Raw genomic sequence first — 256,839 nt, forward strand, 5'->3', positions numbered from 1 at the left:
TAGTAGTGTGTATGACCTCATGTTAGTGATGACATTAGTAAAAGTTATTGTAAAAAAGTAGAAAGGAATTGCTGACAATAAGTGGGAGCGGCGAGATGACGTGATGACCGACATATTGTCTAGACAATACGGCATATAGGTATATAATGCTTTAAGGTAAGTACAACCAACGTACAGATATATTTTAAATACTTTTCCAAATATATCTGACTTTACAACCTTTCAGTATTATAAAACCTGAAATTTTACATATGATTTGGAAGTATTGCAATATATTAATATAAATCTAATATGGCTTATTCCAAAAAATACAAAAGAATAAAAAAAAATGTGATTTTACCAATTCTACGACACAATGGGTGAAATGCCATTGCCATACATCACAAAAAAAATAACTGTCATAATATAATGACATTGTCAATTAAAGACGACGTATCGATTGAAATTCAAAACTATTAGAAATTTATTTTCATAATTAAGTTACTATCTAGCAGTATCTACTAATCGTTTTTAAATGTACAAAGCCGTATAGATCGATGAGGTACATACTCCTCCAAAGTGTACCAAATACTGTTTAGTCGCTTACCTACTGCAAAAATTATTCGTCGGAGACATCGGACAAACATTTAATTATATTACATTCGTTAGTATTTATCCGTCGATCAGTTGTATCCGTATGAAAGCCTGGTGTCGTATTCATTCATCAGTATCCGTTATAATATCCAAATCGCCGTAGAAATCTGATATTTTATCAAAATTGTTTTAAAACAACAACGGTCCAGTTTAAAACATTGACAATGACAGACAAAACCAGATTAATTAAGTCATGTTTTTTTTTTCTATCGAGATGAGACTTAACTTCTAGCGTAGAACTGGCGTTACACCGTTTTAGAATAAGTACACATAATCACAAAAAAAAATTAAATACAAAGCCTAGTGAAAAAAATAAACTATTAGTGTATTCCTCGTTTCAATTAAAATGTAGAGAACCAATAAAATTGTAGGGTCAGAAATATAAAATGTCAAATCATCTCTTTTTGTTAAGTTATTAGAGAAGATACTTTTGACTCGAAGTCTGATCAGCTACATTTGATACTGACTTAACTTAGATATTTTTATCTGACCGTGGAGCCGTGCAACAGATAAAATTATAATTTAGGTACTTTTTAATTTACAATAGTGTTCAATAAATAGCGGATACGGATCTACCAGCTACCAGTGTACTTCATTATTTGGTCTCCCAGGTACAGAGTTAGCTGCAAAGATAACTCAGATAACTGACCCCCACTACATAAACATTTAATTTTGTTTGCAGGCGGGTCGACTATCTATGCAGCTGACTGTTGGATATAACATTGCACTCTCAGCAAAGGCTGGTTTCTCGGACGCGGACGGTATTATTTACATACTCTATATATGATGTTCGTTAGGTCATGAATATACTAGGTATCTTCGGAATTCTAATATATTCAGCCACAATGTCTCTGCCTCTTTATTCCTATTACTATGCCTACAAAAATATCCTTTAAAAACAACACTATATGTGGCATTAAATGGATTTGTATGAAAAAAAAAAAAATACCAATTTGCGAATGTATTAAATGTACTTAGCCCTATGCCGAAGTTAACGGAAACACCATGTATATTTAATATAGACGGTATCAGGTACATCTATTGTATTAAGACATTTCAGTCCAATTAGAATGGCGGCCCTGCATGGGCCGACCCCGGAAAAAAGACAATTGAACGTTGTCATTGACGTGGCATTCGATGTGTGCTTTAGGGAAAAAGGTCAATGTTGTAACTATGTTAAATCACTAATCTCTGCTTATCGTCATATTATTGCTACAGTTAAAATTACAGACGTAATGATGAAGAAACAGTGTTTGACATATATTAACTAGTGTCTCTGTGAGCTGTAGACCTCGTGAGCATAACTAAAAACTAAATAAGGTAGCTATAGCTACGGCTAAAAAAAATCTAAAAACTGTATGGAAACATCGAAAAATCCGGACATACGAAAGTCTGCTCAAGCTGAAACGTCTGTTCGCTAACGCTCAGTCAATTAATTATTTTAAATCTGTGCGATCTCTCTTAAAACTAAGCCTAGGGAGAAATCTCACACCTCGAAAACTTACTTTAGGTTAAGGCGTAGCACAGAAATGGACATCATATCCATGTATTCGAAAAACTACTTTACCCTTAAAACTTCCAGCGTTATTCTAGCTGTCTAGCTTCCAAGTAGGCCTAAAAACAAGTCCATACACATTAACGCGCAATACAACTGAAATGTCAAATCTCATTGCGGAATTCGAATTTCGAATCGAGCTCGAAACAGTGACGTTTGGCAATACGTAGTTGATTTTCGTTCAGTTGACGCAACATTTCATAAGAGTGAAATTCATAATATCGAGTAGCAATGGCAGCTTGCCGACTGTCAAGGTTGTAACGCAGTATTGCATCTTCGTGGTTAACACCTTTTATTTGGCTTTAATTAGGTGTTATTTTAACACAGTGTACAGTCGACGTCAAACATATACCACTATTGCACCTTACTCCTTTGTAATAAGACGAAAAATGTAAATATAGTACGAGTATCTACGTGTCGGTCAGCGACACTAAGATGGGGCGTAAGCTATACCTACTGCTATGGTATGGAGTACGGACCAGAAAATAAATCATACATTAGGTAAACAGGTTTTCATGAGTTTTTATATCGAGTCAACTTTAACCTTAATTTGTTTGGAGCCTGCAAATATAGCCTAGCCCTGTAAATATGTACATATAGCCTAGTTTTCGTGTGATTTTTTTCATAAACTTAACGTTGATTAAACTACAATTATGCATTAGACCGTTAATATAGGTACACCGCTGGTCGTTGTGTCTTTTCAATAGATAGACAGTGCCGGATTAAGACATTGTGGTGCCCTAAGCATTTCTAGACCATGGTGCCCCCTCATCAAGATTACATTGAATTTTCTTGGTAAATTGGATGACGTTTATTACCGCATTACTTCTGAGAATAGAATTTTCAATCCGTCACATCATTTTATCACGGAAATTGACAGAACTGCAGTATTAATGTTCCAAGAGTAGGTAAGGTCAAGTGTAAGCAAATTCGAAGACCGTGCTTCGCATAAGTCCGGAGGCCAAGCCAACCATGGTCCAAGTGTAAGCGAAGACGTAAGACATAGGCAGTATTCCGCACAGGATTTTGGAACCTCGAGAGCTTTCCTGCGAAGCTCATTCATGTGAGGGCAAAGGCCGAGCTTCAGTAGGGGCTTAGCCATTGGCCATTGATTTTTGTCAGAACAAGTACCAATGGCCACAAATGTTTTAAATAGCAAATTATTGTTTACGAAAACGGGACTTAATAGGATAAGTTTTAAAATTACCTCTAACCAGACGTTTCAAGGCCGGCGTTGTCCCCATGGTCTCGGAGAAGACTGTGTAAAGTCGACATCATTATTTTGACGTTGGAGGTAATTTTAGAACTTAATCAAACGCGAATAAGTCTCGTTTTCTTAAATAATAATGTGTCACAATTAGGCCAATACAATTAGATTTTTTCGACCTAAAAATACGTGTAATCCGAGTTTGCTCCATTCCAGGAGGTGTGCATAAATATTTCCTCTTTTTCAGTTTTTTTGCTTGTAAATCGAAAACGGTACGGCCGACGGAAAATTTGTTCTAATTACAAGTATTATTAAAATTGATATCTGAGGATCCGAAATGTAATTTAACTATGTTCTTGCAATAAAATATATTGATTGATTGATTGATTTAAGGTACCTTAATATGTATTCGTAGTACCTAAATTGTAAATTACCGAATTGTAAATCCGAAAACGCTTTCTTACCAGTGTCTGATCCACCAAGTGCTATTGTAATTGATAGTGGGTTCCTTCTACATCAGGGGTGGCCAACTTGATTAGACCCAAGATCTCCTGTTTACCGAAACCCTGTGCGATCTACGTAATTGGTATTTCGTGAAACTTTAAATGAAACTGGTCTACGTATTTATATTTTTTGCCTTGCCACGATCGACTGGACTAACAGTCGCGATCGACCGGGTCGATCGCGATCGACCTGTTGGCCACCCCTGTTCTACATCAAGTGGTTTGGCAATCCAAAGGAAAAAATAATCTCCTAAGGATCCCAAAATGTATGCACACCTCCTGGGATAGAGCAAACTGGGATTACACGCATTCAGGACCAAATAAATGTATTAAAACAATTTCCAGCTTGCTGGGAATTAATTCCTCAAAATATTTTTTTGGATCTAATTTGATTGGCCTAAATCGTGAAGGTGTTTTTAAAGGCAAAGTCTAAGGCTGAATGCGCGGAGCGTTCGATCAGCGCTTACGGATGAGGCCAAAGGTCGAGCTGGAAGAAAGCAAGGCTTGAATTTGACCAATGACGAGGTATGAATAGCTAGACGTCCGCAGCGTCAGATCGCGGCGCGTTATCATATAATACAACTAATGGCGAGGTGTGAGCAAGGCAGCCCAGCTGCGAAAGAGGACAGCATGGATTTGGATTCATGGCCAAGCGAAAGTGGGGCAGTTTGCATAAAGTAATAATAAATAAAATAAAATGTTTTTATTTAACCTCACAAAAGATAATTTTACAAAATAAACTTAAATATTTTTTATTTTTATTTTATTTTTATTTATTTTTTACCTTTGCGAGGGACTGGAGTCTGAACTAGGTTAGACCTGTATTACAGATCTCCAGGCCCTCACCCCGGAAATACAAGTTGCAATTATATAGTTACACTAAAAAAATGACTGACAATGATAATTTATGAGGTACATAAAAGTAAAAAAGAAAAAAATGATGAAAATAGGGTAGTGTGCATGCCTAATTTAGTTTATAATACGTGTGTTATGTGAGTGTGTGTGTGTATGTATGAGCTGAAAGGAGATCCTCAATTTCTTCATATGTCAAAGTGACCAGCCAGTTTGTTACTTTCAATTTGCATTCTCTAAATGTCAATTTAGAAATTCCAAGTAGCCTATTTATTTTGTTATATAATTTTGGGCTCAGATAGTGAAAAAGCCGTCCTGCTAGTACCAGGCGGAAACTATGAACCTCACAAACATGGTCTCGACGACGCCTTTTCGAAGTACCATCCTCTATAAATTCAAGTGTTTTATGTTTCCTTATAATGACCTGTCTAATAAATAAATAAACCTCTTACTGTTAATAGTTTGCATTCCTGATATAGTTTAGAAGTAGAAGGCCTGGCGTCGCATAAGACCTAACGCCGAACTGCAAAAGAGTGGCTTGAAATCGAACCTATGTAATCACGGTCCTCCTACTGCTCGGCCTTTGCCTTAACTCGAAAGCGCAACTTGATAAAATGCTTTTGTTTTTCGGCCTTCGCAGGGCCCTTTATTACACTTTGACAATTAGGTCGCAGGATCGCGGCTCTGCAGCAACTCGGCCTGGCCGACACATCTGGTGTGCAAGAGACCAAAATACGCTACAAAATCGGTAATCTACGTCGAGAAAATCGGTTGGCCACAAGCCCGACGGTAAGATTTTTTGGCCATGAGCTTTGATGGCCTCCGCGTAAGGTTGTAGATGTGCTTACGTGTACTCACTCTCTTACGACCCTTCATTATTAAATGGGTACTTGCACACGTATCAAAAAGTTTCGTGTACATAAGTACTACACTACGAATGCGATGCTGATGCAGCCTGCGCGTTTTTTTTTCCTATGATTTTGGTGCCCCCCTAGACGTGGTGCCCTAAGCAAGTGCTTATTTTGCTTAATGGTTAATCCGGCACTGTAGATAGAGTATACCCTATGTGAGTTATCATTTTGGACTAATACTCGTACATTCAACCCTAATTATGATGTAAAATATTATATATATATATATATATATATATATATATATTATATATATATATTGTTCCGTGAAACAAGTTTGGTTCTCTACTTGCTAAAATACCTAGATACAAATACTAACATAAAACCCAATTTAGAATGAAGAAAACATGTACATAATCAGAACGCCTGACATATTTTTTTTTATATTACTTATTAGATACCTACATACCTTTAGTAGGTACACTAGGTACTTATGTTGAAAACTTAACATTGTTTCAGCATGGATGCAATAAAATGTAACAACATGTAACTGCAGTTAAATTAGTAACTTGTTGATAACAACATAAGTTAATTTTACCATACCTAATGCTGTTATCAAATTGATATGTACAGATTTCCTCGCTCAACGTATCAATTTGATATCTAGCTGCCAGCTTTTAACTTCTTACTTTTAGATAGTTAGTTTTTTAACCTATCTTAATAAGTGAGTCAGTCATTTCAGTTTTACATGGGTAATTTAGTTTTACACAAATTGCAAACTACTTATACCACATAACATAATAATAAAAAATTGCATTCTAAAAAAAATTCGCAGCTACCCCTTTGACTGCCTGTTTTTTGTACGACTTAAAGGTACTCAGACACAGTCACTTAGAGAAAAAGTTGTGATATTAATATTTTCTATGAGAATCAACTCTTCGCGCCTAATTTTTTTTAAATTTGCCGCCTTTTTCTACTCACAAAGTAGGTGTTCCAGAGAATATGTACACGTATCTACGGGAATTGACTATTGCCAAAAATATTGCATACCTATTTGATTGAAAAGTGAAAAAATAACATACATAAATACAAATAACATATTTTTTCCTTCTTATTCATATTTATAAATAACGTCGCTAAATTACATTTACCTATGTAATTTCTTACTCCCAAGAACCCCACCGCAATTATGTCTTTTCCTCCCACAACCGCAAACATCAGTAGGAACAAATGAGCACTTAAACTTCTTGTGACTACAAGTCTGATGAAATAACTAGTCTGCCTGATTAATACTTACCTACATCTAATAAGCTTGGATCGCTTGACGCTTCAGCCTGTACAAAGATCTGGCTATCCCGTGTTCTAATCCCCACCTTTTTGGGCATTAAACACTCCCTTATCCCCATCATGTGAAATTCTCCGTGTTTTTTGTGAAAATGTAAACATATTCCGCGCCCTTCTTGATATTCGCTAGTTTCGCTACTACTCCCTAATGCCGGCGCGCCCAGCTGAATGGGAGCTCCTTAAATATGTACCTACTTACGGATCCCTTTGTTTGACATAATTATTGAAAGTCATAATGTAATGATTGTCAGATTATCATTAGTCATAATTCTGAAAACTTTTCAGGATTTTCGTAAGGTTATCCTATAGATAAGTTAGGTTAGGTTTGTTTCATGGCAATCCTGAAAAGTTACGCGTTTCTGAGAAAAACCAAATTATGACTAACGAAAATGCGGACAAACAATACATTATGACTTAAAACTTTAAGGGAAACAATAGAGACCCACCTACTTACCTTTATTTATAGTCATATTTACTCACTCATTGTACATATGTACGTACCTTATTTTGTGGCTTACTTACCTTATTTTGTGACTACGATATCTACGACTGCCCCTAAACATTTACAAAGACTTATTAACCAGACTGATAAAATAATCAGTGCACCCATTAATCGCCTACACCACAATTAACATTGCTCGACTTAGCCTCACCAAAACCGTTCCTCTCTAATTCAACGAACAAGTTTTCCTTGGCTATTTAGGCTCGCCAGTTGACTTTAAGTGACCTTGTTTAAATGCAAGAGCCTATGCAGTAAAATTTTTGCAAACGCTTGCCAATGCAACTGCATTAGGCAATTGCGTGTTAGGTTAGTAACTTAGTGTTTTCCCAAATATTAGTGTAGATATAGTCTGTTTTTTTAAACAAAAACATCTATAGCAGCAGTAATGAGACAAGACTTCTACATACACGAGTTGGGCCGAATGCCTATTGGACGAAATGCTGTTGGACGAAATACGTGTTGACGTAATACGCGTTGGACGAAATGCGAATTGAAATACCATTTGGACGAACCGCGTATTGGAAGTACAGCGAACAAATCCTTACTACATACGTACGTAATATATTTTCTATGTAAGAATCAATTGAGCGTTGCAAGAAACAATACTATTTCCTAATATGGGAATACTTTATAGTTAAACAAAATCGACCAAGAGCATGTCAGTCCATGATCAGTGTAGGGTTCTGTAGTTACCATTCTGGCAGAATAGGCTAATTAGTAATTATTATGTAGGTACATTACAACCATAAGGGAGTACCTTTGCAGCGCTTTGTACGTCTTCTTACTAAGAAGAAAAGACTCTTCTTCCTCTTCTTCCTCCTGCCCTTATCCCACGTTATGTGGGGTCGGCACAACATGTTCTTCTCTTCCATTCTCCTCTATCTTTCGTCACCTCAGCACTCACTCCTTTCTTTCTCATATCCTCTTTCACACAATCCATCCATCGTTTTTTGGGTCTACCATCCGCTCTCCGTCCATCAACATTCATTCCTAACATTCTTTTTCCTATATGGCATTCATCCCTCCTCATTAAATGCCCATACCACGCTAACCTACCACTCCTTATCTTCTCCGCTACCGGTGCTACTTTCAAACTTCCCCTTATATACTCATTCTTAATTCGATCCTTTCTCGTCACTCCACACATCCATCTCAACATTCTCATTTCCGCTGCGTGCACTCTTCTTTCATCCGTCACTTTCGTCGCCCAGCATTCTGATCCATACATTACAACAGGTCTCACGATCGTCCTGTAGATTTTCCCCTTAAGTTTAAGGGGCATTCGTGGATCGCAAGTTGTTCCAGAGACCTGTCGCCATTTCATCCATCCCGCATTTATTCTATTTTTCACGTCACGGTCGATGTTGCCGTCACTTTGGATCAATGACCCAAGGTACCGGAAATCGGAGCAGACTGGTAGGGATACACCGTCTAAGGCAATATGGGAAAAACTGGATAGACCACCGAAATCGCAGAACATATGCTCCGTTTTGGTTCTGCTTATTTTCAGTCCCACACTTTCCAGCTTTTCTTGCCATTTTCCCAGTCTGCTCTGGACCTCAAGTGCATTTTCTCCGACAAGAACAATGTCGTCAGCAAACAGCATACACCAAGGTGCTTCCTCCTGTATGTACGATGTCAGAGCATCCATAACCAGGAGGAACAAATACGGACTTAAAGCTGACCCCTGGTGTAAACCTACCGCCACATTGAACTTGTCGGTTACTCCAGCTTCAGACCTGACGTGAGTACTGGCTCTATCATACATGGACTAAATAAGCCGCACATACTTCTCTGGCATTCCTTTTTCTCTCATAGCCCACCACAGAACCTTACGGGGGACTCTATCGTATGCCTTTTCCAGGTCCACGAACACCATGTGCAAGTTCTTTTGCGCAAGTCTATATTTTTCGCACAATTGGCGAAGTGCAAATATGGCGTCCGTAGTTCCCCGGCCCGGCATAAACCCAAATTGGTTCTGTGTTATCTCACTTTCTTCTCTCATTCGTCTCGCTACTACTTTTTCCCATATCTTCATACTATGTGACATGAGCTTTATTCCCCGATAATTGTTGCAATCCTGTACATCACCCTTATTCTTAAAGATGGGCACCAGCGAACTGTTGCACCATTCATCAGGGATCGCCTCTTCTTGCAACAACTTATTAAAAAATAAAGTCAGCCACTTCCATCCATCCGCTTTCAGAAACTTCCATACTTCCACAGGTATACCATCTGGCCCAACCGCTTTCCCATTCTTCATACCTTGCACTGCCAACCTTACTTCTTCTACAGAGATCTCTTTCACCATACCTATGTTACATCTATCATTTTCTAGCACTCCACTCCAATCATTCTCTTCGTTCATAAGTTTATTGAAGTAGTTCTTCCAGCGTTCTTTTATGCTTTTGTCATCCGTCAAAATCTTTCCTGCTTCGTCTCTCATACATTTCATATGATTTATATCTCTTGCATTCTTCTCTCGTTCTCTTGCTATTCTGTAAAGGTCTTTTTGGCCTTGGGGGCTCTCCAGGAAATCGTACAATTTATCTTGTACCTTGGCCCTTGCGATTGCTATTGCTTTCTTAGCCTTCTTCTTACTTGTTAAATAAGCTGACCTCTTGATTTCTTTCTCTCTATCGTTCCCCTCTTCCACCTTTTTCCATTCTTTAAAAGCATTCTTCTTTTCTTTCAGAATTGTTCGTACATCTTCGTTCCACCACCATGTATCCCTATCAATCTTTCCTTTCCCTTTTGTTTCCTAAGAAGAAAAGACTATTCGCAATAACTCATAAACGGCTGGACCGATCATGTTCGCTATAGTTTCCATTGAAAGTATTTGTTAAGCTTATGTTTTAAGATTTTTTTCTTCATTTTTTGGCCCCTTTCAATCATCAATCATTTTTTTTCTTTCGTAGCGATTTTTTCCGAAAGTATTCACTTTAGGTATCAAAAAATGGTTGTAGAAGACCCTTATTCTTATTGAGAGACCTCGCAAACGATAACTACCCCACACCATTAGTTTAAAGCGATTTTTTTTACTGTTATATCGCCGTGCAATGCATGATTTATATATCCATGCCAAATTGGGCAAATTGCAGCTTTCTAGCACTAACGGCGATCACGGAGCAAAGCCGCGGACGGATTAACAGATGGACATGGTGTCAACCCTACGGAATCCTAAAAACAGATTATGCCAGTTTAATTAGAAAAATAAAAGTCGATTGTGTAAGTCTAAATAAGATTTAATATGCAGAAACACGGCCTAAGGCTAAGGCCTTGGAGCCGGCCTTGTGCTTCGAAATACAAATTTAAAATATCTTAGGTACATCATCATAATATTTGCATAGATTACCTAAATAAATAAAGTTGTAACGCGGTAAAATTAAGCTAAAAATTTAACATAATAAGGTAAACACTAGAAGGAACCCATATTGGCCACAATAATAAACAATCAAACAAATTTACATAGTAGGTACCTACCTAATTAGTTCCCATAGCGATAACAATACAAAACCACAATGTCAAAAAGGTACACGCGGTGAGATAGTGTGTGGTATCACGGCCAATGTTCAAATGTTATTGAAAGTCATCACTTATTGTTGTGCAATTTGTGTCTGTCTCTAAATTATTATGTTTCACTAATTAGATACAAGCTTCGAATTTGATTTGCACAAAAAAATGCAAAAGATTTAACCCATTTTCAAGGCATTATCATTCCGGTTTGCAAAAATTGTAGTTGGAATTTACAATGCTCAGCTATATGAATATGAAACGCTTAAAACAAATTTCATAAATATAGGAATTCGGAAAAGAAAAAACGAGACACGTTACTACGCCACTTTTGAAGCCCAATTGTGAAGAAAATTTAATACATCTACTACTTAGTTAGAGATAAAACTGCGTTCTTCACTCTTTCGTTCTGTTCCTTCCTTTTGATTTGCGTTTAGTTTTGGTACGCGCGTGCTCTACTGATGCTGCAACGCCCCAATTTGCATCTGACCCCGCTTTTTTATGCAGAAACTGCATGAGTAACCCTTGATTTAAATTAAAACAAAGGGTCGTGTGTCTGCCGTGAGTAATGCTCAAGATGAATCGCTGAATTTGAAGACAAAGGAAAATGTGCATCAAAAATTATGAGTGGCTTAATGTAAAAATCCGGACTAAAGGCTTTTGATGTGTTTATAGAAAGGTAAGTATACTGTTTGAACGCTTTGAACTCTATAATAAATGCTTTGTTATTGTACGACGTTTACGTATACATTGCATAATAAATATGTTTATTGTACCTACCTATTGTAGGTAATTTCACAACATTTTGCGATTTCGTGTACTTACATAAAACTTTTGACAAGGCAATCTCGATGATTAAACAAAAAGTTAGCCCTATTGTTTTAAAAAAACCTTCGTCTTAATTTGCCTTTCAGTTTCTTTGAAACATCAAAAATACATTTTATGTTCATAACTTCATATTAAATATGTTGTTGTCATATATTTTACTCATATATTTTAAGTCGAAAATAGGGAGTTAATTATTTTGTTCATACTCGTAGGTATGACAAATCGTATTGAAGCTTGATAATATACCGAACAGATCACCTAAGAATTTAATCTATTTCATAGAATTTTCCTAATAATAGTACTTATGTAGTTACAGCTTCAAATTTAGGCACCCGTTTCAGAGAACGTGACTTCAAGTATTACTTGTGTAATATTAAAGGATACATGACACTGTCACGCCTATCTACTTCACCCGGCCCACCCACGACCTTGTCTCCACTCAAGCCGTTTCAAAGACAACATAAACGTGTAATCCCTAATTAATTTACAATAACGAAGAGAATCAAAGGGTAAACGAACCGAAAATTTAATTTAAATTCACAAAGCAAGCTAAATAGGAAGCGCTTAAAAAATCTCATCCCGGGAATGCTCAGGAGGACTGACTAATAGTCCTATGTCAGGAGAACAAAGAATCTCACGCGTGCTACTCGGTTGAATCACCCGTGGGTCGGTGACGAAGCACTTTCGAGAATTCTATTGGGGTTGAAGAATGTTTATTTTGAGACTTTTTTCTATGTGGACAACAACGATAGAACACTGCAGAGGAATAAAAAGAAACCAACAGCAGCAGGAATTTCCGTTTTCAGTCCGGAATTTACGAGATGGGATACCGATTTCAAAGATGATGAAATGTTTAAAAATGATGATGAAACTGACTTAGTGACTACTGGAAATAAATAATTGCACCACATAATATTGGTCTGCTCTATAGTGGTACGATATTTAGAGATGATGAAATAGCTAAATTACTAATAGGTAGTAAAATTAATGTAATTAATAATATCCTGAAATCATTGGTTAACATTTTGAAGTTACACAACTTGATATAAAAAAATCGGTTTGCTTTACAAGATGAAATAATGACGAAGACTTAGTCACTAATAATAGTATCTGATTTGTAATAATACCTGGTACTTAATACTAGTTTAAGTACTGATAGGTACCTAAGTTACTTATACATCTCGAAGTAATACTTACCATGGCCCATGGATTTTTTATTTCATAAAGTGATGAAATACCTCATTCAGAATTAGGGGCGAATCATCAGCAGCATAAAAAAACCGAGTTGAACAAACTCTTGCACTTGACAATGATAGCGAGGGTATTTGAAGAAAATTTCCATTCATTCAGCAAGGTTGCATATGGTGATGAAATTGGTGATGCTATCTTCAATGCATTTGGATACAGATGCTTTATAAAACTTATCAATGCTACACTAACTAAACCATTAATGAAAGAATATAGTAATTGTAATGATATTGAGTGTTACGACATTATAGATAAATTAATACACCACGAACTTTTTCAAGGGCAATACCAAATTTTAAAATCGAGAGTGAATAGGCACCTTGTAGATGTAGGTATACTCCTTGAACGTATATCGACTGGTAGCAAATTGTGATCTCTTCATAAATCTAAACATAAACAAAATAAATGTTATGATAATTACAACCCTATTAATAATTTAAACGATTGTATTAGCATCCAATAGGAAAAGGCTAAAACAAATAATAAATAAGATAAATCTTATAGGTATTAACTATAATGATTTTGTTTTCAATGACAATAGCGACTAAAAGTAATATTGATCGAATTCAAAAAGCTACCAGGTATCTGAAAACAATATACCTACAAATATGACGTATACAAAGTAGCGTTTATAATAAATAAATAAACATTATCGGACTTATTACCAAAACATTGACTAAGTCCCATTGTAAGCTCAATATGGCTTGTGTAGTGGGTACTTAGACAACTAAAATACTTAATAAATATATAGAAAACACCCATGACTCGGGAACAAATATTCGTGCTCATCACACAAGTGAATGCCCTAAAATCGTCTTGAATGTTAAAAATTATATCCAAAGATCAGAGATTTGGTTAAGGATCATGGCTTAAGAAAATGATATCGGCATCTGGTAATCCTAAATATATTTAAATCATGCGTGGCTTGATGAACACTGTTGCCTTACCGCGAAAAACGAAAATCGAAATTGCTTCATCTGCTTCTCTACGGCTCGAATTTACAAGTGCGATAGAGAGGCAGAAAACGCAATTTCGATTTTCGTTTTTCATGGTAGGGCCTCTCTGGTAAGTGAAGTACAGATTACTGCTCCTTAAAATGCATTCTTACAAATTGCAGTTTTCCCAAATTACGTGAAGAATTTTCATGGAATCTCTCTTATCTGTCCCTCCCGCTGTTTGGGGTTTTTTAATTCGATTTTATCTTAGGTGGATTGTGGGTTTACTTTTTATTTATGCGTTGCTAATTTGAATTTGACTAACTAAAATCGTGACAATCGTGTTAATATTACACAATCGTTTCGTTTTACTTACCTGACTAAAATCATGAGCTTGCTTTTATGTAGGGACTAATAAAATCTTACGACACATACATGTCTCCTTCCGTACTCATCAATGGGATTTAGGATTTAATTTGTCCCATTTTATGTTCCTGAAACTTGAGACATCAAAGACCAAGTATCCATAATGTTTGTAAGCTAATAAGAAGTGTTCCTAGTATCTACGTAGTGTATAGAGTCAAACCAAGATAAGTTGGCAGCGATTTTGATAGCCCAGACGGTTATTTTAAACGTCAAACTTCTATATAACTGTGACGTTTACTTGACACTTGCACCGTCTGGGCTATCAAAATCGCTGCCAAATTATATTGGTCTGACTTTACGTACTTTCTCAAGGAAGGTTTACAAAAAACAGCAAGATAAATAGCAAGTTGGCAATCCTAAACTTTCGAAAACAGTACCCCTAGTGTAAATATTTTCGACAGCGAAACGTGACGTACGCGTATGCGTTAAGTGTCATTTTGTATGAGATTTTTGACTTTCCAAAACGTCCCGCTTGGCGCGCTGTTTAAAAACCCATACAAAATGAGACTTAACGCAAACGCGTACGTCACGTTTCGCTATCGACTAAATTTACACTAGGGGTACTGAACAGTGAATTTTAGTTTTTTGTGTAGATATGCTTACCCAATTTCGCAATAGTTTAAGAACATAATGATTGAATTCATTTGTTATTATAATTTCGGCTTTTTGAAATAATGGCATATTCGTGTTGAACATCGTAGGTGGCAGAAATATGTTGAAACAACAATATCATAGACATCAGCACTTGCGCAACTGTAATACACTATTAAAGATTTATGTGACAATATCTAAATATGGGTCACAGTCGAGGTCGGCCGTAAAGTATTTTGCAACCCATTTTATTCGTATTCAAGAAACAGCTGAAAAAAATCGCTCGGATTGCGTCATATTCACGTAACAAAAAAGTTTTTTGTTCTCTAAAACGGAATTTTCCGCAATCGTCAGCCTTCGGGAAACGTCAGGAAATTCAGATTGTACAATTATGATAGCAACACTATAGTTGACGCAGACCGTTCCTCTCGCACCAATGTACTAGTACTAGAGCGATAATCGAAGTGTTGTGTTGGCATCATATTTTAAAGATCTGAATATAGCTTCTTGAGTAATATAGGTACCATTTGTTTTCCAAGTTTCCAACTTTCCAAGTGACTGAATGAAGTACTCAAAGTGGCTAATTTATAAGTACCCGAATGTATAGCCTTACCATGACTGCCTTAGTACGTCTGCGTAACTTACTTTCTATGCATCTCGCTCGAACTAATACGCGAGTACGAGCGAGATGCATAGAAAGCAAGTTACGCACACGCTAGCGAATATGTCAGTGGTCAGTGTAAAACTGGTGGCAGCCGTAGGTAATGCCGGCCAGCGATCTGTTATATTGAAAATTAGTCCATAAGCTATATAACTTCGCACCGATTTGAACAGAACAAAGTGAGAGAGTGTCATCAACAATTTACATTAATAATGACAATACCACACTTTATAAATGCCATGGAGAGTGAGCTTGGTCCGACTTTATTCTTAGATACATTAGGATCCTATATACCATTTTGATACTTTAAGAATATCCTTTTATAGTATTTTATACAATCGTGATCTAATAGAGTTTTTCAGTCGAGTACCGTGTGAGTTGCCTAAGTAAGGTACGAGATTGAAAAGCTTGATTATATCAGTATAGTATACAATACTTTTCCTACGAGTCATCTAAAAGAATACTTTTTAGGGTTCCGTAGCCAAATGGCAAAAAACGGAACCCTTATGGATTCGTCATATCTGTCTGTCTGTCCGTCCGTATGTCACAGCCACTTTTCTCCGAAACTATAAGAACTTAATACTGTTGAAACTTGGTAAGTAGATGTGTTCTGTGGACCGCATTAAGATTTTCACTCAAAAATAGAAAAAAAAATTTTTTGGGGGTTCCCCATACATAGAACTGAAACTCAAAAATGTTTTTTTAATCAAACCCACACGTGTGGGGTATCTAGGTTTCAAAAATTATAATTGAGGTTTTTACTATCATTTTTTTCTAAACTGAATAGTTTACGCGAGAGACACTTCCAAAGTGGTAAAATGTGTCCCCCCCCCCTGTCACTTCTAAAATAAGAGAATGATAAAACTAAAAAAAATATATAATGTACATTACCTTGCAAACTTCCACCGAAAATTGGTTTGAACGAGATCTAGTAATTAGTTTATTTTTAATACGTCATAAATGGTACGGATGCGATGGGCGAGTCCGACGCGCACTTGGCCGCATTCTTTATTATAAAACCTAAATAATTAATGAAAATTGGTAAGTATCTCAGTAGACAAAAATGTAGTAGAAAAGCCATAAACGTGCGACTCTGTGCGACCCCGCGGTCCACGAGTCTTTTGGAAGCGCGGCGGCACGTAATTGGTCAATTTTATTTACAGTTGACTACAGCGTATCGAGATGAATTTTATTAGTGGTTGAGTTAGGAGCCCATACATGAAAAGTACGCAATTATAGTTTGGTATACGAAATCTTAATTCAACCATTACAGTCGACGAGTAGAAATATATATTTATGACATGTGATTTAATGATTTTAGATATCTAGACAAATTACGTGTATTTAAATCAATTAAAATACGAATAAGGTAGGTATGTATGGAGGCCTCACTTAGGTATAATGATTCAGTAAGGCAATGAAACAGCCTCGGCACTATACGTTCATTATGTTCGAGAAAAGCAAAACTTCCTTTCCGACGGAGTTTTATCTTACTTCCTTATGAGTTACACTGTTGCATTGTTGCCATTTCCTTGTTACATGAGTCAAGATTATGTGGAAAGTTTTAAAAATTTAACTCAATATTTGGAAGTTTTTTAGGGTTTCGTAGTAACCTCTAGAAACCCTTATAGTTTCGCTAGTCTGTCTGCCCGTCCGTCCGAGGCTTTGCTCCGTGATAGTGAGTACCTACTAGAAAGTTACACTTTGGTATATATACATTAATCAGACAGATAGAGCGGTAAAATATAAACAACAAAAAAAAAATTGATGGTACCTCCCATACAAAATGATAATTTGGAAATGGTGCTCTCAACCATGGCATGGCCATCTCGTTGGTCCAGCGCTGAGCCATCGTGTAGAGGAGCCACGACTTTACAACTTTGCACACCGACCTTCAGTGCAGCTCCACCATTCAAACGAAAGACGTCCTACAATACATATTAATGTCTAGATACTGCCGCCATTTTCCTCAAGAGGGTGCAACACGTGCTACCTAGTGATTACCGGGTAATTGCATACAATAAAGCAATCTATAAAGCTGGTGGTTAAACTGACAGATGACAGATGTACCATAACATAACTGATGTCAATTGTTTTCTTTCCAATGCCCTTACCAGGATGCTGTCAACTTGGTTTATTTTTCTCACTGGATGTGTTTATGTGTACACTGTGCAATTGTATAGGTATTTCTTTAAACAAAAATATTGGACATTCTTACACAAATTGACTAATTCCCACAGTAAGCTCAAGAAGGCTTGTGTTTTGGATACTCGGATAACGATAAAATAATATATAAATGCTTAAATACATAGAATAAATTAATAATAAATAAATATTATAGGACATTATTACACAAATTGACTAAGTCCCACAGTAAACTCAATAAGGCTTGTGTTGAGGATATTGTGAGTGTCATAAAGGGTCGTAAATATATTTTTGGAACATTCGCATGTTTGTGAACTGATGAACTCGACCGTATGTACATTGTGCAATATGGGAGATACGGCCAAAAATCTTAACGAAAGACAATAAAAACGAATCCCGAGGGCAGAGCATTTACGAGTATTAGGTCAAAAGGGTTAACACAACCTAAATATGATAAAAATTTCGGCCCAATTATCTCTTTTGATAGTTATGCTCGAACTACGTGACTTATCACACGCAACGCAACGCAATTTAATGAGATTACCTTTTAATCGCACTATTTACGAGATCGTAGAGACTCCACATTTATGACGTCACCACATCGACTATCGCTTAGTACTTAGGTATACTGATCATAGACGCGTGTTCAGATGTTTGTGAGCAGTTGAGCACCTTGGTCGCTCTGATATTTCTGATGGCGACTGTACTTACTGTTATTTCATAATTTGTAAAATGAGTAGCTTTGTTTTTGCCCTAATACGCACGTATTTCCGGGTTTTTGTATGATTAGTACAAAATAGCATTATTCTCTAGGAAACTAGTTTCCAAATGTATAATTGATTGACAGTAGTAATCTATATGACTCATGTGTGTCGTGACGTCACAACTTCCGTCTCGCCATTATAGATATGGAAGAAGTAAACAAACCAAGTGTGGCAACAACATTATCGTATCGAATACGTCACATCCGGAGATCTTGGATGGCTTCCAGCCAGCCTTGAGTGTATTAAATCCGCTATACATTATTTACAATATCCTGTGCTATTAAATTATCAAGGTTTGTTTATTTACCTATAGTTCATCCCGTGCTTTAGACCTGTTCCATAATGGAACTTATTTCAGGGTGTTTAAGAAAGCTAATTTACATGTATTACATTTTTATACGTAAGTACCATACCATGTACCATTATTCAAGGCCCCGTATAATGTAAAATTTGAGGGGTGTTCATACAGGTACCATAATTTTTGTACCATTGAGTATCATACATTTTTGGAAATTTGTATCATAAATTTGATGTTGGCATTTACAATATAATATATACTAATCTATGTTTACAATCACTGCCTACTCCTTGAGTTTTTGGAACCCTGTAGGTTGAGAGACCCTAAGCTTAAACACCCTAAATTAACCTTTTTTTTAATAATAAATATTATGGGACAATCTTATTACACGAATCAATCTAGCCTCACTGTGTAAGCCCAATAAGACTTGTGTTGATAGATATGTATATGTATAATTAATAGATATACATAAATACTTAAATAATACATAAAAAATACATACAAGATGCCCGTGAGCATTGCGAGAGATTTTAACGGTGCATTCCTGATGACAACAAAAGCAAAAAATGTTATATGACTTTTTGTGAATTTCAACAAAAAAAATGTGTTTTTTTTTTCCTTTTTTTGAACACTCCTGTACATAAAACGTAATTTTTATTGATAAACACATAACCTAAAATTAACTAAAAAGTATTTTTTTTTATTTGGGGGTAGCCTCTCGAATACATTTTTTTAATTTTTCGATATCAATCGATAGGTATGTCCAGACTAGACTTCAAAGTGGCAATACGCAGTCAAAAATGTGTTTTGTACCAACTTATGGCGAAAGAATGATTTCGAAAAACATTTAATTATCTCTGAAACTAGGCCTAATCCAGAAAAGTTTATATGACATTTTAGTTTCTAAATATTACCAGGAATGCTCACGGGCACCTTGTATAATTCAGGAACAAATATCTGTGATGAATACACAAATAAATGCCCTTACCAGGATTTGAACCCGGGACCTCTTACTTCGTAGGCAGAGTCACTACCGTACCGACTAGGCTAGGCTAGGCTAAGCTGTTAAAAACGTATTTGACAAAAAATCTGAACGAAACATAAATTCGTATACGGTTATTTTGGTTCTTAATTGTCTTAAATAAAAGTATATAAGTACAATAGATATGTTTTTGATAAATATGTTTAAGCTAAAAAAAAAGATCTAGGTAGGTAGGTATAATTACTTCATGCAAGTAGATTTATAAAACTAAATAACTAGTCCAACGACTGTTTAGTTTTAGATTCAATGCCTAATCTAATTAATTTAATCGGGTATTAAATATGAATAAGCATTTCGTCATATAGCACGTCAGTTGAGGATATCTAAGTGGGAAAAAGATTATTTAGCTTTAATCAAAGTACGGAAACCCACACTACGGTTCCGGATTAGATAAGGGCAGAGACGAGTGATTAAAACATACTAAGCATACATACTGCTAATAGTTCCCCTACGCGACAACATTTCCATCCTCACCACTTAGATGGTTAACAGTCCTCAACTGTGCGTTTCTCCAAAAACTTCCTACCTCGCATAGCTGAACTGTGGAATGAACTGTCGCCTACGGTATTTCCGAACCGATAGGACTTTCAAACCTTCAAGAAACGAGCGTACTCCCGTCTTAAATTCCGGCAACGCCCTTACAACCCCTCTGATGTTGCAGGTGTCCCTGGTCGGCGGTAATCGCTTATCATCAGATGAGCCGTCTGCTCGTTTGCCTCCTGTATCATAAAAAAAAAGTTTATCTCTATAATTACGTTCGTGATTTTTTCTAGACAACGGCAACTTAAGGGTACCTAATGGTATCTTTGAAGACTCAGATGAAAAATGTCGGTAAGGTACCAAAGTATTTGCAATAAACGTAAAACAAAAAGGGCATAAAATATGTTAGTTGCTCCATGTACTGACTTTGTATGGCGAGAACCGGGAATTACCGGTTCCGGTACTTTATTTGCATAGAAAACTAGTACCAAGAGCACTCCCTACTAGTTAATAAACCGGTATTTGTAAAGAGAGGACTGTTTGATTCTTTGGATATAGGTACAATGCGGACATCTAGGCATTGTCTGGAGAAACAAATTATTCTCGGATCACTGGAGGAAGCCTGAAAGAGGGCCGTTAAATCTTAGTCTCTGTATTGCTGTCATAATAGATAGATAATTTGTCTATTTATTACATATACAATACCCCCAGAAATGTGGGAATGACGAGGAGGAAGTAGGTACAAAAGGTTTTACACCTAACCTACTTCAAAGGCAGAAAGAAATGCCAGAAACCCGAGGAATTTTTAACATTAGTAACGTATACGAGTAGGCACATTAGACAAATAAACAGCCAAACTAAATATAGACTAACTTAACGATATTGCACAACAACCAATCGACCAATTTACGTTATCTAAAAAACTAAAGACATAGCGGCATTACGCTCTTTTACAGCTACATCACTGACTTTGAACAAAATCAATGACAAACTTCATGACCGGCGTATGACAGTGACGCGTCATTTTACTGCGAAACGTCACCGTCATGCCATGAGCCAGGTGGTAAATCTGCACCATTTCAAGCACTTGCACAATGGGTAAAACATTGCGCAACTTTTGTGTGTAGTTCTGATCATGCTTGAGTGTGAATTTGCTATCAGACCGGCGCAGAACGCAGCTGTTGTGTGAGGACTAGCTTATTTAAATAGTAAGTTTTTATTTTGCTGTATTAAATATGAATAAGCATTTCGTCATATAGCACGTCAGTTGAGGATATCTAAGTGGGAAAAAGATTATTTAGCTTTAATCAAAGTACGGAAACCCACACTACGGTTCCGGATTAGATAAGGGCAGAGACGAGTGATTAAAACATACTAAGCATACATACTGCTAATAGTTCCCCTACGCGACAACATTTCCATCCTCACCACTTAGATGGTTGACAGTCCTCAACTGTGCGTTTCTCCAAAAACTTCCTACCTCGCATAGCTGAACTGTGGAATGAACTGTCGCCTACGGTATTTCCGAACCGATACGACTTTCAAACCTTCAAGAAACGAGCGTACTCCCATCTTAAATTCCGGCAACGCACTTACAACCCCTCTGATGTTGCAGGTGTCCCTGGTCGGCGGTAATCGCTTATCATCAGATGAGCCGTCTGCTCGTTTGCCTCCTGTATCATAAAAAAAAAGTTTATCTCTATAATTACGTTCGTGATTTTTTCTAGATAACGGCACCTTAAGGGTACCTAATGGTATCTTTGAAGACTCAGATGAAAAATGTCGGTAAGGTACCAAAGTATTTGCAATAAACGTAAAACAAAAAGGGCATAAAATATGTTAGTTGCTCCCTGTACTGACTTTGTATGGCGAGAACCGGGAATTACCGGTTCCGGTACTTTATTTGCATAGAAAACTAGTACCAAGAGCACTCCCTACTAGTTAATAAACCGGTATTTGTAAAGAGAGGACTGTTTGATTCTTTGGATATAGGTACAATCCGGACATCTAGGCATTGTCTGGAGAAACAAATTATTCTCGGATCACTGGAGGAAGCCTGAAAGAGGGCCGTTAAATCTTAGTCTCTGTATTGCTGTCATAATAGATAGATAATTTGTCTATTTATTACATATACAATACCCCCAGAAATGTGGGAATGACGAGGAGGAAGTAGGTACAAAAGGTTTTACACCTAACCTACTTCAAAGGCAGAAAGAAATGCCAGAAACCCGAGGAATTTTTAACATTAGTAACGTATACGAGTAGGTACATTAGACAAATAAACAGCCAAACTAAATATAGACTAACTTAACGATATTGCACAACAACCAATCGACCAATTTACGTTATCTAAAAAACTAAAGACATAGCGGCATTACGCTCTTTTACAGCTACATCACTGACTTTGAACAAAATCAATGACAAACTTCATGACCGGCGTATGACAGTGACGCGTCATTTTACTGCGAAACGTCACCGTCATGCCATGAGCCAGGTGGTAAATCTGCACCATTTCAAGCACTTGCACAATGGGTAAAACATTGCGCAACTTTTGTGTGTAGTTCTGATCATGCTTGAGTGTGAATTTGCTATCAGACCGGCGCAGAACGCAGCTGTTGTGTGAGGACTAGCTTATTTAAATAGTAAGTTTTTATTTTGCTTTGTCTGTAGTAATTGACCCTGCATGAGGCTGATGGTTCTAGTTTCAAATTCTTGTAAGGTAGACGGTGTGTGAGAAATACTTGTAGGGAATCCTCAACTTGTTTCTCTTGCTCCGAGCAAAACAAACTTATAATGGGGTACCATCATCGTCCCTTGCTTTGTTTGGGCAGTAGGTCGAACTGATGTGACATTTCCACAAAATATTGATTAATCCAAGTTATTAGAGCTATTGTACAGATAAATATATGTAAGAGACATAGAGTATTATTAGTCCAAGGTAAGAGAGGTGGATAATGAAATGAACGGCACAAAGACTTGAATTTTGATATGGTTTTGTTTTAAATTATCTTAGGTCTAACTTATATGTTTCGATAAACATATAATATAAGTTAGACTTAAGATCATTTCTTTCTAAATTTATTATGTCGCGGTGTCCATACGAGTAGATTAGAGAGGGTATTTAGATTAAGTACTTAGAGCTTATTATATATATAGAGATATTTCATGAAAGATAATTACTTACAAATTTTGCATTTATGTCTAAGATATACAATATTTTTGTCATGATATAAATTTATAAGTAGCTATACATTTGTATCTTTAGAATAACATAATATCTCCCGAATATCTCCAGATCAGCAGAGTAAAATGAGAAAATATGATCTAATGAAAATACCTTCGTTTAAAATGAATGACAACATGGAATTTTTCAAACAGAGTGACCCTTTTTCGTAGCTTTTCTATATACATACTTTATGGCTGAGAAGTTTTTACATTTGATGAATGCCCCTTAACCTTTTGAACGCCAAGAACACCTAAAGGCGTCGTTAGTAGTCGTGCCCACAGCGCCAAGGTCACCTACGAGTATAGGTATTATGGCGGACGCTGTCAAAGTAACCTTCACACTTTCGAGTAAGGTTTACATTAGCTTCCTTGCGCACGAGATCTTGGCGTTTGAGTGATATTTGTGTTTATGATATAAAGCGTTCAATGGGTTAAAGTTCATAAACTTAGAAACAATACCAATATCACTTACATTTCATTCAAACAGTAGCCACCTACTGCTTTCATTAAAGTTACCTTACAAAGCGCGGTTTACATTTTTATTCCTACAGTAACTGTTTAAAACTGATTTCCTCCTTCGACTCGTGCCGAAGACAAAATGGAAAAAAGCATAAATCGATCAGGCGAGGCATTTCGCGTAGCCCCAGTGTAATATGCGTTTTACAACCCATTGTGAGCAGCGTACTTCTAACAGGTTCAGAACTACATGGAAATATATTTACTGCGCAGCGAAACCTGACAAACTGCGAGTTGAGTTCTTTGAGGCACTACAATGTATTCCTTTTATATTGAACGAGGATAAACACGCTCCATCTGCCGCATCTGCACTTAAAGCTGGTGTCAATAGTTTTGATTTCAGTTTCCGTGTGTTCAAATTTAGGATTAGGATAAAAACTAATTAGACCATACACTCTTGTGCCACGTGGTAGGTACCGTACCTAAAACTCTAATGGAGTCCCGAATGAGCCGCGTACTCTACATCCTGGTATATGATCTCCTCAAATGAGCGCTATAGATGTTCATAAATAGGTACACACAACGCCGAAAGCCCGAAAGGGATGCATGCGGCTTATTTTGAATTATAAAATGCTTACGTATACGGTGCAACTGGTGCAACAACTGACCCGACATACCTATCGTCCTACCGACCGTACCTTCGTTATTGCAAAGACTGCAATGTATCAAAAATCGCATAGCATATTCGTGCACCGTCCAGGCTCACGCCAATGCAATGGTTCCCTGCAATCTTGACAAGTTTTTCGATTCAACTTGTAGATGGTATACCTACTTAGTTACGCCACTGAATATAACAATACCCCATGGCCGCCGACGCACGTCAATATCCAAGTCATGTAACTGAACGTGAATTTTGGTATACGTAACGAGATTGTGTACGTCACAGCTTCTTACACTCTGATTTCTGAAAGAAAACACCTTTCGCAACTTTCTTACGTCGGTGAAAATATTGACGGAGGAATTCTTGTGATTTTTCTGGCGGGTTTTCCTCGTTGAAAATCAATTAAGCAACAAAAATTTAAAAGTACATACATAGCACGTGTTTCATCCTTAATGTGCGCGCAGCCTTTATGCGCCTAGAGTCTCAGACAGTACGGTATCATCATCATTCAGATAGTATATGTAGTCCTACTGAAAGACATCCACTGCCTGACAAAAAGAGCATCCCCGGAGGTCCATGGATGTTGCGAATATTCGCATCCGCATCGCAACTACGGAACTTCCGCATTACTTTCAAAATCCGCATCCGCATAAAATCGATGTGGAGCATAATGCGGATGCGGATATGGAACAAGTCGATACAGGAACGTCTTAGCGGCGGCGTAAGTGCTAGGTAATTTCATCATTAGCCAATAGGAATCTCGTTACGTTACGTTTTTGTGATTCGTCGATCGAGCACTTTTAGCCTACAACGGACAGATACACGACTTTATTGCCCATATATTAAGGTAGTGTAAACATATTTTTGGCACATTTTTTGTACCGATATTTTCCGACGTGACTGTACCTAATCCTGACATCTACATCCGCTTCCGCATCCGCGGATGTAATAAATAAAAATAAATAAATAAATAAATATTATAGGACATTTTTACACAAATTGACTAAGTCCCACAGTAAGCTCAATAAGGCTTGTGTTGAGGGTACTTAGACAACGATATATATAATATATAAATATTTATAAATACTTAAATACATAGAAAACACCCATGACTTAGGAACAAATATCCATGCTCATCACACGAATAAATGCCCTTACCAGGATTTGAACCCGGGACCATCAGCTTCGTAGGCAGGGTCACTACCCACTAAGCCAAACCGGTCGTCAAATAAATCAATCCTAATGTAAAAATCAATCAATCGTCAATGTAAGCCTTTAAATATCCGTATCCGCATCCACGGATGTCAAAAAATCACCATCCGCAACATGCTTGATTCATAACAAACCTTCGTGACCTGTCAATGCAATGGTTCCGTACAATCTTGATAAGTTCTTCGATCTAACTTATGTCGATGATATACATAGTAAAATAGTTGCGCCACTGAATGTACGAGTAACAATATCCCTTAGCTGCTGACGTACGTTAAAATCCAAGTCATGTAACTGAACGTTAGGTATACGTAATGAAAGCAAGTACGTCACAGATTCTTACTCACTGATTCCTGAAAGAAAACGCTTTTCGCAACTTTCTTACGTCGTTGAAAATATTGACGGAGAATTTTTGTAATTTTTCTGGCACGTTTTCTTTCGTAAAATCGTTAAGCAACCAAAACTTTGAATTACAGTCGCCATCGAATATATCGGAGCGGCAGAGGTGCTCAAAAACATCTGAACGTGGGTTCGCTGTGCTACGGTTCAAGTAAGTACCTAGGTATTTTTTATTTTTATATTTTTAAGCTTATTGTAGGTGAGGTCTACAACTCACAGAGCTTCTTTATTAGCTTAATCGGTGGACGACATTCGAAAAATTTGACAGTTTTTTTAATGCTTAGCCGTGAGTGATAACGAGCTGTATTTAAATGATGATGATTTATTTAAGTATTTGACGATTTCGTAACATACCGCAATTAACTTACCGCCTATTACTTTATGACATTGGACTTTCACCCTTACTAGAAGCTGTGTAAGACCTATACTTGTATACTCTTTTTTCCAGCACATCTGAGGGCCTACCGCGAACACCCAAGTTCGCAAATTACGGGCTTTTTACTCCCATTAAAGGTGTTATTAAAGTGACAGAGAAAGATCAAGAACTTCGGTATTCGCGGTAGGCCCTCAGATACTGTGAAGTCTACCTATTAGTATTGCGTAATGGATAAATAATGGGATATCGATATCTTTTCGAACAATTATTTTCCTGTGATGTGATCAAATTAATGACAGATTTTTAAACAGGGAATAGAAAATAAGAGGAAGTGGGTAAAGAGGGGTTCGATCTCAGACATGGTATTTTGCTAATGGTTACCAAAAGGCGAGTGTTTCATCTCTTGTCATTTCGTACTAATTGCTGTCCGTCAGAAATCACCTAATACCGAAAGCTATCGGTAGGTTCTTTACATATTTACATATTAATCATAATTTCTTATATAATACATATGTGCTACTTACCTAATTACATATTAATGATAATTTCTATAAATAAAAGTGGCTACTGTATTTCTATAGTAATCTAAATTGTATTTTTTTTCTTATTTAATGCATGTTAATTATAAGATGTAATGTTTTGAAAAGATGTGTCCCGCCGAGTTCCTTGCCGGTCCATATTGGGATACCCTCCTCCAATTGAGGGGGGATTTAAATCTTCTCGGGTCAGAGGTGTAGGGTTAGAGCCGGTGTAGGTGTAGTTTATTTGACGTTCATAAGCGCATTGTAATATGCCTACTTGAATAATAAATTATCTTTATCTTTACTTAAGCATGCAGCTTACTCAGGTATACCCCATGTTACTTGGGACTTGTCCCGGACAGAAGGTGGACGTTTGAGGGACACTTCACGAGAATGGCTCCTCGTCTCGTGGGTGCTGCCTCGGCACTGGGCCGCCTACTGTCCAATTTGGGGGAGCCGAATGCCCCATGCAAGCGGCTGTAAAAAAAATACCCCATTTCATTTACCATGGCGGGATTCCACTTGAAACGGTCATTAGACGTAAACAATACGAGTAGTGACAACAAAAGATACCCGGCAAACTTTTTTTACGGCATCGTATCTTACATGTAACTGTCCAGTCTTGATCCTTTTGTGTTATTATTTGTCCACACGTTGGCTTTGAAGAGCAGAGCTCGTAAAGCAATTGTTCATATTCATATTCATGTCATAGAGGTCAACATTATGGTTCTCATTGTGCAATTTCAAGTGGAATCCCGCCATGGTAAATGAAATGGGGTATACATACATACTTACTTTATCTTATTTATTTTATTACGTACCTACTACCTAACTATAATCCTTGGATGACGTTTATCCATATAGATATGTACATATATTTATTTGCAATTTTTTTTTGGCGTCTTCAGGAAACGTGGAGCTTGTGCCGCCCTTCGCAGCCTTGTTGTGCCCCCTTGGCCCTAGGGTAAATATGCCCTTGACTTTAGGATCTTGGTATTTTATATATCGTATACCTGCACCTAACGTGACTTAACTTTATTATGTCGGCCACAGGTGCTTAATTATGTAATTAGGTGGATCAACTTTTTAGTGTCACTCGTTGCCATGTTTACGGTTTTTTGTCCCCTGGACAACCACTCTTGAAATCGTGATTTAATGGTATTTTAATGTCTCAAAAATGCGTTTTTGTGGTAGTTTTATGCCATTTCTATAACAGGGCATCCACTGAGCATGTTAGTAAATCGTCATACAACATCTCTTCGAATAAACTGTGCCAGTATTGTCCCTTGGACAACGGGACAGAATAACAACACAAAAAATTTGATTCGGCCAATTTTATAGGTATTGTTCAGCCGCCTACTTACCACAGAATCACCCTCCAACGCAAGTTAGGTGACGTCAAAATGAAACTGCTCGATTTTTTTCAGAAAAGACCGCGATCTTCAGTAGGTACCTACGTCAACATATTTAGACACAGCCTTAGTTAAGTAACAAAGACGTTATAATTCTAATTTCGTCAACCACGGAGGTGGGGTTTGACCCGTTTGACGCTCAAAAAGACACGTGACACATTTCCCTCACGGGATTAGGGAACCATTGTTTTGTGTCGTAGGTAGATGCCCTAAGTTTTATTATACCTACCCGAATTCTACGCACAAATGTAGGTATAGCGAGGTGTAAAATTATATGGACAAATTATGAATGAAATTCATTCATAAAGTGACCTTGCACTTTTGCAGCTGTCCGTCGTCCCATAGCACAATATACCGACCCAAAATATTCAGACAATATGAATTATGAACTGCGTTCGAAGTTACGAACGAAAAGGTACCTACTAGTTCTATTTACATATTCAAACCTTAAAAATACATTTCATGATGGAAAGGAAAATTTCAATCTTTGCCGCCCCTTGCATAAGTTTACAAGCAACTAATTAAACTTTTCTAAATCGGTATTTATTACCAACGTTTGGTTGACCTAACGAGCAAAACGTAACATCCCTCGGCGCAATATTTTTTTACATAAACGTTCAAAAAAGTTTTTTTATAAATTAATCACTATGTAAAATGGGTAATATTAAAATGAAACAGGTACAGGTGAGTAGGTTATAATGTTATAATGTGTACATTTTGGCATTTACATTGCATAGCCAAACGTAAATGAATGGCTGAAGTCTTTCCTTATCTTTGAAGAGCGGCGGACGGTTAGATAGAGAGAGACAGCTAATAAGTTGTTGTTGCGGCTGCGGACCGCATGGCGTATGCTCGCGTACTACGCAAGTTGACGGTGTGTCGACATTGGACGTTGGTTCGGTTGCCGGCTCCGAAATCCGAACGAGCCGAGTGGCGCGTCAAACTCGCCTCCGCCGTCAGTCTCGCAATGGCGTTAGTAAGCGTCGGTCGTGTGTTCGTTTGATTTCACAACAACCCGAGCGGACACCGGCCCAAAATATTGGCCTGTCTATTCGTGCTCGAATTACTCGAAAACGCTTCCTGTGATTCCGGTCATAACAAATCGAACTAACCGCCACCACGGACAGTCAAATTTTGGTACGATATCCACTCCGGGCAAATCATTTCAAGGTTCGTACCTTTATTTTAGCGTAATTTCTTGCCAAATAAGTTACTAAACCGCCGATTGTCTCGTAGTTTCGTTTTATATTTTGTAACTTTTTGCAACTCGCGTATTTATTCACGTTTGTTTTGTTACAGATCATGTCCATATCATCGTAGTTCCTCATCGTTAAGTGTTTGTGTTTTGTGGATATAAGTGTATAAGTGACAGTGTTAGTGTAGTGATGGATCCGGGATCGCCGTCGCTGCTGTGGCCGCTGCGCGTGAGCAAGCCGGGGGAGCCGAGCAAGGAGGAGCGGGCGGCGTCGCCGACGCTGTCGGAGCGGCTAGCCGCCTCGCCCGCCGCCAGCCCGGCGCCCCCTAGCCCTCAACCACCTCAGCACCAGTTCCAAGCTGCTCTAGTAGCGGAAAAATACCTCCTGTTGGAACAGGTCGAGGGTTCCTCTCTTTGTCGGTGTGTGGACGTGCGCACTCAAGAGGAATATGTATGCAAGGTAAGCTGTAGTTTTATCAGTAGTTTGTCATACGACGCGATCATATCGATTACCTACCACAGTAAAGTACGCTGGTAGGTAAACAATCCTTTGAATAGGTGTAGGCATTAGATCAATCGGTCGATGTAAATACGAGTAAAATCGTCATGCTCAATCATAAAGCTAAGATCAACAGGATGTTACAATACCTCAACTTAATTATGCCGGTAAATATGCATTTTAGGTAGGTAGTAAATATTGTTGTTAAACAATCTTTAATTTAATTAAGAAGGTAGGTTAACGCGTCTACTCTAACACGCGAATTTGACATATGTGGCATCTGTCATATTGCTTTTTTTTAATTACCCTGTTATCAAAGGGGAAACTTTGTTTAATGCCACGAACTGTCTAAAATAACTTTTTAAATTAATGAATTGTCAAATGCTGCGTTCCGAAATGGCATTCAGAATCTAGCTAGGATATGAGAACGTAACGTGTTTAGTTTCGAAACTGGCTGGTTTCAACAGAACAGTTGCGTAGCTTTGTTTGATTGATATTAGTGCGTAATCTGGCTTTCAATTGACCTCTGGTCCATTTAATTTGCTAGTATATGCGATATCGTATATGGACCACGCCTGCTGGCTAAAACCGCACAGGCAATTCAAAGAGTTCAAAATGCTTGTACTAGGTTTTGTTTCTCGGTGCCAAAGCGAGCCCATATCACACCGTTTCTAAACGAGAGAAAAATTCTGAAGATGGCAGCACGTAGAACCTTGCATATGGCCAGTATGGTTAAAAATATAGTCTCTAGTCATAAACCAGAATATCTTTATAATAAGTTTCGATGGATGAAAGACGTTCACGGTCGGAATACTCGCAGTAAGTTTCTAAATAAAATGAGTGCCCCGAAACATAAAACAGCAGGTTATCGTGGTAGCTTCAAATACTCTGCATCTAAGATCTGGAACGACCTACCACCGCCATTGCGAGCTAAAATGTCCCTTCCAACCTTTAAAGGCAAATTGAGCTTACTTTTATTAAATTACCAAATTTCCTCAGAGGATATAATTATTTAAAATGGTGTTGTGCTATATTTTGGACACTTACTATTCCTGTTGTTTATAAGTTAGTATTTTTTTTTTTTTTTATAAGTATTCTCTCATACAAAAAGTACTATTACTTATCGCTGTACGTTTCAATGAACGAAACTTATGACTATGGCATTGTTTGTACCTATTCAGTAAAATACTTGAGTTATAAATGTAACCAGTTGTCAATATCAAGTAAATACCAAATTAAAATAATAAATTTTCACTTGTAATAAAAATTTCTTTATTTTTTCGTACTATAATTGTATACACTAGCTATCTCTGGTAATAAAACAAAAAAATCCATTAACCCGCATGTCATATCAATGTGGTTCAGTGAAGGGGACGGACTGAAAATCAGCGCTGCGCAATCAATTTGTAATAAAATGGCTGACGCAGCGTACGCTGAGTCCGTTCCTTTTGCCGCGCATGCCTATTATTATTATTTTTAAGTGAAACATTGTATTTTGTGTGGCAATAAATGGTTTCTTATTCTTATTCTTAAATGGCACAACCTTTGTTCTAGACATCAAATAAAGATTCCGTAGCTCTATTATTTACTAAACTTATTTGGCAGGTAGGTACCTATATTAAGTAAGAGAGCAAAGGTTGACTCAAATTCTTTGACTTCTAATTTGTTCATAGTCCAATTTTATTGTACATATTTAATTTAAAAAAAATCCAGCGGTGGCAGCATGGCTCCATTTTATCGCTTGTCGCTATTCCCGTCACTTTCGCACTTACATTTAGAACGTGACAGGCATGGTGACAAATGATAAAGAGCCGACCATCTTAGCCGTACAGGGACCAAAATTATAAAGACCATTAAAAATGTAAGTTTTGATAATAAATCACGTGTGAGTTTGTTTTCTAATTTTAATTATTTAATATGTATTAAGTAAGGGAGCAAAGGTTGACTAAAATTCACTTAAAAACAGATCAAAATTGAATTAACTCGTTGTTCATATTCAATTATATTTGATTAATAAATTCCAGTGGCAAAAGTTTTAAAGTCCATTAAAAACTTACGTATGTTTTGATAAATAAATCACGTGACAGCTTTCTTGTTAATGACTTATTTCTTAAAATGAAATTTAACTGACCACTACAGTCCAAAGTCTATGATCACCTAGTACCTACCTACCTACCTACGAGTAGTAAGTTTGCCCCTCTGATGACAGATGCAAAAGGGTAAAGGGACTGGATCCCACGGGATAGACCCCATGGAGAGATAAGCCCAGATCCCAATAATATACCCACATGCCGAGCCCTTCCTATGCAATTACTCAATTGAACTTTTGCAAATTTATAAATTTGTCTATGATTTCTCACGCTAGTAAAAATAAAGTCACTGGTTCTAAATTCAATTAAATAACAACGCGAAGCCATTTGTCAAGTTTAAAAATAAAATAAAAAACAAATTACTTTTAGTACGGTCGCCAAGCCGCTCAGAGGCCAGATTTAATTGACTCAGCTCGGCCTTACCCACAACCGGTATCAATGTGTTCGGACAGTTCTCCTGATCACCGTACATGCGGTAGTAAAGCGGAAAAATGGTGGAGGGGATAGTAATGACGTCACAAAGATGGCGGCCGGACCTATTCTTTTTGGCGGTGTATCTCGAAAACCACTTAACCGATTTTAATCATCGAGGTGTCAAATAATAGCTTATATTATGGAGATTATTTCCTATTCTACAAACATTTACGTGAAACCTATAGGAAAAAAAATAATCACAAAAAACAGTTTTTTTATAAAATTATTATTTTTTATTTTGTAAAAATCTCCGTAAATATTAGCATTTCGCAAATTTTGTTTAATATAAAACATATTGCTTCATTATCAAGGAATATAATGAGCCTTAAAACATACAGATCGAGTAATAAACAATGAAGCTACACTCATTTATTTGCGCATGGGTAACGATAACTGGCTTTTACCGGTCGAAACTGTGGTGACTGTTACGATACGTATTGAATGGAATTTATAGAGTATCGGTTTTAATTACTGAAATTATAATTAAAATTATAAAAACCAGACACAATAATGTTACCTTACTTCGACGTTTAGTCTCTTTTTTCGTCTTAATCATAGGTAGGTACATATTTCTTTTTACTTAAAAATTTTATACAGGGTGAACTTTTAACCACCAGTCATACTCTGCGCAGCGACTTTATAGGTCATACTTAACAACTTTTACTATGGGACCAATTCCGAAATCGCGAAAAAAATTTTGACTGTCCCATATAAAGGTGCGACCAACTTTACCAGACCAACACTTTTCCAAACTGAGCTGCAGCTGTCCGATGAAGTTAAGTACTTAGGACTAACTCTCGACAATAAACTCAATTGGAACAACCACATCAACAAACGGATAGACAAGGCGGGAGTTGTCTTCTGGCAGTGCAGAAGGATGATTGGTAAGAGGTGGGGACTCAACCCGAAAATTACCCTCTGGCTCTATAAGACGATAATCCGCCCCTTACTCTGTTACGGTGCTCTGGTTTGGTGGCCAAGAACAAACCTAGGCAACGTACGAGACAAACTACAAAGACTTCAAAGGCTCGCATGCGCGGCCACCACTGGCTGCACGAGGTCTACCCCGACTGCAGCCATGGAGGTCATGCTAAACCTTCCACCGCTGCACCTACACATACAGTAAGAGGCCAGTCTCTCAGTGGTAAGGTTGCGAACCCTCAAGATATGGTCTAACATCACAGTGAGCTCTTCACACAAAATGCCTGGAAAAGGTGTATGACGAATTTGCAGTGCTTAGGTCAGGCACGGACCGGATTCACAAACAAGCTATCTTCGATAAAAGGTACAAAATACAGTTATATGAGGACGACAATCATGAAGGACTCAATCCCCGGGAGCTGAGAATCTTCACTGATGGGTCCAAAACAGACAGCGGCTCGGGCTCTGGAACCTTCTCAGAAGACCTGAACATGTCGATCACCACTCCGCTAGGAGCCCATAACTCGGTATTCCAAGCTGAGTGCATGGGCATCATAAACGCGGCGGCTGCCATCACTGCAAGGAAGGTAGTAGGATCCTCCATCCGCATACTCTCCGACAGTAGAGCAGTCTTAATGGCTTAAATAGCCATATAGTTACATCCAAACTTATACACGAATGCCACGAACGACTAATAGAGGTATGTCATAATAACAAGATAACCCTACAATGGATCAAGGGACACAGTGGATCCCGAGGTAACGATGCTGCGGACGAGCTTGCCAGGCAAGGATCGAATGCGGGGGCGATTGGTCCGGAACCGATTCTTCCGATACCATTTAACAAGGTACCAGTGGCGGATCGTTCAAAGAACTCGATTCCCACCGGCTTGTCTAATTTCAGCCCGTTGAGTACTTTCACGATCGGTTTATGGAGAAAAGGAAAGCAAAATTAGCTCCGGGTTCCCTACGAATATTTGTGACGCGCCGCCACTGCAAGGTACGCTCAATGCTGCTGGCACGTACAGGGAAACTACACACAGAACACTGGCTGAACCAGACTGGATGCAGACAGGCAAAAGAAGCCATGCCTGGCATCAACGAAAAACTCACAAGGGCGCTCCTGCAACTAGGGAAGGTCCGACTGAGTATGGTAACCAGTGTCATAACAGGTCATGGACTATTTAACAAACATCTTTTCACAACAGGTGTCACAGACAGTCCCCTGTGCCGAGGTTGCATGGAGACAGAAGAAACAGCCTCTCACGTGGTGCTGGAATGCAGCGGAGTGACTCCATACAGGGCTAAACATCTCGGATCTCCGAGAGACCTCCCCGTGGTCCTACTCAACATCAAAGGTTTGATAGGATTCCTCGAGGAGCTGGGCTGGCAGGACTAGCCCACCCCCAACATATCACGCAAAATAGGCGCAAGTCGTCGAGTTGCGGAAAAAACGCCCGAATACAATACAATACAATACAATACAATACAATACAAGGTGCGACCAGACCGCAGCTTAAAAAACGGTCACGATACGGACTCGCAGTGACGCGTCGTATGCGTACCGTTTTTGACGCATGCTCCCCACACCGCTGTTTAAAAAACGGTGACGGTACGGAATCGCAGTGACGTGCTTCACGCGAATCTTTTTTGTTCGCAAAACAGTTGCGTCTTTTACGTCACCGGTACGGTGTCTGCCATAAGATCTCCGTGTAATATTTTTTGCGATTTTTACGCAGTTCAATTTACGGTGCGTCAGCTTATTTTAAGCAGCGGTGTGGCGAGCATGCGTCATGGACCCGGGTACGTCCTTAAACTACGTCCAAAAGAGAGGTATGGGCATTGTGAATGTCATCTCGCTTTGTGTGGTAGGGCACAGCCAGTGGGTGTCATTCCAGATCCAAATTTTCTTGCGTGATTCGGCATTAGTCCCATAATAAAAGTTGTTCAGTATGACCTGTAAAGTCACTGCGCAGAGTATGGCTGGTGGTTAAAATTTCATCTTATACCTATATTCGACACAAGTAGTAAGTACTTACAGACCAACTATGATACACATTTTGCCTGTATAGTGATACATAGTGAATAAATTAATACCTGATTTAAAAAATAAAACAAAAATAACAAATAGCATGTTATTTAATTCAGTAATCACTAATCAGTCTTAAACAATGAACATCATACTTTTAGATTAGACAACAAAATGTATATTTATACTGTGTTTCGACTTGAAAGATTTTACTGCTTTAAAACATAAGACAAACCTACCAACCAAATGTATAAAAAAAAATGTTTTTTGTGATTATTATTTTCCTATAGGTTTCACGTAAATGTTTGTAAAAAGGAAATAATCTCCATAATATAAGCTATTAGTTGACACCTCGATGAATACAATCGTTTAAGTGGTTTTCGAGATACACCGCCAAAAAGAATAGGTCCGGACGCCATCTTTGTGACGTCATTACTATCCCCTCCCACCATTTTTCCGCTTTACTACCGCATGTACGGTGATCAGGAGAAACGCCCGAACACATTGATACCGGTTGTGGGTAAGGCCGAGCTGAGTCAATTAAATCTGGCCTCGGAGCGGCTTGGTTAAAAGTTCACCCTGTATAAATTTTTTAAGTAAAAAGAAATATGTACCTACCTATGATTAAGACGAAAAAAGAGACTAAACGTCGAAGTAAGGTAACATTATTGTGTCTGGTTTTTATAATTTTAATTATAATTTCAGTAATTAAAACCGATACTCTATAAATTCCATTCAATACGTATCGTAACAGTCACCACAGTTTCGACCGGTAAAAGCCAGTTATCGTTACCCATGCGCAAATAAATGAGTGTAGCTTCATTGTTTATTACTCGATCTGTATGTTTTAAGGCTCATTATATTCCTTGATAATGAAGCAATATGTTTTATATTAAACAAAATTTGCGAAATGCTAATATTTACGGAGATTTTTACAAAATAAAAAATAATAATTTTATAAAAAAACTGTTTTTTGTGATTATTTTTTTTCCTATAGGTTTCACGTAAATGTTTGTAGAATAGGAAATAATCTCCATAATATAAGCTATTATTTGACACCTCGATGATTAAAATCGGTTAAGTGGTTTTCGAGATACACCGCCAAAAAGAATAGGTCCGGCCGCCATCTTTGTGACGTCATTACTATCCCCTCCACCATTTTTCCGCTTTACTACCGCATGTACGGTGATCAGGAGAACTGTCCGAACACATTGATACCGGTTGTGGGTAAGGCCGAGCCGAGTCAATTAAATCGTGTTTCTAGAGGGCTTTTGAGATTTGGCGACCGTACTATTTGGTTACATCGTCCTTTTGATTAAACCCTTGCATAAAAAGTCCGTTAATTAAAAACAAATGATTAATCGTTAAAATGCATTGTTAATGGGTAAGCGATGTGGCTTTATATGTCACGGCCCCGCGCTGCTCGATCGGTCTTGTAGGCCGTCGTACCAAACAATGTCATGTGTCTTTTTCGCAATCGATCGTGTTAACAATAACCTCCTTTAACACTAAAAACACGTCTAGATGAGAAGCATTAGAAATGTTTACCCGACATATTTTAACTAATAACCGATTTAATTTTTGGAATTAAATACAAAACAAATGTTTAAGTAAACGAACATTAAGTAAGTCTTTGTTTTATTAGTGTTAAATGATATCATTAGCCAACGTAAGTGACTCTCCACCCGAAAAGCCTCCGTGATTCATCACCGTTGATAACATCGCGACTAACGTCATCACAAATGATAGCCTTCTACAGTCATTTTAGGCAATGCAGGATAACATGGATCTAGACAAAGGCCCATACGGTATTGTCAAGGCGCAGAATAGCCACTTCCTTCGTGAGAACCCGGCAAGGTTGCGTGAGGCAACGACGTTGCTAAACGTATTTACAACACAGTCTTACCAACACGACTGACACATTTGTATACATGCCTCATATGATGCGGCTACTCGAACTCGCCAGTCTGCATTCTAAATTCAAAATCGCTGCGAAATTCTCTATGGTGCTCTTCTTAAGTTTTTATCGGCTATCTATCGCACACGTGGTACGCCGCGCCTAAAATAAACGAGACCTTCTCATTGACATTGTGAAATAGTCTGTTGATAACGCATCGAATGTCAAAGCGAGGCTAGCGGGCCCCTCCTATCCCCCTCCCACTAAACAAAAGCGGCTATGCCGTGATAGCACGCAGACATAACGGAGCCCGAACTTCGAAAAATACTTAATATAATGTACTTAGTAGGCCATTGCAGCGTGCAGCGTACCGTACGGTAAAGAGACAATCGATGCCAGTAGCCGATTCGATCGCAATTCCAAGAACAATGGTACCGTTTAAAAACGGATTCTGCATGGGGTTCAATAGTTGTTCAAGTTGTTGCTAAGGCCAAATGCATATTTTGCATGCGAGTAAGCAGCCATCAAATAAAGATAGCGGTAACTAGGTTAGCTCCCGTAAAGCGCATTCGATACCAAATATTATCAAGTGCTCTGTCAACATTGCGAATTTTATCAATATCTCTACTTTGCAAATACCTCGAAAATGGGTCGTGTATATTTTCGTAACACCCAGTTTTTTTTATTATCTATAACGTAGCGTCGGCGCGTCTGAGTGATATGACTCAAAAATAATTTACTAAAACTGTGAGCCCTAAAAATAAATATTTGCGTCGGAAAAAGAAATTGTTGGGCGCACGCAACAAACGTGATTCATCATTCGTGAGTCGGGAAATCAGATTTGGAATTCGCGTCCACAATGTCGTTGACATTTTCGTGCTCGTTCGAAAATAAATTGTGACTGCAGTCGTTAGCCGGGAATAACTGTTCGATGTCATGCCATCCTGGTACAAGCCACGAGCGAACTCTCAATAATGATGAAAATCAGTGCTATTTAATTTCCAAATAAAGGCCAATGAAAATGTAAAATGTTCTTTATGACTGTTTGTTTTAAGGCAACGGCCGTCTCAAAAAATAGTCAGCCAGTTTCAATCGAATATCTTTTTATAAAAGCTAAAGTTACAGTGATGAGAGCCCCGATTAATAATAAATTCCCAAGGAATCTTCTCTAGACATACATAGCATGTTCTAAACTAGAATTACCGTTTACTTTGATTTCTAAACTAGATACTAGTCACCAGGAATTCCGTTTGAAGCCAACGGGGTCCGAAATTTGCAAAGGGTCAGCTCTATTCAAATGTTTCAACCTCGTTATTCACGTTAGACTTAGCCCTTTTAAATCCCAGTCTCTTTGAAACGGGCCCTTTGAATCTAATAAATGGTTATTACCTAGTCAAAGATCCATGAGGACGCATCCCTACTTTGTAACAGTTAGTTCCTTTACAAAATTCCGAGATTCGCTGGTTGAAAATTTAAATTGAATCGATCATTTTACTCGTAATGCCCATCACGCAACTAAACAAATCTAGGTCAAAGAAAATTGCCATGGCCTCATTAAACCTTTTAAGCAACATTAACAGAAACGTTTCCGAAACCATAGGTACACGTTTATATATTTCGTCTGTGTTTTCTTGTTAAACATAATACGCTTTCGCTCATGAGAGGTTGGGGCCTAGGATGTAGACTGATGATTATTTTCTTCGTAGGTGGTGTCCCGGGGCTGCAGCAGTTTGTTACAAGCGCATTACCGTCTCGACGGGCACCCGCACGTCAACCCAATCCACGAAGTTCTAGTCGGCGACAAGAGAGTTTACCTAATATTCCCTCGGTCGCACTCTGATCTCCATTCTTACGTGAGGGCGAGAAAACGGCTTCGCGAACATGAGGCCCGGCGGCTGTTCAGACAAATGGCCGAAACTGTAGCCGCCTGCCACGAACAAGGAATAGTGCTCCGAGACCTCAAACTCAGGAAATTCGTCTTCGCGGATCCCCAAAGGTGAGTTTCTGACTTATCTGCAATGCAATTTATAGTGTAAGATATGTGCAAACTAACCGACTCATGTCGTTTTCGCAAGTTTAAGTAATCTCGACTTAGCAATAGTTTGTAATACGAATACGACATTATATATATAGTATCCCTCGAAACAGCGCAACAGAATCAAAGGCGGCCGGCCGCGGTTCTGATTGCCGATGTGCTCAATTTAATGAAACTGACTGACGCAAGTATTTAATATCTCGGCTGCAATAGAGATCGATCGGTTACATCCTCATTTTTTAAGCCAAGATCGATCGTGAGAATATTGGGCGTATAAAAAACGAAGGGAAACGGAAACGCTGTTGTATTTTAAGTAGCGCGTCATTTCCTTTCTTCGCCGATAGCGCCTCACGACAGCGATAAATGGTTTATCAAGTCATTCATTACCGACAATGAGCATGCGGCGCATGTCGCCTTAATTATGATAGCGGCGTTCTCGATACCAAGTGCCTACTGTCGCCACCGATATAGCTATCGGCGCCGGGACAACCGGTCCCTGCACCGACTGCCAACTTCACCAATTATGTGTCATGGCACAGAATACGTGATCAATCTTATTGACATCTAACGACACATTGCCCAAACAGTTCACCTTTCCAACAAAAAACGTACGTTACTATAAGACAATCACACATAGGGGATTACTCAACTATTTTAATTACGACGTCGAACGGTAGCCCGCGGATTTTCGAACTTTTGAAATGTTATCTGGCCTCCATTGTTGCGAATATCTCCGGCAATGCTAGCGGCTCAAGGCGAGCGGTGTCATTGCTGCGTACAATACCGCGCCGCAATCGGGTCAAGGGTCCGCGCGCCGCGCGCGCTGCGCGAGCGCAGCTCCCGCGCTACCTGCTCCACCCGACCCGGTCAGGTGATCCTTAACCCCTCGACAATACTCCCAGATTATTATGCACCCCTAAACACAAAATTAACAAACACATTCCTCAACCTTCAAATAAAAATCCACCATTCACCTGCCCGCATCCATGCTATTGTTGATTTAATGAGATGAGATGCCTTTATTGAGATAAAAAAAGGTTTTTTTTTTAACGTAGCTACTGTTTCAAGAATTTGTCTGATCCTCGTTAAATGCGGTTGACGCAAATAAATCTCAAACCGCCCCCGGTCACCCTCCCACGTTCGGGGCAACAACCAGCCTTTTTGTGTACGCATTAAGTTATCCGGCCGTCCCCGCTGAGACAATTTTCGTTACGCCTCCGCACTCGGGAGCTGACCGTAATGGTTCCTTTGACCTTTGTGTCTCTGCGTCCCTGCTGACATTCGCCGAGCATGCCTTTGACGCGACCGCCAAGCCGCAGACTGCTCGAGTTGTAAAATAGGCTTAGCTCGCGCCAGACGCTGCCTGCCTGCGAAAATGGCAGATAAAACGAATCCCATCTACATATTTACGCAACAGTAATAATTCAGTCCGCTTTGAGTGGACAGACAGAGAGAAAAGGTAAAATTTAATACGCTTTTGAGCGGCGCGTCATCAAAGCCGGCGTTGTCAAAAGCGGTCCGCGATGCGGAACGGGAAGCACCGCGACCGTGCCTCAAATGTAAAAACTTTTGCTTTACCCTTTATGTAATAGCAGAGCGAGTGCGCCTTGAGAAGCCTTTGCCAAAGTTGCCGCTCAAAGCTGAAATGCTTTACATACATTTGGTTATTAGACACGAGCTCAAAGTCAAAGATAAAAGTTAGATTGAAGGAGCTCGCGGCTTACATGGTGCGCATACTTGCAAGAAAATATGAAAATGTGTGCGTGTACAAACACAACAGTTTAGGCAAACGAGACGCAACCTTGCCGGCCGAAGTCTGCTCGTCTGGCTATTAAAGTATTTAGACAGGATATTGCACATGCGCTTCCAGTTTTGGCATGTGTGATTTCGGAACGGAAACGTTTTTGTTTCTAACGGACCTTCGGCTCTAGGTCAGGTAACCATCCGGCATTATATACTGACCCGGGAATTCCATCATCCCGACAGATGCCTAATCGGTCCCAAAGGAGTCTTTTTTTGTGTGATTATTCAGATGGGCAGCGTGACCGCGCCTTATTATCATAAAGAGCAGCTGCCCTTGTTTAGCCCTAAAAAATCTAATGATTATGCACATGTGGCGGTGACCACTTGAACTATACAGCTGGTGTTTGCAATCGTGAGAATTGTCGTGCGATGGAGAAGGTGCGACATGAGCAAGTGCCCGCCCCGCGACCTCCGTTCTCACGTCTTGCGATATAAAGGCACCCCTGATTATAAATTCGAGCCATCCGGATCGCGGCCGGGACGCCGCGATCAACATCCCGTCCCGTCTCAAAGGTAAACAAGAACATTAATATTGATTTCCAACTCTCTTTGACGCTTTGAAGTGGATTTTCTTAACACTCGCCCGTAGTTTTTCATGTCCTTTGAGATGAAAACGGACTTTTTTCACCGAGCACCCTAGAGTGCTTCGCGAAGACGGTTCTTTGACATGAAAATGAAGAAGTCTTGAAATACTCCTACTATGTGTACTAAAAGTTTTTAGTGATCGTCCCGATTCTCGACTAAATAGGATTTGCATTGAAATTGAGTTTTGAGGCGGTAAAGCGACCGAAATGACGTTACTTTGCTAAATTGTCTAAGAGGGTTTCGTCTAGTGGTTCGACCGAGGCATGTGGCCTTTGCCAGAATCTGGGTTAAGTTTCCGTTAGTGCCGTGTCAAAGAAAGCTGTCGGTGTAAACTTAATCGCTGTCGCAAATCGGAACTTGCTTTCACTGAACGGCGCATGTTGCTTTTGTGTCGGTATGGAATGGGAGCTTCATATGAAACTAGAAACTATCAAGAGAAATCTTGAGCGTATCCGGACGCGGGCCTTGGGGAGGAAATCGAGGTCGCAGGGCCGATAACGCAGGTAGTGAGACCTCGGATTATCTCATACGATCCCGCTTATTAAACATGAAACATTTCACTAATCTTACACAGGAAGGCTCCTTTGTTAAACCAAACAAGCAATTACCGCGGCTGTTCGCGGCGGTGACGTTACTGCGGATTTGACGTAGGAAAGCCGGATGTTTGGCCGTAAACTACATTTGCCGATACGGAATAATGCATCCATAATTTCGGAATGACGGACAGGAAACGATGTAGCGGAAATACATTCATGCAACGCAAGATGGTCTTTGTCCACGTGATCTGTAGAGACAAGACATTTTCTACGCTATTTTTTATTTTACTACGGAATTAGGCGAATCTACACCAGACACGCCGGAGCCCACGTTTCGCCGTAGATACATAAGCCTTTGTAAACACGGCCAGGTAAAATTGTCCTCGACGCTTTGTCGATCCCATCCCGCCCACTCCACGCCAAAATAATAATAGCCTGATGCATCCAGGTAACAAAACAAAACCTTCGTTTTTTGCGTAACGCGTTCAGAAGCCAGATCGAGTGATCGAATGCACTACAAACAATGATGGTGAGCGTCGTTCGATTACGCAACGCGATATGCCGCATAAACTGCTTCAACTCGGCCGGTGATCTTGCTACCTGGCATACAAGATGTTTATACCCAATAACCGGTTGCACGCGGAAATTTGAGTCGGGACCGAGCGAAATGTGTCGGTATATTCGCACTGTTTTAACGGGACGGTATATTTACGGGCCTGGCACTCGCCGGCGGATGTGCCAAATCGGTTCGCGATAGAAATGCGGCGCGCCAGACACATGCCAGCCCGGCCACCGGCTGACACCGCATTTCCTTCTAATTTAGAAACCGTCTATATTCAGTCTACGCAGAGTTTTGTAAACACGCATCGTATCGTGCGACGATCACGGCCCGCGGCGCCTACATCTTTTGAAAACGTTTTGAAACCCAGTTGCCAAAGTCGTGGTGCAAGCAACATTACAACGACGTATTTGCATAATACTGGGCGCTCAGTAATCCTGTACGTCTTAGTTTCTCGACAATTGTATAACATCGGCCATCGTGAGAGTTATTGCTCTTGCATAATGAACCTTTGGTTACAAATTTGCAAGTTGCTGCGTAGTTATCCCAATTGGTCTTTTGGCACAGACTCATGCAGGCGTGTCTCTATAAAAGATAGGGGAATGATTCAGACGGGCGTTTTCGGGGCGTTTTCGCGACCTCGTTCGCGGTGTGGTGAGGCCGCCAGAACTGTGCCAATGTCGTCGCTGGCCGCTGCGCCCGCGCCTCCTCGATCGAGCGGAACCGATGCCCGAGCACACAAAACCACATTAATCGATAATCGATCAAGTCTAGACTCGTCAATCACCTTGAATAGGGGAAGGTTAATGACTACATTTTTTAGATTACAACGCCACAATCACACCTACGCCTCTCCCTCAACCTGAAAATAAATGAAACGTCCGACGCGATTCGTCACTGCTATAAATAACGCGTGTTCGCACCTTTTTTGGTGGTTCAAAAACACCGGACGCGGCTACCGGACGCCGAGAGAGTCGGGCGAATGTCACCCGTACAGGAAGCGCAAAACGGGCTGCGAGACATTGGATAAAATAAATTGCCGGACATCGGTGTCACCCATACAAAAGCGGATCCGATTGTGAACGGAATCCAAAGCGATAATGGGCTTATGTTTACCTACACCTTGCATCGAACAACACATTTTTTTGTCATTTAGGAAGGGCGTTCCGGTTTCCTGGCTGTTACAATAAAGTATTACAATTTTTTTTCTAGCATCCTTTCTAACAAAATTTTACTCTGTCGTATTATGTTGTGTCAGCACAGCTGAGAAAACGCACGACTCGCTATTAAATCGATCTGGTTGCGTAAAACAAAGGTCTGCAGAACCTTGCACAAGCGGCGCGGGCGCGGGCGCGCCACCGACATATCTGCGGATTTGCGTAACGCGCACTTATCCGCCGATATGCCACCCGTGTGCGCTAAACCGACTACGAACTTGCCGTCGAAACAGGGGGCGTATTTATCAGAGAACCCAGTAAATTTTAAACTGTAATCTTTAAATGAAAAAGACCGTGTCCATGATGATGTGCTGCTGCAATTCCATCTTTTTCGACTTATAAACTCGCTGGCTCGTTCTGGCTTGCATTGGCTTAACCAAATAAGGCCGATTACCTTGCCCTATGCAGTTATTGTGCTAAATCTACATTCGAATGCGACGCTCTCGCCTACCGCACGATCTTGGGACTGGTGTCATGTCATGATATCATTCTATGAGTCATCGCTCGGAGCTGCCGAGTACTTTGAGTTCCCGGTAAGGGCAAGCATAAGGCACGTCGCGCAAAAAAGGTTTTACGGCCCGTCGCACGCGACCCTTCGGTGCATTCACTTCGCCCCGCAAGCAAAAAGCTTGCACGTGCCAGCAATTAACCCGGGACAAGTCTTGGAGATGCCATAATTGCACCCTCTTCGTTCCACGTGGTCGCCCAACGAGAACCGACTAAGGAATCACTGACCGCCGACACACGCCACCCATTTTAACACCGTTCCATACCGTTCCATCCCGCCAGCTATCTCGCCTAGTAACAGACTGAAACAGCAAGCCTGGGGATACTTTTTATTTCGTTTTGCGCTTCTTGAAACCTGCTGTCGCTTGTGCCGTTTCGGAGCGGCCGGCCGCGAGCGAAGGTCGGTGACCGCCGAAAACCACCCAGCGTAAACAATCCTAACATGAGAACAAAATAAACAACTGTGATGTAACCAAATAAGAGAGAAGGAAACAGTAGCCGAATACCAATAATCACTGTCCATGACGTTTATAAATAGAATGTTCATGTTTGAGTGTTGAAAATACAGGCATCGATAACAACGCTCTCTTTAAGTTGTGTACTGTGTAGGATTCGTTATTATTTCCAGGCACTTATATTTGTATTTGAAATGTTGAGCTCTTTTAATGCAGGATTCATCACCGTTAACGACTCACCTAGTCATATTCAACTTAAAGTGACTCAAAGAGGACAGTACTCCATACACGAACATCTGATTCAACTAAATTTCTAAACGCTACATATCATATCCTTAGGCGACTTCTGATGAGTCAATACTTTAAATACATACTTACGCAAGTTATTCATGTCGTCTGAAAGAGCCATTGTGAACTATTTAAAGGGTAAAATATTTGATTTCGAGTACGTGACTGATTTCGTGTTGAGGTCCAAAATTAATTTAAAACTTCACAGACTTAACAAAGGTTAATTGCAAACTGTTGTTTAAAATAATGGCGTTATCAAGTCACCTTAACGGGCGTCCGTTGACCTGTCTGGTTCTGAGTAAAGAAACCTCGGACAGAAAGAATTTTTAAGCACTGCGGCTTACCGTCATAATAAGCTACAAAATAACAAAGTAAAAATGAATCAGTGCGACGACAGGCTGTGATGAATTCCAGAGAATGCGTCAGTGCATCATGACGTCATAGCTAGGGAAGCGAAGGGCATTGTCGGAGGGTGCAGGGTGAATCATAGGAAGCGAGGTCACTACCCCCACACAGACCCTCAATACCTATTTACGGCCGTCTAAATTTATACGGGATAAACTTAAATGTTACCTCCTACACAAAGACGTTCTTTGTCGATATTACGTATCAAATTTCGATATTAAATGTGCTGATAACCTATCTGGAGCTGCGATAGTAATTTATTTGCAAGACATCTTTCTGAATAATGGGAAAACTCTGCGACTAGATTGCGAGCATACGAAAACAAAAGCAAAACTTGGAATTATACCGCAAAATGAATGAGGCGAGTACTAAAGCAAAAACAAACAACGTAGAAATTATGCAGGCAAAGAAGTTGGGGTTTCATTACTTATATAAATAACTTTTTTTAAGTCTCGTGTTAAAGTTTTATGAGAGGACTGGCCAGAGCGCTCCCGTAAATTGGAAGCGTGGGTATTTTTCCTGTTCTGACGCACGCATTTAATACTTGTACTTCAAATTGTGCATCTGAAGATCTACCTATATTTATTTGCGGTGCCGTGGGCGATTTGCGTAGTACATTCCCAATGTATGATCCATATCGTAAATATAACCGTTCCTCGGGCAAACGGGGGCGTAGTGTAAATATGTATTTGTTCCAGTAAACGTTCTTCATTCACGCCCACAACGGCGCAAAAATCGGACAAGGAGGAACTTATAAAAAGGCCCACGCCAAGCTAACAAACTCAGAAGGAAAATATAAAAGCAATATCGTCTGGATGGCAATCACACTTTGCTATACAAATAAATTTGTTCCGCTGAACTTTTATTGTGAAGAAGATATAGTACTCCATTTCGACTAAGAATAGGGCGACCCTATGATTTACGTCTGCAGAATTTACGTGTATAAAACAGCTTATACGACATGTATTTAAAAAACACATAAGTTATTTTGAAGCAATCGCGATGCATCGAGCATTTACCTCGCCCGGCTGCAAAATAAAATGGAACCGGTCAGACTCGTCCAGAATTACAATTAATCCTAAATCACAATCTCGCACACATCCAAGGCTTGTATTGTAAGGAGCTGACCTGTATTGCAATTCTAATGTGTGTGTAATTCAATAGACAATGGTGATTATGCTTATTAGTGAGTGGACAGCGGTTTCCTGCCTGTCATCGCCTTTGCCACTTCACCTTTGCTTCTACATATCAATATCTCACATAACTACGTTTAGGTACGGATGCCCTTTGTATCATCAATTATTAATGCACAAAAACGCCGTAATATCTATTTTCCTAAATAAATTTTTAACAAGCAGAAACGTCTGCAAACGATGCTATTAAGCTTAGAATAAATTTAAAAGTGGAAAAATTACTGTCTTGGGTGAGACTTGAACTCACGGCCTCTGGATCGATACTCCAGCGCTCTGCCATCTGAGCCACCAAGACCTTATCCATACACCCAAAACAGTAATTTTTCCACTTTTAAATTTATCTATTTTCTTGTTGGAATACACTCTTTGTTATCCTTGTGTGGTACTGTGTACTGTTATCCTAGTATTGAGTTTCTTGGTAACGCTCTGATAAACAGACTAATGTTATATGTAATTAAGCGCCTTGATGTCACTATTTTCTCGCTTCATAAACAAATGCTTTGTCACTGGACATTATGAATTGATGACAGAACAAGTCGAGCGCTGAATATGAAAGATTAAATAGACACGAGTGTTTAAATGATAAATGACTTAATTTGACCAATAATATACTGCTTGCAAAATGCAACAGTGGCGCTACTCCAAATACTCGGGTTCGGGCGCCGCTAATTTTAACGCTTTGTTATGGCAAGATGCCTTAGCCGGAGGAGTCTGTAATGTGACAATGACGGATGTTATCCCTGCCGGGGCTACTGACCGTGTGCTCCTATATCAAGCAAGTCGTAACGCTACCAGCAAACCAGTCTAACAGAGACCTCGAGGTTCGCATCAATCTTAAAGATATGATACTGGTTTTCCGGGCCTTCGAATGCGATCGGAACTGCTCTGCCGCGTAGGCGCATCCTAATCTCGCCGAAACGCCGATGACGTAAGCCAGTTCACGGTCGCCGAGAGGAAATGACGCAAGCGCTGCACACAGCGTTACAACACTAGTCGCCAAAACAATTCACGTGACCGCCAAACCAAACATTCGGCCATTCTGTAAAAAGTATACCTTCGGGCTTCGTTTTCCGATAGCAACGTCAGCTTGAAGTGTTACCATAGGTACCGACGGATTTGCGATCGTGCGCGCACGAAGGTTCGTCATCGACATTGACGCGTATTTTAAGCACAATTTAAGACCGCGAGCGATCGGGAACGCTAAGCGACATTGAAATGAGCGTTGCGAAACGGTACTCTTTTCGTGGTTCTGGCCTCGCGTACGAGATTGAAGAATACGTATAATAAATATGAGAACGTATCCGACCTCCGTTCGCGGTCGCGTTGCGTAAGCGAGCGACAAACAATACCATGCATTGACGTAACGTCAAGTTTGTGCTTGATTGATATTTGACAAATGGTTCTTAATTATGATGAAATTGTTTCTCCATTTTAACAATATCAGTTGGAAAAATCGCTTGTTTTTAAAGAATATGAAAAATAAAAGTTAAATTTGCTGTTTAAACAGGGGTCGGTCGATATAGCTGGTTGATGATCCCTCGCATGAAGTCATCGATATAATCGCGACAATACACTCGCGTCATTAGTAAACTTGAACATTCCACTCTTGTTTTTCCACGGCACAATCGATGTATTTGTACAGATTCGCAGCAATTTGCGCAGTTGTCGCCTTGAGGATTCGCGATGGTGATGTAATCGTACCATGTTATTAACTAGTACGCCCGCACTCAAACGTTATAAATACATAATAATCAGCTCGAACCAAAGATCGTCCAGCATAATAGCTCATTTATTTCAATCTGGACCTAGTCACGTGTCTGACAAAGTCAAATTTTTAAAGCGCTTGAATGTTTTCCTTAACGTTATTTTGTTTTAAAAGAACAAAACGTTCGAATTTGTCGACGGCAATTGTTTCAGGGACTTGGCTTAGCTTTTGACGCAAGTTTTCATTATAGGCACCCACGCAACACGTGACCCGTAGCGGTTGCTACGGCGTAGCGCGTATCTCTGACGTCACGGCCTCGTGACGTGCGTAGGAACGGGGGTTGATATCGATTGTCAAAAAGTAATGAGTTCGTGTTGACGTAGGCACCGGGAAATGTCGATAGACCGTTAATTGCGACACTACCGATTCTGTAACGTTTAATTCAACAAATTGAGAAGGACACGGCATTCGTTACTTATCTTACGAGCGTACGACCGTACGTAAACAACATAAAATGCGGAGTCCCATTTCATGTTGTTTTTGCGTTTGCTAACACAATATGTTAGCAAACGCAAAAATATTGTGTTATGGCGCCATTCGCTAAACTGTCCGTTTGGACATTATTCAGCCGGTTTCCCATTACCGTATATATCGATTAGGCTGTATATTTCGCTAAAGGATAACCTTTAATATACTTAACTATATTCATAAATGTTTAAAAGGCTATCTAAACGGATGCACACAAGCCGGCTTAATCTCCCCTTCAGAATTACAATGTTCGAGAGCATTGCCTTAATCACCTTCACGACACGGGGTGACATTGCTCTGATGAAACTAACACCCACGCTTGCGTTTCGAACTGACGTAAGCCATACCTAGACTTAGACGTAGGCTAATCTCAATTATTTTCCATAAGTTAATTGATGTTAAATGACGTGTGTGCTCTGGATTATGTGTCATCGGAATGCTAAGCTTCCGCAATTGATCGATACTAGGAAGTCGATGGGTTCCCATCCCTACTAATTATGAAGTATGTTGTTTGGTACTTCAAAACAGAGTACATATACTGATTTTTAAAAAGCCGTCAACGTAGATGCGTTGACACCATTGGAGTTGCAAGCAAAGCCACGGTAACTGCTTAACAGGCGTATGCTTGCTTGCCAACAATGTGGTATAATGTTAACTTACAATGGTACCAGATATCGACTGATAAACTTTATCTCCGGCTTTGTTCTCGATAACATTTATCGCCAAATTGTACGCGGAAAACGCAACCGGTATCTATTTCGGTGATATTGTTGTATTCGAATTAACATGATCAAGAATCCGGCACGGCCTCCGCGTGGCCGCGGTTCAATGTCAGTTGCGCAACGCTTCCGCCTCGCGGTGCGCCCGCGCAGCCCCCACACCGGCGCAGAGTCGGGCGGAACCAGTGACCAACGTTACGCGACCGAAGAATACGTTACAATTGCGCACCATCGAAGACCACGCTTATTCTGGTTCGCTTGAATATAGGAGTCGCTTGCGCGTGGTGAGGCATGCAATAAAATAACACAAAGCTGTTATTCCCTATTGCTTGTCACTGGCAAACCAGTACCAGATGAGCTTCAGAACCTTAACAACGACACGTAATTAAAGACCTTTTTTTATGATACGTTTGAGGCTAATATAAGCCTTGGGAGTATTCCAGGAACAAAACGAACGTTCCAAATTTGAATTTATTAAACGTCGATTGGTCGGTGGGTGATAAACATTAAAAACAAAAGATATTCGACTGTTATTTTGAATGTTTGCGGAGATACGCTCAAAAATAAAAGACGACTTTAATTGATTGGTGTTTTTCGAGTATCTTCTTTGTTTTTACAACATGATCAAATGTATAGTTACAAACGACAAATTTTCATGGTATGGTTACTGAAAATGTTTTTGCCGCCAAAGATAAGGCAATTTGGATTATTTAAATTAATGATAAAATGCTAATTGATAAATGCAGTCACAGGTGTGCATTTTTATAAAATTTCATCATACTGACGTCAGCGTATACGTGACAGCATGCACGCTTATGCTCATGAATCTCCTCGCGCTTACCTATTCAAACTTTAGACTATTCTTGTGTCAACGGATGACGAATGATGATTCTTAACTCCGATCCGCGTGAAAATCACGTTCTGATGTAAGAATTACTAGCTATTATACTATTTTAAATCGCATCATCGTTACATAATCACGTGGTTCATTAGCATTGATAAAAAAAACTTTAATACGATAGCGTGATCGTGTCTTGAGGATATCTACAAATATGCATTCTTTAAAAAAATTGGTTGCGTGTATACCTTTTGAGCGCGGTCTTAATAAATATGCATCTAAGTAATTATAGACCATCTATTCTGACTCAGACAGCAATTTAAATAGCCAAGACTATTAAAGCGTATAGCGCTTGCATTCGCCGTTTTTATTTTTAATTCTTTTGTCTCGGTATGTTCGGCCATCTGCTACATTTCTCTCTAGGTCCGTTTCCGGCTCTGCGTCCGCTAACATCCGGTCTTCAAGAACACTTCAACTCCCCTATAAAAACACCCTGGGAACATTCGTGATAGACTCAATTTGTTTATTACCGCTCTAGGATGTAAACCCGGTCATTGGACTTATCTTTATATGGTACGAGACTCAGTCAACACTTTAAAGGTCACATTTATCTCTTATCTCTCTAGATAGCGCTAAGGTCGTATGCCGCAACGTGCTATGTTACAATTAACTTCATAATAAGAACGATCTTTGATGTTTCAAAGGTTTTACAGAAAAAAGTTCAAGGTGTTCTGTGCATTGTAGAGTTGAGTCGGGTTAATCTTCCAACAATTGACTGAATCTTTTATGCCTTGCCAATTCTAAGCGACCCTCTTCACTGGCAGCTTGCACAGATGTTCCAGTAAACAAATACAGCGGCTTTTGTGATGCTCCTACGCATGATTTATCGCTCGCTCTGCGCCGAAACGATGATGCCTCATAGAAATCACAGCCATTGTGCAAATTCTATTCAAAGACTAAGAAAAACACCTTTCTGGAGACACAATGAATTGCACATGCAATGTCTTGTCTACCTGCACGCACGTGTTCGGCATTCGCATACCATGCAAGCATTAAATCACTTTATTCGGTCCAATCAATCACACCAAATCAAACTCAAACATGTATAAGAACAAGGTCTATTTTCCCTCGTCTATGAATCAACGCAACGTCTGCTAATCTAACATCTCGTAAAAGAACTTTACGGCCAACAATTTCTCCGGTTTATAGCGATGAGTCTATTTTGGGTCCAATATGTTATTTTATATAAAAGGCTCCAGTGTCCTCTCATTGGAGTGGTCGTTACTTGCTTACATAATTTACGGGCCGGTTTTATTTATAGTTCTATTCGGTTTTGCGGACACATTGTTGCATCCAAGTGCAGCTATATTTTAAGTCGGAACAGTGTCAATTATTTGGATTCGGAATATTCCCATTGTTTATGCCAAACGCGGGGGAGTGGGATGTCGGATGCTTCCAGCGTAACCCCTCGAGGTCTTTAAACAGTATCCGTAATCGGATAGCGCACTTAAAGTGGTGTTGCTCCGCAATGGGAAAAACACCCCTGAAAACAATGACCGAATGGCTGTGTTTAGACACCTGAGAACTCTATCTGGAAGCACACATCCCGACATTCGACAACGTTAGGTCAACACAGTTTCGATACTATCAGTTATCCGTGTTTATTCAAATGCTCCTATAACCAGTCTCTTAGTTTGACTTTCGACATCTGCTGTTCACATACGAGGTCAATATTTGCTGTTTTTTAACCGTTCCTTTCTTTATGGTCTATGCCTTTGGGATGTCTTTTGTTTTGGATTAATGCTCTTCTGCTTTATGTATAAGGGAAACATTTTAATAATACATTGAAAGGTTTTCTGATCAAATAAAATATTTGTATATTTTGTTGCATATAAATCCGAATACTAATTAAAATGCTACGTCTATATATTCGTTCCGAAAACAGTGGAAAACTCTTGTGTATTCGAATAAATGCAGGATATTACGCGATCCGGAGTAAATTGGTTTGGCCGTTATTAATTTTGATAACTGGGATTCGATTCGTTTCGCTTTTGTAACAAAGGGAAACCATTGTAATTAATTTACTGTAGTTTCAATACGTAAACAAATGTTTTATTGGACAGAATTACATTTTCACAACGCAGATTGCTTATAAAATTGATTCTCGTTAGTGTAAAAATGGAATAGTGATATAATTTGAACAAGAGACGGCATGAAAAACAAAATCTATGTGATATTTTTTTACTGGAGCTTGCGCTCTACCAGCTGTCGTTTCATTGAGTTTAGAAACCTTTTTTGGATTTTTACGTAAAACATGTGATAGAAAAAGTGACATGTTGCACATGGCGCTGGCTCTACCTGCCTTTGTTCCGAACACAATGCGTGCACGCATCTGCTGCACCCGACTGTATAGAGCAGAGACGCCCGCTCCACCTACCCGTATCCATCATGTTCATTCAAACCGCCTGACTTTGCAATTTTTGCAACGTTTACTTACTCAACCATTAGAACAGTAATCAAATGTACAGACTTAGGTCTATTAAACGCGAGGTCAGCGGTTACATAATGAGGACGAAGGTTGCAGCGCCCGACATTGCCAAAACATAGTGCTCTGAGTTCGCCGTCGATAGCACTCGAGGCATTCGTTCGATTCCATTCATTCCTTAATTGCGCCCTCCCCACAATGCACGATGACGTATTTATAAAACAAAGCGTAGAATGCTCGATAGAAACAATCGAGTGGTCCGGACGCTGCGTTGTGAAACAAATCGGCCGCACATTACCAAACAGTGTGCTGCCGCTTTTGTAATTTTGTAATACATCTGGATCGTTTTGAAACTCATTAACCTGTTTATGTTGCGCGCACTTTAGTTTCAAAAGCCTCTTGAGGACATTTTCATTTCATTATTCCCGGACACAGTCGTGACAAAGGGACGCCTCTAACGATCAAGTTACTTTTGTTTGCCTGACGCCAATTAAACAAAAGATGTCCCAGCGCTCTTTGTTATACATAACTGCTGTAAATTGTCCCGGGAACGAAATACTACTCGAGAATGAATTTTGAATTGTTTCACACGGACAATGGTTTTTCATTCGGACGTTGACAGACTGGACGTCGTCAATGATGAAGATCGCTACTCGTTTGTGAAAAGGTTGTGGAGCATTACAAATGCATCGGAACTGTAGTTAGCTCATAGTAACCGATCGGCGTTTTGGAGCGGAGGCTTGCCGCAATAAATCCTTGATGGAACCTTAACCCACTTGGATGATTACGAGCGCACTCGCCTGCGGCGGACGCGGCGCGCGCCCGCGGTCCGCGCCGCCGACACCGACGCGCATTTATTTTTATGAATATCTCTAAAACTTAAAGGGTAGCTAAAGGTCTAGCAGGTGCGACGAATTCCTAAGCTACCCCTGTGAAGTTAATGAATAATTTATGGACACTCGTGGGAGCTGCAACGGTCGTTGCAGGACGGAGGCGCTCGCGCACCTGCGCGGCGACCTTGCGCAATGGCACATATATGTACTCGTTTACCCACCGACATATATCGGAAACCGCTTGCGAGATACTTTGTTTGCGTTTCGACATTTATTTTGTTCGACAAAACCTTAGCAAAATGCATACTATGCTCGTTTAACTCACGAAGACGTATATTAATAAAGCATTATCACATGACATCAGATTTAAAACTGATTGACGGCTGCTCGCCAACTGGGTCAATATGCCAATGTTATGACTACCATAAAACCGTTGTTGGCGCGATCTGGCTGGCGTTTAATGAGGGAGTTTAAAAGACGAGAAGTCAGGTGCTGGTGGCTGCGAGGCGTGACGGTAAACTGGGTCAAGTACAGTGCTGTGTCATTCATTGTCGCCCCGCTTGCACCTACTGAACTTGACATATCGAGATTTTTCTGCCAATTTATTGAGGTCACTGCCGAGTGTGCATTAATCTATCGGTTGCACTAGTTCCTCGTTGCATCGCGGGTTACATCAACTGTAATTGCAGTAGTGTGACAACACTAGTTACTTAACTACGGCTGCAAGCTTGATGTAACGTATCGTGCCCACTTGACGTAATTTTCCATCCCGAGAGTAGGTACTAAGCTCTCGAGGCGCATTCGCGAAATCCATGGGCCTCTGACATCACCGGGGTCGTCGCCCGGCTCAAAAGCCTCTATGATACAACGCTAATGGCCAGAGTACATTCACCGCATTACAAAAACTACTTCAGTTCCGCACTTTCTTTATTGCATCACGCCGTTTCGCCGCACTCTCCTCCTTCCGCCGGTTGTGCAAGCGCAGCAGACCCAACGGAATAAATTAAGCAGCTAGTTCCAATTTCAAAATCAAATTCTTTGTCTCATCCGTGGCGTAGCGTTCTAATTGGAAGCTCACTTGTTTCCGTGCTTTCTTCATTGCGTCACCCTTTGTGCGCTCCCCTCTATGACAGGTGATTTCGCGAGTTCACCGACCTTACAATCACAATGGTAATACTTTTATGAAACTGCGAGAAATTACTGTTTCCGCACTTTCCAAGTTACATCATTGCGTATAGAAAAAATGGCCAGTTCGACGACCGGGTTGGGCTCGTTGTTCATTGCTTCGGTATTTCGAGTCGTTGATCCTTTTATGATCTCACCGTACACTGGTTAATAAAAAGTGGAACGTTTAGCACATCGCTCTTTTCCCATGACATCATGAGACATTCATCGGTGAAAGGTCTGAGAAAAACGGTACTGAATGAGGAAGTGCTAAGTACCGCTGCTTAGCTGTACTATTTGCCCGTAGACATGTAGTTTCTTATCATTCGTATCTAAACCGTGAGGTTGTAGAAGTCTATAAAACGTTTGATGGGGGTTTTAATAGAGGTGTCAAGCTCAAGCTCCCGGCGGCTGTCTTGTAAACGGCGGGGCATTGTCCGACTTTATTTATCCAACACGATCCTCGGAATCATTCGATGCACGTCCACGATTCACACAATAGTGATCGGAATTCCTGGCGTGAACTTTCGTTGAACTACGGATTACGGAAAGAAACTAATCATATAAGAGGTGCTAACGTAGTAGTTGTAAGAAGTAGTAGATGAAAATCACCTAAAAACAACCAACACACTCAAACTTAATTATCTTAAGGATAACTCAAAAACTGCACCTGCGAACTACGCATCTTCTGCTCAGTGTGATTACCAAAAGCCGTAAGTGTTTATAAACCTTAATAAGCATATGATCTTTAGTCATGGTATAAATCCGTTGTTGATTCGGTGACTAGGTATTTTCGCGGTCTGGTCGGACTGGTCCAATGTATTAGCCTCTTCAGGGAACGTAACGGCACAAACCCGTTCCTCCGAGCGTATTCGCCTTTTATTTGCACCGATTAACTTATTTACAAACTTTGTTATATAAACAACTTTTCACACGTATTTTTTTTCTCTGGATAGCCATAATATTCTGTCAATACCCGATTGAAAATGTAAATAAATGATTCATAGTAGAATTTCCATCGCATTGTTTACGTTGGGTACACGTTTTGCCGCTTTTGTTGTAGTAAAACCATTATGTACTCCATATAGTAAAGTAACACAGCATTAAAATAAATACGCGTGACCGAGCAGGTACTACGTCATCCATCGCCGGTCCGACACCTGACCGATAAGGCATGTAGGAATTTAGCCAGCAGTACATATCGCACAGTGGGTGTATTCCGTGTATTCGCTGGGCTTGTCGAGTTGTGCGAGTATTTGCGTGTCTTATCGCGGCGACTCGATCGCTCTACCTGCCTCCACTACTACTACCCAGGTCGTACCAGTATTATAAAACTATTGTTCCTGATTCGATGGAGTTCTCGATAATGTCCCATGTATTGTGATGTACTTCAGTCGAGCACTTTAGCGGTACTCGGTTTACAAAACAATATTTTTTTTCGCTTGAAATTATTTATAAACAACAAAGCTTCGCGAAGCTATAGAATCGTAATTGTTATTCAGTTTAAGAACTCTCTTATTAACATTTTATGACCGCGATTCTGTTATTGTAATAGTTATTTACACCGAGAATATAATATTAATTATTAAATCAGTAGCGAGTTGACGACGTATAAATAATGAATGCGGGCACAGCGAAATGTCGGCGCGATTTACATCTGAATGTCATCTCCACAATGTGTAACACATTTTCGCAACCACGAACCTTTAATACACACTTAGTATGAGGCGAAGTATGGAGATTGTGTAACTTGTACAAACATCACCGTATCCAACACTGCATCATTACAAAATATTTGCTTATCATATCGCACCGGCTAAATAAATAAACAACTGGTGAAAATATTATAAGATTTTTTAATGCCGATAAGATAATGGTGAAATGACGATAAAAATTGCGATAAATACCGATAACGCTTTAACGCCTACATTCTTGTGCTTTCTTTGTATAATGTACAAGTAATTCCCGTAATACCGGGAAACTTTTACTAAAGATCAAGGCTTAACATAAAGGACAAGGTCTCGATGACGTAGGCCGGTCTATGAATAGAAATTTAATTTCACTGAAATATTAAGGAAAATCCTCGTCATTTACTTTAGATCTCGAGATGCTCAGCTCTTCTCCCATTAAAACTTAACATGTTTGGGTAGATTGAACAAATTTAATCACATAATAGATACCTAGTATTGCTAATCGGGCAAGATTTATCCTATTTGTAGTCCCACGCGTTTCTGCAACCACGAGTACTGCGTGTTTCGTAAGGCGAAATCGCAACATCGCTTATTTCTCGTTTTCGAAACCATCCTTCGTCAGTCATTCCTTAGCCTTTAGTACTTACTTGGCACAAGTACATTGCGGTTATTGTCTTACGAGTTCGATTTGGTAACTAATGAGTTATGAAACGACACAAACCGATCGACGACTGGTTTGGTGATGATACTTGTCTTGATTCAGGTATAAAGTGTGATTTCGTTTAGTAAGTAATTGTAGTTAGCGTCAACGTGTTTTGTTTCACAAGCACACCCATGTCAGCTGCAGTGCAATTACGTGGAGTATTGGTTACGTAGGTCCGTTACGCCATGAACGCTCCGCTAGTCCACACCACACCTACTGGTGTCAGAGACAAACGTTCGCTTATTCTGCTCTTGTGCAAACTACATTATGAAATGGAGCGTAAGGACCCGACGATTTAATACGCGATACGCGGTACGTTTTGCAAATCCGCCGAACGAAACTATTACAAAACACACAAGGATTTCTTAAGGTTTACGTTCCGTTGTTATCGAGGACCTTGTCGCGCTTCGCCTTAAATTTGAATAGGCTGTGAAAATCGAAGACCGAAGCCAGTTTTCCAAACCTTTGCGTCATCAGTGATCCAACGCTGTTAACTAACTGTTAGCAATGCGGTGCCACACCGACTCGAAGCGAGTTCGCAATATTTCTGAGTCGGCCCCTACATATCGCAAGCTCTTGCGTCGCGCGAGCAACAGCTTTATGATTAATCATTGCTCTAATTTCGATATGTATTGCAACCCCTGCACTGCAAATGCCAAGAGTGTTATGGCGTGAGATATCGGGCTAAGCCGATAATAGCGAAGGCCGCGCGAGACGTTCATCTGGTTGTTTTGCACTTCCGACCGGCCATAATAAGGAGGAAGCGATTGCAGAGCGAAACAATCGTCGATTCCGGGCGCACAGCCACGGCCGTGGCGGAAACGGCGCCCGCGCGCGGATGTGGATTTACTCTTTTTATTATCGGCCGATCTAGAACGCATCTGTCGGGCGACGCGACTCCAGCTGCCCTTCTACGGTTATCGGCGTCCTGTTCTACAAACAGGCCAGACTGGGCACGCGCACCTGCCGAGCCTTACCAGCCACATACATTGTTTCTCAGACATAGATAATTTCACTTCTTATGCCGTTGCGTGTCATCGTTAGCGTGAAAGTTATCTTCGCTACGGATCGTCACACGATGCGTTTTTCTACCAGTTCATGTAATCGTGATGATTACCCGAGGTGGGAGCGCAAGCTTTTTACCAAACAGTTTCCCAACATGTGGAAAAGTCGGTTGAAAACGTAACATCGGGTTATGAAAGTGAATACGCTAACGTTACTTGCAAATCCAGCACGACAGAATTCCTTTTCTGTGTTACGCGATTGCGCCATGGGGCGCATGGCGCTGCGGCCGGCGCCAACTTTTTTAGCCAAACATATCTAGCGTGTCCACTCAATGGCCCTGAAAGATCAAGGGTAAAGATCGTTTGTGCCTTTGCACACGTGTGCGACGTGCGGCGAAAGTATGTCGCAAGACGTTAGTTATATCGGGGAAGAGTCAATGAACGGAAATGTTCAGGCGGCAGTGACACGCGTTTATCGGGCTTGCATAATACCGGGCCTTGCTCAATCCCCTCGAACCCGGCTCGCTTTCTGAATGTTCTGATGCTTCAGGAATCCCGGTGCATCGGTCTGTCGCAAGCCGTGGTTCGCCGATTGCGGGCCGGGTCGTTGAACGCTTTCTACGGCGCTCTTTCCCGGCCGCGCGATTGCAAAACCCCGCTGAGGTCGCGCTTTCTTCGTTCGCGACGGAGAAATTGTTGCGCCACGCCGCCGTACACCGACCTCCCGTTAGAAAGTCGACCGCTCACCGGATTTAACACACGTAACGGTGCGATTGCAACGATTCGAGACGGAGATCGATGAGATTCTGGCACATTTCGCGGACGGATTCCGGGCGCTTTCTTCTTACGCAATTGTCGCGTAACGCCGGGTCATCGAACGGTACCCCGTTTCGTAAACGTCGCTGCACTCGCGCGCAATTGGACGATTACGCGCACGTACCGCACCGCAGTAGTGAGTATGACTAGTCGCTTGCGCAACGGGCCGTCCTGGAGTGGCGCCCGTTCCGCAGTCCGCGCGTTGCAACACGGGATTATTTCTGCGGCCGCCGTTGGACCGCCGCCCGGGCTTGCAACACGGCCATATCGCAACGCTCATAATCCACGCCATTGTGACACGAGCACCCGAACACGGCCACTTAGTCCCCTATAAATGCCGCCGATGTGTCATCCCACGCCGTTCCCATTCGGTGCATTCGATTTAAAACTAAAACAATTTTGCAATCGATGTTCACATTAGTGTTTTCGCAAGCGGCCCAGCGCGGTTTCAAAAGCGTTCGACTTGCGTTATCGCGCCCCGATAAAGCGTGCGCTTGTGCGGTTTTGAGACCTAAATTCAGGATGTCGCTGTCACAGGGGAGATTTCACAAGTTTTAAAGAGTGATGAGTCATAGAATAAATAAGGGTAAAGTTCCACTGTTTACAAAACCGATGGTTAACAAATGAAGGTATCATAACAACTTGCAATTTATACGCGTCGCCCTATGGATCAAAATGTATATATACATCTACCATCACGCTTAATGATGCTCTGCCCGGTTAACTGGTCCAACCTGTGAGATCTTCAAAGAATTTGATCATATCTGCTAAAATCCAGAATATCGCTGAATGAATTTTAAAACTGGAAGCTGCTGGTCGAATGCCACATCCGGTGCTTACGCAAGGTCCATGCATGCTCGTACGGAGGCTGGGGAAGGTTTCCCAACGTTCCCGGCGCCGTGAGGCAACCGCTTGCGACACCGCGTCCCTACAACTACAATACGAATTACGAAAACCTATGACTAACAGTAGGGCGAGGCACTTATGAAAAGGTTTATATCTGCGGCGTGAGTTTTAGTAACTGAAACTTAGTAATGTCCCTGTGCTGAGCTTTAACTTTAATAAGCCACAGAAATAGATGACTAAAATGTGTCAATTATAAACTACCGGCTATGAGCTACCGGCATCATACACAGTTTAAGCGTCAGACATAGTTTAAATAAAGCATAATTGTGACACATCACGTATTAAACATGAATATTGCAAACCAAGTACAATTAAATTTAACCTTTTTGCTGAATGTATCATCACTTGCGCAATGTCATGTGTAGATACAGAGCAGGAAATGCACGCGTGCATCTGGGCCGGCCATTGTTGCGAAACTGTCAGGGTTGAGTTGAGCAACGAGTTGCGAAACATCCCGTTAATTGTCCATCTCACACGAGGGAAAGAGAGGACGGTATAGGGCGATAGAAAAAAACTTACAGTCTATAATTATAAGAGTTTGTCAAAAACAAAAAGCAATAGCAGCGAAGCGAAGTAATAAAAATGCTCGGACTCGCTGATTGACTACGGCGGGTCCTGCCAGGCGAGTCAGACTGTCCAGCCAGAGCTGGTGTGTCGTCTGTTACGACTGCTTGTCCCTGATGTTCCGATGATAGCTCTCAGGCCCCGGCGACGCGAATTATTTGCAGTGCCGGCGGCGCGCACTGTGTCGCGTACGTAGGAACTCGCCACTTCTTCGTGCCCTGAGAGCACTGCTCTTACACTGTTGAATGCACTCTTGAGTCTTGATATCAGACTACTGACTGTCATATATGTTTGCGTGGCGATGGGCGGCTGTGTGCAGTTAATGTCTGAGTTTTGTAAGAGGATGGATAATAGTTCTTCTACTGTAATAATTTAGTCTTATAAATGTATCATAATACTGTAATTTACATGGCGCATTAGTTATACACTGTAATGTCTCGTAAACGTGTTTTCAATAAATAAAAAAATAAATCAATAATATTTCTGCTGCTGCTTCAGTTATAGTCGATACAATGAACAGCATATTTGTAAACCTTACTGCAACCAGATAAGAACTACCAATGGTCATTAAATTTGCCAGCACACGCGTCAACAATAGATTCTCACGATAACCATTGTATTTGACACGTGTACTTAATTGGAGATCCATTCATTATAGTTACAGCAATTAACGCATTTCCAAACATTTCTACTTTAACTTCAATTCACAATTAACTGAAAACATTATTCAAAATTAGATTTTATTAGCTTGATTTAGGTATTAGATTGCATTGCGATGTTAAGTTACTTAAAGCGGTTTTGTTTTGGCGGCGTAAGCGAACGTCAAGCGTGAACAGTTCTTAAGGTTCGATGGAAACCAAATATTAACTCATAGTTAATGCAATTTGAACATTGTGAGTCAATTTACAACGTCACGATTGTATTTATATAGATATTTAGGGGTACCGGAATGTCGTACGATTTATAATATACAGTAAAGTTCCTTTCTAATTTAATATCAATTTGGTGACTCATAGATAGATACATTAATGCATTTTCTTCGCATCTATTTTAAGTCATAGATCTTGTCTATAAAATACATTTGTATTTTTTTGCATTGACATAAAATCTTCAAAAGATGTTGCAAATATTTCTCCCCTTATCATATCATAATGAATTAAGAAGCAAAATTGTCAATATAATAACGGTATTCCAATTAAAGGTACAGGACTATTGCCATATTAACTCATCTAAATCAAACTAAACCAAATTGAGCTCGAATTTGACTCGCACAAACACATGCGTAATGCGAATTGCGTAAAGTGTTGCCAGTTGCGACAGGCGGCCGAGACACGGCGCGCCATGGCCGATCGGAACACGCTCGGAAATCCGGCCAACCTTCCGATGCTTGCAACACTGCCGAATGTCATGTCAATGCCGAAAGGACATTTTTTTTAGTTTGAGGTCCTTTGAAATAAAACTAAATACTTAAAACGACACGATTTTTAGTCGAATATTCTTCAACATGTTGAACGTGAGTGATCCACACTAATTAATATGGGTATTTAATATGTCTGAATTTAAATATTTTATTAAAAACAATGCTATAATATACGCGTTTGATAAAAATTGCAAGTCAATATGATGATATTTAATTATAACTGCATTTTAAGTACTTAGGTTCATTCGGATTTTAGAAATGAAAATAGATTTTTATGATTTATGTCTTAGGTCACAAAATTATTTATTAATTCGTAAAAGTATTAGAAAAAAATCGAATTTATCGAAACGATAACTAAACGTAAACACGTTGTTAGCGTTGCGAAACGAATCGGTTGCAAACTTCAGCTCCGCTGCAGGGATTTAATTAGGATCAGTTGCGCTTGCGTCGCGTACCTAAAACGGACACGAGGACGCCCTCCGGCTTCAGCCACTCACTGATGGATTACAAAAAAGGGCAGCTTGCTTGACTTCATCAATCATCATCATATAAGGCAAAATAAAAGATAAAACATGTCTTTGTAGTCGTTAAAATAGATCAACTTCCTCACGAGATAAAATTGCATTTATACTTAGTAGCATGCTCTGTCACTCTATGCTTATTTCTAGACAAATAGTCTTGTAAACAACAAGTGAAACGCTGAAACTTTTTCAACAATTTTATTGAAAATAATCTTACTTTTAAAAATATAGTGTTTATTGTATGAGAAATAAATAATTTTGCCGCTTCTCTAAACTTTAAAGGCGTCCGTCATTCGTTATAGTGTCAAAAATATTGATTGAGAGAATTTTTGAACCTATAATCGCACCCATTAATCATTAGCATCATACCAACTTTGCGTAAATTTATAGACAAAGTACTCTTTCGACAATCCTAGGTCACAATCGACCCCCTCAGGGTTACCGTTGAGCAAAGCGTAGTGTTATTAATCTGTGTAATGTTGCATTTCGTCAGCCCGTTCCCACAGCTTGCCTCACAGATGTACTGACACGTGCCGCTGCACGCACACGCTATTGTGTATACGGGAAATTACAGAGTTTAGTGCTATGAATACCCTTAAATTAGGGATTTTCCTTAAAATTTATTAGTGAAAACTGACGTTAAGATAAAAACAAAATCAAATATCATTTATTTTCAAGCAACTAAAGCCCATTACATATATTTACCTTAAACGTCATATTGGCGACACAGTTTTCTGTTTTTGAGACAAAAGCACGGAGACCGTACTCATTTAGAAAAGGAACAAAACAATGTTCAAGTTTATTTAAAGTTAGCAACCCTAACTGCAAGGGTCCTCTTAAAACTCAATGTGTCTAAAGCAAATTAGCGATCGCTACGGCCAGTTCTGGTACGTGATGAGGAACGCTTGCGCCACCTAACAAGAGTAACCTTTGCTTACGCTCCATATTGTCACGACCGATCACTCGTTAATAAATAGTTTCGTTTATCTCAAGGCGAATTATAGCTGCAACTGCATTGCGTTAACGTCAGTTAATCAACGTCGAATATGGCGATTCAGGGTTACGACTAAAATTCTTAAAGATCTAACGCGCTCTTGGAAATTACGTTTAAACATGAAACCGCACGTTTTGTAACTTGAGCAAACTAACACTACAAGGTTCGGGAAACGCGTTTCTATTTTACGAAGGCATTTATTCTAGGCAATTAGCGTATAAAAATAGATCCCCTTTAAGTTTCTGCTCGCCCCATCCAGCTTATTATTAAACAGGCTAAAAATATCCAATGCATTAATACAAGTCGATTTGTAGTACCGCCCCGCGCCACCTGCCGTCGACTGCTGACGTCTACTTCGTTTTTCTTTTAATAATTGCGTCGATTTTGCATCGAACCTTCATTAAATGCAACTGCAATATCGATAAAAATAATCGGGGCTTAAATCAACGCGAACTATGAATGGGCTGGAGACTTCATCTTAATAGTATCGCCGGAAATTAAGCCTTATTAAGCTCTAAAAAGGTTCAATTGATGAGGAAACAAGTCTCCCACGTTTAGTGAATTGTGCGATGAGTTACTTTACATTCGATCGACGCGTACGGTTTCGAATAACTGTGCATTTAATGCATTTCGAAACGCTGTGAAATACGAGGTCGCGCACCGCGCCGAATCCCGTAACGTGACGAAACCACATAAATTAATAAAAATAATATACGCGACAAATGAAATAGGCGCTGTATGAACCTGTTTAACTTTGTAATCAACTTTATGACACTAGAGTTGCGAATTTAGCAATGGATTTTGCCTATGAGGCTTTATTCGAAGCTAATTTGCCGTGGATTGGTTAATGCGCGCGGAAAACGCTTTGAGTTCAAAGGGAGCCATTATGGACGGATGGATACGAGCCTATAGCCTGTATTGAGTCAAACGCTTAATGGGTCAACGCTTGCACATTACATGCAGCTCGATTATTCATTAATACAAGCGTGTTAAAAAAATGTTCTAATCTGTTTCATGTAACTAAAGTTGTTTTTCATTTGTTACAGGACGACGTTAAAACTAGAGTCATTAGAAGACGCGGTAGTCCTAGACGACCCCGAGGAGGACCTGCTACAGGACAAGCGAGGCTGCCCCGCGTACGTGTCGCCCGAGATCCTGAGGGCGCATCGGACGTACTCCGGCCGCGCCGCCGACATGTGGTCGCTGGGCGTCATCCTTTACACCATGCTCGTTGGAAGGTAGGCATCCACATCTAGTATTACCTATATGAATTCTTGAATAACGCTTTTAGATCTGAACTATCGTTTTACCCCCTTATTCATAAACGTGTACTAAAGTTACGATGCCGCTAATAATCGTTTGTCCCTTTCCATCATACCAATACGTCGGAAAGGGACAAGCATTATAAGCAGCATCGTAACTTTAGTACACGTTTATGAATAAGGGGGTTAGTATTTACCCAGTTCCACTTGCGTTGTGTGCGGCAGATTTTTTAAGTATTTGATAGATCAAGTTCTCAACATTCTGAAAAGATAAGATCGTGTTTCAGCTTAAAAATATTCCAAGTTTATGTAGGTCTGGCGTTGACATCCACTTAAATGCGAGTTTTTTTTGTGGACAAATTGTGGAATGCAAAATGATAAGATAGGAGATAATTGATCGCGCGGAATCCCAGCTCTAGATAAATACTTGCTTATAAATTGCGTCAATTAACGTCAAGTAAAATAATTTTTGAACAGAAAATATAGGCATCATGTAATTCATATAGGTCAGCGGGAACGCTCTAATTATTTTAACATCCGACAGCTTTAGTTGTTACCCCAGTGTTTCCTTCTCGTTTTTTGCAAAATAATTAATACAGGGCCAGCAACATTGTAGAGAGATAATCGCGCGTGAACGCCAAGCGGCTAGCCATTTATTCAAATTGACCCAATCAACGCAAACTCTCAAGATTATTAGTAAACAGAGATCACCTGTCGGTCACATAGTGTCCGTTGGATTCCGGCACCTGCCGGCCGTTACGCGCCAACGGCCAGCAATTATATCACCCACATATACGCGATGAAATCTTCCCACCTGCCGCCACATGGCGAAGACGTTGTACCTCCGAAAGCCTTTTTACACGCACCTGCCGTTTGCCAACCTTTGTCTTCTACTTTTTTCCCCCGACGCACCCGTAATTTAAATTTTGAGACTCGGGATTTCGCCGCAATCGGCCTCACCTGTCGCCGGAAGGGTTCTACCTGGGTTTTTGTTTCGCATCTGCCTCCAAATGACAATCGGATCGCCACAATTAATTGGAGCTGGGTGCTGTAAAAACGAAACAATTTGTGGAGCCGGCCTAATGTCGTTGTTAACGATTTGAAATTTTGAAAACGCGATAAGTTTTTTTGTTTCTCTCCGATTTTTAAAATTGATCGGTGCGCATTAAAACTGATATCGTATCTTGAATAATGTTCATAGGATTATACTAATTAATCACTATACTTCCTTTACACGCATTAAACGTTACTTTTGTTGTTGCAGGTATCCATTCAACGACTCGGAGCACGCGTCCCTGTTCGCGAAGATTTCGCGCGGGTACTTCGTGGTCCCCGAGTGCTTGTCGTCGCGCGGCAAGTGCTTGATCCGGTCGCTGCTGCGGCGGGAAGCCTGCGAGCGGCTGGGCGCGGCGGACGTGCTGCGGCACCCGTGGCTGGCGCGCGACCCGCGGAACGAGCTGCCGCCGCGCGCGGCCGCGACGCACGACCGCCTCGTGCCCGACCTGCACCTCGAGCCGGAAGATTACTTCTAACCCTCCCCGAGCAGCTCGCCCGGTGCTGGCATCGGGCATCATGTAAATACTGACTTCCGCGCGTAGTAAAAATGTCAAAGTTATTTATGAATTTAAATAAGTTATTCCGGCCTAAATTGTCGCGCTAGCTTGCGGTTGCCTCACTGAAATAGTCCGCTTGTTTTCAGTAAGTAAGCCCGAGCCAAATAGGTCTCCATGGAGATTTTAGTTAGTTAAGCAGACGCGCGGGCGGCTGGTCCGTCCGCGCACTAATTTATACTTGGCCGAAGCTCGCGAATGCTGTAGAAGCCGCATGATCGGGTAGTTAGTACGGTGATGCGGGTTGTACGAGTAGTCGGGGCTGGGGCTGTAGTCGTAGCGTTCGTAATGACAGAATAAGTGAGACTGATATCGCGTTCTTGTGATCTATGGAGTCGACGGCGATCCTGCAGCGGCCGGTTCGAGGGCCCGAGGGTCCTCGGTAGCCGCCGCGGCATAATTTATAAAAAGCATTCTGTTAAATGTTAACTATTACGTTAATTCCTCTAAAGCGTGATGCATTCAAAACGATTTCACTTCAATATAGATTCTATATTGCATTGAAGTTGTTACGCTAATGTTAGGTAAATTATGTATATTTTGTATTTATATAAAGTTTCGTGTATTGTGATCTCCACCGATGTTATTTAGCGATATGATTGCCATTACGTTGTTATTCAGAAGTGATTTCTTTTGTTGCACAACAATCAGTTGCTTCCATCTTAGAGTTATTTTGATTATATTATTTGGTTATTAAATCGTGATTATTCGGCAAATCGACATGCGGAAATTTATTTTATTATATCGAGTGAAATTGTTAAAAATATATTCACACCACCTCGTACCGAAGGCGTTTGTATTTGGTCTGTGCCATGTATTTAATAATAATAAATGTGATCATAAATAAATATTTAACACGGCGATCTGCGGTCGTCGGGCACTCTCTTCCTAAACTAAATTATTTCCTGTTTGGTACTTGGTGTTGAGTTTTTTATTTGATTGTACATTTTTGAGATCAATTTTAGTTATTATTAATTTGTTCCAAATCGAAAGTTCCAAATCAAAAATCAGTGTTACCATTCTTTAAATTGTTACCTTTTGTAATTTTTGTTAAATCATTTTCTTACACTTCTGATTGTTATCTTTCATTGTCGAAAGCGTAACTGTTTTGTCTTTCATTTGAAAGTTTTGTACAATAGTAGCGTTACTCTGTAAAATAAAATATTACTATTACTTCTTAATTTATACAAACTGTAAATAGACCTAAGATATCATGAGGATTATCAAAAAAGAACGAATGATAGAGGGAATAAATAATTAAGAAACATAATACCTGAATTATCTTTCCACCCAATCAACCTAATCATTAAAAAAACTGTTCTACCAGTTACAATAATGTATTGCAATGGCTTTACGAGCACTCGACTCGGGCACTCCTGGGGTGTAGTGTAGCCGTGATGACGTTCGTACATAGACAAACGCGAAATGAAAATAAAAAATATAGCGGATTGACAAGTGACTACTTACGTATGTAATTTATGTTTCGATTGGCTTTTTGGCTATCAACGATTGTCATCTTGGCTAAATCCCCTGTACGTATCTTTAACCGTAAGGAACCGAAGGAACCACAATGCCTTATCGGAGACCAAATGTAAAATGGTTTTTCTCGCCTACAGGCAGACAGCAATGGGAATAATTCCAGATAATACCTAATTTATTAGAGATTAGATACCCATTTCTCTCGAGACACTGGCTAAGTTTGTCTGGAATAACACTTAGAAATACTTGACCTTATCATAACAAGGACGAAATATACTAATATCTTTTAATTACGACCTTATCGCGTAGTAAATAAGAGTGAATTCGCATTTTATGTCCTACGCTCTCACCTTGACCTTAATAATAAAACAAGGACACAATCGAATGGGCTGTTTGAATTTAGACTTTATTACTGATTAAAAGAGTTCAGTCTCGCAATAATGGTTAGTTGAAAATATAGATTAAGTAATCGCCCACACTGTTAACTCTCCATCGGTGGATCTTATTACAAAAGGCATAAGGTCCATCGATGGATAGTTAAAGAGTGTTGTTTGTACGATAAGGTAAATGTCCTAGTGTTTGATAGCTTATTTCCAAATAATGACAGCCCAGTTATCAGCTAGCAGTAGGGCTAGGATTATAGTTGTGCCGCTCTTGAGAACGGCACAACTATACTCGTAGCTATGATGGACGGTTCTTTATAATTTGTCACCGTGCCTGTCACGTTCTAACGGGACGGACATGGCAAATACCGAAATCGCAAAAAAAAACAGCTGTTCTATAGAAAATATTGAGTCTTGCTTCACCGAAATGTATGAGATGGCAGATCTTTTTCACGATTTCGGGATTGGCCCCATAGTAAAAGTTGTGCAGTAATATATTCACCTACCGTAAAACCACCCAACTATAGTCCAAAGCTCCCAACTATGGTCCACAAATAAACTAAATTTTTCTCGTTCAGGTGTGTATTTTACTATATTTTTGTAGTTCTAAGGCAAAGTATGTTTATAAATGGAAGGTAAAACTAGGAGTAAACCACAAGGAACATTGGTATAGATACTTAATTTCCTTTCGAACTTGTGGACCATAGTTGCAGTATTGGACTATAGTTGTGTAGTTTTACGGTATCGAGTTTGATCAGAGATAACAAAATTACTCTGTATGTAGGCATAATTATAACATGTTCCTTAGGTATTTAATATATAAAGCCTAATTTTAGTAGGTATTCAATTTTTTCGCTATCTCTCAAAAGAAAACTGAAACTGAAAATGAAAGTTATGTTGAAAGACATCAAGGAGCAAGAGTTCCTAAAATCCTAAATCAATTTGCCAGTAATGACGTCAGAGTAAGGTAAACTACTTACTACTACACTACTTATAAATAACATACTGATGAACAATATTTAATAGAAACAATAAACACAAGAAAAAAAATACAAGAAAACTATATAGACATATAAATGTGCATTCTCATTGTTGTAACTAAGCGTTGCTTCAGCGAAGTCTCGGTTCCAAACATTTTGTACATTGTGCTTTGACCATTCTTGACAATTGATAAAGTCAAATATTATGAGAATTTGGGTCCACGAATTTTCATATTTTGCCATTATGAGCGCGCACTTCGCCATTAGACCACGCACTGGCTCATAACCAAAATTAGGTACGCACCTACAACGCCATCTGTGCTTTCTAACTTGGAATAATAACTTAGACCGTGACCAGGCTGCAATTAATTCAGGGCTCCTCTACACGATGGCCCAGCGTAGGCCAGTCCAAGGGACGCAGCTATGCGGTGAAATGAGATAGCAATATCACTTGCTCCCTCTAACGCATAAATGCGTCCCTAGGACTGGCCTACGCTGGGCCATCATGTAGAGGAGCCATCAAACTTTGTGTGTAGACACTACATGGCGTTATTTAAGATAAGCAGAAGTCAATTACTTATACAAAATATTATGGTTCTCTGACCACGAGTAACAGAGGAACCAGAGCAAAATCGGAAATCGTTATGTGCCTCGCTATCGCTTTTACATATTCGAACGACAGAAGCAGATCTGATAACGTTTTTATTTTTGATATTTTGATATAGGCCCTCTGTCCTGCAAGTGCGGAAGACATGTATTGGCAGGAATTACATGCTAATTGCTAATTACTTTTTCAACCTAGCTGTCTGCCTCTGCAGAACTGTACGTAGTGCCGTAAGTTGAATACTGTGAGTAGATGCTAGGAAGAGTATAGATCGTGTCATACACGAGGACGCGTGCCTTGGTTCGTATTGTCATGCCATTACAGGTTAGATTTTCCAAATTCGCGCGTCATGGTTAATGACACGACACACGATCAATTGGAAGTACGCCGCTACGCCATCTATAACAATGCCATGAACGAATATAAAGTTGCAACTTTGTATTGATCTCACATCAACATTCTCTTTCTCTTTCTTACTTCTCACTGCCTACAAGGAAATGCCTCAGTTATAATTAACTACCACCACAATAGTCATATTAATACGATCCCGGACCTTTGATCTGTCGCAATATCACCAATTTCCATTAAGGAAAACAAATACCGTCTTCGGGAAACTCCTACCATTACTTACTAGGTACGTTCTACAGCTGTTTACAGGAAGTCACGTCAATAGTGACGAAGCACAAGTACAAAGATCACATACATAATATTGTGCAATATTGTACTTAATACTTAATAATGGAACGGTATAATCCTGAATACCTACCTCTAATCTAATGTTGTACCTATTGTATCTACTACATAATATTTACACATTCGATATTAGTGTGGCCTGAGTGGACCCTCGAAGCGGAGCGTTCGGCGGGACGTGCAGTGTGGCGTCGGGCTCACAAGTGATTTGAGCAGCGTGCACTAGGACCGCTCCTTTACGTTGGCATTTTATGTTTTATACATTTAATTAAACCGATAACTTATTACGGTTACGGCCTTATTGAGCTTACTGTGGTACTTAGCCAATCTGTGTAAGAATGTCCAATTATATTTTTATTTATTTAATAACTACATATTAAGTATAAATGACAGCATACGATAAACTATTAATAGCTAATTAAAGCTTGTGGCGCGTAATGAATAACGCGTGATCATTCAACTGCTTTAGAGCCTCCGCTAGCTGACACGGACGCCCGCCGCGTGCGCACGCTCGCGGGTCCTGGGCTACAACCGCGAAAATCGAAGTTCGTCAATTGCGGGCTTTTTTCTCTGTCACTCTAATTACGTCTTAGTGAGAGTAAAAGAGAAAGATCCCCGCAATTTGCGAAATTCGGTTTTCGCTCGTATGTGTGATTCAATATTTGACATTCTATTACTTTAGTTTACAATACTTACTTAATTTATTTTTCTATTTCTGGAATTCTGATAATAGACATTGAGTGTAATAATATTATCACCTTACATAAAAATATTTGTTATTTAGTTAAGTTTAGTTTAAGCGAACCTTCTTTGGATGCTTTGTAAGCAGAATGTATTGGACATTGTTTTGTGTACTACATTCTGGCAAATGAATAAATGATTTAGGTAATTGCCAAGGCGTTAGTGTGTGCTCGGATATTTTTGAGCAACTCGACCGCTATGATATATCTGATGGCGACTAGAGGGTGATTCGCCGTAATCCTTAAAAGGGGTTATTGTATGTGTCACTTTTATTTATGGGTCTTTAGTGTTCCTATTTTTATGTAGCTAAAGTACCTATTCGCTCCGTGCATGGCTGTGGCGCCACCCTTATGGAAGGTAGAGGCAAGGAACAGAATCTCCATATACCAGTGTCCGACACAAAACTATAAATAGGTGGCGCTACAATACCTAGAATACTTGAGAAAAAAAATCTAATCATAGACAGCGCACTTCACTCCGTCAGTAACGCCTAGGTTCTTAGCTACTCTAGCGCTACTCTGAAGAGATTTGAAACTATTATTTATAGCTGACAGCTGGACACTTTTGCAACAGTTCTGCCTATGGAGATTCTGTTCCTTGCCTCTATCTTCCATAGCCACCCTGATGGGTGTGGGACATATTGTTGGCAGCTGCCAAATAGCATCAAGATGTCGTCACAGAATAAGTAATGGCTCCTCTACACAATGGCCCAGCGTAGGCCAGTCCAAGGGACGCATTTGTGATATTGCTATCTCATTCCACCGCATAGCTGCGGCCCTTAGACTGGCCTACGCGGGGCCATCATGTAGAGTAGCCCTAATAAATAGCACTAACGTACAGAAATGCCACTTCCTACAAAACCGAAGTTTGACAGCGATTCAGGGACAAATCATGTTGTCTCTTTCTAATGTATGGCACCTATCCCTTTCGGCTATTTAGGGTTGTCAAAATGCAAGTCATTATCTTATCTGTGGTTGTGCACGCAAAGGGACGTCAAGTTGTGCCAACCCTAATAATTGTTCGGAGCAATGCTGAGGCGAACGGATCCGAGAATGCCTGAACGCTCTCTATAGTGTCTCCCAACTGATGTAGTCCCACGAAAGTTCATATTTTCACCACGTCGCGCTTTGGCGTCGCTTGTAATTCCCCCACCACCAACTTCGCAGAAACCAAATGCCTCTTTAGTCTTGTTGCCGTGATATGATAATACGTCGGCTGATTGATACACTAACACGATCAACGGAGATTGCAAAACGTTCTATTTCATATGTTCCGCATGCGAAACATTATAGAAATCACGCCGTTAGGTATAGCAGTAAAAGAGTAGATAATTTTGTATTTTTGATTTAGTTAAGTCCCTAAAAGTCGTATCCCCAAAACACACCGTGTAAATTCAATACGGGTGAATATAGAAGTTACGAGCTTTTTAAAGTAACTGTGAGTGCTTGTTGACAGTTATAAAAAGCTCGTGTCTCGTAATGTCATGTCATGTCTCGTAATGTTTGTAAATTATCAAAAATAATTACGGGGTCATAAATAAGTGTAACTAACTTCTTAATTAATCATTACTCGGATAAATTTATTATTTAGATTTTTGGTTTAATTTATCACCGTATATTGGATTTACACACTGCGATTAAAATGAGAAAAACAGAAACAGAAATAACACGCTTGATATTTAAAGCAAAAAAATACCCTCTTAAAACATGGAAAATTGGAAATGCTACTTCTTAACATTCTACGGTCAATTAGCCTTGAGCTAATTAAAATGGATATAACAGGGTTAATAAAAAATAATAAATCGGCATCACAGTAACATTTTATTTTCAATTGATTTATAATAATAAAAATTACGCTTAACTACCTTATCACGTAAATAATGCCACCAACTCGAGTCTTAAAATGTTTACTGTAAAAACAACAACCAAACCGGAGTAACCCTTTAAAAGTCCAGGGCACCTAAAACTGATCGTCCAATGTTTTACCAAGAAGACTTTACTAGCCATCAACAAATTTAAGTTACGAATAGGGTCCTAAAACTTCTGTATCTCACGTACATACGAAGCAAGAGTCAAATGTATAGCAATTTGCTTCCAATCGTCACTTTGTTTGACCAGATATGGCGTCAAAGTGATTTTTTGTCTTTAACCATAGATCGATAGATTTCGAAAATTTTGGCGTTTGAGTGAGTAGCAATAGTATGCGACCAATGGTTTTTTTTATCCCAGTTCTTTCCCTAAGTACACGTCTTTGAATGTGTCGACACTGTCGAAATACTTTGGAGTCAAATACCCCATTATATTCAGATCAATCATACACAATGAAACGTAAAAGCTCAGCGGAAACAAGATTAGATATATATAAACCCCATTAACTGGTATAATAAGGATAATAAAGCGTTTTAACATATTTTCGCATGTCACAATCCACGTAGGCTAATTTCTATCTTATCGCATTGACGTAAAATCGAAGATAAATAAACTATCTAGTCATGATAGACCGAGAATGAGTCTGCGAATTTCGGAAAACATAAATAGCGTTCTGTGCGTGCCTGTTTTAACCCCCACTATTTTATATAACACGCAATTGTAGATTTTATTAGAATGTATCAATGTTTAGTGAAGCTTCGTTAGCTGAGGTGGTTAACCTTTTCGACGCCGTGTCAAATACAAAAGCTGTCACTCGGACTCCACGTCACCGAAGAGTCAAAACTGAAATTGAACTTTATGCATATGCGCGTAGGTCTATGTTGCTCTGTGGTCTGCGACGGATTAATCCGTCATCGGCTTCAAAAAGGTTAAGAGCAATCGGGCCGGTGTTCCGAAATGTCGTAAGTTCGAGTACTGTGACACAATTTTACAATTTTTTATGTAATATAAAAACATTGTATCGCTCCCAGACGTATATGCTTGATAAAAACTACCCCCTTATTCATAAACGTCTACTAAAGTTGACAAGCCGCTAATAATCGTTTTGTCCCTTTCCATCATACCAATACGTCGGAAAGGGACAAACGATTATTAGCGGCTTGTCAACTTTAGTAGACGTTTATGATTAAAGGGGTAAGTAGTTTATTTTTTATTGTAACCTTTGTCAGCTATAGCCGACAGTGGCGGTCAAAGGGTTGAGAGGAGGAGGACAATTGGTAATATAAAAAAAATGTGTTTTATTTTTTATGAGCGTTAGGTTGCTTTTCGATAACAGAAGACTTGTTTATTTTGGGTACTATTTCGATGTTCCAAAATCATACTGTGGAATTCAAAAGTATTTATTTTGATTTTATTTTAGCTGTAGTGAGTGGTAATGTTGATATAAGGTTATTTTGGTGCTATTAAACTTTTCGCCGCCACGTCAATGAAGTATCAAAGTGTCATCAACGCCACGTCTACAAACCTGTCCAAAACCACGACTTGATATGAAGTCTTTATATCAAGTCAATGGCGGCGAAAAGGTTCGAAATGATTTTTTTTATATTCCGATCGGACCAATAATTAAAAACTTTTGTTGTTTTAAACTGTCTGTAATAATAAATTACATGTTTTATAATCTGATTTTTATTACATAAAAAAAAACTTATACTACAAGTGTGAACGCCATTAACCCCTGGGAATCAATTATTTCTGCATGTTTTTCTGTCCCAAGGGCCAGGAGACAATATTTATCAATGAAACATATTCTGATTATTCTGCCATCATACTTTGTAAGTTTTACATGGCCCACGTATGTGAAGACATGTGTAATAATTTACAAAACAAAGTATTCTGTATAAAATTATAATTTTAAAGAGCGAAAATTGGATCTCCTTGCATATACCCGCATTTTGTATGGTGGCTATATTAAACCGGTTTTATATTTCTAGATTTCAGCATAAACCGGCATCAAAACGATTTGCTTGGCACCCTTGCGTACATATTAGTAAGCAGGAATGCTAAGCTAATAGTTTTACTGTACAATCCACCCTAAACTTTGTTTTAAGTCCGAGATACTAAATTGTCAGTTCCATGGTCCAAATTACAACCCAACCTGTTTTTTGTATTATAATGATAGTGGGTAGATTGGTCTATTAACAGTAATTTTAGTACGTGGGATATAAAAACACAGTAAAGTTCTATTATGTATCCCAAATACTAAAATGACAGTTTCGTTGGTTAATTTACTAATAATCATCTTACTTTTGTGCCAATCTTGTACTCTAATCCTTTGACGGTCAAAGACGTGCATGCCGATAAGGTTCACGATGACGCGCCGCGCACTATAAGCGAGGCGTTCAAAGGGTTAACAGGGTTACTACCGCGAAAATCGTAGTTCGCAAATTTTGAGCTACTATCTCTGTCATTCTAATTGCAATCGGAGTAAAAGAGAAAGATGCCCGAAATTTGAGAGACTTGGTGTTCGCGGTAGGCCCGGCTCGGCAACTTGGGGCATGTGAGCTGTCAATTTGGTAAGTAGGCAGGCAGTCAGCTGCAGAGAAAAGGTACCCCTCCTGCATAGAAATTTTGTATGCAGGGGGGTACTTTTTCTCTGCAGCTGACCTTGCATAGAACAAGGTTTGAGGTGATGGGACTCGTCGGTGATTTTCCTAATGTCTGTCTGGATGTCTAGTAGCAGCGCTCGGCCTTGCTGGGCCCGTGGCGGGCGGCGTGGTCGGCCATGCGGCGCTCCAGCTCGGGCCGGAAGTGCCGGATGAGGCCCTGGATGGGCCACGCCGCGCCGTCCGCCAGGGCGCAGATCGTGTGCCCTGCAATCATAACGAATTAATCAACCCTCAAATCGTCGTATGACCATGCACTAAATCACAGAACAAATGATAGTATTACATATTACAGTACAGAAAGGAAACTTCCTACAAAAACAAAGTTTGACAGCGATTCAAGGACAAATCATGTTGTCCCTTCTGATATATGAAACTACTTTCGGCCATGTAGGATTGTCAAAATTCAAATAATTATCTTATCTGTGGTAATGCACGCGAAAAAACGTCAAGTATTGCCAACCCTAACAATTGCTCGGAGCAATGCTGAGCCGAACGAAACCGAAAACGCCCGAACGCTCTAGTTTCCCCCTACTGGCAAAATTTATTATAATTACTACACTTCCTATATTGCCCTCGATCAGTCAGTCAATATTGATCGCTTGCAACTTTCATTTCATAATAACATTTCATCGGCGATTATCGCGCGGATTTTAACGTTTTTCCTTAATACGATCAATACTTAGTTTTGTCCAAAATTTTGCTAGTCAATTCCCTCATTAGCTATTTAATGCTAAAATTATAATGCTATCGTAACCCTATACAATTCAAAATAAAAAAAAATTAAACAAGTTTTCGTGATTTTCTTCTAGCGAGCCAACTTTAACCTGTTAATGTTTTGCTCAGAATGTACCCTCACAGTCTATTTTCAGAGTAAATTTTATGGCAATTGCTAAATATAAAAAAACTAAAACTTTGATGACCCCTTAACGCATGTCATAAAAATATTTAGTTTAAATTTGAACTATAATAGCTGACAATAGAGTTGAATATTATAACTGCGGGTACTAATATAAATAAACTCACCTTCAATCTGTTTGGAAAGCTCCCACAGCATATCGATTTCTTTCGGTGAAGCGTTGCCGTCAACGAATCTGAAAAAATATATTCATAAAATGATTTAAATAACATTAGGTACGTTGATAACCATTTATACTGTTTATTGTTGTAGCAGTATCCTGTTAAAAGAATATAAAATGTAAAATGAATCAATTCAGGAAGAGCTTTTTAAAATATGCATGGAATTTGTTTTTCGCTCCTAAGTCTTATAATATAATAATCAAGAAATCGGAATATACAGTAAATTAAAGTAAAAATATTTTACATGACACATTCCAATATCTAGAGACGGACTACGGAACGGATGAGGAATGGGGATTACGTTTAAATAGAGAAGCTGCCTGCGACTATTGTCTAGGATCTTCTTCATCCACCCCATTTCAATTTTATGGGCTATTTCTGTTTGTTTGTGCCATCCTGCTCACACTCTTACCTGTATATGATCTTCATCCATCCTGCTCACTCGCGGAACGGGGTGCATTACCACAGGGCTCGAGTGCGTCGAACATGCAGCAGACGGGCTATGGCCTTGACTATGTCTGTCTGTCATGCCGTCTCGCTCACACTCTTACGTGTATATTATCTTCTTCATCGACCCCACTCCCTCGCGGCACGGGGTGCATTGCCCGCAAGACTCGTGTGGTCTCGCTCACACTCACCTGTATATGATCTTCTTCATCCATCCTACTCCCTCGCGGCACGGAGTACATTGGCCACAGGACTCGTGTGCGTAGAACATGAGCAGGCGAGCTATGGCCTTGACTATGTCTGTCTCTTTGTTCATGACGATGATGGCCGCGGTGCCGAGGGAAGTCTGGGCGGCTACGAGGCCGTCGAAGTCCATTAGCACTGTCTCGCATACGCTGGAAAATGAAACAGGCATTGCTTAATATATTCAGTGCAGAATTAATGACAGATGCAAGTTTGTAGCATTAGACCACTCGCGCGAAATATTCTTCTAGTATTGTGCTAATTTGGAGAAATTGCGGGACTATAAATAATTGTGACCTATTTGCAGAATACAATTTAGATTTTTAAAATAGACCAAATCTGAATCACCATTGGAATTGTTCCAGCTAAGCTCTAAGCTGCTAGCTAACGTTCCGACAAGTGAAAAATTATGGATCTCCTGCTATAAAAAACTCACTCTTTAGGTATGAGCGGGGTGGACCACCCTCCAAGAATAACTGGCAACAGATTATCCCAGCCACCAATAATTCCACCAGCGTGTCTCTCAAGTACTTCCCTCAGTGGGATGCTCAACTCTTCCTCAACCGTGTTGACTATGTAACATATAACTTACTCTTTAGGGATGAGCGGGGTGGAAGACCCTCCAGGGATAACTGCCAACAGATTATCCCAGTCCCTGATGATGCCTCCTACTTTTATGTTGTTATTTAATTGCAACTCTCTTGCAAAAGTAGATGTCAATGTATAAGTAGCCCCAAAAAACTACTACATATATTACATTGGCAAATTCACCCTGTGCAAAATTGCAGGGAAAAGCTAGAAGAAAAAAACTGGGTAACGTGCCCGCAATGGGAGCCTACCGGTTCGCGACGCCTCAAGGAAAATGAGGGAAATATATAGAACTTACTCTTTAGGGATGAGCGGGGTGGAAGACCCTCCAGGGATAACTGCCAACAGATTATCCCAGCCTCCAATGATGCCACCAGCGTGTCTCTCAAGCAGCTCCTTCAGAGGGATGCTCATCTCCTCCTCAACGGTGCAGGGCGTGTTGACGTGCCCGGAGATGTTGAACAGCTTGGTGCCGGAGTTACGCTGGCGGCCGAACGACGCGAACCAGGCGCCGCCGCGGCGGAGGATTGTCTGGAAGACGGAAGAAATTATTGAATTAAATAAATTCGTAATCGGCCCTGATAAAACACAATTGAAAAAGGTTATTTTACTGCAATCTTCTGAACTATCCTAAGCCTTTGGCTGCCACGCGGCACAGAGATGACTCATTTTTGTATGCAAAATTACAGTGCGGTATTCAACGTGTTAATAAAAAAAAAAACACAAAACAATTCAGTGTGCCATTATTTTATAGCGTTCATCAGCACTTCCGCTTTACCAAGTGTTGATAAACACGCAATAACACTCAAAACTCTTCAGATTTTGCTTCCTTTTGTTGCTAGTGCCTTCTTTCCTTCGATATTCCTAAAAGAAGTCAACAATTGGCGCCGAAAAATCGTTCCTTTTTTGAGACTGAAATGATTAGCCCTAACAAGCCAACATCAGCGGGGAACGGGGACTTCAGCCTCGGCTTGCCTTCAATGGATTCAATGAAGGCACTTTTAACACTTTTTATATTACTTTGGGATCCACTCCATGAATGTTGCAGAAGAGCTACAGTTCAGAAGGAAAGGTGACAGATTGTAAAGTTAGCCACTGGCCATAATATGATGACCACTAAGGCAAGAGTGTGACAACTAAGTAGAGGATATAACTTACTGGAGCAACTGCAATAGTCTCCACATTATTGACTGTAGTCGGACACCCAAACAGGCCAACGTCAGCGGGGAATGGGGGCTTCAACCTCGGCTTGCCCTGCTTTCCCTCAATGGACTCAATAAGGGCAGTCTCTTCACCGCAGATGTAGGCACCAGCTCCACGCTGGACGAACACGTCAAAGTCGTAGCCGGAGCCGCAGGCGTTCTTACCAATGAGACCTGCTTGGTAGGCCTGGAAAAATATAAAAGTTTTGTGACCATTATTTTGTGCAAAACATTTATGACAAAATTGATTCTGAACATTTTGATCTGAGTCACTTGGTGCTGGAGAATGCAATCAATAGGGAAAGGAGCATTATTTTTTACTATGTTTAAAATGTATGATTGTCAACCTGTTTCAGAATACCTGTTCAATGTCATTATCAGATTTTATGTCCTCACCATACAGAAACATCCTATTTTTGTAATTGGTAATAAATGGTAAGTTTTGTTTACATTGATAGGAGAAATATAATCTCATTGAGATAATTCACCAAAAATGTTAAGTTTAGCAAGTTCAGTAATTATTATCAAAGAAAAAAAACTATTAAGTTTGGGTATATCCTTTCCTTTAGAACCTATCATTGTATTATTGATTGTAAGCCAATGGAGCAATCATTGCATGATGATAATTTTCTCAGAACAATTGAATCCAGTTTGCTAATTAAGCTAAAAGAGTAAATTTGTTATGACTATTACTAATGATTATTGACAGTAATTTCTCTATTCCACTAGTAAATACTATGCAATCTGTCAGTCATACCATATAAAGGTCCAACTTAAGTTATTCAGTAATCACAGAGCAGAATATATGTACAATACAAACTGACTTTACTCCATCAGACGTGTTGTTTAATTTTGAAGACAATAGAACACTTTTACTACAGCTCATGAGGAAAGGTAATGACCATTACTAATTACCATTAGCCATAATTATAATTGTATCTAATGCCATGCTGTACATACTTCTATTAATTAATATTAATAGTTATGATGAAAAAGTTGTTTGCATTCAATTTTGTAATCCTAAATAAAATGTAGCTTCCCTTAAGAGAAGCATCAAGGACACTTTTCTGATGGAAAGATCCTTATGCATATGAAGCATGAGGTTCCTTCTCTGATGGAAAGCCACAAATAATTACTAAAGTGGGATTGTCTTCAAAATTGTTCTTACATCAAGTATGATGATTCAAAGTTTCTCTTACCTCAGCAATGGCCACCTGCAGGTTGCTAGCCTCATTGTAAAACTCTCCTCTGATGTAAATATAGGCAGCCTGTGCACCCATACAGGCTCCAGCAATCAGACACCCCTCAACCAGCTTGTGCGGGTCATGGCGCATGATCTCACGGTCCTTGCAAGTGCCTGGCTCACCCTCATCAGCATTCACTACCAGGTATTTGGGACGGCCATCAGAGGGCTTGTTCATGAAGGACCATTTCATACCAGTAGGGAAACCGGCGCCTCCGCGGCCACGGAGACCTGAGGTCTTCATTTCATCTGGGAATAGAGAATTTAGTTAAAGATTTATTACTACACTCCTACATACTTCATCAAAATATGAGGCAGTAAAAAGCGACTCAATTAATTTTCAAACTATATGGATATAACTTTTGGCATTTTATTAAGCTACTTACTAACAATCCAGTCAGTTCCCTTCAGAATAATCTCTTTAGTCAAGTACCAATCGCCGCGACTCAGGGCGCCCTTCAGTCGCCAGTCGTGTCTACCGTACAAGTTTGTGAAAACCCTGTCGGCATCTGCCAGAGGCCCATACTTCGCCTTTTGTGGCGGAGCTTGCGTCTGCTGGAATCGCACGGGCACATTGTTGACGCTCACCAGCGGGCCAACTACACCTGGAAAACACCACAAGACGTCAACATTATGTAAGATTCAGCACTACGCACTAAACTGCTACAATTTCACACAGCGATCACAGAGGCTGTGACTACCCTAGTGGCTTCTACTGAGGAAACGAAAGCTTTGCTAAACAGTTTTGAGTCTATTTACCCAAGTGAGCCTTCGTTCCCTGAATAACTCGCGCTAATGCACCAGCCATTTTTACAAAACTGACCAAAAATCAGGGAGCTGTCATTCCAAACATATGCTGAGGACTTTTTTAATGAGTTTCTTTCGTTCAGATACAAGTTTTTTGGCTTAGCCCTATTTAGGCGTGTATAATAGCGATTCAAACATACCGGATAAGGAAATGGCCACACAGTTACAATTAAAATTTACGCGGGCTATGTGTTGATTGTTTGTTCTATTAATCAATATCAAAGTCATTATTGTATTAATTGTTTTAAACTTCTAACATTATCGAGAATGGTGGATGACCGACGGTAGTAGTCGCTTCTATTAACAATAAGACTTAAAGAATTTAGTCCAAACTTTACACACTGGCTAGCTATTTTAACCCATTAATGGCCAAGAGTCCAAGACCCGTCGAGCGTACACAATACGCCGGCCACCATACAAACCGTTTTTGGCTAAAACGTATGACTCAGCATACGAGTCTCTGGCCTGGTGCGCACGGTAAATAAATCGCCGCTTATAAAGCCGGCCAGTTGAACAACATTATGCAACATTTTTCCTAACCACCTTTTTTCTGTGCCTATCAAAAAAAAAGATTGCAGTTTGTAGGACTGAAAATTTTTAGTTTTTACATATTTAACTATCTGTGTTTGTTGTTGTTGTTTTTTGGGTTACATCTTAGAAGTTATAATAATAATAATAATAAAGACGTTTATTCAAAAAGTTTAAATATAGGTATATAATAAAAGTACACAATAAAGCTTACAAACTAATAAGTACAATTACACAAAACAAAACTACTAAGTTCAATTTGGCCCATTTCTCGATTTAGATGAAATCTTGCATACATATGTAAATCGGATGACAATGCAACTTTATGATGACATGGAGCTGATCTGATGATGAATACAAAAAATGGCCATGGGAACTCTGTGATAAAAATGAATAAAACAACGCAAACTAATTGTTTGGGGTTGTTACAACTGTCTCGATAAGTATTAGTTGCATGTGAAAAATTGATGCAACATTTTAACGGTAACACATTTATTTTGAGCCGGGGTATTATTATGAGTGTGTTTTTTCGTAGATACCTACGTATATTATAAGACTTACCATTTTCCAAAAAATCTATATAGTGAGTAAACGTTATAGTGAAATAATTTCTTTTAGCGACATTTCTTCTCGGTTTTTCTTGAATTCTGCTTCTGTCATAGTTTGTCAATAACCAAGGACTATCAGAGATGCGATGACATCAAAGTAAAAATTAACTAGCCAGCATTCGCGTTTATCAAGGAGGCTCTATAGCAGGGGTGGCCAACTTGATTAGACCCAAGATCTCCTGTTCACTAACGAAACCCTGTGCGATCTACCAATTACATAATTCTTGAAACCTTAAATGAAGCTGGTCTACGTATTTATATTTTTTGCCTTGCCACGATCGACTGGACTAACAGTCGCGATCGACCTGTTGGCCACCCCTGCTCTATAGTCTCTGCGTAGTCAGGAATCGACATATGCATATAGCTATTGCCCGCGGCCGACTTCGTCTTCGTACGCGTGGATTTGTATCTTGGTTGCTGTTTTGACGACCCGTCTGAATTTTTTAAAAACGCTGAAATAACTTTTCTTGTATCAATACTTTCAACCCCTTTTTCACCACCTCAGGGGATGAATGTACTAAAACGCTGATATGACTTTTCTTGTTTTCTAATAACATGCCTTTTTACAAAGTATCAAGTTCCTACTCAAAAAAATGTTAAACCCCAATCCACACTTTATTATTATTTGTAAAGCAGGCAGGCAGTTGAAAAAACTGGTAATGCCTGTATCCAGAGTCATCAATAAAGTTTTCAGTGTTGAGAAGTGATTTCAGTGTTTTAATTTGCATTGTGCGCATCTAATTTATTCTTAAGCACTTGTACCCCCTTTTGGTCTCTCTGAAATGACTTTTCATGTATTTTAATTTTGCGTGCTTATACCGATACAAACTTTCAACCCTTTTTTAACCCTCTTAGGGGATGAATTTTTCAAAACACTGAAATCAGTTTTCTTGTATTTAAGTATTTTTTTTACAAGTTTTAAGTTTATAGCTTTTTTGATAGTTTCTGCTCTACGTTGATGAGTCAGTCAGGGTCAGGGCTATAACCGGGTTTTTTTTTTCATTCCAGGCATTTTTCTCTGTCACTCTAATAACGTCTTACTGAAAAGTGTTAGTAAGAGAAAGATCCCCGCAATTTGCGAATCTCGATTTTCACGGTAGGTCCCCTGAACACGCATTTATACATATGGATTTCGATATATACTCTTCAAATGTAGAGCACGAGTAAGGCACCTCTCTATTTAAATATAAGTATAATATAGGATATTTATTGACACATTATTAAAACGGGACACAATACACTATGTTCACAGTATGAAAATCCGACGCGACGTCGCGTCTTAATGTGTTCCCGCTTGAGTTTAAGATGCCACAAGGGCGGTGATCCTTATAGACCGCGAGCCAGGAACAATTTCTATGACCAATCGCCTCCCGGCTGAAAACCCGTGTAGTGGTTAATGGCTAGGTATGGTGAACCCTCGTGGACGTGAGCCGCCGCTCCGTTGGTGGGTTGATGAATGGCAGCCACCGAAACACGTCGTAAAACAAAAAAAGCGGCCAAGTGCGAGTCGGACTCGCGCATGAAGGGTTCCGTACCATTTATGACGTATTAAAAAAATCTACTTACTAGATCTCTCAGATTGGAAGTGTCTCTCGCGCAAACTATTCAGTTTAGAAAAAAATGATATTAGAAACCTCAATATCATTTTTGAAGACCTATCCGTAGATACCCCACACGTATGGGTTTGATGAAAAAAAAAATATTTTTTATTTTATGACTTATTAAAAAAACTACTTACTAGATCTCGTTCAAACCAATTTTCGGTGGAAGTTTGCATGGTAATGTATATGATATATTTTTTTTTAGATTTTTCTTTCTGTTATTTTAGAAGTTACGGGGGGGGGGACACACATTTTATCACTTTGGAAGTGTCTCTCGCGCAAACTATTCAGTTTAGAAAAAAAATATATTAGAAACCTAAATATCATTTTTGAAGACCTATCCCTAGATACCCCACATGTATGGGTTTGATGAAAAAAAATTTTTTTTTTAATTTTTATGACGTATTACTACTTACTAGATCTCGTTCGAACCAATTTTCGGTGGAAGTTTGCATGGCAATGTATATCATATATTTTTTTTAGATTTTTCATTCTGTTATTTTAGAAGTTACGGGGGGGGGGGGGGGACACTTTTTACCAATTTGGAAGTGTCTCTCGCGCAAACTATTCAGTTTAGAAAAAAATGATATTAGAAACCACAATATCATTTTTAAAGACCTATCCATAGATACCCCACACGTATGGGTTTGACGAAAAAAGATTTTTTGAGTTTCAGTTCTAAGTATGGGGAACCCCCAAAATTTATTGTTTTTTTTTTCTATTTTTGTGTAAACATCATAATGCGGTTCATAGGATACATCTACTTACCAAGTTTGAACAGTATAGCTTTTATAGTTTCGGAAAAAAGTGGCTGTGACAGAATCGGACAGACAGACGGACATGACGAATCTATAAGGGTTCCGTTTTTTGCCATTTGGCTACGGAACCCTAAAAACAATTGTCATCGCCTCCCGTTTGATACTTTGTCAAATGATAGTTCAGATGCTGTTGTTAATTTATAAAAACGTCAGCCGGTTATATCGCGGTGGTAAGAACATCAGCTGGTCGCATGAACATGTAAAAAATAAGCGCTATACCTTTTATGATAGAAAAACAAATCATGAAACGTTGCGTGTAGCATTTCATCAGGCGTAATCCCCTAAAAAGCCATCCACGGATTACGCAATTTACACATTACGCATACTTTGCCGCACATAAAGTGGTAGGCGCATAATTTTATTACTTTCAATGTAAAGACTTCGTTGAGTGAAATTAATGAAACAAAAACAAATTTAATCGTTTTATTTCTTTTAATTAGATGAGTTTGCCATTGCACATCACCAAACCAGTACAAGATTTTGTTCAAACACAATAACTCTACCTCTTCTGATCTGATCGACATCAACATTTGAAGATGCCGTATGGAACTAGCTACGAAATTCTTTTCAAGTTCTTATAATGTTCATGATTTTTACACGCGTATTAAAAGCAGCGCTCAGCTTTGCTTGGGCCAAAGCAACAGGCATACTCATTAATACGGCGCTCCAGTTCGGGTCTGAAGTGGCGGATAAGGCCCTGGATCGGCCATGCAGCGCCGTCAGCTAATGCACAAATCGTGTGCCCTATAATAAGAAAAAAATAACTAGTTATACTAGAGCTACCCATGAGGTTTAACGACTCAATTAAGTCCTTATTTCTTTTCTTCATCAGCTTCATGTGAAATTCACCTTCAATCTGCTTAGACATTTCCCACAGCATGTCGATTTCCTTCAAGGCAGCATTTCCGCACACCATTCTAAGGAAAAATATAATACGGACGAATACAAATTTATTAAATATGGCTTAAATGCGTGTAAGTCTATTTCTAGTTACATTGACGTTTCGAACGTGTCGCAAATTGATGCTACTGCTATCTGTTGGTTGAGACTTTTGAAGGATTATAGATTGTAGTGGCATGATTATAGATTTTGATAATTTCATGATATGCCATCTTAAAATTGGTTAGGTTAGGTTGATGCTTTTTTTATAATGTTACCATGACCAACTAATCATAAAGTATATCACGCATCAATTCTAAGATCTGGCCACGACATCTATAAAACACTTGCTTGGCAATTCACTTCTGCCAACTAACTCTACTTTAGTCTTTACCTTTGGATAATCTTCTTCATCCAGCCCACACCCTCGCGGCAAGGCGTGCACTGGCCACAGGACTCATGTGCATAGAACGTGAGCAGCCGATCAATGGCTTTCACTATGTCAGTCTGCTGGTTCATAACTATCATCGCTGCTGTGCCGAAAGATGAATTCACCGCCACCATGGCGTCGTAGTCCATAAGTACTGTATCACATATGCTGGAAGAAAAAAACAAAATCATTATTGTTTCTGAATTAACCCAATCTGTAACTTAAAGTAACATATTCTTCTGGAGATAGTACCTATAACGTCCGACCCCCCCCCCCCCAGAATGGAGATAAAGTTTCAGCATTAAAAATTAGAACACCTCAGTGCTGGTAATGTATTAATGGATTTCGAGTAAATTAGCATTTAAGATCTTACTGTTTAGGTAAAAGAGGACAAGATGATCCTCCAGGAATAACCGCCAACAGGTTATCCCATCCCCCCAAAACACCACCAGCGTGCATTTCGATCAAGTGTCTGAGCGGGATGCTCATCTCCTCCTCGACGGTGCATGGCGTGCACACGTGACCTGAGATGTTAAATAGCTTGGTGCCATTGTTACGTGGTCGACCGAGTGACGCATACCAGGCCCCACCGCGTCGGAGGATCGTCTGAGGACATTCAGTAAATGCTATGACAATCAATCTACATACCTATAGACGGGACGAATGATAAGAAAGGTGGTCATGATGACAAAACGATGACTCAACTATATTTTTAACAAAGTAGAACAAACGAGAAGATCTATAAATGGTCAACAAGTAGTTATTAAATGAAATTTAGAGTTATGCTAAAATAGGAAGACTTTCAACTTACTGGTGACGAAGAAATAGTTTCCACATTGTTCACTGTAGTAGGGCATCCGAAAAGACCAATGTCCGCTGGGAACGGTGGCTTCAGCCGTGGTTTACCCTGTTTGCCCTCTATGGACTCGATGAGGGCAGTCTCCTCGCCACAGACATAAGCACCAGCGCCGCGGTGCACAAACACATCGTAGTCAAAACCAGAGCCGCAGGCATTCTTACCAATGAGACCCGCTTGGTAGGCCTACAAGAAGTGTATGTGGGATAAAATTGTTCGTGTGTATACTTTACTGCTCGTAGTTAGGGAAGAACAGCTTGGGAACTACTTCTCATTTGCGCTAGTTTCTAATATAAGGGCTATGTCAGAATGTGTTACAGGTAAATGAATAATGACAAGCAGTAGTTACTATTACAGCAGCGGAGGATATTTTTCTGTCGTTTTGAGCTGAGGCTTACCTCGGCAATCGCCATCTGAAGAATGTTAGCTTCATTGTAAAACTCGCCTCTGATATAAATATAGGCAGCATGTGCGCCTATAGCAGCACCAGCGAGCAAGGCCCCTTCAATGAGCTTATGGGGGTCATGGCGTATAATCTCTCTGTCCTTGCACGTGCCAGGCTCACCCTCATCAGCATTTATGACGAGGTACTTGGGACGACCATCAGATGGTTTTTTCATGAAGGACCACTTCATGCCAGTGGGGAAACCCGCACCACCACGGCCTCGAAGGCCTGAAGTCTTCATTTCATCTAAGAAATTGAGAATTTTATTTCACATACGCAGGCTTTATTGAGTGAGATACCCTATATATTGGATTAGGAACAGCAAGATATTTTAAAGTACTAACTAATAATCCAGTCAGGGCCCTTTAAGATGATCTCTTTAGTCAAGTACCAATCACCCCGACATAAGGCACCTGCAAGTCGCCAGTCGTGCCTGCCATACAAATTCGTATAAATTCTGTCGCTGTCACAAAGCGGTCCACCCTGTTGTTTCCCTGTCGTCTGCTGGAATCGCACTGACAAATAATTGCTGCTCGCGAAAGGGATAGTATCTCCTGAAATAATTATATGAAGGCCATGAGGTTAGTCATAGTACTTTATTATACTACGGTCAAGGTATTAAATATCGATACGGAAAAAGTGGCAAAAATATGTATACAATACCTTAATATATAGGCAATAAGGTCGTGTATACATATTTTTGGCACTTAGTCCGTATCGATATTCGATACCTGGACTGTACAAAAATGCAATTAGCAGGGCCGCGTTTTATAAAGCAACAAGTTCACTGTTTGCCTTTCTTTGTCCCACTTTGTCGCGTGCCATAAGGACGAGATTTGTTTGTATCTTTACACGAATAACCTGTCAAAACGTCCTTATTGCAACAGGCAAGCGAATAAGTGGGACGTTTTGCCGGCCGTGGACTCATATAGTGGTTTATGTTATGGCGGTTATCATACTGGATGCAATTCGCACGTCGCTCCGATGAGCGAGCGGGATGTCGCTATAATACGCACATACCGTTGTCTCGCTCAAACATTATATCATATTAGACAGAGAGATTATTATAATGCTAATATTTCAATGTGAAGGTAGCTCTGTCACAGAAAAAATAATAGTTTTACCGTACAGAAATGAAACTTCCTACAAAACCGAAGTTTGCCAGTGATTCAGAGACGATTCATGTTGTCCCTTTCTAACGTATGGTACTATTTATTTAGACTATTTGACGTTAACTAGTGCCCAGTCATATGCCAGTCATTATCTTATATGTGGTTGTACACGCAAAGGAACGCCAAGTTTTGCCAACCCTAATAACTGCTCGTAGGCTCGTACCAACGCTAAGCCGAACGTAGCCGAGAGCGCCCAAAGGACGAGTTTTACCCTACTGGCTCTATCGGATTTTGATACCTAATAAAGCATGTTTTTACCTTTTTGGCATGTTTTTACCATTTGCTTTTTGACAACAACTTCTCGCCATACCATGATAAACAGTCATTGATGGTGGATGATTATGACTTCTACTTACCTAATGATGCTCTCGTAGTCTTAATTATTCTTGATAGTGTTCTAGCCATTATTAACAATAATCTAACCAACAACAGCGATAATTTAAAAATTGACAGCACTGTCACAATATTTGTCTACGCCACGAATGCAAGACGCACGATTAGAACGTAGTGATTATATGCTCTTTGGCAACACGAATGTCTTAGTGCCTTCCATACCATCTGTGGACGCCGTTCTTTAAATATATTGAAAGCTCATAGAGGTACAATATGTATAGAGATGAAATAATAGAGCTGGCAGATGACCGAACAAGATGCTCTTACGGAACTTTCAGTACGAGGAGCAGAGAAAGCGCTATGATTGTTTGTCCCTGTCATAGTCAATTTTTATTTATTTTTCACTGTAAATTTTTGTACGGCATGGTGGGCAACAAATAACCCAACCAAATTACGTAGTTGGTTTTTGGTATGTTGTCACGAATGTTAAAAGGTGTTTTTAATTTGGTGCATTGCGTATATTGTGTCCCTCACGGGCGCACGCGTGTAGCACATCTAGTTGATCCTACCATCTATGTGAAAGCTAGTAATTTGGCCTGAACATATAAATTCGAGCGTTTTTAACAGCACCATAAACATTCTCGAGACAAAGTGACACATGTCATACGAGATGACAAAATGAGCAAAATGACGTTGAGTTCGTTTCGTTGACGTTCATGACGTTGAAGGGAATTGGGTTGGGGAAGTGTTTTTGAAAAAAAATATTCTAAGCAATCTGGGTTGTTTAATGTTTACATTTATTTTGTGCGTAAATTTTCCTTATATTATTTGAATACAATTGCAACACCTGAGTAGACAAGCCTAACTAATTCATAAATATAAGGTTGAAATGGTGTTCCTTAGTACGTTTCTTCAATATTATGGCATCCGTAGCATCTTATCACTTTATATTTTTACTTTTGTATTATTATTGGACGAAATATTATCAGTTTAACACTAATTCAGGTCCATATTATCTGTATTAATATCATTATCACTCATTAAGGTGGCGACTGACTTGTAACATTTCGGTGTAATGTAACGTGATACAACCGGAGCATTACAACAGTCAGTGCAGCGAGCCGAGCCGCTCGACGCGAGCACCGCGTGCTCCACTCGGCTGTCGGTTTTTACGCGAATCCCTTTGAGTGTTACAAAGGCGGCGACTGACTTGTAACGATCGCCGTGAACGATACATTACAAGCAAATGTTACAAGTCAGTCGCCACCTTTACGATTCGTGGTCCTATTGCTACAATCTTGAAGTAATAAGTTATTTTTTTTTTACTTTTAGCCAAAGTTGTTACAGCAATGGCTTCAATACCACCGGTCACTACTCTTTCGAATCGGGTGATTAGGATCCTTGGCTGTAATCCGGGACATATGACGCTACAGGGCACAAATACTTACCTAATTGGTACTGGAAGCAAGTAAGACTTTATTGTGTTTTACAATGACCTTTGTTCTTTGTCAATCCTAGTTAGCTTTTTCTTGAATATATTCAACATAAAGTAATCAAATCATCTAAAAACTTTATTTTATTTATTTATTTATTAATGGGTGGGTTAGTTATCAGGGTGGGTTAAGTTCCCCTAAATTGTTTAACATATATATAAATGCACTTATCGAGAGGCTCAGCAGCATGCATGTTGGCTGTCGCATACAAGACACTAGTTTCAATAACATTAGTTATGCAGACGATATGGTGCTGTTGAGCCCCTCGGTAGGAGGGCTTAGGAAATTGCTAAATGTATGTGAGCAATATGCTATTAGTCATGGCCTTAAATATAACTGTACTAAAAGTGAATATATGATTTTTAAGCATAGTAATAAATGTAAGGATGATTTTCCCCCAGTATTGCTTAATGGCGTCCCTTTAAAACAGGTATCTGTATTTAAGTACCTAGGACATGTAGTGTGTGATAATATGAAGGATGACGAGGATATAAAAAGGGAGCGTAGGGCGCTGGCGACTAGAGCAAATATGCTGGCACATAGATTTAGGCGTTGCACCGCGCCAGTAAAAATAACATTGTTTCGAGCTTTTTGCACTACCTTCTATACATGTGCACTATGGACCAGCTATACGCAAAGGTCGCTAAGCGACCTACGCATCCAATACAACAATGCCTTCAGGGCACTGTTGCGGTTGCCTCGCTGGTGCAGCGCGTCCGGGATGTTCGCGGATGCGCGCGTGGACGGGTTCCAGGCCATCATGCGCGCGCGCTGCGCGGCCGCGCTGCGGCGCCTGCGGGGCAGCCGCAACAGTCTCCTGGCAATTATAGCTGACAGGCTTGACAGTCAGCTTCTTGTGCACTGGACCAGGGTACACTCAGTGGTAGCTACATACACACAACTCGCATGAGTGTATGTAGTTATTACTGGTGTATGTGCCTGGCTCCAGTTTTAAACCCAAAAATATTGTAAGTTTAAGCCCTTAAATATCGTAAGTTTAATTTATTTCAATAATAATTTAATATAATTTTTTAGAGTAAGTCGTACTAACACTGTATGGACCAAGGTCTGAAATAAATGATTTTTATTTTATTTTATTTTTTATTTATTAATAAAACTTAAATCTATCATTACAGGTTTAGCCTAATGTGATAGATAAGCGACAAACCAATAATCAGAGTTATTGACTATATAATTATAAACTTTAAACTTAACGCATTCACTGCCAGGGGGCGTGGCCTAGGAACAAACTTATATGACGGTGAACGCATATATGTGTCGGTGGCAGTGAATGCGTAGGTTCAGAAAGATTGTTGTTTGTCTAACTTTTTTCAATCATGTACTCACTCAAAACTATTAGTTTCATGATGTGACAAGTTTCAGTTTTAGAGAAATTAGACAAGATAAGATTATTTATGTTTTTGTTCATATTCAGTGGTTAGTCTGTGAACAATAATGTGGTTTTTATCAATTTAACCATCTTTTTTCAGCCGGATCTTGCTAGACACAGGAGATAAAGATGTAGAAGAGTATCAGAGAAACCTAGCCAATGTCCTGAAGTGTAATAAGGTGAACATAGAGCACATTGTGGTTACTCACTGGCATCATGATCATATTGGGGGAGTGGAGAACTTATATGGGACTATTGCAAGTAAATAAACCATTTACATTTTTGGACACACTTTAATGTCCATTCTACCATACACTACTCACTGCCCTATATTAGTACTTGAGTAGCAGTGTAAATGGCAGCATGTCTTACAATAATGTCAAGTTACAGTGCCAGCCGAATTGTATTGGTCTCAAAAAATCTATTCAGTAATAACTCCTGTTACATATGTGACTGTTTGCAGACATGTCTCCATGTTGTTTTTTTCTCAATCTTTAAAAAAGATTTTTTACTTTTAGATCATGCCAAAATTTGGAAGCACAAAAGATCCCCAGAAGATGCACCTGACAAGGAGCTACCCCCCTCAATACCCCTCCAATGGCTCTCAGACGGCCAAGAACTAACAGTAGAAGGTGCCACAATCAAAATACACCACACACCCGGCCACACAACTGACCATGTAATAGCAACCTTGCTTGAGGAGAATGTGCTGTTTTCTGGGGATTGTATACTTGGTGAGGGCACTGCGGTGTTTGAGGATTTGTATACATACATGCAGAGCTTGAATAAGATACTGGATTTAAGGCCTAGTGTCATTTATCCAGGGCATGGAAATGTTGTTGAGGTATGTTTTTGAGTAATATACAGAGTTAACCCTTTTCCAGGCCGCACACACAATCTACAAGGTTTTCCCAAAAAATCCAGCTTTGATGATTCATTTGAAGACAAGTAACATTTCCTGAAGGGTATTCTAATTTGAACCTTAAATCGGAATCCTAAAGTTCCTGTGGTCGATAAATCATACTTTGCCTGGAAAAGGGTTAAGGCTTAGCTAATTCATTCATTATTCTTTCACATATTGTTTTGTCTTTACTTTTATGCTGTGTTATGATTGTGCCTTTGTGCTTAAATTGAAAAAAAGAAAAACATTGTATTGAAGAAGCTCACACTTTGTCATTACCATAAGGATGACATTTGCTTGTATCTTTATAATAACCTGTCAAAGTCATCAAAGTACCTATACTTATGGAAAGTGACAAAGTGGGACTTTTTTGCTTGGAAACAACACAATTGATATCTCTAGAGCTTTTCTCTAGGACTGACTCCTGAGAACATTTAATTTTAAACTCTTCATATATATTTTGTTAATTATGTTACAGGACCCAATCCAAAAAATAGAATTTTACATATCACACAGAAACCAAAGGGAGAAGCAAATTTTGGACGCACTAAAAGCAAATGCAGAGAAGCAACTTACAGAGATGGATCTAGTAAAAATAATATACACAGAAACTCCTGAACATTTATGGCCAGCAGCTGCTTACAATGTCAACCATCATTTAACAAAACTCACCAAAGAAAATAAGACTAAGTGTGTGGAGGTTGATGGCGAGAGCAGATGGCAGTACAATGGTGCGCAAGACTGTACATGTAATTTATAAAATTAAAAAAAGATTTTATGTGATAAGGGATTTATATACATTTGTTGTCATACTAGTCATATTTGTTGATATAAATAAAAGGCAAAGCAATATTAAAAACCATTTTATTAAGGTAAATGAATACATTCTTACGAACAAAACAGATTGACTTATAGAATAACTTAATCATCAATACTTATTAAGGCGCATGGGCGGTCCTGATATGAAACGCGCTTTAGAACTCCTGTCCTAATGAGTATTCCCTTTACACTATCGTACGTATGATAACAATAAATAGTTGTCGGGGGTGCTTGCACTTATTAAGTACCTTTTACGCTGCCCTGTAGGGCTAAGATGGTCGGCAATTTATCATTTGTCACCATGCCTGTCACGTTCTAACAAGTATGTAAGCGCAAAAGTGACGGGCATAGTGACAAGTGATAAAAATGGAACCATGATGCCACCGCTGGTTTTAGGGCATTTCTATTTAAAATTGTACCACCAACTTTCGTGTTAGTGTTAGGAATTTTTATAATATTTCTACTCAGAATCACGAGCTTTTTCCATTTTGATTGAGAAATCAGTCTCCAATTTTTTTGGTCCATTTGGTTACATTTTCCATGGATGGGGGCGGAGACGGAATATATGGGTCCGGAGCAGGCTCTGCCTATGTCACGAAGGGAGTCATAGAGAAGGTAAGAGAAGGAAGCACAGAGAAATTGGAAAGAAGAGACTGGATGCAGACAGTCGAAGATGATGATTAAAGGTATAGATCACAGGGGTACCATCTTCTGAAACTAGGTAAGTGCAGTCAGAGACTACTGACGGGTCATTACTGGTAACTCCACAGACATCTTAAGATAATGGAAATTAGAGACGCCTCCTGTTCACACTGTGGCAAGGAGGAGACTAGCTTATACTTACTAGCAGAATGTATTATTTATGCGGCACCGCGATATAAAACATTCAGTAGAGACATACTGAAAGAGAACGATCTAAAGGACGTCGAACTTCAAGATGTCCTTCTGTTCTGCAGGAAAACAAGGAGATGGGAATGTGGGAATGCCGGGACAGTAACCTGCAGCTCCAACTCCAGACAATTGGGCGAATGAACGCGACACGTGATCGACAGCCCGTCTATTTCCGGCCGGACGTCCCTACACTACATCCGCATTTTCCATACAATCTACTATGACCGTAACAAAACGGACAAACAAAAAAATATATGAAAATTCGGGGACACTTGTTTTCTCGTATTACGATCGAAACAGCGCGTAATTGTGAGGGGAAACTACTATAAAAATTCCAAAATCTAAAATCCAACTTTAAATAGAAATGCCCTTTAACCACACCGCCTTAAGGACTAATGATGACATCCGACTTAAATCTAAGCAGATGAAAACGAAAACGGAACATTTCAAAAATAAATTCAGCTATAAATATTATTACAATTGTGCTAGTTTTCAACAAATAGAAATGATATTCCTAATTTGTTCACCCTCCATGCCTGTATGTCAAGACTCAAGACGCCATCCATGGTAACTTACAAGTGTAAAACTGACAAAGCATATTGTCATTTGGTTAAAGTTCCTCATGGCATAAGTGCGTCTTCTGAGAAATATGTTTTAGAAACAATTGAATCGTGTTCAACCCCTGAGTTCCAAAATGACTATCGAAATTTCAAACATTCAAGGCCGTTTTTTGACTACCAAATTTAGACTCCAGGGAATGTGCGATCACAGTAAAAATACCTCTAACACCTTTCTTGTATCTGTTGGCGCACCTTAAGAGTCCTTATTCCTACAGACGAGCGTATTTTGTAAAATGCTTCCTTTTTCATTCAAGATTACGACGTAACTATTAGTATTTATTCAAAAACTGATAACGTACTTAAATAATCGTTTCCTAAACTAGGGGCTCCAACAGTTCAAATTTTCATTTTCTCTTTTAAACCTCTTTTTTAATGAGGTTTTTTTGGAGTCTTTTCCAAATTTTGCAGTGAGATGTGGCGTTTCGGTTCTCAATTTTGCTATATACAAGAATCATTTGGTACATGAATGACTACAATTTGATTCAACATATCTCGTACGAGGGGCTGGAATGATTAACAATCGAAGCTTCATTTGAAAAAACTGATAAAATACCTTCCGAGTTTTCTTCATTTTTTTGGCGAAAACAGGGTTTTATTATATTTTATTTCCGCAAATTGTACGCATATTTTGCTTTAAAAATAATATTATAGCAAACTGTAACTTTATGTTAACCTATAAAAAAAAAATCCTAACTATGGGACCTACATTGCCGTAAATTTATATTTTTTTAAAACACGTATAAATCACGCAGCAGCGACGCCCCGCTCTCAGTCCGCGCGGAGCGCGCTTAGAGGACGGACCTGTGCTCGATTGTCAGGCATTCGTTGCGATCGTAATCAGCTACGGAGTTCCGAGAAGTGCTATATACTGCGATTAGAAAATCTTAATAAAAGTTCATTTTTTACAGTATGCCTAACAGACTCGCTTATTGATGGATTTTCAGTGTTACTTTTTTTTTAATACTAAGTCGGTGGCAAACAAGCATACGGCCCGCATATGTACGCCTGCAACTCCAGAGGAGTTACATGCGCGTTGCCGACCCTAACCCCCTCCCGCCCCTCGTTGAGCTCTGGCAACCTTACTCACCGGCAGGAACACAACACTATGAGTAAGGTCTAGTGTTATTTGGCTGCGATTTTCTGAAAAACGCATTTTCACTTGAAATTACGTTAGGGTTTGCATTATTATTTTTGACCCGGATGAGGTCCAGGGTCTCATGATGGAATCAGGAGTTGGTCACTAGAACTCCTAATCTACTCATTATAATTTCATCGTGTTTGGGCTCAACAGAGTTGCCCTGATGAGCACCTTCAATCTAGATGAGGTCCAGGGTCTCATGATGGAGTCAGGAGCTGGTCACCAGAACTCCTAATCTACTCATCATAACTCCATCGTGTTTGGGTTCAATAGAGTTGCCCTGACGAGCACCATCAATCTAGATGAGGTCCAGGGTCTCATGATGGAGTCAGGAGCTGGTCACCAGAACTCCTAATCTACTCATCATAACTCCATCGTGTTTGGGCTCAACAGATTTGCCCTGATGAACACCATCGATCTAGATGAGGCCCAGGGTCTCATGATGGAGTCAGGAGTTGGTCACCAGAACTCCTAAACTACTCATCATAACCTCATCGTGTTCGGGCTCAATAGATTTGCCCTGACGAGCATCATCAATCTAGATAAAGTCCAGGGTCTCATGATGGAGTCAGGAGTTGGTCACTAGAACTCCTAATCTACTCATTATAATTCCAACGTGTTTGGGCTCAAAAGATTTGCCCTGATGAGCACCATCGATCTAGATGAGGTCCAGGGTCTCATGATGGAGTCAGGAGTTGGTCACCAGAACTCCTACTCTACTCATCATAACTCCATCGTGTTTGGGCTCAATAGAGTTGCCCTGACGAGCACCTTCAATCTAGATGAGGTCCAGGGTCTCATGATGGAGTCAGGAGCTGGTCACCAGAACTCCTAATCTACTCATCATAACTCCATCGTGTTTGGGTTCAATAGAGTTGCCCTGACGAGCACCATCAATCTAGATGAGGTCCAGGGTCTCATGATGGAGTCAGGAGCTGGTCACCAGAACTCCTAATCTACTCATCATAACTCCATCGTGCTTGGGCTCAAAAGATTTGCCCTGACGAATACCATCGATCTAGATGAGGTCCAGGGTCTCATGACGGAGTCAGGAGTTGGTCACCAGAACTCCCCAGAACTCCTAATCTACTCATCATAACTCCATCGAGTTTGGGCTCAATAGATTTACCCTGATGAGCACCATCAATCTAGATGAAGTCCAGGGTCTCATGATGGAGTCAGGAGCTGGTTACCAGAACTCCTAATCTACTCATCATAACTCCATCGTGTTTGGGCTCAATAGATTTGCCCTGATGAACACCATCGATCTAGATGAGGCCCAGGGTCTCATGATGGAGTCAGGAGTTGGTCACCAGAACTCCTAATCTACTCATCATAACCTCATCGTGTTCGGGCTCAATAGATTTGCCCTGACGAGCATCATCAATCTAGATAAAGTCCAGGGTCTCATGATGGAGTCAGGAGTTGGTCACTAGAACTCCTAATCTACTCATTATAATTCCAACGTGTTTGGGCTCAAAAGATTTGCCCTGATGAGCACCATCGATCTAGATGAGGTCCAGGGTCTCATGATGGAGTCAGGAGTTGGTCACCAGAACTCCTAATCTACTCATCATAACTCCAACGTGTTTGGGCTCAAAAGATTTGCCCTGATGAGCACCATCGATCTAGATGAGGTCCAGGGTCTCATGATGGAGTCAGGAGTTGGTCACCAGAACTCCTAATCTACTCATCATAACTCCATCGTGTTTGGGCTCAATAGATTTGCCCTCACGAGCACCATCAATCTAGATGATGTTCAGGGTCTCATGATGGAGTCAGGAGTTGGTCACCAGAACTCCTAAACTACTCATCATAACCTCATCGTGTTTGGGCTCAATAGATTTGCCCTGACGAGCATCATCAATCTAGATAAAGTCCAGGGTCTCATGATGGAGTCAGGATTTGGTCACTAGAACTCCTAATCTACTCATTATAATTCCAACGTGTTTGGGCTCAAAAGATTTGCCCTGACGAGCACCATCGATCTAGATGAGGTCCAGGGTCTCATAATGGAGTCGGGAGCTGGTCACCAGAACTCCTAATCTACTCATCATAACTCCATCGTGTATGGGCTCAATAGAGTTGCCCTGACGAGCACCATCAATCTAGATCAGGTCCAGGGTCTCATGATGGACTCAGGAGTTGATCACCAGAACTCCTAGTCTATTCATCATAACTCCATCGTGTTTGGGCTCAAAAGATTTGCCCTGACGAGTACCATCGATCTAGATTAAGTCGAGGGTCTCATGATGGACTCAGTAGTTGGTCACCAGAACTCCTAATCTATTCATCATAATGGTAATTTGATGGTGCTTGTCGGAGTAAATCTATTGAGCCCAAACACGATGGAGTTATGATAAATAGATTACGAATTCTGGTGACCAACTCCTGACTCCATCATGAGACCCTGAACATCATCTAGATTGATGGTGCTCGTGAGGGCAAATCTATTGCGCCCAAACACGATGGAGTTATGATGAGTAGATTAGGAATTATGGTGACCAACTCCTGACTCCATCATGAGACCCTGGACTTCATCTAGATCGATGGTACTCGTCAGGGCAAATCTTTTGAGCCCAAACACGAAGGAATTATAATGAGTAGATTAGGAGTTCTGGTGACCAACTCCTGACTCCATCATGAGACCCTGGACTTCATCTAGATCGATGGTACTCGTCAGGGCAAATCTTTTGAGCCCAAACACGATGGAATTATAATGAGTAGATTAGGAGTTCTAGTGACCAACTCCTGACTCCATCATGAGACCCTGAACATCATCTAGATTGATGGTGCTCGTGAGGGCAAATCTATTGAGCCCAAACACGATGGAGTTATGATGAGTAGATTAGGAATTATGGTGACCAACTCCTGACTCCATCATGAGACCCTGGACTTCATCTAGATCGATGGTACTCGTCAGGGCAAATCTTTTGAGCCCAAACACGATGGAATTATAATGAGTAGATTAGGAGTTCTGGTGACCAACTCCTGACTCCATCATGAGACCCTGGACTTCATTTAGATCGATGGTACTCGTCAGGGCAAATCTATTGAGCTCGAATACGATGGAATTATAATGAGTAGATTAGGAGTTCTAGTGACCTACTCCTGACTCCATCATGAGACCCTGGACTTCATCTAGATTGATGGTGCTCATCAGGGTAAATCTATTGAGCCCAAACTCGATGGAGTTATGATGAGTAGATTAGGAGTTCTGGGGAGTTCTGGTGACCAACTCCTGACTCCGTCATGAGACCCTGGACCTCATCTAGATCGATGGTGTTCGTCAGGGCAAATCTTTTGAGCCCAAGCACGATGGAATTATAATGAGTAGATTAGGAGTTCTGGTGACCAACTCCTGACTCCATCATAAGAACCTGGATGGACTTCATTCGGGTCAAAAATAATAATACAAACCCTAACGTGATTTCAAATAACACTGAAACTCTATAGCACTAATGTGCGCAAACGATTGGCATCTTGACTACGCAGCATGGGTGCGTAGCCACCATGCCAATCGATACGACAACGAAACACTATCTGTCTCTCTCTCGTACTAATATGCACAAACGATTGGCATCTTGGCTGGGCAGCATGGGTGCGTAGCCAACATGCCAAAAGTTTACGATACGACAAGGAAACACTATCTGTCTCTCTATCACACTAATATGCGCAATCGATTGGCTTCTTGGCTAGGTATCATGGGTGCGTAGCCAACATGCCAATCGTTTACGATACGACAACGAAACACTACTCTCTCTCTATCGCACTAATATACGCAAACGATTGGTATTTTGGCTAGGCACTAAGCAAGTGTGTGGCCAACATGCCAATCGTTTACGATACGACAACGAAACACTATCTGTCTCTCTATCGCACTAATATACTTTATTTATACCTGCAGTCATTTAGTAACTTCTTCATTTTCCATTGGTGTGAAAGAGACAGAATAAAGAGCAAGGGTTATAGTACACTCTGTAGTCTGTACACTTAGTAGTAGTGTACATTAAAAAAAAACTACTGTGCATATACAATAAAATAAAGAGTGCCCATATGATATCATATGACACTAAAATTAATGTTGCTTGAAATTATATTGAAAACTATCAAGATTATTCTAGTCTGCATTGAAACGCGCGTCGCGTTGCCGGCGCTCGCGTACCGAGCGCCAACGCCATCTATCGAGCGTTATTTCGTGAAATCGGAGAACGCTCCAAGGATTAAGGGCTCTTAATATACTTTTTAGCTGTTCAATATTAAATTATCTAAAACGTCCGGTCCGTTATGCGAAAATGTACTCTATGTCGACGCAACTAGCTCCGTTTTAACCTGATACTATCGGCGCACCATCTTGGGCATGGGCATGAGGTCCGAGTCGTCTATGAAGCGATGGTTGTCTATGAAGTCTAGCAGCCGCTCCTTGGTCACGGGGTCTCGTATACTTTCACATACGGCTGAAATGTAAAAGATAAATTGAATACTCGTACGTTTTGAAAGAACTAGTAATGAATGGCATAAATATTTTTAGAACGAAGTTCCTTATCGGATGGTACGGACTTGGCCCCCATAAATATCCGCCAGGGCTAGGCGAAAAAAAAGTGTAAGATTTTTCCGTCACGAAAACCCGTCACAACCCTTTCTTAACTTCGTTCGATTGAGAATGAAATTGAGAAAGAATGAGGATGCTGGAACAAAGTTCCTTATCGCAAGGACTTGGCGGATGGGGGCTAGGCGAAAAAAAGTGGAAGTTTTCCGTTCCAACCGAGTGTTCCAGTATTGTAGCCATAATGGCTACAATACTGGAACACTCGGAAGAATAATTTAAAATCCATATCAAACAACTGGAGAAGGAATTTGAACCTTCTATACAGTAAAATAAACTTTAAATTTCAATAGCTGCGTTTGTTACCATATAAATAAGGATATGATTCGATATATTTAGCCATCACAAAATGTTGCCTATTAGGCGGTCTTCACACTACTATATTACTCACATTTGGCAGTATTATAACTGTTAGGGTACGACTTGTCGGTCCGCTCCCTCATGAAGACCCAGCGGTTGTTTTCATAAGTGCACTCAATGATCTTGTTGTTGAGGTGTTTAATGTCCTTGGTGACTTTCATGGTGGCGAAAGGCGGTTCCAGCTGACCGACGAATAGTTGGCCGATCTTCTTTGGTAAGATACTGCAATAGAGTACTTATGTTTATTTCCAAATTAAATAGTTAATGGGTCAACATTCTTTCCGTTGTCTTATTTCTGACCACTCTGTGAGGCTTGTATTGTTGTATTCTATCGAATAAATAAAAAAGTCGAGTGCTATTACATGCCTTTATAGCTGTAGATTATATTTTACTTGAAAGAAAATAAAAACGAAAAATCACCCATACAAAAAGCATGCAACATTTTTTGGGGACAAAAACCAAGACAACGAAAAATTTTTTGACCCAAATAAGCACATATGAAACTATTTCCCATTCTCTCATGACATATTTTTTTGAGTTTTATTTGCGCAATCGCTAAGACTTTCGATCTTCACTACCCAGATTTTATTTGTTCAGAAAATGTACCTGATTCGGAACAAAATCGCAACCTTGGAATGAATGGACGAATTTAACGAATTTTCCATTACCTTTTAATTTACTATAGAGGCTATTATGTTGCATCGTGAACTCCAATCAGTTCCAATTATTTCGTGAAACGAAAAATTCACTCCGATTTGATTACCGAATCGTCACAAATAGAAATGTGTCTCCATCTCTGTTACTCTAATATTACAAGAGCGATTGAATGTCGATGTTCCTCAGATATTTTATTTAATCTGACGCAAAAAAGAGGGTTGTTATAACGCCAATATCTGTCTGTTGCATCGTAGCTTTCGAACGGCGGTTCTTAGCCATGTTTGATAAAAATCAATCCCGCAGGTATCAGCTATTTTCCAAAATTATGTATTTTTGCTATAAAATGTTTTTTTTTGGCATAATGAGTAGGGGGATTTTTAATTTTATTGAATAGTTAAGTATTTCGACATACCCTTGGCCACCTTCCGTGACAATCTTCAGCTTGAAGTCGACACTGTTCATGTGGCTAGGCTTCCATTTCAGCACGTCTTCGCACGGCCCAGGCACGTAGGGCTACAAACAAATAGGTTACGAAACATTACCCAATGATTGGCACTTACATTCAAAACACACTAAGTAGCACGCACGGCTAATGTTGGATGAAAATGATCATACAAATTGACTTTATTGACCCGCTTCAGTACTCTTTGAGTGTATTTTGGTAAAGCAAATCGTCAGTGCTTTCGCTTAACCTGTCGTCTACCAAGCTGTCAGAAAAAGCACCCCTCTATCGCCGGAGATTACCGGCTAATTGTTTGTTGCCCTTGTCTCCCGCACCCCACCCGCGCGGGCCACTCCAGATTTGTTACGACGGTTTTTTTTAACCCGAGCAAATTCGCAGCCTAAAGGCAACTTTATTTTTATTTCAATAAAACTATTTTTCGACTGGGATTAAAATGGCCGGAGATCTCCGCACGTAACAAATCATGGGCACAAATACTGGATGGAGATCTCCGGGCGAGGTAGATAGAGGGGTGCTTTTCTTCTCAAAACCTTAACAAATGGCTTTGTTTAACCGGAGCAAAGAGAATTTGAAATAGAGGTGGATTGACAAAGTAAACTTTGTAGCCTCAGTAAATTTACTGCCATCTTTCTTTAGAACGCCACTTGACTTTGATCCTTATTTTTTCACTGATATATGTGTTCAATTTGATAAATATAAAAAAGTGGCGTCATCTACTAGAGCATAGGCTAAAGGTTATGGTGCCATCGCTCGAAAAGACGCCTTTACCATACAAAGTTTCCTTTGACAATCCACCTAAAATTCTCTTTGGACCGGAAATATCCGTTCTGGGTAGACGAGAAGTTAAAATACAGTTGAAGTTGCTAACTACAAGGGGGTGCCGAATATGGGGTAGTTTATTCGTTGCCTTTATTTACTCAGAAAGGTGTAATATGTTAGAATATGAATGTCTCACGTATAACAAAAACTGGGGTTCCCGAAAATCGTATAAAGTATCACTGTTTTCCTAGAAGAATATGTAGAATGTAAAGGAGAGTATGTAATTGATATGTGATTTATGGAGCTCTTTTTTTAAAGCTGTAATATGCAACTTACTTCCTTTGAAGGCTGGAATATGAGTCCATCAGGTTCATGTGACAGCGCCTTAGCGAACTTCTCTCCCAACAATTGGTGCGCCATCCGAATTTCGTAGAATTGTTTTAAACGTACGCTAAAGGGCTCGCGTTCGCGGTGTATCATCTTCTTCTCCATTGCTTTTAACCTGAAAATTATTCAAAATTCCAAATTCAAAATTTTATTCTGCAAGTAGGCCTCAAGGGCTCTTTTATAAGTCAATACAACATTTATAGTGACATGAAAAATACATAAAAACTTTTATAAATACAACAGCCAATATCTGGGTAAACATTACATTATAATAATCTTCAAATAAATACTACAATACAACAGAGATGTATAGTATCTATGGTTAAAAATACATTAAATCTGGGGATGTAAAAGGTCCCCAATGTCAGATGTACTCCAACTTCACACACGTACAGTGTTCGGCACAGCGCGTCCTCTCACAAGTTTTGTTTTTCGGATATAGTTCATATAGTCCCATGCTACAATTTAATGCGGATTTTTCCTCCACAAATAGTTTTACTACTACCATTGGGGCGACAATCCTCCTTTCGGCTTTTCCCGGCTCCGTTCGGCTCAGCCTTGCTCCGAGCAATAATAATTGCGGTTGACGTCCCAATACGTGCACGACCACAGATGAGATAATGACTTGGATTTTGACAACCCTAAATGGCCGGAAGAGATACATTAGAAAGGGACAGCATAATTCGTCCCTGAATCGCTGGCAAACTTCGGTTTTGTAGGAAGTATCAATTCTGTTGTGTCGTTTTTAAGTAAACAGTAATAGTCGGCTGTCGATAAGGCGGTAGAAGGCTGCCATAAAGACAAAATCAGAAATTAGAGCGTTCCATGAAATTGTCCGTTGTCCCATACAGACGCAATTTTTTGAAGATTTGCAGATACAAGAGTTTCCTTTTCTGTGACTAATGGTCAAAAATGTGCACAGAAAAATAATCGCCTGCTTTAAAAAAAAGTGCTGAAAAAAAGTCGTAACGCTTGAAATATTTTTTTTTTTCAGAATTGATGGAGTTATGGGTGATTTTCGGAATTATCTGACATTCTCCTAATAAAAACCAGCCAAGTGCGAGTCGGACTCGTACCATTATCTATAAAAACGTCAAAATAATCACGATTGAAAATTTTAAATATTTATTTTATTCTGTTTTTTAGTATTTGTTGTTATAACGGCAACAGAAATACATCATCTGTGAAAATTTTAACTGTCTAACTATCGCGGTACATGAGATACACCCTGGTGACAGACGGACGGACGGACGGACAGAGGAGTCTTAGTAATAGGTTCCCGTTTTACCTTTTGGGTACGGAACCCTAAAAATGAGATTAAGTATAGAAATAAATTGAAAGTGGAAAAATTGGAAAGTGGAAGATGGCTTGAACTCGCGACTCTGGATCACTAGCCCATTGCTCTGCCAGCTGAGCTACCGTTTCTGTTTTTAGTATGAATTTTATGAAATGATCAGAATCGAATGCTTTATTTGTAAAACATAGGTAAAAATAGGTCTTAGGTATATTACATTTGAACACTATGTTTCGCCGGTCGGCATACAAATGTCAGAAGTAACGAAAATCTAATTAATCTGTTAAACAAAAGCCTTTGTTTCTTTTAGAAAGAGTCGAGAGTCGGCTCGTCGCAACCAATCATGTCGTTACAAAGAAACTATCGTGATAGTATTAAGGTTCAAAATGTAACAGCTTATTCGAAAAACAATCCGCTACACGAGTGGCAAAACGGGTGGTCATTTTTTTTTGGACATAACATAACGTGTTATCTACGAATGGGCTGTTTCATGAATTATTTTTTAAACGGCTTGCTGCTTGCTCCATTTACTAATACTGCATAAAGGAAACATTTTTTTTGTTTAACAGATTAGGTCCTGCATTGAAAAAATCATTTCATAAAATTCATAGGAGGTTAAGTTGTTTAAGGCAAAGAAAATATGCATTGTTTCCTATAAAACAAATAACTGCTTAACCACTGAATAAATAATAGTACTACCTACGGAAGGTGGAGGTAAGGAAATAAATCTCCATGTACCAAAAAGTGTCATCAAAAAACCATAAATAGGTGGCGCTATAATACCTAGAGTACTTGAACAAAAAAAATCAAATCATAGACTGCCACTTCACTCCGTCAATAGCGCTTAGGTTCTTAGCTACTCTATAGCGCTACTCTGGAGAGATTTGGAACTATTATTTATAGCTGACAGCTGGACACTTTTGCAACAGTTCTACCATAAGGGTGTCAACTCCTCTTAATTCCACACTTCATAGTACTACCGTACAGAAATGACACTTCCTACAAAACCGAAGTTTGACAGCGATTCATGGACGAATCCTGCTATCCCTTTCTAATGTATGGCACTATCCCTTTCGGCTATTTAGGGTTGTCAAAATTCAAGTCATTATCTTATCTGTGGTCGTGCACGCAAAGGAACGTCAAGTTGTGTCAACCCTAATAATTGCTCGGAGCAATGTTGAGCCGAACGGAGCCGAGAATGGCCGAAAGGAGGAGTGTCGCCCCACTGGCTTAATTGAAAGCATGACAGAATGAGCTTATGCCCTATAATGTAGATAATATAAATCCTCACTTACCTAGGATTAATAATTTCATGTTCTATATAGTCCATCCTGGACGGGAAGAAAGCCTTTTTTGATATGTCCTGGTTCTCGAACCGGATAATGTCATAACACAGGTACCGGGGTATTTCTTTGCCGTCTACTTTGTCTATCACCATTTCCTTAAACATGACATGAATTAAATTTAACAAAACTACTTTATAACTATCAAATTCGAAGTACGATGAATTTCGTAGGCATTATATTGCTATCCCGCTCGTATTGCCGGCGGCCAATGACATTGTGCGAGTAGGACAGAAATATAATTATGCGCGTGCCAAAGAAATAGGAAAAGGCGGATTAATGTAGATAGATTTTACACATCTACCCCATACAATCAAAGGAATTTTCGATTTATACTTACACCATCTAGTAGAGTATCTCTCAGATGCTGTCTCAGATCTTTCCTATGAACAAAACGTAGTCCAAATACTTTGAACACGCAGTTGTCTCTGTCTATCATGTACACTTCGCCTTCTCCGTCAATTAACATCATGTATCTGTGAAAAGTTAGAGTATTGGAAAAAGGATCCTTGATAATATAAGAGTAGAAGTGTGTCGAGTACTTAAAATAATTATTACGCGTAATTAAAATATAAAAATGGTTCCTTTAAATATGATAGCAAAAAGGTGTCTATTCCACTAAGAGGATTTTTGTTTTTTTTTTTAATACTACGTCGGTGGCAAACAAGCATACGGCCCGCCTGATGGTAAGCAGTATCCGTAGCCTATGTACGCCTGCAACTCCAGAGGAGTCACATGCGCGTTGCCGACCCTAACCCCCTCCCGCCCGTCGTTGAGCTCTGGCAACCTTACTCACCGGCAGGAACACAACACTATGAGTAGGGTCTAGTGTTATTTGGCTGCGATTTTCTGTAAGGAGGAGGTACTTCCCCAGTTGGGCTCTGCTCTAGATCTGGAATGACATCCACTGGCTGTGCCCTACCACACAAAGCGAGATGACATTCACAATGCCCATACCTCTCTTGTGGACGTAGTTTAAGGACGTACCCGGGTCCAGAATGTAATGTAATGTAGGCCTTACACAATAGTTTTAACATTTTACGTAGGAATTTCAGATGTATTGAGTACTATGGCCCCATTACCTGACACCATCAGCCTTCCACGATACCCTATACGGCTTCTCATGCAGCTTCCTCAGGTTCATCACGTCCATGGAGACCGGCTGCGACCCTGGGAACCCGGTCTTGTCGCACTCGCAGAACTCCTGCGCTTTCTGCTGGATCTCCAGCAAGCGGGGTTGGGTGTTGAACGGTTCTACCCCGCGGACGCCTGGCATGAATGTGGTTTTCTTGAAGGTGGTCTCTTTGCGACCTTTCTTGGGCTTAGGTCTGTAAATGTGTGTAATTTTTATCATTAATATAGGTGTGGAATAAAAATGAAACAACATTTGTTACATTTGTGATATTAATGAAGAATTTTTGTTTCAATTTCGTTATAGACTTCTGTCTATTTCTACGTTGAAGTTAAAGAACCGGACCAGTGCGAGCCGGGCTCGCGCACGAAGGGTTCCGTACCATTATTTATAAAAACGACAAAAAAAAAAAAATGTTTGTTGTATGGGAGCCCCCTTAAATATTTATTTTATTCTGTTTTTAGTATTTGTTATTATAGCGGCAACAGAAATACATCATCTGTGAAAATTTCAACTGTCTAGCTATCACGGTTCATGAGATACAGCGTGGTGACAGACGGACGGACGGACAGCGAAGTCTCAGTAATAGAGCCCCGTTTGACCCTTTGGGTACGGAACCCTAAAAAGAGTCAGATAAAAAAAAAACGAAATCGTTCCCTAATTCTTAAAGACGATAAATAATTTGTATCCATACCTAGAGTAACTTCTCTAGATATAGATTTAGGCAGTGTTGGCCGAACGTTAATTTGTAATGGGTAATGGTCAATCCTAAAAGAGATTAGCGGGAAGAAATCCCTCATAGGAATAAGTTCGCCTTTGTACTTTCTGCACCTCTGTTATGTACCTGTTGTACTTGTTTTGTACAATAAAAAATTTATACGAGATAACTTAAATAAGTAGTTTTTAATTAAATCAACAAATTAAAAGTTTAGTTCAGGAACTAGTATAAAGTTTAAAGTTTTTCGAAAACAACTTGGATTTCGTGCTGTTTTGTAATACCGCCTATAATTATTATAACATTGAAAGTAGAAAAGAAGCACTTACCCTGATGCATTTTGCGAAGAGGTTGACTGGGAATTACTCGGCGTACTGTCATCATAGTCTTCCCCTTCTTCCTCTGTTAGGTTGAAAAAAATAATAATTAAGAAGCATCTTTACTTTCATTAAAATAAGTAATTTTTTCCCTAGTGCATAATTATCACCAGTATGAAGTATGGACGATTTGGATGAAGTACTCCTCCTTTCCTTAATCAAATTAAATAAAAAATCATTTATATCGTAAAAAGTCCATAACGTGTTAGTAACATAGTATTACTTAAATCTTGGTTTAGTATAATATTAGTTCAAAGAATCTGGGAGACCGAGCTTTGCTTGGAAAACATATAAACTCGAAAATGCGCGTTTTCCCAAAGGTAAGTAAGACCCCATAGCAAATTTCATCGAAATCGTTAGAGCCGTTCCCGAGATCCCCGAAATATATACATATTATACATACATGAATGCTCGCTTAAAGGTATAAGATTCTTACATAAAACTAAGGATAAAATAAGGATTTCACCAAGCGTGGAAATCCAGAATCCAGATGGACCCTACCTTACGTACTCCACTTACCCACCGCTGCCTTCTAACTTTTAAGGCAAAATACAAAAGACAATTTTATATTCCCTATAATTATTTTTCTCCAACACAGAATTTGTAAGACTAATAAGTGGAAATGAAAATGAGGCTTTGTTTTTTTTTATATCGTCAATTTAAGGGTTAACTTACCGTCGCACCAATCGGGCCTCAGCGGAGCAGCGGGCGTGTACTCCACGTCATCATAGCGTCTGTATAACTCTTGTAGGTAGTCTTGCTTGTAAATGCCTGGAGGCCTGTTGAGGAACATTTTACTCATGGTTACTAGACCTAAATAATGGACTGGGATGGATACGTCCGTCGAATGTCGAACGAGTTGTGGGGCAAAGGACTACTGAGTGGAAGCCTGAAAACTCGAATCAGAGATCTATTAGATTTTAATAAAAAAACTTCCGTGAGACACAGACATATTAAATATGTTAAAACGGCTTCGGTTTAACGTACGTGACAGGATGTGACTTTTAGTGATGACTTCCAGCGGATTCTGGCATAGGAAAACTGTCTTAGATGATCATACCGCATCTTAGCAAACTCTATCATGGCGGCCTTGGCACTGCAGTCCAACTGCTCGAACATATAGCACACAAGCAAAAAGCCCAAAAAACCATGTGTGCAGTGGACTCCAATTACTTCCAACACGTTCTAACTCAGGAAAACTTACCTCACTTTAGGAGCCTCGACACTGCAGTCCAACTGCTCCACTATACACGGTGTAACATGAGGTAACGGAAAGATTTTAACAGTGTATTCCTGATCACATTTAGGGACTATAATATCATATAAACTTTTCTGGATTTCGCCTAGTTTCAGAGTTAATACCGATAAAAAAAAAACATCTTATTGTAACTTAGTGCAAAACACCATTTGATGTCGTTGATGCCATTATGGGGCATAGTCTAAATATCCTTATTGATAGATGCGACAAGTAAACTTTGCAAAAACTACGTTTAACAAAAAAAAAATCGTAAATATTATTTTTTAGTGCCAGTTATACCATAACATTAACCTTTTATGTACAAATCCATTAGCCGGGTCCACACAGAGCGTGCATACGCACGAGGCGGCGAGCTCGGGCGCCTTCTACACTGGCCGTATTGCGCGTGAGGAAATTGCCTCGCGCGTATGCTCGCTCTGTGTGGACCCGGCTATTCAAAAATTTGAAAAAAAAAACAATTCTTTTTGGTGAAATTCAATTAAACTCATATAACATTTTTTCCTTCTTTTGGCATCAGAAGTGTATGGTTAAAATCTTTTGGGTTCCTCATGTTACATCGTGTATAGCACATAAGCCAACCATGGGTGCAGTGGACTCCAATTACTTTCAACAGGTTCTGACTCAGGAAAACTTTCATTAGATGATCTTAATGAACATTGTACACACCTCATCTTAGCAAACTCTATAATTGCAGCCTCGACGCTGCAGTCCAACTGCTCCACCATATAAGACACAAGCAGAAAGCCCGTTCTGTTGAAACCATGCGTGCAGTGGACACCAATGACTTCCAGTGGGTTCTGGCTGAGGAACTTGCTCACCAATTGGATAAACAGTCTGTAATAATAACATGGTGTTAAAGGGCATTACATATATTACAATTCTAGTTTACAGTGCCAAACATGAGGTGAAAGGAATTAGGTCCCCCAGAAAACTAACTTTATAAGTTAAGCTCAATTAGCTAAAATATATTTTGTTTCTCTTAAGGAAAATAACTTTGTAAGAAAAATGTATGTATGTGTGTAGATTGCTCTTTAGCGATAAGACCACCTGTTGTCTACCATAGTTTAAGTTATGTGCTTAATTTGTATGTTATGTTCTTCTTCATATTGATGAGCAATAAAGAACATTTGTATTGTATGTTTAGAAATGATATTTAAAACTTTTGGGATATTTTTCATTTATTCTTTGTACTCGGATAATTTTGATTCTTGCTAGATATAGGATCCTTGGGTTCAAAATGTTCAAATGGTATGAAAAGATTTTTTGTGTAAAATGAAACATTCAATGATACAAGTTCTGTCCAGAAAACCAGTGCCCTTTCCACACTCTAGTTCAAGGTTCACCAAATGGCGGACTGCGGATCGGTTCCAGAACGCCGACCTATTTTATTTTTTGCTTTGTTAATAAACTCAAAAAACGTACTGCAATGGTCATTTTATTTTAATAACAACCCCTGAAGAAACTAATTGGTGACCCCTGCTCTAGTTACTCCAGACCAAGACATCATTTCGGCTATTTTTTTATTTAATGAAAAAAAAAAAAAAAAAAAATCATTTATTCTGGTAAAAAAAACCCATATGTTTATTAGTTTTCAGCAGAGAATAAGTAGTACTTGATAATTGTGATTGTAACTTTACTACAAGAACCTACCTAGTTTGATCTAATGAAGGTGTCTCTCCATGTCCCCGGCAGGACATCTTTACATATCTACAGTCCATATTCTCTATCTCTGTCTTGTCATAGAACCTTGTTGTATTAGTGAGGTCCACCCACATCCCAAGTTTTACCTGTAAACAGTAATACACCAAAAAAATTTAAACTTACACTTTACAAACATTTAAAACAAGCTTCCAACTGCTTGTTAACTGCTCAGGAATGGAGTTTTATGAATTCCCTTTTTTAACCAAGTTTTGAATAAGGAGGAGGTTCTCATTTTGTCTGACTTTTTAGGGGTTATTTTGTATGAAATAAATGCAGATCCACCATTGGTCTATACAGTCATTGCAGTTGATGTAGGCACACTGCCTGTAGACTACTTCCTCAAAATACCTCCTTAGTTGCTGCAATTATCATCTGCGAAGATGATATGGCCAATGATGATGTTGTACAATATATCTTAATAGCCTATGGAGGAATCTGGTCTTCAATAGAAGGACATGATGTCACAATGTGCATTGAAGAGGAAGAAGGAGATAAAATATCCTACTGTAAAAAAATTGCAATTTTTGATTTTGTAGTTTTGGCTCTGAGCTGATTAAAAGTTGCATATTATATTTAATTATATTTACTTTATTTAATTATTTATTTTCTCCTTCTTTTAATCATATTCATATAGGTATCTCTCTGCTTTGCCTTAAGGCTGACTTGTAGAGAATAGCTTTTGGCATTAATTCTGCCTTTTGTATGATAAGTTTTCTTTGTGCAATAAAGTTTAAATAAATAAACCATTTAACGGTTACACTTCGGGAAGAGTACCTAAATATAATAAAATAAAAAGACATGTGAATGTGCTAGATTTAAGTTAATGACAACCCATCATTATAATGTGGACATTATTATTACAGCTATTTGGACAGTAGCCATTTACGAGAGCTATTTTAGAATTGGTTTTCGTGTTGGTCATGATGAATAATCGAAATTCAACAGAATGTTGATGTTGTTAGAAAATAATCATTTAATGATTAAAATTGCATCTTTATTAAATACATAGCATATAGGTTTGTCTGGAGAAAAGGACAGGCCACCATGTGTTATAAGTTCGGTTTATCAAGGATAACACTCAACGATGAAAGTCTTATGAAAGCAGAGCGTTTACAAAGATACAAACTTGAACAGCTGACGCGTCCCTTCTATTTTTCATTAAATGACTCACTTTTAAGCTTTTCATGTACACAAACAGCATGTTAGGAGTGAAGCGGTTCTCCTCCGGAACTTTGTCATTGAATTGTTGTCCTAAAGGAGTCTTGAAGGCTAGAAACTTGCCAGCAACAAGTCCTGATGCTTTACGAGGGCACTTCAGCCACCTATTCGGCAAAGGCCCGGGATCCCGGTACGACATTTTGGCTTTATAAACAGTTTATCACACAGGTGAATTAGTTCAAAGTCAGTTTGGCACACATTTATGATAGGATGTGTTATTGTTTTATGTATTTTTGTTTTATAGTGATTTTCCTCAAGTACGATACGCGATTGGCATCGTAGAAGAACCGTCAAATGTCAATTTCGATTGACAGTTGTTTAGATGGGTTGCAAGCATAATTATTTTAACTCCATTTTATGACATTTTAGGATTATTCCAGAAGTAGTCGGAACTACAGTTGTCTTAGACTACTTTGCAAAATGAATAAAAAGATACAATTTTCAGTTATAAATGTGAGTTATATGATATCGTTTTGGCACTGGATGCCAGTTTCTAGTTTAATTTTACGAAAATTTAAACCAAATTATGAATAATATTTGTACCTGGCAATGCTATACTAGTTTTTTTTTAAATTTTTGTTGTGTTTTGGATACAAGTTATATTACAAAACAAAAATTAAACAATTGATTATTAATTTGTGGATAAAGAATAAACAGTTTTTACTTTATTACATAAAATGGAAAAATTAAACGATTTAAGCATTTTCTTTTACTTCTGAATAATTTTGAGGTTATTAGGTTCGTTCAAAAACTTTATTTACACTTTTGTTTTGTATCGTTTTATTGTTTCTAAAAACATGGTATATATTATATATAATAGACTCATAATAAAAATAGATCTCTATTTCAATATTTTGCTTTGTATATGCAACTATCAGCCGAATTTGTTCTTTCAAAATTGGTATAATACCTGTGTTATGAACGTCAATTCACTATTTTTAGCAGTTGATCAAGAGTGGCAACATAGAAATAAAAGATAAACAGTGTCGTTTCATTCTAATCAGGATGAGATAAGTGAATTAGAAAGAGACAAATACTAAAAGCCATTCTTATGTTGGTTGCACTTGAAGTTGGTATTTGCCAAGAGCCTGCCATTTTGTAAGATAGAAGGGAGATAAAAAATAGTTTTATGGTGTTAAAATTTTACAAAAACTTCGTTGCCATTTATATTAAGGCCCAAAACAAATGTTTAAATGGACGCATCGTCCATTATAACTCAGGTGTCTCGGGATGACGAGCAATTAAACAATTATGGATCCGACAGAGGTAAATCTAAACGGAATTACACCTGTTACTGGCATCAAATTAGAGCGTATAGTGTTACCTATGGTGGTTTATAAATATTAGTGAGTCGTGAGCGTTATTGAAACGGTGGTTTATTGTGTGTTACATTGTTAAAAGCGAGTCGTGCGTATAGGAGTAGAGGTAAACAATTAGGATGGGTGGACGCAATAACATTCTATGGAGCAACCTTGAAAGCTTGTCTTACCTTACAGCAGTCCTACATATAAAATTTAGTTGGTGCTTCCGCGTGTCCTAAGGATGTTTAGAGTGAGTTGTAACGCGATGGTTGTTTTAGGGTCATCCCCTGGCGGGCAGCACAGTGAAGGTGATGGCACGCCAGTATCGTCGACACCCCTGGGCAGTAAGAAGTCCGGGGGTGGCGGATTCCTGCGATCGCTACTGTGCTGTTGGCGCGGCGGCCGCGGGAAGGGCCCCCCTGGCAATGGCACGAACAGTGTGGATGGCAGGGCTTCGCCGCCCCTGCTCATCATGGCAGACCATGCTCCCCGACCACTGTTACCACCAATTAGACACCAGGATATGCATAAAAAGTGTATGGTGATAGACCTGGATGAGACGTTAGTTCACAGCTCTTTCAAGGTATGTTTACATGTTCTATATTTATTAGAATCTATTGTGATTGCTATTTGCAGCATTTATTAGACCACAGTTTGATGTTGTTCAACTATAAAAAATCTCATTATAGATCTCAAGCGGTTAAAAACAAATCAACTTATAATCCTAAGTGATGTAAACTAATGTTCTGTAGCAAACCAAAAAATTAACATATATGATAAGGTGACCTAATGTTTGTTACCTAATGATGTTTTGATGTGTTTGTTATCATGTCAATCTCAGTAACTTTTTGACATGAACAGAAATATGGGACAACCCCTTAAAATACAGTACAACAGGTAATAAATAGACAGACAGAGTAACATTTTCATGTTTATAATATTAAGTAGGGATTCTATTATTTGTTTATGTCTGTTTCTCTTGTTCCAAGCTCTGACTCATACAATATCATTAAAACAATCATGGCCAATTATCTAGAGAGATGATCCAGTGTTTTTTGTCCTGCTTGATTATACAAGACTCCTTGATGACAAAAACTGATGCCACTTTATGAAATGAGATTTAATCTTCTCTACCTAGTAATATTATATTTTTCCTACTTTTGTCTCTATTCAGAATAATATATAAGTGATGGAAGTGTCCATAGGTGGTGGTATCTGCTTCCCATCATGCTAGATATATTCATGCCATAGCAGAGTTTAAAATTCTTCTATTTGGTAGTTAATTCGGACATTTTGTTGAGATTTATTTGGCATACTCATCTTGCTAAATTGTACACGAGCTTAGTGTTTGATATTCATATAATTGCAGTTTTTACTATGCAATTATATCATATAAAATGTGTCCACAACCGGCAAAATGTCCCACTTTATGCTTGCCTTTTTGTATATGTATCTACAACACATTCATTTTTATAACTTACGGACATTTATTAAAGGTAATAATAATAAAATGACACATTTCTAAACTTATTTAATTGCCTTTCATTACTTATTTTGTGTTGTCTCAAAACTTAATAATAACATTAGGATAAGTAATCAATATGGCAAGTGCCATTAGGGCAAAAAATAGGCCATTTGATGATAGGGCAACCAAAATTTGGGCATACAAGTGTTAGGCCAAGCAACCATAGGCTATGTAAAATTAGGTAACATGATGGACCTTTAGACCTAAAAATAATTAGGCCAGATAAGAATTATGCTCAATAATATAAGGATAAATACTCAATATGGAAAGTGCCATTAGGGAAAAACATATTAGGACAAAAAAGAATTGGCTATTCGATAATAGGGAAATCAAAATTAGGGCATATGTGTGTTAGGTCAAGCAATGATAGGCAATGTTAAATTAGGTAACATGATGGTTAGTAATCTATAATTTTTAGGCCTAACAATTATTAAACCACAAAAGAATTATGCTACATAACAAGTTATGAACAAACTAAGTAAAAGTACAAACAAATCTCATCCTCATGGTTGGTGACAAAGTGGGTGGCACCTTTGACTAGACTTTGACATAAGTGTACTTTACTTGACATCAAGTGCCACAATTGTAGTATATAATATGAAATGAAAAAGGTGTCCATTATTACTACTTTATCTACTTTTGTGGTAGTTGTGGTAAGATATGACCAAACTATCTTCTGACCACCTATGGCTGTAATAAATGTTATGATTGTAGTTTATAAGAATAAAATGTATGCCTAAATTAAATTTTAAATCAATGGTGCAAGTGCACAAATGTTTATATTTTAGTCAACTTCAAATGTCATTCAAAACATGGTAGGTTGGTAGTTACAGATATATGATATGGTACACAGAAACAATAAGTAAATTCTAGGTTATGTGCATACTAATTGTCTAATACTATAGATACTCCAATCCAGTGATGGATCAATTCAATTCAAATATACTTTATTCATGTAGGCCTAGCAACAAGCACTTATGAATAGTAAGACAGTATTACATATAATTATCTTAATCTAATTATCAGAGCAATTTATTGATGTTGTAAATATTATTCCATATATAATACTAATGAATATAATTCATAGATCAAATTTAATACTAAAACTTTCACAAAATACAGTCATACAAAAAAAAATGTATAAAAAATACTTGTCTAGATTGTTTCTAGAATAAATTCTAAATGTCAAACAAATATAATAAAAACAACAAAGGAAATACATGCATTGGAATATCCATTTCATCATCATTATTCAAATATAATAAATAATTAATCATTTCGAATCACAATTAATCCCACGTTGTTTTATCATTCATGTAGTCTTGTGTGGTATAATAAGCTTTAGAAATAAGTTTACGCTTTACATGATTCTTAAATTTATTAATTGGTAACTCAGTAATATGGTTTGGAAGTTTATTATAAAATCTCACACAATTACCCATGAATGATTTTTTAATTTTATGGAGCTGAGTGAAGGGCACGGCGAGCTTATGTTTATTTCTAGTATTAATATTATGAATGTCACAATTTTTCTTAAAATCGGCAATATTTTTATGCACATACAGAATATTCTCATAAATGTATTGACAGTGCACTGTCATGATGTCAATTTCCTTAAATTTATCTCTCAGTGAGTCTCTATGGTTCATTTTATATATTGCTCGAATAGCCCTCTTCTGCAGAACAAAAATGGTATTTATCTCTGAAGCACCACCCCACAGTAAAATACCATATGACATAATGCTATGGAAGTAACTAAAATATACTAATCGAGCTGTTTTGACATCAGTTAACTGACGGATTTTGCTTACTGCAAAAGCTGCAGAACTCAGTCTATTCGAAAGAGTAGCAATATGGGGACCCCACTGGAGTATAGGAGGATATGCTGGTGATCAGTGCTGGTTTTCAGTTTGGCCCCTTTCTTTGTTTTTCTAGGTTTTATCCACTTTATATGTTTGTAATAAGGTTTGTGTTATTCTAAGTTGTTACTTCCAATATTTGCCATTTGTTGAATGAATATTTTTTTTTTGCTTGAAAACTTGAGCCTCTTGTATAAAATTCCATTGGTTCTTGGTTTCAATAACTTTTAATTTCTCCCTAAAACAAAATAGTTGTATTATCCATCTACTGCCTTCATAGTAGCCATAGATAGCAGTAAGCAGACATTGCAGATAACATAAGTTTCAATAACAAGCACAGTGCCAGTGTGTGTTAGATAAACACCACCTAAGGTTACCATATGAAAGGATGGAAATCCTGATTAAATTCAGAACATCAGCCTGAAAATAATTTCGAACAATCATTTTTCCAACCAAACCCGACACCTTTTGACGATCGGTTTGGCCTAGTGGGTAGTGACCCTGCCTACGAAGCTGATTTTGGAAAATTTTAAAAATGCATAAATTGTTTTGTCAATACTAACATAGTGATAAGTAATAGTGTACCTAACATATGGATCTTTGATGTCCGAAATAAAGTCTTAATAATAATAATAAAGGACGTAAGCAAAGCACTAATACAGTCTATGGCGCTTCGAGTTCACTGTGATAATGACTCGACGAACTAAGTCTTCTTCTTAGCCCTTTTGAATCTTAGACATGTAGGGCTCCTTCAATTTTTGCCATTCTTGTCTATTTTGAGCTCTATGCACCCATTTCGATCCAGATGTTCTGTTGATATCATCATAACACCGCTTTTTTGGCATCCCTGCTGGGCGTGACTCTCCCCAAGGTCTCCACTCTACCAGCTTCTTGCACCATGAGCCGTCTTTACGGGCCACATGCCCAGCCCACTCCCACTTCAATTTTGCCATTCGCCTGATGGTTACATCAGTGACTTTACTGTGTTCTCGAAGCCACTTGTTTGTTTTACGACTTGTTTGATCAACGAACTAAGTATTTTTCACTTTACATTTTCTAAGCTTATCGCGACTAGCCACTAGTTAGTTAAAGTTTCTAAAAAACCCTGACACTCGCCAAGTCCCGCAATCCTGATAATAGACCAAAAATCCTGGCATGTCAGCGGAAATCCTGATATAATGCAACCCTAACACCATCTAACTCAAATACTGAGTATAGGTATGTAAATGTATGGTATGTTATTGTTTTCAATGTCTCCTATTTCAAACCTTAAAGCAAACTGACTAAAGTTCCAATATTATTTACGCGCATAAAATCTTTAATCACTGATCACAGTGAATTAATTTGATGTTTTTATGCTTGTTTATGTCAATTGGTTGTGCCTTTTGCCAAGTAAATACTGCTTGCAGCTGTGTGACCCCTGGTTATTATTTCTGTGATTTTAAAAATACCTACATAAATTTATCTGAGGTATTTATATACATATGTGCCTTTTTAATTACGTATGCTGTGGGCCTACCGCGAACACCGAAGTTCGCAAATTGCGTGCATCTTTCTCTTTAAGTCCAATTAAGGCGTAATTATAGTGACAGAGAAAGATGCTCGCAATTTGAGTACTTCGGTGTTCGCGGTAGGCCCTCTGAAGCTTGTTTTGGAAAAGGCCTTTAGGTACTTTTATTTAATACCATACCTCCTCGTAAAACCCACGGTCCTACCCGTAGCAGCGTTGTACTAATTAGTTCAATGTAGTTTAAGAAAAATGTAACGGAGTTGCATTTCTTTTGCTCGTTAGTTATCAAAACAAAAGAAATTCAACCATATTTCCTTCCCTATTCATTTCAAATTCAACGGGCATTTATTTTTGTATGAGTGAGGTAGGACGCTAAGGTTAGCAACCGAGAGTACATATAACGCTTGTAAGGTGTCACAAACGTCTGCCACTGCCTAGCTGTATCATTGCTATCACACTGAATCATCCCCTGCTAAGGCCATACAAATTTGCCACTACATTTGAACCTATATTAGTGTAGGTAATAGAGTTGAATCTGTTTTGTTTGAAAACTGAACGAAACAACAAATACAACTGTTCCAATTGAACATGATTTAAATTTCATCGAACTGAATAAGTACTATAGCATTAGCTAGGACCGTGAGCCCTAGGAGGCTAAACATTGTATTGTTAATAGTAAATTATACTGGCAATGTTCGTGGAGTGATATTATTAGCCTAACATCGTTTCTGCGACGTGCCGTATATTTAACTAACATACATTTATTGATAACCAAAGGCAATTCCTCAACGCATAAGGTATGGAAATTTAATTATTACTGAAACCGTGTAACACACTCGTCTTTCTGTCTTGCGACAGTCGCGATGATCTTATTACAATACGAATAAAGCCTTGTTTTGAATAAAATAAATACAATGAAGTAAAATTCCTCGAGTTATGTTATAATAGGTATTTGTAATTACGTATGTCGTGTTATCTTGTCGTATGCTTATCGTTGCATTTGTTTAAACGCGTGGTATTGTTTTTCGTATGGTTAGATACGTGGAGACTAACTAGTGCGAATTTGAATTGGCATTGGAATTAAGTTATTATTTTACTTTGACTATTTATGCCATTTGGTGCTCGTTCTTAGCTTAAAGCTCTTCAAACACACTAATCAAAGACGCGTAGTCTTTCAAAGATTGCATATATACTCGAGAAATTGGGACGGTTACAGCCCTGGTCGAGTAGCCTAGAGGACCTGGGACCCATTTCTCGAACGGTATTAGTCTAATATTGTTACTGTGTTGCCATGGAAACTCATACGCCTTGACAGGGGCCCCTTCCTCGAACGATATTAGACTAATATTTTTATTCCACGAACTGGCAAGTCGTATGGGTTACGACAACACTAATAATATTAGACTAATACCATTCAAGAAATGTGATCCCGGTTCATGGACTAGTAATATTACAAGAAGTCTAATACCGTTCGAAAAATGGGCCATAAAAAAAGTATGCTAGCCCCGTGAAGGCGCCGGTTCGGATCCGGCCTCCGCCACTAGAGGGCTTGGTCACTTTTTCTGTAGTGTACGTCATCTATTTCAGTTTATAAAGAAAGTTTTCCTTATCACGCTCGTTCCAAGCAATAGGTAAAGTTTATCCACGTTGCAACTGGCATGCAACAATTTACGATTGGAGGCGTTTATTCCTGATCAACATTATCTACAGCAATTAAATCGTTTATCCTTACAGTCGTCAATGGAGACAATAAAGTTGACGGTACTATTATGTTTAATTGCCTTTTGCTAGATAAAAACAGATACAATTGCAAAGTTGCACAAACACTAGTTTGTGTGTGTTTTGGTGATTCTTAAGGAAGGGTTTGCAGTGGCGGATTTGCCCTAAGGCCCGGGCCTGTAGGGCGGCTAAATTTTAGGGGAGGCAGTCTATATGGAAAAGTGCTGAAAAAAGGCGGCTAGTACTTAATAAGGCACCTGGGGCGGCAAAGCTGCAAATCTTCCACTGAGGTTTTGTTTAACCCGTCTGAAGCCGGGTGGGTGTAGTAGGGTGTTTTTTTTAATAAAAAGACGATACATATACGGTGTATTTAAGGCTCACGGTCCTACCTATAGTATAGTTCAGGTCATCCACGATGACGTTACGCGTTAAATTTTCATACAAAGCTAATTCAACTCCATTTATAAAAATTGACTGGAGAATTTTGAATTTATTCTTGCAGGGCTGATCCTTAGAAGGATATACAAATTTCTATAGTAAATAAGTACGTAATGCCATTATGCGGTGTATTATTCAGTCTGAATGGTATAAATTGTGCAAAAGCCTCGGTACAGTCGAAAATATGTTCATTGTTCACACTTTTCCATTCCACCTTACTCCATTGTTAAGCTTCCTTTCCACTGAGATGGAAATCAGAGGAGACGTACGGAAATAAATAGCATTGGTTCTCTTCTCCGCTGGATTACAACGAATGCTATTGGTTGTTCGTCTCGTCTCATCTCTGCTCATCTTTGCCTCAGTGGAAAGGCGAAAAGGTGAATAATTTAAACATATCTTTGACGTCGACTGTACACGAGTCGTATTCGACCTTTGCCTTTAAACACGAGTTATTGATTTACCAGTTCATTTTGTATGTACTTTGTGTCGTGTATGCTACCATGAAATCTAATGTGAGCATATCTAATTTTCGGGGGTGAAATGATAGGTACGAAGACGGAGTACGGAGTTCCTATATAGATAAATCAATTATCGATGCTTTTCCCATATACTAGTGATCGCTACCAGCTTTGTTTGGAAGTGTTTTTATGTAAATATTATTTTGGAGACGATGATAACGTAGGGTACATAAAGCATACTTCAAATTATCGCTAGGCTATGAGTACCATTACACTATGGAATAGTTATTATCTATTTGTCTACTCGTCGACTGTAATGGTTGAATTAAGATTTCGTATACCAAACTATAATTGCGTACCTTTCATGTATGGGATCTCAACTCACCTATAATTTTTTTTCAATACGCTGTAGTTAACTATAAAGAAAATTGACCAATCACTTGCCGCCGCGCTCTCATAGAACGGGGGACGGGCGGGCGGTGGCTCGCGCGTTTACGTATTTTTGTCTACTTAGATACTTACCAATTTTCATTTCTTATTTAGGTTTTATAGTAAAAAAATATTATTTTTGATGACTTGTAGACAATGTATTGTATACAATAGTGATATAATCAAGCTTTACAGTCTCGTACCTCACTTCAGGCAACTCGGCAAGCTTCGTTGCCTAAACACGATACTTGACTGAAAAGCTCTCTAATATTATATCACGATTATATAAAATACTATTATGTAATGGAATAGCGTAGTAAAAAATAAATAACACAATGGGATCGTCATTTGAACGCCATGATCATGATGAGTGCAGGAAATAAAAAAGTTATTATTTTATTTGATTTTCATACTTTCTGTACCATTATATTTTTACAAGCAAAACTTGGAGCAATCACCTGTACACGGGAAAAGCATCGATGCCATTTCATTTTACCCCCAATAATATGATGTCTGCTAATGAGTAACATGAGGTTCTATACGCAAAAGCCATTTCCCTACTAATAATAATAAAGTAACGTCTGTCTGTTAAACGTGTTGAGTCCCTGGCAAGGACATAGGATAGTTTTTATAAATCATCATCATTCTATGCTAGTGGCGGGCAAACTTTTTTCATAGGGGGCCAGAAAGCTTAAGAAATTTAAGAGGGCTAGAATAGCAGCAAAAATGTAGTTTGATTTACGATTATCGTGGGCCAATGCCGTATACTATTATTTCATAGGACCGGCGGCGGGCCGGATAAGATCCTTTCGCGGGCCGGACTGGCCCGCGGGCCGTACTTTGCCCACCACTGTTCTTAACTTCTTACGGTGACGAAGTTGCGGGCACAGGCTAGATCGGGTCAAAAACCCTATTCGAGTGAGTTTTTAAACGGTTACTTATTCTGAACTTGTTCTTTCATCGGTTTCCTTACCAGGATGTTTAGTTTTTCACTTCATTAGAATTCCTGATATTTCTTACTTAATCATATCATTAAACATGTCGCACTGATAATTGTCCAGATAGTATAATTACTAAACTCACGTCATGCAGAAATGCATAATTCTATCCGTTTTAAGAGATTAGATACGGGCAGCTGTGGCCGAGTGTATACCGTTCACTCCAGAGCAAATAAAACAGATCACTTACGATACGATACGAAAGTTAGCATAGAAAGTCACCTATTTTCATTGCGCTCGAGTGTATTAACAGCCAAACTCTTCTCGGTGGACCTAATGTCTTTGTAATAAGGCTTACGAATTGCCAGTCAAGATTCACACGAACCTGCTGCCAAAAAGCCGCTCCCATACAATTGAAGTTACGCTCTGATTTTAAAACGACATGATTAAATTACATGAAACTGGGCATGAACATTTACGTAACACATATCTATGTCTGGCACTAGTTTTCGTTGCTAAAAGTTGTTATACAAAGAAAATACAGCGAGTTGTCGTTTATGTAAAACTTCTACTCTCTCAAATTTATTTGTATTACAATTTTCATCAGTAACGAAAAATATTACCAGGGGCCCATTCCTCGAACGGTATTAGACTAATATTATTAGTCCACAAACTGGGGCCCATTTCTCGAACGGTATTAGACTAATATTATTAGTCCACAAACTGGGGCCCATTTCTCGAACGGTATTAGACTAATATTATTAGTCCTCAAACTGGGGCCCATTTCTCGAACGGTATTAGTCTAATATTAGCCTAATATGAATCTAGAAATGGACTCCTGTCAAGTGGTATGGGTTACAATGGCAACAGACTTATAACATTAGACTAATACCGTCCGAGAAATGTGCCCCACACCTAGAGTTACTTTAATGTTCATGCTTTCATGTTATTTCCACATGTTTTAAAATAAAATACCTTCGATTGTTTGGCGGCGGGTAGGTTCGTCTGACTGTTGACAATGTGGACTATAGTAGATACTTCAATTTGGTAGCCACCGTGTAGGCGTTTATTGTCGATTTCACTTTCTTCTTGTAAAATAGACATTGTGACGTCACTACCTCTCACTCTTAGCTTTTTAGGGCAGCGTTAAACATTTGTTTGCTTTACCTGGGAACTTGTCTTTATTAAATTTTATGCTAGTCGTGTTAAAATACTTACTTTAATTTAATATAAACTTTAAGGTACACAAATCAGAGTTGCGTTGTGTTTTATAAATGATTTCTTGTAAAAATGGTATTTAATTTGTTTCCCACAACACAAGCCTTCTTGAGCTTATTGTGGGACTTAGTCAGTCTATGTAAGAATGTCCTATATGGAAATAGGTATAGCGAGCTGAAATTGCATGAAGAAATTATGAATGAATTCATTGATAAATCGCCATGCACTTTTACGTTTAATGGTACATAGTAGGTAGTAGATACATTGTGGTATAATATTGGAATTATAACCAAACTGTAGTAAAATTTAATATCGACATCGGAACATGAAGGTAACGGTCAACATTTCAAGCCAACCTAACTCCTTGTCATGTGTCATATGACCGTATGGAAGCGCTATCAAAAACGTCAAATTCCTACGAAAATATTACTTTTTATAGAGTTGGACCACGGTAAACTTTCATGTCAAGTATGCAAAGTTAGCGTGGTCAGGATCTAGTGGCTGTGCAGTCGGTATAGAGTTAGCTCAAGCGGGCTACACATCAATAAATGTTGCCATTCTAATAATGTAGCTACCAGGTAATATAATAAGCCTGGCCCACATAACTCAGCCGGCTTTAAACGAAATCGTTATCATTATCAAATGCCTCTGTCACAGTATCTCGCTATCTCGATGACCTTGCGCTATGCACTTGATTGTGCTTTGTTATGATTTGAAAATGGCTGCTGTATCCAGTTAATTCCGTTTATTTTATTTGGACCTTTTTTAAATAAACAAAATGTGAGGTCGAATGGACCCCGTACCGCTGCGAGCATTATGTACCTATGAAAGTTCGGATGCCAAATTAAATGAAAACCAAAGTTTCAAGCTCTTGAAACAAGAAAATCAACCATATTTCCTTTACTATTTATTTCAAATTCAAATGGCTTTTTATTTGTATAGGAGGCTATATGATTGACTGGTTGATGCGAAAAGAAATGTGTTATCGACAAAAATCCATTACGGTAGGATAGGAGTGATTTACGTTTTATGTGTTCAATGTATTATTCTGTCCCTTGCCAACCTTACCTTAAATTTTCCTTAAAAATAATTCTTATTTATTTTACTCTGTAGCTCGATGCGCCCCGTTTCTCAGTTCATAAAATATTTACCAAGCTTTGCAAACATATTGATTTGTGCGAAAGTCGATAACCTCCCTATTCATTGTCAAAGGCATTTACAAAAATATTTCTTGATTCTTAAATTCTAATATTGCGTTTCGTCGTTAAGACCTTTCCGATCGATAAAACTTTGTCGTCTGATTGTCGTATGACTGACAAAAGAAGCCAGCATATAAGTATCGAGACTCGTTAATTGCGAACATGAATCTAGATCTAAGTAATGAGATTTTCTTACTTGATTGCCAATTAATGTCGTCGGTCGTCGTAAATCTGATCTCTACCTTACACACATCGTAATAGTCGCTTCCTGAAGTGTCCAATAAAAATATACCAATACACCCGATACTGTCATTGAGGACATTCGATACTGAAACCCTTTACAAACTAAACTGAACCTTCATCTCCAAGATTGAAAGCACATTTTGCATTGATGCTGCAGACAATGTTTGCTCCATACATGACCTTAGAAATATAGCGCCTCGTTTGCTATCATTATGTTTAGCGTAAATTGAATCAGGTATGCGAGTTAGGTTATGACATGTTTAGGTCTCCGTAAATCCGGTCTGGACAATTGTGCATATTATCGGGTAATGCGGTGAATTGACAGTGGAATGACGACGATGAACAGTTTTACGCGAAGTAAAACAAAAATATCGCTATAAATGGGAATTATGGAAAATAAAGAATTATAAGGCCCGCTAAAAAACTGACCTGAGTATTTGCTCTAGGAAACAAAGTCGTGTAAATGTAAAGGTTATTGAATTTCCAGTAGGTAGGTTTCCAGTACTTGTTTTTATTTTTAGAAATAGAAAATTCATGTTTCATGATCTTGTCCTGAGTGAATTCGTATTACATTAAAAAGCGTCATAATCATACCTAGTCGTCTACGTTTCAATTCCGAAACGCAGTTTCCCGGTCTATGTCCCAAACATAAAGATATTTTCACGGTTGCAGGCAAAACACAGCAACTCCTAAACTACTTTTTTTTCTCTATGTTCTTAACGAGTCGCAAGGCTTACAAGGTTCCCTGTCCGTTCTGGAAAAGCACCAAAAACCTTACTAATTGTAAGCAATATACGCCTTTTTATAATCGCACCAGTCTATTCCTGTCTAACGTTTCAGTAGGAAGTAGAGCGTGGCCACTGGCCACGTGGGCCCTTCGAGTGAAAGTTCTGTGAAGCCGATCAAGTGCTGTTATCTTTGAGGGCGATTGTGTCGGTTTTGAGGGCTTGAGTTGCGCTGAGTTAGCTTTTTAGAGGGTTTTAATGTGATAGAATACAGCTATAGACTCTGACTACGTCAACTTTGCACAAAATTGGCAGTAGAAATGCATATTTAAGCCTCATACTTGATGTAGCACTTGGCATAAAAACTTAACGTGGTCCGACTCCAGTAGATCTTATATTACCTAGGAATAATTTTCGGCTTGGGATGGTGGAGTTGAAAAAGTTCACTTGATATTAATTCGATTGTATAATATTTGAAACGTATATGCGCCCTCAAAATACTAAACGCGCTCGCTATGCTTTATATAGTTCTTTTGTCAATGGTTAAGTTGGTAGCGTAGTGCAAATATCGAATAAGTTTTGAATTTATGTAAACCCCTTTGCAAAACTGTTGTCAATTTCTGCCAAACCAATTTTACTGGTTTCAGAGCTAACAAAAATTCTAAGATCTTCATGCCGACGCCTATTTTAAAATAATTGTGCAATAACGATCTAACCCAGTGGTGGGCAAACTTTCTTCATGAGGGGCTAGAAGTTTAATAAATTTCAGACGAGGGCCAGAAATGCAGCAGAAATGGATTTTTATTATTTCGCGGGCCATATCAGTAGTATTTTCTTTTCTTTCGAAGGACACGCGGCGGGCCATATAAAATCGGCCGCAGTTGGCCCGCGGGCCGTACTTTACCCACCACTGATCTAACCCTTTGATTTTGTTTGTATAAATATCTAGGCATTGTACTTTGAAACTTAGAAGTCAACTTTTTTGTTAGTATTCTGTCTAGAGGTATTGGATCTACTTTGAAACATCTAGTAAAGTAAGTAGGGACCACAGGTCAGTTATTGTTATATATATTTCGTATATACTTATACAAATGTAGCTAACTACACCTAGCGCTCATTTTTGAGGAGTCCGACACTATATAAATAAAAGCTCACAGATTATAAATAGTCCCACAGATTATATCACAAATCAGGGACCCAAACAAAGTATGTAGTCTATGGTTTATGTTTCTTTGTATTTGGCTTACCTAATGACATGTTTTTGTAAACGATTGTCGCGCCTCCTCCTTAATTATTATCCTCATTCTTCAGGCTCCTCAGAGTTCGTGTGTAAATGTAACGTGTAGTTTGTCTATAGGACGTTTAATCGCGCGCCAATCGCAGTCTGTTCTTGAACACGCCCATTCAGTTGCCGTTCATCTATTTGCAGATCCTACAAATATAGCTGTCCATTACTTACTACCGTATTTAAAAATAACCAGCAATTTGTAGCGTAACTTTCATGTTTATTTAGATTTGGGAATCGCGTGCTGAAAATTAGCAATCGATATTAGAATGTAGTCGCGAATGGTATTGGCATTTGCAAATATTCCATTGCATCTTAAAATTTTTTACTATCCATGTTTGGGAAAAATATATCAAATATTTGCCCAATATGACCTTTATTGGGCGCGCGCAACCCCTAAATTCGGAGGTAGTTGAATGATAATAATTAATAACCATTTATTTTATAGTGGATGAATTGATCATAGAAAGGGTGAAAGTTAAACGTAACTTTGTCATCGAAAGAAAAAAAAGAAAAAAAAAATACATTTATTTATGACAAAACAAACACGGATGACAAAAACATGTTGATAATACAATGTATATAACATTTAGCGCAAAATGCCATAAAAGGATCACAACTCAGCATGTAGCTGGCAAAGCCAGCGCTGTTCTTCCGTTGTGAGTTGTGACCCAGGCGTACGCCGTTCGACGATAGTCTCTAAAGACAAATGCAACGTCAAATATAAATATGTAATAAAATACAATAGCCTCAGCTTGTAACCAACACGTGTTCTCAAAACTTTCCAAACTTTAAGCTACAAAATTGCTTCGCCGCACGCCAACTTTGGCTTCTTTTTAATACAGCATAATTAGCCAATTTGAGCTGTTATTTCAATGGCAATTTTCCCCGTATTCACGGTTCACACACTCTGGCACGAAGCCTTTCAAATGCCAGTATCAGTCATACTCATGCGCGTCTAAAAATACCCGGTGCGGTACTTGGGTAACTCGAATCAATCTCGGCGTTCTAAGCTATTTATACCCGTCCCGATAACGAACCCTTATAAGATCCAGTGCGTATGTTTGTTTGTCACGAACGTCCTTAACATTGAACCTGCGATGACGTGTGGAAGTTAAGGGGAAGGCTGAGCTGATATTCCGACCGTGTATGGTATTTGTTTTTTTTTTTCTTTTGGAACTTTGGAAGAGGTGAAAATGATGCTTTATTTTAACCCTCGTGCTGAACATAATTGTTTTGTTTCCGTTACCCAAAGGTTGTCTGAAAGAGATCGTTGTCTGCCTCTATCATTAATCAATTGTTTTTCTTTAAGCTGTATCTTTAACTGAGGTATGTCAATAAAGAGTACTGTCTATCTAATTTCTTATGTGTCCTTAGCATAACCGCCTAGGGGTGATAGGGTCACCACACCGACGCTTTCCTTTTATTATTCTTTTCAACATACCAACTGGTAAAAAGGCCCTCTTGATTGTTCAAAAACGAATGAAAAAGTTGCATTTTATCCACATGTGGGGCAAAGTAATCAGATGCAAATTTTGAGTTGTTTCCATATGTTAGCTAGTAGAATTGACTTTTAAACGATGATTTTGAATGATTATTACGTTCGTTCGTTACGTTCATTTGGATTTGATTTCATTTGAATTTTTTGGTATTTAATAGTTAGTAGTTTCCTCGTGTTGGTGTGGTGAACAATTTTTTGTTACACTCGCAGGCAAAGTTTGTTTAACCCTCGTGCATTGAAACCCTCGCAACTCTCAAGATTCCACTTCTCGAACCACTCGCTACGCTCGTGGTTCAATTTTGGAATATTTCGATTGCTCGGGTATCAATATTAGCACGAGCGGTTAAACAACAACTTTACCCCCTTTTAAAACAAATAACTACGACGTCGAGAATAGGTTCTGATTCTGATACTTAGTTTGGAATATCTTTTTTTCCTTTTCTGAGCATTTAAATCAAAAGATCATTTGGGGCGTTGCCTAGAAATGGATTAAAGCTTTAGCGTCTCGCGAAAACAGAAATCATTTACTTGCGAAGTATGTACTCTATTTTTGGATTCAGGACGAGTGAACTAAGATATTTGGGACCTGAGCAAACATTCTTAAAATAACTACATTGTGCAGACTTTTTTACAGCATTGTAAATAGCGAAGGATCTGTTCATTCTAGCTTCACTGTTTAAAATTTATTTTATCTTTTACTACTCCAAATTACACATCGCCGTAGTTACAGCCCAGGTTTATAGTTTGAAGCGTAATTTTATAATCCTAACTTATATGGCGGATATGAGACCCCTACGCAAATAAAAATAATTAGTACCTAGTTGGGTTATGCTTGCGAATCGAGGTCACAACCTCGACATAGGCCATTGGTTTATCGTCCATTGTGCACGGAAATCGGCAACATTGGACGCGCGGGCGAGGTTTCTGGGAAGAACCAGTGTAACGAGACCTCGATGTCATGTCAGCATAGATCTTTTTGGACCTGACTAAAGTACAGGAATCAGAGTATACGGGGTGTTTTAGACCTGACGCTCTCTGTCGTAGAGAGCGATCAAACTGTATAATGGGTTAATGGGATGACACTCATGGCAGCCTGGAGAAATTCCTTAGAGAGGTTCCTACACTTCCTACGTGACGTGAATTATCTTGAAGGGTTGGTGCTCCATTGATAGTGGGGCGTGTCAGTGGAGATCTGGAGACCGAGCTAATGGAAGTTTCGTAGCTGGTTCGCTAACCCTAGCCTAGAAGACTCCAGTATGAAAATCAGCTAAGCCCGGAAACTGTCGGATTCACTAAGCTTAGGGTAATCGGAGAGTTCTCTTATACTGGCTGTCCCGAACGGACGGCTCTGCAAGCAATTACCGTATTATGACGTCATCATCAAAGTTGCAAAGACGCTTATGCTAAAGCAGCATTCCGATGACGAAATGATATAATTGACGCGCATGCGAGTTTAGTATTGTTTTAGATAAATTATTAGTTAGTAGTGCGACTCGTGTGGTTAATATGCATTAGGGTATGACTGGTATGAGATAGCAATGTGCACGTGTAGTATGCGGGTCATAATGACTCGTATGCTGCCTAGTTAGATTTAAATCACAGTAAGTAAATATTCTTTATTGTGCACCATAAATTACACAGTAAACTAAAAACAAGTTGAAGACTAGGTTAAAAACAGGCGGTCTTATTGCTAAAAAGCGATCTCTTCCAGACAACCTTTGGCAGCAGGAAAATGAAGTACTTACAACTATTTATTATATGAATATGACCCATCCTGGAAAACTAAACTTCTAATTAAGATTATGCTATGCACAGTCATGGCTTAGTTATGGTTTGCTATTGTGGGGTCATAGCAGTTACGCCCACGACCTCTTTTTAATACAAAAAAATCCATCCGCATTCCACAAACCTCATTTACAGGAAATTCAAATATTGACTCTCCCTTCTCTGTACGAGTATATCCTGGAAATAAATTCATTTGTCAAAAATAATGTACACCTATTTGAATTTAATAAGACGACGCGAAGAATACCTAATGAAATAAAAAAAATCAACAAAAAATCATTCATTTACAAATAAACTCAAGTCCGTTCTGTTAAAAAATCATACTATACTTGAAGAATTTATGCATTATGATCTATTATAATATTATGACTTTAAACAAAGTTCCTAATACTTAGAAAATAAAAAATAGTACCTAATTCATAATATAATCTCAAGTCTTATTATCTGTACTAAATATTATATTTAGTTAATGTAGTTTTAAAGATAATTGCCATGTGATCTTTTTCCATTGTAACATCTATTGAATTGTACCATGGTTTGCAATAAACGATATTATTATTACTAAAAATACGTCGTGGGTATCGTTGACTTTCTTTGGATTTTTTAAACATAAAATCTAGGTGCAAATTGCCAATTCTTTGCCAAAACAGCCAAGTGCCCGTTCGTGTTTCCTTAGTAGGTTAGGTAGGCACGGCAACGGTGCTTAAGGAGAGGTGAAAATGATACTTTATTTTTAACCCTCGTGCTGAACATCAGGCACGTGTTCCGTTTAAGGCCATTTATATTTAGAAATGTATTGTTTTATTATCTGTTTTAATGAGGCTAAAATTTGTTAAGTGAAAAGCAGAACAATTTACCTTTTTCTTTATAATTTTTGACGAATCTTTTTTTAACTCTTTATTTATTTGTGCCGCTGTGGCTTTAGCTGTTAAGGTACAATTGTAAACTTAAATATAGATTTGATTTATCATTCATGAGGCTTTATTCATTATTTGGACACAGGAAAATTTAAATCCTAAGTTATTTTCATGATTCCGTTTTGATCTAATCATCATCTACATATAAAAAACGATATTTTTCAAAAAAGATAATACTACACTTGTTTGCGAAATGCAATTAAATATTTATTTTTATTTTAGCATGTTATAGTATTAAAAAAAAGTCTAATGCGCGTTATAAGGGCGCCAAGAAACTTAGTATTGTACTTACCTGATTATCTATTGTCTATTACTTAAGTAAAGTTGTTCATTAATTCACTTTGCTGTTGACGTCACGGTAATTGATTTGAAAGGCAAGCCCACGAGTTAACCTGTAGCTTAGGTATATTATATGCAACAGTCCGCTGCCACGGTCTTTTTGCAGAGGGATTGGTCAAACGGTTTATTTTTATACATATTTTCTGAATATAATTCTATGCGCGCTGCCCAATAACACATCAGTCTCAAATTATTATTTTCACAACATAAGACCGTTTGCCCCAAATGAGTACGTCCTAGGTCAATAGCAAATTGATGTAACCATAATAAACATATTTTAACCAAATCATGCAATATCCCGGACATGTATCGTAACGCAAAGGCTGCACAGCTTGCCAATATAGGATCCCAGCTAACAAAGAGTACAAAAAAGGAAACTGCCTCATCTCGCTACACAATAGTACCTATAAAGCAGGGGAGCACTTTGAAATTCCGCCTCGTCACGAAAAAACGTCATACCTCTATTACATTTTTATCTGAAAATCTTGCGAAATCTCCATGTTACCTATTATGACATGAAAGATTTCAGAAACTATACAAAAAAAAAGGAACTGAAAACCACATGATGATCGATCGCTGACCAAATGCCATTAAAAATTCTGTCGGGGATTCGTACTTAAGCCTTGCATTGCAAGTAGGTTTTTAACTTTTTATGGGCCTCATGAAGTCTCCTTTTCATAATTCCTTCACCCGTCACTCTATCGGTCTGCACATATATGGCTAGTATTACTTAACCATATCCATATACCGCCCATTGTGAAGGCGGTTTTGGTCTCGACTCGACGTACATGCGGTACATGTCTAGGCCGCAACCTTGGACTATGCTACGTTGTTGTTACAGGAATCAATGCTACGTCCCAATGTGGAAGTTTATACGGGAATTAGAACTTTGCTAAATCCTTTTTAAATATTCTTGTCGCTGTCAACATTTTGTTAATTTATTTTTATTATCTGGTCTATATGTACAAACCGGAAACTGTAGAAATTCACAATCTTGTCAACTGCGATTGCACTTACATCTGCTTGCAGGCTCAGTATATTAAGCAGGATTTGGTAAGTAGTACGAGTTAGCTAATCAAACCTGAATCTAATCTAGATGCCGATTACTAATCCGCAAGATTAAACTACAAATTTGTCGTTGGTTTTATTTGAAATAAACTTATAATTTAGTATTAGTATTTCGCAAACGACATCCTAAGGTGTGTTTGTAAGAGCTAACCCGCGGGTGGATAGACAGACGAAGACAAAGCAGGAATAACAATGAATAGAATAACGCAGAAGTACCTAGTCAGACCATACCCGTTGTCAAAGCACCAATGCATAAATCGTCTGCAATAGACGCAAAGGCCTGTGATGATGACCTACTCAGATGACCTGAGGCCCATTTTTGACACGGTATTAGACTTATATTATTAGGGTGGTGCCATAGCAACCCATACGATTCGTGGGCTAATAATTATTAGTCGAATACCGTTCGAGAAATGGGCCCCTGGCATTTTCGAAACATCTCTTAAGTACTAGTTTTGTAACACGTTTTAGAATACATTATAGGTATTCGGCACCTATCTTGGTAATCTATTTTAAATGTCCTTTTATCGAGTCGATCACTGTTCGTGACCAAGCTAATCCACGACTCACATTAACTTTATAGCTAACTTTTCGTCTAATATGACCCACCAATGGCGCATAAATTATGAATGACTGAACTACTAATAAAATTACTGCTAATCTGATTAAGGGAAAGTAGTCGAACCAACAAAGAACTGTAACAAAAGCTTTGTCTGTAAAGTTTTCCTGAACGAAGTAGCTAACTGCTACGAAGGTTATATATATCTACCTACTAATACTAACCTTACTTACTTTTAATTATTGGCATTGAAATTATAAATCAAGGACATAAAAGGTAAAAAGTCGATATATGTAGTAGAATATTTTAGTAGGTATATTCCTTCGTATAATTAAACTACACCAATTATATTTAGATATTTCTACACGAGCATTATACGGACAATTGTTAGTGACGGCAATTAAATAAATAAATATTATTATGGGGATATTCTTTCACAAATTGACTAAGTCCCACGGTAATGAAGATTTTCATTCATCACACAAATAAATGCCCTTACCGGGATTCGAACCCAGGACCATCGGCAGGGTTCTTCATAGGCAGGGTTCTTCATAGGCAGGGTTCTTCATAGGCAGGGTAGTGATAGTAACCCATTAGGCCAGACCGGTCATTACATAGAACTAGAGTTCTATGTAGGTCCTTGGTTCTCACTTCCTTTCTGTTTTGAGATAATTAATTAATACACTTATCCTGAAGGGTGCGAATAGAGCTCATGCCAAATAAGAAGCTTCTACTATTTCTTTGTTGATACATTTGACGTCACAATTTCCTGAAATAGTGGTTAAAGCACGTTGAAGACAAATGCTGCTTCTTCAATCTGGCTTTCTATCCTTCAGACTAGAATTTAAAAAAACAGGCTGCAACAGAAATACATCATCTGTGAAAATTTCAATTGTCTAACTATCGCGGTTCATGAGATACAGCCTGGTGACAGACGGACAGATGGACAGATGGACGGACGGACAGCGGAGTCTTAGTAATAGCGGGACCCTATTACTAATTTATCCTTTTATCTACCTATATTCAATTAATTTTATCCTTTGGGTACGGAACCATAAAATTTTGACTGTGGCTTTAATAGACTGTTCTTTGAATAGCTTTAATAGTGTTCGATTTTCTTGAAACTAAATATGTCTAGGGCTAAAGTTATTTAACGTGAAAAATCCTGTTGTAACACTTGTAACACCGTTTACAGTGATTTATATGTCTAAAAGGTCAATTTGCGAAGGTTATTTTTTTACCACGCTATAAAATTATGGCTAAAATTAGCGAACAAAATGGTAATAAACTAAAATTAGCGTACTACTAATAAAACACATTTCAATCTGATAAAAAAACTACCGTGCGTAAGTTAGTCATGCCTTTCATACAAATGAGGCATTCTAAGTATAGCAAGTATTTATAATTTTCAAAGGTCAACCTGCTTAGGCCTTGTTGCGAACTTTATGACCCACTGAGGGAACGTAAACCGTGTGATGTTGTATAATGAAGCCATTTCTAGTTTACCGCCGAGAAATTAACATTGCCGGCACTTTGAATGCTTCATATGCTTGGCCCGTGGACGATATGATAACGGACGTATTAAGAGACGATTGAACGAAGGGTAAGGGACAATTAAAGAGCCATTGGGTTTTAATTGCCTCAGAAGTTTCCTACTTAGTTTCGTATCGTATGAATATAGCTATGTGACAGTCTTGTCTTTTACCGATTTGTTTTAATGATATGGATATGGAGGTAAGCGATGTCGAAGTCGCCCATGGACACCTGCATCACCAGAGTGGTTTTAAGTGCGTTGCCGGAACTTAAGTGGGAGTACCCTCTTTTCTTGAAGGTTTGATGGTCGTATCGGTTCGCAAATACCGCAGGCGACGGTTCATTCCACAGATTTGCTGGGACGGAACTGTGCTGAACTTGAAAAACTTGCTCTAGTCCCACGACTGGAATTGGAAATTGCCATCCTGCACAAGTCCCTGAAATCTCAAAATGTTCATACAAGACAATATAAATCAATGTAACATACGATTACATGCTGTTAAAAGCAAATAGATCTGGTTTAGTTCTATGAAGTACATATATGACTCACAAATAAGAAAGTAGATAATATAGCTCGGCAAGGAAATCTACCAAAACCTCCTAACCCCCATGAGTAGGCCATTTTGAAAAAAAAACACAGAAAACTGTATCGGCAACAAAGTTATACATAGTTACTTACCAAATTTCACGAGAATCGGTTGAGATATGCGCCCTGTAGAAAAGAAGATCCGCAGATACGAAAGATTTTTTTTGCCCAAGCGGAAACGGAGACCTCCGCTTTCGCTCGATCAATCAAGTTAAAACACTATACTTGTCGAAAATATTTTACGTAAATCTACATTTAAAATGTCTTTGTCCATTAAAATTCGCAAAGGTCAACTACTCTAGGCAAAGGGAGGTCCGCGCTCCACAATCTAATGGAAATAATTGTAATTTATTAAAGCGACATTGTCATCGCTATACAATCAAATTGCTGAATGGGGAATGAAATGTAACCTAATGGCTGTAATAGTAGTTTATGTGACTGCTACATAACAAAAGGCATTGAGTGTGGGTTTAAGAAACGAACGAAGTGAGTTTTTTAAAAAGATCACACGAGTGTTTTTATGCCTAATTATGTACAGTTACATACACTATTTTATCTACACACATATTATAAACTTTCTATGAAATATTTACTAACCCAAATTACAGCTTCCGTTAGGGCATCGTTGCCAAATCGTTGCTCTCTTGGCGGAACTTGCGGATATGTGGTGGCGTCACCAAAATATTTTTATCGCTTATTTTACACGAAACTTTTGCTATAGTTACCTTAAAAACAACAAAACATATTCATTTTATACTTAAAACTAATTAAAAGATAAACTGTACGTCAAATGGCGGTAAATGAACACTTTTTCACGCATGTAGTTTTTTTTTTAATTCAGAGACAAACTAGAGTCGGGGGCCTATTTCCGTATCATTCGATACAAACTAACATGCGAGATATGTCAAAATTGTATGCAATTGACATTTCATTTCGAACAAAAAGGCATCTCGACTGATATTAGAATAGAGATCTAATCGAATTGCTTATTTTTCAGAGATGTTCCAAATTTGAATACATAACCAAATCGATTTTGATGTATTTATGAAGCAATAACTACATTATCACAGATAATTAATTTGTTGTAACAAAACAGTTTATCGTAATGTTGGCCATTATTTACGAATTTTGAAGGCATCATAGAGGGTTTATGATATGTGTGTATATAAAAATTTAAAAGCTTTTTCATTACCTTAATTTTTTTGGTCAATGTTAGTAATCATACCATCCAACCAAAAGTTGGGAAACTGGGTTTCTGTTTGTATATTATAGGAGTTTTTTTTTAATTAAAGTTATAATGTTTTGTAACTTTTAGCAACTTGCAGTACTTGCACATCTGTTGACATGTATATACTCTGTATTATACTCTGTATTTGTGTACATAATGTAACATTTAGTAGGCACTTAGTTAATAATTTGCATGAAAATGTGAAAGTATTCACATTTTATTATGCCCGCATTTGATATTTAAATATCACATTTCTGGCATTTTACGGTAACCTCGGGTCAAGGTGGCAATTTAGATTCCTAGAATAAAGAATAAAAAACTGACGAGCTTTCGACTTCGTGTACATCAAATGCCGAGTATCTTATGTATTAAATTCTTAATGAGAATAAACTGACGCCGGTTCCCGCATTGTGTTCAAATAAATATTTGTAACTTAGTATAAACATACAGGGAATTCAAACGAATTTAGATTTCTTTCATTGTATTTTATCCCAGTTATTTATTAAATAACATTTCTAGAAATTCAAGTGGAAAAACTGAAGGTGGTTACAAATCGCAAATGCTACGCTTTTGTTACTGCTTGGGACGGCAACGAATACTATGTAGTCGAATCTCAAAAGACGTCAGTCCTCCTATCGCCTATTCATCACTCAAAACAAAGATGTTAGATGCCAGGCGTATCCCATGAGTAATCCAGGGAATTCCTTATTTGTTGCCGTGACGTCACAACCCTTTGTCTACTCTCGCGTGCTCGGCAAATGTTTATACAATCGAGTCAATATTAGGGCAAATCGAACATTACCCACACAAATAATGAGGTTATTATGTACATATTATTTTGATGTTTGAGATTCGGTACTTAAATACGATTGTCAAGGTAAAAAATGATCTTTATTGTACACATAGGTAGAGGCCGTCCCACGCTAAAATTTCATTCATTTCAAATTTCATTTTCAAGTACTATATTAAGTAAGGTGCTATGGAATATGTATGCATTGTCACTGTCAAGTCAGCGCAAACTTTGCGTGGTCGGAGTATAGGTACACCACAAGTGCCCTTTTAGGTTTTAGGCAACTGTCCTGAGCCTTTTCAGCTTTTCTTAATATAAAATTACCGATAACGGGAAACTCGAACTATGACAATACTATTTTTGTGCAATACCATACATGCTTCCGCGGCATTTAGCCTATTTTTCCGCTAACCTGCTCCGTGCAACCGCTCCAGCAAGCGGACGCTCTAAAAGGCAAGTTAATAGTTGAATGAGTCATCCTAAGGAGAGAATCGCGGCTGACTCATATGGCTGATAAGTTTCTTACTAGCAAGATTTGTAGATTGCTGCTCCCGTTAAATTGATTAAATTTTATGTGCCATGTGACAAGCGTTCTTGTCATCGGGATCTCCCATTCAATGGCAGGATGTGACATGTGTGTCACCCCTACATTCACAATCGACCTTCCTTGCATTGAATATGTGAGGTTTAATCTAATTAATCTTCTACCGGTCTGCGATGGTAGCACGGTCACATTTTTAGCGCCTGTCGCCATGTCTGTCACGTTCTCACAAGTATGTAAGTGCGAAAGTGACAGGCGTAAAAAATGCAACCATGCTGCCACCGCTGGTCTGATTGATTGATCCTATGATTACCAAGACAGTTAAATCGTCTTTAGAAAAAATTCTTCTATATTCTGTTGTGATGTACGATGTACTCAGTGCTTGTGGGTCATTATAAGTAGTATGTATCTTATCGCAAGTACTAACTTGACACAATTAACGTATCATTCCATTGTTATACAAGATACTAGGCAAGAAAATAAAGTTATGAGTCACCATCATCTTATACAATTCGATTTCCACCATATCTACAGGAGAAAAGTTGCGTTTTACTGACAGCATCGTTTATAATATAACAGAGAAATAAGTAAATTAAGAGTATATATGGAGTGGATTATTTATATAGTAGGTATGGTTTCAAATTTCTCTAGGTAAATTTCTGGATAGAATCTTACCTCATAAGTACTTGTGACATGCTTTGCTAACAGCTGTGTGATAAATCTGAAAGTTGTTTTTCTTTTGTTCCAGCCAATAAACAACGCGGACTTCGTCGTACCGGTCGAAATTGACGGCTCCGTGCACCAAGTATACGTCCTCAAGCGACCGCACGTCGACGAGTTCCTGCGGCGGTGTGGCGAGCTGTACGAGTGCGTGCTGTTCACCGCCTCGCTCGCCAAGTACGCGGACCCCGTGGCCGACCTGCTGGACCGGTGAGTCTAGTGTCCGTGTACCAAGTGTACTGAAGCGACACGTCCAGCTCCTGCGGCGGTGCGAGCTGTACGAGTGCGTGCTGTTCACCGCCTGGCTGACCAAGTACGCGGACCCCGTGGCCGATCTGCTGGACCCGTGAGTCTAGTGTCCGTGTACCAAGTGTACTGAAGCGACACGTCCAGCTCCTGCGGCGGTGCGAGCTGTACGAATGCGTGCTGTTCACCGCCTGGCTGGCCAAGTACGCGGACCCCGTGGCCGACCTGCTGGACCGGTGAGTCTAGTGTCCGTGCACTGAGTGTACTGAAACACGGCGAGCTGTACGAGTGATTGCTGTTTACCGCCTCGCTCGCCAAGTACGCGTACCCCGTGGCCGATCCTCTCGACTAGTTAGGACACTTTAGGTAGATTCCGTGTCTCCGAAGGCACTCAAATTACAGATGGTTAGGACCGTTTGATCCCGAACTCTTGGCAATCGGTCTTGTTTAGGTTTAACTACTGATTTCCACCTCAATGGTTAGATACGAAGCTTGGGGTGGACTTCAGCGCGACGATTAAGTGAGTGGTCGCTTGTATATAGAATCCCCGCAAGGCTAAAGTTACCCGATTATCTTTATTGTTCCAGATGGGGCGTGTTCCGAGCGCGCCTGTTCCGGGACAGCTGCGTGTTCCACCGCGGCAACTACGTGAAGGACCTTAACAGCCTGGGCCGAGATCTACGGCGCGTCGTAATAGTCGACAACTCGCCCGCCTCCTACATATTCCACCCGGACAACGCAGTGAGTAGATCAACGTGACTTAGTGTTATGAGAACCCTATCATATCTTATTATATTGGAATATCCTGTAGCTGTACCTACCACGGTTAATATTTGTCCCCCATCTAACTGAATCAGAGGAAGCTAAATAACAGTACTCTGAATTGTTTGGGCTCACTTGTGTAACCGCTGTTCTGAGCAGTAACGCACAGTTAATTACATTAAATAATATTGAATAAAGTACTCCGTTTTGTATTCCGCTTTGATGTCCGTTTTTGCATTAACCGCAAAAAAAAAAAAACTCACAAATATTGCCTTTATACGTATTAGGCGTATTTCCAAGGCAAACAATATTACCCGATATTGTTAAGGGATAAATCACTAAGTAAGCACGTAAACTAACTCTGTTCTTGCCCTTGAACTGCATGCCTCACATTTTATTGCCACAATAACACTAGAACCCACACGAAACCCTATAAAGTCTGTACCATCCACTCTTAATTGAACAATTCATGAGCCTTATCTCATAGGCATAAGACCTACCATTGGTTAGTTAAAAGATATCATTATCTTAGTACTTCGACGTGGGTGATCTAGACAAACCGCAAACGTGGCTACGTCATAGTCAGAGTAAATAGATAACGCTCTAGATAGTGCCACAATGAATCGTGTGACAAAGACATTGTCCATATGGCGATAAGTGACAATTGTTATAATGATGAGTAAGTTGATGTTTGAATAAATTATATCCTCCTAAGGCGCAGCCGTACAAGACAAAAATCCAAAAGTATAGAAAACAGTTGATTTTGTTTTGTTTTAAAATTTAACCGAACAAAACAAATGCAGCTCTGTTCCAATGAGAATGATTTAAATTTCATCGAATTGAATAAGTCCTATACAGGTAGGACCGCGATCTTGAGGATAATATGCATTAATACATATGGGATTTAAAACTACGCGTCTCTTGAGAAATTAGTCCATCGCTATTCGATATCTCTCACTGGTCGGACAGATGCAAGTAGAACAGCGCGAGAAAATGAGAAGCCTGTTTTTATTATTGTTCGGACAATATATCTTTTATTCTATTGCTGAGCTCGCCTTGACCAAGGAGAGATAAACCAGGCGCCATCAATAGAGTTGACACGGAGTGATTTGGTAAAAAAACACGCGTTTGTGGGAACGTTCTCATGTTCTAATCACATCTATTGTCTATTGACGCGCTAATACGTATTTAGCTAGACAGGTTACTGATTCTTGTATATATTATAGGTTGAATACAATTGACATTGACATTAAATCAAGTTAGAGTTGAAAACATCTTTACCTACTGGCCTTGGCCGATATTTTTAATTTAGTTACGTTACCTACATTTGTTTATTTAACTAAGACACAAATATCATTTAAAAACGCTCAATTAATAGTAGTTTATGTGACTGCTACATAATAAATGGCATTAAAATACACGAGTGTGGGTTTAAGAAACGAACGAAGTGAGTTTCTTAAAAAGATCACACGAGTGTTTTAATGCCTAATTATGTACAGTTACATACACTATTTTATCTACAACATATTATAAACTTTCTATGAAATATTCACTAACCCAACGACCTTCGAAAAATGGCGGGACACATCTGGATGCGACTAGCCCAGGACCGGGATAAGTGGCGTAGGTACACGAAGAGAGGCCTATGCTCAGCAGTGGGCGATTGGAGGCTAAAAATGATGATGATGATGATTCACTAACCCAAATTACAGCCTCCGTTAGGGCATCGTTGCCAAATCGAATCGAAACACGCGGATATGTGGTGGCGTCACCGAAATATTTTCATCGCTTATTTTACACGAAATTTGTACTATAGTTACCTTAAAAACAACAAAACATATTCATTTTGTATAATAAACTGTACGTCAAATGGCGGTAAATGAAAACTTTTTTCACGCATGTACTTTTTTTTTAATTCAGAGACAAATTAGAGTCAGGGGCCTATTTCCGTATCATTCGATACAAACTAATATGCGAGATATGTCAAAATTGTATGCAATTGACATTTCATTTCGAACAAAAAGTCATCTCGACTGATATTAGAATAGAGGTCAAATCGAATTGCTTTTTTTCAGAGATGTTCCAAATTTGAATGCATAACCAAATCAATTTTGATGTATTTATGAACTACATTACCACAGATAAGAAATTTGTTGTAACAAAACAGTTTATCGTAATGTTGGCCATTATTTACGGATTTTGAAGGCATCATAGAGGGTTTATGATATGTGTGTAGATAAACCAATTAATTTATTCTCAAACACATGACAATTTGATATTACGCTACGACTATATCCAATCCTATAATTATCCTATATAACTTTACTACTAACAAAATTTAAAAATACATTAGATAAAAAAAAAAAAACTTATATAAATCACTTTTTCTTCCTCGCGTTGTCCCGGCATTTTTGCCACGGCTCATGGGAGCCTGGGGCCCGCTTGACAACTAAACCCAAGATTTGGCGTAGGCACTAGTTTTTATGAAAGCGACTGCCATCTGACCTTCCAACCCAGAGGGTAAACTAGGCTTTGTTGGGATTAGTCCGGTTTCCTCACGATGTTTTCCTTCACCGAAAAGCGACTGGTAAATATCAAATGATATTTCGTACATAAGTTCCGAAAAACTCATTAGTACGTGCCGGGGTTTGAACCCGCGACCTCCGAATTGCAAGTCGCATGCTCTTACCGCTAGGCCACCAGTGCTTCACTTATATAAATCACAAATCAAAACTATTTAACTAACCTAAAACCCGATCATGCTTAGTCCAAGTCTCCATCATACTTGCAGCTTTGCCACGCTGTATGGCGAAGGAGACTTGTCGGACAAGCCAAAACCCAGAATGGGGATCGATCCTTCTCCAATATATAAATGAAATAAAATTAAAAATTGTTGTCGAGTCCGTTCGACCCTGGGGCTTCCCATTACTTCGTAGCTAATAAATTAATCTATTTAGGACTCACAATAATTATATTTTTAACAATCTAGTTTCGTTTTGTAAGTCATAACTGGACGTAAGGTTTACAATTATGTCTTCCGCAACGATTTAGGATCCTAAGATAACATTTTAACACGCCTCTTATTTACCAGGTACCCGTCGCGTCGTGGTTCGACGACATGACAGACTCAGAACTGTTGGACTTGATACCGTTTTTCGAGAAACTGAGCAAGGTGGACAGTGTATACACAGTGTTGCGCAATTCCAACCACCCGTACAATCCCACGCAGAACAACTCGCCGAGCACATAGCCCGGCCCGCCGGCGCGCCGCGCCCGCAAGGAGCGGCAGCGGGCCGCGCGAGATGCGCGAGTCCTGCGCGAGTTGCGCAACATGCGCATGCAGGTGCGCGAGTGGCGCGCGCGAGCTCGCGACGACGCGCCGCTCGAGCTGGCGACGCTCGAGCTCGCGACCCCCGACCCGCCCGCGCCGTACACCTTCCTCGAAACACTCATTAAGAAAGGAGCGAATTTCGTCTTAAGTGCCAATTTTGCCTTCTGGATAGTAAGGACGTTATTTGTACCTATTTTACAGTTTAGGTATTTCTTAGTGCGTAAGTGGTCAGTATGATGGATTTGTGATGTTTCTATATATATTTTTCTCCGGTTTATTTGACTCGCTGTTGAGCTTGCGGTATTATGTGCGTGTTCTTATGTGGTCCGACTGTATTTCGGAGTTTGACTAACTTAAAAATTTAATGTCTTAATGTACGCATTCGGGTTACCAATACTAACATATATTTGCAGATTTTTTCCAACGACCTTTTTATATCGTGCTTGGGATCAAATATAAATAAGTTAGATATTTTTACTTAAAACGTCTTAGCGGACGCGATCATTCATCAAAAAATATTTCACAATATTTCAATTAGGTATACTATAGATTGCATCTTTGACAATTCTAAATCAAATCTGAATCGATGGACTTTTACATACCTATTCGCTTATCTCAAAATCGATGTGTTCCCGTACTGGACAATTGTAAATATTAATGTTTTTTATATACTACAGCTGATAGCTTCAATCATATAGGTATATCGGAATCATGGTAGTGTACATATAGTTAATTAAAATAATATAAGTCAAACAGAAATAAAGCACTTAAGGTACAAATTGGAACCCGGCGACGTGTCGGGACCGCAGATGACGACTGCAGATACGTCGCCGCGTCATATCGCTGTTTTAGTTTCGAATTCTATCGCATTTTACGTAGTTCGCACTACCGATCTGCGATCGGGATCGGTTACGTGTAGCCCGACTTCCTGTCGCTGAGTTTAAAAGGTATTTCATAGAAATACATAGAAGTCGTAACGCGGCGATGTTTCATCTGCGGTCGCCTCAAGTCGCCGGGTTCCAACTTGTACCTTTAAGGTGAATTCAATCGCACTATCCGAGGTCGATGTTGCAGTCAAAAATGAAATAAAACAATTTAAATGAATTATTTTAAATAATTATTTTAGTTATCGCTTTCAGAATTGACTCTTCCAGTAATTTGACTTACAAGATATAATTTTAAATTATTTTATCGCTTAATTTTACTACTTAAAATAAAAATGTTAACCCAATTGAAGCACTTAGTGTTACACAGCCGTAAGGTTTGTGCACATTAGACGTAATTTTGTGACGTATTGTTACTATAGGTGTATATTTATTGTGTACATACCTTGGTGTTTACCGTTAAGGCACTACGGACTTATCATATCTCGTAAGTCCTCACGTACTTGTACAAGTACGAATTCAATTCGAGTTTTGAAATATTATTAAAAAAAAGTTCCAATTTCAAAAGCGTAGCATGAGTCTTAAGACTCTTAAACAAATGAAACCTCGAGCTCTAGTTAGATTCCACCTAGAACAGGGAATTAAATTTGAATAATATGCTTTTATGCAAAAACGGTTGCCATCCGAGCCAATCTAAGTTTAACGAATTATAACTTTCTGGGTAATATTAATAAGGGCGCAAATGTCTTGGACATACGTAGAAGATAAGTTCGTGGTGTCATACAGTCCCCAATTCATTGACGACAATAAACGTCATTCGAGTGTCATACGAATCGTTTTAATGTAATTTATTAAATATTTTTATATTGAACACGGGTGGTCAGTTCAATTTGGCAACTTAATGTATTAAATCTGCTCTCATTTAAGTCCCTAGCTACTTCTAAATCCGACTTACGTTTTAATTCAAAAGTGATATTCACGTTCTATGAGAGCAGAACACTGCACGTATTTTTATGACATCTCAGTATTAACCTAGTGTAATAATCGATGCCATAAAACAATGAATGTACGCATACTTATGTCATCATAATTATAAAATACTACCTGTTAATCTCCCAATCGCGTGTCACTAGGAAATGTGATCATTATTATGTACTCTACAATGGTTGCTTTCGCAATATAGTTGATTTTGATAGGAGCTTGAGGTTAACAGTCTTATAAATATTGACTGTCTAAAATTAAAATAACTAATAGTGGAATAGGATTAATTGCAACAAGAAATCATGCGCATTGAGACGAGAGTGGGTACGTCTTGGAGCGCCGGACATTCGTACCCAAGATATGCCCCTCTTTGACACAAGTTTATAGTATCACACATACAAAGTATAGTTGTGTCGTTCTCAAGAATGTTCTCCGTTTTGTACGGGGAATGTTCTCGCGCGAGAACATTCCCCTTAGTAAATGGAGAACATTCTCGAGAACGCCACTACATACAAGCTAGCGTGCAAACGAGTATGAATATATGTAGTTTCATTTCTTGTTGTAAATATTGATCGCGGTATAACTAAAATAACATAGCGTAGTTATTTGACATTGATCGATCAGAATAAATTAATACTTGCAACTGTTTTAGCATATTGTTTTCATAAATATATAGCTATTTCGTAAATTGACATCCTTTATAAGGTCTAAATAGTTGGTTTAGAGGCATCTTAGATGTCAGATAGAATAACTGTCTCGGTTATTATCAATTAAATTATTTGTACTTTGTAAAGGACATCAGGCAGAAATTAATTTAGTAGACAAGTTAATTACGTTATTTAAAATTGTCTAGCACCGCGAGCTATTCCTAAGACATCCAACGCCATACTGAACTTATGACCTATGCCTTTCAATTAAATACAAAAAAAAACGACTTATAAAAACTGTCCCAGATCGCAATAAATTCAAAATTGTAACATTTTTATAAAGATTCGATTAATTAGGTAAACAAAATGGTGCTTTCAGTATTAGTTGTGTAAGCAGCGACTATAAGATTTCTATAGTACTTGTAACGCACATTTGGCTCTAAATTTGGTTCGATTCGATAATGCGGGCAGAGGTTGTGAACAAATTAAATTCCAGTAATCATACAGTTTTACACTTTTATTTAGATGGGTTTGTCTAGAAAGATTATTTTGATATCTGATTTCATTCTGTCGAGTCTTTTCTGTTCTATACAGGACGAAATGCCGAAGAGAACTAAAAATATGTCATAAATAATATTTTTGGAATGAAGCTATTACATCTTTATTAATACTTCCCATTCCTTTTTAAACTATTCTGTGAAATCATCTTCATTTTGGCATCATGCCATCTATTTATTGTTTTATATTAGTTGCTTAGCAAGATGGTTTTTATTGTTTTTTTTTATGTAATGTTTTTAAACAATATCAATATATTATTGTTTTAGTAGCGACATATTCAAAAGAGAAACGTAGGTCTTCTTTAGCAAACCTTACAAATGCGCAATATACTTTAATTTTAAATATTTAATTTCTCCGTTAAGGACGTCCAATCACAGCCGCCTCTAGAATCACCTTAAGATACCACAATTTAAAATACGCGCATTAAAGCAGTCTCTGCTAGGACGGCTTACTTCCCTCTTTTTACTATGTCAGCACTGTACATAAGATTTTAAAAACAAAACACATCTTAAATCGATATTAAACCGATTAATTTTCACGATTGAATGTAAATGTTAGTTTGTTATTTAGTACTATGCTGGTGTATGTATGTACTATACATATGTTTTATTAGATATACGCAAATGCTAGTTGTAACCTGTCCTTTGTAGGGTAAAGTCCTTCCAGAGTGTGCTGGCTTGCGGCCTGGACTTATTTTATTACAGATTAATGTATTTTTTTAAAACTAATCTAGCATATTTAGGCATAACTAAATGTCCGCTTAATCAGAAGCGATGTCCTCTTTAAGCACATATCTTTAAAACGAAATATAAATTAATTTATCATATTTTGTACTTATGTGTTATGACTAGATATCAGTGTTGGCCGAATGTTAATTAAAATTGACCATTAACCATTACAAATTGAACCGTAAGCTGTAACCGTCCTTTACTGTTTATGGTTCAATTTGTAATGGATAATGGTCAATTCTAATTAACTTTCGGCCAACACTGCTCGATATGTTTTAAAATACGAATGGCTATTAATGTATTTGGTATTTTCCCAATCGCAAATGCCCCTTCTGGCCCAGGTCGCAGGCATCATCCGTAGACCACGGTAGTTGGCATTTATTTGTAAGCATTAACAGTAGAGGTAGGATGTTATAGTAATATATACGTTGATTTCTCTAGTTCTAAGAATTCTGTTGTTTGAATGACGCGTTTTTAAAAACAAATTTAACTTACTAGAAACACTCCCCGTGAATACCTTACGTAGATTATACTTTTTATTATGTATTTGACTATTTTTTGACTACAAATCGTCCGAAATGTTATTTAGGTAAAAAAATGGTTATTTCATTTTAATAATGCATGCAATAAAAATTGATTGATATTTTGCTATTAAACTTATATTAATGAAATAAATTTATTTTATGTCTAACATTATTTAGAGATTTTGTGGATTTGTCGTTGTATCATTATTATATTTTTTATTATTGTAAATTAACATTGGTTTTTAAGGTTAATTTTGATTGAACGATCAATTAACATTACTTGTGGAAATTTGTTGACTTAATGGAATTTTAGGATTATTCTGACCGTTGGCCGAGTGAATCTTTATGAAAATATTTTGATATACTCATGAATCAATAATAAATAGCATGTGTATAAATAACATTTGAAGTAACAATTGAGTGCCCATAAGTTACAGTACCGTTAATTCGTATGATTTGAATTCATGTAACTAAAATTCACAAGGATTCACTCTTCAACAAATTTTAGATAGCGGTGCTTCGAACAATTAATGTATTTGTATAACATGGAACGGCCATATACATAAATTAGATCCATCCATTATATTGCAAAATATGTATCGCAGACATTTTAATTTTCTAATATAATTTGCTTGTAAACAAAGTACAAATCAGAAGGCAAAGCGAACAAATAGTCTTTTAAAGTAATATGTCCTTATGCTCCCCATGATGTATATCAATGGAAACATTCTCGAAATTCTTGCCTCTAGGTTAAAATTGTATAAATACTCTAAATTTTTATACCGCAAAATAATCTTAATTATTAAGTCACTGCCCTTTTAGACACATTGGATGGAACGGTCAAGTTTTTTGTGGCTTAGGTTTTTGCATGACTAATGTTTACTTATAACATAATTTAGAATGATTATTGTGTATTTGCCCTTATGAAAATAACTCGAGATATTAGATATCTCTGTAGAGTATAATGAAATAGCGTCATTGTCCACACTGTAACGTATCGCGTGTATTTTAGTATTGTTCGTGGTGACTACTATGACCATGGAAAGGACATGAATAATGTTATAAATTAGTTATGCAGCGACCTTTGCTGTTCCATATTGTCGTGCAAACGTTTTAAAATACTTAGGTTTCACGGAAAAAGTGACTGTAGTACATCATGTAGCAAAACCAAGCCGTATTTCTATCCAACATAAAGTTGTATTTAAATTGACGATGGCCGCTTTCTCCGTGAACGCTGAACCTGTTTTCTTTAGTAATTTGCAGTTATTAACATCCCATTCAAGGCCACGAAAGTGCGGTATTCTTAAATTCCTTAGCTTAACACAGTGCAATATTCATTTACAGTTTTTAAACTCAAGTTGGTAGATTTAAAGAGTAAATCGCATTGTGGTGTACCTTTTAGATGCCTAAGTTTCTTACAGCAGATTAGCGACACAATTAGATTTTAATTCAATCATATTTTGTTCTTATGAAATGTTGAGTAGCTAATCCTAAGTTGTTTGATTAAATCACAGATGTAACATTTTTTTTTCTTTGAGGTACCTCATAATGTGTTGACATAATTGATTGAACAATGAATGTAAACAATAAGCCATTGTAGATAGCATATGTACAGCATTGGACGGTATTACGGTATCACCTATCTGGACGCAAGTGAGAGACTATAAGTATATTTATGTGTTAGCCGCGGCAATAGGATCGAGTAGCTAGGTAACGTTTACCTGAGACGAAATTTATATAATGGTGTACATTTTTGATATGATGTTGTACAAAAGAGACATTTGGTATGTTATTTTATAGGAATGAAATAAATAGCCTTAATAAACAATGTATTGTATTATTCACTTACCGCTATGGTTTTCATGTCCTGTTCAAAGCATATAAATTACCTTTTTCTGCCCTCCGGGCGGAAAGCGTCAACATTGCTCCCGCTGCGCTAAACGAAGTTGCCGCTTTCCGCCTCCGTCGAGCAGAAAAATAGTATGCGCACCACGGGAGGAAAGGTAGGACATTCCGTTCCGCGTGTTTGCCACCCTCGCCTTCGACTCGGGTAACAATTTACACGCGGCACGCAATTTCCTACTTTTCCGCCCTTGGGACACAAATAACTATTACAGTACATATGGTGCTACTGAGTGGAATGAGCACTTTCCATGCATATGTCGAAACTTTAAAGAGCCATATATACTGTAAAACATTGTACGATACACGTGCGAATCATTCGCACCTATTAGGTAATTCACAACTCGTGTCGATTTAAAACACTCCCTTCGGCTGTGTTTTAATATATCGCCATTCGTTTCAAATTCCCTATTTTTCGCACTTGTATCGTAATGTACTATTCTTAAAAGTGATGTTGTCGAAAAGTTAAATAGGGGTTCCGTTTTTTCCTTACGTAAGTAGTTACGAAGCCCTAGAAGCACTTTTTCTAGTTTACCATTTTGTTATTCTTTTAATATTATTGCGAACTTATAAGGTTTAGATTTCTTCTTCTTCAATAATTGAGTGGGCTGAATAAATTGAAATAAAAAATGTTTTAATTTGCTGCGAACTTTTATTAAATGTTAAATATGTATATGTAGTTACAATTATTTAATTAAAACACTTCAGACACGAAGAGATGTAAATGTATGTTGATATGATACTTAAAGGTACATAGTAATTGCGATCATTTAACAATCGATACATAACTAGGCTATAACAACATCAGCGGCGGCATCATGGTTCCATTTTTATCACTTGTCACTATGCCTGTCACTTTCGCACTTACATACTTGTTAGAACGGGACAGGTATGGTGACAAATGATAAAGAGCCGACCATCTTAGCCCTACTGCTTTTAGGAAACAGTGATAAATTAACGTATGGAAATGTTTAGCGCCTATGTATGTATGGCCGCCTTTACACCTGTAAGTTTTACTTACGTAAGTAAGGACAAAGCTATTTGTTAGAATGAGATAATGATATTCATCTCTCACTCTATAGTATAGCTGTGTCCCTACTTACGTAAGTAAAACTTACAGGTGTAAAGGCGGCCTATATGTCGTCAGGTGACAAGCAAAACTCACTATTTACGAAAAAATAATGAAACAAAAATCAATCTTATTTCTGTAGTAATATGGTTCATTATGGCTATGAACTTGTGGTGGTAACAAGTGAGTTTTGCTTTTCACCTGACGATTTGTTAAAACAATCGTATGGATTCAATTCGGTACACGGCGGGAAGAAGTTGATAACTCGAGATATACAATTGAAGTAATTTGAACTTAAAATAGACTTACATAAGGTTAAAATTTCTTCAATGTTAAATCCAATCCCGCGAGTTATCTAGTTCCCGCCGTGTACTTACGGAATTTGTCTAAGCTTTTCAGTATATTTATAAAAACAAATTACATAGGAGTGGATTTTTCATAATCATAAAGTTTTGTTTAGAACAAAGTTCGGCTAAGTTGAGGTTTTTCCGAGGGGTTACAGTATGGGGTTCTTTAAAAAAGGAGTAAACAGGTTTTTAAAGGGTCGGCAACGCGCATCTGGTGTTGCAGGCATAGGCTACGGTGACTGCTTACCATCAGGCGGGCCGTATGCTTGTTTGTCACCGACGTGATATAAAATAAAGTTCAAACAAGGTATTCGTTTTTTCCTAACTAAACGGAGAAAATTTAAATCATAATGAAAATTAACAACAATTTCAGTTTTGTACTAAACTCTTTGGAATAATTATACTAAGGCTAGTTTATAAAAATAATATGTTATACTTATTGACTTTCTTTTGCGTAACATAACAATTACAGATTAACCCCCTTATTCATAAATGTCTACTAAAGTTGACAAGCCGCTAATAATCGTTTGTCCCTTTCCGACGTATTGGTATGATGGAAAGGGACAAACGATTATTAGCGGTTTGTTAACTTTAGTAGACGTTTTGAATAAGGGGGTAAATATATATATCGTGTCTTTCATGAAGACGCGAGACTCGTAATGCCATGTCATTAAAGGTTAGATTCGACAAATCTGCGCGTCATCGTGGATGACACGAACAATAGTCCATTTGATACAAATATAACAAATTAAACGCTAATTTGAAATAACTTAAAACTTTAAATATTAAAGCTCGATAAAAATGAGACTACTTGTAGCATGAAGGTAACATATTTGAAAAAAAAAACCATAGGAATGTATGTGAATGTTTTTCATGATAAGTATGAGTCATTAAGTCTCATCAAATCAAAAAATCAAAAGTTTGTTCAACATTTACCTACATGAGAGAGCACCGTAAACACAAGTGTTTTCTATGGATAATTTGCCAAAAAAAAAATATGGCTAAGATAAGCGTTCATAAAATATTTTCTTGATATACACTTTTGAAAATAAATTAATCCCAAATCGAAATATAAGTAATTTGGCACGTTTTAACGAATAATATGAAAAGCTAATACTTTTTAAAATTTATATACATTAAGAATCTTTTAATTTTTCACCTCCGCTAATTCATAAAAAAAAAACTAAACAAAATTAGTATGACAAGAAATCCTAGTAGGAACCAAATACTACAAATACAAAACAGCTACTCCTTGATGCGGGTGGAATTTTGCATTTCATCAAAACCAAGTGCAAACACTACACCTCGTACGGTCCATCGTATAAGAAAATGTATTAAAATTCCAATCAAAAACGGGTTAAAATGCATTGAAGTAATTAGTACTATGGGAAGGACAGTGTAAGGCCCACTGTCCTATAACTAGCAGAAATGCTCTAAAAATTCTACTCAAGTCCAATAATTTTTGAATACGTTTGTGTTAACAGAAACACAATTAACTGGCGCGAATTCAAGATATGAAGCACCTGCCATCGCTACCTGTGCCAACAATTTTCTGAATAAAGTTTGATCTAGAGAAATTATTCAGTTCAATAATTTATGGCAGATCCAAAAAAAAAATAACGACACAGCTCACACAGCATAAAATTGGGTGAATTGTTGTTAAGATCAAATTCATATTATAATGGGGTTGGCAACTGTCAAAGGTTTGCATAGATGGCGCCATCATAGCTTGCCCCTGTCTCTAGTTTTGTTCTATGAGATTTGGCTTAAAGTACTGGAATCCAGGTCACAAAATTCCAAAAAAAAAACAAGAATTTGACACAATTCTAGGGATTGACAGGGCAAGCTATGATGGCGCCATCTGTTTAATACTTCGACCGGCCAACCCCATTGCCAGACATTATTTTTGGGGTTCTATAGTCAACTAGTTTCGTCATGTCTGTGTTTGTCCGTCCGCGGCTTTGCTCCGTGATCGTTAGTGCTAGAAAGCTGAAAGGACCTTGGGCAAAATTGGGACATAAACCAAACTCTGTAGTTGAGAGTTATCTTATTTGATAGATCTTTTTTTCCTATTATTTTCTTTATATGGACGCCAAGTTGAAATCCATTGCAGAATTGAGATATTCATATTTTTGTCATCCGCAGTAAATAGTTACATATTGTATGCGGCGGGGCTGTTATTCCACCCGATTTGTGTGCGCAGCGGCAGTTTTCTCAAAGTAACTAGAATAAGCACGGTTTTCGATAATACTTGCTCTGTATAATAAAAATATGAAAATATTCGTGAAAGTAAACTTTGAGGCGTTTTTAAGTTTTTGCAATATTCTATTTTGACGGGTGGGTAGTTACGAAACGTCTACATTGAGTGTGGCCCGACATGCTCTTGGCCGGTTTTTTTTATATAGCTTTTAATCATGAAGACATTGGCTTAGCTCAGAAAGGATCTTAGGAAACTATACAGCTGAAAATGAGATATTTTTTCAAGGTAAATGTTACACCAGACAACATACACCTATGCTATATCTATGCAACATCGGTTATACATCTGAACATTAACGAGTTACACTAAGCAAATTATTGCTGACAAAGCAACCTTTTGAACGCCACATACCTAAGACTCGACAGAGGAATTTGAACTGTATGTTAATGTAGTTAGGTCTTTTTTAGTTGTGTAATAGATTAGTGGCGGTCTAAAGGTAAAATTAATAACGCACCATATAGTATTGCGAGATTAGAACAGAGCCAAAAACGTAGAAAAGTATTGTAAATAATTGACTGTACTGTCCTTGTTATAGTCGACGATTTTGAAAAAGTATGAATATATAATAATTGAATAGGCAACTTGTTAGGAAAAACGTGGGACATATGTTGGTCTTTAAATAAATAGAAAAATTGTTTCGATTATAATTAGGCCACTAGGGTATAAAATTCTGATGAACATTGAACACATTACTTGTCTACGTTTTTGGTAACAATAGTTCGTTTTCAATTTCCGAAGTTCCGAGTCTTGAATATCGTTAGTTTATGGACATCTTCTCTTGTAGTATTTGGAAGTAGCAGGCCTGAAAAAAAAAACAATACCGAAATTCTGTATTCTGTGATTAATAAGAGGCGTGGAGTCACTTACGCGAACGTGAGGACCTAATTCAGTGGCAGTCCTAGTCCGTTTTTTCAACTATGAAATACCTAGATTCTGACCAAGCTACGTTGGCAGCGATTTTGATAGCCTAGTCTGCGAGGCTCAGAATCCAGTTAAATTTCCACACCGTTATCAAGTACTTGGCGCAAAACCTTTTAATTTAGGGTTCGTTTGTAAAACCGTTCTTTTTAAACTGGTTTTTAGGAGAATATTTCCATAGTTTTGGTCAAATTAAAACCGGTTTAGAACAATAAAAACTTTTTTCCTATGTCGGTGTCTTTGTTTACGCGACACCATTAGGCTGGCCGGCCGTCTTGGCGCTCGTCGAATAAACCGGTTTATTTAGGTTACAAAAAAGTTCTTAAAACGTTCACGTTCTTATCAAACCGAAATAAACCTGTATTTACCGCTATTTTTAAAACCGGTTCCAAGCGTTCTGTCAGCCTGTGCGAGTGTTAAGTAAAAGTCATAATTTTATAGATGTTTGACGTTTAAAATAACACTAGCACTGTCTGGGCTGTCAAAATAGCTGCCAACTTAACTAGGTCTGATTCTACTACTACATAATGTTCTATGCAAGAAGCAAATGAGTGATCCATTAATATTTCCTACGGGCATTATAAAATTACTGACTACGTATAATATTAGGAATTCTTTGCTCAACCACGATGGCACAAGAGAGCCTACCGAGACAATAATACGAAAATCTAAATATTGTTATTTGCCTTTATATCACTCGAATATGCAAGTACACATGTATATAAATGAACTGGTGGAAAGTTTGAAGCTCACCTTCAAGGTGGTGAACATGAGGCCCAGCTCGCCGTTCTGCACGGCGGGCTCCAGGAAGTCCTCCACGAAGTGGATCTCCGAGCCCAGCTGCAGGATGCGCGCGCGCACCACCACGAAGTGGAACACGGGGAACAGCTCGTCCATGCTCCACAGGTAGTTTTGGCCTAGAAACATCAATATTGTAATATACTATCTTGATATAAATCACGCATACGACTACTATTGTAAAAAAAATATATTAAAGGTACGTTTTAGACCTATCATCGTGTTTTTTTTTTCTATCGAGCGAAAGTCACGAAATCAGTACCCCTACGTACGTCACGTTACGCCATCGAATAAATTTACACTAGGGGTACTGGTTTCAAACCCTGAGCTCCATGGTTGAGAACATGGTCTTCAGCTTCTGCAGCGTCTCCGCCGCCTCCTGGAATAGCTGATTCTTGAAGCCTTTATCAATACCTATCAATAAACAGGTAACTCACCCAGCTCCTGCTGCACGGCGACCGTCATCGTCTGGAACGTCTCCTTGATGACCCTGAGCTCCATGGTTGAGAACGTGGTCTTCAGCTTCTACAGCGTCTCTGCCGCCCCCTAGAATAGCTGATTCTTGAAGCCTTTACACCTATCAATAAGCAGGTAACTCACCCAGCTCCTGCTGCACGGCGACCGTCATCGTCTGGAACGTCTCTTTGATAACCCGGAGCTTTTCCATGGGGGAGAACGTGGTCTTCAGTTTTTGTAGCGTCTCCACCGCCTCTTGAAATAATTGTTCTTTGTGCGGCGAGCCGGGAGGCGAGCGGTTTGTGTAGCCGTTGAAGAATTTCCTGCAAATCAAATAAAATTGTTTTTTTTTTCTTAACCTGATAAAAAGGCAGGCATGAGCAAGAGGTACGTTAAAAAAAATCGTGCGGCGTCATATATTTTGTAGTGACTGCAATGTCAAGCGTCAACTTTTACCAGAGTTACAGCATTATGTATGAAGTCCAACATCGCCATCTACATTAGTGGTAAAATTCAAAGCAGGTTTTTTTTTAACTCTCCGTTCTCCATTCGTTCACCGTGGGTTGCGTAAGGGTGAACCCTTCCGTCGTCGTTACTCGGCCACTGATTCGCACTAAACGCTAAGCTTTATCATGCGAACGGCTAAAGAGTGGAATTCACTTCCTGCAAATCTACTCCCAGTCCACTATTAACTTGGATCTTTTTAAATCGAGAGGGAATAAACATCTTTCAGGTAAGCATGTTCCATTCTAGACTGCATCGGCACTTTTCATCAGGTGAGATTGTGTTTAAATACTTACCTTTTTCCAATAAAAAAAGACTACATATCTAATAGGTAAAATCAATCTGAAAAGATAATAGTTCAAAGTACCCAGAATTCCCACTGTCTTAACGAAACCGATGCTTGAAAGGTCACGCACGAATCATGTTGTCCCTCCACTCTGATCTCTCATCTGATCAATGCCAAGAAACGGCATAAGCGTTGGGTCGGGCTGCCGGTTCTATTTGACCAATCGTCGCCAGTACAAGTCGTGTTCCCGTTTGTTGTAGCGTGTATAAGACGAACAGAGCCGGGTGCACGCGCGGTAGAAGGGTGGGTTGGAGGGGTGTAGCACGAACAACATTATATCACTAATGTTACTCACTGGTCGATGCCTAGGAAAGGCATGAGCGTGGGGTCGGGCTGCTTGTTCCATTTGACCAGTCGCCGCCAGTACAGGTCGTCTTCCCGTTTGTTATGTAGCGCGTATAACACGAACAGAGCCGGGTGCACGCGCGGCAGTAGGGTGGGTTGGAGGAGGGATGCCGCTGACACTACCTCGCTGGAATAAATATTAAAGAAAAACATATACATGTGATACATGTCAAAATCATAAAACGAAGTAACAATATTGTGAGATATAAAAAGGAAAACGTAGAAAATGCCGATTATAGAAAATATAATCCTAAAGATAACCCTGTTGAACGGTCATCCTAAGCCTATAATTATTGAAACCATTATTAACTAAGGTACCCTTTTTCAATTTGGTTTCTGAGTCCATAGTTTAATAACTTTTCTATATTTTGCGCGTAGATATTATAATAAATAGTTAATCAAAAGGCCATCTTAAGGTTCTGTAACCCAATTTATTAAAAGGTATTAAAGGATTCTACATATATACCAAATATAGAATACATTATAAGGTATCCAATTCATTCAAGGCAATTATCACTCACCCATCAATAGGGTTATCACTTTCCGAATCCACTTCCTGGTCCTTACTCCTAAGCACAACCTCAGCGCCCTCCAGCGGCAATGCGGGAAACAACAGCCTTACAACTTGGTACAGTCTATCTGTGATACTCTTTAGCTCTTTGACCGCGTGACTTAGCAGTAACGGGTGTACGCGGACCCCTCCATAGGTGGTGTTGAAAGCGTTGGTTAGGCTAAGAACTAGTTGGCCGAGGGGGTGATGTGAGGATTCACAGGCCTGAAAAAAAGTTAAATTAGTACTTATGATGTAGTGCATTGTTGCTTCTCATTGCGATTTGGGATTTCGGTTCCTCTATTTAGATACGAGGGAGGATTGATAAGCTGATAAGTCTGGTAAAAAAATGGGTTGGATTAATTTTATAATTTTATTTATTTGTAGTGGCTGCAGTTCAATCTTCTCTGAATATATATTTTCAGCCGGTCTGAACGCTTCTTTTCTTACAAACATTGAAAAAAGCGAGTTTAGAGTTGACTAATATTACGGCGAATCTGCTCCGTCGATTAAAATGATTTATAAGTGGTTTACGGTTTTCGATGTGGTCGTCCGGTGGACGCCCAGTTAAAGTCACTACATCGACGATGGAGAGTTGGAAACGAAAATCCATGACATGGTATTATATAATCGAAGAGTCAAAGTTCGTGAGATATCTGAAACTGCAGGCATTTCAGATGAATGGGTAGGGTACTAACGCAGTGGTTTTGGCGAAATTGAACGAGTTGCGATCCGAAGTAGTTCTACACCCGCCGTATTCACCAGAATAGCCCCCTCTGGCCCTCTGCGATAATTTCCTGTTTCAAAACCTAAAAATGGCTAAACGGAAAAGATTTCGTAATACAAATAAAGAAATTATAGAAGCAACGAACGGATATTTTGAAGGGTTTGAGAACACGTACTATACAGAGGGGATAGAAAACTTAGAATAACGGTAGTAAGTGCATTGAGCTTGAAGGAGACTTAGGAGACTATGTCGAAATATAAAAACTTTCCTACTTTGAACAAAACGACTTTCCTCGATTAATTTTCACCACACTTATCAGTCCACCCACGTACTCTAGTACTGTTACGGTAGATGTCGCTAGGGTACACCTTAAGGTCCTCAGCACACGGCGCGTAAGCATAAGAGACGCGTAAGCGTATTGTAATACGCGCGTAGAACGAGAGCTCTACGAGAACGTACAAAGTTCAAAGAAGTCCGCATACGAAGCATCGTCGTAGTGTAGCGTATGAGGTTTCTGTCGTCATTACGACAGGCGTAGCCATAAGAAATCTTCATATGACGAAAAAGTAAGATCGTCAATACATCTGCCGAAGACAGCTGACGCCAGTGACGCCATGATTTCAACGAATAGGATTTCACTTATGCCAAATGTGACCAAGTGTGACAAGGAGGGGGGACGGGGCAAAAAACCTCGAGATTCGTGTGACGTCATTAATGGATGACCCCTAATACCTATAATACTTACGTTATGTAGATACTGCTTTATCTCCTTAAAATCATCCAAATCCAACTTCTTCTGTCCAAACTGAGGTATCACTTCCAAACAGTCCACCGACTTTTCAGCTTTCTGTTTAGGCTTTTTCATAGACATCCTATTATGTTTTTCTTTGTGCGAACAGGATATAGCCACAGCTACATTCTGCCAGATCTTTTTATTGTCTATGCCGTTGGCAGTTCCATTTCCGAAATGGTTTCCGGTCGGGGTGAGGAGGGTTTCCGAGACGCCGAGACAGTTGAAGCATTGGTGGAACAGTGCGTTCCATTTTTGGTTTGGTGCAACGCAGAGTTTCCCAAAGGAACTGTAGGAAAGCAGGTTTTACATTTAGTTACTATATGTATAGTCTGGGCAAGGTCACGGATAAAAGAATGAAGGTTCAACCTTCTGCAGCAAACATTTTGGAATTTCGCAAATTTTTATATTTAGAGCATAATTTTCGGTGAAATATGATCTAGTCTCGTTTCGAGTAAAAAGATCTAGCCTGATACGTAAATAAAGGTACTAAATAATTACTTACATATTTCATAAGCTAAAATAATTCAAATGTAGGGCAAATACATAAGTATCTTTACAAACATACACAGATAGCGTACGTACAAAGAAACATGAAGCGTGTTTAATAACATCTATAAAATTTAGACAGGATGTCCTGTGCAAAACAGTAACAATGAGCAAGACCAATGCGTGTAGACTTACTTCCTGAGAATCATTACAAAAACCCGTCAAACAGCTTACGTATAGCTGGCCTTTATTTCACTGACAGCTAATTTTTTACTAACGCAGAGTCACGCTTATAAAGTGTATATCTTACAAAGTGAATCACGAATTTATAGTTATTAGATGATCGAACAGATAATTCGATTAATTCATCGAGCAGCGAATCAGCAGTATCAGAGCATGATGTTGATGAATTGACACAAAAACATTACCGTATAAATCTTTTCGGGTCAGAAGTGTAGGGTTAGAGCCGGCGTAGCTTTATTTGAAGTTAATAAGCGCATTTTAAGACAATAGTTCGTGTCATCCACGATGACGGGCAGGTTTATCAAATCTAATCATTAATATTGTGACAATACGAGTCAAGGTATGCGTCTTCGTGAATGACACGATCTTTACTACTTACTGGATCTTTACTGAAAATATTGAAAAGTTTGTGATGTCCCCAACCTGCGCTGATGATTACAAACACACGTATAGCTTCGAAAAGCAAAAGTTTCTAACTTTTTTTACCGTAAAAACATTAAAATAAAGTCGACAATTGTATGAAACTCACTTTGGTTTAGGGTTCGCCGGCAGCACAGGATTCGAAACATTTAAGTGCATAGTCGCATTGCTGATCTTAACGCCTTCGGTCCAAGCTCCGTGCAGAGCACCCTCAATCTTATCTCCACTAGAGAAGGTCAGAATTCCCTTGCCGGAGAAGACACCGGCTGAGCGAAACTCGCCCTCGTAGTGGGTTCCGTCTTCAAATACCATTACACCGTGGCCCTGAAAAAAAAGGTTTCATTTACTCTCAAAAACTAGCGCTTCTAAATATCAAATTTGGACCGAATTTTTGATTTCTAATTTTTAGGGTTCGGTAGAAAACTAGAAACTCTTATAGTTTCGCCATGTCCGTCTGTCCGAGGCTTTGCTCCGAGATCGTTAGTGCTAAAAAACTGCAATTTGGTATAAATACACAATTTTTGAATTTAATCATAGCCATCAAATGGTAAAATAAAAACTACAAACTAGGGTAAGTACCTCCCCTACATTTTTTACCACATTTTTGATAAAGTGAAATTTGAACCATTGATCCGTGTGCCCATGTCCAAAAAATAAGAAATAAATCGTAAATGTCAAGCTTAGTAAATACTTTCAATTAAACCTATAGCGAACATGATCGTTTAACCCTTTATTGCCAAGGCATTAGGCGCGTGTTCAGATATTTGTGACCACATCGGCCGCTCCGATATATCTGATGGCGACTTGGCGACTGTACAAAGCGCCGCGAAGGTACTCTCTTTTGCTGACTGTACACGATGCTTACTAATATCCTCCGTTCAAGGCAGCGTTATTGTGACGGACGGATAAATACGATACCGTACACTGAGCATGGTCCGACATGCTCTTGGCCGGTTTTTTTACTGTATGCTATCTATCACGTAACGAGCAGTGGGCAACAGAGGGAGCTTTTATGCCTAAGTACATGATATCGCGACGGTGAGAGTTGAGGGGTTAAGAATGTTAAGATACTAACGTAAGATACGTTAGTATCTTAGTATCTTCTGTACGTAGGATACGTACAGAAGGTTTATGTGTTATCATTGTGTTTAAAATACAGGGGGGTCTAGATAAGATGCCAATTGTACATCGACAAACGACGATCGAAAAGTAAAAATGTATTGGAATGGCAGGTGCAATGAAAAGTCACGTGATAATTTTCAGATTCTGACTTGGCTAGGCCATCTATGCTAAGTCTACAGCCACAATTGAGTAGCAAATAATATGTATATCTATTATGTATCCTGTTGTAACATTATGTAGGTATAACATCCTTATGTAGACTATTTCTTTTTATATACCCAAGACATTATAATATTAAATATTAAATTGATACGAACGCTAATTGCATTTACATCAGATTGTAGTTCAGAAAACCCATTAGCAGTTCTGGTAAAATTACATCTTTCTTACACAATATTATTTAAACAATGCTACATTATTATATTTATTATCCAACTTAATGGATGAGCTATTATATTATTATCTAATCGGTTTCTAAGAACTTCTTATGTTTTTGTTGTCCTTTAGGTACTTTCGTATCCAAAAAAAATTATTTGACCATTCACATGTGACCATGACCACTGACCAAAATGGTGTATCTTTCAAATAAAAGCTCAATTGAGAAACGAAAACAGTATATTCGCGCTGTCACACATGTACAGTCAAGGTATTAAACATCGAAATGGACAAAGTGCCAAAAATATGTATACACGACCTTATTGCCTATACATTAAAGTAGTGTGTACATATTTTTGGCACTTTGTCCGTGTCAATATTTAATACTTTGACTCAAAAGTAGCGCGTATCAGGCCATACGTAAAATGTATGTACAGTCAGCGTCAAATACTTTGTAGCAGTCAAAGTGGCCAAATAGTTCGGTACACCATACTAAATATATGGTGTACCGAACTATTTGGCTACTTTGGTTGCTACAAAGTATTTGACGCTGACTGTACCATTCTCTAATAGGATAACAAAAATAGATATGTCACCACATGTATAACAATAATTAAACTGTTGGCACAGTGGTTGTTATCAGCCACTGGGTAGAAAGCGGCGTACACCTCTCGACACCCCTGAGCCGCTCACACCGGTGTTGCTCCTGGTCGTCTACACGACGGCAGTTTCAGGGCTCTATCTAGTGGGTGACAAGGCCGACAAGTCACCGCCTGCCTCGATCGATAACTATTGAAAACATTGTCATTCTAACTTTTGAACCATACGTCAAAAAAATATGAAAAAAATCGTAGAAGTAGAGCTTACGAAAGACATTAAATGAAAACTATAGCGGACATGATCAGTTCAGCTGTTTTTGAGCTATCGCAAAAAGTTTCCCCTTCATAGTAAAAAGACGTACGAGTACTATCCACAGTTCAGTTCATCCCTTGGTTAATAATGTACTATACTTTAAGCTCCAGTTTAGCTTATTGTGACGGAAGAGTAACTACGGTACCCTACTCTGAGCATGGCCCGATATGCTCTTGGCCGATTTTCTAAGAATTAAATTAGACGCGGATCTGGGCTGGATAGCATTCGGGTTGTTAATCGATGATTTGGCTTGATTTGCTTTGCCTTGTACTCAGAACATAAACAATAGAGAAACAAACCCCAACACCGATTATCTTAAATTGGATTATCTAAAACGTCTGTAATGATTTCGACCTAGCCACAATATAGAGGCGAGAAATCGATATGTCTGAGAACGCCGTTCGACCGTCTGTAGTTCAAATTTCAAACATGAAAGCTGTGAGTTCGGGGGTTAACCCTTTAAACGCCACGCCTATCGTGCGCGGCGCGTCATCGCGTGACCATTGTCGAAATGCACGAAGGTTGGTATTGGGATGTAAGGTCCGACCGAGATCTCGGTCTCGGTCTCGGTCTCGGCATTCTCGGCCAAAAATCGGGCCGGGATCTCGGTCTCGGCTCTCGGCCAAAATGGGCCGAGATTCTTGCCGAGACCGAGGCTAGGCAATAAGTTATCATTGGTGGATTTGAATTTACCGCGCACGAGCGCCCGTTTCTAAGCCACCAGTTGGTTGCATCGCACGCGTGGTGTGACGTTTTTTGTGATTTTGATTGGTTTCGTACCCACATTTTAAGCCAATTACTTAACAAATGTTGGGTTGGGATCGGATAGGTTCGGTTGCAAGTAATGACTTGTTCTTTGGTTATTTTGATACTGGGTATTTTGATACTTAATATATTTTTATTTGCGGGAAAAGGTAAAGCTGCGGTAACTACAAAACAATACCTGAGGCGGATTACTGTTGTGGAATATTGGACATAATTTTATGCTAACTTTGCGGATGCTTCTATGCAATTTTGACGTAAATCGCGGTGTGGTTGTTGAGACATAGGTTGATTTTCATTTAATGTGGCTTAGCTTAGTAGCAAGTCACTAACTGACCAGTTAAACGACGAGCATTGTCACAATTTAACGGACCATAACGCTGAAAAAATATGTTTTTTGGGTTACAATATATATCTATAATTATGATTATTGTACCTCTTTTTTGTGCACATCCGTACTAGAAAAACCGGCCAAGTGCATGTCGGGCAACGCATAATGGAGGATTCCGTACCTTCATAAAATACAAAAAGCCAGACAAGTAAAAGAGAGAATGTTCGTGGCACTTGCTTCGTTTTAATAAGAAGATATTCAAAATAATTTTCCTGAAAAAGTATTTATTACAGCTTAATTATTTAACTTACTAAGACGCGACTTACATTATATAATACACCTTCGTTCCATATATCGTTATAAAATATATCGTATAGTTTTCGAGTAAAATGGTTGTGACATACGGACAGACGCAGACAGACGGCAATGGCGAAACTATAACGGTTTTTGCCATTTTGGCTACGGAACCCTAAAATACCATTTAATAGCGCTACGAATTGATCATGATAACTTTTTCTGATAAATCGTCGAATTTCGACTATTAAAACATTTTGACTGCAAAAATCGTTTTTTTTCTTGTATTTTATAAATTCTCGGTCTCGGTCTCGGTCTCGGCCGAGAATCCCATTGAATCTCGGTCTCGGTCTCGTTCTCGGCCGAGACAGAAAAAGCATTCTCGGTCGGACCTTATTGGGATGTAGCCGCGCGAATTAGTTAACGTCTTTGGGGGTCAAAGAGAAGGAAGCTGGAGGATTCGCTGAGGCAGGGTGGGCGCAAGCGGGGATTTGCTTCCACGGTATTTGTGTGTGAAGTATAAAGATTAGTTAACTGATTCTAGCCTAGCGTTCTGAAAGGAGTCACCGCCAGACGATTATGTCATATCAAAAACTAGGATTACATGGGTAGTTAGGTACCATTTATACATTTTAAATTGCGTTCGAAGGAGATAAGAATTTAGTCGAACATTAACATTTTAGGCCCTGAAAAGGTTGGAAGTAGCAACAAACGGAAATATAACGAATTCGTGACGTAAACTATAAAGAATGTACAGTTTGGCTTCTACGTATTTTCATTTCCGCGCATGGATGAATAATAATTTAAAATTATCTTTAAGTATTTATCGTTAAAAACCCAACATTATCATACTTTAAATTGAAAGTCAAACACGGCCTCGTGCCGCACATAAAGATTCCAGATAAAGAATGAGCAAATAAGAGAAATAAAATGCGCAAACTTAACCAACCAAGCGAGGTCTTACCGTTAAAACATCTTGCATAAACAATCCTTCATAATAAATTCCGTCCAAGGTCACAATTAGGCCGCAACCATGTTTCTTATTGTCGCTCCAACTGCCCAAATACTTCTCTCCCTTCCCGATATCATCCATGACTCCATATCCATGTTTCACGCCATTACTCCACTCCCCAGTGTAAATAGTTGCGTTGGACGATGTGAAATCGCCCTGCTTTTTCACCCCATGCCCGTGGGCTAAGCCATCTTTGAAGTATCCCTCGTAAATGTCCCCATTTATGAATTTTAGGACACCGTAACCGTTCTGGAGGTTGTCTTTCCATTGGCCTTCATAGATTCCTGCAAATTTACAGATATTAAAAACGTTACGTAAACTTTATCATTGCGTGACTCATTCGTAAATAATGAGGGTTTTATTTTGCTTGGATAAGAGGTGTCCGCTAATATTATTAAGTGTTTTAGGTAAACAAGACCAAATACGAAAATAATTAAAATGTTATTTGGGTCAGCGTACCTACCTAAAGCTAGTCTGAATGGTAAGAGTGCGTGTATCTTCTCTACCTGAGTAAGGAAAGTGCGCGAGACAATTGCTATTCCCTCGATTGTCTGTGCCTTTCGATCTGTGTATATTAGAGTAGAGGGTCTAGCTGAATAGGGGGTGTACCTACCTAAGGACTTTTATAGGGTAGAGTAGGATAGGGGCACATAGGTCAGAGTACCATACTGAATGAGTGATGGTCAGTAGGTTCTTGTATTCTTAGGGCAGAGAGGGGGCTTACTCAAAATATATGCAACATGATTTGGGGAAAACAGTGCCAAATAAGTTGCCATGACTTGACACGATATCACTGATTGCTTGAACTTAGTGATCGCGTCTTTAGTAGCAAACTATACCTATTATAACTCACCTATGCCAGGATCTTCCATCTTACCATGGCCGCACAGCGCGTTCAACTGAAACTGCCCTGCATATAGCTTCCCATCCGGCCACTCTATCTTCCCACTGCCATGCAACTTGCCGTCCAGCCACCTACCCTGGTACTTCGCGTCTTTGAAGAACGCACCTTTGCTGGAAAACGTGTGACTAGCAGTTCTGATGGCTGGAGGTTTGAATAAAGATTCTTTGTTCAAAGCTGACTTGATAGAGGAATTAAGAGCGTGAATCCATTCAGTCTTCTCCTGCTCTGAGCTTGTACACACAGACAGCACTTCCTCAGGAGTTGTCAGCTGTATTACGTTGGCTAGCGAGTCAGTGTTCGGAACCGATTCTACCCAAAGTGTTATCAACGGGTGAACATTCACAGTGCTCCCATTTACGTGAATGAACAAGTCATTAAATAACACGAACCAGTGCGACGAAAACCTTCCAGGGTTCACTAAGCTAAGCTGACGGGACTTAGATTCGCGGACTAAACGGCGTTCAGGTGTCCTGTATTGATCTAAACTTTTCCCTACAGTTTCCCAGAAAAGTTTCGTCCCATCTGCCTCTTTTCGTTTCTTCTCTTGCTCTTCTATTAACAAGTCCATTGAGGATAGGACTTTTTTAAACCGGTTGTCTATATTGCTCATGTCATCTAGATCTATGTCGTGTTTGGTGTTTGCTTTATTTCGCAACAAAGATTGAATAATGCATCTATATGAGCTCAATCTAGTTAGGGGTTGCACAAAAGCGAGTCCTACTATGGCTTCAAGCGTTTTCTTATTATTCTTCTGTTTGTTCGATGGCAATTGATCACTAAATAAATTGTATATACTTGATGGGACATCAATAACATTGTTGATTTGAGCAAACCCACCAATAACAATCAAATTGCTTATTGCTAAATAATACTTTCTGTACAAATAAATATATTCTTCTAAATTTTTGATTAAAGAAATATCACATTCGTTTATATGCTTCTCTGCATACTGCCACATGGATAGCACATTTAGGGCATTAATATTTAATATGTCACTGTAGATATCACAAACGGTTTCATACACATTGGAATGTAGGATGATAGCTTTACTTTTCTTCAGAAAGGGCTTAACTAGAGAATGATATATCAAGAGCATTTCTTCTAAATATTTTTGAGCAATGGAGAGATCTCCAAATTCAAGGCTGGGCTGCAACCTATTGCACTCCTCATATGTTTGTATTGAACAGTATGTTATGTTGCCAGAGGATAATATTAGTGAATGGTAGCACATATTTTGGGGTTTATTTAAACATTTTTGTGGTTTATTTAGCTTCACAAGTTCTACATCTCCATTTTCTGTGACATCATTCTCTTCTACAGGCATTTTGTATAAATTTTCTATAGTTTTTGTATAACCATCTGTATGCTTACCCATGTATAAAATGTGTCTGTTGTGTGTATAGGCTAGTGTATGGTGATCTGTTGCCATCATGTCCCTAATTCTGTCACCACCAGAGATTTCAGTGAACTGTTTAGGACCACTCTTGTCTTCTCTATCATCAAAACTGACTTGATGAAAGTGATTGTAGCCCCACATGAAAAGTCTGCCATCTAATGTCAAAGCTGCACAGTGCCATTTGCCACAAGATACTTTCTGAAGTCCAAAACCAGATAGGGTCATGACAACCATTGGCTTCAGTCTTTTGACTGTGTCTCCAACTCCAAGCTGCCCATGAGATATGTCTCCCCAAGTCCACAGTTCAGTTGCTAGGATATTCCTACCTAATTTGGACATGTTCTTTATGTTTTCACTTTTCCTCACAACTTCAAACTCTTTCTCACTACTGATTGTGCTTGTGGAGAACTGGAGATCTTCTAGATGGCAATCAGATGTGCAACTGTACATGAGGGAGTTTATTTCCTCATGTTGCAATCGCATTTGGAGTTCCACAGCTTCATTGTTATCGCTGCTGCCACTCACATGCCTTGACAGTGTTACCACTTTATCCCCTACTGTTTTGACACCTTCATAAACAAAATTTGTTAGATTGGAGACATTTTCTTTTATAATTCTTGTGGGTTTTTCCGTGTATTCAACTAGATAGTCCTCACCTGCTGAAACCCATGATAACTGTTTACTTAGAAATTGCTTGGCTGCATCTGTGTTTATAAAAATATTGTTAACCTTTTCTTTACTTTCTTCTGTGACCTCATTGTCTAATTCAGTTTCAACCTCACTGCTCTTATTTTCATCTTCCATTTGTTCTGGCTTTAATTTATCAGGGGCTTTTTGATGTGAATTTGTTTTAGCTATTTTCGATTCTTCAGATGAGGGACTAGAGTCTTCTGTAAAACTATGAGCATCTATGTGAACATCAGTTTGTGGGGCTGTGGTGCTGCTCGAGTCTTCACTGGACTTATTGAGCTGCACTCCAAGGGGGCAGGTTTCAGACAGAGATGGCACTGATGCTGGGGATGCCAAACCTATTGATGTCTGACATTGTGAGCAATTTGATGCAAACACTTCCTCATCATCATTGTCACTATCCGTGTCACAGTTATCAGATTGACGAACATTTTTCCTAGCTATTACGGCCGCGAAATCATCACCTATAGAAGCACTGTACACTGTCCTACCATCAAAAAATGGCACTTTCTTTATGCTAGTGGACTCCAAACCAATTTGGGGCATAACACCAGAGCCCCATAGCTGCCCCTCACTACTGATGAACAGCTGTCCAAAGTCACTAGTCACTACATTACGAAACTTCACTTTTAAACTGGAACTTTTGAAACCATGGGGACAACATTTGGCATCCTCCCGGACAACAATTTCTTCTTTATTTTCAAACTGAGAATTAGTCTTGTACAACCTCCCGTGCACGTCGATAATGTAAAGGGTGTCATTGTGGTGTGATATGTCTATTGCTGATATACCGCTGACTTTGCTAAAGTTTAAACAATCGTCTTCAATGCTACTATGATAAAGGCCATGGTCATTGCCAAGAACGATCACTTCCAGACCTAGAGAACACAGTTTCACGATTTTTTCAGGAACCTGGTTAGATTCGGAAAACGTACAAGCTTTTATCCCCTTCCAAAACTTATGTTGACTCATAATTTCCTTTCTTTCATTAAATACATGTAGACGAGATTTTTAAAACATTCTGTATTACGATTTCACAAAACAAATATGAATATTTAAAACTTCCACTTCTTATTCTATTTATTAGGTCAAAGAACACATTATAATTGCAATTAATTATACTTTTCAAGGGAATAACAACATTATTGTGACTTGATTTATTTATCATTTGATGGGATGATTGGTGGGGGTTTGTCTTGATTTGACATTTGAGACAATACAGCTAGCACACATGACATAAAATCGATTAATATCCAGTGAAAACGTTGGTTAGTAAATAACATAGTAAACAATAGCTCAAATAGCACGAGCGAATGAATGGTGTTGCCATATGCAAAAGAATGAATGAAACGTGACAGCACAACTATCAAAATTTACTTCGTTCGGTCAGTAAAACCTTTCAAATTAAAAATGGCGAGCCGCGGTGGGTCTGCTAGACGTATTCCTGAAAATGAAGCAGCAATTACGTACGTCCAGTGCGATGGATTGGTAAGTAAACAGAGGCAGTTCATGAAAGGTGTATTGTGGTGAAAATTTCATCATCCAATGCTATTTTTACTATGAAAACTAAAATTGTCGACGCGTCAAAAACTTGGTTGTTTTGTTGTTTCAAATGATAATTGTAGCACTTAGCTAGTGCAAAACTGTTTTAAATAATTGTATTTAATTACATTTATCATCTAATATAACATTTAACTATCATAAGGAACCCATTTAATACATAAGTTTATTGTCGTTGGAGGTTATGTTCCCATCCTGAAAAAAAAACATGACTTGAAATCCATTCTCTGCAACTGTAAACATTGGTGTGAATCAAATTACCAAGAACCTCACATTTCTATATACCTATATGTATATGATGAGCCTTCCCTCATTAACTCTATTTAGTTATGCACACTGCCAAACTGCTGAATTAGAATTAGTCATAGGTCATTTTAGTACAGCTATTATACTATATCAGGCCTAGAGGTTACCGAATTCAGTGATGATCTCAACGCGACTTGATCCCGCTATTTATTTTAGATAATGAGCTATGACATACTTGTTATTTACATAGGTAGATTGGAAGTTAATTGATAAATGTTTATTGTTTTGTGTTTGTTTTGTTTTTACCTAAATGAACATTTGCGATGCATACGCATATAATACACATGAAATAATTATTTTGGACCACTTGTACACTGCAACGAAGATTGTCTTATAGAAAAGTTTTTTTTTTCTTGATGACATGGCTTTAGATTTCATTGGAAATTATAGGCAAGATACTAAATTACAATTATAGTACACAATTGTATTTTATTTCGTAGGGTTTTACGCTTTTATAAGAATTTCCGCAAGTTAATAAAAAAGCTGATTTTCATGATATTTTTTTTACTTCCAATATTGTTTAAGTAAAGGTTACAGTTAATTTTGAAACAATTTCAAGTAATGTAGAAGAATTATATAAAAAGATCCAATATTATTGATCTAAAGTTATAGTTTTACCCTAACTTATATTTTCTTATGTACTGCTGTTATATTGCATGCATGAATAGAAGGCACCTACATGTTCAAAGTGCTGCATATATTGAACAAAAGTACTTTAATAAGGGTTTGTACCGTCCTTTTACCCTTTTGTTTATCTGGCTATTTCAGGCGGTAATGAAAATCCTGAAGCACTGCCATGAAGAATCATGCAGCAACATGGAGGTGGCCCAGGGGGCCCTGCTCGGGCTGGTGGTGGAGAACCGGCTGGAGATCACCAACTGCTTCCCATTCCCCAAGCACGATGACACCATGGATGAGGAGGAGTATCAGCTTGCCATGATGAGGAGGCTGCGGAGGGTCAATGTTGACCATTTCCATGTTGGATGGTGTGTGAATATTTTGTTATACAGTGGATTTCGGATATGACGACAATGAAGGGACCATTGTAATTTCGTAATTTCAGCGTTATATCTGGAAGTTGTTATGGGCAAAGGTTAACAGATAAAGATTACATTAGATACATTTAACTCCAAAACATCCATACGTTTCGAGAAGTGTTCACACTGTTTTCCTACTTAGCTAACATCACCTATTATATGGACTCAAACTGGTGTCTGAAATAAATCATTTTATTTTTTATTTATAAACAAAAGGTCACCACAGTTGCTAACCATCTGTAGATGTAAACGAAAGCATAGAGAAATAAGAAGTAATAGAGTGCTCACTCCATACATCAGTTGTGGTACCAAAATGCTTATTATTTTCGCAGTTGATATCTAGCATCGAGTAGCGGAACTCTCAGTACTGCTACTCGACAATAGATATCGCGGCAAACAAAAAGTCTAATGCTCAACGATGTTCTGCTAATATTATAACCAGAGTAACCGGAACTCTATTTTCAACTCCTACGCTTAATTTCCTTGTGAGCCAGCTTGCTCAATAATGCCCTTTATTATCAGATGCTAACAATTTTATACTGTTTTCAGGTACCAGAGTGCCGACGTGGGCAACTTCCTGAGCCTGTCCCTGCTGGAGTCGCAGTACCACTACCAGACCTCCATCGAGGAGAGTGTGGTGGTCATCTATGACACAAAGAAGTCCGCGCGCGGCTTCCTCACGCTGAAGGCTTATAGGTTAACGCCTCAGGTTGGTGTTTTATCTTTCAAAAGATAGAAGTATAGAAACCTGATACTGGTGCCTAATAAACTCTTTTAATTATTCAAGAATTCTTAGGCCACATTACTGTGCATGTGTTTTAAATGACATGCATATATGCATACTGAGAAAAAAAGAAACAAATCTGAAAAAAGTATCCCTGAAGGTACATCTCTAATAGTACTTTTGAATTTCACCTTTTTTTCTACTGACAATTGGTTTGCCTGTGTGGTCAAATGTTGATCCTCTGGTTGTTGAAGTAACTTATTGCTTAAAGTTTTCGTTTTAAGGTGACTTAGCTTGACACATTTACGATTTAACAATAGATTGTTTTGAAAAACCTTGTTCTGGAAAAGTGAAAAATGTGTTTCTAAAATGATCAAGCAGAAATTTAAATATTTCCCATGCAGCCATCTATTTAACATTACATGTTCCAGGCCATTCAAATGTACAAAGAACAAGACTACACCCCGGAAGCACTCCGCAACTTGAAGATCGGCTATGAGAGCCTGTTCATCGAGGTCCCCATCGTCATCCGCAACTCCCCACTCACGAACATCATGATGTCCGAGCTCTCAGAGATGATCCCAGAGGAGGAAGGCTCTAAGTTCCTGGATCTAGGCACTGCTTCAGTATTGGAAGGTGAGTTTTACGTCAGTTTTTTTTTTCACTTCGTTTTTTTAATAATAGGAATTTACACTAAACACACATTGAAGCAATTAAATCTCCATCCGTTAAAATTGCATTACGTGCAAATTTAATTTTTGGCAAATAGTAGAAGAGGCGTAAAACAAGGAAAAATTGTGCTGCCGAGCTTTGTCAAACCCGCGCAGCATTGGTGGATGACAGTAAACGCTGTAAATGGAAACAATACGTTAGTGCTCACTCAATTATAAAACGTGAACTTTTGGTAATCAGGATATTCAGGATTACTTCATAATATGGACTATATAAATGGACACAAATAATTCATTCGTAAAATGGCCATGCAATTTTGCATTTTGGTGTATAGGGCCGTATAGGGCTATTTCAGTTGTTAAAACTCTAGGCATGAATTTTCTTATACTTTATGAATCTTTGCCTTTAGATATACATTTTTTATCTCTTCTTAAATCCATGATTTGTGATTGCAGGGCAACTCCGCAGCCTAATGGAGCGCGTGGACGAGCTGAACCAAGAAGCCATCAAGTTCAACCGCTACCAACAGCTTGTGGTCCGTCAGCAGCAGGACAAGCACCGCTGGCTGCTCAAGCGGGCCCAGGAGAACGCTGCTCGTGCTGCCAAGGTACCATGATCTCACCCACACATTCCAGGACAACTCAACGTAGATGACGCCATCATAGGTTTCCCTTGTTTCTAGTTTAGGCATAAAGGAATTTAGCATGGGGATCATAATATAAAAAAATAATTTGATTATTCATAAGATTGACAGGGAAATGAGGAAAACATATGTGACCGAAACCGGCAAAATTTCCCACTTTTTCGCTTGCCATAAGGACGCCTTGACACTTTATTCCTATAAAGATACAAGCAAATCTCGTCCTTATGGCAAGCCAAAGCTCAAAGTGGAACGTTTTGCCTGTTTCGGTCACATATTGACGCAATTATTAGAAGTCTACTTGACTAATTTATTAATTTGTGTCAAGGACGAGCCGCCCCTGCCCGAGGAGGACGTGAACAAGCTGTTCAAGCCGCACCCCGTGCCGCTGCGCCTCAACCCCATGATCGTGGCGGGGCAGATCAACACCTACAGCCAGCACATCAGCCAGTTCTGTTCGCAGAGTCTGGCCAAGCTCTACGTCACGCAAGCCCTGCATAACGCGAAGGACACGAAGCAGAACAACTGATTTTGTATTTGGCATTAAAATGTTGAGGTCTCAAATAGTTTTTTTCTCACTAAACGTTCTAAATATACTACCTTTATCAGTACCCCTAGTGTAAATTTATTCGATGGCGTAACGTGACGTACGCGTTTGCGTTAAGTCTCATTTTGTATTGGATTTTAAGTTTCCAAAACGTTCCGCTTGGCGCGCTGTTTCTAAATCCCATACTAAATGAGACTTAACGCAAACGCGTACGTCATGTCACGAAATCGAATAAAGGACAATGGGCACTTTTGTATGGGGAGTGTCCCATGGATGTATACTGTTGAGACATATGTCGTTTTAAAGCTCTTAATCGTAGTATTATTTTAATGTATGGCACCAACCTTGGACCACTTGCAGGGACCGAGCTATATAAAAAAAGAAGTTGCGCATATAAGCAGTTATATTTCCTTATACGCGGGATATAAAAAGTTTTAGCGTATTTTATTCGAAAGAATATAAAAAATGCTTTATGTTTTTTGTATCAACACCAATGATAAAGTATTTAAAGGGACACAATGTACAGTTTAAAAAAATCGTCATTCTAAAAATTACTTGATACACAGCGAAATAAGAGTGTATACAAATGCCATGTATATCATGTGAAAAGTATTTTTATAAGCTATTTTTCGTATAATATAACTGGGGTCAAATCGTTGCAGGGACCAAAATAAAACCATTTAATGAGTTAATTAATTGTAGTTAATTACGCCTTAACTTTTCTACTCAACGCCAGATGTCGCTCTAAAGCAAAATTCTACTTGACGTAAAACATTTATACATAGCGGTAATCTCGTCAGTCTTACTCCATCATTTTAAAAAGTATAGACTAGTTTATGGATTTCTAAAGTTATGTCAAGATGACTCTGAATGTAATATTGTCAACAATAATTGTCAAAACACGCAATTTAAAATATTCAACATTGTAATTACAAAATAGTATATTTCTAATACGCTATAATTTTCTCCAATCGAAAGGCACTCCATTCCATTGATCTCAGAGAGTATGCTCCTTGATGATCTTCACTATTCATGGGGTAGGTAAGATAAAAGTATTATTTTTTCTCGTATAGCTGCTATATAGCGTTCGACTCCATGGAAAATAAAGGCTCCAAATTATATAAAAAATATAGCATATATACAAAGTGCAATTTAGATAGTATTCCAGAAAAAAAATGTGCCAATGTAAATGCTGAAAAGTTTCCTATCGTATTGTCGAACAAATTCATATCTACTTCTGATCTACGCGACCTTAGAAGTTTGGATTGTCCTACCTAATCATTTTACATTTTATTGTTTTCAGAACAAGAATTATTTTACTTCCCACTGTCTATGTAAGGGGACTTAGAGCGGATTCATACTTTACTATACGTGTCGTGTCGAATGATAGTCCCTATGTCAGTTTCTCCAATTCTATTTTGCGTAGGATAAGTTAAAAAAATAATTAAAAATATGTGTTACCGTATTTTTATTCGTGAAATGTTACCTATATTTCTAAGTTAATGATTGTACTATACTTCCAAAAATATGTCTGACAAACATTTTACATGAAAGCCATTTTTCCATGTAAAAATGAACTGTTATTGGGACCATCTTCTGAATTTATGATAATTTATTCATATTTTAATGTACTCGGGTAATATTGCAGACATTATATCAGCACCAAATAAATGCTGTGAACCAGATATAATAATATATTAAGTGGCGAATAACGTTTCCAAATCGCATTTTCTTTTGACATATTTTTCTTTTTTTTTTGCTCTTTTTTTCACGACCGGTTTGGCCTAGTAAGGCGATGATCCTGGGTTTGAATCCCGGTAAGAGCATTTATTTGTGTGTATGGATGTTTTCTATGTATTTAAGTATTTGTATATTATATATTATTATGTCGTTGTATAAGTACCCACAAAACAAGCCTTCTCGGCTTGCCGTGGGACTCAGTCAATTTGTGTAAAAATGTCCCTATAATATTTATTTATTGTTATTATTATTGTATGTCCGGTAACAGAACTCCCCAGGAGCACTCGGGTGTGTAAGGTTGCTACTCCCCAACTTATTATAATTGTTATTACTTTCAGCATTTTTAAGTTGTTCATCGGACACTGAGGCCATTGAAGTTTCAAGCTGGCGGCATCAAAATGGAGTACCTAGGTACTGTTTCAAATAAATGGGTGGTAAGTAAGTACATTTGGTGAAGTGGAACTGCTGATGTTGATCAGAAACGGAACTCTTCCACGCGCGTGATTTGTCTTCTTTGTTAAGTTTGTAGCGAGTAAGTTTCAAGTACCAAGGTTTTTAGGAACCTTTGTGTCAAGGTAAAGGTCTGACGATGGGTTCCATGAGGAAGCGAGGGAACACCTCAAATCTTATAGGCATATAGTCATTTTGGATTTTCATCAATACCTTAAGCTTTTTCATTCCCACTAGTGGCATTTAATGAAGTGGAACTACTGATGTTGACCAAAACGGAACTATTGAACGCGCGAGATTTTTCTTCTTTGTTTTTTTTTATGATATAAGAGGCAAACGAGCAGACGTCACACCTGATGGTAAGCGATTACCGCCGCCCATGGACACCTGCTAAACCATAGGGGTTGTAAGTTTGGTGCTGGCCTTTAAGATTGGAATACGCTGTTTTCTTAAAGTTTTAAATGTCGTATTGGTCCGGAAATACCGCAGGCGACAGATCATTTCATAGTTTAGCTGTATGAGGCAGGTAGTTTCTAGAGAAATGCACAGTTGAGGACTGCCAACCATCTAAGTGGTGAAAATAAAAATGTTGTAGCGTAGAGCGATGACGAAAAGAGGCGGCAAGGATTAATCCGAGCAATTCGATGGAACACTCGCCGTAATAGATTTGTCCTGATAAGTTTGTAGAAAGTAAGGTTGTTAAGAAACATCTGTGTCTAGATCCAGGTCTGATAGATACCTCAAACCTTATAGAAATACATATAGTTTTTTTTGGATTTACATCAATAACTTTGGCCGTTTTATTAAAAAAAAGCTACATTTAATCAAGTGGAACTGCTGATGTGTTCCAGAACGGAACTTTTCAACGCACTCGTTTTGTATTCTTTATTAAGCTTGTAGTGAGTAAGGTTCTTAAGGTGTACTTAATACATCAATGTCCAGTTCTGATGATGGGTTTCATGAAGAATCGAGGGAATTCCTAAAATCTTTTAGGCATACATGTAATAATTTCTGGGATTTTATTCACATATCAAGCATTATTATTAAAAAAGTGTCATTTGACTAAAAGTAACAGCTAATGTTGACCAGAATGGAACTCGCCAACTCGTGCGCGATTTGTTTTATTAGTTAAGTTTGTAGCAAGTAAGTTTTAAGTATTAAGGTTTTTAGGAACATTTGTGTTAAGGTAAAGGTCTGATGATGGGTCCCATGAAGAATCGAGGGAATTTCTTAAATGCTATAGGCATATATGTAGTACTTATTGGATTTTCATCAACATATTATCAACTTTTATTCACAAAAGTGACATTTGATGATGTGGAACTACTGATGTTGACCAGAACGGAACTCCTACGCGTGCAATTTTTCTTCGTTAAGTTTGTAACAAGTAAGGTTCTTAAGAAACATTTTTGTCAAAGTACAGTTCTGATGATGGGTTTCATGAAGAATCGAGGAAATTCCTAAAATCTTATAGGCATACATGTAATAATTTCTGGGATTTTATTTACATATCAAGCATTTTTATTAAAAAATTGTCATTTGACTAAGTGTAACAGCTGATGTTGACCAGAATGGAACTCACCAACTCGCGCGCGATTTGTTTTATTAGTTAAGTTTGTAGCAAGTAAGTTTTAAGTACTAAGGTTTTTAGGAACATTCGTGTCAAGGTAAAGGTCTGATGATGGGTCCCATGAAGAATCGAGGGAATTTCTTAAAAGTTATAGGTATATATATAGTACTTATTGGATTTTCATCAACATATTATCAAGTTTTATTCACAAAAGTGACATTTGATGATGTGGAACTACTGATGTTGACCAAAACGGAACTCCAACGCGCGCAATTTTTCTTCGTTGTTAAGTTTGTAGCGAGTAAGGTTCTCAAGAAACATTTTTGTCGAAGTACAGTTCTGATGATGTGTTTCATGAGAAAGCGACGGAACTCCTCATTCTCCTCAATTTTTATAGGTATATAGTAATTTTGGATTTTCATCAATATCTTTAGCTTTTTTTATTCACATTAGTGGCATTTGATGAAGTGGAACTAGTGATGTTGACTAAAACGGAACTCTTCAACGCGTGAGATTTTATTCTTTTTTTGTTTGTTGTGATATAAGAGGCAAACTAGTAGACGAATCAACTGATGGTAAGCAATTACCGCTGGCCATGGACATCTGTTACACCATAGGGATTGTAAGTGCGGTGCCGGCATTTAAGATAGGAATACGCTCTTTCCTTAAAGTTTTAAAGATCGTATTGGGCCGGAAATACCGCATGCGACAGATCATTTCATAGTTTAGCTGTATGAGGCAGGAAGTTTCTAGAGAAATGCACATTTGAGGATTGCCAACCATCTAAGTGGTGAAGATATAAATGATGTAGCGTAAAGCGGTGACGGAAAGAGGCGGCAGAGATTAATCCGAACAATTCCTCGGAACTTTTAAGTTTGTAGAAAGTAAGGTTCTTAAGAAATATCTGTACTAGACACCAGTGTCTAGTGTCTAGGTCTGATGATGGACACCTCAAACCTTATAGAAATACATATAGTTTTTTTTTTTCATCAATATCTCTAGGTGTTTTATTAAAAAAAAGTTATATTTGATCAAGTGGAACTGCTGATGTTGTCCAGAACGGAACTTTTCAACGCACGCGTTTTGTATTCTTTATTAAGCTTGTAGCGAGTAACGTTCTTAAGGTGTATTTATATCAATGTTCAGTTCTGATGATGGGTTTCATAAATAATCGAGGGAATTCCTGACATCTTATAATTTCTGGATTTTTATTTACATATCAAGCATTTTTATTAAAATGTGACATTTGACGAAATGCAACAGCTGATGCTGGCCAAAATGGAACTCGCCAATTCGCGCGCGATATGTTTTATTTGTTTATTTTGTAGCAAGTAAAGTTCTTGAAGACATTTGTGTCATAAGGTCTAGTTCTGAGGATGGGTTCCATGAGAAATCGAAGAAATTCCTCAAATCTTATAGGCATACAATACATACAGTAATGTTTGGATTCTCGTCAACATATCAAGCATTTTTATTTAAACAAGTTAGTGATATTGACCAGAACGGAACTCTTCAACGCGCGCGATTCTTATTCTTTGTTAAGTTTGTAGCAAGCTAGGTTCTTAGGAAACATTTGTGTCAAGGTTCAGTTCTGATGATGGATTCAATGAGGAATTGAGGATTTTAAATCGATTTGAATTCACAATTAGGAGGAATTGAGGATTTTCGTCAACATATCAAGTTTTTTTTATTTGAACAAGTGACATTTGATGAAGTGAAACTGCTGATATTACTGAAACTATGCTGATACTGCTGAAATGGAACTCTTCAACGACAAGTATTTTACCTTAGGCGTATTTTTTTTTTTTTTTATTTCGTTTATAGCATGTCAGGCTTTTAAGGAACATTTGTGTCAAGGTCCAGTTCTGATGATAGGTTCTACGAGAAACTGAAGGAGCTTCTCATATTGTATAGGATAGGCATACATATAGTCATTTTAGGATTTTCATCAATATTACAAGCATTTTTACTCAATAAAGTGACATTTGTTGAAGTAGAATTGCTGATGAAGAACGGAACACCTCAACGACTTCCAGATTCTTTATTTTTATTACTCTTCTTTCTTTTTCATTATTCTTAGAACAGGTATTTCTACGAAGTGAACCGAACTACTACTATTAAAAGTAGGTAGGTAGGTAGGTTAAATAGGTTAAAACTGTAAGGATTATTATGTATAAGTAGTTTCTTTTAATTAAACATAGGTAAGTAATTCTATTTAAGTATAAGTATCTTTAAAAAAACATCAATCGACTCTTATCTGTCACTAGTTCCAGTTTCAGAGTATAAAATCCGGGTACACATGCAGCCACGGCTAGCCGGGTAGCCAGACAGTTCGAATACGGACAAGTTATTGTGAATAAAAAATCTTATCGTCTTGCAAAAGTTAATGTCATAAATGTATAGGTTTCGAATACATGAATATAAAGTGAAAGTGCTGGTAAAAGTATTAGTTTTTATCATTAACCATTTTATATCCCAACAAAACTGTTATCCTTACAAAAATAAAATACTTTCATTACCTAATGTAGGTTACGTTAGGTAATAAATAAATAAATATGTAGGGACAATCTTACACAGATTGGCCCCGAACTAATCAAAGCTTGTACTATGGGTACTAGGCGACGTTAAACATACATATTTAGATAAATATATATTTACGTATATACATAGAAAACACGCAAGCCTTAGGAACAAATATCTGTATTCATCACACAAAGAAATGCCCTTACGCGATTCAAACTCGGGACCATCGGCTTCATAGGCAGGGTCACTACCCACTAGGCCAAACCGGTCGGCAAAAGGTAAAGATAATTAGGTAAAGACAATGAATAGTTAAACGTATTATAAATTAACACCAATATCCATCAAATAGTATAACTAGGTATGCTAAGAGCGGGCTTCAGGCCATTACGTCGCACCTTTAGAATTAAATTAATTTGACTCAAAAAGTACGACTACTTTATATATGTAGTTTGGTAGAACAGTAAGAACTCACTATATGTGTCTCTTTTTCATGCGGTGAAATCCCCCCCACCCGGAAAGGATAGCGACGCCCATTTTATCGACTCTCGAGTCGACTCCAATCTGATACTAATAGTAAGTAAGTACTTACTTAGTAAGCAAATTGTAGTAGTTATCCCTTCTTAGTAAAAGGAAGTATTGTAAAGATACTACTTTTTAACCGACTTCAAAAACTTTTTTTTTGTATATATGTTAAGTAAGTAAATAATAAAAAAAAAAAATAAAAAAAAATAAAAAAAAAAATCTTTTATTTCGTGTAACAAGAGACACATATCTTCTTAAACTAACTAAAACTAACTAAAAATCTAAATTTCTAAATTTTAAAAATCTTAATTTATTAAGCGGGCTTCACCATTTTACAGTACTAGTGGGAGAGTGTAATCTTCCACAGTGTGATAAATATACACAATCCACCCTCTCGGCTATCATCTTCAGAATGATGTTGGGACTGCTCCGCACCCGACGCATCAGGGATGCGGTGCGCCCGCGCATTACCGTGTGAAAGCAATTTACGCGCGCCGCAGCGAACATACCTGACGCGCTACAGAAACGGGGCAGTCCCATCAACACCCTGAATGCGTTATTGTATTGTACACGGAGGGCCCCATAAGCCCGTTGCGTATACTGCGCCCACAGGCAGCAGGTATAGAGGGAAGTGCAGAAAGCTCTGAATAATGTTGCTTTCACCTCTATAGAGCATCCTGCAAACCTTCGAGCGATCATATTCGCCCGGACCGACAGGGCCCTTCGCTCTCTCTCCAAGTCCATATCGTCTCTGAGATCGACCGCAACTATATGCCCCAAGTACTTAAAGGAATCAACTCTTTCCAAAAGAGCGTCATTAAGATATATAGATGGAAGCTCGATTGTATTTTTGCGGTCAGTCTCAAAAACCATATACTGACTCTTGCTCCCATTATATTTGAGGCCGTGGTCAGTTGCATACGCTTCACAAATTTTCAGCATTCGCCTGATCCCACACACTGACGCGCTCAACAACACCATATCGTCTGCATAACTCAAGTTGTTGACACATACCCCATCTATATGACATCCGACATGCGTATTGCTGAGCGTCTCAATTAACCCGTTAATATATAGGTTGAACAGTGTCGGTGAGCTCAAACCCCCCTGTCTCACTCCACACTCCAACCTATATTCGTCAGACATTGCGTTTGCCCATCGAACACTGTTGACCTGGTTCCCATACCAATACTTAAGGATATTTACAGTTTCTGGTGGAAGACCTGTGTCCTCAAGTTTTTTCCACAGTATTTTGTAGGAAACCAGGTCAAAAGCCTTGGACAAGTCCAAAAAACAAGCAATAACAGGTGTCCTCCTGGTAGTATAGTACTTCACAGTGTAGTGTAAGATCTTCGTCATTTCTGAACCAATGTTGAAAATTAGTTATCGTTTGAAAGTGGGTGTATAGTTCCAAGATGGTCCTATTTTTGACAAAACCACGAGGAATTAAGGGAAATCCCCAAATCTTATAGGCGTTTTTTAGTTTCATCAACAGACCAGGCATTGCCATTCAATTTGAAGAAGTGGAACTTCCGATCAGGACCAGAAAAGAACTCTTTAACGATGCGTATTTCACGCTAGACGATTTGTCTTCTTTGTTATGTTTGTAAAGAAGCTACTTGCTTAACGAGGTTTAAGGAATATTTGTGTAAAGGTCTAGCTTACATAATGGGTTCCATGAGGAATTGAGGCAACCTCTCAATTCTTGATGGAACGTAAAACTGTTTATTGACATAATTGTCGATAGGTATCCCATCTGCTCTAATTTACCCCACTTGAAAAAAAAGGTACTTACATGAAAAAAAAAACTTCTCTTAAAAATAGGAAACCGACTTCAAACATAGGTATTAGAAAACATTACAAAAACTGTTATTGTATTTTCAGAAACCATACGGAAATAATGAGGATGCATCGACATAAGAAGAATCGAACATGGGCAAGATAAAGTTCAAGAAAAAAGCAAATATAATGTGTACTTGTCTGTAGTCAAAGAAAGTTGAAAAATAAAGCATAATTAATGGCCATAGAATACAGAACCGATACACGAACATTAAGACTATTAAAAATAGACATATAGGTTGATCGTACTACTCGTACTAATGTATATCTTTTGTTCAATTATATTATTGCATTAAAGTTAGATTCTCTAGATATATATTATTCATAGGTTCTGTATTCTATACGAATTGTTTCAGTGTAATTATTATTGTACTAAATACCGTTGACCGCCTGTCAACAGTATTTATTTCTACATTACTATCACAGAAGATTTTAGGCCCTACCCTACAGTTTTTGAATTAGTATTTACTATAGACAAATATAGCGAAATGTGAGTTTTTACCTAAAATATCAATCTTTTGTGAACGTGGTGTAGAGTATATAATATACCGCCTAAGACTGAAGTAGCTACGCGGGTTACGTTTTAAAAATAGAATCGTGTTCATGGTCAGCCCATGGTAAAAATAATTAGGTACCCGTAGACCCGCTGGTGAACACTGTTTATGATAACACTAAATAAACCCCGTGGACCCACCAGGAGAACATATTGGAGAGACTAGAGATAATACACCGGTTTAAGGGCGGTCGCACTCGGCATTGACATCTGGCGTCTAGATGGCGGGTGGACCTCAGCGAATTTCAAAGAAATATTTATAAACATCCAATGACGTTCGGCTCGGACACCAGATCTTCAATCTCCTGATTCCTGTGGAGTCTCCAGGTTCCATCCTCTCCACGTGTGAGTCCTAGGATTTTTCGCGCTGCCAGACTCCTATGACTCGGGTACGTAGTCCAGATGGGTGAGGATCGTGCAGCCTGGAGGGCGTACTCTTAAGTTCCAAATGGCCGAAGACCGTCTAGACGTCCTAGGTAGGTCCCGCTGGAGAGACGAAATGCAAAAAGACCTTAGCGAACTCGGCGCCGTCGACTAGATGGAAACGGTTTTGGACAGAGAAGCATGGCGGTCTTTGATGTCGGAGGCCAAGATCCACTTCGGGTCGCTGCGCCATAGCAGTAAGTATTTATAAACATACTGTACCTTCTGTGTACCTAACCCAAAACGAGATATTTAAGAAAAAGTCCACCCGCCATTCTGACGTCAGGATTGCGGTTGGACCTATGAAATCTTGCATTATACCGCACTAAAAGTATGCAGTTATATGGTACAGTCGCCATCAGATATATCGGAGTGGCCGAGGTGCTCAAAGATCTCTAAACACGCACTCTAACCTCTTGACAGTAGAGGCATGTTCAGATATTCGTGGGTACCTTGGCCGCTCCGATATATATGATGGTGACTGTACCTTCAGTGTACCTCTGTAAATAGAAATAGAAACCGGTGTACCTCTCCCCAAAACAAGCTAGGCTAAGCTCATGCACAATATAACTGCATACTTTTAGTGCGGTATAATGCAAGATTTCATAGGTCCACCCGCCATCCTGACGTCAGGTTAGCGGGTGGACCGTTTTGTAAAATATCTCGTTTTGGGGAAAGGTACACTGGTTTCTATTAAAGGTACACTGAGGTACACAGAAGGTACAATATGTTTATAAATATTTCTTTGAAATTCGCTGAGGTCCACCGCCATCCTGACGCTTACCATATATCTAAGGACCGACCTTAGGGGCAATAGGGGATAGTGCTAGTTCAGTTGTGTCATTCACAAATTCGAGCCAATCGTGCTGTCTAACGCAACTAGATACGATCAATCGCGTGCGTAATGCGAACTCATCAACCAATCACGTTGTGGTACTTGTGGCGTTAGACTGCACGATTGGCTCAAACTCGTGTGCGTAACACAGCTGTACTGGCCCCATTCTTATTGCCCGTAAGGCCCGTCCTCAGATATATTATGTCAATGACACAGTCGCGATTTTAAAAAATCACATCGCTTCTGCTACCAAGTTGTTGAGCATAACGTTTTCCTATCCATAGGTTCCATCTGTCCAGTAGGATCCACCATCTCGATCCACCAGATTGAAGAGATTGTTACTTAACTGATGGATCGAGATAATGAAACCTACTGAATAGAGCGGATCGATTGGATATAACAAACGCTACGCTTATATGAAACGCTACTCCGGTGTGCGAGTGAGACAGTCAGGCCAATTTGAACTTGCATTTGACAGAAAACTGTCTCCATCAAACGCTACCAGTTCCATTGCCGGCCTCTTCGCTGCCTTCTATAGTGGTTCAATCGTACCTTGCTTATGAATAAAAAGGGGCGTGCACACCGATATTAGAGTAATATTGGACTCATATCAGTTAGTTGCGGGCGTCTCGCTCGCACAAATACATGCGTATAAGTGCGAAATGAACGCACGAATGACAGCTAACTGGTATCATTCCAATATTATTCTAAAATTGGTTTAATGTCAGTTGCACTTTCGAATTGGCCTACATAGCGATTTCCTTAGCCTGTACACCGGATCGGCGTGTGGGCCGGCATCTAGCTAATGTAAAGCCACCTCATTAGGTGCTTTTAGCCTTTTGAACGGCAAGAACACCTAAAGATGTGGTGAGAGAAAGCCGCGCGTCCCTCATGCACTGCACTAGCTTTACAGCTTGCATTGCGACCAATGTATGCCGCTCACCGCCCCGCCGGTCGCGTGGGTCCAATCCACGGCCCTAGAAGACGTACTTTACATATAAACAAGAGCACGCGAGCATATTGCGAGTTGTGTATGTGTACTTGTGTTATCTAGGCGCACAAACGGTTACAATAACAAGAAGTGTACACCGCGTGTGCAGTCCAACACGGGAGCACGGGTGCGATTCGAAAATAACGCGCTAGCGACGCATTACGACATTGATACTTTACCATTTGAACGCCATAAACAAAAACGTTACTCACACGCCAAGGTCACGGGCGCAAGTGAGCTTGAAAGTGCATGAGTATTACATTAGGGACTTTGACAGCGATTATAACAGCTATAATCATTAATGTGTTCATGACCCTTAAATCATGTCTAGTGACGGCGCCTTTAGGTGTTCTTGACGTTCAAAAGGTTAAGGGCGTTTGCTAGCTGGCGCTAGTGCACGGAGCGGGCAAACACGCGCAGGTGCCTTTGTAAGTAAAATCAGTCGCACGCGTCCGCGCCAGTTAGCGTTGCTGATACTGTAAGCCGCACGCCCGCTCCATGCACACGCGCGACGTTGCGGACGCCCTATGCCCTAAACCTTACTTGAAAGTGTGAAGGTTACTCTGACAGCGGCTATATCAGCTATAATGTATTTATGACGCTTTGAGCATAGCTAGTTAAGACGCCTTAAGGTATTCTTGGCGTTTAAAAGGTTAAGGGCGTTTGCTAGCTGGCGCGAGTGCACGGAGCGGGTGCACGCGCGCGGGTGCCTTTGTAGGTAAAATTCGTTGCACGCGTCCGCGCCAGTTAGCGTCGCCAGTTACTGTTTTTCGTTAACCCGCTCCAGCTAGCAAACTAATCGCAAATGGTCCGAGATTGGCGCAATAACCATGCATTACCTTATCTGGATCTGGATGCACCTATTCACCAATGCTTGCTTTAAAGTAACTTGTCGACTCGTCCTGATAATATTTGTGCGACCGTGAAGAAAATCTATGCCGTCACTTATTTTTCAATTTATATGAAATAAAGATGTTAAATGTATTCAAAAGTTTTTATTTAATAAGGTATGTATAAGTGCTCTGTGCATCCGCACCAGCTAGCGGTGCCCTTAGCAAACCAATCGCAAATGGTCCGAGATTGGCGCAATAACCATGCATTCTCTTCACTAGAAAATGTACCTGTATATCTGGATGCACCTATTCACTAGAAAATGTATGCCGTCAGTTATTTTTCAATTTATATGAAATAAAGGTGTTAAATGTATTCAAAAGTTTTTATTTTATACGTATATATAATGGAACGAAATACAGCTACTATCTTAGCTTGGCAAACAGTTAAGAGTCGCTGATGCTTGTAATGTATTCACTGCGTTAATTTTAGGTTTAAGATTCTTTATTCTCACTAAGAATTTGACAATTCACTTACATGAGAACTTAAAACTACACAATTTAATCCTGCTTCATATGGCAAACGAAGGGAACGTTGCTTTGAACCGCGGCGCAATCTCAAATGTTTCACGTTTACACAATTTTCCTGCAGAGAGACAAAACAAGTATGTACATAGTACCTTTTTACGATTTATTTTATCGTAACATATAAACTTAGATTTATTTTCTTGCTGCTAATTATGGTACTCCATAAATACATTTACTTACCTACTTATTGCTTAGGAATCTTATTTCATGTTTAATAATAAGTTTATATAACGTTTCTAGCGGGACATAACGCGAACTTTAAAAAATATAATGCTTTTTCTACCTTTATCACTCGAATATGTTATATGTAAGAGCAAGAGAGATAAATAGACGACACTTACTCGTTCAAGGTAACAACTCGTTTTATTGTCAAAGTTCCGAATTAAACAAACTTATTCTTCGTTGACCTTTTTAAGCGTTTATAAGCGACTATACGGATCCAGCATTTGCCGCTCATTCGGTTCTCCTATTGCACGCAAGATGTCAGTACTAGATAGGATTTGAAAAATCATAATTAAGTAGTTTAGTGCCATTTATTGAGCAGTAATAATTTAAAAAAAAATATAAATTACTTTTTCATTATATTTCAGGCATGCAAAGTGATGTAAATGGTTACAAAAGTAACTCTATATGAATGACATTTTTTAGTTCCAGTTTACGCCGCAGCGCATGATCAAAATTATTAATATCATCTTCCCTGGACACTTTCGGTCTTTGGTGTCATATAAGTAATTAATGCTTAATTGAAGACCTTCCAAATAGGATAAAACTCAATTGTATATACCACTAATAAAAATTACCCAAACGGCTACCAAGGCTCCATCTAGTGCCAGGTAGAACAAACAAAGCGGCATTTACCACACTTAATTAACGAAAAAACTAGTTTTATTACCGCCCCTGCAAGCATTAGAGTGCAAGTATATATATATTAAAATACCTTATAAAAATGTCTTTTAAATGATATATATGGCTTGAGTATACAAGCAAGTTTCAGTGTTTAATAGCAGTATTTTTAATTCAAGCATATGTTTTATCAACTAATTCCAGCCCTGTACGTACTTAAACGTAAGTAGTGGTAAACAGAAATCTAGAATTTCTCATATTCTTTCATACTAAACACCTAACAACCGGCTACATAACAATTACTTTGTAAAACAACCGTTTATATTGGCCACTCTTTTTTTTAAATTGCTCAGTCCCTGCAAGTTATCCAAAGTTGGTGTCATACAATAAAATAATGCTAAGAGTAAACCCTTTCAAACGAGATATGTCTCAACAGTATACATCCATGGGACAAATTGCCCATTCTCCTTTACACTAGGGTCTATGTAGTCTCTTGTTGATCGCTTTTTAGCAACGTGGAAAATTCTTCATACTACATATATAAAGCGACTCTTGTTGAACCCTAAATACCCGCTTCTTGAAGAATCCCATGTCGTAGCGCAAAGGAAATCCTCAGGAGGCAAGTCATTCCACATTCCACACGTTCTAGGAAGAAACGAGCGAGATGCCCGCTTATTCTTGGTGTGCCATGTATCTAAGAAGTGCGGATGAACTTTGCTCCTTTGGCGGGAGGTGCGATGATATAAACGTGACGATGGCACCAATTCAAAAAGTTCTTCGGAGCATTCCCCATTGTACAGACGGTAGAACATGCAAAGAGAGCCAACGTCTCTCCGAAGACTAAGAGGTTCTAAGCCGTCAGTAAGTTCGAGATCGCCGACAATACGAACTGCCGCCGTTGGAGTTAAACGTTATTTCGACATTAAATGGGTTGTTAAAGTTATTTGGCATTATTCATGTAAATAAGCTAAAATTTAAGATAAAAATTTGCTTATTTTACTCATTCTATTTTTATTTAATTTGTCTAAAACAGTTTCATTGGCTGTATGAGTAAAGCCGTTGACTATTGGCAGTTTTAGCACGAAAGAGCAAAAATTAAAAAGTAAGAGGCAATCCTGCTAATTTTATATTCGTTTATTGCACTCATGTACGATGCATTATGTCTAGGAATTATTGTTATACTTTACTTTTTCATGCTTTAATGAACCAAATCATTTTAAAATTACTGCACTTTGCTTAAACAAACATAATGTTTAAGAAAAAAAACCGACTTCAATTTGGGAGACCGGTGAAAGAACGATTATTGTTGATTTTAGATTTCATACAATGAAATTAAAAAGACAGCGTCCTACGCCTAATTATGTAGAAAAAGGAAGTAACATGTTTTTTTTGCTACTGCACCCACCTTGACACATTTCAGATTTGCCCTATGGTTGGCTGGTAAGATACCCGCAATAGGGTATTCGACTGTATTTAAGATAAATTATTTCACACCATGCATGAAATAAAGCACCAGATAATTATTAAAAAAACTAAATAGGATAGAAATATAGAAATGTACCTTGAAAACCTAACTGCTTGGCAAAGAGAACAAATTGCCAAACGTGAACTATCCATCTTCGAAGAGTTCCGTTCTGTTCATCATCAGCAGTTCCACTTCATCAAATGTCACTTCTACAAATGTAAATACTTGATTTGTTAATGAAAATACTAAGATCACTATATATATAAATAATAATAAATAAATATTATAGGACATTATTACACAAATTGACTAAGTCCCACAGTAAGCTCAATAAGGCTTGTGTTGAGGGTACTTCGACAACGATATATATATAATATAATAATAATAATAATTCAGCCTATATATGTCCCACTGCTGGGCACAGGCCTCCTCTCATGTGCGAGAGGGCTCGGGCTATAGTCCCCACGCTAGCCCAATGCGGATTAAATGTGGATTTATATAATATATAAATACTTAAATACATAGAAAACACCCATGACTCAGGAACAAATATCCATGCTCATCACACAAATACATGCCCTTACCAGGATTTGAACCCGGGACCATTAGCTTCGTAGGCACGGTCAATACCCACTAGGCCAAACCGGTCGTCATATGCCTTTAACATTTGAGGAGTTCCCTCGAGTCCTCATGGACCCCATCGTCAGAACTGGAACTTGACAAAAAATTGTATTGAAAATGTAATTTGCTTAACAAATACAGCGAAGAGGACAAATCGCCAAACGTGTACTATGCGTCGTTGAAGAGTACCATTCTGATCATCATCAGCAGTTCCACTTCATCAAATGTCACTTTTTTAAATGTAAATGCTTGATTTGTTAAAGAAAATACAAAAATCACTATATGCATGCCTTTCATATTTGAAGAGTTCACTCGATTCCTCATGGACCCCATCGTCAGAACTCGAACTTGACAAAAGTTTGTCTTGAAAATCTAATTTAGATACTTAACAAACACAGCGAAGAGGAGAAATCGCTAAACGTGTACTATGCGTCGTTGAAGAGTTCCATTCTGATCATCATCAGCAGTTTCACTTCTTCAAATGTCACTTTTTTAAATGTAAATGCTTGATTTGTTACAGCAAATACAAAAATCATTATATGTATGCCTTTCACATTTGAAGAGTTCCCTCGATTCCTCGTGGATCCCATCATCGGAACTGAGTTTTGACAAAAACGGGACCAATCTGTATAGATATAAATTCAAATAAAAAATAATTTTCAAAATCGGTTCAGAAATGACGGAGTTATGTAGTAACAAACATTTAAAAAAAAACATTGAAAATAAGGGGGTGCCGTTTCTTCTAGCCTACTGTAGGTATTTCCAAAATTTTTTAGAAGAAGGAATTTTCCTTGACTATTTAATACCCACCACAGTGATTTAACGTCTCTCAGCAGCAGTTGCTTTTAGTCAACCTAACCCCTATTAACCGCTGGATAATAATTTCAAAATTACATAACGACTGATCGGAAGCCACAAAGTAACGTAATTGTTTGTTTTCCACCAGCAAAGAGCTTAATTCGACGATTTCCTACTAATCCACTAATAGAGGCTATTATGGAACACAAAGAGGCCGTCCCTTGATTACTCAAATTGCTTTATCCTGGTACCTGCCTTTAAGATGTGATCCATACACAATTAAACAGATTTTTTTAAGGCATGTAACACCAAGGTCAGTTAAGTTAGAAAGATACGTTCAACTGTTTAGGATGTAGGTATGTGAGTAAGTAGTAAATTGTGGATTGATATAATATTACTATTATGAAAATTGCAGATGTAGGTAACTTTGAGATTGGTCCATTTAAATGAATCAAGAAAGATCTAACGAACAAATCTATGAGAAATCATCAACGAACTCTTTAATTACTTCGTTACCTACCTACCTAACTCGAACCTCTAACCCTCCTACTAAAACCATGCAAGGAAGCTATCAGACTACTTATCTAATAGCGCAAACATTTTGGATATGCTAACGAATCACCTATTACAAATAAATAACAAATTATACTTGATTGCACGACACGACTAACGACGAAATGACTTTACCTACCCTTTATATAATGTGTTCCGTTATGATTCCTAAACATACTTTATTAAGACATCGCGTGCTCTAAAGTTTGAGGTTTTAATAAAGCAATCAGGGAAAGGAAATGAGATGTTGGCGACACCGGACTTGTCCCAAATGTCCCAATTCTGTAGTCATTAGATCGCCGACCGCAAAATGGGACGGAACCGCAACGCAACAGCTGCCAGTATTTTTTGGATATAAAAAATCGTTGGAAATTTTGGTGCTAATACCTAATATGCCGTGCGAGCACCAAGTTATTAATATGAACATTTAAAAATGCAACTGCAAAAGGAGTATTTTCAGAAATAGATAATCGCTCCGAAAAACTAAGAAAATGTCTCCCCTTCTAATCTTTTAATATCGAGTCCAAAAAATAATGAAATAAATCATGAAGCTTCAACAAAGGCTTTCAATGTAGACTATTTTGAACATAATCGGTTAAACAGTAGGTACCTACATCTACCACCAGTTTGACACTCACTCGCTAGCGTGTGCGTAACTTACTTTCTATGCATCTCACTCGTACTCGCATATTACGGCGAGCTGGATGTACAGAAAGTAAGTTGCGCTGACGTTAGCGAATGTCAGTTTGACACTGCTAAAGCAGTCGTGTTCTTGAGTTTTCGCGAAAAGTCATCCCATCTTCGTAAAATGGGGTAACTACGTGCTGTGATGTGATGAATCTCCCTTTAACTTGTTATTTAGTAGGTACAGGTATACTAAAAGCTACATTTTAAGTCCGTCTACTGCAACGGACAGGTAACTAAGGAATCCTACACTGAACATGGCCCAACATGCTCTTGACCGGTTTTTACTTAGGCTGGAGTTTATCAACAGGTAACTTACGATTGTCATCTTGGCTGGGTCCGTTATCGCGTTCGTGGTCTAGCAGTAAGGCGAACAGCCGGATCCAGATGGGTGCAACGTGTAAAGCCGGGTCCAGACGGGTGTAACGTGTAATGTAACAATGTAATATAGCGTCAATGTGAGGAGGGGCTTCGGGCGCCTTTATGTTCGCGCTAAAAACCGACACACTTATGTACATGCACACAATAAATAAATATGAAATAAAATCGATATCTAAGGATCCGAGAGGCGCTTCATTATGAATATCAGGTCAACATTGGAATAAACGGCCGCCATCTTTAATATCTCCATTTTTTGCTTGATCAAGGTGAAAATCGATATCTGAGGATCCAATGGGTCGTTTATTATATATCTGAGGCCAAAATTAGAATAAACAGCATTGGAATTATCTGCCCCCTATCACTCTTGCATATTCGAGCGATAGAGAGGCCGGTAACAAAATTTCGATTTGCGTGTTTCGCGGTAGGCCAAGTGTTTTTTACATCTTATAAATAGGGAAATGCCACAACCTACTTACTTATTTGACAAGTCAGTAACATCTGTAAAAGAATGATTGGATAATTCGTGACGTGCTAAAAGGGACTATAAATTTATATAATACGAATACGACAGGTGATACGAAGTTCACCGGGTCAGTTAGTATACATAGAATAAGTATTTATGTACACCACGGCGGCATAGGTCGAATTATTCCAAGTACGTATATAATATATGCATTTCTTACTGAAGGCTTACGGCGCCTCCTGGCCATCTCTAAGGTAGAACTTCTTACTGACACATTCAGGTGCTTCCGAGCTACCGAGAGAGATGGTGCAGCCAATCAATATTAAAAGTATAAGAACACAAAATTATTTTCAGAAAATATTGTAGTTTCTTGTTCATTTAAATCGTAATTTTTTACGGAAAGAAACGCATTCCTACTGCCAATTATCTCCTAACAGGAACTCTGCAAGATTATGCAATTAACTATTTAATTACGAATAAAAATGGCAGTAATCGTAATCAGTCAACACGCCAATTATATTTCATTAACTGTTGATTACTGCTCTTTATTTAATTGCAAAAAATCTATTTGCCTTCAATTTTTTTGGGTTTTTTATTGCGTTGATTAGCAAATATTAACGGTTGGATTAATTTAGCAACGTAAATCGCTGTGGTCATTAATTGTAGATAGCTCGTTAACAGTGAAATATTATCTGTCAATGCGCAGCTAAAGGGTTGTTGTTAAGGTCGGGGTTTTCAACGAACTTCTGCCTACGAGCGAATTACAGACGGCCCCTTATAAATATACTAGCCTGTGCACAGAATAAATAATAGTACTACCCTACAGAAGTAACACTTCCTACAAAACCGGTTCGATAGCGATTCAGGGACGAATCATGCTGTCCTATTCTAATAAAATAAATAAATTAACGGTTATTTCAAGCTCGTGTGGCTCATAAAATGTTAGTTATGTACAATAAAACTTAAAAACTATGTTAGTAACAATAAATATCTTAACTAAAATCATAATAATTCACCGTTACTGGGCTTATGAAGCCCGTAACAGTGCATAATGTACGGACAGTCGATCCTATCCGCAATCATAGTTAGGATGGTGCTGGGGCTGGCGCGCACGCGCCGTACCAGCGATGCGGCTCGTACGCGCATTGCTGCTTTGAAGCAGGTTACGTGCGCGTCAGCGAACATCTGTGACGTGCTGCAAAAGCGCGGCAGCCTCATCAACACGCGGAGCGCACTATTATATTGAACTTGTAGGGCCTTGTACGATTTTTTTGTAAATTTGTTCCACAGGCCGCCCGTCTAAAAAATGGTACAAAAAGCCCTGAATTTTACTGTCTTATCGACAAGGCCCTACGGTCACGTTCAATGTCAGCATTGTCCTTGAGATCGGTAGTGAGTATACGAGTATGCCCGAGGTATTTATATTTGAACACTCGAGATCCACCGAGTTCAAACGAATGGGTGGTACTTCAGATGGTAGAATGTATGGCATCCCTTTCGGCTATTTAGAGTTGTCAATAGTTTATTATCTATCTGTGGTTTTGCACACAAAGGGACGTCATGTTGTGCCAACCCTAATAATTGCTCGTAGCAATGCTGAGCCGAATGTAGCCGAGAATGCCCGAAAGAATCTTCAGCGGTTAAAGCGTGAAGAGATAAAAGACAGACAGACAGAGTTACTTTCGAATTTATAGTATTAGAAGGGATATTAGGGATGTAACGTGAGAAAAAGTTAGCGTTGAGCCGTTATGCCGTTAAATAGTCTTCTAACCTATGAATAGGTGAGAGATATTAGTTGTGTTTTACGTTTCGACCCCACACTCTTAAATATATGCTTTGTGTAATATTCATTTACATCATATCGCGGTATTTAATTATTTTAATTAAGCAAGGAGGAAACAGAACTCAAATGGAGCAAATTATCAATAACTAGTACTGCCGCATATAATTGTTCTCTCAGCCTTTAATAAGTACCGACAAGTAAATTGCTGGCTAAGTAGTCGCATAGCGTAAGCAAGCGCAGGTGAGTCTAATGCTCTGAATAAGTGAACAGTCAGTAGCAGAAATAACTAAGCGGACGAGGTGTTTCAAACGGTGCCGAACACAACGTCATTGTTTAAAAAATTGGCCATGTACAATGGAGGATTCCGAACTTTCGTACAATACAAAACACCTATAAGCAAAATCGCGTATCTTCTTCTTACGTAGTTCTTGTCTAAAACTCTACACTGTGTCCACATGTTGCTGACACGCTTCGGATCGAACGGCGAAAGCCAATGAACGCTCGTCGGCGTTCGCGTTCGTGAAACCATCCGGACCAGTTAAATGAAGGCCCTTCATTAGCGTTTGTTCGTTTGGTCTATATACGGCATTAAACAATTGGTTTTATCTATAATTACACTGTAAACCCCAGTGTATAGTTATATTCATATTCACCTCCCGTGGGCACCGTGGCGCACGGAGCGTTCACACTTGTGCCATATTAACCGCGTATACGCAACGCAGGTGTGGAACGAGCGTTATTATAGACATTCATATTGACAATAACACACTTATTACAGTACTATAAAGTCTAATTTGCATTGCAGATTTCGTAATTTTGAAATGTTAACTGGGCTAAATACATCACCCGTAAGTGTTATTAATGACTTAGACGTAATTACTTGAATGTCTATGAAATTCCTTTCAATCGCAATGTAATTTGTTTTCTATTACTGCAAAAACTAGATTAAATTGATTACGATAGTATCTATAAAACTATAGAGCTTCCTAAACCTAAACAGTTACAGCTACGGTACTTTTTATAAACCATAAGTATATTCTTGTCTTTATTTAAGTATCAAATTACGTAAAAATTGTCATTAATTGAAATTGCCAGTATGGGGCATCATCTCATCATGGGCATAAAATAAATTGATCGATCGATTGATATTGTAACCATAAACAATTTACTCGGCGTTCCTTTTTTACAACCTCGATGATAACACTGGCCACTCACGGGTAATTTTATTATGCAAATTCAGCATAAAGTGTTGCCAGGCATTATGGCTCAAATTACTATTAAGGGCTTTACAAACCTCACCGATATCGCATGTTATTTTTGATGCGTTGCGGCATTTGATCGATCGATTGAAGCTGCAACTCAGTAAGTAGTCGGCAATGTATCGATAATCGCGTGCAATTATTGGTGACGTCTGTAGAGCCCATTAGCCAGGACAAGTCAAGTACATGGCGGACCAAAAAATTAATGAAACGTAATGAGGTTTAAGTAGCCTGCAATCAGGCATCACACGCAAAGACAAGTTAAATTTTATGGTATCCATTTGTCATTTTTAGGGCGGCATTTTGTATTTATTATTGATATAAATAATATTTATGTAAATTTTTAAATAATTACCTGTAAAATTTTAAATAACGTGAATTAGTGGAATTACTTGCTTGAAGTCCGCATACAGCATTCGTTGCTTGTTACCTTACCTATTCAACTTTTTGTTGCTATTTTACAACAGTTACTGCATATTGATGAAGATCATTTTAATTCGAAGTGAATAAATTATTAACTTTTTTTTTAATGATTAATTTCAATTAAAAAATATATCTTAAAACTTAAACAACCTTTGATCCCCGAATAGGGTTGAAAAAACCCGGAAACATTCCCGTTTTTTCTAAAACCCATGTTTTTTTAAGTTTTATTCGAAAAAAAAACAATATCACTTAGTGTCTATATTTTTCCGATAAAACCGAAAAATCGGAAAATACGCACTTTGAAAAGTACTTGTAAATTTTTTCATTCATATTTAATTCAGGGAGGTACTTCCCCAGTTTTGCCCTGACATTCGCTGTGCTGTACCCTACCAGCCTACCACACAAAGCGAGATAACATTCACAGTGCCCATACCTCTCTTATGTCCTTAAACTACGTCCATCCATATCCGTCACTCTCAAAATCGCTACCGTGCGCATTTTTAATAACTAATTTTCATTTTCTTATCGTATATAGACTCTTAAACCGTTTCAATAACTTCATTCGTTTTGCAAATAGATTAGGTAGGCTATAATAATGAAAAAGTAACTGCGGTAGGAGTCACCGGTATACCTAAAACAAGTTTCCTTATAATTTACCTCATTTCCATAGGAATTAGAGTTAGAAAAGAGTTCGTTAGGAGGACATCAAAGAGGAGGATCGCACGTCGTGTATCCATGCCAACTGTCGGTAGCACAGACTACACACGGCTCGATTCGTAGAATGATTAAGACACGTTTAAAATCTTGGAAAGATCTTGAAAAAATCGATAACTAAACGACATGTCAAAATTGACGTTTATTTCGATTCCGCTGATTTATTTCGAATCGGGCCGATAGTGCAAAATTAACTCAATTGTGTTGTTAGCATTGACATGTATCTAAGGACGAGCCTTACGGACACTAAGAATGGTGCTAGTTCAGTGGTGTCACTCACGAATTCGAGCCAATCGTGCAGTCTAACGCATTTAGTTGCGACCAATCGCGCGCTTGATGCGAACTCATCAACCAATCACGTTATGGCGTGAGACTGCGCAAGTGTCGATTGGCTTGAATTCGTGTGCGTGACACCACTGTACTGGCCCCATTCTCATTGCCCGTAAGGCCCGTCCTTAGATATATATGTCAATGGTTGTTAGATTAAGCATTTAACAAGTAAAATTGCACCTGTGTGTGGTGACCTCGAGCTCTATGGTAAACGCTTCATAACGCTGTGTATGTCGGCCCGATTCGAAGAATGAGATACGATAACGATAAGTTCTGATTTAGATAAGTACTCATTTAGATATCGTTTGTTTGTATGTCGTATAATTGACAGAAGCCGCTCGATTCTGTCAACCAATGTCACTTTGAATTAAATACCTATCGTAGTAGATCTTACTGGGATCACTGCGGAATCGAAACAAACGTCAATTTTGACATGTCGTTTAGTTATCGATCTTTTAAAGATCTTAAACGTGTCTTAATCATTCTTCGAATCGTTCCGTACTTTATATTAACAACAACCTAGGTAGACCTCTATAGCTTAATTTTTGTAAATACTTTTAATTTACACAAGTATACTGGTTGTAATAGCGGAGGGGGGTGATCCTTTCGGGCATTCTCGGCTTCGTTCGGCTCAGCATTGCTACGTGCAATTAATATTAGGGTTGGCACAACTTAACGTCCCTTTGCGTGCACAACCACAGATAAGATAATGACTTGAATTTTCACAACTCTAAATAGCCGAAAAGGATAGTGCCATACATTAGAAAGGGACAGCATGATTCGTCTCTGAATCACTGTCAAACTTCGGTTTTGTAGGAAGTTTCTTTTCTGTACGGTAGCACTATTATTTATTCTGTGATAGTGGGCGCAACTGAAATGTACGGTCATGTAGCTCTCATACTAAATTTGTACGGGGGCGCTTATGTGTCGTGACCTCGATTATCTTATGTGCTCCGTCTAATAGTTGAGGTAGTCTGTGGTCGGTAGCGACCTCTCAAATTGTCGTCGTGTCCATGAGAAGGCGTCTTTGATAACGTTTAAGTATTAGTTTTGGCGGATTTTAATCAAAACCACGCATATTACAGTCATTACTCGGGTCGGGTTAATTTCAAAATATATGATAAAGGAGGCAAAAATAATATTTAAGGGAATTAGGCTGCCGTTGAGTGCAATTTGGAAGATTGCGCGCGGCCGCTCGTTTTCTGTGAATTTTTTAATTAAATTACGAAGCCGGTGCAGTAAAGTTGATGGGCAGCGTTTACCGGCTCTGACCTCGGCTCCTTTAAATTAACTTTATTACACTTAGTTAAGACGAAAAACAGCTGTTATTGTAAAACAATTTCTTATCGAAACTCTCGTAAATGTAAAGCGTACGTCACGGTTCGCTATCGAATAAATTTACATTAGGGGTTCATCAGAACCCCTATTCAATAGCAAAACGTAACGTACGCGTTTGCGTTAAGTCTCATTTTGTATAGGATTAAGAAACAGCGCGCCAAGCGGGACGTTTTGGAAACTCTAAATCCCATACAAAATGAGACTTAACACAAACGCTTACGTCAAATTTCGCTATCGAATATATTTACACTAGGGGTACTGAACCTGAAATTTGTAAGTTTGGAAACATACTCGTCAAGCGTTGCGTTGCGTATGACAACTTGACAAGTATGTTTCTAAGCATACAAATTTGTGGCTTTCCACAGAGAAGAGTCCTGATGCTTCATGTGCACATGGACCTTTTCTGCAGGAAAACATTTTAGGGATCAGATTTAATAACGCATTGCATACGTTGCGTACGTGGGCTCAGTTAGTCCCTCGCTCTATAATTGTCGTTTTATGCGATATTTAATGTCCGTCAAATTATATAGTTTTAAAATGTAAATGTAATTGTCGGCTCGTGCGAATGCGACGCCACTGCGAGTTTATGCTAACTCGCATAGCAAAGCTTTTGTCGCGAATACTTATGTTAATATATAATTAACCTGTAATGCAATAAATGGTTATTTTATCGAGTAATTTATTGAACGTCAAGTCTATTCACGCCTTTCATTCCACTTACAATTACCTAGCTAAATTATTCACCTTTTAAATTTATGAAGATTTGCATATTCCTACCACAATTCAGACAAGCTGTTGGTACTTACTATGTAACATTAATAACATACATACTTAATTTAGTGCTGTATGTTGTAAATATACTGTAGCTGTATGTATGTTTGTAAAAACTTTATGTTACATAAGACAGGTGTAAACCATGTTATTAAATTTAAATGATGCTTATATTTTGTTTTTAAGAAGGAAAAATAGCTCTGCAATTCTAACGAAATATCGTTACATTTTGTATGAAATTACATTTCGGGAAAAAACGGTTTCCACTAACTAAATCTTAACAAATCACTTTGATTTTGATGTCGACCACTTCAGCATAATATATTCTAGGTTTATAGGTTACGATTAAAAAATGGAGGTGTTTTTTTGGTACTGAAAATTTTGAAAAAAAAGGAAAACCTATAAACCTAGTTTTTCATTGTTTCAATAACATACTAAAAACTCACGGAGAATGGAAAATATCTAGAAGTAGAAAAACATTTTCTAATTTTATGTAAGTATGGACGAGTACGTTATTATACTTATCATTTATTTGACTAACTATTAGGGAAGGGCAACGCCAGCCGCCGCATAGATCTGTAGGTCGTTCGCATAAAGATGGTAAGAGAATCTAAGGGACTTTGTGAACCATTAATAAAAATAGAAAAAGTAGAGGACATAAACATTCCTCCAGCGCTATCCTGGAACGCCAGCGGATAGTTCGCACCAATCGAAAAACTTTTCATCGAGCACAACACGCTGACCCCTACCAAACATTGTACGATGCCAACTGTAAGATGCCAAGTAAATCTCAAAGACCATCTTACTAAACTCAATAATAACTAAACATTGCAGTAATATTATTAGTCTCATTTTAAACGTTTTGAATAAGATAGTCCACTACGAAAATGTATTCATGTCTAACATAGTCTAACTAACTTTGAGAAATAATATCAGTCAAGATATTTTTAGCGATTCAGACGCATAGATTTTTAGTCTATGGTGGTGGTCAGAAATCGAGGGCTCCAGCCTCGTTTGTGTTTGTTGGAGCAAAATAAATCGTTATAAAAAAATGCAAAAAATATGACTCAAAATTCGGTCAGGGTCCTTATTATACTCAGACAACTCAGACGAGAGCTAAAAGCTGATTGTTAGACTAGGTACGGGAAAGTTTTCGTGATGTCCAGGGTATCACCAAGCAAGTAATCCATTAGCAGAAGAGCGACAGTTATTCGGGAAGTCTTCATAAATCAGACTTGATAAACGAATGTGCGCCTAAGTATCTCATAATTTACCTTGACTTTTCAAAATGGCGGAGCTTATATTGTAATTCGAGATTGTGGTGGAATAATACAGGCCAGAGTAGGCTAATCAGATATTACTAGCAGAACTAGTCGAATTATTTAACCCATCAGTTTAGAGCGTTTTCACATTGTCCGATCTAATTTCGGATGTCGGATACCATCACGAAGACGTAAAAATTTTAAAAGCGCTTTATATATATATTTTTACAGTTATTAAATGTTTAAAAGATAACCTCAAACCAAAAACAAAGGCCTTGAGACTCTCTATATAGCAGCTGATTTGCTCCAAGGATCATCCGGTATGCCATATCAGGTCGGGCAATGTGAAAACGCTCTTAGGGTCGCAACAGAATGTCGGATCTTTACAAGAAAGTTCAGAAATGCCAGGCATCTAAAATTAGGAGAAAAATGGCGGTACGTGAAAGATATAAACGAAACAAAAAAATTCAAATGGTTTGTCATAACCTATCTAAATATGAACTATCGTATAGTTCGTGTCATCCACGATGACGCGCAGTTTTGTCAAATCTAACCTTTACTGACATGACAATACGAGTCAAAATACGTGTCTTCTTGAATGACACGATCTATAAAGAAATAGGTTGATCAGTATTGAAAATAATTGGTAAGATTCAAGATTTTTTTGTGTACACAAACATACAAATAGCCCTAACGCATAGAAATAGAGGCTTAGTCAATATTTTTGCAATAATGTCCTACCTGTAACATTTATTAGGTATACATTTAAATACTGTTAAAGTAATGAAGTAAGATTAGTAAACTATGTGTCTCTGGATGCTGCCGTCTATTTTATTAATACTTAATTTCTCAAGATTAGTTGAATATAACACGATGGGTGGTCGAATACGCCTTCTATATATTTATTACTTAAATTACTGGTCTTTTACCGGTGTTAAATTGTTTGTTATTTTCAAACACATTTGCTTTGCAATTTATTTATCGAATCTAATAGCTTTCTCCACGACTAGATTTTATACGCGTATCACGATTTTGTAATAAAAATGTTAATATTATTAAAGCCATCTTTGCTTCTAACAATTACTGTATAACACATCAACTTAAAATAATTATCGATTAAGCGGCGCGGCGGCGGTAGCAGAGTGGATCAAGCTTACGACTTTCGATTCGGAGGTGGTGGGTTTGAAGTCTGACTAGTGTCGCCATCATGAGGACAGCCTAATTAATATTATTTTTTGCATTATGCAAAACCGTATTGTAAACCATTATGTAAACGAAAATGCTTCTGCAATGCTTAGAAATACCGGAAAAGTGAAAAATCTCAGTATCTCGGGCGGGACTCAAAATTGAGACTATAGATCACTATCCCATGGCTCTGCCAACTGAGCCGTCGAGACTTACCCGGTGACAGTGAATATTTCCACCATATCCCTCCTGTGCGCCTTAGGGAGGCGCCTAGCGACATCTACCATAATAGGTACACTTCTTAAACGACTACCGGAGTTCCAAATAATATTGGAAATTCACCAGTAACGATGTGCCATCGCCACCCCATAAGGCCTAAGTTGCCGGGATTATTAGGAGCATATTGTACGTAGGTAAAAGTATCATCCCAAAAACAAGGTGAAGCAATATGCAATATGGCTTCCATTTTCAAAACTTGCAGGATAAAGTTCTCAACTTTTGTAAAAAGCAACGGCCCGATTCGAAGAATGAGATAAGTTCTCATTCAGATATCGTTTAGATATTGTATAGATACATCTTATTGGGATCACAGCAGAATCGAAATAAACGTCAATTTTGACATGTCGTTTAGTTATCGATCTTTTAAAGATCTTTCCAAGATACTTAAACGTGTCTTTATCATTCTTCGAATCGGGCCGCAAGTCGATGGTATTGTATGCAACTTTGCAGTTATATTTAGGTAAGTACATTAATAAGAGTTGACTCTGAATGTGTTTGTACGGTCACGTCTGAAAATATCGATACAGACAAAGTGCCAAAAATACGTATGCACTAACTTAATATATAGGCAACGAGGTCGTGTATACATACTTTCGGCACTTTTTTCGTACTGATATTTTCAGACGTGACTGTATGACTGCGTCTTGCAGTACGTGGCCATGTCAAAATAAAGATAGGAACGGATTTCCATTACGTTATAAAAATTAATTAACCATCTCTTTTAAGTACCCTAATAATTGCGGCCTGTAATTGAAACGACCGTAAATACTTATTTGAAGCTTATTAAGGTATATTTATAAAATAATTGAAATACGCAAAAAAAATGGTTATAAAAAGACGCGGTTTGAAGCGCGGTAGCTTGTTCCATACCCGTTCCCATTTTCCAATTATGTGTAGTTACTCTATGTTACCTCAGAGGCGTTATTCTTCATCGTTTACAGTTTGGAAAAAACCAGCATATGGTTGGTCTTCAATTACGCATAGTTACTACAGATTGTAAGGTCATCTTATGCTAGGGAAGTCAAAGAGAAAATGTTTTGTGAAATAGGTAGCTTTAAGGTAAGTGGTCATAAAGCAAGCGTGAGTCGATAACTGACGCCACTCTTTATAAGGACCTTTAGTATGAAGGATAATGGAATAGTCTCCATAAGGTTTTATGGTCGAGGCAACGTGGGGAGATATTCTGGTATGATCCTTGATGTTTGAAAGATTTTACGTCTCCCATTTGTCGGGGCCGGGCACATGAAATGCATTCATATGAATCATTCCCATCTGTCCCCGTGTCATATAAGATGTTACAAAAATAGTGGGGATCTGTTTAAGGGCATATTTGGTATTATGTTCTGATAAGGAAAAAGTAGAAGAATATATTTTTTGACGCCAATTTTTTTTTCTATGGTGCAGGCCGTTCAAGTCGGCTAACTCTTCATGCAAAAGCAAAAAATTGTATTGCATATTTTTTTATATTTATCCTATTTAGAACACGATATTGAATATGCCCTCAAACGGCTCCACATTATTTTTGTTACGCCTTGTTTATGGCGCCGGTCACGTGTGGCAGGGGCAAATGAGAACGCCACAAGTGGGAATACACCAAACTAAATAATTTAAGTTGTGACAGTTAAGTATTTTACAATTAAAATAAAATGATATATAGTCGTTAGGTTTGTAGCTGGCCCCCAATGGATTATCCTTTGTCTATTGTTAACTAAAACCGCGCGTGCCATTACCTGCAAAAAAAATCTATGAACCGAATACATCTACTTACCAAGTTTGAACAGTATAGCTCTTATAGTTTCGGAAAAAAGTGGCTGTGACATAAACGGACAGACAGACGGACATGACGAATCTATAAGGGTTCCGTTTTTTGCCATTTGGCTACGGAACCCTAAAAAGGCGCATCCAGTAATGGGTGAGATGTTTGTAAGATTTTATATATATATATATACACATTTAAGAAATTTTACTGTATTCTTTGTATAGCAACGGCATATTTCTGAAAGTTATTTTAACGCCTTGCAAACAAGCCTTTAGGTACATAAAATTATAGGTAGTTGTTACAGTTGCGCATATTGCTTAAGGATACCTCAAAGAATCGTATGGAACCTTCTTCGACCTTTTTGATTATCTTTTTTATTTATGACACTAATAAGCTTCTGACTTTTGAAAAATGTCATCATTATCAAATATTTCGAACAAATTGTCAAAAACACTTCCAAAGATTAACACAGTGTGTTTCTTTTTGTTGTCGATTATTGCAAATAACTATTGTTGGATTTTTTTTTTTATCTTTTGTTCTAATTAAAAAAAATTAACGTCAGAGCATTCTTGAGAAGTAACCCTACGTGGGATTTCAGGGTTTGTCCAATGGCTCAGGTCACCCTGTATATCACAGGTGCTACGAAAAGTCACATGACTATTTTTGTGACAATGTATTTCCATACATTGTTTGCGTATTGATTGGCGTTTTCTATCAACGATTATATTCTTGGATAGGCCGTGAAATAAGACGTATCCCTAGGGTGCCCAGCTAAGGTGACAATCGTTTGCGCTACGATAACGAAACGCTTCTTCTTTCTCTATCACTCTTCCTATGAGTGTGACAGTGAGAGTTGCGTTTCGTTCGCTACTAAGCGTAAACGATTGGCATATTGGCTATGCATACGCACCCTAGTCGTATCAAAATAAAATCATAATCGTAAGAAATTGTTAAATCTGAATAGTACTCTAGCTCACCCGCCATCTTTGAAACCGTTCCAAAACCAGAATGCCTTTTAAAAAACGCCAAACGCCGCAGCGGCATTCGGACCGCAGTTTTCCGATTCGTCCCAGTCGTTATTCGCGCGGCGCGTAATAAGAGGTCCAATACGAGTTAAACCGTGTAATGGCAGATGTAATTCTCTGTTCGCACGTCGTAATTCAACTGGCAGCTTTTGTTTGACGTTTGTGGTGCCTAAAACGCTCTGGGGCGCTTCGGATTCATTTTTCCGCTCCCTTCAACTTAAACGGGAGAGTCACGCGGATTTTCTGTTTATTTTTTTCTAGTTTTAAAGCAACATAAAAAGTGTACAGAGGACTTTACTTTTGTCTTAAAATATTGAAAGTCTCGCAAAGTACCGGCTTCAGATTATTCTGAGAGTTGATCAACATTTCATGTAGGTATGAGTTTGACCCAAATGTCATTAGAACCTGTAAGTACAGCAAGTAAAAAAAGTGCATACCCAATATGCAATTTAGGACTGGAATTCATTCATATGTTGTAGGTAGGTATGCATATTTGCAGCAGGGTGTATATCCATAAAACGATTACGTCATCAGAAAACTTTGTCAACTAGACAACATAGGCACGTTATAATAAATAAATAAATAAATAAATAAATATATTCAGAGTATTCAGACATTATTACACAATTTGGCTGTCCCACAGTAAGCTCAATAAGGCTTGTGTTGTGGGTACTTAATTAGACAACGATATATATGATATATAAATACTTTAAGAAGAAATACGTAGAAAATACCCATGACTTAGGAACACATATTCGTGCTCATCACACAAATAAATGCCCTTACCAGGATCTGAACCTGGGACCATAGGCAGGGTCACTAACCATTAGGCCAGACCGGTAGTAACTTATATTCCTATATGGGGTGTATGCAAAACCGGGAATGCATAACATAAATATCACATACAAGCTTCAGCCCACGACTTTGTCTGCGTGAAAAAATTAAGATTGATAAAAAGTATCCTATGACCATCCCCGGGCCCCAAACTATCTCCATACCATACCAAATTTTATCTAAATTGATTCAGCGCTGAATAGGTAAAGACAAAAAAATATAAATACAAAAGTCACTCGGTGGTCACTCTGTCACTACATTGGTGGGGATAAACTATAATGAAGTTTTAGTATTGTAACAGAAACTTTCCGACTACATGGTGCGACTTTTTGTTTTAAAATTAAATTAACTCCATATAACGCCACTTGATATAACGATTCACTACCTATAACGTCGACATTTGTTGGCTGTACTTGCTTAACTTTAATTTTTTTTTCTATATATAACGAAAATCTCTAGTGTCGAAAAACATCCAGTCCCTAAACTGTCGTTGTATAGTTTACACTGTACTTTGAAATATTTTCTTTAACTTTAATGTTTAAAAACTACATAGGTAGATTACTTAACGTTCTTTATGTTGTTTGTATTTCGTAGGTTTACTTATATACATTTTTAACTACACCAGCGAAAAGCCTCTCTACACTCTTTTGATGAGTGATAGATGAGAAAATTGCATTGTGTCCACAAGAGTAGCAAAGTAATTAGGTGTAAATTTTGAGTTGTTTCCTCATGATGGCTGGTGGAATGAATTTTAAGGGACGATTTTGAATGATGAATATTTAATAGCATTCATTTGGATTTGATTTGTATTACTCAATTGGTATTTTCCTCGCATTGGTATCGTGAAAAAAATTGTGTTCACTAGGTACTCGTAGTAGTAAAGCAAAGTTTGTTTAGTCCTAATGATATGAGACCAATATTAGTGGGAGAAGTTAATCAACAACTTTGTTAAATAACTATTTATGTATTATATGTTTTTTATAGATCGAAAAATATCCAGGAAGAGTAGCATTAAATAATGCAAGACATTATAAAACGATACAGACGCGCGGATTACTCGATCGTAGTGGACGTGTCGCAAGCCCTCGCTATTTAAATCTCATAACTATAAAATTATTTAAATCTGTGAACTTCCTGTAATCGACCTTAAGTGCATCAGCGTACGTTCGGTTTTCAATTATTCACAACATCACATTTAAGTCATTATCGTGCGTGCAACATACCTGCTGAGATAACGACAGCTACATGGCAGGCAAGCAATTACAGCAGCTATCACTTGAAAATACGGTCGAAATGACAACGAAGGCGAATCGGTCGCCAAGCCAAACAACTGGAGGTGGAGGCGGTAATCCTACCGGCTCGCAGCCGGATTTAAGCAAACTACCATCAGATAATCTCGTCAACGTACAAAATTCTTTGCGGAAACGTAAACAACCCAACTTTGAAGAAGAAATAAAAAATGACCTCTCAGAATTTCATCAGGACCTTAAGAAGCTCATGGATATGTGCCGATCTCATAAAAGTGACTTATTAGAAATGAAGTCAGATGTCTCTGACATTAAGGACCAGCTGGCTAACATAAAATCGACCACCGAGAATATCATCACAGAGCATAATCAAATCAAAGCCGATGTAGCCGAAATCAAGGAGTCATTAGACTTTCACTCCAAAAGGCAGGACGCCCTTAATACCCGTGTTGTATCAATTGAGCTGAGTGTTAAAAAAATGGACGTGTTAGACCAAGAGGTATCGCTACTAAAAAAATCGCATGAAGAGTTTCAACTAGAGCATTACATACTACAGCAGCGTGATCGCCTACTTAACTTGGAAATCGTCGGCATTCCAGAAAACAAAAATGAGAATTTGTCAACCTGCGTCATCAATATTTGCAAGGCCGCCGGCGTGGATGTTATCGCCGAGAACATAGTCCACGTAAACCGTGTGCAACCCCGAACGGAAGTAACGGGCAGGCCGAGAAACATCGTAGTACAACTGAGCTCCCTCCTCGTCAAGGACAGTATCATCGCTGCTATTCGCAAAAAAAAAAGGAATTACTACTACAGACATCGGTTTGCCAGGAGAACCCCTTAAGATTTATATAAACGAGCACCTGATTCCGTTTTATAAGCAGTTACGCAAAGATGCTAAAAATGCCGCTGACGCAGCAAATTATAAGTACGTGTGGGTACGGAACTGCAAGATATTTGTGAGGAAATCAGATAAGTCACCTATTATTTACGTGAGAGACGCCAGTGATCTAAAAAAAATCCGCTGACTTTATTGTTTCATAGGTTTGATAATTTCGTTGACGTTTTCCTTATCATTCATCCTTCTATGCATGATATGTGTGTTAATTTTTGTTATTGTTATATTGAATAGCAATTACCGATATTACCATATCTCCACGATAAATAATGTAAGTACTAGCATACATAAACACAATATAACCTGTACACGTTTACAATTTACTCAAGAACAAATTTAAGCTTTATTTTTGTAATGATCGCACTTAAACCCAAAGCCTATTATACTTTGCTACCTAAAATAATATCATTTTTCATAACTTTCCAAGCCAATGATGTCTATGAATGTAACAAATCTCACTTACATATTTTTAACTACACTTTTCTGTCATACGCTCGTTTGCCTTTTGCACTAACTCCGTTTTCCCTGTTATTAAACCGTAAGATTTATTACCCTAACGCCGCCCTTACAATTAAGACTATACTTGCAATACTTGCATACTGCGTAATCCGTCATTTATACAACGATACCATATCTCCTACAAAATCGATTAAAAATATTGAAGTTCGGCCCACTTATTGTCGTAGTTATTATTCTCTCAAACAATTAATTATATACATAATATACTGGTAGTGCCTTTAAACCTATATTTGTGCGGAAATGAATATGCGCGGGAAAATATGTATGGGAACCCTCAAGACACCACGAGGGATTTTATTAAGTGGACTGTATATTAAATAGAAAAAAAAAGTACTTGCTTGACGCCTAGATTTAAGGGATTTAGGAAATGCCTGCGCACATACCTGATGATCTTGCTGTACGGTACTTGAGCTGGCCAGCACTTCGTAAAACTTTCCCCGATCCTCAGCGACAGTACACACGTGTATCACTTTCACTCTAGTTCAACAGTTTTCCTAATTTCACATTACATTTTTATTTATTTCGGCTAAGAGATGCGTTTAGATCTGCATCAATTCAGGAACTGATTCGCCAAGATGGCGTCTCATAGAACATGCCGTAAGCGAGACAGCAATACGGCTTTGTGCGCGTCGGCAAGGGATAGGTAACTTGGAAGGGTTAAGAGCGTTTTACAAGTACCTACATTTGAAAATATTAGGAAAAACCACCTTAAAATAAAAATATCAAATTTGAAACTCAACATCCCCCCGGCCTTGAAGGAACCCTTCAAAGAAAAGAAAGGAAAGAGCCAAAGTGCTCAAACTATGAAAAATATCATCGCGGCATGTGGTCATTGTGCCAAGTTACTTGCTAAGTTCGTAATAGGAATACAAAACAAAAATTAACCTAACACCTCAACCCAAAAAAAAGAAAGGTTTAAAAAATAATGATAATGCACAACAATTGTGCCAATAATCTAAGTAAGATAAGTAAAGCGTAAGTATAAGCTAAGCTAGCTTAAGTATTATAATTAATTGGTCTATATCAGACGCGAACTAAACCTAAGATCCTTAACTAAAATTAGACTCCTATTGAGTCGGTAACGGACATAACCGTATGGTTGGCCGTTTATACGTTCCAGTCTTCGTTTTTACTTCCACCACGCGTATGACTCCGTCTTGAGTATTAGGATAGACGTTGGTTATAATTCCTAATGGCCATTGTAAAGGCGGGGCGTTATCAACGCTTAATATTACTACGGTACCAATTTTAATTGGATTTGAAGGAGTATTCCACTTTTCACGTTGCTGCAAATTATGTAAATACTCCATTTTGAATCGTTTCCAATAAGACTGCACTAGCGAGTCCATTAATGAAAACCGAGACAGTAAATTAGGGCGTTCATCAGACAAATCAGCCGCTGGTAAAAATTCCAGCGGGGACGTGGTTAAAAAATGAGACGGAGTAAGCGCGAGCGGTTCGGAAGGATCCGAGCTTAAAGCGTACAAAGGTCGACTGTTAAGCAAAGCTTCCACCTGAGTAAGGACGGTTTCCATCTCCTGGAAAGTTAGAATTTGCTTTCCTATCACTCTGAATAGTAAAGTCTTAGTGCTTTTTATGTTAGCTTCCCATATACCTCCGAAATGGCTAGCGGTAGGAGGATTCATTTTCCAGGTAATACGGTGTTTCGCGAGCTCGTCGCTGAAAGTTTTATAGTAATCGTCCGATCGTAAGAGATCGTGAAGCTCCTTAAAATAAGCTTTTGCGGATACAAAATTTGTCCCGTTATCCGAATAAACAAAGCTACAGGGACCTCGTCGTGATAGGAAACGCTTGAAAGCGTCTATGAAACACGCAGAGGTTAAGTTTGAGGCCAATTCTATATGAACGGCTTTCGTCACGAGGCAAATAAAAAGGCATATATAGGCCTTAACGCTGCGTACACCACGTTTTCTATAAGGAGTAACATACAGTGGTCCAGCAAAATCTATACCAGTATGCATAAAAGCCTTGCATTGCTCTAAGCGACATTTAGGCAAGTCTGACATAAGGGGAAAAGTAGGCCTAGGATTTAACCTAAAACAGCGGTTACATTTTTGAGTGCGTTGCCGAACAATGCGACGCGAAGAAATAATCCAAAATTTAGTTTTTAATATTGCAACTAAATGTTGAGGCCCTGCGTGCAAATTATTACGGTGATAAAAATCAATTATTAATTCTATTATATGACCTTTTTTAGGTAAAATTATAGGATGCTTAGATGCATAATCGAGCGATGAGTTCGATAAGCGACCTCCAACGCGTAAAATCCCATCAGAAAGGAAAGGAAACAGTTTCTGTAACTTTAACGAGCATTTACGACCTTTCGAAATGGATTTAATGTCAGCTGAGAAGTGTGCATCTTGCACCGCTCTTATAATTTTAAATTCAGCAGTATTCAGGTCATTAGCGGTAATTACATCATTTCGCGGTAGCTTCTTCAGAAAACGAAGCACATAAACAGTAGTTCGAAGAAGTTTGTTCCAAGTAGAACAGCGGTGGGCGAGCGTCAAAAGAGGGTGATCAATTTTAGTAACCTCCGTAGTCACGTGGGATACAGTTTTCTCCTCGGGTAGTTGTGACCGATTTGGAACGAACCTTTGTATAGGCCAACACTGTATAGGTTGTGATAACCAAGCGGGTCCTTTAAACCAAAGCTCATGCTGGAGCAATTGAGAAGGAGTAAGACCACGTGACACACAGTCACCAGGGTTTTGCGAACCTGCAACGTGGTATAAGTTGTCAGGTGAAATATTAGTTGGGATTTGCGAAATGCGATTAGCGACGTAAGTGTCAAATCTATGTGGAGAGGCGACCGACCAGCATAAGGCGACCTCCGAGTCTGAAAATGCATAAATATTATTTATTTTATGCCTAGTAGACATAGTGTCGTGAACTTCCTTAAGAAGTTTGGAAAGAAGTAATATCCCGCAAAGTTCCAAACGAGCAAGAGTGACTTTGGGCTTAGCGGAAGCGACTCTTGATTTTGAACAAAGCAACGTGACCACAGGCGGCTCGTTGCCATTCACGACGTGGGAATATATTACACACCCATATGCGGACTCGCTCGCATCGGAAAACCCAATTAACGAAATTTCAGACCGCATCTCAATGCTTGTATGTCGAGGAAAACTAAGGCGAGATATTTGCGGTAGCTCGTCTAAATATTGTTGCCACTGCTTAACAATATGCGAGGGAGGCTCTTCATCCCAATCGATAGAAAGAAGCCAAAGCTGCTTGATAATTAATTTAGCATACAAAATAACTGGGCCGACGAGTCCTAGGACATCGTACAGGCGTGCGGTAGCCGAAAGAATGGCGCGCTTGGTACAAACGGACGGAGGACTCGAAATGTCAAAAACAAAGCTGTCTCGTGCAGGTAACCATTTCAAACCTAAAACCTTAAAAGTACTTCCGTCGTCGAAGGAAATAGATTTAGATTGTCGGTGCGATTCAGGAATGTGTTCGAGCAATTCGCGTGAATTGGAAGACCATTTGAGTAAATCAAATCCACCTGCTTTGAAAAGGGCGATCAACTCGTCAGCTATCTTAACAGCTTCCTCGGGTGAAGAAGCAGAAGAAGCGAGGTCGTCCATATAGACATCTCTTTCGAGCACAGAGGCTGCCTTCGGCCATTTGTGCCGCTCATCGGCCGCTAACTGACGTAACGTCCGAATTGCCAAAAAGGCTGAAGGTCGAAGTCCGAACGTCACACGCGTGAACGTTAGCACTTCGAGCGGGTCGGTATCAGAAAACCGATATAAAATACGTTGGTATTTGCGGTGCGAAGGGTTTACATAAATGCATAAGTACATTTGTTTTACATCAGCGAAAAATGCGGTTTTATAAATGCGCACATTCAACAAAATGTGAAAAATGTTAGCCTGTAGGTTACATCCTGAATATAAAATGTCATTTAAAGATAAACCTGTATCCGTCTTTGAACTTCCGTCCAGGACCGGTCTCACTTTCGTACTTATTTTGTCATTACGTAATACAGGGTGGTGCGGTAGATAAAATCCAGGAGTAGATTCGTCATCGGTTGACGCGCGGGTGAGAATACCTTTATCAAGATAATCGCGAATAACTTCGTCGTATCCAGACTTAAGCTCAGGATTTTTAGCGAATTTCTTTTCCAACAGTAAAAAACGCCTTTTTGCGGTATTAAACGAATCGCCCAATGTCTGAGGATCGTCTTTAAACGGAAGGTCGACGGTATAACTGCCGTCAGTATTACGGACCGTGGTTGAAGTGTAAATATTTTCACATTTTTGATCTTCTGGGCTCAAAAAGGTACGAGAAGGTATTTCTTCTACTGCCCAAAAGTTCTCAACGAGCCTATGAAGCGGATCGCTAGTAAACGCGCAAAGCGTGCGGGAAGCGGTAGGCGGGTTAACTATAGCGGCGTCACCCATTATTATATACCCTAAGGTCGTTTCTAAAGCGGTAGGTATAGTAGGATCCGAACTCTCAATTTTCTTAGACAGCAATATTTTGCAATAAATATTAACCCCCAAGAGTATATCTATAGGTCCAGGTTCCGAAAAAACTATCATCTGCGAGCGTTAAGTCGCGAACGAAATCCACAACCTCTTTATTTACGCGCGAGTCGGGTAACTGTGAAGTTATACGATCTACTATCAACGGACGAATCGAATATTGATAAGAATCATCTATTAAAGATGAAAAAGTGAGCGCGGTATTGCCCTTTGTCTTGAGAACTATTTCTCCCAAACCAGAGGCTTCCGTAATATGTTGCGGTTTATTCATAGCAAGCGAAAGGCGCTTGCAACAGGCGACAGTAATGTAATCCGACATGGATCCCGGATCAATTAATGCGCGAAGGATATGCGTGCGGTTTAAGGAATCAGTAACCTTAATTTTAGCGGTTGCTAGTAAAGCGGTAGTCAGGCATGGACCAGTATCGTTCTTACATGCCATAGTGCGGATAGATGCGGAATTTACCTCATGAGGAGGCGGCAAGCTATTTTCGACCTTAACTGCAGCAATTGCAGGGTCTATATTAGCTTGAGCGGGATTATCGGCCCGTACACCTGAGGAGGCTGGGGTCGAGTCATAAGCGGTAGCGGGTGCGGGAGTAACAACATTATTTGTTGTTGCGGGAAAACAATTATTAGATGCGGGCGCGGATACAACTGCACTAACGTTGCAGTGCGATTTCTCTTTCGTATCGAAATGTAGCATAGTATGATGTCTCAACGAACAATGAGAACAATGGCGCTTGGAAGTGCAAGCATTTGTCTTATGTTTCACACTTAAACAGTTGTTACAATAAGAATTTGATTTTATAAAATTGAACCTGTCGTGCGGTGTCATTTTATTAAAAGATTGACATGAATATAAATGATCATGTTTTTTAATTTTACACAGTGAACATTTATCGCTAGCGCTTGTGCCGTTGGCCGCATCTGTGTTTACAAACGATTTAGTTTTTTGCAGCAGGCGTTGCTTAGCAGAATTCTCAGCAGATTTATTGATTATCGCATTTGGCGAACGAGATAAAACTTTGTTTTGTTCTTTGACAAACTCAATTAAATTTTGATAAGAGGGAATTTTCTCTTTGCGGTATGTAATTTCGAACAATTTAATTGTATCGGAATCTAACTTTTGTAGCGCTAGATGTAATAACATGAAGTCGGTCAAGTCATCCAGGTTCAACTGCTTAAGGGCTTCGACAGACGAGTTAAATTTATTTATGAATGAATCCAAGCCAGCGGCGTTGGTTGCGGTTAATTGTTTAAACGTTAGCAGCTGATTAAAATACGCTGACGCTAACGAGCGTGGATCATCGTATTTTTGTATTAATGCGTTCCAAATAATTGGATAATTCTCCGCGGTTATGGGCAAGCCGGAGCAAACATTTGCTGCATTGCCGGTTAATTTGCCAACCAAATAGTACACCTTTTCGCTGTCAGTCAGCGACGCGTTTTCGTGAATGATACTTTTAAACTGTTGGTAAAACAAAGGCCAGTTTTTGACATCTCCGTCAAAAGAAACTAACTCCAATTTAGGCAGGCGGCATTTTGGTTTCTGAGAATTTATCGGTTCAGAGGGAACTTTGGATTCATTATCTATCAGAACTTGCTTAATATAACAAAACATTTCCTCAAAGGCCGTCCATGACTCGTAATCTATTTCAGAGTCAGGGTGCAATTGCAATTGCAATAAATTATAGGACTCTAAAACGGCTTCGTAGTCTTCACGCATCTTATCTAAATTTAATGCACTCGTGTGAAATGCCCTATATTGAGTAGGATCGGTTTCCGCCTTATGAGCAAGTTCCAAGATGTTTTCTACGCGCTTGTATATAACATCGCGCCGAACTGTATAGAGGGCTAGCTGATTTTTATACGTATTGTAATCATCGCTAATAACGTCCTCGCTGCCTTTTCTATGTTTTGATTGTTTTGGCATTTTTATTGGGTACGAATAAGTTTTGCAATAAAACTAAATGAAAACGTCGTAAATAAATAATAAACCTATGAGTTATTTTAGTATGAAGGTGTAGTGTACTATTTAGTTTAGCAATTCTACTAGACGTAATTTATGCGAATGTTACAGAATATATGCGGTTTAAATAAATGAGTTCCCTTTTAAATAGGTATACCTAACGAATATTAGCCGCGAGTCAACGCCGTTACACGGTGAACGTAATATGTTTCTACCCGAAATACTTGAGCGAGCGGTGTGGCGTTAACTTGCTGTGCAATCGTACGAGTATAGGAATGAAACGAGCGGAATAAATAAAATTAGCCGAACAAATCCGAACTATCACGAATGAATTGAAATAATTATTTTGCCTATTTCCAAGATGGCTAACAATTATGGAATGTGAACAAAGGAAAAGTGGAACACGTGTATAAGTATGTTTGTCATAAAATTAAAATAAATTAGGAAATAACCTACGATCGATTGTACTTAGCAACGCGGGGCGGAAATAAAACGAAATAACTGCCGATGCGGGAGATATAGTAAGGTGATTGACAGAATATTTCAGTTACGTTAGCACAATGACCATATAGTTAGCGGGATATTTATGACAAATAGTTAACTATCCGGTTCGAAGTTCGAATGGATCAAAAAATATGGTAGTGCCTTTAAACCTATATTTGTGCGGAAATGAATATGCGCGGGAAAATATGTATGGGAACCCTCAAGACACCACGAGGGATTTTATTAAGTGGACTGTATATTAAATAGAAAAAAAAAGTACTTGCTTGACGCCTAGATTTAAGGGATTTAGGAAATGCCTGCGCACATACCTGATGATCTTGCTGTACGGTACTTGAGCTGGCCAGCACTTCGTAAAACTTTCCCCGATCCTCAGCGACAGTACACACGTGTATCACTTTCACTCTAGTTCAACAGTTTTCCTAATTTCACATTACATTTTTATTTATTTCGGCTAAGAGATGCGTTTAGATCTGCATCAATTCAGGAACTGATTCGCCAAGATGGCGTCTCATAGAACATGCCGTAAGCGAGACAGCAATACGGCTTTGTGCGCGTCGGCAAGGGATAGGTAACTTGGAAGGGTTAAGAGCGTTTTACAAGTACCTACATTTGAAAATATTAGGAAAAACCACCTTAAAATAAAAATATCAAATTTGAAACTCAACATATACCGTAAGAAAATTAACCATAACATATATATGCCATTTACTAATTCGCTCCCTATTATGCCAGGCTATCGAACGATTTATATTTATAAGATAATAATCATGGTTTTAATTAACGCTACATGCAAAGATGGCTAACACACCTAATACGCAATAGTTATTTGTACAACAAGAGAGCAAAGTTTGATATTTCTTCGAGTGCTTGTTTTGAGTCCCGTGCAAGCGAAAGATTCTATAATAAGCTTCTTTTTAAGCAGCAAATTACCCTTGTTCCAGCTGCTGACGTGAAAAACAAATTAAACATATATTACCAAAATGTTCGTGGGCTTCGAACAAAATGTCTTGAGATTTATAACAATATTTTACAAAATGATTATGATTTAATATTCCTGACCGAAACCTGGCTACAGAATGATATTTTTGACACTGAATTATGCGATTTTAGATATGATGTTTTTCGCTGTGATAGGAACCTTCAACTAACGAACAAAAGCGCCGGCGGTGGGGTAATGGTGTGCGCTCGCCGTAGCCTCTGTGCCACGGTGCATCGCGAGTGGTTATGCGCCGAATTCGAATCGCTGTGCATCATTATCCCTGCCCGCGCTCTCGGAACATCAGTTGACCTAATTACGGCGGTGGTATACCTGGCGCCGGATGAGGATAAGTTGCCGCTTAATTTAGATACAGTAAAATCGAATATATCGCGAATGGTTGGCATGCACCCGACATGTAATTATTTATTATTAGGGGACTTTAATCTGCCGTGTATCACATGGAACAATGAATTGGGGTTTAGCTTGATAAATCAAGGAAAGACTGACTATCAAAACGCTGCGTTGGCATTCGTAGAAGACATGCAATATCTAGGGCTGACTCAACAAAATTTTATTGCGAACTCTTGTAGTAATATTTTAGATCTGTGTTTTAGCAACCTACCGCTATGCGTTACACAAAGTCTGCCTATATCTAAGTTAGATAAATACCATCCGTCATTCACTGTCGATATATTAGATTTATACATTAAACCGCTCAAGGTTAATAAAAATCGTCGTTTCAACTTCTTTAAATGCGATTACGGAAAAATTAACGACTATTTAAAAAACATAGATTGGGTGAACATTTTAAACACAAATGACATAGACTTAGCAGTTAATATTTTTTATAACAAACTCCAAGAATGCTTCTCGTTGTTTGTCCCTGTATCATATCCAAGCAAAGAATCTTATCCAATATGGTATAGTTCTGCTCTTATTAAAATATTGCGTGAAAAAACAAAATTACATCGTAGATGGAAAAGATTGGCAAACCCACGCGATTACGAGGAATTTTCCTTGCTCAGAGCTAGGCAAAAACGCGTACAACATGAGTGTTTTCAACGTTTTACCCACAATACGGAATCCTACATAAGGCAGTCTCCTAAAGTTTTTTGGAGGTACGTAAAATCTAAGCGAGGAGGCTCGCACTACCCAAATTGTTTCCAACTCGATAATAATCATTATAGTGGGGGTAAAGAGATATGTAATGCTTTTAATGCCTTCTTTGAAAGTGTCTTCGTCCCCGCAGCCTCTTCATTTAATCCCGAGAATAATCCTCAATACAGTTCCGTTCGATCAGCAGTTATCATAACGGGTGAGTCTGTGTTCAAACACTTAAAAGCACTTGATAAATCCAAAGGACCTGGCTGTGATGGCGTCCCGCCAATTTTCTTATATTCTTGTGCCGAATCACTTGCATTTCCTTTATCAATCTTGTTTCAAAACTCGCTAAAGAGCTGCATTTTCCCTACTATTTGGAAAAAAAGCCCACATTATTCCCATTCATAAAAAAGGTTCTAAGTCTAAAATTGATAACTACCGACCCATTTCTATTCTCAACACCATTGGTAAACTATTCGAGTTAATTATTTTTAATCATATTTATCCCCTAATAAGTCGCGGTATCTCCGGCAGGCAGCACGGATTCCTTAAAGGTCGCTCCACTGTCTCTAACCTAGCCTGTTTCACAAATTTTGTTCTTACTGAAATGGAAGGAGGTGGTCAGGTTGACGTGATATACACGGACTTCGAAAAAGCTTTCGACCGTGTAGATCACGCCATCCTGCTCTCAAAACTACAGACGCTTGGAATACATGGTGACTTACTCCGGTGGATTCAATCATACCTCAGAAATCGTTCACAAGCTGTTGTTCTGGGGGGTTTCAGATCTGACTATATTGCAATATCATCTGGCGTGCCCCAGGGCTCTCATCTTGGCCCTCTCTTTTATAACGCGTACATATTTGATATAGACAAATGTTTCACAAATGCTCACCATCTATTGTACGCTGATGACAAAAAAGTTTACATGCGTGTTAAATCATTAGCTGATTGTAAGCTCTTGCAAAGTGACCTTACTAATCTTATGAAATATTACCTAGAAAACAGGATTACAATCAGCATCAATAAATGTCAATGCATTAGTTTTACTCGCAAAAAAAACCTATAAATTTTTCCTATCATTTTAACGGCATCACAGTCCAGAGAGTCGATGTAGTGCGGGATATGGGGGTGATGCTTGACACCAAAATGACTATGAGAAACCACGTTGACCTAATAGTAAATAAATCCTATCGTAACCTTGGATTTTTAATGAGAACCTGCAAACCATTTCGTAGTTTACTAAGTTTAAAAATTATTTATTATGCATACGTACGCTGCGTTCTTGAGTACGCTTCCCCTGTTTGGTCAGTCTGCTATTCCACCCACAAAGACCGCATCGAACGAATCCAGAAAAAGTTTATTAACCATTTAAATTACAAATTTAATAATTCATTTGCTTCTTACTCTGACAGCTGCCATGAATACAATCTTCTTACACTTGAAAATAGACGCAAGTTGGCAGACATGAACCTCCTTTTTGATATCGTTCGAAGCCGTCTTGATTGCCCTGAGCTACTGTCTTGCATATTATTTCGGGTTCCTAAACGTCGCACCAGGTATACCACCCTCTTTCAAGTCCCACTACACTCCACTAACTACGGCGCAAATGCCGTACTATCTCGCATTCCCCATCTTTACAATCAAGAATTTGACTCAACGGATCCTTTTAATGGCCCTAAAAATAAATTTAAAAATGACGTATTAGATATATTACTTAACAAAAAAAGATGAATATAATAATTATTTTGGGTTTTAATAGGTTCTAAAGATTAACCAAATACTGTTGTAAATGTTAATCCTATATTATACTGTAGGAGTACTCATCATTGGCGTCTTGGCATAATACAAATTTTGGTATCTTATGCAAGGGATGGTCCCATGTAGTAGGTAAAACAGTTACTTTACAGGAGCGCTAAATAGTGATCTTTGGGTAAAAGCGTGATCACTTAAATTATTTACAAGAGCAATATAAATAAATTAAATCAACTATTAACGTTAATGCACACCTATCAACTTTATGCAAGCATGTGTACCTACCTCTAACTTCAATTTTCATGTTGATTATCACCTACTGTTACTGTTACTGTGGGCTTGCACAGTTTCACTTTGATTATTACTTTGTTTAACTAATTATATTTGTATATTATTTTGCACCCAACGGATAACTGTTATTGGCCTTATACTATGTAAAAATACCTATGTAAATTGTATATCTACGGCTGTTGTTGTCCTGAATACCAATAAAATAAAAATAAATAAAATAAATGGCATGCATAACAATTTAGCAAAAATGTATAACGTCTCGTTGTAAACAGCATCTTAATGACTGATAATTGTATTAAGAACGGAGTAATTTATGTTAACAAGATTAAATTGTCCAGTATAATGGCGAGATTTATCTTGTGCCATTCACGGTACGACGTGACGTGACGAGACACATGCCTGCGATCCGCATTGTAATTTATGCACTGGCAACATTCTCTGTAATTATTGAGAATATTTTAATTACGACCTCAATTCCTTATTAATTGACCCTTTGAAAGGTCACGATATTATTTTTAATCTGTATTAATAACACGTTAAATGCTAGAATAGTTGATGTTCAAAATGGTTTTCTCGTCGTTTAAATTCCCTTTTAGTGCCCGTTTAGCCTTTAATGGTTTAATTTATAGGGTTAATAGTGCTTAAGCGGTTGTAACGGTAAAGGTGTGTAAAGTAACAATATCAATTAAGATAAATGGTCATTTTGTGTACAACTAAGTACTTTTTTAGATAGCATAAACAAAGTAGTTTGGCATCGTAACGTTTTTCAAGACATTTTTATTTTACAATGTAGTGATGAGTTTGCTACTTGGTAGCCCTCTCAAAGGAATCGCCGCGACTATTTAGAGTGACCTACGCGTTACTTTTCGTATTTAACGTTATGTTAACGTCCTTTACTATTCCGCCTAATTACGTGAGTAGGTCAATCGCGAAATCTCAATCGCAGTTTGAACAGCTCTCCGCTGCCCTTAACAATTTGCGATTGGTTGCATAATTTTATTGTTTTTACACGTTGTATTGTATCGTATATCAAGATTATCATATTTTTTAATGTTTGTTTAATTATATTATATTTTTGTGTTAGATAATTAGGTATTTATATTTTCAATTTTGTCATAATTACAATATTGGACAACCTACCGTGAAGGAAAGCGCGACTTAAGATTGTTGCGAACCATGTCAGCGCCATCTAACGTGCCATCCATACACTAAGTTAGATAACTCAGGAATCGAAATCTCCTACCTGTTAATAGCGCTTAGCAGTCCTATAATCGCAGTGTGAACAGCGAACCACCGCTGCCCTGTAATCATTGACGATTGGTGGATAATTGTTGGCTTCACACGTCGTATATCAAGCCCCGTTACCCCGGACTGGTCCGTTCGTGCAGATATGCAATCAATCTAGTAAAGGACAGAGATATATGCCTGCATTTGTTCCTTGTCACTTTTTTTATTGATGGACAAGAATGGGTCGGTGGGGTAATTGAGTAAATATCGGAATTGACAGCCATCAAACTAGGGTTCTCTTTCAACAAGGAGATTTTTTAATTCTAGGAATCAAACTGTAGGTCCCTGAGGTACAAGAGACGAAGGTTAAACTTGTTCTACATGCGATTACTTGTTCGAATAGGCTATTTAAGTAGGTATACGCCGTGGGCTTGAATAACCCGACAGATTTTAAAGGTGTATTTTTGACCGCATTTAGAGACTAAAATGTCATACAAAGTTTTCTGAAATCGACCTTGTTTTAGAGATAATGACAATTCTTTTAAAAATTTCTTTCTGTAATAACTCAGTGAAAAACGCCTTTTTAGCTGCAACGCTGCCAACGATTTAACTGTAGATGTACCTTTTGACAGACATATTAGTGTAACAGTGGACTTGACTTAGGATTCGGTTCGGCAGGTATTATGTAAATTAGCTGAAAATTCAAAACATGTAAGTACAGTAATTTATAGAATATACAATGAAGTGTTTTATTGAAATATCAATTTATACCTAACTCTGTAGTCAGATATATTTCTGATTTAAGTACATCTTAAGTATTGGCCACTTTATGAATGAATTCCTTTCAAAATGTGTCCATGCAATTTTGCAGATCGCTGTACACCTTACACAAGTTATCGAAAAGGCTGGTCGACTTCACAAGTGACTGAAGTGACCGAAGAGCTGGCAGCTTACTCGCACAACGTATTAGCATCGCAATACACCGGAAAAATGCTGCCAGCATTCTCGGCACCATGCCAAAGGACCAAACTTTTTAGATGTATTTTAATTTTATTTATAATTCGTTTTAATTTTTATTGAGTGTCATTTAACAGATAAGTTAGTTTATTTTTATTAATGTATATATTGTAGATTAGGTTTATTGCAATAATTAACTTTTATTTAGTGTAGCCTTACACAATTATAAGTTTGAACCTAATACATTCTTTTACTCCAATTGTACCTATTTGTAGGTGTAAAAGTACATAGGTTTCCGTCCCCGCGTTTTGTCTTTACGAACTTACGAGGTTAAGTGATACTGATAGGTACCTCGTTTCTCATGGATTCGAACTGGTTGAATTCATGTTAGTATCTCTAATATATGTGGAGCACCTTTACCAGTTCTCGAGGCAACATCTGGCAGCCATTACCGTCCGCCGTAATCGCCAGTTAGCTAATTGCAGAGTTCGCACATCGTATGTCAACTGGTGCCCGGGGCACCGCAGCGCAGCCGCAGTTCTAAACAGGTAGGTTTTATCCTAGAACCATTAAATAATTATGTAGTGCGAGTACAAATAATAAAAGGTCTTTCAGGTCACGTAATATATAACCAAATAAACAAAACGTTTCACCTCATCCGCTCGGGGTGTATTGATCACAGTGAGCCAAATTTGAATTTGCTGAAAATTAACACTCTTAGCAAATACTACTACGTACTTTGCTCTCTTGTTGCACAAATAACTGGTGCCTAGGGCGTAACAACTCTTAACAGGTAGTTTTTTGCGCCCTTAAAACACTACAAAATGTAGTCAAAGTATCACACCATTTTAAGGATTATTTACGCTAGACCGGGGGGCTGATTTTTGAATTTCGAGCGCTCGAATTTGTCACTCGAAAATCTGTGGAAAACGGCGAATTGATATTTTAGAAATACGAGCAATAGAAATTGGGAATCTAGTGGTATTGACCACTCCTTTTCAATTATATTAGTAGAATTTAAATGCCTAATAGTCATCATCAGGGGTCGGACAAAAAGTGCGCATGACGTCAAATCACTTATAGGATGATTTCAAATACATAGTATTTTTGATTTTCATAAACAATTATCACTTATCATTTATCAACCTCTTTATTAAACGATATCGCCACTTGAAATGAGTAAGTACGTTTTTGACTGACACATTGTCAATTAGATGAACAATAAATTGACTTCGTTACTGTTTAGTTATTGTATCTTCACGATTATATTTAGCTAAAATTTATATTGACTAATGTATAAGAAAACTCTCTAAAATGTCATGTCATCTTTACTCGAATATTGTGGCAATTTTCCGTTTTTGGAGGTACGTGACAAACACGTATACTGCTAATCTTACCTACTGTTCCCACTTTTGACTATTAAACCTATTTATCTGAGGATCCCACAGACTTGTTCTAACTAATTTCAAATAATTATACCTTATGGTAACAAGTTTCGTGAAATTTATTTTATTCACTACATCACCCTACCACCTGTATTATTAATTCCATGGATTTATTTACGTTTATTTTGTTACTTCATTAATACTACTTTGTTACTACATGTCACACGGAAGTTTAAATACAAACTCAAACATCATCCTGTGTGCAAGATTACGTAATTTTTACGTCATCCGCACTTTTTGTCCGACCCCTGGTCATCATTTTTTTTTCATCATTTTTTATTCAATAACAATATTACATTGTGTTTGAAAAATCTTAAATCTAGGCACACGCATACAATAAATATTTCAAAAATAAACATTATAAAAATAAATATTAAAACTAATTCAAATAAATCGCCCGCTCAAATAGATAGCCCAAAAATAAAAATAAAACATGAATAGTAATAAAAAAAATTGTCAGTAAACAATTAAAAAATACTAGAAAAAAAAATGTCAACAAGTAAGAAGAAAAATTAATCAAATAATATCATTTAAAAATTAAGAAAATAAAAAAATAGTGGAGATAAATTGAAGGGATTTACACGAAATCGAGCACTCGAAATTCAAAAATCGGCCCCCGGGCCGGAGCTTCCAGCGCTTCGTTTTCTATGAAAACCACCGATCAGCCGTCGGCCCGGGCCCGGCCCGGTCTAGTGAGAATCATCCTTAAAAATGGTAATCTGAAACTTGAAAAAACGAAACTTCTTATACCACCGATACCGATGAGAAAAGCAAGCTAACGAATGTTTTCATTAGTTGTAACGTACAGCTTAAAGTTAGGACCCAAGCGGCTATAGGTAAGTCAATTTTGCAAAACTTATTGGAAATAATTATTTTGCTAGACATAAAGTTAGATATGCTGTTTAACAGCATATATTAGCAACAGTAAACGTCTTGTTTTGATGACTTATTGATAAGCCAATGTAACTATAATTTTTCGGGTTCCTATTAAAAAGTTCAGCCACCGAAAACTTTTATAACCAAATATTTTATCAGCTACTTATTAAAAAGGAAATGTTAAGATATTACTTCACGCAAAATGGAAAATATCATGCGGTTGTCCAATAAGGGATAAATCCTAAGCTCAGTTATCGCTACATACGCCACGCAGTCAATCAGTGTGATGGATAGCTATCATATCGGCTAGCTCTGTCGTCTAGGCCGTACCACTTAGCATGCAAATCCAGGTTTGTTATACGGAATGGATCGCAAGTCTGTTTAGTCTATTTGAAACAAGTAGGAAAGAGATAGTGATGAACTTTGGGTCTGGGAGTTAGGAGGTTAATGAATACCCATCGGTTCCAAAGGGAGGGTTTATGGGAGGGTCTCAACCAAATGTCTCCTACATATTGTTCGGAATATTTACCATCCATGTAACTAATATATACAGTGGAACTTCGATAAGACGTACCTAACACCATTCAGTTCCTTACGTTTAAAGTCTACGTTTACGTCTAGTTTACGTTTGAGTCTAAATCCCTTATAATTACAACAAATATTTAACCTCATTACATAGTTCGAAGTATTAACATGATTTAAAATTGGCATAGTCTGTATCGTGAAATTATTCAATTATTACTTATTAATTATTAATTATTTTTGTATTCATTATTTTAACTAATTTTTATTTTACTTTGAATCATGATTTCATTGTTATTATGTCAATATTATTAATTATTTATTATTCTTATTGTATTTGGATTTGATTTGATTTTAATGTACTTACTAACCCCTAGCTATAACGATGGTACTAACAATGTTTTATGGAATTTTTATGGTTCTGATATATATTTTTTTTTTTTTTATTGATCGAGTGCTAGCGAGGTCTCCATTTCAGCTTGGGCAAAAATGCTTTAAATCGTATATATGTCTGGATGTTCTCCTCTACAGGTCGCAATTCTAAACTGATTGTTGTGAAATTTTGGAAGCATGTTCGATGATAAAAAAAATTTGACGATTTACTTTTGTAATCATAAAAAAATGGCGGGGATGTACCTTGTTGAGTTTTAAAGGGCCCACTGATTACCAGTTCGCCGAACGATATCGGCCTGTCAGTTATTCGCAAAAACTGCCAAACTGACAGGCCGATATCGTCCGGCGAACTGGAAATCAGTGGGCCTATTAAACTATGCTACCGAGGTCTACAGCTCACAGAGCTACTAATTTTAAACGTTCATCTATGAAGTTAAAAGTTATTTTATACTGGTCAAGGTTTGATCATTCATGCGTTTTGATTTGACGACTATAAAAAAAACTAAATATTAACCCATAAGTATTTTATCATGGTCTGGCAATGTAGTTAGCAATCCAGTCACAAGCCAGTCCTGATAACACTGTCGGTAAACGTTTCATTATGGTTTATGGATTGGCTGGGAGAGATACGATGACAGATTGATAAGGCCGGTGATTAGTGCTGCTCTTAATTACGGCGCGATTTACTACGTGCTAAGATTGGTCATTAAGCAACCTCCAATATTGGGTGTGGTATTAAATATTAAGCTGATTTTAAATAACGATATAACGATGCTGGATAAACCGTGTATTCTTTGGTCTGCGTATTTTTTTAATTATTAGGTTTTGTCCCATCCTGTCGTTCATAGCTTTTTTGGGCTATTATGTTCTTCCGGTTTTCTTGATTTCATTTCCCTATCTTTTAATTTGACCACCTTACATTATTTTGCCATCTTGTATGGACTACTCTGTTGTAATTTTCGTCTATTTTGCCCTGTTATACTTGTCATATGTCCTGTTCGTCGCCATGTTAGCAATCTGTATTGTCTTAAGTACTTATGTTTACTACTTTTGTAGATCTTATATCCTCTGCACGTTTGTGCGTTCGTCGCCATGTTAGCAATCTGTATTGTCTTAAGTACTTATGTTTACTACTTTTGTAGATCTTATATCCTTTGCACGTTTTTGGTCTATTTGTTTATTATTTGTTTGTCTTTGTACGAATGGCTTTAAGAAGGATGTAAATCATCACTTGAAAACCACAAAATCCATTTGAATACATTGCTACTTCACGAGTGACCGATGTATGAGTCTATAATGGTAATGGTTTCAAATTCGCACTATGACAAGTGGACCAACGAGGGTCAATGTCCTGTCACGGTCGCCATGTGCGGATGGCGTTTGGAAGGATGTAAATCAAACAAATGTTAGGCTCGAACTGAACTGTATTGGGTACTAAGCATGATAATCATGCTTAGTACCCAATACAGTTATAACAATACAATTATAGTGTAAGTACATAAAGTTGCATAAACATAGCATTGATGACTTTTCGAGATCCGTAACGTAACGTAACTCTTAGTGCCTATGAAATAGGTCCAATAGTGCCTCGAGTATGAGTATCTAATCATAGGTTAGTTTTAGTTAGATATGGGCGAATCAACGTTTTCTTGTCTTACAGTCGCCTAAATTAACCAAACATGCTTTTTTTACACTAAAAGCTCTTTCCACAATGGGCCATCTACCAAACACGATAATAAAACTTGGTACAGTCAAGTGTAAAAATATGGGTACCCACAAGTTGCTCAAAAGTATATCTTATGTCGGCAAATTAAGGGGTATGGGATATATTTTTTGCACTTGACTGTACAAGTGTTCTTCTAACAAACTACGCTATCATCGTCTGGCTGACGGGACACAATAACAACAAGATAACAATATGATAAAAACCTTCATGTGAAACTAGAATCCGTGCCCGAGTACAAACAAGTCTGTAGGTATAAACGCAGTGTCCTTTATACGCGTACTGAAGTCTCGTTACACTGGTAGTGGTCCCAGAAACGATTCATCGGCGCCTGCGCATCAGGAACACACACGGGTGCTGCACCCGCGCCCCCGGTTCGCAATTACGTCGCTGTGCCGCCATTATACAATTTAGGACGATTAACTACTGGGTTTTGTGCAAAATAGCGCAGGAAGGCTGTTTATATCGCATCAACTTACTGACACGTAGCCAGTAGGCATTGATTGGTACTTAAACCTGTAGTGGCAGCATGGTTCCATCTTTATCGCTTGACACTATGCCTGTCACTTTCGCACTTACATACTTGTCAGAACGTGACAGGCATGATGACAAATGATAAAGAGCCGACCATCTTAGACCTACTGGTATCCATTATTGGTAATAGTGTAAAATAAATGGACAATAGACTTTAAGCCCCTTATTCATAAACGTGTACTAAAGTTACGATGCTGTTAATAATCGTTTGTCCCTTTCCGAAATAGTATTAGCTGATTATATGAATTTACTGTATTATTAAGAGGAAAGTAGACGACCGCTTTTCCATATAAACGTAGTTCGCGCGTAGTCTCTGGAAATTAAAAGAATAGTGTTTTTTGTAACAAAGTTACTTGTTCAACAGTTGTGCAACAAAAAAGAGCAAAGTTAGTTGTACTGCAAGTGCTAATTTTGAGTCTCAAGCGAGGGACTCTAAGTAAAGGCACGAAGTGTAAAAAAAATCTCCTCAACTACTCGAATACATATATACAGTAACAAAAACAAAAAATAAGACAAAAACAAGTTACGTAAGCACCTCTTCTAACACTGTTAAGGATAAAATGATCTGCATATTACTTATATTTGGGTACATTATATATTGTATTTATAGTATGTATGTAAGTATATATTACCATTTTTATATGTGTATGTGTGTAACTATGTTATATTGTTTACATAATTAACTGGATTTGTGATGTTTTTTTTTTCATCTCTATATTTACAATCCTGCACCAAGTACAAGTTTCTGTTTGACTCAATGGTTGACTGGTAGAGAATGCCATAAGGCATTAAGTCCGCAATTTGTACAATTTTATGTAGTGCAATAAAGCTTAAATAAATAAATATCTAACAATAGCTTTACGCCTTTGTTTGTTTTTTTCCGGTTTATAATATAATTTAAAAAAATCCAATAATATGTTTCCAGTTTTACTCACTCGTCGAAAAGGTGTTTAATTGACTTTCATTTGACGTCAATTCAAATCCGGCCTATATCACTGGAGCTTGTGTCACATTTTCTTTAGTAAGTAGGTACTTACTTACTAAAGAAAATGTGACACAAGCTCCAGTGATACGTAAATAACCCAACTACCTACTCGTTTAGTCCAAAATCTCCAAACTATGATCCAAAACTAACTCAAATGTTTTTGTTCAGGTGTGAATACATATTATAATAATTTCGCCATTCTGGGGCAAAACATTATCATAAAAGGAAGCATTAAACGCAAGCAACACCAAAAATAAGATAGGTAACTAACTGTGTTTAATTAAGGTGTGCACTACATTTTTTATAATTTCTTTTCGTATATTGTATAGTTTTATATAACGTCATTTTGAATAACGTAATAAAAGGCATACTACTATATGACCTAATCAACGACATACTTGGTATAATGGTTATAGATTATATGTACACTTCGTCTAATATACACGACCATAATTATTACTAACTCTAAAATCTAAAACATATTTCTTCTAACTACTGACACTATATAATTATATGTAGGACTCAATAGAAATAAAAGGCTCTCAAAAAATTGGGTTAGGCTAGGTTAAAAGTGTGACCACACAAACGAATATCTGGCAGAAAGTGGCTTATTTTAGGTTAGAACTGTGATCCCGTATTAAAAATAAAGTTTTTGATTGTATAAAGTATTACATCATATTAAAATTAAAAATAACAAACCCATGATACAATATGTTTATACTAGTTAAAGAAAATATGTATTATATCAATTACGGTTATTATTAAATCATAATATAGCAAAATTAACGTATAATTATATTATAAAAAGTAATAATATATGAAATGGTATTATGGCAAGTGTATGATAGTTTTATTATAATTATATTAAACATTGGGTAGTTTTACGGTCTATGAAACCTCGATAAGTTTTGGCTATATACAGCCCTAGTTGATATTTCGTAAGAAGGTGGCTAATAGCATGTCTCTGAGAATATTATAGTGCCTTGAAACCAGTCGTTTCGCGGTTTTGGTTTAGCTATTCAATTACGGTTTAATGCAAACGTACTAGCTTGTTTACAATTTACAAGTGAAAATTAAATTAAGGTTCCCACTGGATAAGTAAGTAACTATTATGGTTTGTGATAAAATTACTCGTTGGTAGGTACTTATTGACCGAAGCGTTAGCGACGATCTCCGTTTTGATTTGACTCCAGCAATCTTGTAGCCGGCTAACGAAAGCAGTACTCAATTAACTATGTTCTCATAGTGAAATAATATAATAGAAAAAAAATATGTACAGTAAAATAAACTAACATCCGTCAGTATTCAGTATGCGAGTCTAAACCAATAAAATATCGTGACTGGGCTTAACGTTTCGGAATTCCAATTTTCGTCGTGCCGAGCGATGAATTCTGGTAGCGAGTGCTACGCGGGCTCATCAGGCGCAAGCAAATAAAAACTTTAGCAGCGAAGCCAGCGAATATAAAGAAAATAAGTAGCTGCAATCATGCGTCTTCAGTTTTAAATAATAAGAAAGGTCTTTAACAATCGTGCGTTCTTAGATTTCGGGTCGGAACCTAACCCAAGCCTCATTCAGTTGCAGGAAGGAGCCAGTGACGTACAAATAAAACTTGGATTAGGTTTAAACACAAGCAGAACTTAAAACTATTAAACATATCTATCTTTACCTGCGTTAGAGGCAGCCCATTACGTACGAAGTAATTTTCAACAATAATACCGCATTTACGCTTTGAATAATAATAAATAAATGTAACTTGAGTTGTGCGATTAGCCTTCAAATTGTCGAGAAAATTCTCCCGAAAAAACTAAAGACTAGCGAAAAGAGTATAATTTTTTATTACCGGCTAGTGCGCACGGTGACAGCACCATGCAGGTTTCCCATGTTACAATCTTCTTTCGTATGTTCGGATGTACTTCAAAGTATATTCTTTGGATACTCACTAGGAGGTCACAATCCTCAATTGATTCTCGTGACATATTGTGAGCAGGTTCAGTAGTTAATTTTTTTTTTAATTACATTTTTTTGTAAAATATCAAGATGGTGGAAATTGGCATATAGGATTTAAGTGCCATTAGGGCCTATGGCATTTAAGACTATTGCCAGTAACTGTGATAATGACTCAAAGAAGCAAATATTTTATGTTTTTACCTTTTTTTAAGCTTATAAATCTTAACGCGACGTCTACAGCTAACAGAGCCACTAGTTATAATTGGATTGATTAGAGCGAGTGGAAGTTTTCTATCAAAAACTTCTACTGGCTCTTATTTCTTGGTATTACTTAGTACCAGGTACGAGTATATATGGTACGTAAATGTTTATAAATATGTCTTTTGTCTAAGTAGTTATATTGTTCAGTTATTTTTCATAATTTTTCCCGATATCGCACGTATAGATAGGTGCATCATAATATTACGTATTATATCGCATTCCCTCTAAAAACTGAAAAGGGAAGCGTTGGTGACCTAGCGGTAATGCGTGCGATTTTGAAACTGAACGTTGCGGGGTCGAAACCCGGTTCATACCATACATGAGTTTCTTTGAACTTATGTAAGAAATAACATTTGATATTTACCAATAAGTAGCTTTTCAACGCTGTGAACGAAACATGATGAAACCGGACTAATTCCAATAAGGTTCAATTTTCCCTCGGTGGGAAGGTTCATTTTGTTAAAGCTTATGCCTGTGCCAAATTATGGGATTAGATTGCCGAGTGGACTCGACTTTCCCCGAGTGAGCAGTGTCAATTATTTATTCCTATTTATTGGAAATTCTAAAGAAAACCTTTCTCTTCTACTACCTCTTCATATCAGCATATCACTACTGAAGGCAGCAGCTTTTTTTATATACTCTTTACCGTCTTCATATTCTAAGGAAAACTATAATTCTACTACACCCTCCATCGCCCGATAAACGGGGATTTCAAGTTAATAGACCCTCATAAATAAATAGTATAACTTATAGGCCTCGCAGCCATTTAAAACATTTACATTCAATCGCAAAACGTTCAATATAAAACAATTTAAACTCCCGTTTCTGCCCCGGAGTGACACAATTCCCTTAAAGAACAAACCCGGCGTAATTCGTTACATTAATATTAAGTAAACCGTCATTACACGTTGCCCCCATTCAGCGGGGAATTATTTAAATGTCAGCTAAATTGCTTTAACAGTCCGAGCTGGTCATGTTAGTGTTCTTGTTTGGGGGAGAGCATGCGAGTTGATATGTCGGATTAGCCAGTGTAACCTGCCTTACCTGGAGCAGGACTATATAATTTGGTGGTTCGACCTTTGATCTTTTCTTCGCCTTCGAAGAGTTGTTTCTGGCCGAAGGGTGTGGTAACTGTGGTATTTCGGCGGTTCCGTAGAAATCTGTCGAATTGGAACAGGTGGCTAAAATGATTTTTATTAAGCTTTTAAGATTCTTATTATTATACGTATGTTAGTTTGTAAGGTAAGTATGGGCCTGTCTGAAAATAAATGATATTTAATTTAATTAATATAATTTAATCGATGTGTAAGCATTGGGTGTTTTTCTAGATTGAGCCTACGGCAGGGCAACAGGAGGGTAGGAACAAACATCCTTCGTCGAGTGATTGTCTCTGTTGCTCTTCTAGGTTGCTATATACACGGTTAGTGCGATTGAGGCAGTTTCTGTACTGATTTTTGGGATCATGGTAATACTGATAGGTATTTTCAAGGTATGTTAATGTTTCGATACGGTTTGTAAGACAAACCGACCTGATGGCTGGTGAAGCAGATACTTCGTAAGTCCCAATTGTTTTCTTAGTAGTTAAAATATTTTGTTACTGTCATTGTAACAACAAAATCGGTTTTAGGCTACTTATTGATCAAAATGTATTCCTTTATTACTTAAGTTTAGTTATTTTTTAAATTACCCAATTAGTTCGGCAAATTTTTTTTTCAGTGTCTTTCGCACAAGACAATGTAAAGACATCCCGAAATAGTGACGACAGTCGGTATGTCCTTATTCGCTCTCTCAATACACTGCAGCAGGAATATGAGCAGCTGTTTTAACTAAAGTTAAAGTGACTTTGGGATTCGTAACAACGAAGAATACTGGTTCTACTTATACCGGTTCACAGGAGCCTTCGACATGCCACAGCTTGGTAAGTGATTGTGACGAAAGAGCTGTAATAAGGTGTCCGGCGAGCCTGTAATTTGCTCTCGCATTCAATCACTCAGTCTCTACACTCGGGGCGCGAGAAAGAATACGTTTTACAGATTGGTCTTGATAACTGTAGGTAGGTTTTAATGCCTAATCGTGTACGGGTCAGATAAGTATGTTGTTTTAAAGTATCCCAGTGATGCAGTAGCCTTTATGAATAAGTGCGGACTAGCCATTCAATCCTTATCAACCGTTTTATATATATACACGACGATGTGACGACGAGAGAAAGGTAAAGTGCAAGTCGTCTAAGATATTAAGACTCTTTTTCTACCATCGAGATTTGATGATCGTCTCTTTCCACAGTATCCTGTACACACGATACACGAATTCGATACTTGATGACCGCTGTAGGCTTCCAGGTGCAGCACAAAATGTGACCAGTCCGAACTTCGTTTGCAAAGGTAGCTAATATCTATTGGCGCTTCTGTACTTGTCCCTCTTTGCCCTCTCCGTCGTGTTGTGATAACTTTTATGCCCCGGCGCAATCATGAGTCTATTAATACGCGGGAAGCGTCTTGTCTGCTTGATCAACCTTTTAAATGACGTTTCAACAGGAATTATTTTCGTTGCACCACTGTTTAGGCCCAAATTCACTTTGCGGTGTTTGCGTTCCATTTTCAATAATATGCCAACTAACATTTTCTTCATTTCACGAATGAGCCAAAAACGTTTGGGGAAAATTTTCCCCAACCAGACCAATTGGTCTTTCCTGTGGACAATACGAAACTTATCGATTTGTGTACATTTTAATGATGCTTTATCATACAGCTTTTAAGAAGTAGAAGCTAGGTTGGAACATGTCTAAAAGATTCAGGGCTATAACCGCGAAAATCGATGTTCGTCAATTGCGGGCATTTTTCTCTGTCACTCTAATTACGTCTTGGTGAGAGTAAAAGAGAAAGATCCCCGCAATTTGCGAATTTCGGTTTTCGACGTAGGCCCCAAGGTAAGAAAAAGGTAGGTTTTAAGGTGCATTTATATTATGACACAGAAAAGGTACGGGAAAGACGCATATATAGGTAATCAAAAAAGTTTTTGACCCGTATGTTTAGACTGAAATTCACTTAACCGTATTTGCGTAGCATTTTTAATAACATTTCAACCGAAATTTCTTTATTTCCGCGACTGTTTGAAAATCCGCCACTTCACTTGGCCTTTATTTGCGTTACCTTTTTAAAAACATATCGACTAAAACTCTTTTCGTTCAGCGACTGTTTAGGTCGCCAACTCGCTTGACTATTTTTATATTGACGTTTCAATACTCGTACAATAACGTTTCAATAGAAAATAATTTCTGTCTGCGGCTGTTTAGGTCACCAACTCACTATTCATGTTATCATTCGTCGTATTTGCATATTTTGCTTCTGGTTTTGTGTAAGTATCTTTTGTTTTACCTGTTAGGAACACTACTATGCTACGCAAATATTTAGACAACATTTTTTATCTTGACTAAATATTTGCGTTTAATTTTTTAAATACTTATTTGTTTTTTTTTTTACAATTCGCTTTTTTATCACCTCAGTTTCTAAATAGGTAAAAGTAACGGTCATCTATTCAGTTGTGATTTATAAATAGCTTCGCCATGTCAACAGTAGGTATAAACATAAACTGATCCACGACACCTCCATTACTATCATTTATATTTAAATCGAACTATAAGAATCGTGCTATTTACAAATACAAATACTTACGGCAATATTAACAGCAAAAGCTACATGTCATCATTCAATTCAAAGGCTTCGTGAGTTCGATTCATTCCGCACATTCATTCACTCTTAATAGCTTTCATTACATTCAGTACAAGCATTTATAGAGATGGAATAACGAATAAACGGTTATAGGTATACTTTCCGCTAGTTTAAAAAGACGTATGTGTCGGAGTTCTTAAAAAGAAACTTTAGTAACGATTACTGGTATCATGAAGGTGCGGCATATTTGTATTAGAGCATTGTTAACTATAACATAAGCGCCGCGATCGCTTTAAAGTCCCGTATAATATTTAAGGTAGACTTAAGCCTGTTTAGACTTGATTAATCGTATTTAACGCGCATTTCTAAAAGGACGTATGTTGACACATGCTAAAGGGGAGTTAGGTCGTTTTAGCAGGGATTGTGTTTTGGACTATTGTGGGTGGCGCTGTGTCATGCGCGCGCAATCTGCCCCCGCTGCGCACGAGCCACTGACGGCTCTATCAGGGCATAGACTATGAGGGAATGATGGTATACATCGAAAAATCTTGTACTTATACTTACATCACTCGCTTCCCTAGACTTAGTTATGTTGTAGATATGTAGGTAATTTGAATTAAGAATATTAACACTGGGCACTGGATGTACGGACGCGAAAATACAACATTAAGGCGCGTATAGATACTCCTGATTTAGTAAATGCTGTAGATTCGCTAGTTAGGACGCAACTTTAGGAACCCTTGCATTAGCGGAAATCAAGAAGTCATCAATTTATCATTATATTTAATTTTATAAAATCAGTACAGCAGTGGAAAAAACAAGTTATGTGTAGCAGAGTGTAAAGCCACCTTAAATATATAGAGTGTGTCGCCGCCTTAACAAGATAGTCACTGACAGCTATGACATTTAACCTCCCACTTTCGCTATTGCCAGCTACAGCACGCTCCTCGCTCCCTTACTAAAATATGTAACTGTTTTTAAAATAAGAGATCTTTTATAAATATACCACCATTGAAGACTCTCAGACAGTGTTTTATTATAAACTACTACATTATGGTTTAGGTAAAAGGATACACCATGTAGCCTTAACATATGCTAGTTGAGTGTTAGACTGATTCCTTAATAACTGATCCCGTAACACTACGAACTTATTAGTTATTAATTATAAACTATAATACTTAATTAGAAGAAACAGCATAAATAACTAGTCGCATTTATTGTGCATGTGAAGTGTGCGTGCATTTTTTAAAGCATAATTATTATGCTTGTTAGAATTTACTGTTGAAGCGAAAAATTCTCTATAACTGGGTAGTGGCCACCTAAAATACGTACAATCTTTAGTAAGTATACCGTATACCTAACTTCGGGTCACTTCCAGATATGCTCAGGAGTCTCAGGACCGAGACGGGTGGCGTGACCAGAAGAGAGGCCTATGCTCAGCAGTAGGCGATAAAGGGCTGATATGAGAGATATCTAATAATAGAAAAATAATTCTCTGCATATGTCATTCTACAAATTCACTCATTCTTTCTTCCACCCATCTATGGTCGGTCGGCGTGTTACAGTAAATAATTAAAGTGATCACAAAAACCTCGGCATCCAATACGGCTTCATTTCAAGAGTTCAGTCGAATCAACCGACAAAAACCTCCCATGATCTAATTATATTGTTTGAGATGAGAAAAAACTGAAATACTTTCTGCTTACGGCTTAATTTGCGTTGTTTGTTATTAAAGTACTCGGACTACTCGGTAGATACTTTCGTGTGTAAATTTGCAGTTGAAGCTCCTGGAACCGAAGGTTAAAATGTTTTATAACAACGGGATTTAGTTTGTGTAATTTTCTCTTCTCCCCCATTTGGAGGCTTTCCGAAAAAACAATGTCATTTACTGTACGCCTTTTTAGTACAACAAAAACATAATGCTATTAAAAAGAGTACCTACAAATTAATTCCTATATATCCAATTTCCATTAAATAATTGACCCCTTATTTATAGTATGAATAAAAAAGTTAAGTACAGAACGTACTCAAATAAAACTGTTTGTTTATTCAATTATAGTAATTTTGAAATTGAATTTGTAATTTATTGGTCTTTTAATTTTAATGCTATTTAAACTCACCTATCCCGCGATCGTAAAACTGTAATGGTCTAATGGATATCACTGCAATGAATGCAGAATCATTCATTCATTCGTAATATTTTATTAATTTACCTAAATTACAATTCTATATTAAAGTTTAATATGAAATTAGATTCACAGTCACACCTATGCAGCGAACATAAAAATGTTGGAGTAGTTAGTTACCTATTAGGTACACATTACAACATCCGTAATAAATTAAATAATGCAACCATCATTTCATTAAACTGTTAATGCCTAGATTTACATATTAAAATAATTTAAATATTTAAATTCCGTTAATAAGGTGTCAAACTATACGTAAAACATAACCAAGAAAAGAACAGTTATTCAAATGAATACCAATTATAATTACCGACTCGCTTAACTTCATTTCCAAGTCAAACTCGGTTGTAAAGGCCTGCTGAAAGCCTTGTTAGCTTAACACGCTATTTCTTCAGTAATTGCATAAAACAACATTCAAACCGCAAGACAATACGATAACCTTAAAGTTCCCCTAAACCAGTCTAAAAATACCCCCCCGCTTCAACTAAAATTCCAGCTTAATGCAGAAGTCAGTAGGCCTGCAGAGTTCAAAGTTAAGTGGTAGGCTTAATAGCTACAATCCGAGTTGGGAGGTCCGTCGGTCACCTCGTTAATTGAATGTGTCAATCATCTTAACAACACAAATGAATAGGGCATAGAAATTATGCGGCCAGTTAGCTTAGACCCTTCAGGGTTCGCTTTTTGGTTGCTTTACGCTGCACACGTGCGAAGTGGAAAGGTTTTTTTAAAGTGGAGTTGTAAGTTGGCGTTTGGTGGAGGACACACGGGTGGGTGTATCGCCGCGCATCGCAGTGTGGTGCGATCAAATAAAACATGTGTTCTGTATGAAAATTCAATCATTCCTAGAAATGAGGAGATGTGGTGCACATTACTCGTTAAGCTGATGGCCGTTGGGGCTGAAAAGTTTTTGAGAGGGGACCACGTAAGGTGCATCAGCGCCGCTTTGGTAAAGTTGTGACACTACAGTCTCGCGGAGCCCAACTGTACTTACAGTCGAGTTCATAATGTCTTCACCTTAATCAATTAGTTAGTTTTGCTGGGCATTCTCCGCAAATCGACATTCAATGTTCAAATTCAAATTTTAACCACCCCAGCTCCTCGACGAAACCTAAAGTTTTTAGGTTGTTCTGCCTCCTTCAGTGTGCATGGATTCCCTAGGTATTTGCTCCTGTATACTTCTGTGTGCAGTCTAGGAGAATATGTTTTGTTGTTTCCTCTTCTTCCATGCACACTTTGCACATGGCGCTGATGGTTTTACCCATATTATGTAGGTGTTTGTTTAGTGTGGTATGTCCTATTATTAATCAATTGCATTAAGGTGAAAAAAATTAAACATATTTATGAACTCGTCTGTACAATTCCCGACGGGTTGATCACCGTCTCAAAATCCTGATAAAAAAACGTCAAAATTGTTGATTTTGCCGCTGACTGTACATTTTTTACAAAATTTGTAACTGATAATATTTTTCTTTAAAAAGTTAGGCAAGGTCTTCTAAAACCATTTCCACGTAGAAGCACGTGATCTGGTAGTTGCCTTCAGTGCCCCATTTAAAATTTTACTTTGTAGGTAGGTAGGTACATCGTATATCTTCCGCTCTGCTCAGTTGCTATTTGTGAACTTGGGACTTGAAACGGAACTTAAACAATTGCCACACCGTCAGCGCTTAGCTTTACGCGTTTATCCTTATTTTCATAAAATTTCACGATCAGCATGCGTAGCCAAGATGCCCATCGCTTACGCTCCGTAGCGAACGAAACGCCAATGTCTCTGCCGCACTAATAGAAAGAGATTATCGTATCGTTCGCCACAGAGCGAACGATTGTCATCTTGGCTATGCACCCAGGTACGTTTAGAGTTGCCGTATGAAAATACAAACAGGTGACAAAAGTCCAGATATCACATAAGGGTAATTTCTCCAAACCCCACTGGGGTCTCTTGTATTAGTTAAGTGTATAAAAAAAATTTTCAATAGCTACAAGCCACCATATTATGCGCTGTAGTTACATCTCAAAACTTTTAGGCAACGAGTGGTTGGTTGAGGTTTCTAAAAACTCACGAAGTCTCCGAGTAAAATCCCTCATTGAGAGGACAGAAGGAAGCCCCCTAACCCCACGACAAGACATTGGCAGCACCGGTAAAAAATTACTTGAAAACCATGAGATTACTTACCGTTGCCCCCGGGGCCCACCGTCCAAGAGTCCTTCCCTTTCCCCCAAATCAACTGATCGAGAGGAATGAGAAAGGACTCGGCACTCTAGGAGGATTCCTGTCCGTAGCATCCCCTCCGCGTACGAGGTACCTAGATCTACATCTACAAACCTGACAAAGGACGAAAAGACTACGTTAATACTACGTTGCGTTGCGCGTTACCCCAGATATCCTCATGTTCCACGCTTTGCCCCAGGCCTGCCATCACTCAGTGCAGTATTAATGCCCGTTAATACCGCTGCACTAATTGTACGGTATAATAGTCCGGTAAACTCATTACGTCTGGCACGCGTAGAAATCTCTAACAAATTGATGTTTGGACTAACAAGTTCGTGTGGACTCGTATGGATGTAATTGGAGATTTAATGAGTGTTATTGAGTGGACAGGATGTTAAGTTAGTTGAGATGGAAAGTTATTAGAAATAGATACGTAATGAAAGCGCCAGGTGTTTTGTTGTTGGATAATTTTGGTACCTTCAAGTTAACCAATAAGTTAATATATACTTAAGGAATATGAACAAAAATGATCTTACCAGCACACTAGAGTTGCATTGCAAAAAAAGTTAAGCACAGGTAAAGCGAAAGTGGAGGACCCGCGTGAAAACCAATTTTCGAATTTTTAATTATTATAATATAAAGGAGCAATTAAAAAATTATACGAAATCTGTTACTCGCATCTAATTATTAAAATCTAAAAAAGTCAATCGTAGTAGCATAGCTATGTACTAATACATAAATACATCCAATTATGTAAAAATATTTTCCATAATGTCAATATCCAGAGAGGAAAATGGGAACGGTTGTATGGAGAAGTGGCCGTCCTCTTTCCTCTTAAGGATCTTTAATTAGTCTTAAGTTAATTGATTCCATTGTGTTACAGATATTAAATATGTATATGGTATTGGATTGTATTTATTGTACTTAATTCATACATATTTTCATGCTTATAATTATAACATAATATGTTTTACACTAGTCAAAAAATTGATAAAAACTGTAAAAACCGACACTATTTTTTTTTTACATTTCTAAGCATATTTCGAGTTTAATACTTAGCTATTTTTATTAATTCATAGTTTGATAATTATTTTACAATAAACATAATTATAAATACACGAAATCATTCCCGCCCCATAAACCCCGATATATGCTTATAACTAAATAGAAACGGCTTAACTATCGTTACACAATGGAATCAATTAACCTCAGACAAATAATAGGTCCTTGACTATGTAATTTTTTTTGCAATTCACCCACTTAACGATTTTAAGTTGATATTAATACTTAATACTTTTCGTACATATCCTCGTTGAAAATCTAAGATTATATTTGATAATAAATTAATACAGAATAATTTATTTATATTTCAATCACATATTAGAAACCAAAATATTAAAACTGGCACTAAATGCAACTTATGTCAAATTGTAAACTGAAATATAACAACTAAAACACTTCAAACACTAATAGTTATGTAAACTTGGTCTTCTAACAGCTGCTCTTAGGCGGCCTCATACGTCCGGAATGTCTACGAAATTCAGATGATATCTGAATTCAGATTCTTAATTCAGACAGCTTTGCCTCACACAAATCTTAAACATTCCGAATGAACATTTGTCCCACAAACGTCTGCCCCACTCACTCCCATGAATTCAATGGAAAATTCATAATCTGATTCCGCCGTGTGGACATGGAGGTGCGTCAGGAATTCCCAATCTTAATTTTCATATTCTAAATTCAGAACGTTCGCTTCATAATTACCCCGCTTGGAGCGTGTTTTGTTTATCTATCTTATACTAAGTTTATAACAAACATCGTCAATTGTACTAAGCTTAGTAAACATCCTTGATCCTTCACCCCATATAAATCAAGATCATTACATATTCAAACAAAAACATAATTGATTTCTTAGCGGCCCTCCTCGCGTTATTAAATCAAACTCCAGACACTTTATTTACATTTACAGATTTGAGGCGGCGTATGAAAAAAGATAATTTGTTACAATAAATCATTTAGGAGTCATATTTCAAGCGCTTGATTCGGATATGGACGCATCTCATTATATTGGTAAACGAAAAGTAAGAAACATTCAGTATAAAAATGCAATATTAGTTCGAAGTTAATATGTACTTATTTCCTTTTGTTTCTGGGGTATTAATTGACCACTGGCATCGCGATAGGCAGTTGCGATACCCCGAGTTATATTTTTAATCTTAGATGAAACTTCTTCAGGAAGTCCGAAAAGCAATTCTATGGCTTACACTGCAAGGTTGTAATTAAAATGTCAGAAAATTAAAACAGGGCTAAGAATATAATTGCAATTGCTGATACCGTATCGGACATAGACAACACGATTTCAGACTAATGATGCGAGTAAAATAATTGTTGGTTTGCTTCTGATATTTCGGTAGCGAAACTTGTAGTCTTAACGGATTTTATGATCACTTGATCAGTCTTGTTTTAAATTAATTGAAGTACATAGTAACTTTGTAAAATAAACACAGGGACAGCATTTTTTAGGAACTGGCCAAGTTATATTGTAAGGTAGAAAATGCGGTGAGCGTTAGGATGACAGGACTATGATAGCTATTTATAACGAGAGTTTTAGTACCATTTTTGTACTATATGGTACCTGACATTCACAATATTGACATCAATAAATTTGTACCTTGCTAAAAATCGAGAAATATTGACAATAAAGTGATCAGCCATTCTGACGTCAGGTTGACAGGACCAAGTCCAGTTCTCCTAGTTGTAGGCGTTATATCGAATCCATCTTTTGGCAAAGATTTAGTGCCTAATTTGTACCTTTCATGATGATTATTCTTATTTTATTTTTACTTACCAAAAAAGTTACAGTTATAATAAACTTTGTATAAGCGCTGCTTCATAAAATTTTCTACATAGGCACATAAAGTGCTAATTACCGTACTAGTGCGGAAAAGTGGCACCATATGTACGTTAAAAAAAATGTGTTTCAAGTGCATTATATAAAATTGTTTAAACCTCGTGTCTGCAAACAATCGCAACGCTCAAGATTCCACTTATTATTTTTGTATAGATTAAACAACTACTAAATGATTTGAAGTATCTCGGCTACATTGTCAACGAGCGTGGTCTTCAAACTGATCCGAAGAAATTAGAAGCTATTAGGGATTACCCTACTCCTTCTGACGTCAGGTTGACAGGACCAAGTCCAGTTCTCCTAGTTGTAGGCGTTATATCGAATCTACATATCTTTTGGCAAAGATTTAGTATTGTACCTTTCATGGTGATTTTTCTTATTTTATTTCGACTTACCAAATGAGGGTTACAGCTAGATAAAACTTTGTATGTGCACAGTGGTGTAGCCAGTCAATGTGAACCGGGCCTTAAATTTAGTTCAAAATGGAATATTTTTGTCTAAAACAGCTATTTATTTTACAAGGGGGTATACTTACAAGGAAAGGTACCCAACTGTCCGGTTCCGATTTGATTTATATTTATATATGTTATAGAGTAGTCTAAAATAACTGATAAGTTTTTTTAGCTGCCCAAAGTCAACCTATTGAGAAAAATTGTCCTCCAAAGTACTAAAAAATTACTAAATCTTCAAGTAACTTGCTAGTTAATGGCTAGTTTGAGTATATGTTTGAGAGCAGGAAAAAATAATTAACACGTGTTTTGTTATATTGCTGAAACTCATGTTTTCCTAAAAAAAACACCCGTCTTTATGTGTATCTTTAGAGATAAGATATTATAAAACTTCGAATATCGATTTTTTTTTAGGAAAAAATGAGTTTCAAGTTTCAACCGATATAACAAAACACGTGCTCATTATTTTTTCCTGCTCTCAAACATATACTCAAACCAGCCATTAACGAGCAAGTTGCTTGAGCATCACTTTCTATAGGAGTTAAGATTTAGTAATTTTTTAGTACTTTGGAGGACAATTTCTCCCAAAAGGTTTGGGCAGCTAAAAAAATACGTGTCTGTTATTTTAAACTATTCTATAAAATATATAAATATAAATCAAATCGGAACCGGACAGTTGGATACCTATCCTTGTTAGTAGTTGTTTAATCTATACAAAAATAATAAGTGGAATCTTGAGCGTTGCGATTGTTTGCAGACACGAGGTTTAAACAATTTTATATAATGCACTTGAAACACATTTTTTTTAACGTACATATGGTGCCACTTTTCCGCACTAGTACGGTAATTAGCACTTTATGTGCCTATGTAGAAAATTTTATGAAGCAGCGCTTATACAAAGTTTATTCTAACTGTAACTTTTTAGGTAAGTAAAAATAAAATAAGAATAATCATCATGAAAGGTACAAATTAGGCCCTAAATCTTTGCCAAAAGATGGATTCGATATAACGCCTACAACTAGGAGAACTGGACTTGGTCCTGTCAACCTGACGTCAGAATGGCTGACCACTTTATTTTCAATATTTCTCGATTTTTAGCGAGGTACAAAATTCTTGATGTCAGGTACCAAATAGTACACAAAACGTACTAAAACTTGTAGTAGCTCTCCTTATACCTAGCTATCATGGTCCTGTCATCCTGACGCTCACGAAATTGTGTTAGCCACTTGTGTAAGGCGTCACTCATTAATTACGTCACACGAAACAAATACCTGTTCCATGTCCATGAGTACTTACGAGTCCGTACTCGTAAAATATAATTAATCAATGGGTATAGTTGGTGATGTGCGTATTGCGAATACAGGCTAGTTGTGCGAGTACTGAATACCTAAAAATGAGTCTTATGACTGGGAATTATTTTACTGGTCAGCCCCAACTCTACGATACGAAAAAGCGAATCCGACAAATGAAACTGAATGTACCACCTTTAACCCCAACAAAAAACTATTTCTAACGATAAAAGGTCTTCCAATTAGAATACAGATTCAAAACGCCCGGCCTAATAAACGCAATACATCACTCAACGAATTCAATCGGCTACCAAAATGGTTTCTATTGAACGCTGCCTTATTTAATTATGCGTATCCATCATGTAACCTTCTGTTCTTTGACGTATTAGAACAATAAATCAGTATTGATACATTACAAATTGAAGGAGTGAGTTGAGTGATAAGTGGGATAAGCGCCTGGGTTTTTGTCTTTGTTGTTTTTAATTTGATTAAATGTATGACTGTAGGTGCTTGTGTTGCTTATTGTTATACAATTTATAAAGGTAAGTTACGTACGAAAGTAAAAGCATTTTTTTTTTGGACTAGATAAAGTACAATTCCGTGGTTTGAATTGGGCAGCTACACGAGATGGCGCTGTACGTCTCAGTACGTTATGCGGGAATTCTGGTTGTCAAAAAATTACGTTAAATAACATAATATTTTAGTGACCGCAAAATATACGGCACTATTTTTTCTTTACAGCCAATAACCAATTAGCAGAAGTAATCATGCAGTAAGCATAAAGTGAGTGAACGATTTGTTTCTAATCATAAGTATCATAACCCAATTTATTTGTGACATTGACAGTGTCATCTCCCGAGCCAATGCCCGAGCCGAATGTAACCTATGCCAAACTATTGGAACATGAGAAGTTAAAATAAATTTTCAACCGCGCAAGCTACACAGCCTCAAACCACATGAAGCCGATTTTTTACCCGCCCTCATTTCTACACATCAATATTCAATTCGGGCCAGCACAATATAAAAATGTAACAACAATGACCCGCGCAACGGGGTGCGCGCAGCGGGCCTTCTGTTTGTGCGCGAGCGGCGCTGCCACCAACTTATACTGACTGGTGGCCAAAAATGGAACTAACCACCGACTGCTACGCTACTGTGCAAATTCACTCTTAAAAGCGACATTGTATTTACTCAAAATAATCTAAATTCTTAACTAACTTTATATAGGTACCTACAGGTTAGATCTTGTTCTTGATATTGGATCTAATACATATTAACTTTATATTTCAGTAGGTAAGTATTTTCTGACGACACTAGCGACAAAGATGATCTGCTATATTTGTAAGAGTTATAGAGGAAATTGATTGCGATTCGCAGGTGAAATTGATATTTTTCATAATAAAATTGGGGCAGATGTCTGATGTTTTAATTAAGAGGAAGATGTCGTTTATAATTTAATCTATTAAGTTATAGAAACGAATGAATTTATTTAAAATTTAAAAAAATGCTAAAGAATAGAAACCTGCTGGTCTGGCGGCAGCTTTGGCATTCAGTTATAAAGTGTTGTTTATGTGTGTGTGTCTTTAACTGTAGCGATTAATATGTGTTTTGTGCAGAAGGATATTTAATTAATTTAAAAAAATATGTAAGTTAAAATTTATATATTATAATTTATAATAATTAAATTTAAGTAATATATTAAAAGAAGTTTGTTTTTTCTACCGTGACGGTGGAATGGCGAGCTTTTGTAAAACTAGTCCTGAGTGGACGCTCGAAGCCGAGCGTTCGGCGGGGCGTGCAGCATGGCGTTGGGCTCAGAAGTGATCTGAGCAGCGTTCATTAGCCGCTCCTATACGTTTGTATTTGTTTAATAAGCACGCCACACGCCCCGCTCCGCTGCTCGCTCAACTCGAGTGTCCACTCAGGCCTTACACTTACGCTTACTTGGATTAAAACTGATTGGTTCAGAAAAGTGCATTGATTTAGGAAATTTAACAATTGGAAAATAACGTATCAATTGGAGTATAAGTAAATAATAGGTACCTATTATGGTCCAACGATGAGACAGACAACACCCTAAGTCAGTTTACCTAGGAGAAAACCCAAATTGCTCTTGATTTGAGCGACAAATAAGTTGGTTAAGTATCATATAGTATAAAAGCACAATTGGCTGTATTATAATTTTTTTAATCTGTCCTAAATTTAAATTGAATAAACCTGTAAATTATTTTTAATATAGTTTATCGTGGTAACACGTGGTAACAGGTAACACGTGGTTCACGCACAGGTAATTTTTTGTTCTTTATAAATTAAAATTAATTTTCCTTATGTTTGATTAAGACCATTATCTGGTAAAATAAGTTTTAATAAGCTCACGATTTCAGTTAAGTTCTGTTAGCGAAAAATATATTTATTCCGGTTTTTTTCTTTAGGTTATTTTGTGTCTTACTGCTGAGCAAGTGCATGCTCCTGCCAGTTATTATAAAATGCGTCGTTGTCATCCCGCCATCTTTTTTGAAACTTAGGTTATCATTCAAAGTAAATATTCAACTAATCAAACCTATTAGAGCCACTATAACTACGAGTACGAAAGTGACTTAAGTAAAAACAAATAACTAAGAATAACAAATAAATTGGTTAAGAGGAAACGGGACGATCGATTCTCCATACAAACGTAGTCCTCATTTTCCTCCCTGGATATTGACATAATGGAAAATAATTTTACACAATTTGTTGTAGGCATTTTAGGCATAGCTATGCCCGACCGTTTGATTTTTTCGTTTTTTTTAAATTATTATAAAAGTTAGGAGCGAAAAACAGGTTTCATACAATTTTTTTAATGCTCATAACTCTTACAGCGCGGCTTACGTGGGCGATGACTCTCGAATGCGACGCGGCGCGGCGCGGCCGCCCAACGGCATTCGGAGATTGCCCACGTAGGACACTTCCACCATAGGTATCAAAGGATTGAATTCCCCCGCGCCGCGCCGCGACGCTTCGCGTTCGCGTGTTATTCGCTGAGATAAGACACTGCCTTATAATATTGAAAAAATACAAACGGTCGGGCATAGCTATGATTAAAACACATCAAATGGTGTAAAAATATTTTCAATAATGTCTATATCGAGAGAGGAAAATGGGGACTGCGTTTGTATGGGAAGGCGGTTTTGGTGCGGCCGTCCCCTTTCGTCTTAAGTGGCATGCGCGCGTTATAAATTGAGTGATAATATCCTTGAGTTGCGAAGAATAAGTGGTTGATATTATATTAAGAAGGCACTTTTCCACTTAAAGGGTCGCCCGCATGAAGGAATAAAATTTATCGCCAGCTTTAGCAGGTTTCAGTGTCCACTCAGCCGGCGACATGCGTGTGGTGAAACTGTTGGCAGTCCACGTCGCTTTAATGGCTGTTCAGGCCTCCGACTTCTATCATAACTGCAATGTGCCCAAGATTACAATTCCCGGTGCAAGTGATACCGGAAATATCTTTTATATGCTGGAACAGGAAGAACCTTTTGAAGTCTACTGTTCGAGCGACACTAATCAACTCGTATTTACTGGACCCGCTTACAGAGATGAAAGTGGTGAAACCGTTGTCAATGCGACGACTGTTAAAACTATGCTGGACCCTGGATCAAGTGAACTGCTTCTCAAATGCACTAAAAGTATGGGTTGCACTGATTTTGCAGTAATTTTCTTCATCCGTAAAAACAATATAACAGATTTTCACTGTTTTTCAACCAATTTTGTATCCCTGAACTGTTCGTGGAGCACCAATTCAAGAAACAACAATTACACGCTTTCAGTGACATCATCCGAGGAAGAAAATGTTATTTCAAGAATATGCACAGGTACAATAGGTTTTAGATATTACTATTCTTGTTATTGGGATTTAACAACGATCCTAAAAACATCGAAGTTATCAAATTTACAGGTGCCTATAAAATTGCAAATGTGCAATGAGGTTGATTGCATTGACAAAATGCTGGAAGTACAACTCATATCCACTACGAAACTGAACGCTCCCGAAATTTTAGAAATACAAGCAGACGGTAGAGGTGCCTCCATGACATGGCAAATTTCTTTCAACGAGCCGTTGTTCCACGCCATAGAAATATACTATAAAGTTGAGTATTGGTTTACGGGCATAGAACCACGTGTTATTATTTCAAACACTATTACGAATGATTTTCCGCTGTACCGCACTCAGGTAACAAATCGATTCAAGTTACCATGTCCCGAAAAACACTACAACATGAGAGTATCAGCTAGACTCACTGGAGCTGCCCCGGAGTACATGTCAGACTTTGGCTTTGGTTCAGTTCGCACGGGCCCCGAGCTCGCGGCGACGGCGTTGGACTCAATATGTGCCATCACACCAGAAGAAAGCCTATGTGGTGCTAAGAAAAGAAGCCCTCTTCAAATTCTTCGAGCTGTAGGAATGCAAAATTTTTGGGAGACGATTTAAGGTAAAAAATAAAAGACACGTGCAATCCCCTATTTATTAAAGCAGTCAATTTTAATGTGTGTCCATTTCCAGGGATATACTAAATAGGATTGGCATAAGATTAAACTATAAAAGCGCATATCGTACCTATATTTACTTTGCATTATATTGTTACGAATAATTTAATAATAATAAAGGTCCACCGGTTCCACTCTCTGCGGCCCTAACCACCGGCAGCTTGGGCCCTGCCCCGCTGATGGCGGCACTTGTAATGTATTTGTATGATTTTTTGTATTTTATTTTTATATTCATATTATAAAATGCCTAACCTGAGATGAGAAATAAATAAATGGTTTATACTAAAGGTAATACCTTTACTAAGCGATATTTTCTACATTATTTTCTTTGTGTATCATTATGACTAATAATTTGATAATGGTAATTAGTAGAGCTTTTTATGATCTTTAACATCTTTCCTTCTGTGACTATTAATGTATTAAGTAGGTATAAAATAAATAAGATTTTGAATTGTTATCCCATATTTATTTAGAAATAAAATGTATTCAGTGTAGTACGGTCTTATTCAGTGAATAAATTACGGCATATTCCTTGCCATGTCAGCTCTAAATAGCAAGTCAGTAATTCCAGCATGGATGTGAATGTTTTTACCATCAACTATACATACTAACAGGAACCTCTTAATTGATTGTAGGTGGACCTTATTATCTTTGGGCTAAGGTGTACTATTAGTTAACATGTAAATAATGGCAGTTTAGTATTATAATGTAAGGATTGTAAGACATCCGTTGGACGTAGAATTTATGAACTATGTACATTCTAATCGTGTGAAAATTATGGTCTGCGGCAGTAGCACGGTCGCATTTTTATCGCCTGTCACCATGCATGTCACGTTCTAACAAGTAAGTAAGTGCGAAAGTGACGGGTATAGTGACAGGCGATTAAAATGGAACCATGCTGCCACTGCTGCTGGTATGGTATTTCAAACATGTATCATATGTATGCGATGTTATGTTCATATTAAGTGGTCATTATTTATACCTAATTGACACTTTGCATTATTATTAATGGTGCTACGATGGTAATAAATATACATTACCTAGCTTGTTTTACAAAAAAAAACTAAGACCGATATTTCGGAAATAAAAGAGCTCTAGAAGAGAGCATTAGAGCAAAGATGGGATTGGTGGCACTAAATATCACCTGAAAATATGAATGTGTGCAGATATGTCAGCGACGCTCACCGTGAGGCTCGGTTTTGGTACTTATGGTGGATATCGTACGGTAAACCAGCTTATGGGTTTGTTTATGATAAAATGCACGAATCGAAAAAGGTATTTAAATCAAAGCTTAAATACTGCCAAGAGCACGAACAAGATATTAAAATGGACATCTTAGCTAAAAACCATACGAATAGAGATTTTAACAAATTTTGGAAAAACACTAACAAATTCAACATTAAGTCGAGTCTTCCGGTGAGCGTGGCTGGCATACACGAATTGAGCGGTATTGCTAACGCTTTTAAAGACCATTTTACTGTTACTTCACCGCTACCCCAGTCAACAGAGACGCTCGAGACGGAGGACCAAGTGGTAACTCCCAGTATAAGATTCTCAGCGAAGCAAGTGGCTTCTAAGATTAAATACATGGTTAGAGGGAAATCTCCAGGCCACGATGGCCTCAGTGTCGAGCGTCTCAAGTACGCTGGAAGTCACCTGCCTAGAGTTCTATCTCTTTTCTTTAACATGTGTATTAGCCATAGTTACTTGCCGGAAGATTTAATGCATACTATTGTAGTTCCTATTGTAAAGAATAGAACGGGAGACGCTTCTGACATATCCAATTACAGGCCTATATCGCTTGCCACGATTGTGGCTAAGGTACTGGATGGTTTGCTTGACGACGTGCTGGGAAACCATTTGAACATTCATGATGCTCAGTTTGGCTTTAGGCCGGGCTTATCTACTGAAAGCGCAGTGTTGTGTCTCAAGCAGACTGTCCATTACTACACCACTCGTAAGACGCCAGTCTTCGCCTGCTTCTTGGATCTGTCAAAAGCTTTTGACATGGTGGCATATGACAAGCTATGGCATAAGTTACGCGAACGTACCAGCGTACCTCGTGAGGTCACAGCTTTATTTAAATATTGGTACGGCCACCAGTCGAATACTGTAAAATGGGCCGGCGTGCACTCTGACGTGTATAGGATGAACTGCGGGGTTAGGCAAGGGGGGTTGAGCTCACCTAAGCTGTTCAATCTATACATGAACGAGCTAATCGAGGAGCTCAGCAGTACCTATGTCGGATGTCACGTAGACGGGGTGTGTGTTAATAACCTCAGCTACGCGGATGATATGGTGCTGCTGAGCCCCTCGGTTGGTGCACTGCAGAGATTGGTGAAGACATGTGAATCATATGCAGTTGCCCATGGGTTGAGGTACAATACCTCGAAAAGCGAGGTAATGCAATTTAAAGCCGGACCAAAATCATACAAAATGACACCTGTTACCCTTTGTGGTACCGCTTTAAAAGTTGTACAGAAGTTTAAGTACCTTGGCCACTGGGTAACAGAAAACATGTCAGATAATGATGACATGGAGAGGGAGCGCAGGGCGTTGTGTGTTCGTAGTAACATGCTGGCCCGCAGATTTGCTCGTTGTAGTACTGAAGTGAAGTTAACGCTTTTTAAAGCATACTGCCAAACATTCTACACGTGCAATCTGTGGGTCAATTTCACGCAGCGGGCATACAACGCACTGCGCGTGCAATACAATAACGCGTTTAGAGTGCTGTTTGGGCTGCCGCGTTACTGCAGTGCGTCAACTATGTTTGCTGAGGCGCACACTGATAGTTTTGACGCAATAGTTAGAAAGCGGTGTGCGTCATTACTAAACCGTCTTCGCGGTAGCCCAAACAGTATTCTAAGCGTGCTGGCGCAGCGCTGGGACTCGCCTTTGTTCGCGCGCTGGGTACGGCTGCACGCGCCGCCGCTCGCCGCACCGCGCCGCTTTTAATTAATGTTTATTATTATTTTTATTTTTGTTTGTTGTTATAGGTGTCACTAACATAGATTTATAAGTTTTACTGTGCTATGTACTAACACTAATATGGATTGTATTATTCGAATTAAAATATTGAATTGAATTGAATTGAAAAATTGAAAAATTAACCAAGAGCCTAATTTTAACATTTTTAACTTCATTTTTAACATTTAAATGAATTCACTTAGTTATCATTCGTGTGTATTTTGCTCGTACTTGTCCTTTCATGTATTGCCGCGATCATTTAGATGTAATTTTGATGTCAAAGTGTTACGTTCCAGTTGGCCTCCAAATCTTGTTTGAATGTAGGGCCAGGATCATGATTATCTACCGATACCACTTACGACTTTATTTATTTAATCATTATGGCACATAAGAAAACACACTGTACACTAGGCGAACTTAATGCCGTAAGGCATTCTCTACCAGTCAACCTTTAGGCAAAGCAGATAAGTTGTAGGCGGTGCAAACACATGAGGTATAGATGATACAATTAGGATTGATTGACTTTCTTCTGTTGCTTCTCCAATAAAGAAAATAAAAAAAATAGATAACTAGAAAATTGTACGACAAATTCATGGGATTAGCACTAACTAAAACTTAAAATTGATGAATTTGTGCAATCATTAAATTTTATCTATTACTACCCACACGAGTCATCATCATCGTCTCCTAGCCGTTCTCGGCCACAGCGACGGCTTTCTACCGCTGAGTGTCGCTGGTAAGCTCTCAGGTGACTGATGTAGCCAATCTTAGAAACGAATGTGCGACACTCGCTTTAACTGCAGGTCAGCACCCCTCCGACGTAATTATATGTCATAGTCATAGGAGGTCTGGCCTTTAGCTCGTCACGCTTATCGTCGAGTTCTGTGCGTCGAATTCACGCACATGCGTCTCCACAATATGTGGACGGTCACCAGGTAGACTCTCCCATGTTGTTGGCTCTATATGAGCTCTCTTCGTGATGCCGCTTCAAAACATTTTTGAACCGCAGAAACTGGTCGCCTTGTGTACACGGTGAACGGTCTCCCAGCCTAGCCTAGTCAGTAGTGATCCTGCCCACGAAGCAGGACGTATGGTGCCCTGCAATACGGCCACTTGGGCACCAAATTTTAAAGATTTTATCTCCAATAGTCTTACATTTTGAGATGTGGCCGTATTGCAGGTAGCATGTTACGCAGGATGTCCCGGGTCCCGTAAATCCTTAGGTTAGACCGGGCCGGAGCTTCTGGCGCTTTGTTTTCTATGGAAAACATCACGTGATCACCGATCAGCCGTCATAAAAAATGACATGTCGGACGCCTCGGCTTGGCCCCGGCCCGGTCTACCTTGAGTCATCCTTTATGGATGTTTTCTATGTTCCATATTATTTATTTATTATCGTGTCGTGGTCGGCCCGGATCTATCCCAAAGGTCACGAGTCAGGGCCCCGTATAGTCCAAAGCTAATTTATTCGAAACCCTAAAGGATTTAGAATAAATTAGATTAATTATATTTATTCTAAGACGGCTGTAACTGCTCAAGTGTAGGCACTAAATCCATTTTCAATTAAAGAAACAATAGCGTGTCCACGCATCGTTCGGCGCCGGGACAGTATTATAAATTCCCGTTTTAATTATCTCGTCGGCGGCACAAAGCGGGCGCGTGTTGATTTTCAGTTTATTTCATTAGAACCGCGCTGCGGGGCGCTGTGTAGGGTGGGTGTGATTGTGGGAACGTTGTATTTAAGGTATAATGTAAAAGTATCAAAGGCTTGCTGTTCTCAGTAAAAAATGTCAATGTGCCCTAAATAAAAGTAAGTATTTAACTTTTTTCTTCAAAAACAAGCAAAACATCTGAAAATATCGATACTTACGGAAAAAGTTCCAAAAATATTTATAAAGAAGTACACTACCTTAATATATTGACAATAAGGTCGTGTATAAATATTTTTTGCACATTGTTCGTATCAAAATTTTGAAAGACTGCCTGTATGATAATTAGTCAGCTTTTTAAAAAATTAGTACCTATAAAAATTAAAAGTTGTGTTTAATCCTCTTAGCAGAACGATCTATATTTTCATTATTTGCTCGTGTTACACGGTATGCCCCTACTTATCTTAATAAAAACACTTTTTATTTTTAAAATGTTTCTTCCTGTTTAATCACACTCTTTCTTGATTCTCAATTAATTTTAAAACTATTTTAAATTTAGGTAACGCGACGAGTTCTTCTTACGAGTAACTAATAACAAAACCGTGGTCACCCTGGCGCCCGCCATAAGTTTCACCTGCCTGCTTAAAAATCATAAAATATAGCATTTTTAATGAATCAGCCTTTTCAATTTTAGGCTTTATGCTCTTTATCGGCGTGACATCGGCCCTAATCAGCCTCGTAAAAAAAGAACAAGAGACGTTCTTTTTTAATTTATTTAAAACATGGCGTTGATTGCCTTTCGACATTAATTTTAGAAATGTAAACGCTTTTGAAAATATTGGTAATTGAATTTTTGTGATTGTTTGATAGTTCATATTTTAACAGTTATAACTAGGTTCTATGCTTGGATCATAAATACCTATCATTTTTCTACTCGTCGACTATAATGGTTGAATTAAGATTTTGTATACCAAACTTCTTGATGGCAATGATGCCATTATGGGGCGTAGTAACTTTTTTACATCCATCAATGTGGATAGGAGGATACGTCCCATAGTAGAAACATCACCATCAAAAAGGCGTTTAGCACTATGTAACAATAACTGTTTTTTTTTTCTTTTGGAATTCACTCTAAAACTAGGCGAATATTTTAGTCTTTAAATATAATCAGGAATAAACTATGAAAATGTTTCGGGTACCTCGTGAAACATTGTGTATACGCCGTTGACTCACCCAATCCACGAGACAAGCTATCGCTTTGTCGATTTGTGTAAAAATGTTCAATAATTATATAAATATGCATTTTATTCGGTCCATTTTTTTGCAGTGGGTAGTGACCCCGCCTACAAAGTTGATGGTCCCGGGTTCAAATCCTGGTAAGGGCATTTATTCGTGTGATGAGCATGGGTTTTGGTTCCTGAGTCATGGGTGTTTTCTATGTATTTAAGTATTTATAAATATTTATATATTATATATATCGTTGTCTAAGTACCCTCAACACAAGCCTTATTGAGCTTACTGTGGGACTTAGTCAATTTGTGTAATAATGTCCTATAATATTTATTTATTTTATTTATTCGCACATTCCTTAAAAACGTTACAATGTAGCAATGTTTTTCTAGCTTCATCTGAAACCTTCATGAATTCATTCTCACAAATGCATCCTATATTCAAATGTGTCCAAGCAAAAACCCAATCTACTGTCATATCATCACATGTCCACACATCCCGGTTCCATACAAACGTCACTGAAATTGATTGCAAACGTCTTCATCATTGCTTGGAAGCACTATTTTTTGCACTTTCACCCTAATAACTTTCCTGAGAGGTTTTGTTTGTGATATTGTAATTTATTACGGAGCGGAGTTTGCGGGGAAAAACGTTAATGTTGAGTGTGTGGGCGCAGATGTGCGGTAAGAAGATTGGTCACTTTGTATGAAACGGGGATATTTATAGAAAAATATTATTTACAATACACTGACAAAAAGTAGCTGAACTCATTGAATAATTCAAAATTTAACTAAAATGAAGTATTAAAGAAATGAATTTTGCTCAAATTCTTAAAACCAATCTCATAGTTCGCAAGTTTAATTTTTTTTGTGTAGAAAATTAGTAACATAATATTTTATGCAGACATTTATTTTAGTGATTTACGATTTATGATTTATGCTTCTTGCCTCCCGCTTATTATAATAAACTATTAACCTCAAAAGACCCAGGGCATTTATTGTGGTTCGGATTTGGAACTTTACTTTTTTTTGAGAGTTCAAAACTAGAATTGAGTTTGTACTTGTACAATCAGCATCAAAAGTAGAGGATCAAATAAGGTTTCAAAAGTATCTACCATTCTGTAACAGCTTAACAAAATGTGATCGTTCTATATGTAGAACAATTAAGACGGTAAAAGATATACTTTTGAATGTAAATTTTAGAGATTTATCTATATTTGGAAAAGTTATCCAGAATATCAGATACTTTTGGCGCGTTGTTTCATATTCATATTCATATTCATATTTATTATTAATAATGTACACATGCATTACATGTCAAAATTACAACACCCATCCGCTCATCCGCACATCGCATCGCATCGTCTGTGTTCATCCGCTACTATTGATGCTGACTGTACAAGTATGCGGGGATTTTCGTAGCTGAACAGTATAAAGGTGTCCCATAAATAATTGACTACCTTCTGGCTACCGACAGGCACCTTAGGCTGGTCCTGACACTGTCTGTCCGGAGATACTAGCCTTTGTTTCGACTCCTTTCATTTCATCATTATTTATACACACTACTCACTTCGTACTTGTGACAAAACCATTTTCAAAGTAGACCATCTAGTAGTTATATGTTCTGTGTAAAGACGTTAAATAAACATAAGGAACTGTTATGTTATGCAATTTATATGAAACTGGATACGAACATACGTTATTTTTGCGTATAAGGGAAGGCTTCATTTGTCGAAACCGTTGCAGCTTGCATGGACACAATACATATTTTTTCACAAACAAATGTAGAAGAAAGTGAATAAATAATGACGTTGGTAACATAAGGACTGTCAAAGTAGGTACCTACAGTCAGGTGCAAAAATGACCATATAGTGTTAGTGTCTTAGTAGACTGTGAAGGACTTGATAAATGTCAATCAATGGTATGTTTATTTATTTAAACTTTATTTCACAATAAAAATAAGTTCAAATTGTGGACTTAATGCCTTAAGACATTCTCCACCCGTCAACCATAGGCCAAAACAGAAATTCTCGAATGTGGGTGCAGCAATTTTGAATAACTATTTACAATATTACACAAATGATATTACTACATACAATACACATACACATATAATACATACATACACAAATAATACAGGCATATGCGCGGAGGAGGACTAACTCAGTTGTGCTGCACTCAGCAAGTGCTTGTGAAGCATACGTTTGAACACGAACTTGCTTGGGGCTTGTCTAACTGCAGGGAAGTGCATTCCATAGACGGATAGCTTGAACAGTAAAGGAATACGAGATATAACCACTATGGTGAGGAAGTACTGCAAGTTTAAGGGACCGGGAGGAACGAAGTTCACAACCCGGACGGGGTAACGAAATTAAATTTAGACCTAAGGTAATAATCAGGAACGGAAGGTTAGAATAAGATAGAAAACATAATCGGACAGACAGACGGACATGACGAATCTATAAGGGTTCCGTTTTTTGCCATTTGGCTACGGAACCCTAAAAAGAGTATATAGAATTCTAAGAGACCTGCGCTTGCGTACAGGGAGCCATTTAAGTTCATGACGATAGTACGAGACTTGGTCAAATTTACGTAAACCTAATTATGATAATTAATTACTTCAAAACCTACTGTGTATGGGAACTGTAGTTTTCCATGGGGCCGTCTCGGTAAGGCGCGGGCGCTGGGCGGGGCGGCAAGGCGCAGCTCCCGCAGCGCGCGCATCTAGCAGGGCTGCCCCGGAACTAAACTCCAACTACGATAACTTAACAAAAATTAATTAACTAAGAATGCATACATTTCCCAACAACCTCCATACTTGGCATGAAAATTCAGCGTGCTCTGGCTCTAGGACCCTTCTCTTGACAATAAATGTAGGTATGTGTTTGATCATCTACCATTTAAAATATATATATGTCGTAGCCAGATCTTAGAATTGATCATTTTATGAAATGATCGGTAGGCCACATGCCGTGATCAATTTAAAAATGGCATTTCATGAAATGATTAAATTGTATGATTTGGCCGCGACATATGCATAAGTTTCATAGCATATTCAACATGCAAATCATGCAACTCCTCTGTTATTTAATTTTGAACTGCCGGCACATAGGGCTTATTGATTTTAGAGAATTGTATTATAATTGACAAAGAGCTTACTAGTCTTTTTATTTTAGAATTATCACTGCTGAGCATTTACTCTATCTAAAAAATATCATTAAAAATTAAAACTACAATCATTTCACTAAAATAAAATATATAAAGTCTTAATATTTTCCTTTAGCTTTGATACACAAACACAACCGTTTGTTAAAATTATCTTGAATATGTCGCAGTAAAAAAAAATTGACAACGTATTTTTTGGGCCTCCCTGAAATGGTCTTGTGGAAATCACAGGGAGGCGCCTACAGAGGCAGTAAAATTCAGATGGTCGACAACCCTGCACCTTTTTGAATACTAAATCATTAATTAGTTCGCCAGTGAAGCAGAAAAACTGGAAACAATTCGGGACCCTTATAATTGGATGCTATAACAATATATTTAATAATTAAAGTTATTAATCGCGGGGGCTCGTTAGTTGCTGTTTGTATATGGGTTTGGGCCTTTGTTTTTGGGTTATTAGTGTTAAAAGTTCAATTTTGTTTGGTGTTAGATGTTTCT

General features: G+C 38.3%; 9 protein-coding genes and 1 non-coding gene across 14 annotated transcripts; 5 read left to right on the plus strand and 5 right to left on the minus strand.

Moving 5' to 3' along the window:
• Positions 1-29,431: 29,431 nt before the first annotated feature.
• Positions 29,432-68,357, plus strand: LOC133517573 (tribbles homolog 2-like). The gene is made up of 5 exons (XM_061850891.1): positions 29,432-29,807; positions 29,937-30,292; positions 39,448-39,737; positions 65,262-65,453; positions 66,742-68,357. The coding sequence occupies exons 2-5, from the start codon at positions 30,023-30,025 to the stop codon at positions 67,007-67,009; spliced, it is 1,020 nt and encodes a 339-aa protein (XP_061706875.1). The 5' UTR covers positions 29,432-29,807; positions 29,937-30,022; the 3' UTR covers positions 67,010-68,357.
• Trnad-auc (transfer RNA aspartic acid (anticodon AUC)) lies at positions 47,547-47,619 on the minus strand. Its single transcript has one exon. It is a non-coding gene; the product is annotated as a tRNA-Asp (tRNA).
• Positions 68,358-73,765: 5,408 nt separating the features above from the next.
• On the minus strand, positions 73,766-82,184 carry LOC133517574 (NADH dehydrogenase [ubiquinone] flavoprotein 1, mitochondrial-like). Its single transcript, XM_061850892.1, has 8 exons — positions 82,058-82,184; positions 81,685-81,903; positions 81,255-81,547; positions 80,012-80,242; positions 79,152-79,384; positions 78,214-78,417; positions 77,522-77,589; positions 73,766-76,702 (listed from the first exon to the last, which is right to left on the minus strand). The coding sequence occupies exons 1-8, from the start codon at positions 82,104-82,106 to the stop codon at positions 76,563-76,565; spliced, it is 1,437 nt and encodes a 478-aa protein (XP_061706876.1). The 5' UTR covers positions 82,107-82,184; the 3' UTR covers positions 73,766-76,562.
• Positions 82,185-86,106: 3,922 nt separating this feature from the next.
• Positions 86,107-90,465, minus strand: LOC133517575 (NADH dehydrogenase [ubiquinone] flavoprotein 1, mitochondrial-like). 2 transcript variants are annotated; one of them, XM_061850895.1, is made up of 8 exons: positions 89,799-90,465; positions 88,615-88,824; positions 88,224-88,516; positions 87,781-88,011; positions 87,343-87,575; positions 86,934-87,137; positions 86,510-86,577; positions 86,109-86,404 (listed from the first exon to the last, which is right to left on the minus strand). In XM_061850895.1, the coding sequence occupies exons 1-8, from the start codon at positions 89,845-89,847 to the stop codon at positions 86,265-86,267; spliced, it is 1,428 nt and encodes a 475-aa protein (XP_061706879.1). In that variant the 5' UTR covers positions 89,848-90,465; the 3' UTR covers positions 86,109-86,264. The 2 variants fall into 2 exon arrangements, with proteins under 2 accessions (XP_061706878.1, XP_061706879.1); XM_061850894.1 differs by having other exon boundaries at positions 86,107-86,577.
• A 7-nt stretch (positions 90,466-90,472) lies between these two features.
• LOC133517576 (beta-lactamase-like protein 2 homolog) lies at positions 90,473-94,418 on the plus strand. Of its 4 annotated transcripts, none has more exons than XM_061850898.1 (5): positions 90,473-90,579; positions 91,108-91,243; positions 92,759-92,919; positions 93,177-93,502; positions 94,038-94,418. In XM_061850898.1, exons 2-5 carry the CDS (start codon positions 91,125-91,127, stop codon positions 94,317-94,319), a joined length of 888 nt encoding a protein of 295 aa, XP_061706882.1. In that variant the 5' UTR covers positions 90,473-90,579; positions 91,108-91,124; the 3' UTR covers positions 94,320-94,418. The 4 variants fall into 4 exon arrangements, with proteins under 4 accessions (XP_061706882.1, XP_061706883.1, XP_061706881.1 ...); XM_061850899.1 differs by having other exon boundaries at positions 90,490-90,511; XM_061850897.1 differs by having other exon boundaries at positions 90,518-90,677.
• A 6,638-nt stretch (positions 94,419-101,056) lies between these two features.
• Positions 101,057-113,606, minus strand: LOC133517607 (mRNA-capping enzyme). Its single transcript, XM_061850947.1, has 12 exons — positions 113,251-113,606; positions 112,029-112,165; positions 111,045-111,212; positions 109,796-109,899; positions 109,073-109,145; positions 107,979-108,224; positions 107,237-107,372; positions 106,849-106,994; positions 104,209-104,374; positions 103,063-103,163; positions 102,025-102,215; positions 101,057-101,484 (listed from the first exon to the last, which is right to left on the minus strand). Exons 1-12 carry the CDS (start codon positions 113,434-113,436, stop codon positions 101,366-101,368), a joined length of 1,773 nt encoding a protein of 590 aa, XP_061706931.1. The 5' UTR covers positions 113,437-113,606; the 3' UTR covers positions 101,057-101,365.
• Positions 113,607-114,344: 738 nt separating this feature from the next.
• LOC133517613 (carboxy-terminal domain RNA polymerase II polypeptide A small phosphatase 1) lies at positions 114,345-150,200 on the plus strand. Its single transcript, XM_061850957.1, has 5 exons — positions 114,345-114,563; positions 114,877-115,181; positions 139,740-139,921; positions 140,545-140,698; positions 143,811-150,200. The coding sequence occupies exons 1-5, from the start codon at positions 114,491-114,493 to the stop codon at positions 143,967-143,969; spliced, it is 873 nt and encodes a 290-aa protein (XP_061706941.1). The 5' UTR covers positions 114,345-114,490; the 3' UTR covers positions 143,970-150,200.
• Positions 150,201-150,906: 706 nt separating this feature from the next.
• Positions 150,907-169,706, minus strand: LOC133517601 (alsin). Its single transcript, XM_061850933.1, has 9 exons — positions 166,198-169,706; positions 165,297-165,628; positions 160,646-160,860; positions 159,340-159,673; positions 157,839-158,092; positions 157,268-157,444; positions 156,267-156,445; positions 155,622-155,785; positions 150,907-154,752 (listed from the first exon to the last, which is right to left on the minus strand). Exons 1-9 carry the CDS (start codon positions 169,304-169,306, stop codon positions 154,708-154,710), a joined length of 4,809 nt encoding a protein of 1,602 aa, XP_061706917.1. The 5' UTR covers positions 169,307-169,706; the 3' UTR covers positions 150,907-154,707.
• LOC133517612 (eukaryotic translation initiation factor 3 subunit H) lies at positions 169,692-173,837 on the plus strand. The gene is made up of 6 exons (XM_061850956.1): positions 169,692-169,822; positions 170,969-171,186; positions 171,787-171,946; positions 172,393-172,597; positions 173,089-173,240; positions 173,602-173,837. Exons 1-6 carry the CDS (start codon positions 169,745-169,747, stop codon positions 173,800-173,802), a joined length of 1,014 nt encoding a protein of 337 aa, XP_061706940.1. The 5' UTR covers positions 169,692-169,744; the 3' UTR covers positions 173,803-173,837.
• A 71,353-nt stretch (positions 173,838-245,190) lies between these two features.
• On the plus strand, positions 245,191-247,633 carry LOC133517577 (uncharacterized). The gene has a single exon (XM_061850900.1). The coding sequence runs from the start codon at positions 246,175-246,177 to the stop codon at positions 247,276-247,278; it is 1,104 nt and encodes a 367-aa protein (XP_061706884.1). The 5' UTR covers positions 245,191-246,174; the 3' UTR covers positions 247,279-247,633.
• The last annotated feature ends 9,206 nt before the right edge of the window (positions 247,634-256,839 follow it).

This window comes from Cydia pomonella, chromosome 5 (genome assembly GCF_033807575.1).
Source record: "Cydia pomonella isolate Wapato2018A chromosome 5, ilCydPomo1, whole genome shotgun sequence".
NCBI classification, from domain to species: Eukaryota; Metazoa; Arthropoda; class Insecta; order Lepidoptera; family Tortricidae; genus Cydia; species Cydia pomonella.

Excerpts from the sequence above, each read along its gene's own strand:
- LOC133517577 (XM_061850900.1), top strand. The coding sequence starts at position 246,175 with ATGCGTGTGGTGAAACTGTTGGCAGTCCACGTCGCTTTAATGGCTGTT.
- LOC133517607 (XM_061850947.1), bottom strand. The coding sequence starts at position 113,436 with ATGTCGTACCGGGATCCCGGGCCTTTGCCGAATAGGTGGCTGAAGTGC. Across the intron at positions 112,166-113,250 it reads TGTACATGAAAAGCTTAAAA|GTAAAACTTGGGATGTGGGT; the intron begins GTGAGTCATTTA and ends TACTGTTTACAG. Across the intron at positions 111,213-112,028 it reads CCTTCATTAGATCAAACTAG|ACTGTTTATCCAATTGGTGA; the intron begins GTAGGTTCTTGT and ends TTATTATTACAG.
- LOC133517601 (XM_061850933.1), bottom strand. The coding sequence starts at position 169,306 with ATGAGTCAACATAAGTTTTGGAAGGGGATAAAAGCTTGTACGTTTTCC. Across the intron at positions 158,093-159,339 it reads TAAAGCAGTATCTACATAAC|GCCTGTGAATCCTCACATCA; the intron begins GTAAGTATTATA and ends ACTTTTTTTCAG. Across the intron at positions 157,445-157,838 it reads AGTGATAACCCTATTGATGG|CGAGGTAGTGTCAGCGGCAT; the intron begins GTGAGTGATAAT and ends TATTTATTCCAG.
- LOC133517613 (XM_061850957.1), top strand. The coding sequence starts at position 114,491 with ATGGACGCATCGTCCATTATAACTCAGGTGTCTCGGGATGACGAGCAA. Across the intron at positions 139,922-140,544 it reads GTGGCCGACCTGCTGGACCG|ATGGGGCGTGTTCCGAGCGC; the intron begins GTGAGTCTAGTG and ends TTATTGTTCCAG. Across the intron at positions 140,699-143,810 it reads TATTCCACCCGGACAACGCA|GTACCCGTCGCGTCGTGGTT; the intron begins GTGAGTAGATCA and ends CTTATTTACCAG.
- LOC133517612 (XM_061850956.1), top strand. The coding sequence starts at position 169,745 with ATGGCGAGCCGCGGTGGGTCTGCTAGACGTATTCCTGAAAATGAAGCA. Across the intron at positions 171,947-172,392 it reads CTTATAGGTTAACGCCTCAG|GCCATTCAAATGTACAAAGA; the intron begins GTTGGTGTTTTA and ends TACATGTTCCAG. Across the intron at positions 172,598-173,088 it reads CACTGCTTCAGTATTGGAAG|GGCAACTCCGCAGCCTAATG; the intron begins GTGAGTTTTACG and ends TTGTGATTGCAG.
- LOC133517574 (XM_061850892.1), bottom strand. The coding sequence starts at position 82,106 with ATGGCTGGTGCATTAGCGCGAGTTATTCAGGGAACGAAGGCTCACTTG. Across the intron at positions 78,418-79,151 it reads ACCCCGCTCATCCCTAAAGA|CGTATGCGAGACAGTGCTAA; the intron begins GTAAGTTCTATA and ends TTCATTTTCCAG. Across the intron at positions 77,590-78,213 it reads ATGAAGAAGATCATATACAG|ATTCGTTGACGGCAACGCTT; the intron begins GTGAGTGTGAGC and ends ATATTTTTTCAG.
- LOC133517575 (XM_061850894.1), bottom strand. The coding sequence starts at position 89,847 with ATGGCTAGAACACTATCAAGAATAATTAAGACTACGAGAGCATCATTA. Across the intron at positions 88,012-88,223 it reads TTCAGATGGCGATTGCCGAG|GCCTACCAAGCGGGTCTCAT; the intron begins GTAAGCCTCAGC and ends CACTTCTTGTAG. Across the intron at positions 87,138-87,342 it reads TGTCCTCTTTTACCTAAACA|CATATGTGATACAGTACTTA; the intron begins GTAAGATCTTAA and ends TTTTTCTTCCAG.
- LOC133517573 (XM_061850891.1), top strand. The coding sequence starts at position 30,023 with ATGGATCCGGGATCGCCGTCGCTGCTGTGGCCGCTGCGCGTGAGCAAG. Across the intron at positions 30,293-39,447 it reads AAGAGGAATATGTATGCAAG|GTGGTGTCCCGGGGCTGCAG; the intron begins GTAAGCTGTAGT and ends TTTTCTTCGTAG. Across the intron at positions 65,454-66,741 it reads TACACCATGCTCGTTGGAAG|GTATCCATTCAACGACTCGG; the intron begins GTAGGCATCCAC and ends TTGTTGTTGCAG.
- LOC133517576 (XM_061850896.1), top strand. The coding sequence starts at position 90,696 with ATGGCATCCGTAGCATCTTATCACTTTATATTTTTACTTTTGTATTAT. Across the intron at positions 91,244-92,758 it reads CTAATTGGTACTGGAAGCAA|CCGGATCTTGCTAGACACAG; the intron begins GTAAGACTTTAT and ends ATCTTTTTTCAG. Across the intron at positions 93,503-94,037 it reads GGCATGGAAATGTTGTTGAG|GACCCAATCCAAAAAATAGA; the intron begins GTATGTTTTTGA and ends ATTATGTTACAG.